The sequence below is a fragment of the Stenella coeruleoalba genome, assembly GCF_951394435.1.
Source record: "Stenella coeruleoalba genome assembly, chromosome: 8".
Lineage (NCBI taxonomy): Eukaryota > Metazoa > Chordata > Mammalia > Artiodactyla > Delphinidae > Stenella > Stenella coeruleoalba.
In genome coordinates this window covers 48,619,766-48,908,123 of record NC_137154.1, presented here as the reverse complement: position 1 = coordinate 48,908,123, position 288,358 = coordinate 48,619,766, and the positions used below count along the sequence as shown (strand labels likewise).

Below are 288,358 nucleotides of genomic sequence, written 5' to 3'. Positions count from 1 at the left end.
AATCTTGTGCACCATATCAGATTCTCCAGAACCCCCTCTTATTCTCTTAGCACCCTACCAGTGCTGGGTTACCACTCCATACACACACTGTCGGATTTGGATGAGACATCACGCTGCAGGGCATGGGATCCAGATTTCTGAGCAGCTGTTATAGGCAAATGCCACAAGCAAAAAGTGCAGGAGGTTAGTTCTCCATGAGGTGAACATTGATAGGAGAGATAGGAGAGAGTGGGACTGATAAATTCCCTTCCATTCTCTCCCCTGGACTATTTCTAGATGAGACTCCTTCTTGCAGTTCTGATGAGCAAATCCACTGGCCAAGGAGCTTGTCAGGTCTTTTTGGAAACTCATTATGAATCATTATCCAGTGTGATAATGCATTGAATTGCATTGTTTTGCATTTTTTCCTTGCCTCACTCCCCTTTCCCCCAAGGCTGATTGTCTTGCTTCTCTTTTTTCTTACCCTCACTGCCTGCTGAATAAAGGCCACTAATTTAATCATACCTCAGGTTCATCTAGAGGATCTGGTCAACCTTCCTCCAATATTTGCAATGCTTAAACCCAGTTAGAAACCAGATCGCAAGGGAGCCTGGGAAACCCAGCATTCAGGAATTAACTTCTTGCAATAAAGAGGGAGAAGGGATATATTTGAGAGCAAACATGCAAATGACTGGCTCGGTGTTTTATACATATCATCTTATTTATAACTCTCTAGATAGTCTTATCATCTCAATTTTATAGAATGGATGCCGATGCATTTAGAGTCTAGGTACCTGGCACAGGGTACCTAGTTTAAAAGTCAGGAGTTTAAGTTCTACTTGATGCCATATACAATGATCTTAACTATAACCCAGGCAAGCCTTTTGTTTTTATGTATTTAAGGCCAACGTATCCTTAAAGTCTCAACTCAAACACCATCCTCTTTTACATAAAGCCTTCCCTATTCCTCCTTGTCTACTAAAGGAGAGAGTAATATACCAGTTTAGTTTTTACACACATTTACTCTTTTTTTGAGGCATAAGCTACTAGAGGATAGGATTGATGCCTATCTAATCTCTGGGTAAAGCACAGTGAATAAAGGGACCCCAAATTTGTGAACCATTTCAAATAATATTGGATAATTTAGATTTTAGAATGAGTAGAATGGGGAGCAGTCTCTCATAAGAAGATAGAATTACACTTAAGTTTCACCTGCCTACTTCCATTTATCATTCTTTATCCCATCCCTGATTTGAGAGCTGACTCTTGCATTAGCCATATTTATTACTTGTAAGGCAAAGAAAGCATCCTAGAATTAGGTACTGGAAAAGCTAAAGAAAATATTTCATCAGAGAGATGTCAGTATTTCAACAAACAGTTAAGAATTCATTAAAAAATGATCTCTTTATCCCTAGAAACTGAAATATAAGAAACTCCAAAATTTCTAAAATTTCAATGAATGAAAAAATAGTGTGTAGTAGGTATAGGAAGGCTTATATTGGGGTGTGGCCCATAGAGGACAGAGAGATTGGTCTCCTGGTTGAAAGAACCACCTGGAAAACCCCAGGAACTGCTAATAGCCTCAAGCAGACAGAACCTGGAAATATCCTGTTCCCTAATCTGCAGGAAACACTGGAACCTGGAGTGGAATAAAGAGGAGTTAGGACTCACAGATATAGAGAGCAAACAGTGGTTACCAATGGGCGTGGAGGGGAAATATAGGGGTGGGGGAGTGGAGCTTACAAACTACTGGGTGTAAGATAGCCTCAAGAATGTATTGTACAACACAGGGACTATAGACAATGTTTTGTAATAACTGTAAATGGAAAGTAACCTTTAAAAATTGTATAAGAAATAAAACTAAATTTAAAAAAAGAGGCGTCAGGACATCCTGCAGTGTAGCCTGACACCTCTACATTGTCTTCTTTTCATGCTAGAGAGAAAGGAAGAGAGGATGGCTTTTCTACAAAATAACTAACCAACTTTCTTAAGACTCTCAAGGTCATGAAAACCAAGGAAAAATTGAGAAACCATCACAGACCAGAAGAGACTAAGGAGACATGATAACTAACTGGGATATAGTACCTACATTGAATCCTGGAACAGACAGAAAACAGACACTAGTGAGAAAACTGGTGAAATCCAAATAAAATCTGAACTTTAGTTGATAGTAATGTACCAATATTAGTCCCTTAGTTTGGACAAATGTACCATGTTTATGTATCATGTTAACATTAAGAAAACTGGGTGAAGGGTATACAGAAATTCTCTACACTATCTTTTTAACTTTTCCACAAATCTAAATTTATCCCAAGATAAAAAGTTTATTTTAAAAGAGCCAAAACTCTGACTCTGAGTGGTGGAGGAAGTATGGCATATGGATGGACAATGCAGAAGAGTCCAGGCAGATGACTGAAGCCTGTTCTCAATTTCCTATTGGAAAGGAAAAGGGAGTATGTATGGAGCTTATATGATGTGTCAAGTTCCTTTCTGAGTGCCTTTCTATTGTAATATAATTCTAACCACGATCCCATGAAATAATTATTATTCCTGGTTTACAAGTGAACCATGAAAGGTTCAGGGAGTTAAAGTCATTTGCTCATTATCACACAGTTGATGAGTGACAGAGCCAGAAATAGATTGCAGCTTTTCTACATCATGCTTGATGTATGATCCCTGAGGGTATTAACAGGTGAGAGATGTTGCTTCATCATTATAACTGTTTTCAACCACCTACATTCCCTAGGTACAGGCATAAAGTTAGATAGAAAACTTTTCTCCTTTCCAGCACACTCTCCACCTTTAAAGCACTTACACATGTCTCTTCGGTTACATGCCTGATTTCTCATTCTCTCTAGAAATGGAAATTCCTTGCAGCCTCTGTTACCGCAGGAGGACAGACTATGTCCCAGTCTCTAACTATTACCGACCAGGGTTCTTGGCCTTCCCCAGTCAATAGAAATTGACTAGAGGCCAGACAAGAAATTCAAGCAAGGCTTTATTGGGGCCTCTGCTGCAGCAGCGGGGAGTGAGAACAAACAACAGGTTCCCTTGCTTGCTGCCTGAAGTGGGGGGCACGTTTGTTCCTTATATGGGGTGAGGGTAGGGGTGTGTCCAGGGGTCATGCCAGAGGGGTGGCTTAGGTGTTTTGCCCACTGCTTAGGTGGTGTGTGCAGGGGGCATGCTCAGTACCCTGCTTTTGCTCCCGACTCCCTGTTTTTGCTCCAGGCTCTTCAAAAGTGGCAGTTGGGTTTTTTTGGTCTCTTTGTAACTTTTGGGTCCAGAATTTGCCCGATCTGGGCATGCACGCAGTTATTTTTAGTTCCGTACAGTTTCTTTGTATTTTGTTGCTTGAGGAGAGGTGTGTCCAGGTGCAAGCACTGCAGCACTGCAGCAAAGGGCCCCAGGTCTCAGCCTGGCTCAGAACCATCCTCTTAGGCCCCACCTGTCTCCATTTATCTCTGGGCTACTTAGGGGCTGGCTCTTTGGGAAGGAGCAGGCGTACTGTAGTCTCCTCTGGCGGCCCCTCTGCGAAATCATCAGGATGTACTGCTTGATGCTCCCTTCCAAGTCCCAGGGCTGCCTGGCCCAGCACTCAGGGGGTTCAGGAAGTTCAACTATGAAAATCTCTTGGCTTTGCACGCAGATCTCAGCAGACCTGTTACTTCCCTACCTCCGTCAGGAGGTTTATAAAGTACTGGTCTTTATTGACACAGCAGAAAATGCTTTTCACAAACACCGGTTCAGATGAGAGGAGATACAAGCTCTGGAGCCATGGTGAGTGCCGGGACCGGGGTGTCAGAGCTGGGGCCTGGGGGGAGGGCACTGAGCCTGGAGGCTTTGCGCCACTGCCCTACACCAGCATCTCTTCCTCTGGGCAGCACTAAATGGTCTCTGCTCAGGGCAGGCAACTACCCTCCAGGTCTTCCCATAACCTGAGAGGTGAGAGTTACCTCAAGGCCTTTGCCATCCTCCTTTTAATAACATAATGGGCTTGGGTGGGCATCGCTAGTGAGTTCTTATCACATCAACGTCCTTTCTGAGCTTGACAGTTCCTTGCTGAGAAACATGGTCACCTCATGATAAAAGGAAATACTGAACTTTCTCAGTCCTCAACCAACTAGCCAAACTGACGCTACAAGCTCTAGATTCCCCAGATTCACCTGCAGGGGCTGCTCCTTGCACAGGCTTAAACTGACAGGTTTCCTGCAGCCTACTGTGGGTCTTCTGATTATCGGGCAAAGATAGTCATAAATGATAGACTCTGCCTTAATTTGGGGTCGAGCTGCGTGAGCAAACCTCCCCTTAGGCAGCATATTCTGACAAGTTTGAGCAGGCATAGAGGGCCACTTTCTAGCTCATCCTTAGCTAACTCAAGGTGAGAAGGCTAGTAGCTCTGTAACAGCTGATCAGAGTTAACGTTCATTAAGGGATTAGGAATTCTTGGTGACCTCATTTAACCTCAGCACAACTCAGTGCGAGAAATTTCTCTTTTACAGCTGAGAACCTTAGGACAGAGAAGTGTTAAGAAATTTGCCCATGGTCATATAGTTAATCAGTAGTAAAGCCAGGATTTAAACTCAGGCGGTCTGGGTCTGGAGCATGTACTTCTACTATGTACTGCCTACCCTGGATAAGATATATGTAAGATGCCAACCTATCCCAGCCTCTGAAATGCTAATGTGACGAGACTCACGATTTTAATAGAACATCCATTATTCATGCTATTTAAGACATTCAAGGAAGTTAAAGAGATATCACATTTACAGACATATCAGACATCCTTAGCAGATCTATCTTTGTTAATCCTGGAGGGAGACTCATAGAAGGCTGTGTTACAACGTCTTCACAGGTACTGGTGATTTACACAAACAAGCCTCTAAACCAGATTGATTCTACCTACCTACCTACTTACCTATCTACCATTTTAACTTAAATATTATTCAGTACTAGAGACATTCTTGATCCATTCCAGACCCTGGCATCTCTTCCTAAATAACCAGGCTTCACCAGTTAAATCTAATCAAGGATTTTGGTTGACAGCTTTTGAAATGAGGCAACACTTATATAGTCAGATTTGAAGGGGGTCTCCTGTTAAAAAACATTTAAAGAGATCAAGTAAAGAAAAGAATTTTTAAAAGACTGATGGGATCAGATTTATTTAATAATCATGATTTTTTTTTTTTGTATATGGATCCCAAATCTGTAAACAAACTAAGACTTTTAGAAGAATTCCAGTTTTATTCCTTTACTCAGATTTCACTGAAATTTCATTGATAGCTTTCAGGATTTAAGTCTTGTCTTTAAGGAACGGCCTCTGAGCATCTCTTAGTTTATATGTAGTGTGGGGTGGACATCTCTCCACACATTCCTTCTTCAGCCCTAGAACATAATAAAGCTTAACACTTCTAGAAAGCAGCAGGAGATGGAGGGGGTCCGAGTTGTTTCTGAGGAGCTGGAGCCCCTGCAGACAGGTAGTGGCTTCCCAGTTACAGGTGCCCGACCTAGACAGGTTTGTGCTAAGCTCATTTCCGAGCAGAGAAGTATTAGAGCTAATCTTGGCTAAAGCACAACAGTATCAAGGGCTTGGGGAAGACTTGGATTCCCGTCTCCTGATAGTTTTTGCTAGGCTAGGACTGCAGTGTCAGGGCCTATTTTTCTGTAACCTCCCTTTTGGCCCTAGGCCTGGGGCTTCTTCAGTCCCAGGACTCAGCTGGCAAATCCAGAGGCTTAAAGCCTTACATCCCCTTGGGCATTAGTTACCATAGGACTCTTCTTGTGGGAAGAGGGTCTCCAACTTTCTCTAAGCTGGGTCATTTCTTTTTGGTGGCTCATAATTTGGCCTTGAACCATCTGGGGACAGACTTCCTTGATTAGATAAATATAATCTTTGCACTATTCCTGGTCTTCTGGAACCTGGATGAGTAAAATGGTGGAGGGGCGGAGAGTGTAGTTTAATTTTTTTTTCACTCATCCTTGAAAGGGTCTGCTATGCATTGATTCTCTCTCTCCATCCCTTTCTTTCTTTCATTGTTTCCTCCCGCAGGTAGTTTTATCGCGTTTTTCTTTTGCTTTCTCAGGAGATTACTTCTTTGAGGAGGACATGCTTCTTCCTAAGCCATAAGCCTGTAACTAAACTCATGCAGTGTGCGATACAGAAATTGTCAGTATGCACGTGGGCCCCTTATAGTCTTAGAACTTCAAGGATTGATGCATAGAAGCAGTCAGGGAGGAGGTAGGAGTGGTAAATGAGATCTTATAAATCTGTAATCCTATTTCATCTTCTTTGGGGATGAGAATTTGCAGCTTTCATAATAATAGCCATCATAGCTAGCAGACAGAGGCAGCATAACACAGTGCTTAAGAATGTAGGCTCTGAAGTTACAGCACAGGGAACTTGACTCAATATTCTGTAATAACCTAAATGGGAAAATAATTTGAAAAGGAATAGTATATGTATAGCTGAATCACTTTGCTGTACACCTGAAACTAATACAGCATTGTAAATCAACTATGCTCCAATATAAAATAAAAATTAAAATAAATAGAAATTAGAGGGAAAAAAAGAATGTGGGATCTGGAATCCGACTGCTTAGATTTAAACCCTGGCTCATCCACTTTCTTACTTCATGATCTTAGACAAGTTAGTCAACCACTTGGTGCCTCAGTTTTCCTATATGCAGAATGGGAATGGAAATGGTTCCTACCTCATAAGGCAGTAAATACTTGATAAATATCAAGCATTATTATTTTTAAGTGCTTATTATGTGCCAGGCACTATGCTAAGTGCTTTGTATGTATTCTCAATCTCTATATTGATTTCAAGAGACAAATATTATTTTCAAAGATTTTAGAGAGGAGAGTGCTGAGAGATGGACAGATGCATGAGCTTTGGAGTCAAATGGGACATTCTTGAAACCAGTCTCTTCTGCTTCCTCTTAGTGGGGTCACTGACAGGTTTCCTCATCTCTGAGGCTCTATTGCCTCATCTACGGAAAGGGGATGACGCCACTCACAGGCTTTGTTTTTTTTCTTTTTAAACATCTTTATTGGGGTAAAATTGCTTTACAATGGTGTGTTAGTTTCTGTTTTATAACAAAGTGAATCAGTCATACATAAACATATGTTCCCATATGTCTTCCCTCTTGCATCTCCCTCCCTCCCACCCTCCCTATCCCACCCCTCCAGGCGGTCACAAAGCACTGAGCTGATCTCCCTATGCTATGCGGCTCTCACAGACTTTGGAAGGAGGTGGACATCATGAGATAAGGGGCGTGAAAATCCTAGGTGTCTCTGCTTATTGTTACATTTTAATAAATGCCTACTGTGTGCTAAACAGTTTACAGTCTTTCCCATGTTCACAACCACTCTGTGAAGTCAATGTTATTGTTCTTTTTTTTTTTTTTTTTTTTTACATGATAAGCACACAACTTTTTGTTGAATTCCTTGTCACCCTGCAGCATTAGAACAGGGGGAGGAGAATGCAGCCTCCCTTGTATCACACACTGCTGAATTCTTGGGTGCAGGTGCGCTGTGCAAGGTAAATTGGCCATTGTATTCAGACGATGAGCCACATCCTGTGTGGAAAGGTTGGAAGAACCGGGAGTGATGGAAGCAGAGAGGCCTGGCTGGACTGGTTTGAAGGCCACTTCTCTTAGCATATGACTTCACTCTGGTCTCAAACCTCTGCATCTGCTTTAAAGGGAGACGGGGTTGGAGGGAGGGGACAGAAAAACTGGCCTTTAAATTATCCTGAGGACAAAGGATCTAATAACCACAAAGCACCAGAATTGCTTTTTCTTCTATGAAGCAGTTAAGCGAGTAGCCTTTGTCTTTAGGCCAGCTTGGATTTAAATCCTGGATCTATCACCTAACATCACGACCTTGGGGAAGTTACTTAGCCTCTCTGAGACCCAATTTCTTCATCAGAAAATGGGAAAATATACCAGAGGGTCAGAGGATTAAGTAAGCATAGGTGTAGAGAGCATTTATAAAAGACAAATGTGTTTTTTTCTGACTCTTACTATTATTTAGTAAAAAAAAATAAACTTAGGACCCTGAAGAAGTGTCAGAAAGCAAGAGACCTGGCAAAAAGGGGAAAAATAGGGTAAGGCAAGGTGTATTTAACCCCAGCACAGTGATGCAGGGATCTCTAGGGACCACAGAGAAAGAGGATGTCCAAGTTGCTTGAGAAGGTCCAAATGCTTGAGAAGGCCGTTCTATTTTTCAGGCGGGATTGTGGGCACTTGGGTGTCATTTTACTCTGCTGTGGACAGAAGTTTTGTGCAAAACTATATGATGCCATATGGAATGACAGTCCATGAAAACATTGCTCGCAGGTGGGCCTCAAGCTGCTACTTTTGTATGGGTTAAGTTGCATCTGGAGAAAAAACCTTTCTATTTGGGCTCCGGCCTATCAGGTAATGTATGTCTTGCCTGATGGTTTGGGAAATGTTTCAGAGCTTTCTGATAGCACATGGCCTTGAGAATCAGGGCTGAGCTGAGATCAGGATCATTCACTCTGGCTTAACAGCAAGTTATTCAGCCTGAGACTCGGCTCTTTACTGTGAAGATGGTAGGGAACATCCTTACTCAGTGTCTGAACATAGTCAAGAGATGATAGCAATTACTCTTACTATCATTGCGAATAATCATCATCAGAAACCAGGTGGTGGAATCGCACATGCTCCTAGTGGAACAAATAAGCACATTCCTTTAGGGGACTCCTGCTTTACGTGAGCTTTCATTGCTATATGCTGTTTCCTGGCACAGTTTTTGACACATAATGGAAAGTCAGTTTAGTAAGACGGTGATTGTAAAACGTAAATCAAACCATCTATTCATTCCTTCAATAAATAGACATAAAGTTGAGTGGAGGGAGGCAGACAGGAAAGAGTATATATATAGATAATGCATGACATATACAGGCAAAATCAGGATAGTGATTATCATTGAGAGGATGGCGTGACTGGAAGGGGTAACAAGGGAATTCTGGGAGGCTGACAATATTCTGTTTCTTGATCTGGGTGCTTGTTACGTGGGTGTGCTCACTCTGAGGAAATTCATCAAGTTTTACATTTAGGAGATGTAGGCTTTTCTATGTGTATTTTATATTTCAACAAAAAAGACATTTTAAGAATTATCAAATATGGTAAGTTTGATGAGTAGAATGATAGCCTATGAGTAGCATTTATAAGGCTTAGGGGAGAGGTGACTGTATAGGCTACAGATGTCGGATGAACAAGGTCCTTCCTCTTCTGGACCCAGTATAAAGATCTTACTTAGACCTGATCCTGAAGCATCAGGGACCAGTGAGGATCATTAAAGTTATGGTAGGAGATATATTCCTGAAGCAAATATGATCACTGTGTTTCCTCCCCAGGCGCATACTCATTTCCATGTCCATGCTTGCCTTTTCTTCAGTATTCTGATCATGATTCGAATGGAAATTTAGAAGGTGAATGAGAATACAGAAAGACTGAAGAAAGTGGGATAGTTAGGAGGCTGTTATAATATTAAGGGAAATGATGGTGATTTGGGCTAGATTATTTTCATTGGGATCTGAAAGGAGGGGATAGTTCAAAGTTGACTTGGGGAACGTATTACAGAGTGTTTTGTTTGTTTTGTTTTCCTGGAGTTTTCATGGATAACAGGAAAGGGAGGAAGGCCCAACAGGTCTTAGAGGGTGAACTCGGGGGAAAGGGGAATTATAATTTGTGGTTCTGCTGGACGTTCAGTTTACAATGCACACCAATGTGAAGATACTTAATAGACAAATGGAGACAAACGTTCCCATTGCAGAGGAAAGAAGTTGGGGAGGCTTTGCAGCCCAAAAGTGTTATGTGAAGTAATGGGAATATATGAGCTTACACACTACACTCTGGGCTCCTTGCTAAATGTTATTAACCCTGGGGTTCTGGAAACTCATGATTCTCTGCCTGGCTCTGTAGGTGATGCCCCTCAAGACCTGTCAGCTTCACCCTCCAGCCCCCAACTCTGGAGAACTTCAAAGCACTTGGTGCTGTCATAACAGCTCTTATGATAAGAGGGATGAAAAAAAAGATATTTAAGAGAAAAGTGCCTTCTAATTAAGCCCATGGCCATAGGACTGTCTCAAAGGCAAGGTCAGAAGAAAATGTACAAGTTTAAGCAGCCAGTGAGGTGGAGGTGGGATTGGGTAAGAAGGAGTTTAACAAAAGTGAATTCATCTCAGTTCCCATCTTGTTTACCAGATTTAGCTTCAAAGAACTGTTGAATACTTCCTCTAGGCCAACCCACCTTCACGGGAGATAAATTTGTCACTATTGAGCACATTGGATAGAACCTTTGCGCTCCAAAGGCTTTTCCAGAAAAGAAACACAGAAAATGTTGATTCTTTAACAGCGCCAGAGGAAAAAACAACCAGCCTCCTCAGAGGGTGGTTTTGAAAATACATCATTTGTTTGAATGTGTCTCTTTTGTTAACAGGTAGGTCACACTATGGAAAACCTGTCTCTAAGAATAAATAGAAATGGAGTCTAAACTACTTGTTCCTAACATCATACTAAATTTAAACAGAAGATTATTCTCCCTTCTTCATTATTTATTTTGAGAATACAGTCTGGAGATAGGCTTTTGGGTATAGCTTAAGTGAGAAAGGAGGTTGTTTATTTAGGTCAAAGAGAGAATAGATACTGAGAGGCTAAGGCAATAAGCAGAGATTAGCTCATAAAATTTATTCAATATCACTTTATTCAAGGAGAAGATTAAATTATACAGAAAATGGAGGGAATGGAGCTCCTCAGAGGAATGAGTTTTCTCTCATGGCATGAGAAAGGGTGACGGGGCAGCTCTTCCTTTCCAGCCCTTAGTACTTGGTAGGGACTTTATAAGTGATGATCAAGTGAATGAATGCTTCTTACATATAGGGTGGACAACTCCCTCCTGGAATCACTATGGTTTCCTGCAACACCAGCACTTCTGGTTATTCTACCTTCCTCCTCACTGGCTTCCCAGGTCTAGGAGCGTCTCATCATTGGGTTTCCATCCCCATCAACCTCAACTGTGTGGTTTCCATCCTGGGTAACAGCATCATCCTCTTCCTGATCTGCACAGATCCAGCCTTACACGAACCCATGTACATCTTCCTGTCCATGCTGGCAGCCTCTGATCTGGGCCTCTGGGCCTCCATCTTCCCCACCATGGTGCAGCTCTTCTGGCTGGGTGTTGGTGAGCTGCCCTTCAATCTTTGTGCGGCACAGATGTTCTTCATCCACACGTTCACCTATGTGGAATTTGGTGTGCTGCTGGCCATGGCCTTTGATCACTTTGTTGCCATCCGGGACCCTCTGCACTGTGCCTCAGTTCTTACCCACTCAGCCATGGCCAAAGTGGGGCCTGCCATCCTGGTGAGGGCCATCCTGCTCAATCTCCCAGGACCCATCCTCCTGCAGTGTCTGCTCTTTCCCCAGATCAGTGTACCCTCTCACTGTTACTGCCTTCACGTGACCTTGTGGGTTTGGCCTGCTCAGAAACTCAGGTCAACAGCCTGGTTGGCCTGGTCTCCATCCTCCTCTCTTTGGGCTTTGACTCTTCCCTCATCATACTCTCCTTTGCCCTGATCCTACGGACTGTGCTGAGCATTGCATCACCTGGGAAACGACTAAAGGCACTCAACATGTGTGTCTCACACCTCTGCATTGTTCTCATATTTCACTCGCCCAAGCTGGGGCTGTCTGTGTTGCACCGAGTAGAGAAGCACAGCTACCCTGCTCTGGCGGTGCTTATGGCCAACCTGCACTTCTTGGTTCCGCCCTCCATGAACCCCATTGTCTACTGCATCAAGCCTAAGCAGATCTGTCAGGGCCTCCTAAAGCGTTTCCAGCAGAAAAGGGTTGATGTATCGTAGAGCAGCAGAAGGACACAGTGGCACACAACCCCTGTGGGTCAACCTGGATCTCGGGGGAGGATTAGTGGTGGAGTTAACTTTTGAGGTTTCTGAATGTTTCAGATCTTACCACTGAGCCTTTTGTGGGGCAGCATCAGCTTCTATATTTACCGTTTTGGGGGACTGAGATCATTGGAAAGCATATAGAAGTATCATCTTGGTAATCCTCTTGTTGCACTGATCAGAGTTGAACTCTTTCATACTCATATATACTGTAACATCTCCTTGCCTAGAGGACTCACTGAGAGGATGTGTGTGCGTATCTATTCGTGCAGGCACTTCTATCCTTTTCCCCACTGAATTTTACCCCGACCCATTTCATTTCAAACCTAAGGAAGAACTATATTTCTATTCTATTATGTATAATAAGAATATTATGTGTAAGTAAGCTATATTCACCTTAATACTAGCCCTCTTCTCCCACATTTAATATTAACCAGCTCATATACCAAGAAATAGAAAAGGGGAGTGGTTGGTGGGAAACACGTAGGATAATACTGTACCTGCTGAGTTCACTTAGCACCTATTTACACCTTAGGGCGTGGCAGTTTTCTTTTGGTTCTCTTCATGTGTGTTTCTGCTTTGAGCTAGAGAGAAAGTTTGGTGTTGCCAAGCCCAGGAAAGCTTCTCACTGTCCACTTAGATTTTCTTATGATTAAGTATTGATATTTGAAATTATGGTTAGGGCCACATTCTGAGCCTGCATTAGAGCCCACATGAGGAAAAAGTCCACATTTGTTGCTAGATTCTATCGTTTTTTTAAGAAAGAATTTCACCTAGGATTTACAAAATGTCTGTCTCTAAAACTGCCAACCCTATCAGGTATGATTAATAAAGATTTAAATATTAATTTTCACATTCTGATGTCACTACTTAGTAACTGCATGATGGGTGAGCCATTCCCACGCATGAGACAATGAAAGGAATTCCTTCAGCATTAACAGCTCCTATCTTTCAGGGCTTTATTATTTTTTTTCTTCCTTCCTGAGGGGAGTTCTTTTTATTGATTCATTTTTTTTTTAAAAAAGCCAGTTTATTGAGGTATGATTGGCATATTAAAAGGTGTGCATATTTAGTATATACAACTTGATGGGTTTGGCGATAAGAGGTCTACCGTACAGCATAGTCCCTGTCGTTAACAATACTATATTGTATCTTAAAAATTTTCTAAGAGGGTAGATCTTGTGTTCCTATCAAATATAAAACTAATAATAAATAAAAAAGGCAAGAGGAAACTTTTGGAGGTGATGGATATGTTTATGGCATAGATTGGGGTGATAGTTTCACAGAGCCCTTAATTTTATTGGTGTCATCTACTTGACATTTTTGAGATGTGAACCCTATCATTCTGACTGAACACTTATATCACAGGAGGCTGGGTAGGTTTGCAGCCATGTACACTTTAGCCATTTGCCTTATTTATTTATGTAATTGAAATGTAGTTGATTTACAATGTGGTTGTTTCTGGTGTACAGCAAAGTGATTCATTTATATACACATACACATATATATTCTATTTCATATTCTTTTCCATTAAAGTTTATCACAAGATATTGAATATAGTTCCATGTTCTATATAGTAGGACTTTTTAAAAAAATCTATTTTATATATAGTAGTTTGTATCTGCTAATCCCAAACTCCTAATTTATCCCTCCTCCCATTCCCCTTTGGTAACCATAAGCTTGTTTGCTATGTCTGTGAGTCTGTTTCTGTTTTGTAAATAAGTTCATTTGTATCATATTTTTAGATTACACATATAAGTGATATCATATGATATTTATCTTTGTCTGAATTACTTCACTTAGTATGATAATTTCTAGGTCCATTCATGTTGCTGCAAATGACATTATTTCATTCCTTTTAATGGCTGAATAGTATTCCATTGTGTGTGTGTGTGTGTGTATCTGTATATTACATCTTTATTCATCTGTCAATGGACATTTAGGTTGATTCCATATCTTGGCTATTGTAAATAGTGCTACTATGAGCATAGGGGTACATATACCTTTTTGAACTATACTTTTGTCTGGGTATATGCCCAGGAGTGGGATTGCTGGATCATATGGCAACTTTTTAGATTTTTAAGGAATGTTTGCACTATTCTCCATAGTGGCTATACCAGTTTATATTCCCACCAACAGTGTAGGAGGGTTCCTTTTTCTCTACATCCTCTCCAGCATTTAACATTTGTAGACTTTTTGGTGATGGCCATTCTGACTGGTGTGAGGTGACACCTCATTGTAGTTTCGATTTCATTTCTCTAATAATTAGCTATGTTGAGCATTTTTTCATGTGCCTCTTATTGGCCATCCATATTCTTTGGAGAGATGTCTGTTTATGTCTTCTGCCCAGTTTTTGGATTCGGTTGTTTGGTTTTTTTCGATATTGAGCTGTATGAGCTATTTGTTTATTTCGGAAATTAAGCCATTTTTCGTCGCATTGTTTGCACATACCTTCTTCCATTCCATAGACTGTCTTTCTGTTTTCTTTATGGTTTCCTTTGCTGTGCAAAAGCTCATAAGTTTGATTAGGTTTCATTTGTTTATTTTTACTTTTATTTCTATTGCCTTGGGAGACTGATTGAAGAAAACATTGCTACAATTTATTTCAGAGAAAGTTTTGCCTATATTCTCTTCTAGGAGTTTTATGGTGTCATGTCTTATATTTAAGTCTTTAAGCCATTTTGAGTTTATTTTTGTGTATGGTGTGAGTTAGTGTTCTGAACTTCATTGATTTGCATGTAGCTGTCCAGCTTTCCCAACACCACTTGCAGAAAAGACTGTCTTTTCTCCACTGTATATTCTTGCTCCTTTGTTGAAGATGTATTTATCATAAGTGTGTTGGCTTTCTGTTCTGTTCCACTGATCCATATGTCTATTTTTGTGCCAGTACCACACTGTTTTGATTACTGTTGCTTTGTGGTATTGTCTGAAGTCTGAGAGGGTTATGCCTCCAGCTTTGTTCTTTTCCCTCAGGACTGCTTTGGTAAGTCTGGGTCTTTTATGGTTTCACATAAATTTTAGGATTATTTGCTCTAGTTTGGTGAAAAATGTCATGGGTAATTTGATGGGGATCACAATAAATCTATAGATTGCTTTGGGTAGTATGGCCATTTTAACAATATTAATTCTTCCAATCCAAGAGCATGGGATATCTTTCCATTTTTAAAATCACCTTCAATTTCTTTTATCAATGTTTTTTCATTCCTAGCATACAAATCTTTAACCTCCTTGGTCAGGTTTATTCCTACATATTTTTTTTTGATGTGATTGTAAAAGGGATTTTTTTAAACTTTCCCTTTCTGATATTTCATTGTTAGTGTAAAGAAATGTGACAGATTTCTGTTTGTTAATCTTGCATCCTGCTACTTTGCTGAATTTGTTTGTCAGTTCTAGTGGTTTTTGTGTGGAGTCTTTAGGGTTTTCTATATATAGTATCATGTCATCTGCATATAATGACAATTTCACCTCTTCCCTTCCAGTTTGGATCCCTTTTACTTCTTTTCCCTGTCTGATTGATGTGGCTAGGTCTTCCAGTACTATGTTGAATAACAGTGGTGAGAGTGGGCATCCTTGTCTTTTTCCAGATTTTAGAAGGAAGGCTTTCAGTATTTCACCATTGAGTATTATGTTGGTGGTGGATTTGTTATAAGTAGCTTTTATCATGCTGCAGTATATTCCTTCTATACCCACTTTGGTGAGAGTTTTTATCATGAATAGATGTTAAATTTTATGAAATGTTTTTTCTGTATCTAATTGAGATGATCATGTGGTTTCTGTCTTTTGTTGGTATGGTATATATCACATTGATTCGCATATGTTGAATCATCCTTGTCACACAGGGATGAATCCAACTTGGTTGTGGTGTATGATCCTTTTTATGTGTTGTTGGACTCAGTTTGCTAATATTTTATTGAGAAATTTTACATCTATATTCATAAAAGATATTGGCCTTTTATTTTTTGGTAGTGCCTTTGTTTGGTTTTGGTCATGGTGGCTTCATAGAATGACTTTGGGAGTGTTCTCTCCTCTTCAATCTTTTGGAAGAGTTTGAGCAGAATCGGTTTAAGTTCTTTGTATATTTGGTAGAATTCCCCAGTTAAACCATCCAGTCTTAATCTTTTGTTTGCAGGGAGTTTTTTTTTTTCCTTCTAAAATTACAGATTCAATTTTACCTCTAGCGATTGGTCTGTTCAAATTATCTATTTCTTCTTGATTCAGTTTTGGTGGGCTACATGTTTCTAGAAACTTGTCCATTTCTTCTAGGTTGTCCGGTTTGTTGGCATATAATTGTTCATGGTGTACTCTTATAATTTTTTGTAGTTCTGTGGTAGTGGTTGTTATTTCTCCTCCTTCATTTCTTATTTTTATTTGGGTCCTCTGTCTTTTCTTCTTGGTGAACCTGGCCAGAGGTTTGTTGATATTTATCCTTTCAAGAAACCAGCTCCTGGTTTGATTAATTTTTTCTATTTTTTTGGTCTAAAATCTTTGTTTTTATTTATATTCATTAAAAAAAATTTATTGAAGTACAGTTGATTTACAATGTTGCATTAATTTCTTCTTTACAGTAAAGTGACTCAGTTATACACACACATATTTATGTATGTATACACATACATATATACATACATATATATATGTGTGTGTGTATATATATATATATATATTCTTTTTCATATTCTTTTCCATTTTGGTTTGTCAGAGAATATTGACTATAGTTCCCTGTGCTATACAGTATGACCTTGTTGTTTATCCATCCTGTATATAACAGTTAGCCTCTGATAATTCCAAGCTCCCATTCCTTTCCTCCCCTCCCCCCCACCTCCCTTGGCAACCACAAGTCTGTTCTCTATATCTGTGAATCTTTTTTTGTTTCATAGATGTGTTGATTTGTATTGTATTTTAGATTCCACATATAAGTGATATCATATGTTATTTGTCTTTCTCTTTCTGACTTACTTCACTTAGTATGATAAGCTCTAGGTCCATCCATGCTGCTGCAAATGGCATTATTTCATTCTTTTTGATGGCTGAGTAGTATTCCATTGTATATATACCATGTCATCTTTATCCATTCATCTGTTGATGGACATTTAGATTGTTTCCATATCTTGGCTATTGTAAATAGTGCTACTGTGAATATAGGGGTAAATGTGCCCTTTCGAATTATACTTTTCTCTGGGTATATGCCCAGGAGTGGGATTGCTGGGTCATTGGCAACACTATTTTTAGTTTTTTGAGGAAGCTCCATACTGTTTTCCATAGTGGCTGCACCAATTTACATTCCTGCCAACAGTGTAAGAGGGTTCCCTTTTCTCCAAACCCTCTCCAGCAATTGTTATTTGTAGACTTTTAAATGATGGTCATTCTGAGTGGTGTGAGGTGGTACCTCATTTTAGTTTTGATTTGCATTTCTCTAATAATTAGCGATGATGAACATCTTTTCATGTGTTTGTTGGCCATCTGTATGTCTTCTTTGGAGAAATGTCTACTTAGGTCTTCTGCCCATTTTGTTGTTTGGGTTGTTTGTTTTGTTGTTGTTGAGTTATAAGAGCTGTTTGTATATTTTGGAAATTAAGCCCTTGTCAGAGGCATTGTTTGAAAATATTCTCTCCCACTCCAGAGGTTGTCTTTTCATTTTGTTTATGGTTTCCTTTGCTCTGCAAATCTTGTAAGTTTGATTAGGTCCCATTTGTTTACTTTTGCTTTTATTTCTCTTGCCTTGGGGGACTGACCTTAGAAAACATTGGTATGATTTATGTCAAAGAATATTTTGCCTATGTTCTCTCCTAGGAGTTTATGGTGGTATACCTTATGTTTAAATCTTTAAGCCAGTTTGAGTTTATTTTTGTGTATGATGTGAGGATGTGTTCTAAATTTACTGATGTACATGCAGCTGTCCAACTTTCCCAGCACCACTTACTAAAGAGATTGTCTTTTTCCCATTTTATATTCTTGCCTCCTGTATCAAAGATTTTTTTTAAACATCTTTACAGGACTATAATTACTTTACAACAGCGTGTTAGTTTCTGCTCTATAACAGAGTGAATCAGCTATACATATACATATATCCTCCCTATACATATCTCCCCATTCTTGTGTCTCCCTCCCACCCTCCCTATCCCACCCCTTTAGGTGGACACAAAGCACTGAGCTGATCTCCCTGTGCTATGTGGCTGCTTCCCACTAGCTATCTATTTTACATTTGGTAGTGTATATATGTCCATGCCACTCTCTCACTTTGTCCAGCTTACCCTTCACCCTCCCCATGTCCTCAAATCCATTGTCTAGTCTGTGTCTTTATTCCTGTCCTGCCCCTAGGTTCTTAAGAACAATTATTATTATTTTTTAGATTCCATATATATGTGGTAGCGTACGGTATTTGTTTTTCTCTTTCTGACTTACTTCACTCTGTATGACAGTCTCTAGGTCCATCCACCTCACTACAAACAACTCAGTTTCTTTTTATGGCTGAGTAATATTACATTGTACATATTAGCTACATCTTCTTTATCCATTCATCTGTTGATGGACACTTATGTTGCTTCCATGTCCTGGTTATTGTAAATAATGCTGCAATGAACATTGTGGTACGTGACCCTTTTTGAATTATGGTTTTCTCAGGGTATATGCCCACTAGTGGGATTGCTTGTTCATATGGTAGTTCCATTTTAAGTTTTTTAAGGAACCTCCATACTATTCTCCATAGTGGCTGTATCAATTTACATTCCCACCAACAGTGCAAGAAGGTTCCCTTTTCTCCACACCCTTTCCAGCATTTACTGTGTGTAGACATTTTGATGATGGCCATTCTGACTGGTGTGAGGTGATACCTCATCATGGTTTTGATTTGCATTTCTCTAATGATTAGTGATGTTGAGCATCCTTTCATGTGTTTGTTGCCAATCAGTATATCTTCTTTGGAGAAATGTCTATTTAGGTCTTCTACCCATTTTTGGATTGGGTTGTTTGCTTTTTTGATATTGAGCTGTGTGAGCTGCTTGTATATTTTGGCTATTAATCCTTTGTCAGTTGCTTCATTTGCAAATATTTTCTCCTATTCTGAGGGTTGTCTTTTTGTTTTACTTATGGTTTCCTTTGCTATGCAAAAGCTTTTACATTTCATTAGGTCCTATTTGTTTATTTTTGTTTTTATCTCCCTTTCTCTAGGAGGTGGGTTAAAAAAGATTGTGCTGTGATTTATGTCATAGAGTGTTCTGCCTATGTTTTTCTCTAAGAGTTCTATAGTGTCTGGACTTACATTTAGGTCTTTACTCCATTTTGAGTTTATTTTTGTGTATGGTGTTATGGAGTGTTCTAATTTCATTCTTTTACATGTAGCTGTCCAGTTTTCCCAGGACCACTTATTGAAGAGGCTGTCTTTTCTCCATTGTATACTCTTGCCTCCTTTATCAAAGATAAGGTGACCATATGTGCAGGGGTTTATATCTGCGCTTTCTGTCCTGTTCCACTGATCTGTATTTCTGTTTTTGTGCCAGTACCATACTGTTCTGATTACTGTAACTTTGTAGTATAGTCTGATGTCTGGGAGCCTGATTCCTCCAGCTCCATATTTCTTTCTCAAGATTGCTTTGGCTATTCGGGGTCTTTTGTGTTTCCATACAAATTGTGAAATTTTTTGTTCTAGTTCTGTGAAAAATGCCAGTGGTAGTTTGATAGGGATTGCATTGAATCTGTAGATTGCTTTGGGTAGTAGAGTCATTTTCGCAATGTTGATTCTTCCAATCCAAGAACATGGTATATCTCTCCATCTATTTGTATCATCTTTAATTTCTTTCATCAGTGTCTTATAGTTTTCTGCATACAGGTCTTTTGTCTCCTTAGGTAGGTTTATTCCTAGGTATTTTATTCTTTTTGTTGCAATGGTAAATGGGAGTGTTTCCTTAATTTCTCTTTCAGATTTTTCATCATTAGTGTATAGGAATGCAAGAGATTTCTGTGCATTAATTTTGAATCCTGCTACTTTACCAAATTCATTGATTAACTCTAGTAGTTTTCTGGTGGCATCTTTAGGATTCTCTATGTATAGTATCATGTCATCTGCAAATACTGACAGCTTTACTTCTTCTTTTTCAATTTGGATTCCTTTTATTTCTTTTTCTTCTATGATTGCTATGGCTAAAACTTCCAAAACTATGTTGAATAATAGTGGTGAGAATGGGCATCCTTGTCTTGTTCCTGATCTTAGTGGAAATGGTTTCAGTTTTTCACCATTGAGAACAATGTTGACTGTGAGTTTGTCATATATGGCCATTATTATGTTGAGGTAAGTTCCCTCTATGCCTACTTTCTGGTGGATTTTTATCATAAATGGGTGTTGAATTTTGTCTACAGCCTTTTCTGCATCTATAGAGATGATCATATGGTTTTTCTCCTTCACTTTGTTAATATAGTGTATCACATTGATTGATTTGCATATATTGAAGAAATCTTGCATTCCTGGGATTATTCCCACTTTATCATGGTTTATGATCCTTTTAATGTGCTGTTGGATTCTGTTTGCTAGTATTTCGTTGAGGATTTTTGCATCTATGTTCATCAGTGATATTGGCCTGTAGTTTTCATTTTTTGTGACATCTTTGTCTGGTTTTGGTATCAGGGTGATGGTGGCCTCATAGAATGAGTTTGGGAGTGTTCCTCCCTCTGCTATATTTTGGAAGAGTTTGAGAAGGATAGGTGTTAGCTCTTCTCTGAATGTTGATAGAATTCGCCTGTGAAGCTCTCTGGTCCTGGGCTTTTGTTTGTTGGAAGACTTTTAATCACAGTTTCAATTTCAGTGCTTGGGATTGGTCTGATTATATTTTTATTTCTTCCTGGTTCAGTCTTGGAAGGTGGTGCTTTTCTAAGAATTTGTCCATTTCTTCCAGGTTGTAAATTTTATTGGCATAGAGTTGCTTCTAATAATCTCTCATGATCCTTTGTATTTCTGCAGTATCAGTTGTTACTTCTCCTTTTTCATTTCCAATTCTATTGATTTGAGTCTTCTCCCTTTTTTTCTTGATGAGTCTGGCTAATGGTTTATCAATTTTGTTTATCTTCTCAAAGAACCAGCTTTCAGTTTTATTGATCTTTGCTATCATTTCCTTCATTTCTTTTTCATTTATTTCTGATCTGATCTTTATGATTTCTTTCCTTCTGCTACCTTTGGGTTTTTTTTGTTCTTCTTTCTCTACTGCTTTAGGTGTAAGTTTAGGTTCTTTATTTGAGATGTTTCTTGTTTCTTGAGGTAGGATTGTACTATAATCTTAATCTTAGTACTATAATCTTAGTACTATAAACTTCCCTCTTAGAACTGCTTTTGCTGCATCCCATAGGTTTTGGGTCATCGTGTTTTCATTGCCATTTGTTTCTAGGTATTTTTTTTATTTCCTCTTCAATTTCTTCAGTGACCTCTTGGTTATTTAGTCGCATATTGCTCAGCCTCCATGTGTTTGTATTTTTTTACAGTTTTTTTCCTGTCATGGATATCTAGTCTCATAGCATTGTGGTCAGAAAATCTACTTGGTATGATTTCAGTTTTCTTAAATTTACCAAGACTTGATTTGTGACCCAAGTTATGATCTATCCTGGAGAATGTTCCAGGAGAACTTGAGAAGAAAGTGTATTCTGTTGTTTTTGGATGGAATGTCATTTAAATATCAATTAAATCTGTCTGGTCTGTTGTGTCATTTAAAGCTTGTGTTTCCTTATCTATTTTCATTTTGGATGAACTGTCCATTGGTGAAAGTGGGGTGCTAAAGTCCCCTACTATGATTGTGTTACTGTTGATTTCCCCTTTTATGGCTGTTATATTTGCCTTATGTATTGAGGTGCTCCTATGTTGGGTGCATAAATATTTACAATTGTTATATCTTCTCCTTGGATTGATCCCTTGATCATTATGTAGTGTCCCACTTTGTCTCCTGTAATAGTCTTTGTTTTAAAGTCTATTTTGTGTGATATGAGAATTGCTACTCCAGCTGTCTTTTGATTTCCATTTGCATGGAATATCTTTTTCCATCCCCTCACTTTCAGTCTGTATGCATCCCTAGGTCTGAAGTAGGTCTCTTGTAGAAAGCATATATTTGGGTTTTGTAATTGTATTCATTCAGCCAGTCTATGTCTTTTTGTTGGAGCATTTAATCCATTTACATTTCAGGTAATTATTGATATGTATGCTCCTATTACCATTTTCTTAATTGTTTTGGGTTTGTTATTGTAGGTGTTTCCCTTTTCTTGTGTTTCTTGCTTAGAGAATTTCCTTTAGCATTTGTTGTAAAGCTGATTTGGTGGTGTTGAATTCTCTTAACTTTTCTTGTCTGTAAATATTTTAATTTCTCTGTCAAATCTGAGTGATATCCTTGTTGATTAGAGTAATCTTCATTGTAGGTTTTTCCCTTTTATCACTTTAAATATGTCCTGCCACTCCCTTCTGGCTTGCAGAGTTTCTGCTGACAGATCAGCTGTTAACCTTATGGGGATTCCCTTGTATGTTATTTGTTGCTTTTCCCTTGCTGCTTTTAATATTTTTTCTTTGTAATTAATTTTTTATAGTTTGATGAATATGTGTCTTGGCATGTTTCTCCTTGGATTTATCCTTTATGGGACTCTCTGTGCTTCCTGGACTTGATTAACTCTTCCCTTTCCCATATTAGGGATGTTTTCAACTCTAATGTCCTCAAATATTTTCTCAGACCCTTTCTTTTTCTCTTCCTCTTTTAGGAACCCTATAATTTGAATATTGGTGTATTTAATGTCCCAGACGTCTCTGAGACTGTCCTCTATTCTTTTCATTCTTTTTTCTTTATTCTGCTCTGTGGTTGTTATTTCCAGTATTTTATCTTCCTGTTCACATATCCATTCTTCTGCTTCAGTTATTCTGCTATTGATTCCTTCTAGTGAATTTTTAATTTCATTTTTTTTTGTGTGTTGTTCATCATTGTTTGTTTGGCCTTTTTTTCTTCTAGGTCCTTGTTAAATGTTTCTTGTATTTTCTCCATTCTATTTACAAGATTTGGATCATCTTTACTATTATTACTCTGAATTCTTTTTCAGGTAACTGCCTATTTTCTCTTTGTTTTGTCTGGTGGGTTTTTACCTTGCTCCTTCATCTGCATATTTCTCTGTCTTTTCATTTTGTTTAACCTACTGTTTTGGGGGTCTCCTTTTTGCAGGCTGCTGGTTCATTGTTCCCATTGTTTTTTGTGTCTGCCCCCAGTGGATGAGGTTGGTTCAGTCTTGTGTAGGCTTCCTGGTGGAGGGAACTGGTGCCTGTGTTCTGGTGGGTGGGGCTGGATCCTGTCTTTCTGGTGGGCAGGGTTGCATCTGATGGTGTTCTTTTGGGGTATCTGTGAACTTATGATTTTAGACAGCTTCTCTGCTAATGGGTGGGGTTGTGTTCTCATCTTGCTAGTTGTTTGGCCTGGGACATTCAGCAATGGAGCTTGCTTGCCGTTGGGTGGAGCTGAGTCTTAGTGTTGAAACGGAGATCTCTGGGAGAGCTCTCACCGATTGATATTACTTGAGGCCTGGATATCTCTGGTGTTCCAGTGTCCTGAACTCGGCTCTCCCACCTCAGAGGCTCAGGTCTGACACCAGGATGGAGCACCAAGACCCTGTCAGCCACACAGCTCAGAAGAATAGGGAGAAAAATGAAAGAAAAAAATTAAAAAAAGAAATAGAAGAAAATAAAACAATTAAAATAAAAAATGAGAAATTATTAAATAAAAAAGTAATAAAAAAAAAAGAGAGCAAGGCGACCAATAAACAAGTCCACGAATGATAACAAGCGCTAATAACTATACTAAGATAAACATGAAAATCAGAACAATTCAGTCGCATACAGCAAACCTGAAGTCTACAGTTGCTCCCAAAGTCCACCACCTAAATTTTGGGCTGATTTTTTGTCTATTCAGGTATTCCACAGATGCAGCATACCTCAAGTTGATTGTGGGGATTTAATCTGCTGCTCCTGAGGCTGCTGGGAGAAATTTCCCTTTCTCTTCTTTGTTCACTCAGCTCCTGGTGTTCAGCTTTGGTTTTGGCCTCACCTCTGCGTGTAGGTTGTCCTCAGGCTTCTGTTCCCGCCTAGACAGGATGGGGTTAAAGCAGCGGCTGGTTAGGAGGCTCTGCCTCACTCATGCCAGGGGGAGGGAGGGGTAGGGTAGTTATAATTGGGATGGAGGGTGAGCCTGCAGTGGCAGAGGCCAGCGTGACATTGCAGCATCCTGAAGCATGCCGTGTGTTCTCCCAGGGAAGTTGTCCCTAGATCACGGGATCTTGGCAGTGGTGTGCTGCATAGGCTCCCGGGGGGTAGTGTGGATAGTGACCTGTTCTTGCACACAGGATTCTTGGTGGCTACAGCAGCAGCGTTAGTGTTTCATGCCCATCTCTGGTGTCTGAGCTGATAGCCATGGCTCACCCCTGTCTCTGGAGCTTGTTTAGGTGGTCCTCTGCCTTCTGTGGGCAGACAGGGAAGGAGTCCCCTCTCCTTGTGCACCCCGAAACAATGGTCTCTTGCATCTTAGGCAGGTCCAGAGTTTTTCTTGGACTCCCTCCTGGCTAGCTGTGGTGCACTAGCCCCCTTCAGGCTGTGTCCACGCAGCCAACCCCAGTCCTCTCCCTGGGATCCGACCTCTGAAGCCCGAGACTCAGCTCCCAGCCCCCACCTTACCAGCGGTTGAGCAGACAAGCCTCTTGGGCTGGTGAGTGCTGGTTGGCACTGATCCTCTGTGCGGAAATCTCTCCACTTTGCCCTCTGCACCCCTGTTGCTGCACTCTCCTCTGTGGCTCCAAAGCTCCGCCCCCGCCCACCCACCGTCTCTGCCAGTGAAGGGACTTCCTAGTGTGTGGAAACTCTTCCTCCTTCACAGCTCCCTTCCAGTGGTGCAGGTCCCGTCCCTATTCTTTTGTCTCTGTTTTTCCTTTTTTCTTTTGCCCTACTCAGGTACGTGGGGGAGTTTCTTGCCTTTTGGGAAGTCTGAAGTCTTCTGCCAATGTTCAGTAGGTGTCCTCTGGAGTTGTTCCACATGTAGATGTATTTTTGATGTATTTGTGGGGAAGAAGGTGATCTCCATTTCTTACTCCTCTGCCATCTTGAAGGTACCCCGTCTTCTTGAGTGTTTAAAGACTTTATTTGAAGTTGTTTTCTCGTCCAAGTTTTCTCTTAGTGTTAGGACTTCTGATAGTTAAAACAAAAAATTTATAAAGATCTAAATGTGAATCTTTCCATTTGGAATGTCTTGATTTAAGGCACTTTTGAAAATTTAGTCAAATCTTCTAGCTTTCTTGGAAGAAACATCTGTCTAAATCCTCACCTACCCTAAGACCTAACATATTCACCCATATTGCTATACCAAGAATTAAAGTTACTTTCATGTTTAAATTCTGAATTCAACTGGAGTTCATTTTTGTATATGGAGTGAGGTTGGGATCTAATGATCTTCCATGTGGATAGTGATTTTTTCCAGCTACACTAATTGAACAGGGCTTCCTTTCAATAAGTTCTTACTGAGTTAAGATAAAGGTGGAATGCCGTGTACGAAGAGATGATTGTCCTGTTTACTGTGATCTTCTGGTCTGTGAGATTGTACCTGTACCCAGGGGTCTGTGGCATAGGTCTTAGACATATATAATTGAAAAGGCAAGATTCCAGTGGGATATCAATGCAGGGATCTCTGAGTAAAGTGCAACTTAACTCATTTTAGCCTCATCCTTTCATTCTTTCTTATCCTCAAACATTCACATCCCTGCAGGGATGAGGAGTCCAAGAGGCTGCATAGTTGTAGGACCTCACAATGGGATTGAAGATGGAGGACTGCTCTATTTCCTGTCCCCTATACTTCTACAAAGCTAAGCCAATTTTATGCCAAATTAAAGCCTATTGTGTCTTATGCACATAATCCAAACACATGATCGCTGCTCCTAGTGAGCCGTCTATTCTAATAATTCTCCTTCTGATGGACTCTAATTCAGTGAGGTCTTTTTTCTTAAACAGTTGTTTTTCAGACATATTTGTTATGTTCTGTGAGTTCACCTCCCCTGGAGGCATTGGCTACTGTAGGACAATGAACATGTGCTGCAAAATCCCCAGCATCAATGAAAGGGTGTGTGAGGTCCTTGGATGAAGAGCCTAAGGCACCAAATACAGATAGTAAATCTTCCCCCTCCCCATGAAACTAAATAAAAAAACCTATGTCCACTAGGGAGAAGCAGATTTGGGAGTAGAAATATCCTTGGGTAATGTGTCAGTCCTGAGAGCTTTAGAAGGTTGGGGACACTATTTACTGAGGTTAGTTGTGAACCAAAATGGGCAAAGACCATTCTATGTGCTATGAATGTTCTAATATCAAAGCTATAGTTGGGGCTGAGAAAGTCCCTTTAGATAATAGCTATTAAATCAGTAAGAGACATTTTCTAAAAGTGGGCTCAGTAGAGATGAGGATAGGGCAACCTCAGGGAACAGGTGGAGAAAGGGACCTCCACATAGGAAGAAAGTCCAAACAACTCAGATTGGTAGTCAACACAACTAAAATTTCAGCCCAGTGGCTGAGATGCTGAGGTACCTCCAGGAGTATTTTAGTCTGCTTCCTTTGAAAACCTAGAGCTATTTAGAAGTTTTGTCCTCACAAGGGCCAAGCAGTTGGTAATATATCCTTTATGCTCTTTTCCCATCTGTTCTGAATACAACAGTTGGGAGGGAGAGGGAGGGACAACTTAGAATGAAAACTTAAGTGGTAAGTCAATAGTCATAATCAAACACTTAAAAATAAGCTGCTACAGGGCAAAACTGACATTGCAGCCCAGTTTCCTCAACCTGCTAGGATACAGCAGTCTCAGGCTATTCTTGTAGCTGTCTCTCCCTTCCAACCAGGCATCATGAATTGTGAGAAAGCCTGTTAACTTCAAGCCAGCTCTGCCTTCAGGCTACACCTTGAACTCAATTGTTTGACACTTCTGACAGGAGGTCCTTCAGATTTATCTACACTAGAACGACCCTCATGTATTCTGTTCCAGGGTTAGGAAAAGAGAGCATCGCTAAGCTATGTGTTGAGGGTTGTGACAGTTACATGGCTTTCATTCTCAAAGGTCTGAGAGCAGTCTTTGAAAAGGGGCTTGTTGAAAGAAATAACCAATAAACAACCTATAATAGGAAATACTTTCTTGAGCCAAACTAAGGACTGTAGCCCAGGAGACAGCCTCTCAGCTTTGAGAAATTGCTCAGTTGATGCATATTTCCGCATAGTCTTATGTTCCTTGTTCTGATAAGATATCAACATGACAGGGGGATATTCCTTCAAAGTTTCAAAAGAGACACACTGAGTATTTATACAGTGAGACAGCAGGACCCTCGTGTCTGGGAAGGGAACCTTATCTTTGAAGGAGTGTTAACATGAACACCATAGGAAGGGAGTTATTTATCCTTATCTTTGAAAGGGACGTTTTTTACCTTAATGGTTAAAAAGCATGTGCTGTGTGTTTAATAGGCCATGAATAAGGCTGTCTTATTTCACACAGTATTCAAGCTGAACCATGTGTAAGCCAAAAAGATTTCCCCATACCTCAATATGTGAACATTTTCTCCATCAGGTTTATAGTCATAGAGGTATTAGCTTTCCCCACAGGACTGACTTGTGCACACGAGTTGAAGATTTTTCAGTGGGAGTTGCTATAGTTGCATTAGAATGGGCCCTGTGAGAAGCAGGTGCCAACATTAAATTAGATGTGTCAGAGGTATACAGAGGGGAAATGCTCATGAAGGAAATGCTCATGAAGTAAGACAAAGAGGGATCCTGAGGCTGGAAGAGCCATGAAATCACAAGAAGATCTGATCCGAGAGGGAGGGAGGAAAGAAGAGAAAGCTCTTAGACTTTAGTATAGCACTAAGACCACTTTGGCAAAGCTGCAGGTAAGTCTTGAGTCAATGGAACTCATGAAGAAATTAGTATTGCACTGCAATAGACCTGTCTTATTAGTGCTGTGCTCACCCATTGGTTGGAAACAGCTCATAACAAGGGCTTAGGCAATGCTATAAACTCCATAGCACAATGACTGAGGCTATCAGTCAAATATGCTCCCTGCAGTCAAATCTGAAAAGAATATTTTTTATGGCCACCACAGTGCATTCTTGCATTGCAGAGGTCTCCTTCGGATTTTAGGAGCAGTTCCTCCATAGTTCCCATGGGTCTGTCTTGCTAACGGCAAAATTGAAAGGAGGGAAGGATGAGCTCTACAGCCCCAGTTTCTGAAATTCCTTGCAGAGCCACAACTGTTACTCATCCTCTCCTTCTATTTGGAATTCCCTTCACCCTCAGCTTTCAACCCCATAAATCTAGGTGGCTTACCAGTGGAGTGACCCAAACCTTCATTTCTGAGGGGGTTGAAACCTGAATAATCATACTCTTCAAGATGGTTGCATTTGTACACCCATGGTTACAATGAAGCAAGGGAATACCATTAATCACCCCAGTGGATCACCTGAGTTCTCCACTATTTACAAATTCTTCCCTGCATTTATTGTATAAGAGCAGCCCTGTCTCCTCAGTTCAGGGTCTACTACTCCTGTCAGTATGGTAACTCCTCTTCTCACCTGTTTGTTCCTGGGCATAGGGGTCTGGAGGAGCCTGATGGTAGCTGTAACTTGTAGCTCAATTGGACCCTTGCTGTGTCCCTTTGAGGACCAGGACTTCCAATCCTGCAAGACCAACATTTATAGGGAAAGGAAGCAGAAATCCCCTAGTGGATCATTGGGAATGAGAGATGGAATATTCCTCCCTCTATCCCTTTGTTTCTGGCCTCCTGTATTCTTCCTGTTGGGGAGCTAGTACCATATAGAGATCTGGTTTAGTTCATAGACTGCATCCTAGAGGACAGCACTCCACTTCTGTGAACTGCTGCCTTCTGAACTGCTTTTTAGCTGTGTTTTAGAAGACGGCTCTGGCATTCTGTGAGGCCAACTGCTTCTGGTTGGTGAGGAAATGTAATACTATCAGTGGGTCCCATGGTCATGAGCCCTATCCTTCTCTGAATAATGTCTTTTCTTTGAGTACTATGTCATGTGGGATGTCCTGTCTATAAATCCGGCATTCAGGAAGCCCTTAAAGAGAAGTGCTGGCCAAGGCTCTGTGAGCAAGAAAGGCAAATCTACACCAAGAACAAGTATGTTATCATTGGCAGTGCAAACCACCACACTTCCTAGGATGCAAGAGACCCAGAGTGGTTGACTTGCCACCAAGTGGCCTCCTTGAAGAATAATCCTATTGTAACTAGGTTTCAACATTGATGTCTCTTGCTGACAGGCATTCAAAGGCAGCAGTCAACCTTGGTCATTGGGGATCTATATGGCTGGGCCCACACATAGTCTCCTTTGCTGCTACTGTTGCTAGTGCATCACAAGCAGTGATGCTTGTACCGTAGTCTGGACCCGAAACAGTCTATTCTTGCTTTGGACCCACTCAAAGCTATACTTCCATATCCTTTTGTATATGGACTAAAGCAAGATTCCTAAATGAGGAATACATTCTCTTCAGAATCCAGTGTGGTATGCATTGTGCTTTCTTTCTGGTAGAAGATGAAAGATGACGATCTTTTACCTTGATAATGTTTCTTTACCATTGGACCCCTAACATTCACTTAAGTTCTAGGTTCCTGAATATTCTTAGGATCTGTCTCCTGCCCTCTGGAACATATGTGTCTTACTAAGGCCTCTATTGTACTAAACACCTCTAGCTCATTTTGCCCAATCAACATGATGCCATTGATGGATCAAGGTGGTGGTCCATGGGATGCCCAGTCATCTCTTAGAACTATATTATGGCACATGAAAAAAAAGAGTTAATATGCCCCTGAGGCAAACCATGTATGAAAACTATTGCCCATCCCCTGTTAATGGAAACAACTTCTGATCTTTTATAACTAGAGTGGAAAACATTTGCCAAATTCTATACCATGCACCTGGGAAGCATTTTTTTACTCTCTTGGTTGAGAGAAGTGTTAGAGGTTATTTTGCCTTCCCCACTCTTTGGTTCTTACCTCACAGGCCAGGAACACAGGTAGTTACTTCAACTACCAAGAATAGCCATTCTAATTATGCATTAAGTGACTGAGCACTGGCTTTCTCCAGGACTCCATTTACTAACTGCTACCTAGAATAGAGCCCCAACTCTAACCCAGGGGACCATAACCATGCTTTTGATTTCTGAGTAACAATGTCAACTCAAACTCTGTTTGTTAACATTCAATGTCTTGGTATTCTCCTCTTCTTTAGTATAAAATTGCCTATGTAGCCAATACCTTTAAGGAAGGTCTCAGGAAATCTTCAGGATATATAATATACATTTTTTTTTTGTAATTCTTCTAGTTAGGGATCAGGTACCTCTTTAGGTAATGAGTCCAGGACCTGAACATTGGCACAGGTCTGGGAAATGAGCAAGAGACTGACTTTACTGGAATGAATATCCTCAGCTTTCTAACCCTCCATTCTTGCCTTGCTCTTTTTTTTTTAATTTTTAATTTTTTTAAATTTTATTTTATTTACTTTTTGTACAGCAGGTTCTTTTTTCTTTTAACATCTTTATTGGAGTATAATTGCTTTACAATGGTGTGTTAGTTTCTGTTTTATAACAAAGTGAATCAGTTATATATATACATATGTTCCCATATCTCTTCACCCTTGCATCTCCCTCCCTCCCACCCTCCCTATCCCACCTCTCTAGGTGGTCACAAAGCACCGAGCTGATCTCCCTATGCTATGCAGCTGCTTCCCACTAGCTATCTATTTTACGTTTCGTAGTGTATATATGTCCATGCCACTCTCTCACTTTGTCCCAGCTTACCCTTCCCCTCCCCACATCCTCAAGTCCATTTTCTAGTAGGTCTGTGTCTTTATCCCCGTCTTATCCCTAGGTTCTTCATGACCATTTTTTTTTCTCTTAGATTCCATATATATGTGTTAGCATACGTTATTTGTTTTTCTCTTTCTGACTTACTTCACTCTGTATGACAGACTCTAGGTCCATCCACTTCACTACAAATAACTCAATTTCGTTTCTTTTTATGGCAGAGTAATATTCCATTGTATATATGTGCGATATCTTCTTTATCCATTCATCTGTTGATGAACACTTAGGTTGCTTCCATGTCCTGGATATTGTAAATAGAGCTGCAATGAACATTTTGGTACATGACTCTTTTTTTTTACATCTTTATTGGAGTATAACTGCTTTACAATGGTGTGTTAGTTTCTGCTTTATAACAAAGTGAATCAGTTATACATACACATATGTTCCCATATCTCTTCCCTCTTGCGTCTCCCTCCCTCCCACCCTCCCTATCCCACCCCTCCAGATGGTCACAAAGCACTGAGCTGATCTCCCATGACTCTTTTTGAATTATGGTTTGCTCAGGGTATACGCCCAGTAGTGGGATTGCTGGGTCGTATGGTAGTTCTATTTTTAGGTTTTTAAGGAAGCTCCATACTGTACTCTATAGTGGCTGTATCACTTTACATTCCCACCAAAAGTACAAGAGGGTTCCCTTTTCTCCACACCCTCTCCAGCATTTATTGTTTCTAGATTTTTTGATGATGGCCATTCTGACCGGTGTGAGATGATATCTCATTGTAGTTCTGATTTGCACTTCTCTAATGATTAATGATGTTGAGCATTCTTTCATGTGTTTGTTGGCAAACTGTATATCTTCTTTGGAGAAATGTCTATTTAGGTCTTCTGCCCATTTTTGGATTGGGTTGTTTGTTTTTTTGATATTGAGCTGCATGAACTGCTTGTAAATTTTGGAGATTAATCCTTTGTCAGTTGCTTCATTTGCAAATATTTTCTCCCATTCTGAGGGTTGCCTTTCGTCTTGTTTATGGTTTCCTTTTCTGTGCAAAAGCTTTTAAGTTTCATTAGGTCCCATTTGTTTATTTTTGTTTTCATTTCCATTTCTCTAGAAGGTGGGTCAAAAGGATCTTGCTGTGATTTATGTCATAGAGTGTTCCACCTATGTTTTCCTCTAAGAGTTTGATAGTGTCTGGCCTTATATTTAGGTCTTTAATCCATTTTGAGTTTATTTTTGTGTATGGTGTTAGGAAGGGTTCTAATTTCATACTTTTACATATACCTGTCCAGTTTTCACAGCACCACTTATTGAAGAGGCTGTCTTTTTTCCATTGCATATTCTTGCCTCCTTTATCAAAGATAAGGTGACCAGGGCTTCCCTGTTGGCGCAGTGGTTGAGAGTCCACCTGCCAATGCAGGGGACATGGGTTCATGCCCCGGTCTGGGAAGATCCCACATGCCGCTGAGTGGCTGGGCCCGTGAGCCATGGCCGCTGAGCCTGCACATCTGGAGCCTGTGCTCCACAATGGGAGAGGCCACAACAGTGAGAGACCTGCATTCCACAGGAAAAAAAAAAAAAGACAAGGTGACCATAGGTGCGTGGGTTTATCTCTGGGATTTCTACCCTGTTCCATTGATTTATATTTCTGTTTTTGTGCCAGTACCATACTGTCTTGATTACTGTAGCTTTGTAGTATAGTCTGAAGTCAGGGGCCCTGATTCCTGCAGCTCCATTTTTCTTTCCCAAGATTGTTTGGCTCTTCAGGGTCTTTTGTGTTTCCATACAAATTGTGAAATTTTTTGTTCTAGTTCTGTGAAAAATGTCAGTGGTAGTTTGATAGGGATTGCATTGAATCTGTAGATTGCTTTGGGTAGTAGAGTCATTTACACAATGTTGATTCTTCCAATCCAAGAACATGGTACATCTCTCTATTTGTATCATCTTTAATTTCTTTCATCAGTGTCATTTCTGCATACAGGTCTTTTGTCTCCTTAGGTAGGTTTATTCCTAGATATTTTGTTCTTTTTGTTGCAATGGTATATGGGAGTGTTTTCTTAATTTCTGTTTCAGATTTTTCATCCTTACTGTATAGGAATGCAAGAGATTTCTGTGCATTAATTTTGTATCCTGCTACATTACCAAATTCATTGATTAGCTCTAGTAGTTTTCTGGTGGCATCTTTAGGATTCTCTATGTATAGTATCATGTCATCTGCAAACAGTGACACCTTTACTGCTTCTTTTCTGATTTTCCTTTTACTTCTTTTTCTTGTCTGATTGCTATGGCTAAAACTTCCAAAGCTATGTTGAATAATAGTGATGAGAGTGGGCAAACTTTTCTTGTTTCTGCTCTTAGTGGAAATGGTTTCAGTTTTTCACCATTGAGGATGATGTTGGCTGTGGGTTTGTCACATATGACCTTCATTATGTTGAGGAAAGTTCCCTCTATTCCTACTTTCTGCAGGTTTTTTTTTTTTATCATATATGGGTGTTGAATTTTGTTGAAAACTTTCTCTGCATCGATTGCAATGATCATATGGTTTTTCTTCTTCAATTTGTTAATATGGTGTATCACATTGATTGATTTGCATATATTGAAGAATCCTTGCATTCCAGGGATAAACCCCACTTGATCATGGTGTATGATCCTTTTAATGTGCTGTTGGATTCTGTTTGCTAGTATTTTGTTGAGGATTTTTGCATCTATGTTCATCAGTGATATTGGCCTGTAGTTTTCTTTCTTTGTGACATCTTTGTCTGGTTTAGGTATCAGGGTGATGGTGGCTTCGTAGAATGAGTTTGGGAGTGTTCCTCCCTCTGCTATATTTTGGAAGACTTTGAGAAGGATAGGTGTTAGCTCTTCTCTAAATGTTTGACAGAATTCACCCGTAAAGCCATCTGGTCCTGGGCTTTTGTTTGTTGGAAGATTTTTAATCACAGTTTCAATTTCAGTGCTTGTGATTGGTCTGTTTATATTTTCTATTTCTTTCTGGTTCATTCTCATAAGGTTGTGCATTTCTAAGAATTTGTCCATTTCTTCCAGGTTGTCCATTTTATTGGCATAGAGTTGGTTGCAGTAATCTCTCATGATCTTTTGTATTTCTGCAGTGTCAGTTGTTACTTCTCCTTTTTCATTTCTAATTGTATTGATTTGAGTCTTCTCCCTTTTTTTCTTGATATGTCTGGCTAATGGTTTATCAATTTTCTTTATCTTCTCAAAGAACTATCTTTTCATTTTATTGATCTTTGCTATTGTTTCCTTCATTTCTTTTTCATTTATTTGTGATCTAATCTTTATGATATCCTTCCTTCTGCTAACTTGGGTTGTTTTTTGTTCTTCTTTCTCTAATTGCTTTAGGTGTAAGGTTAGGTTACTTATTTGAGATGTTTCTTGTTTCTTGAGGTAGGATTGTATTGCTATAAACTTCCCTCTTAGAACTGCTTTTGCTGCATCCGATAGGGTTTGGGTCATCGTGTTTTCATTGTCATTTGTTTCTAGGTATATTTTGATTTCCTCTTTGATATCTTCAGTGATCTCTTAGTTATTTAGTAGTGTATTGTTTAGCCTCCATGTGTTTATACTTTTTACAGTTTTTTTTCCTGTAGTTGATATCTAGTCTCATAGCATTGTTGTTGGAAAAGATACTTGATACGGTTTCAATTTTCTTACATTTATGAAAGCTTTATTTGTGACCCAAGATATGATCTATCCTGGAGAATATGCCATGAGCACTTGAGAAGAAAGTGTATTCTGTTGTTTTTGGATGGAATGTCCTATAAATATCAATTAAGTCCATCTTGTTTAATGTGTTATTTAAAGCCTGTGTTTCCTTATTTATTTTCATTTTGGATGATCTGTCATTGGTGAAAGTTGGGTGTTAAAGTCCTCTACTATTATTGTGTTACTGTCAATTTCCCCTTTTACAGCTGTTAGAATTTCCCTTATGTATTGAGGTGCTCCTATGTTGGGTGCATAAATATTTACAATTGTTATATCTTCTTCTTAGATTGATCCCTTGATCATTATGTAGTGTCCTTCTTTGTCTTTGTAATGGTGTTTATTTTAAAATATTTTGTCTGACATGAGAATTGCTACTGCAGTTTTCTTTTGATTTCCTTTTGCATGGAATATCTTTTCCCATCCCCTCACTTTCAGTCTGTATGTGTCCTAGGTCTGAAGTGGGTCTCTTGTGGACAGCATATATATGGGTCTTGTTTTTGTATCCATTCAGCCAGTCTGTGTCTTTTGGTTGGACATTTAATCCATTTACATTTAAGTTAATTATCAATATGTATGTTCCTATTACTATTTTCTTAATTGTTTTGGGTTTGTTATTGTAGGTCTTGTCCTTCCCCTGTGTTTCCTGCCTAGAGAAGTTCATTTAGCATTTGTTGTAAAGCTGGTTTTGTGGTGCTGAATTCTTTTAGCTTTTGCTTGTCTGTAAAAGTTTTAATTTCTGAATGAGACACTTGCTAGTTAGAGTAATCTTCATTGTAGGTTTTTCCCTTACATCACTTTAAATGTATCTTGCCACACCCTTCTGGCTTGCAGTTTCTGCTGAAAGATCAGCTGTTCACCTTATGGGAATTCCCTTCTTCGTTATTTGTGCATTTTCCATTGCTGCTTTTAATATTGGTTCTTTGTATTTAATTTTTGATAGCTTGATTAATATGTATCTTGGCATGTTTCTCCTTGGATTTATCCTGTATGGGACTCTCTGAGCTTCCTGGATTTGATTGACTATTTCCTTTCCCATATTAGGGAAGTTTTTAACTATAATCTCTTCAAATATTTTCTCAGTCCCTTTCTCTTTCTCTTCTTCTTCTCTGACCCCTATAATTCGAATGTTGGTGAGTTTAATATTGTCCCAGAGGTCTCTGAGACTGTCCTCAGTTGTTTTCATTCTTTTTTCTTTATTCTGCTCTGCAGTAGTTATTTCCACTATTTTATCTTCCAGGTCACTTATCCGTTCTTCTGCCTCTGTTATTCTGCTATTGACTCCTTCTAGAGAATTTTTAATTTCATTTATTGTATTGTTCATCATTGTTTGTTTGCTCTTTAGTTCCTCTAGATCTTTGTTAAATGTTCCTTGTATTTTCTCCATTCTATTTCCAAGATTTTGGATCATCTTAGTATCATTACTCTGAATTCTTTTTCAGGTAGACTGCCTATTTCCTCTTCATTTGTTTGGTCTGGTGGGTTTTTACCTTGCTCCTTCATCTGCTGCATATTTCTCTGTCTTCTCATTTTGCTTAACTTAATCTGTTTGGGGTCTCATTTTTGCAGGCTGCAAGTTCTTAGTTCCCATTGTTTTTGGTGTCTGCCCCCATTGGGTAAGGTTGGTTCCATGGGTTGTGTAGGCTTCCTGGTGGAGGGGACTGGTGCATGTGTTCTGATAGATGAGGCTGGATCTTGTCTTTCTGGCGGGCAGGACTGCGTTCAGTGATGTGTTTGGGTGTGTCTGTGAACTTATAATTTTAGGCAGCCTCTCTGCTAATGGGTGGGGCTGTGTTCCTGTCTTGCTAGTTGTTTGGCATTGGGTGTCCAGCACTGTAGCTTGGTGGTCGTTTAGTGGAGCTGGGACTTTGTGTTGAGATTGAGATCTCTGGGAGAGCTCTCACCGATTGATATTATGAGGGGCTGCAAGGTCTCTGGTGGACCAATGTCCTGAACTTGGCTCTCCCACTTCAGAGGCTCAGATCTGACACCCAACCGGATCACCAAGACCCTGTCAGCCACACGGCCAGGTACTTGGGGAGTTTCTTGCCTTTTGGGAAGTCTGAGGTCTTCTCCCAGTGTTCAGTAGGTGTTCTGTAGTTGTTCCACATGTAGATGTATTTTTTAATGTATTTGTGGGGATGAAGGTGATCCCCATATCTTACTCACTCAGCATCTTGAAGCTTATTTTTTGGTTAACTTTTTGATTGAAGTATAACATATCAATATATACTGTGTAAAATGCACAGAAGGTGTATAGTTGATAAAGTTTTATAAAGTGAGCACATGAACACACCCTCATGGCCACTACCCATATCAAGATACAGGCACAATTGCTTCCTGGTTGTTAAGGTGCACTGTTCTTCAGAAAGCTCTGTCCAAACTCTCCTATGACATTTCCAGCCTAGAGCCTGCCTCTGCCTTCAACACTGCAGAGACATTCACATGAAGACCTGGAGAGCCAATCACTAAACAAAAGCTTAGACAAGTCACTTAACTAAATCATAGGATATGTGAGGGATTTTTTATTCCTATTTTAATGGTGGGAAATACACAATTCAAATTAAGATTGTCTTAAAGGTAAAAGCAGTTATGCATAATTCATTCAAATGAAGGCTTTGTGTTTATGATAACCCTATGCCTCCACTCTACAACTAAAAGCACATACCCCCAATCAGCCCTACTGCCCAGTTTCTATTCTCATAACTCCCCCTTGTCCCTGAAAACTGTCTCTCCATTATCCCAAGGTGAGACATACCCCTTCCTCTCACAGCTTTGAACCAAAGTATCATGTGTTCCCTGTTCCTTTCCTTTCCCCAATTGTCCCATCACTTCCAGAATGTGATCCTAATATCAGCAGTACTCACAAGACCTGACCAGCCCTTTTTAGTGGGGTTAAGGACTTATATCCTCCTTTCTAGGGTGACCCTGCCTTTGAGACTTCATCACGCCCAACACCCAGTCCCCAACTCAGTTACCCATCACTCTGGAGTTTTCTGTATTTGACTTCCTCTGGTAGTCCACATTTCTTTCACTGAAAAGAAGGAGGATTTATACAGGAACCTTCAGGAGGAGCAGGAAAAGTGACACAAGATCAAATATGAACAACGTAGAGTCATGGTGAGGAGTATTGTCATTTTCAAAGACTTCCCATGGGGAGCCCTCTTCCCCTATAGATTCTCTATCACCCTGCTTTTTCCCTGGACCCTCCAGCTTCCCTTGGCCTCTGCCCAGCAACCAAACACTGTAACTCCTCCAGAGACTGATTTTTTGTTTGTACTCTACCCCCTGGAGTGTTCCAAATGGCAGGAACAGGAAGGTGCTTAGTGGATGAAAAGTCTTTGTTTCTTCAAGTCCTCAGGGGATACCTAAGAGTTAGAAGAATATAGCACGCATTCTGAAAAGAAAACAAAAGGCCCAAGATTAGTTAGATTTGTGAAACCCTGTTATATGCTAAGCACCCTGCTAAACACTTTTCAAAGATGATCTCATTCAATTTTCACAATCCTTTGAGGTAAGCTACCATTATCACATCTACATTTTACAGATGAAATTGAGGTGCATAGAAGGTCACAAAGATAGTAAACCAGTCATGGTTCAAATTCTAGCACTCATATTTCATATCACTTTGTTGTCACACTGATAGTATACTTAATCTCCAAAGTCTGCTTCTCTGTTCATTTCCTCCATTCCGCCTGAGAACTCATGTAGAGCTTCTCCTAGCAGTGTGTTATAAAGTCTTATTTGAACAGAGAATGGAAATAGAGTATAAGGGAAGCCAAGGAAGATAAGCTTTTCAAACTGGGGGAAGAGCGTGGACCTCAGCACAAAGATATGAAAAGACAAAATATTCTCCAAACAGAAGATAAACCAGAGATGGTAGAATGCAGGGTACTTGAAAGAGAATGCAAATAAATGAGGCTAGAGAGGTGCATGGGCCATATTTTAGAGGTCCTGACTTCTGCCTGGGTATCACCATGGGGCAGGAATAAAGCTGAGAGAAAGAAGCCAACATGTGCAAGATATAAAGGTTTTTTAGTGGCAAAAGATACAGAGAGGGCTTCCGTGGTGGCGTAGTGGTTGAGAGTCTGCCTGCTGATGCAGGGGACATGGGTTCGTGCCCCGGTCCGGGAAGATCCCACATGCCGTGGAGCGGCTGGGCCTGTGAGCCATGGCCGCTGAGCCTGCACGTCCGGAGCCTGTGCTCCACAACGGGAGAGGCCACAACAGTGAGTGGCCCACGTACCGCAAAAAAAGAAAAAAAAATAGAAAAAAAAAGAGATATAGAGATATATGGAAATATGAAAAATCAGGAGACAATGCTGCATGCTCCCTGTTCCCTGATTCCTCAGCAGAGACATAGTTATTAGTGATGTGAATGGTGAGAGGCATTCTGCTGCCTTTTGAAGGGGCATGGAGCTGCTTCATGCCTTCCTCAGCCAATACATTTCTAATGACTGGGAGGTAGTCTAGGTTCAATGTACTATGCTTAGCCTCCATTAGAAGGTCCATTCTTCAAGCCTGAAAGAGAACTAGTCCCCAAAACTGCTGTACTGTGCTCTGCCCCAAGGCAGACAAGGAGACATTCAGAAATAAACCAAAGATCTATCCTTAGGAACATGCCATCCAAGTTTATTAACTTGTTATTGACATTAGTTGATACAGAACCTCAGTTCCCAAGACCCCTGCCCAAAATATTACTGAGGTTTCTCAGGAGTTACCTGTAGTAGGTATCTGATATTCATACCCATTTGTAATCCCCTCCTCCCCTTGAGTGTGGACTCAACTTAGTGACTTGCTTCTACTGAGTAGAAAGCTGCAAAAGTGATGGGATTTCACTTTGGAGAGTAAGTTACCAACAGACTGTGACTTCCAACTTGCTCACTCTGTTTTTCTGTCTTTCTCACTCTTTCTGAGGTTCTGAGGTAAGCCAGCTGCCATGTTATGAGCTGCCCTGTGGAGAGATCCAAATGGCAAGGAAATTATATCTCTGAGTGAGCCTGGAAGTGCATCTTCTGAGGCTTGCCACCAGCCATGTGAATGAGCTGGGAAGCAAATCCTCCTCCAAGTGAATCTTCAGATGACTAAGTTCTGGTCAACACCTTCATTGCAACCTGTAAGGCAGTCTGAGCCAGAGGCACCTAATTAAGCCACATCCATATTTCTGACCACCCCTCCCCCATCAGAAACTGTGAGATAATAAATGTTGTCTAAGCTGCTGAATTCGGGCTAATTTGTTACACAGGAAATATAACTAATACAGTAGATAACCACATATCTATAGTTTCACATTTACTACAAGAGGAAAGTTAATGCCACCACCACTGGCCATTTTTGCTCTTGAGGGCAGTTAATTGATCATGACATGACCATCCTGGACCTCTGGGTCCCAAAATTGCATGATAATGTGTGGGGAAGATGACTTTTCCTGCTGTTAATGATCTGATAGTTCTGCTCCACTAAAAACTGAGAGGCAGATCTCAAGGCAGTTTGCTTGTGACATGGTATGTCTGAGTTTATTTGCAAACCTCTGTGCCTGGGACCCTGGAGGAACAGACAGGGGCCAGATGCAATTAACCTCTTTCAGGCTCTCTACCTAAATTACCTCTCACATTCAACATACCTGGCTTCTATTCCTCTTAGGAGATATTATCTGTCTAGATGATCTTCAGTGCCACTCTGCAGGCAACAACCAGACTACTTTTGGAATATTTGACCATTTAAATCTTCGACTCAGGAAGAGTCTGCTTCTGAGAAAACACAGTCTAAGGAAGTGGATGCTCTTGCCTTATTCCTGATCTTCATGGTAATGGTTTACTCTTTCTCCCTTAAGTAAGATGCATTTAGGAATGAAGTACACATATCAATTACAATCAGTTCTTATTCGAGTGCTTTATGAACAGTAAGTGGCAAGAGTCTTTTTACCATCTCTGGAAAGAAGCCTGTTGTGCTGTGTTTTCCTTTTATTGATTAATGTGGTGATTTAAATTAAAGGATTTCCCATAATTGAACCACACTTACTTTCATTGAATAATCCCACTTGGTCATGGTGGGTTACTTTCATAATGTGGTTGGATTTGTTTGCTGATATTTTAATTAGTATCTCTGTATCAATACTTTTGAGGAAGTTCATCCCTAGTTTTCTTTTTCTGCACAGTCTGTCTCAGGTTCAGCCATCGATGTAACTCTTCCTATGTAGAGGAAAAATGGATGTCTTCTTAGAAATCTCTCTTTTGTTTTCTGACTCTCCTGTGAAATCATCTGCTATTGTTTTTTCAGTAGTTCTTAGCTTTATTTCTTCAGTGCAAATTTGTACTTTCTACCGCTACTGAGGTCAATTTTGACCAAAGGTATTACATTCTATTTTACTGTATTGTACTGTATTCTACTGTACCTATTTCACCCAGGTTTTCCAACTTATTTGCATAGAATTGTGTAATCTCTAATCATTTTTTATTTTATCAGTTTCAGTGATTACTTCTTGTTCTTTTTATTTTCTCATACTTTAATGAAGTATAGTTGATTTACAGTGTTGTGTTAGTTTCAGGTGTGCAGCAAAGCAGTTCAGTTATATACATATTTACATTCTTTTTCAGATTCTTTTTCATTATAGGTTTTTACAAGATATTGAATATACTTCCTTATATTATACAGTAGGTCCTTGTTATTTATCTATTTTATATATAGTAGTGTGTATCTGTTAACCCCAAACTTCTAATTTATCCCTCCGCAGCCCTGTCCCCTTTGGTAACTGTAAGTTTGTTTTGTATGTCTTTGTAAATTAGTTCATTTGTATCATATTTTATATTCCATATATAAGTAATATCATATGGTATTTGTTTTTATCTTTCTGACTTACTTGATTTACTATGCTAATCTCTATGTCCATCCATGTTGCTACAATGGCAATATTTCATTATTTTTATGCCTGAGTAATATTCCATTGTATATATATACCACATCTTCTTTATCCATTCATCTGTCAATGACATTTAGGTTGCTTCTATGTCTTAGCTATTGTAAATAGTGCTGATATGAACAGCACTGGGGTACTTGTATCCCAGTGTACATTGTACATTGGGGTACTTGTATCTTTTCAAAACAGACTTTTCTCCGGATATATGACCAGGAGTGGGATTGCTGGATCATATGGCAACTCTATTTTTGGTTTTTGAAGGAACCTCTATGCTATTTTCCATAGTGGCTGTATCAATTTACATTCCCACCAACAGTACAGGAGGGTTCCTTTTTCTCCAACCCTCTCCAGCATTTATTATTTGTAGACTTTTTGATAATGGCCATTCTGACCAGTGTGAGGTGATACCTCATTGTAGTTTTGATTTGCATTTCTCTAATAATTAGCAGTGTTGAAAATCTTTTCATGTGCCTGTTGGCCACCTGTATATCTTCTTTGCAAAAATGTCTATTTAGGTCTTCTTCCCATTTTTGATTGGGTTGTTGTTATTTTTTTGATATTGAGCTGTAAGAGCTGTTTGTATATTTTGCAAATTAACCCCTGTCAGTCGCATTGTTTGCAAATATTTCTGCCAGTCTGTAGGTTTTCTTTTCATTTTGTTTGTGGTTTCCTTTGCTATGCAAATCCTTTAAGTTTAATTAGGTTCCATTTTTTATTTTTGCTTTTATATCCATTACTCTAGGAAATGGATCCATAAAAAGTGTGGCTGCGATTTTATGCCAAAGACTGTTCTGCCTATGTTTTCCTCTAGGAGTTTATAGTATCCAGGCTTACATTTAGGTCTTTAATACACTTTTTTTTTCTTTAATACACTTTTAATTTATTTTTGTTTATGCTGTTAGAGAATGTTCTAATTTCATTCTTTTATATGTAGCTGTCCAGTTTTCCCATCACCACTTATTGAAGAGACTGTCTTTTCTCCATTGTATATTCTTGTCTCCTTTGTTGTAGATTAATTGCCCATTTAAGTATGGGTTTATTCTTGGGCTCTCAATTTTGTTCTATGATCTATGTGTCTATTTTTGTGCCAGTACCATAATCTTTTGATTACTGTAGCTTTGTAGTATAGTCTGAAGTGATGGAGCCTGATTCCTCCAATGTTCCTTCTTTCTCAAGATTGTTTTGGCTATCTGGGATCTTTTGTTTCCCTACAAAGTTAAATTTTTTTGTCCTAGTTATGTGAAAAATACCATTGGTAATTTGATAGGGATTGCATTGGATCTGTAATTGCCTTGGGTAGTATGGTCATTTTAATAATAGTTTCTTCCAATCCAAGAACATGATATATCTTTCCATCTGTTTATGTCATCTTCAGTTTCTTTCAGCAGCATTTTATGGTTTTTGGAGTACAGGTCTTTTGCCTTCTCTGATAGGTTTATTCCTAGATATTTTATTCTTTTTGATGTGATGGTAAATGGGATTGCTTTCTTAATTTCTCTTTCTGATATTTGGATGTTAGTGTATAGAAGTGCAACCGATTTCTGTATATTGATTTTGTATCCTGCAACATTACCAAATTCATTGATGAGCTCTAATAGTTTTCTGGTGGTGTCTTTATGATTTTCTATGTATAGCATCATGTCATCTGCAAACAGTGACACTTTTACTTCTTTCCAATTTGGATTCCCTTTATTTGCTTTTCTTCTCTGATTGCTGTGGCTAGGACTTCCAAAACTATGTTGAATAAAAGTGGTGAGAGTGAACACTCTTGTCTTGTTCCAGTTTTTAGAGGGAATGCTTTCAGGTTTTCACCACTGTGTATGGTGTTAGCTGTGGGTGTCATATATGGCCTTTATTATGTTGAGGTACATTCCCTCTATGCCCAGTTTTTGGAGAGTTTTTGTCATAAATGGATGTTGAATTTTATCAAAAGCTTTTTCTGTATCTACTGAGATGATCATTAGTTTTTATCTTTCAATTTGTTAATGTGATGTATCACATTGATTGATTTGTGGATACTAAAAACCCCTTCATCCCTGGGATAAATCCCACTTGATCATAGTGTATAATCCTTTTAAAGTATTGTTGGACTCAGTTTGCTAGTATTTTGTCGAGGATTTTTTCTTCTGTGTTCATCACTGGTATTGGTCTGTAATTTTCTTTGTGTGTGTGTGTGATATCTTTTTTTTGTGTGTGGTATGCGGGCCTCTCACTGTTGTGGCCTCTCCCATTGTGGAGCACAGGCTCCGGACGTGCAGGCTCAGTGGCCATGGCTCATGGGCTCAACCGCTCTGCGGCATGTGCAATCTTCCCGGACTGGGGCACGAACCTGTGTCCCCTGCATCAGCAGGCAGACTCTCAACCACTGTGCCACCAGGAAAGCCCAGTGTGTGTGATATCTTTGTCTGGTTTTGGTGTCAGGGTGATGCTGGCCACATAGAATGAGTTTCAAAGTGTTCCTTCCTCTGCAATTTTTGGGAATAGTGTGAGAAGGATAGGTGTTAACTCTTCTTTGAATGTTTGGTATAATTCACCTGTGAAGCTATCTGTTCCTGGACTTGGGTTTGTTGGAAGGTTTTAAATTCCTGATTCAATTTCAGTACTGGTAATTTGTCTGTTCATGCTTTCTATTTCTTCCTGAGTCAGTCTTGGGAGATTGTACCATTCTAAGAATTTGTCCATTTTTTCTAGGTTTTTATTTTACTGGCATATAGTTGCTTGTAGTAGTTTCTTATGATCCTTTGTATTTCTGTAGTGTTGGCTTAACTTCTCCTTTTTCATTTCTGATTTTATTGATTTGGGACCTCTCCCTTTTTTCCTTGATGCATCTAGCTAAAGCGCTATCAATTTTGTTTATCTTTTCAAAGAACCAACTTTTAGTTTTGTCGATCTTTTTTTTTTTTTTGTCTTCATTTCATTTATTTCTGCTCTGGCTGTTATGATTTCTTTCCTTCTACTAACATTGGGTTTTGTTTGTTCTTTTTCTAGTTGCTTTAGGTGTAAGGTTATGTTGTTTATTTGAGATTTTTCTTGTTTCTAGATGTAAGTTTGTTATCACTATAAACTTCCCTTTTAGAACTGCTTTTGCTGCATCCCATAGGTTTTGGATGGTTGTGTGTTCATCTTCATTTGTCTCTAGGTATTTTTCAATTTCCTCTTTGATTTCTTCAGTGATCCATTGGTTGTTTTGTACCATATTTAGCCTCCATGTGTTTGTGTTTTTTTGTAATTTTTTTCTTGTAGTTGATTTCTAGTCTCATAGTGTTGTGGTCAAAAAGGTGCTTGAAAAAAAAGGTGCTTGATATTATTTCAGTTTTCTTAAATTTACTGAGGCTTTATGGTCTAGCATGTGATCTATCCTGGAGAATGCTCCATGTACGCTTGAAAAAAATATGTGTTCTGCTTTTGGATGGAATGATGTGTATGTATGTGTATATATATATATAATATACATACATAAAATCAATTAAGTGCATTTGGTGTAATGTGTTGTTTAAGGCCTGTGTTTCCATGCTGATTTTCTGTCTGGATGATCTCTCCATTGGTGTAAATGGGGTGTTAAAATCTCCCACTCTTATTGTGTTACTTTCAATTTCTCCTTTTATGTCCATTAATATTTGCTTTATATATTGAGCCGTTCCTATGTTGGGTGCATATGTATTTACAATTGTTATAACTTCTTCTTGGATTGATCACTTGGTCATTATGTAGTGTCCTTCTTTGTCTCTTGTAACAGTCTCTATTTTAAAGTCTATTTTGTCTGATATATGTATTGCTACTTTGGTAGTTTTGGTTTTGATATATGTATTGCCACTTTGCTTTTTTTGGTTTCCATTTGCATGCATTACCTTTTCCCATCCCCTCACTTTAGTGTGTATGTGTCCCTAGATCTGAAGTGAGTCTCTTTAGGCAACATATATACAGGTCTTGTTTTTGTATCCATTCAGCCAGTCTATGTCTTTTGGTTTGAGCATTTAGTATGTTTACATTTAAGGTAATTATCAATATGTATGTTCTTATTGCCATTTTGTTGTTTTGTATTTGTTTGTAATAGGTCTTTTTTTCCCCTTTCTTCTTTTGTTCTCTTGTGATTTGAAGACTATCTTTAGTGTTATGTTTGGATTCCTTTTTATTTTTTGTGTGTAGATCTATTATAGATTTTTGGCTTGTTGTTACCATCAAGTTTTATATTGTAGTACATGCACACACACACACACACACACACATACACACACATAATGTGATTCTCTGAAGTTGCTGATCTCTTAATTTCAAATGCATTTTAAAAACCCTGCATTTGTACTCTCCTACCTTCACAATTATTATTTTTGATATCATATTTTACATCTAATTTTTTTGTATATCCCTTAGTTGCTTGTTGTACATGTAGAAAAGTTTACTATTGGGTGGGCCAAAAGGTTCATTCGTTTTTTCCTGTAAGAAGGCTCTAGTAGGACTTAGTTGTCTTTAACTTCATTTGAAACAATTTTGTTAGATTGTACGTGACAGCTGTCATATCAGTGTGCATTTAAAACAAGACTTATCAGGCTTCCCTAGTGGTGCAGTGGTTAAGCATCTGCCTGCCAGTGCAGGGGACACAGATTCGAGCCCTGGTGCGGGAAGATTCCACATGCCACGGAGCAACTAAACCTGTGCGCCAAAACTACTGAGCCTGCGCTCTAGAGCCCAGAAGCCACAACTCCTGAAGCCCGCACGCCTAGAGCCCATGCTCCACAACAAGAGAAGCCACCGCAATGAGAAGGCTGCGCACCGATACGAAGAGTAGCCCCCACTCGCCGCAAGTAGAGAAAGCCCGCACAGCAACGAAGACCCAATGCAGCCAAAAATAAATAAATAAATTAAATAAATCTATATTAAGAAAAAGACATCAGGGCTTCCCTGGTGGTGCAGTGGTTGAGAGTCCGCCTGCCGATGCAGGGGACGTGGGTTCGTGCCCTGGTCCGGGAAGATCCCACATGCTGCGGAGCGGCTGGACCCGTGGGCCATGGCCACTGAGCCTGTGCGTCCGGAGCCTGTGCTCGACAACGGGAGAGGTCACAACAGTGAGAGGCCCGCGTACCGCCAAAAAAAAAAAAAAGACATCAAAATTGGTGAATTTTTGTGTAGCTATTTTAATATTGATGATGGAAGAGAAAAAGCAACATTTTCCGCATATTATGCTTTATTAGTTCAAGAAAGGTACTAACGCAACTGAAACGCAAGAAAAGATTTGTGCAGTGTATGGAGAAGGTGCTGTGACTGATTGAACATGTCAAAAGTGGTTTGTGAAGTTTCGTGCTGGAGATTTCACACTAGACGATGCTCCGTGTTGGGTAGCCCAGATGAAGTGGATAGAAATCAAATTGAAACAATAATTGAGAACAGTCAACGTTATACTACATGGGAGATAGCCGACATACTCAAAATATCCAAAGCAAGTGCTGAAAATCATTTGTACCAGCTTGGTTATGTTCATTGCTTTGATGTTTGGGTTCCACATAAGTTAAGTGAAAAAACCTTCTTGACCATATTTCCGCATGTGATTCTCTAATGAAACGTAAGGAAAATGTTCCGTTTTTAAAACAAATTGTGACAGTGATGAAAAGTGGATACTGTACAACAATGTGGAATGGAAGAGATCATGAGGCAAGTGAAATGAACCACCACCAACCACACCAAAGTTCGGTCTTCATCCTAAGAAGGTTATGTTGTATAAGTGGTGGGATTGGAAGGGAGTCCTCTATTATGAGCTCCTTCTGGAAAACCAAATGATTAATTCCAACAAGTACTGCTCCCAATTAGACCAAATGAAAGTGGCCCTCGACAAAAAGCATCCAAAATTAGTCAACAGATAAAGCATAATCTTCCATCAGGGTAACACAAGACTGCATGTTTCTTTTCTTTTTTTCTTAACATCTTTATTGGAGTATAATTGCTTTACAATGGTGTGTTAGTTTCTGCTTTATAACAAAGTGAATCAGTCATATATATACATATATCCCCATATCTCTTCCTTCTTGCGTCTCCCACCCTCCCTATCCCACCCTTCTAGCTGGTCACAAAGCACCCAGCTGATCTCCCTGTGCTATGCGACTGCTTCCCACTACCTATCTATTTTACATTTGGTAGTGTATATATGTCCATATATACACTACCACTCTCTCACTTTGTCCCAGCTTTGGCCAGGCAAAAACTGTTACAGCTTGGCTGGGAAGTTCTGATTCACCCGCCGTACTCACCAGACATCGCATCTTTGGATTTACATTTATTTCAGTCTTTACAAAATTCTTTTAGTGGAAAAAATTTCAATTTCCTAGAAGACTGTGAAAGACACCTGGAACAGTTCTTTGCTCAAAAAGATAAAAAGTTTTGGGAAGATGGAATTATGAAGCTGCCTGAAAAATGGCAAAAGGTAGTGGAACAAAAGAGTGAATACATTGTTCAATAAAGTTCTTGGTGAAAATGAAAAATGTGTCTTTTATTTTTGCTTAAAAAACTGAAGGCACTTTTTGGCCCACCCAACACTTTTCTCTTTTAACCTCCCTACTAGCTTTGTGTGTGGATGATTTCCTACCTTTACTGTATGTTTGCCATTACTGGTGAGCTTTTTCATTTTGTAATTTTCTTTTTTCTAGTTGTGGCCTTTCATTTTTTCACCTAGAGAAATTCCTTTAACATTTGTTGTAAAGCTGGCTTGGTGGTGCTAAATTCTTTTAACCTTCGCTTGTCTGAAAAGCTTTTAATATCTCCATAAAATCTGAATAATAGCCTAGATGCCAGTTTGGGAAGGCCTTGCTAGTTGGGGAGCTGTCCTCCAGAGTGAAGTATTCTCTAAACCAACAACCAACATATAGCACTGTGTCCCCAATACCTAGAATCCATGTTCCAGGAAGCAAGGGATAGGAATATGTTTAGCTTCTCTCACCATCACCCCCAGCATTCCAGTTTTGGTATTTAAACTTCCTCTTCTCACAATCGTAGGCTCTTTTGAGTTTGAGATCTTAGTTCAGAGGAAATATTTCTACCAGAGTTCTAGTAAAACTTCTACTGAACTTGAATCCTCAACTACCACTTGGTCTCTTTGGGTTCTTCATGTCAACAGACTAGCAGGTAAAGATGTGTATCTCTACTGATAACCTTAGCTGACCCTGATTACCAAAATGAGCCATCATTGTTGCTACACGATGGAGGTGGAGAGGAATATACCTGGAATGCAGGGGATTAATCAGCATGTCTCTTGGTTTTTCCATGCTCAGTAGTAATAGTCTATGGGCAAATGAAGCAACTGGCCTGACAAAGACAAGACACATAATAGTTCAGACTCCTGGGGAGTAAAGATCTAGTTTACCCACTAGGCAAGCAAAGGACACTAGTCAAAGGGTTAGACAAGAGTGAGAAAAATCTATAATGAGTGGAGGAGGAAGAGGAGATGAACATCAAATGCAACCTTAGGGTCAGAAATTACAGTAGAGATTATAGCTTGGTTTACTCATCCCCTTGCCTTAAATCATTCCAGAGACTGCAGCTAGCTACTACTTTGAAGATAAATACATAAATGATTAACTCGTACCTTACCTTTCTGGGAAGAAGTGAAAGCATGTTGTTTTTACAAAATAGATAGGCCACGTATTGTGGTGTGAGAGCTGGATATAATGGATGGCATGCATAGACATGCATGGTGCAAGGAGTGAAATATATCCACCTTTGTATACACCACGTTGGGTCTTCTCATCTTCATCTGTCCCCTGCACCTTCGTCCACTTGTTTCATTCCATCCACTGCTGTGGCAGCTTCTCTGTGTGGAGCCTGATCAAGTTCATGTAGGCACATCCACACAGTTCTTCACCTCATGCCCAAAATGCTTATGTCTCACTTGCCACCTCTAGGCTTCCTTGTTCACACTGAGTAATAATGTCCTGTGGAACCTACTTGGTACTCATGCATGGGCAATCCAGAGGTAGGACCAGTTAATACGTAATGCAGCCCACCTTTATTAACAGGATATGGAAGCTGGAAGATAAATTCTCCTTCCCCTATCCTTACTCCAGACAGGTTCTTCTAATATGATATCGTTCATTTGCACTTTTACAAGATGCTTGCCTGTTGGTAAGCATTCAGTCACGCTTGTTACAAAATGGTGATCATCTTAGTAAAACACCATCATATTCCCTTGCCTTTCTTCTCTGTATCACTTCAGCTTTTCTCACTCCTGCTTCCCTGAAATTACAACTGTTAATGAAGTACCAGTAAATAAGCTTTTTTTTACATTGATCTACATGCATTTTATTTATTTTTTTAACACCTTTATTGGAGTATAATTGCTTTACAATGGTGTGTTAGTTTCTGCTTTATAACAAAGTGAATCAGCTATACATATACATATATCCCCATATCTCCTCCCTCTTGTGTCTCCCTCCTACCCTCCCTATCCCACCCCTCTAGGTGGTCACAAAGCACCGAGCTGATCTCCCAAACAAAAACAATCAGTTAAGTTTCTTAAGCTTCTACTCTAGAATGTTCTTTTTTTGCAGGCAGGTCCTGTGTCTTTCTGGTTTCTCCCTTTTCCCACAGTGAAATCTCTAGTGTGTAGTAGAAAGTTAAATATTTGTTGTGCATATTTGTTGAACACAGATGTTGACTATGTTCAACAAGTACTAATGTTTCATTAATTCTCTAAATGTAATCAGAAAGAAATAAGAAATGGTCTTTCAAAAATGAAAGAAGCTGAAGGTAGAAATACTATTTGACTATCCATGGGCACTAATCCTATCCCTGAATGCCTTTTTGACATTGAGTTTGCTTCAAGAAGCCAGAGAACTTGATGCTTGTAAACATTCTCTTAAAGGATACACATAAAATTAGCATTCCTTGCTTTTTAGATTTTACTTGAGTAGTGACATAATTTCCCAATCTAAAAGGTCAGGTGAGGGGGCGGTGGGGGAGGGTTTGATTGGGAGTTTGGGACTAGCAGATGCAAACTATTATATATAGAATGGATAAAAAACAAGGTCGTATTGTATAGCACAGGGAACTATATTCAATACCCTGTAATAAACCATAATAAAAAAGAACAAAATTTTTTGGATAAAATTAAATGATGTGGGGAAAAAGCTGGTCAGGTGCAACAAGTTTTGAGCTTCCAGATCCGGGGGATTCTAAGTGTCCCCGGCAGCTGTGACCACCCCCTTCAAGTAGGAACCCTTCTGAAGTATGATGTATCTACGTCTCCTCTGGGTAGACACCTAAGCTCTGATAAGTTTCTGCATCCTAGGGAAAAAATTATGGATTTAAACTACCCTGATAGTAAGCCCATATGAGATCTCTTTTTTTCTAATCTGTGACCTGCCAGGAATGCGTTGAAAAATGAATTGCATTAATAAGTTACCTAATGTTAACCTATCTTTGCAGTATTTGGTTAGAATCGCTTGGTTATTTATGTGTTATTATGATGCACCTTTGGTTTTGATTTGCTGATTTTAATTTTGGGAAGATTTTTTATCCTTTGTCATAAGTGAATAGTGTATAATTTTGTTTGTTTCTTTTCTATACTATTGTTATTCTAATTTGACTTCAGGATGATGTTACCTCCATATTGTGAAGCTTTCTATATTTAACATATTGTACAATAAGCCCCCATTTGGATTTCCATCAAGGTTTTTCCATAGCAATTACCTCCTTCCCCATATGCCTTTGTCTATACTTAGTAGAGTTTTTGCTACATAGGAGATACTTGAGTGCCCACTTGTTATTTATTGATTTACTAATTCATTGAACTGGCAATTCTGCAATGCTGTTGTTGAGTTGCTTGCCTTTTCCTTTTATCTCTAGGAAATTAGATAATCTTAAAAAAATAAACAAAACAGTGCTTCTAGGTAACTTTAGGGTGAGTATAATGTAAAACCTTTATTCTGTAGCTAGGGGAATAGAAGAGACCTATGGGGGAGAAGGGCTTTTCTTGACATATCAAAGAAATGCCTCAACTTTGGTTCCCCAAATCTGTAATTGCGCTTATGTTCTATGAAACCCTCCTTTCAGGATTTTCTATATGCTGTGTGACTCCTAGCTCCTCCATAATTTTCGGAAGTCTGTATTCTAAGTCTATTCTGTCACTCATGTCACACTTCAAGTCAGCTGATTCTGTTCAGTAATGAACTGCTGAGAAGTAGCACGGACAATAGCAGAGTGTAGTAATCTTCAAAAAAGTCATGTTCTTGAATCTGGGCTTGGTCACTTATTAATTTCTTAGTTTTGAGTAGGTTATTTAATATCTAAAAAGCTCAGTTCCTCAAATATAAAAGAGCTCCGAAAATAGCTACCTCACAGTGATTAAATAAAATGGTAAATTGTAAAGCACTTAGCACATGGCCCTACTTGTAATTAGTTCTCTATAAATCAGCTGGGTATATTGTTCTGGAGGTGATGAGGGAGGTCTGGATGCGAGTTAAAGATTTGGTAATCAACTTCAGTTTGCACCAAGATGGTAACTGAATTCATGAATAATGAAGGCAGTGGTTAACAACCTTGGCTGCACAAATCACCCAGAGAACTTTGCAAAAGCTACAGTTGGTGTTTAGAAAAGCAACACAGCCCCACAAGATTCTGACTGATCTGGTATAGAGCAGTGGTTCTCCAACTTCAGCATGCATTGGAATCACCTGGAAGGCTTGGTAAACCACAGATTGTTGACCTCTATCCCAAGAGTTTCTGATTCAGAAGATTAAGAATTTGCATTTCCAATACATCTCAGGTGATGCTGCTGGTGCAGCTGCTGGAGAGACGATTCATAAACATGAATATTCTCCTGGCAGCATAAGCACTCTTCTACTAATGTGTCAGAGTAAAAATAATAACTGCACTCCAGCTGTCCTCATTAGAGATTTCACCAATTTTCCTAAGCTCAAAGCTGAGGATGAGGATGTACTGATGAGAAAAACTAAGACATGAAAAGTGGGTTTTGATATCAGGTACAGCTATCTAGAGGGAGAGTGTGAGATGATGAACTGACTGAATGGCTACTAGTCACAGTCTTGTTTTGCCCCCACCTGTTTCTGGAGGGAGACAGTTGGGCTGTAAGAAGAGACTCTAAAAAGGAGGGAGTTCACAGTGGTTTCTGCTCACACAGAAAGTGATACGACTTGTGTCTTCTTCTATAATAATTAAGGAAATGTTTATTGTTTTTCAGGTGGAGTGGTGTAATATCACTATTTACTAAGTTTATTTCCTTTACTATCAAGTTTAAGATTCTAGCCCATTTCTGACAGTTGCAACTTTTTTTTCTTGTTGAAGAGTGAATTACCATAAGTACTTACAGGTGGACATACTTTAAGGTCTCCCTCCCAATTAAAAACAGTAAGCACCAGTCCTCAGCTGCCACTTTACTTCTGGTTTAACAGATTCAGGAATCTCATTGGTTCCAGCCTGACCAATCATGTCCGGCCCCCAACTCTGACCAATTAGGTTCACTTCACTTCTGCTTAAGTGAGATTTTGCAGGTTGCCAGCTCTTTCTACTGCAGACTGGAGCGAAACGAGGATTGATCATAAGTACTAGAGGTGAGAGCCTGGAGCTTTTCAAATTTAGGTTCTATTTTCTGTTAGTGTCTGTTTTTCTTTGCTTTTCTGTTTCTACCTCCTTTGGGAGACAGTGAATTTCCTGCTGCTGGGTGGGGGTGGGGTGGAAACAAGCAAAATGAACAAGGCACCTAGATTTTAGCCCTCTTTCCTTTCATCTCGCTTACAATCCCAAACTATTTGCAAGAATTCAAGACTTGGGTTTTCTTTTCACTAATGAAAAAAGAGAAGCTTGGGGCTTCCCTGGTGGTGCAGTGGTTGACAGTCTGCCTGCCGATGCAGGGGACACGGTTTCGTGCCCCGTCCGGGAAGATCCCACATGCCGCGGAGCGGCTGTGCCCGTGAGGCATGGCCGCTGAGCCTGTGCGTCCGGAGCCTGTGCTTATTAACGGGAGAGGCCACAGCAGTGAGAGGCCTGCGTACCGCAAAAAAAAAAAAAAAAAGAAACTTGGTACTGAGTTGAAGAAATGCTTTGGGCTGATCAGATACTGGAAACTATCTCTTCAGGTGGAATTCTTTCCTCCACCCCTGCTTCATTTACTTGGCTTGTTGTGGGGCTCTTGGAAAACCTGGAACTGGAAATAAGTCTCAAAGATGATGCTAGCTAAAGGACTGGGCTACCAGCACTAACCCTGCTTTCATTAGGAAGGGCATTCCTAATTTTCCATATGGCATCCCTTACGATGGAGCTGCAAGAAGGACCTTCTTTGGTTGGCTCAACCTTTGGTTCTAACTCTAGCTTAATCTCTTAAAAGTAGCCTCACCATCCCTGACAAGGGTGGATATGGACTACTTTCTCTCCTGACTCATAACATCAGAGGGAAACTATGAATACAGCCTATTGTCTTCCTAGTGGCTTCAGTAGGCTTACTTTATAGCCACCTTCTACTCCAAAGCCATCCAGAACTTTCAGGAAGGATTCAGTGTCTAGTCATTTTGTGTCTAGAACATTTGTCCTGTATGAGATCCATTTTTTAACGAAGTCTTTTCAGGACACAAGGGTTGTTAGTCCAATTTAACTTTCCTGATCTCTCCATTCCTCTTAATCAGACTCTTTCTTAGGTTGAAATCTGGGAGACACTTTTTTTTTTAATAATAATAACTTTTATTAAAGTGTTTAAAATTTTAAATTAAAGCATTATTATAAACATACACATATATACATATGTATATGTATACATATGTGTGTGTGTTATGGAAGTAAACCAAATTTCTGGTGAAAATTGGAAATTACAAGATAATTTCATTCTGACCTAATGCAGTTTTTCTTGATAAATTATAAGGAAATAATTCCTTGAAATTTGCTATCCCTTAGAGAGACTAATTCCTAAGAAGCATCATAAGAAGCATCATTAAAGTTGATAGGACATCTCCTCATGACATTTTTTTGTTGTTATTAATAAACATTATTTTTTAGAGCAGTTTTAGATTCACAACAAAATTGAGCAGGAGGTATAGAGAGTTCCATGTACATACAACTTCTATGCTGTGCACATTCCTCACCAGAATCCTACACTTGTTAACAATCAATGCATCTTTGCTGACACATCATCACCCAAAATCCATAATTTACATTAGGGTTTACTCTTGTTGGTATACATTTTATGAGTTTTGATAAATATAAAATGACATGTATCCACCATTGTAGTATCATAAAGAATTGTTTCACTGTCCAGAAGTCCCTTGTGCTCTGCCTATTCATCTCTCCCTCTGGGAGACACTCGTGTTCATTTAGATTCTGATTCCATTTGTATTTATGGAATTTTGGAGGCAAGACCCAAGGCTAGGGAATGACTTGTACTGAGGGGATAGACTATACTATCCATAATGTCCTCATATTCGTGCTGTTTAGATGTCCCTCTTTTTGTTTCGAGCTCTTGACTTGGCGTTTTTGTCTTCATAGAAACAGGTGGTTCGTCTTGTGTACTTCCTTGGCCCCTAACTGTTAAAGTCTTTGAAATTATTTAATTTTGTTAGAAATAGTCTTTCTTTTATAACCCTAGGATTTTCGATTAATCATAACGGTATTGCTGAAATCAAAGTCTGCAGCTTTCTTATGGGACACCAGACTTGAGAGTTCCCTTCCATAATTCATGTCCAAACTACAGACCTTTAAATTCAAGAATCTGTACTTCAGAACCTATTTTCTGGTAGGGTTTGCTCATGTTCCTCAGCCTGCAGTTGCGACTCATTAACCTCATAATTGAGTTGAGAAACAAGATCCCTGTAAGGTATATGGGTTGGAGGATGGAATTGGGCCAGTAAATGGGATTATGACACTGATTCCAGAAGTTTTCCTTCCTCCCTGATACTGCTTGTGTCCTCAGAGAGTGAAAGAATCCTATTACAGGAGAAGCCATGAAATGCTCTGGGACCCTGTTGATAGGTGAAATCTAAGTGCACTTCCTAAAGGACTCATTTGTCTGTTGCTTAAAGGGAATTCAAAGTTTTCCTTAGTGCATGAGTAGTTATTTCTGACTGAGGGCTGAGATAGCATGTTAAGTCAGAAGCTCACAGATGCCGTTCATCACTTACTAATACGACTAACCCAGCAGGATTAAATACCCTCACTTGTGGCTGGCTTCCTTTAGAGAGCTTATCTTCATCCATGTAGAATAATCTTATTCTTATTGTGAGCCATCACAACATGAAGCAGAATATCTTAGGACCCTGATTCCTATCAACTATTACAGAATTTTTAACTTAAAGATGTCATAAGGCAGACCAACAACCCACTAACAATCCTAGTTATGTGGTGAAAGTGGCAGCTGCCATATTGTGTGGGGGGAGGTGGTCAAATCCTGGATCAAATGATGAGGAAGGAGTTTTCACCGGGGAAGATGAGAGCAGGGACAATTAAGGAGACCTGCGAGTTCAGGAGAAATGCCCCTTGCAGTAGGGTACCCTAGGTGTTTGTAGCCTCGAGGACTCCCTTTCAGGAATGCAACACTGCTATAGTAGCAGGAGTTGCTGTTCAATCTAACATGTTATCTTCAGCAGCTGTTACCTAGACATAATATTAAATACCAGTGGAAAGCTTCCTAGTCTCTGTTTTGCTAACAGTATTGCCTTGGGCTTATTTTAGGACTCTTGTCCCACAGGAACTAGAGGTTGATGGTTCAGTGCTCTTCACAAGATTTGTGAGTCTGCATAACGGTTCTTCTAACTGAAGACTATTCAGGTCATTGGGAGCTTTTTGTTTATGGTTACATGATGGCTCCTGAGCTGGGTTCAACTTGGGATGATGTTTTAAAGCAGTCTTAAACTTTCGCTGTCTGGTCTTGTGGAAGCTGTCCAGGTCAGAGCGGTGATAATTGTCAACCCTAAGAAAAGGACATGACAGGGTAATTGCATCTTCAGTTTCCTCATATTTCTGTGTTCTGTTGCTGAGGATTCCAAGCGGCCATGTGGGGTTTCTCCAGGGTTTGCATGTCCTATATTGGTATCAAGAATTCTTTTGAGTAGATCTAGGTAGAAAGCAATCCTTTTTTGGAACAGTTAAGTCTGGACTCACTGCACGTAAGTTTGGATGCACACAATAGGGTGCAAGCTGTTACCTTGCTTCCTTTTTTCCTATAAACAGACTTCTGATTGGCCGCCTTACTCCATGCTCTTTATAGAGGTTGTGGCATCAACAGCCAGAAGAAGTGGGATGTGTGGTGAGGGGTTAATGCAAACTCAGTACATGCCTTTTCCTTCTGGCTGCTGCTACTTAACACTAGTTTCTTGGACAGCAAACTTTGCAGTATCTCTCTTCTGCAATGACCACCAGCTAATGCATGTTCTTAAAGAATCACTATTGAACTTGACTGTCAAATAACAAGCCATAAACATTCATCCCTCTGATAAAGAACCTCCTATAAGCAGTCACCTTTTCCACCAATGACTGCCTAACACTCAAAAAGGTTCTTTATTCATGCCCTTAAAGACAGTTTTCAGATTTATCCAGGTTCCTCTAAAACCTTGCATTTTGATAGTGTTGGGGTGAGTTAGGGTTAGCAACTGGGAGAATCTGAGTGAGATACCAAGAAACTTAGTTAACATTCTACAGCTAGGATACTGGGGCTTTGTATTGTCTAGCTGACAACTTGACTCAGCAACCTAACTAGTTTTGAGGAAATAAAACTTTAAACACAACATCCTGCCAACAGAACCACTCCACAAAGGTACAAGAGAAGTATTGAATAAGCGTTAGCATGTGGTGCTCATGACAAGCAACTAGCTAAAGAGATTGCAAAGACAGAAATTTTGTCCATTTATATAGCAAAGTAGATATCCCATTACATGCCTGTTATCAAGATAGATGATAAATAAGGACTGAAGAGCACCATTAGTTGCACAGTTATCTTAAATTCACCTGGTAATTTGGATAGTCACCTGTGTTTAGTAGCCTTTATCCAGAGGAAAAATTTCTCACATTTTCATATGTGAGGTAGATTGGCAACTTGGAGCCAAGCATTGGCTGAAATAAGGCTCCTACCCTCCTGCCACAGAAACTTGGAGATAGACTAGTACAATTCAATTTTAGATGGCTTAGAAAGCCAGGGAGAGCAGTAGAGATAAGATGCCTATAGAAAGAGATGTGGTACACCCAAGTTAATACTCCTTACAAGACTTGATCTGTTTTTGCAGCAGCTCAAATTAATTGAGCTCTGCCTTAAATGCAGAGCACAAAATCCATGTTTATGTTTATCTAAATGTACATATTAGAAGTTAGTCATTCTTTACTTAAACAGTGTTCTGTGTAATCTCTTCATATATCTGATTTGAAGACTTCATCTCTATGTTGCTGTTGTTCATTCTGACTTGTCTGACATTTCATTGTGTAAATACATAGTTTATGCATGCTCTTAGTCTTTGGAGTTTTAGGACTTTGCTATTAAGTGCATCTGTGAACACTTTTACATGTCCATTGTTGTACATGTAAGCTTCTTGGTATACTTACAGTGAAACTCAAACTATAAGGGTATACAAATGCTCAGTTGTAGGAGACAGTGCGAAACCGTCATTCAAAGTCATTGCCTTGATTTACACCATAAAAAAAACTTAACCAACACCCTCTCCAACACTAATCAGATCTTATTTTTCAAAATTAAATGGCCTTCAATGATAATATCTCGATATATATTACTGATTGCTATTTATAATTTCTTGTGTGTTTAAAGGTTTTTTTGAAACCATTTTCTTGTCCAATTTCTCTTAATATTAGGACATTTGATAGTTATTTAGATCTTTATAAGTCCTTTGTGTATGTGAATCTTTCCATTTATAATGTCTTATAATTTAAGGCGCTTTTGAAAATTTAGTCCAATTTTCTACATTTCTTGGAGGAGACATATGTCTAAATTCTCATTTCCCCTAAGAACTAACTTATTCACCCATATTTCTATACCAAGAATTAAAGTTACTTTCACATTTAAATTCTTAATACATCTGGAATTCATTTTTGTTTATGGAGTAAGGTTGGGATCTAAAGAATTTCCATGTGGATAGTGATTTTTCCAGGTACACTAATTGAACAGGCCCTCCTGTCGGTAAGTTCTTTTTTTTTTTTTTAACATCTTTATTGGGGTATAATTGCTTTACAGTGGTGTGCCAGTTTCTGCCTTATAACAAAGTGAATCAGTCATACATAAACATATGTTCCCATATGCCTTCCCTCCCGCGTCTCCCTCCCTCCCACCCTCCCTATCCCACCCCTCCAGGCTGTCACAAAGCACCGAGCCAATATCCCCGCGCCATGCGGCTGCTTCCCACTAGCTATCTACCTTACTACGTTTGTTAGTGTGTATATGTCCATGACTCTCTCTTGCCCTGTCACAGCTCACCCTTCCCCCTCCCCATAACCTCAAGTCCATTCTCTAGGAGGTCTGTGTCTTTATTCCTGCCTTACCCCTAGGTTCTTCATGACATTTTTTTTTTCTTAAATTCCATATATATGTGTTAGCATACGGTATTTGTTTTTTTCTTTCTGACTTACTTCACTCTGTATGACAGACTCTAGGTCTATCCACCTCATTACAAATAGCTCAATTTCATTTCTTTTTATGGCTGAGTAATATTCCATTGTATATATGTGCCACATCTTCTTTATCCATTCATCTGATGATGGGCACTTAGGTTGTTTCCATCTCCGGGCTATTGTAAATAGAGCTGCAATGAACATTTTGGTACATGACTCTTTTTGAATTTTGGTTTTCTCAGGGTATATGCCCAGTAGTGGGATTGCTGGGTCATATGGTAGTTCTATTTGTAGTTTTTTAAGGAACCTCCATACTGTCCTCCATAGTGGCTGAACCAATTCACATTCCCACCAGCAGTGCAAGAGTGTTCCCTTTTCTCCACACCCTCTCCAGCATTTATTGTTTCTAGATTTTTTGATGATGGCCATTCTGACTGGTGTGAGATGATACCTCATTGTAGTTTTGATTGCATTTCTCTAATGATTAATGATGTTGAGCATTCTTTCATGTGTTTGTTGACAGTCTGTATATCTTCTTTGGAGAAATGTCTATTTAGGTCTTCTGCCCATTTTTGGATTGGGTTGTTTGTTTTTTTGTTATTGAGCTGCATGAGCTGCTTGTAAATTTTGGAGATTAATCCTTTGTCGGTTGCTTCATTTGCAAATATTTTCTCCCATTCTGAGGGTTGTCTTTTGGTCTTGTTTCTGGTTTCCTTTGCTGTGCAAAAGCTTTGAAGTTTCATTAGGTCCCATTTGTTTATTTTTGTTTTTATTTCCATTACTCTAGGAGGTGGGTCAGAAAGGATCTTGCTGTGATTTATGTCATAGAGTGTTCTGCCTATGTTTTCCTCTAAGATGTCAGTAAGTTCTTACTGAGTTAAGATAAAGGTGGAATGCTGTGCACAAAGAGATGATTGTCCTGTTGACTGATCTCCTGGTCTATGAGAAAAAGATGGACCTGTGGGTCTATGGCATAGGTCCTGGACGTATATACTTGAAAAGGCAAAACTCCAGTGGAATATCAATGCAGGGATCTCTGTGTAAGGTGGAATATAACTCATGTTAGCCTCATCATTTGATCCTTTCTCATCTTCATTCACATCCCTGCAGGGATGAGAGTCCAGGAGGCTGCATAGTTATAGGACCTCCCAATGGGACTTAGGATGAAGGACTGTTCTATTTCCTTATCCATATACTTCTACAAAGCAAAGGCAACTTTGTGCCAAGTTAAAGCCTGTTTGTCTTATGCACATAATACAAACACATGACCACTGCTAGTAGTCATCCATCTGTTCTAATAACTCTCCTTTAACACCTTTATTGGAGTATAGTTGCTTTACAATGTTGTGTTAGTTTCTGCTACATAACAAAGTGAATCAGTGATATGTATACATATATCCCCATATCCCCTCCCTCTTGCATCTCCCTTCCACACTCGCTGTCCCACCCCTCTAGGTGGTCACAAAGCACGGAGTTGATCTCGCTGTGCTATGCTGCTACTTCCCACTAGATATCTATTTTATTTGGTAGTGTGTATAAGTCAGGGCTACTCTCTCTCTACACAGCTTACCCTTCACCCTCCCTGTGTCCTCAAGTCTATACGTCTGTGTCTTTATTCCTGTCCTCCCCGAGGTTCATCAGAACCATTTTTTTTTTAGATTCCATACATATGTGTTAGCATACGGTGTTTGTTTCACTCTTTCTGACTTCACTCTGTATGAGAAACTCTAGGTCCATCCACCTCACTACAAATAACTCAATTTCATTTCTTTTTATGGCTCAGTAATATTCCATTGTATATATGTGCTACATCATTTTTTTAAACATCTTTATTGGAGTATAATTGCTTTACAATGGTGTGTTTCTGCTTTATAACAAAGTGAATCAGTTATACATATGTTCCCATATCTCTTTCCTCTTGCATCTCCCTCCCTCCCACCCTCCCTATCCCACACCTCTAGGTGGTCACAAACCACCGAGCTGATCTCCCTGTGCCATGCAGCTTCTTCCCACTAGCTATCTATTTTACGTTTGGTAGTGTATATATGTCCATGCCACTCTCTAACTTTCTCACAGCTTACACTTCCCCCTCCCCATATGCTCAAGTCCGTTCTCTAGTAGGTCTGTGTCTTTATTCCCGTCTTACCCCTAGGTTCTTCATGACTTTTCTTTTTCTTAGATTCCATATATGTATGTGTTAGCATACGGTATTTGTTTTTTTTCTTTCTGACCTACTTCACTCTGTATGACAGACTCTAGGTCCATCCACCTCACTACAAATAACTCAATTTCGTTTCTTTTTATGGCTTAGTAATATTCCATTGTATATATGTGCCACGTCTTCTTTATCCATTTATCCATCTGATGATGGACACTTAGGTAGCTCCCATCTCCTGACTATTGTAAATAGGGCTGCAGTGAACATTTTGGTACATGACTCTTTTTGAATTATGGTTTTCTCAGGGTATATGCCCACTAGTGGGATTGCTGGGTCATATAGTAGTTTTATTTTTAGTTTTTTAAGGAACCTCCATACTGTTCTCCATTATGGCTGTATCAATATACATTCCCACCAACAGTACAAGAGGGTTCCCTTTTCTCCACACCCTCTCCAGCATTTATTGTTTCTAGATTGTTTGATGGTGGCCATTCTGACCGGTGTGAGGTGATATCTCGCTGTGCTTTTGATTTGCATTTCTCTAATGATTAGTGATGTTGAGCATCCTTTCATGTGTTTGTTGGCAGTCTGTCTATCTTCTTTGGAGAAATGTCTATTTAGGTCTTCTGCCCATTATGGATTGGGTTGTTTGTTTATTTGGTATTGAGCTGCATGAGCTGCTTGTATATTTTGGAGATTAATCCATTGTCAGTTGCTTTGTGTGCAAATATTTTCTCCCATTCTGAGGGTTGTCTTTTGGTCTTGTTTCTGGTTTCCTCTGCTGTGCAAAAGCTTTGAAGTTTCATTAGGTCCCATTTGTTTATTTTTGTTTTTATTTCCATTTCTCTAAGAGGTGGGTCAAAAAGATCTTGCTGTGATTTATCTCATAGAGTGTTCTGCCTATGTTTTCCTCTAAGAGTTTGATAGTGTCTGGCCTTACATTTAGGTCTTTAATCCATTTTGAGTTTATTTTTGTGTATGGTGTTTGGGAGTGTTCTAATTTCATTCTTTTACATGTACCTGTCCAGTTCTCGCAGCACCACTTATTGAAGAGACTGTCCTTTCTCCAATTGTATATCCTTGCCTCCTTTGTGATAGATTAATTGACCATAGGTGCATGGGTTTATCTCTGGGATTTCTATCCTGTTCCATTGATCTATATTTCTGTTTTTGTGCCAGTACCATACTGTCGTGATTACTGTAGCTTTGTAGCATAGTCTGCAGGTTCATAGTTCCCATTATTTTTCGTGTCTACCCCCAGTGTGTGAGGTTGGTTCAGTGTCTTGTGGAGAGGACTGGTGCCTGTGTTCTGGTGGATGGGGCTCGATCTTGTCTTTCTAGTGGGCTGGGCTGCATCCGGTTGTGTGTTTTGGAGTGTCTGAACTTAGTATGACTTTAGGCAGCCTCTGTGCTAATGGGTGGAGTTTGTTCCTGTCTTGCTAGTTTGGCATGGGGCTTCCAGCACTGGAGCTTGCTAGCTGTTGAGTGGGGCTTGGTCTTAGTGTTGAGACAAAGATCCCTGGGAGAGCTCTCGCCGATTGACATTACGTGGGACTGGGAGGTTTCTGGTGGTCCAGTGTCCTGGACTCAGCCCTCCCACCTCAGGGGCTGGGTCTGACACCCAGCCAGAGCACCAAGACCTTGCCAGCCACACAGCTCAGAAGAAAAGGAAGAAAGAAAGAAGAAGAAGAAAAAAAACCAGACAAAATCCTGGGACAAATGGTAAAAGCAAACCTAAAAAGACAATCACACAAATAAGCATACACATACACACTCAGAGAAGAAGGAAAACAATTTTTTTTAATGTTTAAAAATGTATAAAAATAAAAAATGTATATAAAAATTTAGAGAGCACCAAACGAATAAACAAATCCAACAATGATAATAAGCACTGAAACTAAACTAAGATAAATATAAAATCAGAAACAAATTAGACACAGAAAGCAAACCCCAAGTCTACAGTTGCTCCCGTAGTCCACCACCTCAATTTTGGGAACATTTGTTGTCTATTCATGTATTCCACAGATGCAGCGTTTATCAAGTTGATCGTGGGGATTTAATCAATTCCTCCTGAGGCTACTGGGGAGATTTCCCTTTCTCTTCTTTGTTCTCACAGCTCCTGGGGTTCAGCTTTGATTTTGGCCCCCGCCTCTGTGTGTAGGCCACCCTGAGGCGTCTGTTCCCCACCCTTACAGAAAGGGGTAAAGCAGCAGCTGATTAGTGTGCTCTCTTGCTCACTCAAGCCTGGGAGAGGGAGGGGTACGGTAGTCATAATTGGAATGAGGGGTGATCCTGTAGCAGCAGAGGCCAGTGTGACATTGCAACAGCATGCCATGTGTTCTCCTGGGGAAGTTGTCTCTGGATTACGCGACCCTGGCAGTGGCGTGCTGCACAGGCTCCCAGGGGGGTGTGCATAGTGACCTGTGCTTGCAGACAGGCTTCTTGGTGGCAGTGGCAGCAGTGTTAGCAGTTCATGCCCAACTCTGGGGTCCGAGCTGATAGCCGTGGTTTGTGCCCGTCTCTGGAGCTCGCTTACGTGGTGGTGCTCTGCCTTCTGTGGGCACACAGGGAAGGAATCCCCTCTTCTCATACACCCTGAAACAATGGTCTCTTGCCTCTTTGGCAGGTCCAGACTATTTCCCGGACTCCCTCCCAGCTAGCTGTGGTGCACTAGCCCCCTTCCGGCTATCTTCACACAGCCAACCCCAGTCTTCTCCCTGGGGTCTAATCTCCAAAGTCTGAGCCTCAACTCCCAGCCCTCACCTGCCCAGGTGGTTGAGCAGACAAATGTCTCAGGCTGGTGTCCTTTATGTGAGAATCTCTCTGCTTTTTCCTCTGCACCCCTGTTGCTGTGCTCTCCTCTGTGGCTCCAAAGCTTCTCCCCCTCCACCTCCCATCCTGGCCAGTGAAGAGGCTTCCTAGTGTGTGGAAATTTTTCCTCCTTCACAGCTCCCACCCAGAGGTGCAGGTCCTGTCCCTATTCTTTTGTCCTTTTTTTTTGCTTTTGCCCTATCCAGGTATGTGGGGATTTTCTTGCCTTTTGGGAAGTCTGAGGTTTTCTGCCAGTGTTCAGCAGGTGTTCTGTAGGAGTTGTTCCACATGTAGATGTATTTCTGATGTATTTGTGGGGAGGAAGGTGATCTCCACATCTTACTCCTCTGCCATCTTGAAGGTCTTCCCAGTAATTCTCCTTCTAATGGACTCTAATTCAGTGGGGTCTTTTTTCTTAGAGTAGTTTCTCAGGCATCTTTGTTCTGTCTTGTGAGGTCACTGCCCCTGGACGCATTGGCTACTATAGGACGATGAGCATGTGCTGCAAAATCCCCAGCATCCGTGAAAGGTTGTATGAGGTCCTTGGATGAAGAGCCCAAGGCACCAAATGCAGATAGTAAATCTTCCCTCTCCCCACAAAATAAAATAAAAACCCTACATCTAATAGGGAAGAATCAGATTTGGGGGTAGAGATGTCCTTGTGTAACGTGTCAGTCCTCAGTATAAGAAGGCTGGGGACACTATTACCTGTAGCTCTATGTGAACCAAAATGGGCAAAGACCATTATCTATGAGCTATGAATGTTCTAATATCAAAGCTTAGTTTGGAGCTGAGAGAGTCCCATTAGGTAATATCTATTGAATAAGTAAGAGACACTTTCCAAGAGTGAGCTGAGTAGAGATAAGCATAGGGCAACCTCAGGGAACAGATGGAGAAAGGGACCTCCACATAGGAAGAAAGTCCAAACAACTCAGATTGGTAGTCAACACAACTAAAATTTCAGCCCAGTGGCTGAGATGCTGAGGTACCTCCAGGATTTTAGTCAGCTTCCCCCCAAATCCCAGAGCTGTTCAAATTTTTGTCTCACAAGGGCCAAACAGTTGGTAATATATCCCTTATACTATTTTCCCATCTGTTCTGAGTACAACAGTTGGGAGGGGGAGAGAGGAGCAATTTGGAATGAAAACTTAAAAAGTGGTAATTTAATGGTATTGAAACACTTGAAAAAAGTGGCAATTCAATGGTAAAAAAGTGAAAAAAGTAATTCAATGGTAAAAAATTGAAAAAAGTGGTAATTCAATGGTATTGAAACCCTTAAAAACAAGCTGCTACAGAGGAAAACTAACACTGTTGCAGCCCAGGTTCCTCAATCTGCTAGTCTAGAGCAGTATCAGGCTATTCTTATAGCTGTGTCTCCCTTCCCATGAGGCATCATGAATTGTGGGAATGCCTGTTAACTTCAAGCTAGCTGCTCTGCCTTCAGGCTACACCTATAACTCAATTGCTTGAGGACATTACTGACACGAGGTCCTTCAGATTTATCTGCACTTAGAACTTTGCTCATGTATTCTGTTCCAGGGTAAGGAAAAGAGAGCATCGCTAAGCTATGTATTGAGAGTTGTGACAGTTACACAGCTTTCATTCTCAAAGTTCTGAGAGCAGTCTTTGAAGAGAGATCAGGGGCTGGATGACAGAAATAATCAATAAACAGCCTATAATAGGAAAGACTTTCTTGAGCCAAATAGGACTGTAGCCCAGGAGACAGCCTCTCAGCTTCGAGAAACTGCTCAGTTGATGCATATTTCTGCATAGTCTTATATTCCTTGTTCTGATAAGGCATAAACATGATAGGGGGATGTTCCTTTAAAGTTTCAAAAGAGACAAACTGAGTATGTGTACAGTGAGACAGCAGGACCCTGGTGTCTGGGAAGGGAACCTTATTGTTGATGGAGTGTTAACATGGATGCCATAGGCAAGGAGTTATTTATCCTTATCTTGAAAATGGACATTCTTTAGCTTAATGGTTAAAGAGCATGTGCTGTGTGTTTGATAGGCCATGAATGAGTCTGTCTTAGTTCACAAAAAGTCAGGTTGAACCATGTATAAGCCAAAAAGACTTCCCCATACCTCAATATGTGAACATTTTCTCCATCAGGTTTATAATCATAACAGGTATTAGCTATCCCCACAGGACTGACTTGTGCACACGAGTTGAAGATTTTTCAGTGGGAGTTACCATAGTTGCATTAGAATGGGCCCTGTGAGGAGCAGGTGCCAACATTAAATTAGATGTGTCAGAGGTATACAGAGGGGAAATGCTCATGAAGGAAATGCTCATGAAGTAAGACAAAGAGGGATCCTGAGGCTGGAAGAGCCATGAAATCACAAGCAGGTCTGATTCGAGAGGGAGGGAGGAAAGAAGAGGAAGGTCTTAGGCTTTCGTGTATTTCTAAGAACACTTTGGCAAGGCTGCGTGTAAGTCTTGAGGCAAGGGAACTCATGAGAAATCCGGTCTCACACTCCAGTAGATTTGCCTTATTAGCGCTGTGTTCATCTATTGGTTGGAAGCCACTAGGGCTTAGCAATGCCATGAACTTGAGAGCACAATGATTGAGACTATCAGTCCAATATGCTCCTTGCAGTCCAATCTGAAAAGCATAATTTTTATGGTCACCACACCCCTGCTTGCCTTGTACAGATCTCCTTCAGATTTTAGGAGCAGCTCCACCATAGTTACTGTGGGCCTGTCTTGCTAAGGGCAAAATGGAAAGGAAGGAAGGATGAGCTCTACAGCCTCAGTTTCTGAAATTTTGCTCAGATACAGCTGTTACTTCAGTTGATAGATTGCATCCTAAAGGATAGGACTCCAATTCTCTGAAGTGCTGCCTCTTGAACTGTGTTTTAGCTGTTTTTAGAAGACTGCTCTGGCATTCTATGGGTCCAGCTCCTTCTGGTCGGTGAAACTGGTAATGCTACCAGTGGATCCCATGGTTATGAGCTCTGTCCTGCATATCCTTCTCTGAAGAGTGTCTGTTCTTTCAGTACTATGTCATATGGGATGTCCTGCCTATAAGCAGGCATTCAGGAAGCCCTCAAAGAGAAGTGCTGGTCAAGGCTCTGTGGGAAAGAAAGGCAAATACATGCCCAGAATAGTATGTGTCATTGGTAGTGCAAACCACTGTACTTCCTAGGATTCAAGAGGCCCAGAGGAGTTGACTTGCCAGCAAGTGGCCTCCTTGAGGAATAACCCTAATATATCTGGGTTTCAGCATTGATGTCTATTGCTGACAGGCATTCAGAGGCAGCAGTCAGCCTTGATCATGGGGCACCTACATGGCTGGGTCCACACGTAGTCTCCTTTGCTGCTACTGTTGCTCGTTCATAATGTTAAGTGGCAGTGATACTTGTACCGTAGTCTGGACCTAAAACAGCCTTCTTGCTTTGGGCCCACTCAAAGCTATACTTCCATGTCTTTGGGTATATGGACTAAAGCAAGATTCCTAAGTGAGGGATACATTCTCTTCAGAATCCAAGGTGGCAGGCATTATGCGTTCTATCTGGTAAAATATGTAAGATGAAGATCTTTTACTGATAATGATTTTTAACCATTGGCCCCCTAAAATTCACTGAAGTTCTAGGTTTTGAGTGTTAAGATTTGTCTCCTACCCTTTGGAGCATGTGTGTCTTACTAAGGCCTCTATTGTACTAAACACCTTTAGCTCATTTTGCCAGATCAACATGCCATCGATGGATGATGGTGGAGGTCCATAGGATGCCCAGTCATCTTTAAATTATGTTATGACACAGGAAGAGTTAACATGCCCTTGAGGCAAACCACATATGAGAACTATTGTCCACCCCCTGTTAATGGAAATTGTTTTTGGGATTTTATCACTAAGATGGAAAACAATACATTTGTCAGATTCTCCATGTACCTCTGCAGCATTTTTGACTCTTGGTGGAGAGAAGTGTTAGAGGTTATTTGGCCTTCCCAACTCTTTGGCTCTTACCTCACAGGCCAGCAACACCACATGGAAGTTACTCAACCTACCAAGTACAGTCATTCTAATTATTCATCAAGTGACTGAAAACAGACTTTCTCCAAAACTTCAATTACTAACTAGACTCTGCTACCCAGAGTAGAACCCCAACTCTAATAGAGGGACCACGATTATGCTTTTGATTTCTGGGTGTCAGGGTCAACTCAAACTTTAACCTTCAATGCCTTGGTATTCCCCTCTTTTTAGTATAAAATTGCCTGAGTAAATGGCCAAAGTTATCTTTTAGGAAGGTCTCAGGAAATCATCATGGTATATAATAGGCATGCTTTTTTCACAGTTCTTCCACTTAGGTATCCAGGTACCTCTTTAGTTACAGTCCTAGATCTTAACACTGGCACAGGTCTGGGAACTGAGCAAGAGACTGACTCTATTGGAGTGACCATCCTCAGCCTCCTCATCCTCCATTCTTGCCTTGTTCTATGAATGGTAAGCAGAGCCTTGCTGGATGCCCATCTATTTTGGCCCTTGGGACACAATATCCTATTAACTATCTTTAACACTCCCTGTGGGCCAAGCCCCTTTGATTTTCACCAGTTTTTAGAGTAATTTCAACCCTCTGGCTTGTTAAGTGCTTCCATCTGGCCTCTGCTATGGCAAGGGGACCACAGCCTTGTGCTCACAGTAGAAGTGGAGATGACACAGGCTTTGTAAAGGGGCAGCTGCAGGTGGATCATCAGAGGCAGGGGTCCAATGTGGAATACACCCCAGAAGAGGCCAGCTAGCCCCAAACATCCCACCATAGTATGAGTGAGCACTGTGGTATGATGGAGTGGGTCGCAGATGGCTATGTAGTGGTCAAAAGCCATGACAAGGAAGATGCCTTACTCAACCGTGGCAAAGCAGTGGATGAGGAACATTTGAGCCAAGGAGGCCTCCAAGCCAATGTCAACAGCACCAAATCAGAAGATTCCCAGCAGTCTGGGAATAGTGGAAGTGGACAGAACCAGGTCAATGATAGCCTCTAGGCACAGGAAGAAGTACATGGGCTGGTGCAGGTAGTGCTCCACCATTACCACAGCTAGAGTGGTGACATTCCCTTCCATGGCCACCAGGTATATGGAGCCAAAGGGGATGGAGAGCCAGATGTGCAGGGACTCCAATCCTGGAATGCCAGTGAGCTGGAAGGAGCTGGGTGTCGAGCAGACATTATGAAAAGTGAGTGTGGCTAGTTATAAATGCACCTTCTCACCTGTGCCTCAAAATGCAGTAGGACTTTTTTCTGGAAATAAAAGACAAGAATATTCTTAGGTTCTATAATAAGGAATAGGTTGTTGACTAGATAAGATTCTATAAACATTCTTCAAAGTTACAGAATAATGTCACAAGTTATTACTATGTGAAGATATCTACAGATTTTTCAAGCACAAGCCAGAATACATATTTGAATGAAATGTATGAATATCTTTTTTGCAATATGACTCTCAAAGTAATGTTTTTGCATCAATGAAAGTGACCTAAGGTGGACAAGTAACTATTAAGTCATTTAACTCTTGTAGGTTGGCTATTAGGTATTTCTCAGAATCATATAAGCAGGATTCGGTGTGAGGGCTCCTTGATTAGAGATGCATTGATACTGAAAGATACAGTGTGGGACTCTAGATAGACCCCTGGGACTATCTAGACTCTATAGTAAGTCAAAGCTTAATCTTGGGGCCAGCATTAGCTATTGGATGAGCTGAAATATTTAATCTGCAGACCAAGATCACAAGGCAGATGCAAGCTGGTGAAGAAGACTCTCCGGGGGGTGGAACAAAAATGATTTCTGACAGGTGAGAGCTGATGGTTGGAGCTCAGTTTGCGTCTGCCCAAAGGCAGATCCATGCAAGGGCTTACTGCTTTCTTGGAGGCTGAGTGAGGATAAGATTCTAGAAGCAGAGAGGGTTCTCCCCAGGAGGGAAAAAATATAACATACATTGTAGAATAACATGAAGCCTGGATGACCATTTGGCCAAAGAATTGGCCTTACTCAGAGTTCAGAGTAATTGGCTAATGGGGAGATGTATATTGAGAAAGACAACGTGGAAATAGTTTTATTTTTTTTTAGGATCTAAAGGATCATGCCAGAATGTGTTCCTATATACAATAGAAGAATGTCAGGGAAATAAGTATGTAAGAAGCTTTGTCTTCTACATCTTGAGCCTAGTTGGTTTGAATATAGCAAAGTAGCCAGTATCTGGCCTTTAGAATTTTTCAGATCTGATTTCATATCTTGGCAGTAGGAGCTTGAGGCAAATTACTTTATCCCATTAGTTAAATACAACTGACCTCATTCTACAACAAAATTAAGTAGTGTGTCCTAGAGAAGTCATGAGGATTGAATGAGAAGGCAGTGTCTGAGGAACAGTAACCCTAAGCTTTAGCTCTTTAGATAGTTGAGACTAATGTGTAAAACCAAAGATACATTCAGTAAACTTCAAGAAACGTTGGAATGTCTCTCTCCAGGTAGCCGTGGTGCCAGGAGGATGGCAACTCGTGTAAGCTGTTTGTAGTGACTTTATCCCACAGAATCCCTCTGCTTGAGCTGGGTTTTTCCTCCATCTCAAGATTCTCATAGATGACTATGAATGAGAATAGAGAAAGTGTTGGCAGAAGCAGGAAAAAGGGAAGGTGAAAAGGCTGAGTTACTGGGGCTGGGAAAGAACGTGTGCACAGAAGTCAGCCTGTGATTGAGGTGAGGAGGTGGGGTGAGGCAGGGCTGTAGGCTGGGGGGACCCTGTCTTTGTTTATTACCCTTTGTGTTGCTTATTCTCCATCTGTTCTCCATCTATTCCTCCCGATCTCTGTTCTCTGTCCCCAGAAGCTGACATTTATGGAGTACTGCTTTTCTTTTTCCCTCCAGTTTCTAGGTGGGTTCAGCCCATGTGATGCAGGAGATGAGAGGGTGAGACTAGCCATCAAGAACTTATTCCCCAGTCCCTTTCTGCCAGGCACACTTGACAGTGCTGTGATTTTTCTACCAAAGACCACAGCTCCTGAAAAGTGACACCCCACCCCCCGCACTTGTGTTCTGGCAACTGCATCTTGCCTTACCTGGTAGGCCTGAGTTAGGTGATGCTGCTCCCTGGGGTTAGTCCTGGGCCTCTACCATCCCTTGTCAGTTTTCTTAACCCTTCCCAGACCTCTGTAGATGATCTCTTCAGTTGCCCCCTTGACCATGCCACTTCTTCTTTGGATATATCAGACCAGATCCCAATAGTGTACAGTCTTCACCAGTATCATCGCTTGAAAACTTGCCTGCTTCCTCAGAAGGACACATTGGAAAGTGGACAACTTCACAGAACTAGTTCCAAAGGCAAAAGAGTTCTAATCTCATTGTGGTCAAATGCTAAATGATCTTTACCGCGATTTTTAGATTTACAATAAAAGGGGACTTGTCTACTTCACTCCTACCGCCTAATTTACTGGCTCTCATAACTTGATGTTTTACCAAGCAAAGTGTAATCATGTGAAGAAATCTAGTTTCCCTCCAGAAAAGAGAGAGTCCTTAAATGGAAAAATCAGTGAGACTTGCCAAATGAATTTGTCTTCTGTTCTGATGCTTGTCTCCCTTACTGTGGTTACCTTCCTCCTATGTTAGTGGGGAAGCTGTTTGACTATCTTCCCTTCTGAAGTTATTTGAGTCCCATCACTACTGAGCCACACCCTGGGGCAGTGGTTCCCTTCTAGGTTTGAGCAGAGAAGACACATTGTAGGATGATCTCACAGACCAAATTACATAAGAGGCTAAATCTATATCCAGTGAATTATGAGCATAAGAAATGTTTTCTCTCGAAAGTAGGCAGACCTCTACTACATCTCAGACCTTGTTAGATCCAAGCCAAATGTCCTCAGTCCTGTGAACTGGCCTCAAGCCCTGGAGAAGGTGGATTTGATTTTTATCCCTCTTTCCTTCCTCATACCTGACAACACACAGAGCTGTTTTCCTGATGGATGTTCCATCTACATTTCATCTCTTCCTCTTCCTATCCATCTCCAGGAACGTATCATGAAACTGAAAGGGGTACCTATGACTGGAGGGATGTACTTCAGCTCCTGGATGGAGATGGATGAGCCTTGGGGTTAGCTTTACTGACTTTTATCCTTTCCCTAATATCGTAACACTCCTTAGCTTATGCCTCCCTAGTCTGAATGGCAGCCCTTACTGCTTAAACACAGTAGAAGGAGGCTACGGCAGCTCCTGTTCAGTGGGGCTGTGAGTATATGCGATCAGAGCAGGACAGCTCCCAGCTGAGCTATATCCAAATAGATTTGCGAATACAAACCACAATTCTTAGCATTTTCACCCTGCTCACTACCTTTCTACATGGCTGAATTTTTCTTTTTCCCAAATGTGTCATGATCTTTTGCCCCTGATAATTACCGATGTTCTTTCCTGGTGTTGGAATAGCCTACTCATCTTCCTCTTCTGGCTAGTCCTTATACATGGCACATTGCCACAGCTTAGGTATCAACCTAAAGAGGCCTGTCTTTGTACTGCACACACATAGTACTCTGGATTGCTTGTTTACCTGCCTGTTTCCCTGGACAGAATATAAGTTTCCTGACAGTAGGGAGCATGTTTATCTAATTCTCTGTTGTAATACTTATGCTAGCACAGTGCCTGGCAATTGAAGAATAAAATACATCGTGCCTTTTTAAAGCACCTGGAGGTATTTTGGAGGTTCCTGTATTGGCATTAGTGAACTAGAGGGCCTCTTCAGCCTCCTTGTGTATGGCTCTGTGTGGACTCCACCCTCTCTGTCTCCTTCCAAGAGAATTCCTTCCCTCTGGGTCTTAGAAACTTATATAGGAGCACGATCTAAAGTTGGTTGCCCAACTTTAAGTTCTTTCTTATAGGCTGGGAACACATACTGATGACCTTTGCTCCTTTTCTAGATCCTCCTTGTAAGATGTTCTTACCTGGGATGTGTAGTGTCAGCAAGAGCCTGGGGCTCTGCAAATGCCTGTGAGGCCTGGCACGTATAAGCATTCTGCTCAGGGGTAATTCCACTTGTAACCTTCCCACTATTTTAGTGGAGAAGGAAAATAGCAGTCTTTGTCCCAGAAGGATGGACACAGGTTCTAAATTTGAACACAGCTATCCGCAGCATGTTAGGGTTGGTCCAGAGAGGTCTAAGTCTATGGAGGACAGACCTGTTAACTGAGTCATGATCCCTTGGGTCCAAGTCCTGCTCTTGTTTGTTGTCTGGCCTCCCTGGAGTCTGCAACTAGTCTAAGGACGCCAAGTAGAAATCAGAAAGGCCTTTCTAGAAGAGGGATGAAGAATCTTTTTGGGGTTAGAACTCAGCCTGGCTGTCAAACTTTAAGGAAGTTTGATACCCTTACAGCACTTGGAAGTGGTGGTAGAATCCTGAATTAACTTCAAGACAGACAAATAGCAATTACCTAAAAGTAAGATACTGCAGACTGTTCCCCTTGCTCTGGTTTACATTGTGAGGGAAGGACCCCATGGACTTGTGTGGAGCAGTGCATGTCCTTTACATCCTTCTGAACCTAAATTTCCCAACCTGAAATCCTGTTTCTTAGGAAGGGGAAAACCTGCTTTCTCAGTTTGACTTATCCCCTGGTGTGTCCTAATGGGCTTCTCTTGGGTTGTGGGGCATCACACTTTAGGACATGTGACAAGACATGGCCTTTGAAGCTCCAGTGGCTTGAGTTTGCAAGCCAGCTCAGTGACATACCTACTGTGTAACCTTGAACAAGTTGTTTCACTTTCACTTCTTCAAGCATGAAGTGGGAATAGTACCTATCTCTGGGTAGCTCTTATAATTGAGATACTATATACAAAGGGGCTAGTAAGGAAACTAACATACCAGGTGCTTAAATAGCATTGTTGTTACCATCACTGCTTTTTTGTTTCTTGGAGGGGTTAAACCTCGGAGAGACATTTTTAACTGTCTCTTTCAGACCAGGAGCCAATATGGTCAGGGCAGTGGCTATGAAGTAGAATCAATGAAGAAAGAATTTACCTTTTACTCTTACTCCCCTTTTAGAGGATTCTATTTCTATGGCACGTCAGGAAAAGCTAGGAACTTCTAGAAGCTTGCTCTCTGCTCCCCAATCTTAAACTTTACTTGCTATGTAAAACTGCTTGTAGTTGATTTGAAATATAGTGTTATTTCTTCCAAACCTGTGCACAGGTTATACCCTCAGCCCAGTAAAAGGAGGAATTTCATTCCATACAGATTCATATCTAGCTTTTGAAACTTTGGTTCAGTAACCTCCTTGTCCAGTTGACGAACTCTGCCTTTAGAGTTTAATGGATGAGCTATGTTTCTTTTGTACCTGACTCTCTTGCATGATATTTAGAAATAAGTATTCAATAAGTCAGTGCATTTGAATTTAATCATTATAGCTTAAAGTAAGGCTTCTGCCTTTAATAATTAGATTTTAAAGACCAACTCAGTACAACCTTTCTCAACTGATGGAAAGGTACAGAAGAGCATTAGAGATAAACTTTTCCATAGACTATATCTTAAATATATATTAAATAAGATTTGTATTCAGCCTTGGAAGCAGAGATGAATCAGAAGCAAACTTTACCTGTGCTCATTCTAACACTGTCCAGGAGAGGGAATTCTGGCCCAAGGATGAGAAACCAATAGCAGACTGGGCTCTACAAAACAAAGGAAAACATCAACCTTGGTGTCACTAAATATCTTTTTAAAAAAATTTTATTTTATATTGGAGCATAGTTAATTAATAATGTTGTGTTAATTTCAGGTGTACAGCAAAGTGATTCAGTTATACATATATATGTATCTGTTTTTTTTCAAATTCTTTTCCCATTTAGGATATTACAGAATACTGAGCAGCGTTCCCTGTGCTATACAGTAGGACTTTGTTGGTTATCTACTTTAAACATAGCAGTGTGTACATGTCAGTCCCAAACTCCCAATCTATCCCTGCCCCACACCCTTCCTCCCTGGTAACCATAAGTTTGTTCACTAAGTCTATGAGTCTGTTTCTGTTTTGTACATAAGTTCATTTGTGTCATTATTTTTAGATTTCGCATATAAGTGACATCTTTTTTTTCTTAAGTGACATCTTATGATATTTGTCTTGCTCTGTCTGACTTACTTTATTAGTATGATAATCTCCAGGTTCATCCATGTTGCTGCAAATGGCATCATTTCATTCTTTTTTTTGCTGAGTAATATTCCATTGTATATATGTACCACACCTTCTTTATGCATTCTTCTGTCAATGGACATTTAGGTTGCTTCCATGTCTTGGCTATTGTAAACAGTGTTGCAGTGAACATTGGGGTGCATGTATCCTTTTGAACCATGTTCTTCTATGGATATATGCCCAGGAGTGGGATTGCTGGATCATATGGTAACTCTAGTTTCTTAAGGAACCTCCTTGCTGTGCTCCATAGTGGCTATACCAAGTTACGTTCCCACCAACAGTGCAAGAGGGTTCCCTTTTCTCCACACCCCCTCCGGCATTTATCGTTTGTAGATTTTTTGATTATGGCCATTTGGACTGGTGTGAGGTGGTACCTCGTTGTAGTTTTGATTTGCATTTCTCTAATAATTAGTGATGTTGAGCATCTTTTCATGTGCCTGTTGGCCATCTGTATGTCTTCTTTGGAGAAATGTCTATTTAGGTCTTCTGCCCATTTTTTGATTGGGTTGTTTGTTTTCTTGAGCTGTTTGTAAATTTTGGAGACTAATCCCTTGTCAGCTGCATTGTTTGCAAATATTTTCTCCCATTCTGTGGATTGTCTTTTTGAAAACAAGTTCCACCAAATGAGATATTCAGAGATCAAAAACAACTTCTCTCTTCAATTCTTGCTGGATATCTGGGGTTCTCTGAGCCACAAAGGGTCTGATTAACTAACTTGAAATTCCTCAGGTTATCTTTATCCACACCTGTATATTGCAATATGTGTCAAATCTGAGGGATTTTCTGGTGGCCATGGGCACACCCCTTACAGCTTATAGAAACTTCCGCTTCGGCACTTGCTTTCAGAGCCCTACCAGGATGCGCTCTCCATAATGCTCAATTCAAGCCTTATCTTCTAGGTCATTCATGTCCCACCCTGGATCTATGGTGGGAATTGCATTTGCTGCTGGTGCTCAGATAGGATTGCCAGGCAGTAACATGCAGTGTATTTGCCTCTTCATTAGCCTTTTCTAGCACCATCTCTCTCTTCCTCAGTCAACAGGGTAGTTAGTACACTTTGAACATAGCCCTACTTGAGTTGTGGGTGGCAGAGATGGAGAATAAATTTCCTATCCTAGTAGGGTCATTCCAAAAAGTTGGCATATTTTTCCAATTAAACAAGTCAGATGTGGAAAGGGAGAGTGAAAATAAAGGGGGGTAGGAGAGTGTATCCACACAGATCCTGCTGCCTGATCTTGGGTATTTATTCCTCCAATGGGAATCTGCCTCAGTGGGAATTGCCCTACCTGAACAAGAGTGGCTCCCTGGCTGAATTGGGTGCCCTGTCAGGTACAGGAGGGAGAGATCGTCCCTCTTTCCTCCAGGTTGTTTTCTTCTCCTTCAGCTCCCACCAGAGTTGGTAGGAGTGTGTCAGCACTATGGGATCAAGGTCCCTAGCCCCTGCTTCCCCATTCTGCTCTCCATGCAATAGTGGCAGTGCTGTAGGATCATTTGTTTGTTGAATTTGTTCATCTCTCAATTCCTGAGAATTGGGTAAAACTTTTAATATCTCCTTATTGGAAGGAATTTTTTTGTATCATAATTCTGTGCATGTTACATTTTCTCTGAATAGTCCCCCTTTGATGCAACATAATAAAAGCCTGTATATAAGAAACTTCACTCTATTTTCCTCCCATTTCACAAAACAGTTCTAGTTGAAAGATGGTGTTACAATTTAGAGAGCCATTAGGGGCTCCAGATCCTAAGGAGCACTGAGGCCAAGTAGTGTTACAAGAGAACACCATCTTATTTCTTTTCATTGGTGCATAACTAAAATTCCCAATTCTTCAAAATACACCCTAGTGGGCTACAAGGTGGAACAGAGCTCTGAGTACTCATTTTTAGTTGTTCACGGCTGATGCTGTCAAATATCAAGCAAGCAAGCAAATACAATGAGGTCTCTCAGGGTTACAGATTGCTTAGTGCAGTAGGGAATAATCCCAGCAAAATCAGTGTCCCATCACAGACAGAGCCAAGTGACTAAGAGAAAAATACCCTGGTGCCAGTGCCTGTGAGCTCTGCTACTTACCAGAGGCATGTCAACCAGCAAGTGCTTTGTTTCCTTCACCACAAAATCAAAAGCATCATGGGCCAATGATGTCTGGTGGCAGCAAGCACTTGGTGCTGTCCATGAGACAAAGGTGCTCGGGCATCTTCTGGACAGAACTTGAGAACTGCCACTAGCCAGGGGCCAATGTGCCATCGGCAAGATGCCCACTCAGGATGGTACTGCCTTTGTGGTCACCAAAATTGTTACCAAATGGATCTCAGTTTCACTCACCTGACACACAGCAAAGCCAATCTACTGACACTGGCTTGTGATAAAGGAAACTACAGTGTTTATTTGCAGAGCACCAAGCAAGAATAAGCAGCTAACGCTTAAAGGCCCCAATCTCTCCAATGACTTTCAGGCAAGGGTTTTTAAAGAACAAAATTAAGGGTAAGGGTCTTAAGTGCATGATCAACTCATGCGTTCTTCTGATTAGTTGGGGTTAAGCAACAAAGAGATATTTATGGGCCTTGAGCATCACTCTTCTTGCTCCAAATTGATGGGGTCTCCATGGCTGTGGTCAGCATTTTCCATCTGGTGGGGTCCTGGTTTCTGCAAAATGACTGAAGCATATGCATCAGATTGTTAGCTATATCCCTTGAGGAGAAGCTAGGAGTCCTGTGACTGTTTTATGGTGGAAGTCCTGTGACCGCTTTATGGTTGACTGGTTGTTCAAATTATTACTTTTCTTGCTTAACTGTTTTTCGTTTTTCTGCATTTTCTCACTTCTCTAATTACTAACTGCTCAAGGCTGCTCTTTGGAATTCAGAAGGTCTAGGAAGGCTTTTTTTTTTTTTTTTCAAACAAGCAGGGGGCATTGAAGAACTTGTATCTGGAAGTCCCAGTGGGTCCTGCTCAGTTTCAAATCTATAAATCTATGCCTTGATTAATCTGGCAAATCATTGCCCCTTGCATTTCCTGGTCAGAGTTTTCATTATAATCTTTGCCTTCCAGCTCTTTAAATTCTTCCAAACTGAGGTAAATAGAAGAGATGTGCTTGGGGCCCTTTAGGTCTATCCAATCTCTGGTAGTGCTGCATTAACACCTTTGTTTTACTCCATCATTGTCCACTTTATTTATTCTGTTTCTCAGTCACCTAAAGTTTCACTCTGCTAGAGTTCCTTGACACTCCCCTTTGTCTCTCCCCATTTTCTTAATTACTCTAACGTTCTTGGTATTAGTCAGATCCATACAAGGAAGCTGAGAGAGCAAATCATTGTTTAATTTTGTAGGAGTAAAGTTACATGAGATACGTATGCAAGAGGGGCCCCCTTAATTACAGCATTTACCATACCTGGCTAATGGACATATCCAGGAGGTGAATATCCTGGTCATCATAAAGCCAATCCCACGTGGTTTGCATGCAAAGCATATCAGCTGCTTCATCTGGGGTGTTCCATTTTGGCATTTATAGGGGGAGTTGGGAAGTTCCCCTCCTCAGGATAAACACTCTTTATAGTAGTGGCTTTATCCAGTCCGCCAAGCTGGCTGTTCCCTCAGAAATAACCTCCCATGTGTCTGGATCACAAACAGCTGTCTCATTGTTCAATAGTGAATTGCAGGTGCTGTATCAACGCAAACATATGCTTGCATTCTGTAGCATTCAAATCCAAAGACACAGCCCCCTAACTGGTTGTTCTCACCATGCATTTTATTTTATTTATTTATTTATTTTTTGCGGTACGTGGGCCTCTCACTGTTGCAGCCTCTCCCCCTGCGGAGCACAGCCTCCGGACGCGCAGGCTCAGCGGCCATGGCTCATGGGCCCAGCCGCTCCGCGGCATGTGGGATCCTCCCGGACCGGGGCACGAACCCGTGTCCCCTGCATTGGCAGGCGGACCCCCAACCACTGCACCACCAGGGAAGCCCTCACAATGCATTTTAGTAAAGATTCTTTAGTAAGTTGGTTCTGATCCACAAAGTAACAGTTCTTTGACACTATATCTTCTGTTTCAGTAGTTCCTTAGTTTTGTCCTTCTAAATTGACTAGCATCGTGGTGTGGTTATAGCTGGTATTTCTAACTACCTTCTTCCACTATTCGTTCTGTATTACCTTTACCTTCAGCAAGCACCTCAACTTGTCATTGTTCTTTACTTAGTAGAGTGACTCAAATCTTTATTCCTGAATAATATGGTCGATTAGTAGTCCTGCCTGAATTGGGTTGTTGGAGTTTTCCATTGACCTTAATCACAGGGCATGGTAATACCTAAGGAATCTCCTGTATATCCAGATACCTTCTTCCTTACTTCCATTGTGAAGTAGTAGACCAATTTCCCCTCGGTAGTAAAGATCAATCTTACCAGCCCACAGAGTAATTCCCTACTTTACCTTTTGATTCAGACATGAGCTCAAAGTGACTGGGTGGCAATCTTAACTTTCAGTTCAATGGAATCATTGTGTCTCCTGGTAGAAGCTTTGAAACTAAGACTTCTAGGTCAACAAGGCATAAGGTTGTGGAAACAGCAAAAATTTTGCTAGTAGCTCACTAGGGGAAATAATGGTATCACTCCCATTTTATTCCTTCATTCCTAGACCTGTGAATCCTGGCTATGGGAGAAATAGTACCATATATTGGATGCTGATTCAGAGAATACGCAGCCTTCTGGAGAACCTTCTGCAGGCTTGCAAGGTATTGCTAACTAGCAGGTATTGTAACTGAGCCTTCAAAAGGCCATTCCATTGTCCTATAAATCCAGCTGCTTCAGGGTGGTGGGAAACATGGTAACACTAGTGAATTCCATGAGCAGGGACCCATTACTGCACTTCATTTGCTGTGAACTGAGTTCCTGTCAGAAACCATGGAATACCATGATGGTGGATAAGGCATTCTATATGTCCACAGATAAGTTTGGAAGAAGCATTGCATGCAGGGAAGGGAAAACCATATCCAGAATGTCTATTCCAATAAGAACAAAACACTGCCCCTTCCATGATGGAAGCAGTCTAGTGTAATCAACCTGTCGCACGGTAGCTGGCTCGTCACCTTGGGGAATGGTGCCATATTGGAGACTTGGTGTTCATCTCTGCTACTGCCAGATTGGGCAGTCAGCAGTGACCATAGACAGTTTGGCCTTGGTGAGTCCATATTACTGAGGTCATACATAACCTCCATCCCTGGCACCATGGCCACTTTGTTCATGACTCCATTGGGCAATGACAGGGGTGGCTAGGAAAAGAGACTGATTAATATCTATAGGGCAGGTCATCCTATCCACCTGACTTTTAAATCCTCCTCTGCTGAGGTCATCCTTTGATGAGCATTCACATGGGACACATCTTCATTTTTTTGCCCTTCCTGAGAAGTCTCTCATTTTCCCTAAATTTTCTTGTTACCAATTTTCTCATTATGTTCCTTCCAAGTCCCTGACCATCCAGCCAAACCATTGGCCACAGCCCATGAGTCAGTATATAATTGTGCCTCTGGCCATTTCTCCTTCCAAGCAAAAGAAAACAACCGGCTGTGCTGATCAGAGTTCTGCCCACAGAGGGATTTTTCTTCAGCACTTTCCTTTAGGGATGGCCCAGAAAGGGATTATAGGATGCAGCATCCATTTTTGGGTGGTACCTGTATATTGTACAGAACCTGCTATAAACTAGGTCCAAGTCTTAGGTTCCTCTGTAAACTGATCCTAGGGGACTCCTCATGAGGTCATAGCTGTAAGTATGGAGAAAGTGTAGCAGGAGTGCAGACAGTGGGCATTGGGGCCACTTCATGTAACTTGTGCCTTCGGGACCTGCTTGGGTCTGATCACATGTGTACCACTTCTCTTTGATGGAGTCCTGCTGTTCAAGCTCCATTTAATGGCTTGGTGAGTCAGATAAAACCCAGGTTAGGAAGGGAAGCTCCAATCACATGGTCACTTGATGGCCCATGCTCAAGCATTCAGCCTCTACTAAGGCCCAGTAGTAGGCCAAGAGGTATTTCTCAAGTGGAGAGTAGTAATCCACAAAAGATGTCAGGGCTTTACTCCAAAATCCTAAGTCCCTCTACTTCAATTCATCTATAGGTGCCTGCCAAAGGTTCCAATCAGCATGCCTATCTGCCAATGATACTTCAAGCATCATTGGATCCTATGGCCCAGGTGGCAAGGGAGCTTGTTCAGCAGCCTGAGACTGCTGCAGATTCTATTGCCAGGTCCCAGTCAAAACTAGAAGCTTTGAGCATCACTCAGTAAGTGGGCTGGAGTAACACACCCAAATGAGGAATATGTTGCCTCTTAAACCCCCCAAAGAAGGCCACTAGGCATTGTGGTTTTTTTTTTTTTGGTTTTATAAGAGGCCAGATGCACCAACTTATCCTTCACCTTAGAAGGGATATCTCAACATGCTTCACACCACTGGACCCATAGAAGTTTTTTTTAATTCATTTTATTCAAGTGTAGTTGATTTACAATGTTGTGTTAATTTCTGCTGTACAGCAAAGTGATCCAGGTACATATATATGTGTATATATATACATATATATACATGTATGTATATATATTATTTTTCATGTTCTTTTCCATTATGTTTTATTACAGGATATTGAGTATAGTTCCCTGCGCTATACAGTAGGACCGCCCTGTTTATCCATCTATGTATAATATTGTGCATCACCTAATCCCAGACTCCCACTCAATCCCTCCTCAATTTACCCTCCCTCTTGGCAACCTCAAGTCTGTTCTCTATATCTGTGAGTCTGTTTCTGTTTTGTAGATAAGTTCATTTGTGCCATATTTTAGATACCACATATAAGTGATATCATACGGTATTTATCTTTCTCTTTGTGACTTACCTCAGTATGATAATCTCTAGGTTCACCCATGTTGCTGCAAATGACATTATTTCAGTCTTTTTTATGGCTGAGTAGTATTCCATTATATATATATGTGTATATATATATATCAATGAACATTTAGATTGCTTCCATGTCTTGGCTATTGTGAATAGTGCTGCTATGAACATTGTGGTGCACGTGTTTCTTTTTGAATAGAGTACTGTCCAGATAGGTGTCCAGGAGTGGGAGTGCTAGATCATATGGCAGCTCTACTTTTAGTTTTTTGAGGAACCTCCATACAGTTTTCCATAGTGGCTGCACCAATTTATAGTCCCACCAATAGTGTAGGAGGGTTCCCTACTCTCCACACCCTCTCCAGTGTTTGCTATTTGTAGACTTTTTAATGACAGCCATTCTGACTGGTGTGAGGTGGTACCTCACTGCAGTTTTGATTTGCATTTCTCTAGTGATTAGTGATGATGAGCATATTTTCATGTGCTTATTGGCCATGGCTGTGTCTTCTTTGGAGGATGTCTATTTTTTGACTGGGTTGGTATTTTTTTGTTATTGAGTTGTATGATCTGTTTGTATATTTTGGAAATTGAGCCCTCGTTGATTGCATTATTTGCAAATATTTTCTCCCAGTCTGTAGGTTATCTTTTCATTTTGTTTATGGTTTCCTTTGCTTGCAAAAGCTTATAAGTTTGATTAGGTCCCATTTGTTTATTTTTGCTTTTATTTTTATTGCCTTGGGAGACTAACTTAAGAAAATATTGCTATGATTTGTGTCAGAGAATGTTTTCCGTATGTTCTCTTCTAGGAGTTTTATGGTGTCGGGTCTTATATTTAAGTCTTTAAGCCATTTTGAGTTTATATTTGGGTGAGATGATGGAGTGTTCTAACTTGATTGATTTACATGTGGCTGTGCAGCTTTCCCAGCACCACTTATTGAAGAGACTGTTTTTTCCCCATTGTATATTCTTGCCTCCTTTTTTGAAGATTAATTGACCGTTGGGGTGTGGGTTTATTTCTGGGCTTTCTATACTGTTCCATTGATCCATATGTCTGTTTTGGTGCCATTGCCACACTGTTTTGATTACTCTAGCTTGTAATATTGTCTGAAGTCTGGGAGGGTTATGCCTCCTGCTTTGTTCTTTTTCCTCAGGATTGCTTTGGCAATTCTGGGTCTTTTATGGTTCCATATATATATTTTAAGATTACTAGTTGTAGTTCTGTGAAAAATGTCATGGGTAATTTGATAAGGATCAGATTAAATCTGTAGATTGCTTTGTGGACTCATAGAAGTTTTATTGAAGTAGAAGGCCCTTGAATGTAATACATACTTTATATTTTAGAGCAGTTTTAGGTTCATAGCAAAAATGAGCAGAGGGTACAAACTTCCTATATATTCCCCATCCCCACACATGCATAGTTGCCTTCATCACCAATATCTCCCAAGAGAGCAGTACATTTGTTACAAGTGGACCACATAGATGCAAACTACACCCAAAGTCCATGGTTTACATCAGGGTTCTCTTGGTGTTGTATGGGTTTGGACAAATATATAATGACATGCATCCACTGTTGGTATCATACAGGATATTTTCACTGCCCTAACATCACTTTGTGCTACCTACTCATCTTTCCCTATGCTAACCCCTGCAACCACTGATCTTTTAATTGTCTCAGTAGTTTGGAGATTACTGTAAAGGGCGGAGATGGATCTGAACCAGTAACTTTCAGACTGTGTATGTGTTGCACAATCTAAGCTTCAGTATCCTCTTTTTGAAAATGGAAGTAATGATAGTAACTCCTCATGGGTTAGTTATAAGGATATAATGAGATAATGAATCTAAAATTCCTGCATACTCACTGGCACATAAAAAAACAATTTGCCTTTTAATAACCATATTTTATCATTCACTGAAAGGCCTATGGGAGGATCAGGCATAAAGAATAACTGCAGAAAGTTCCTTGGGAAAGCCAAAGAATGTCTGCAGTTGTGCCTCACTCATAAATGTACCAGCCTCAGCTTTGGAAAACACTCTCTGTCCTCTGCTTCTCTGTAGAAAATCATATCAACAGAGCCAGCTTTCCTCTGTTCTCCTTGGCTGCCCAGTACCCACCCCTGTAAATCTGAGGCTTTTTAACTAGTGACACCCACCTAATTATAGTCTTGTGATGGTAAAAGTCTAAATACCTCTAAATATTTCCTTGTATAACAAGTAAAAAAATTATAATCATAGACTCAGTTGTGCAAAATGTCATTTACTTCATTCTTTCTCTTTCTGCATTATTTATGCACAGTGGGGGTTAGAATAATAATAAAATCAAACTGAGTTGTAGAAGATAGCACTTCCAAGCAAATTCAATCAACTTTGGATTTCTTAGTCAATTCCAATTTATAATTTAGTCTGATACCGGATTAACTCCCCCCCGCCCCCGCTCCCCCCCAACCACCACCACAGGAGTTTTTATATCACCGTCTTCCTTGTGCTAGATTTAAAACTGCAGTAGGGGATGGGTGGGTTCTCACATGATTGCCACCTTGGTACTCATATGGGAGAGGACTGTCTCCTGCTTCCTTGGCTGGCCTCAACTCCAGATACATCTTATGCTGTAATTATGGTATTTCTTCACACCGTGGCCTCTGGTACATGACCTCCTTCTACTAGACTCTCTAATACTGTTGATCCACTGAGATTGCAGTCACAGCCCCATAGTACCCTGGCAGAGACTATCTACTCTATCTTTCCGTTACTCATCCCTTTGTCCCAGCTGCTGAACCCTCTGCAAACTGACCTGACGGATCACTCTTACTCTCTCTCAGCCAACTTATTTATTTTACTCATGCCCCAGGAATGCTTAGGATCCACTTCCACACCACTTGGAGCCTTGGGAGCCTAAGTTTAAGGAGTGGGAGGCATGGTCCCAACTAATGTTCTTCCATCTGCCAGGCACAGAGGATCTTTGTGCCTAACCTAATCTGAAACCAGGAAAATAAACCTATTCTGCCATATCAGATGCGCTTATACATCTTTTGTCATCTTTTTTTTATTTGTCTTTCTCTTTCTGACTTACCTCAGTATGATAATCTCTAGTTGCAACCATGTTGCTGCAAATGGCATTATTTTGTTCTCTTTTTATGGCTGAGTAGTATTGCATTGTGTATATATTGACCTGGGTTTGAAACCTCGTTCTACCATTGTGTCTACAAAGACACAATGTTTTCACTGTCATGCTATCACTGTGCTACTACTCCCTCTGTTGGGACATCCTTCATTGAGGTGGACCAATAATGAAGAGAGAGAATTGTTCAACAGACTTGTTTTGTTTAACCAGAGGTCCTGCTGGCTCCTAGAGTTTAGGACAGGTACCTCATAGTAGATCAGGCTCACTTACTCTCATCTGTTTCAAGAAAGTTCAGCTCTGTATAATTCTATTTTGAACCATGAATCAATGAGAAAAATAATACTTCTGTTTCTGTATTATCTCTGGGAAGAACTTCTGCGAAGATTAAATGACCAAAATTTATAAGCGTTAGTTTGTTTTAAGGCTTATAGGCCCAAACCAGGAAATTCCTGGTTCAGATAGCTTTCTTAGCTTGACACACCCTCTGTTGCGTGCCTCCTTATCTTTCAAGGCTCTTTCTGAGCTAACAATATAGTCTTACATAAGAGAGAGATCTTGACTGGCAGGCTTCCCCAGGATGAATCTTCCCAAGCCTCCCTGAATGTCGAGGTTTCTGAATTAAAATTTTTTGTGTAAAAATAAATACTTATCTATAAAAATCAAGCTATGAGATTTTATGACTATATTTAAAAAAAAACAGTAATTCATTTGTACTCAACTATATATGACCTTCAATGAGAGATTTACCTACTAATTTTGGGACTTCCATGGCATCTGTAAAATGAGATTTTAGCAGATCACCCCAAGCTCCTTTTTAAGTTCTAAATTAAAAAGAAATAGTGGGTCTCACCAAGGGAAGAGAGGGGTGGACCCTTTTACATACCTATGAGGACCAGATATAGAAGCAATATTCCATTAAGGATCTTTCAGCAGGCTCAGCTTCTGAGGATTTTTATCCCTCATTGAATGATTATGGAAACTGCTGTTTCTGATCATGATACAGGATCTAGAAGTTTTCCTTCCATTCTTGTCTTTCATTCTTATATCTTTCTTGTGGGTGATACTGCTGGTAATGGCAGAAACTTGGAACTATAGAATAGTATAGACTGTAGCCAGAGTCAGAAGATGGGAAGAAGCAAGATGTCAGTCATTAAATAGATTGCAGTTAGACTCACAGCTAACTCTTAGGCAAAACTTTGAAGCAGCCATCAGAAAACCAAGCACTTACCAAGCTGGAATAGGGCAGAGAATCAGGGCAGAGTAGGCTTTTAGGAATGGGTGCTGAGAGAGACCATGGATGAAAGGTTCTAACTTTAGCATTCAAGTCTCTTTGATGCTGGTCTCTCACACTTGGTCTCCTGTCACATTGCCCTATAGCTCTGATCCTGTAATTCATGAGTACAAGAATACCACCTGTAACATTAAGGGCTCAATAAATGTTTGGATATATGGATGGATGAATGAAAAAATTTCTCTAAGTTCAGATTGATGAGATGATCAAATTGTGTATGACTCAGGGGTTTTACAAAGTAATGTAATTAAGATGTTACTGTCTTGAGGCTTCAGAAAAAACTTAGAGTCATAGGTGGTTATTGGTTCCACCAATAGCCCAAGCCAAGTGCTGACAGTGGACTTGGCGATCATTATTAAGGATCAAATCGGTACTTATGTTATCTATAAGTTGACACTGCACCATGCACATAATATTAGTTTCTTGATTAGTGCTTAACCTCATGAAGGATTAAGATAGGTAAAACCACTCTAAAGTCCTACAGTGGAAGCCAAGTTGTTTGATCTGCATTTCTATATTGAAGATAGGTCCATCCAAATCCTGCCCATTCTGGAAGTTTCAGATCAAACACCAGGGTCTGCATATGTGCTTTAGAGAATAGATTCTCCAACTTTTTGCAAGTGAACTCCTTAAATGCATGAGGACAAATGCAATTTTTCAAAATCAAGTTTACATCTAGAATCTTTATCATCCCATTAAATAATTCCAAATATATAATTCCTGGGTTATACTTAACATGGTCATTTAAAAATAAAACTGCTACATTAAAATTTTAAATATATTCAATGTTATAAAAAATAATTGATACCTACCATTACCTGTTTAAATTAAGAACAAACTCTTAACAGTCAGAAAATTTATATCATCTTTTTCTTCTTAAAATTGTAGAATTTGTCTTGAAAAAGAAGTGACGTTACAGCCTCAGTGTCACAAAAGTTTCAGAAGTAAGGAGGGAAGCAAAGCTAGGACCAACCAACCATTCTCAGAGGGAGGTCTCAGCATTATAGGAACTCACCTACCAAAAATGAAACTAGACATCTCCCAACCTGAGATCACACCTAAGGGAGACCTTCTCTCAGACTCCTAGGCTCTAGTCGTGTGGTTTACTGAGGGTAGCAGCAAGGGTCACTCTTCAGTCCACTCCTAGTTTTACTCACTGAGCTTCTCAAACACAATTGTGCACGAAACTCCTCTTCTAAGAATGACTATAGAAATACTTAGGATTCAACTCTACTTGGTATCACAACCACTTAAAAAATACACCAAATGCCATCCCTGGGTAAAGGCGGGGGGACTTAACCCTTGGACTAGAGCAGAAATCAGAACATGCTTTCCCAAGAAGAGGTAAGAATAGCTGAAGTAGACTTAAAAAATTCAAGTCAGTATACTGTAGATTTGATCATTCACGTGTTTATGTGTATGTATGTATGTATCAAAGACCGTAGCCAGATTCTGGCATTTCTACCTTCACGGAATACAACAAAAATCAAGAATGACATCAATGTAGAAGTAGTCATTGGAAAATGAGGAAATGTGGAGTTGGTAAAGGATTGAAGAAATCATGAAGTGATAGACTATCCATAAACTGTAGAAGCAGAAATCTGAATTTAAACTATTGAAGGTGTGTGTATGTATATATGTGTATATATGTATACATATATATGTATATATACACATTGATTACTGTATTATGTAAACAAACAATATGTACTTTATCCCATGGCATTATATTAGTATTTTATATTATAAAACATACAATAATGTAAATATTAAAAGGCTTAAGAAAATAGGAACAAAAGGAAACTTTAAGATTCTTCCTTTACCTGAGTAGACCATTTTGTGCCCCTGTTTTGCAGACCAACCTTTTTAGACAATTGGGGACTTTGGAATCTATGAGAATATATGCACCACTTTGACATCTTTAGTAGTTTAAATTCAGATTTCTGCTTCTACAGTATATGAACAGTCTATCACTTCATGATTTCTCCAACTCTTTACCCAATTCCACATTTTCTTAGGTTCTGATGACTACTCCTGCTTTGATGTCATTCTTGATTTTTGTTCTATTCATAGAAAGCCAGGATCTGGCCATGGCCTTTGATTCTTTCTATACTATCTGATTAAGTGATCACATACACTTTAAAAAATCTGACTTCCAATTTTATGCATGTGGTACCCCCCAAAATACATCAAACATATACATCCACGGGAGCTAGGGTTCATAGGGCAGAGTACCAGAGAGGAGAGAGCTGCAGAGAGAGAGAGAAGGCATTGGAGATCTTCAGTCTTCATCTGAGTACTGTTCAGTGCTTACATGGGAGGAAAATTACCTGAAACTAGGGAAAGCCCACTCAAAATCAGAGGAAAATATCTCCAATACTCATACAAGGCTGGGAATAGTTTCTGTTCCCACAAGCCAGAGTGGAAAGCCTCATAACTTACAAGTCACCATAGATTTTTCAAAAATGTTTTTATTCGGTAGTGGTAACAAATAAAGCCTGAACTAAAAGCTTCTCTAGTCCTGACTAATAAAACCTAAAAGCAAAACCTGAATGGAATCAAACTGTTTTCAACAACTTAACCATGTCCCAGAACAAAGCTCAAGAATATATATAAGAATACAGGAATAAAGACGCAGACATAGAGAATGGACTTGAGGACACAGGGAGGGGGAAGGGTAAGCTGAGATGAAGTGAGAGAGTGGCATGGACATATATACACTGCCAAATGTAAAATAGATGGATAGCTAGTGGGAAGCAGCCGCATAGCACAAGGAGATCAGCTCAGTGCTTTGTGACCACCTAGAGGGGTGGGATAGGGAGGGTGGGAGGGAGGGGATATGGGAATATATGTATATGTATAGCTGATTCACTTTGTTATACAGCAGCAACTAACACAACAATGTAAAGCAATTATACCTCAATAAAGATGTTTTAAAAAAAGAAAGAATACAGGAGTATCCAGTACCCCAAAATTCAACACATCTGGCATTCAATAAAGAAATTACCAGGAAAATATACATAATAAAAATCAATCAGTCAAAACCAATAAAATAGGTACCTATGATAAAGTTAGCATATAAAGATATTAAACAATTATAAAGATTTTGTATATTCAAGATGCTAGAGAAAATATTGAGCATGTCAGATACAGGCCTCAGAAGATGTAAAAAATAACCAAATCAAATTTTGAGAGATGAAAACCACAATATCTGAGATGAAAGAAAAACACATTTATCTATGAAAATTACAATATCTGAGATGAAAAATACACTAGAGGGAGGTAACAAGCACAGTAGTGATGCAGAAGTATTCCAAGCAAAATACATGAAATGATATTCAAGTACTTTGGTTACTTCTAATGTGTTTGCTAAAATGTAGACTGAAGCTTGACTTCCTTGTTTTGTTAGTCGGTATTCTAAGTCTGTCATTTGGTCATTTCCAAGCTATCAATGGGCTGGGACTGTCATAGCTAACATGGATGTCTGGGTCACTCAATGATTCATGCAGAGGCATTGTCTGGGCAACTTACTGACAGTTACTCAGGGTCCAGGAAATCCAGAGCTAGGGTGCATGAATGATTGGAGGTGTTGTAATTAAGTTAGAATTCGTTCAAATGCATTTTCTGTATCCTCTTGTATCTGTGTAATGGTAAACCTTCAAGTCTAAAAATAGCTTGCGTGTACTGTTCTCATGAGGGCTGTGCTCCATCTAAGCACACAGTGTTGATATAAGATAGGAAATAACTATTTGTGAATAAAGCTAACAGTGCATACTGTTGTTTATTACATGGTAATGGAGTTCATATACTATTAGACTTCTGTGTGGGGCAAAAATCACTCTCTGTGGGAGGGTATGAGTGTCACCTAAAAGGCAAGGTCATTCCTGTACCAAACATAGGGACAAATCAGATCTTATATCCTGGGAATACTTAATCAATTATATTCAATTTACTAAATAATAATGACAGAAACAGTTATTTTCCAGAATGTACTGTGGAACAAATACCCACAAAAATCTCAGTGGCATACAACATAAAATGTATGTTGTACATACATAAAAATGTATCTCTCATACATCTGGAGATTGGCTGAGATGACTGCTGATCTCAACTGGATTTGCTTATGCATCTGAAGGTCAGCGGAGGATCTGATGATCCAAGCTGCACTTGGCTGTGAGGCTCTGCTTCAAGCTGCAAGTTGATCAGGCAGCTCTGCTCCACTTTTCCCTCATCCTCCTTGGACCAGTGTGCTAACCAGGGCACATTCTCATGGTGCAGCAGAGTCAGAAGACAACAAGCCCGACTGTATAAGCAAATTTCAAGCCTCTGCTTGTACCACATCTGCTTATACCCCATTGATCAAAGTGATGCAGATGGCTATCCTCATGGTCAATATGTGGGGAAGTATACTCTGGGAGAGTGAATATTCTTGAACAATTTGTCACATAGAATGCTTCATCTCTACTGAGAAAAACCAAACTAGAGTTTGGGAAGTCTTAGGGGACAGAGTCAGAGGCCTTTGTTTCATACTGCTTCTTTCCTTGCTGTCCAATTACCCCACCTCAACGTCTGGATGACTGAGACACTGGGAACTGGCCAGAGACCCATTGAAACCACCAACCTTCATGTGTGCCTAAGAGGCAAGCCGTGACACAACATGGGCCTGGAGGGTCAGGAGATGCTTTTTCAGAGACTGTCAGGTTTCTGTGTTCTTTTCTTAGAATCGAAGAAACTTCTTTTAATTATTACTGAAGAAAGAAAAGGGTCACAAAATGAAAAACAGAACATGGTTGTATAAGCAGGCCTTCATGAAAAGTGTGTATGAGAGATTCTTTTACAAAGAACTGACTAAAGGAGTGTTCAATTATTAGAGTTTGCATAAGAAGACAAAAGCAGAAAGATAAGTGAAATCCAGTATCATTTTTAAGATATACTAGAAGAAGAAATAGTGCATTTTCTTTTCTTTAAATACTTGGTCTTGAACTGTCATGAGTTGGAGTGCAAGAAAGAGCTCACAACTCCAACGATCAGCTTTCCCTGGCTTATTCGATGAAACAACTTCCAAATCTCAGTGGTTTACTACAAAAAAATAAACCCAACAAAATCATCCTTGCTCATGTTATATGAACACTGTGGGTCATCTGTGGCTATATTCCAGGCTGTGAGTCAGATTCACATCTGCTCCATGTATCTTTTCTATCACTGGTCTAGATTGAAGGAAGAACTCTGGGGACATGATCATTGTCGTAAGCAGAGGAGAAAATTGAGCGCTACTGAGCCAAGCTACACAACACATTTTAACATTTCTGATTATTGCGGCACATTTCAAGACCACTCAAATTCCACTGGTCAAAGAAAGTCAATATTTAACATTCCTTGAGTGAGGAAAACCCCCTCCCATGGTAGAGGGACAAGAGAATAAATATCCTAACAGTAATTCAGCCTATCGCAATTATGTATTGTAACTATTTTCTTCTTTAGCTTCAGCAGTCTCAACTTTAAGCTGGAAAGGTATTAATTACTGTTTCTACATTCCATAGCTCAAGGATCGTGTTCAGCTCTTCTATTCATTCATTCAATAAATATTACTAAGTTTTTTTGGAGACAGAAGGCATATACATGTGAAAAGTTAGTTACATGATGATATAAGTTAATATAAATGGATGTCAGGAGACTCTTCTGCTAAGTGTTCAATAAAAGAATTGGTCATTAGTATGAGTCAGAAGTCAGAAAGGAACTGACTTAATGGAAGGAATAAGTCTCATTAGAAGTGGAGCTGTCCAACTGTAGAGCTAATAACATTGAGTGGTAGTAGGCTAAAAAAGAGTGGCAGAGGCTGGAGGCCACTTACCAGAAGGATTTTGTGGCAATTTCAGTACTAGTTGTGGTGTTGGCATTTTAGTCATAAAATTTGTGGTTCAATTCCTCAGTCTGGATGAAGAGTTCACCAAGACCTCAGTTTCTTGTGCCAATCTCAGGCAGTATTTCGACTGTCTTTCACTTAGATGACAATAATGCTTTGAGAGGTTCTTTATGTTTTCCTTTATCATGTGATGAACCTATAAGAATAGGAAGGTCAAACCTCTGCTATCAGACTATAGCGACACACCCAGTTTGATCTGACTGGTAGATCTGTGAGGAGTGGGACCTTGTCATACTGGAGAATTGCCAAACTCTGAAATTTTCTTACTGAGATTTTCCCTCTCCATCTCAATTCAGTATCCACTGGACTGATAGGTCCTGGACTAGTGGTTAAGGAAGAAAGTATGTATCTGTACATTCTTTCTCTGGAATAGACTGAGCACATGATCACAAATCTGCTTGGTCTTGACACCATAGATGGGCTTGACCATGGGTGAGAAAAGAAGATAAAAGATAGCAAGGAATATGTGGACATGAGGGGCATCCCGGCGAGCCACACGGTGTATCACTGAGCAGATGACCACAGGTGTGTAGGTGGACAAGATAGCACCTATGTGGGACACACATGTCCCAAAGGCCTTGTAGTGGGCCTCCTGAGAGGCAAGCTGTAGAACTGCCCGAAGGATGAAGATATAAGACAGGACAAAAAAGAGCAGGTCCAACACCACTATGAACATGGCCACAGCAATGCCATGGATATTGTTGAAGCGAATGTCCCCACAGGCCAGCCTTACCACACCCACGTACCCATAGTAACAGTGGGCAATCACTGGACCTCAGCAGTAATGGAAGCATCTAAGCAGAAAGGGGAGTGGAGTCATTAGTGTCACAGCCTGAGTCACAGCAGCCAAGCCAGTCTTGGTGATAAGTGGCCCAGTAAGCATGGTGATATAGTGCAGTGGCTTGCAGATGGCCACATAGTGGTCAAAGGCCATGGCCAGCAGCACTGCTGACTCCATGATAGAGAAGGAGTGGAGAAAGAACATCTGGACTAGATTGGCATAGAAGTTGATCTCCTGATCTCTGAACCAAAAAATAGCCAGCATTTTGGGAAGTGTTGTAGAAGAGAAGACCAGATCAGTGGCTGCCAACATGGCCAAAAAGAGGCACATGGGCTCGTGGAGGGCTGTATCACCTCGAATGATGAAGAGGAGGGTGCAGGTTACCAAGCAGGGCCAGAGTATAGGCAAAGCAGAAGGGAATGGAGATCCAGACATGCAGTTGCTCCAAACCTGGAATTCCTACCAACAGGAAGTCAGCTGGATGGATTGAGGTAATATTAGAGGCTAGCAAGGCTCCTAAAGATTCTCCTTGTCAGTTTTTACAGGGTCCCTTCTCCCATGTATAACTTCTTGGGAGGATTAGCCCTTATTCTCATTGCTGGACCTTAAACAAAATTAGTAGTCCTGATAGACTAGAGAAGACATAGCCATAGACATGGAGAAGCATAACCCATATTTTCTACCCTTAAGGAACTTTGAATCTCATTTAGTAGATAGAACATTAAACATCATTAAAATGGATATCACCAGACAATTTTATAAAGGAACGGAGAAAAGGTAGTATTTTCTGTGTTCATAGTGATGTCAGAAATACCCTGATAAAAAGAAGTAAAAATACACTTAAACCAATTTCCTTAGAATATACATTGGTACCTTTCTATATGATAATCAAGCTAAACTCACGATCATAAAAGCCAATGTTCTGTTCAGAAATCTCAGGCTTGGGTGCCTCGATAAGTCAGTTAATAGGGGCATGCAATTTCCAATGCTCATATTAATCACACAATCTGTATATTTTCTCTAACACTACTACATCTGATGTGGTTGCCACTAGCCACACATGGCTATTTAAATTTGTTGAAATTAAATTAAAATTCAATACCTCAGTCACACAAAACACTTTTTAAGTGCTCAGTAACACACGTAACTAGTGGCTACAATATTGGACCATTCAGATACAGAATATTTCCATCACTGCAGAAAGTTCTACTGGAGAGAACTGTTCTAGAATATATCTCCCAAGTCCCTTCCACAACCACAAATCTCTGTAAATACAGCTCTGCCTCCAGCTTGCTGAAAAATGAACCACCTCTTTTGATTCTCCGTCATCTCAATTCAAATTAACTTCCATATTCATGTGGCTCTCCCTCCACCCATCTTCCAGCTCCTTCATTTTCATCACAGGAGACTTCTCATCTTCAGTAAGACTGATATCTGGCTTCCATTTTTAAAAAAGCCCTTTATTCCTAACACTATTTAATCTTTCCCTCTTCTCTTATTTTTCTCTTTTCTTTCGAATCCTTAAACATTGGAGTGGCCCAGTTTTTACACAGCTACTCTTCTCTCTTCTAGGTCCAGGTAATGTGTTTTTTTTAACGAGCATTAACAAGATAATGAATTTAAAACATTTACCATAACACTGAATAAAGTAAGTACTGAAAGAACTTGCTCTCTTGTCAATATTAGAAAATTTTTGGAAACTTAAAATCTCTAAAATATCATAGTAGTGTTAGGCAGCTGGTTCTAGCTTTCTCCAATTCCAGTGTCCTAAATAAAAAGGCTTTATTGCTTCCATTAAAATGCTTTATATGAAATACAAGTTCAGCATATCCAAATTGAAAACAACCTAATTTCTTTCCATGCGGTAGAGAAAAAATTTAGAATCTGAAGGTCTTGTATCAAATCATGACTGCCACTTATACTAGCTGCATGACCTTGCACATATCACTTATCTCCAAGCCTGTTTCTTTGTAAATGGGGAATTGCAATGCTCTACCTCACGTAGTGAAGGCTGTAAGGAGTGTAAGTGGGATTATGTATAAGATCTTTTTGTATAATTCTTTAGTGTTTGCAGAGCTTTATTTGCCAATTTACATCTCTCCTCCTCCATAGAACTACACTTTTCTTTAAAAAATTATATTAATATTCTCCCTCCCTTGTTTTTATGTTCTCCTCCTTCTATTACCTCAAATCTCTGCTGCTTTTCACAGAAAACATCTAGAAATGCTTATATTCAGTCTCAACTGATTCAAATAGCATTTGGTAATAAAACATTTCATTCCCATTACTTCCCTGGAACTGCTCTCATTCACCACCAATGACCTCCATGATGATGGTGCCATTGTAACTTACCTTCTTTCATGCAACTCAGCCTCTCAGCAACTTTTATCTGAATTACAACTGTCTCCTTTTTAAAACCCTCTTTTCTCTTTGGTATGATGATATTACCATTTCCTACCTTCTTAGATTCTCATTTCACTCCTTTTTCTGCCTTACCTCTAAATATTGAATTCCTGAAGGGCTCAGTATTGAGCTGTGGTCAATTTTATATTCACAGAACATTCAGTAAATATATTCAGTAAATTTCTGGAAAAATATTTTTACTGAATAGGTTAGGGATAAATCCAAGAACAAAGCAGACTAATACCTTTAGTAGAACGTTTGTTCTAATAAAAGAACATAATAATTGAATTACATAGTATGATTGAAGGTATTATTATAGTGAAAAAAAACAGGGTGATGAGGATAGTAAATCCTGAAGTTGGAGGAGTGGTAAGGTAGCAATTTTAAATAAAGAGATCAAGAAGGGAACTTACGCAAAGATTGAGGTGAGAAAATAAATTAGCTTGGTTTCTGGCTTCTTTAATAGAACTTGGGGTTCCATGCAGGTGGTTTATGTGGAGAAAATAATAGGAAGCAAGAGTGGGATGACATGGTAAAACGGGAAAGCAGAGAAGCATGTCCAAAAGTGCAGTACTGAGCTGGATAATGCTATCAACTGTGTCCAGTCCCCCACGAAGAACCATGTAGAAGGCACCTCAGAATTATCTACTCAAGACACAAAAGAGGGGTATATTTATCCACTGGTTTCCACCCCACCACCAGGTCAAGGGTTAATTTCTTCACACTTCCAGGTTCACATAGGCTCCAGAACAGCTGAGCAGTCTCCTTCAGGTACACCACACCATGGAGCAGAGAAACACAGGGGCAGGAAACAGCTGAGTAAGGTGCAGTCAGGTTCTAACTGCACTCAAGTGGTTGCCACAGCAATGGCTTGAGCAAAAAGGTGGATGAGAGGATATGAGACAGGCATAAAAGATGGAGAATATAGGGAATTACCCTTGTGTGAAGAACTCTAAGCAAAGGGAACAGTCAGAACAAATGCCCTAAGACAGAATACACTGAGGGCTCAAAGATCAGCTAGAGGTCCATGTAGTTAGATGATGTGAATGAGTGGGAGATTTCTAGAGGTCATATATTTAGATCCAGATCACACAGGGCCCTATAGGTCTTCATAGAACTTTGCAAATGCTGCTTATTTCTCTCACTGACACTTTTTTTTGAGAAGAAAAGTGATAGACTTGAAAAATATATTTTTAAAGTTTTTTTTGCATCTCCTGTAATGAGAATAGCATGAAATGGTAAGGGCAAAAACAGAAGGAAAAAAGACTCTAGAGGCTGGCTGTAATCAGGGAAGGAGAATGTTGGCTAAGAACCAAGGTGGCAGCATATGTGGTAAGAAGCGATTCAGATTTGGGATATATTTGAGAAAAGAGCCATGGGATTTTTTGACAGATTAAATACAGGTCATGAGAGAAAAGGAGGTCAAAGATGACACCAAGATATTTGGCTTGAGCAACTGAAAAAAGAAGTTGCTCTCAGTTGAGATGGGGGAGGCTATGAAGGGGAAGATCAACATTTTAATTTTGGATATGTTTTATTTAGGAAGTCAATCAGAAATCCAAGTGAACATGTTGATATATTTAGATATACAAGTCTGGAGTTCAAGACAGATCTTGGCTGCTGATATAAACTTATGATCACTGGAAACAGATAATATTAATAGCTATGAAGCTGAGATCACCAAGGCACTGAGTGTTCATAAAGAGCAGAGAACCAAGAACTAAATCCCAATATTAAGAACTGGAGTAAAGTAGAAATTGAGGCGAATGGAGGAAGAGTCAGCAAAAGAGACTGAGAATGGGCAACCTATCAGAGACTTTTAAAGATGATGTACTGTCTTGATAGGCTGTTGAATGTAGTGTATTAAGGAGGAGGGGACTATTAACATACTAAGTGCTACTGATGAGTCAAATAATTCCAGTACAGAGAATTGGCCTTGTGTTTAGAAATGAGGTAAACTGGATACCTTGGTAAGAAAAATTTTGAATAGAGGGAGGAAAAACCTGGTTTGACTGAGTTGGATAAGAAAAATAGGAGGAATTGAAATTGGTTCACATGGCTCACTCTTTTGAGGAGGTTTGCTGCAAAGACCATCAGTAAAAGGGACACTGGCTGCAAAGGAAAGTGGAGTAAAGGCAAGGTTATGTGTGTGTGTGTGTGTGTGTGTGTGTGTGTGTGTGTGTGTATGCGTGCATGGATGTGTGTGTGTGTGGAAGTGTGGGGGTGTTCATTTGTTTTTAAGAAGGAAGAGAAAATGGCATGTTTTTAAGCTGAGGAGAATTATCCAGTAGCAAGGGAAAACTTAAAACACAGGAGAGGAAGGAGAATATTGCTTCTGAAAAGTCTTTGAACATTGTTCTCTTTCTAGGTGTTGTACTTGTTTACCATGGATTTTGTTCTCAGACGCTAAAACTTCACAAATAAATTTCCATGTCTTACCTTCCCTCTGAGCCACAGACTAGTATATCCAACTGTCTATTTAATAACCCCATGTAGCAGTCTTGCAGATATCTCAACCTATAATGCTTAAGGCAGAAATATTGATTTCTGCCCTCTGTGTGAATTTCATACATCAACATGCAATATCCTCTTTAATCAGCTGCTCCACCTAAAATCAAGTGAACCTTTGTTCCACCCTTTACTTTCTGCACCACATCAGCAGGTCCAATTGGGTCCACCTCCACAGTAAGTCACAAAGTTGCCTACTCTGATTTAATTACCTCCACTCTATTCAAACCACCATCATCTGTCAATTACTTAAAGTAGATAGCTAGTGGGAAGCAGCCGCATAGCACAGGGAGATCAGCTTAGTGCTTGTGACCACCTAGAGGGGTGGGATAGGGAGAGTGGGAGGGAGACGCAAGAGGGAGGGTATATGGGGATATATGTATATGTATAGCTGATTCACTGTTATACAGCAGAAACTAACACACCATTGTAAAGCAATTATACTCCAATAAAGATGTTAAAATAAAATAGAGAAAAAAAAGACTCCTAAAATTTTTTAAACATTTCTGCTTTTGTTCTCCAATTTCTATCCTTCCACAGTTACCTGCCATATTCTGAAGTGAAGGATAGAGCAAAGGGACTGTACCTTAATTCACTTCTATGACCCCCAACCTCTGGCATACATACTGTGTTGAATATTTCACCAAATGAAGCATGAACAACCAGACTAATGGAAAATGTCTCCTCACTTTGTTAGAAGACCTCCCTATCTGATCCAATCCTAGAATAGTTGCTTCTCATCTAATTTTTCATCCATGATAGAAGTTCTAAGGAACCCCCCACTAGCCTTGGTTGCATGTATCAGCATAACATCCTCTTCTCATTGGAAAGTATTTTTGCATGTCTTACTAATATTCTCTGGAACCAAGGACTTAGCTTTGTAGGAAACAAAATTATGACAGCAGGAACTTCTTTTGTTTTTCACTGGTTTATCTTCAGTGCCCCAAACAGTGCCAGGTACATATCAAGCACTCTATAAATGACTGTTAATGATCCCATATACCTGTTGCAACTTTACCTTCAGTAAATATGCATTTCCACAAAACCAAACATATTTAACTTTACCTCTGAGTCTCTACATTTCCCTGGCTTACTCTGTACATTTTCAGAACATAACTGACTACTCTGTGTAGTAGTCAGTACAGAGAGTGAGAGTACAGTCACACAAAGAAAAATGTAATCCTGGTAAAGAAATTGGATTGCTCAGATACATTTTTCTAATCTCTTCTCTGAGGGTTGACATTAGGGTTCCCCTATCCCAGGGCTCCACCCCTGGGGTTTTCTGCAGCCCATGTCCTGTCCATATTTAGTGGTGCCAATTCATGCCTCCCAAAGGTCATTTCTTGCTCTCCAGAGGCTGTGAGCACTTCAGGTACAGCCCGCTTGTACCTTGGTCTTTCATGTGCCTCTCCTTATTCCTACCCTACATATACAGTGTCATCTAAGAAAGAGAGCCCCATTAGAACATGTAAACTGCAACCAAGTCCTATCTGATAGGACCTGTAAGGGCAGGAGTTCTAGCTGAACCAGGCTAAGGCCAAGATCATCTCTTAGGTATTTGTTTTGCATACATGTTACATATTGGCACTGATTTCCAGCTTATAACTTTGGAATGGCACTTTCTCTGGTTTTACTCTGTTTCTTATATCTAAAATGGAGATAATATTCTCAATTTTTCCTAATTCACAGGATGAAGGGAGGATATAAGTATATATTTGAGAAGCTACTATTATTATAATTATCAATAAATAATTACCAACCATCTATAAATAATAAAGGTTGATCTTTCTACCTACAACTGACTTTAATATCTGCTATTTTGCAAAGTCCAGAGTCAGAAGCCAGTTTTTATCAGGGTCCCCCATGAACTTTACCTGCCCTAATTCCCCATGATACTTTAAGAAAAGTAATTTCAGATCTATGTACCTCAATCACACCCACTCCCTTCCTACAGAGACACCTGGACCTAACTTTATCTTCCCTTATTGTTAGCCTCCAGGGGTAGTTGATTCAGTGAACTCAATCCCCCAGAGCCCACAACCTCCAGCTCCAAAGACAGGCCTGATACCCTGAGATGTTAAGATAAAGTGGAATTCCTGCATAATACCTTTAAAGTTGGAGCCTAAATTAACCAAGCATAGATAGTCCAAAAGTTGGCATCAGGACCAAAGCAAGCAAGATGGAGAAAAAACAGGCTTGCGTTGAGAGGAAGCTAATCATGGAACAGAGGATACACTGTTAAGTTAGAAATAGCACACTCATAGGAAATGGGGATCTAGGCCATGGCCAGGAAGGCTGAGGTGATACAGACTTAATTGAGCGACTATAGCTTATAGTCGGAATGTCCAGACAAGAGCCAGATAAAGCAGGCAGGGCTTGAGGGGACGAAATACCTTATTTTGCCCCCTGACTCCATTCTGGGGGCCTAAAGCCTGATGTCATGGGGAAAGGATGAAAAAGACATGGAGTGGGGAGTGACCATAGGCTAGATAACTGTGTTGGAGATAACAGATAGAATACTGGAACATCTCTGCTCAATTCCATGTGTGTTTTCCTGACTTTTGTGCATCAATATTAATTTACATTTATCCACATATTTAACTTTTCTGGTATTCTTCATTCTCTCTGCAATTCTATGTTTCTATCTGATTCACTTTTCTTCTGCCTGAAGAACTTTTAGTTTTGCTTTTAGTGCAGGCCTAGTAGTGATGCTCTCCATCAATAATTGTTTATAAAACTCTTTCAATCATCTTCAATCTCAAAAGATATTTTCACTGGGAATAGAGTTCTGGATAAGCTATTCTCTTCTTTTACCCATTTAAAGCTATTACTCAATTTTATTCTGCTTTCTCTTTTTTTATTTTTGGTCCCATGAATTTAATTAATTTTTAATGTGTCTTTCACACCCACTCTGGCACTTTTTTTTTTTTTTAGCTTGTTTGTTCCTTTGCTTGTTTGTTTGTCTTTGGCTAGCTGAGTTTTGTGATCACACAGAAACTTAGACCAGGTAAGGACTTAGCAAAGGTTCTTAATTTTTCTCAGGGTAAAAGCCAGAGTTTTGAGCAGAGAATTGGCATGACTTGACATATGTTTTTAAAAGCTTGCTTCTGAATTCTGTGATAAGAACAGAGGAAGGAGGTGAGGGTAGAAGCAGGGAGAGGTCCTAGAGTAATCCAGAGAACATGATGTTTCATAACCAAAGTGGTAACAATGCATGAGGTGAGAAGTCATCAGATTTTGTATTATTTCTAAAATGTGCCAATGGGATTTCTTAAAAGATTAGATACAGGATTTAAGAGAAAAGAGATTTAAAGATAACAGCAAGACTTTTGACTCAAGTAACAGAAGGAAGGAGTTGTGTGATCGCTGAGCAGAACTAAGTCCTACCCTCAGGCACTGTTCCTGCTACTTCATAGGTGATATGCAGCTCTGCACCCTCATTTGGGATGTTGGGAAGTCTAGTTATTAGGTGATTAGAAATATCATCACTAGGCCCAAACTAATGCATCAGGCTTCTTTTTCATAATCTCATATTCCTGCGTGACAGTAAAATTTTATGTACCTATAGGCTGCTCCCATTTCTTGTTCATGCTTTGTTTGTATGCCACACTCAGATGAGCAAATACAGAAGGTAATTTCCTTTTACTGTTTGTGACTAATCACGGTTGCTTTGGTGTTAGAGGTATCACCTGACTATGGGAGCCTTGTGATATTGAACTTGTACTGGAAACAAAGCCATTCCTTCTTCATTGGGAATGGATATGACCTACAGGCTGGTGATATTCCTTGCATAAGTCCTCGAGGGGATAAGCAGACCTCTGTTTTGAAAATTGTTTCTTTTAAGGCATGTTACTCTCTATGTGTTGTTAGAATTTACTGTCATTTTTAAGCTTTCCAACTGTCCCCACTATGCTAAAAAAACAAACAAACAAAAAACAAGAAAGAAGTTTTGACCACATAGGAACTAAAGGTAGAATCTTATTTTCTTGGGGATTTACGTGTATATGTGTGTGTGTGTGTGTGTGTGTGTGTGTGTGTGTGTGTGTGTCAGAGGGAATTATGAGAGTAAAGATAGAAACAGCATAAGTAGGTCTCTGGGTTCTTTCTGTACCCTTCCCTCTTTGACAACTTCCAACCTTTCATATCCCATTTGACACAGGCTTGGAGATTCTCTGTCAAAGATAAAAAATAAAGATAGGAATATGTAGAGATAGATGTACATAATTCATAAACAGTAGTCTCTGAAGAAACAAAGGGATCATTGGATAAAAGTGCAAAAATACATCTGTGAAAAATGTTGTATGATGGTGTACAAGTTTGCTGAGCTCTCGTAATAAAGCACCATATACTGGGTGGCTTAAATAAGAGAAATTTACTTTTTCACAATCTTGGAGGCTAGAAGTCCAAGTTAAGGTGCTGGCAGGGTTGGTTTCTTCTGAGGCTTTTCTCCTTAGCTTGTACCTGGCATTTGTCTCCCGGTACCTTCACAGGGTCTTCCCTCTGTGTGTGTCCATGTCCAAATTTCCTCTTCTTATAAGGACATATATTAGAACTCCTTTATGGTTTTTTTAAATTGTGGCAAAAGACACATCACCAAAAATTTAGCATCTTAACCATTTTGAAGTGTATAGTTAAGTAGTATTACATACATTCATACTGTTGTGCAATCATCACCATCCATCTCCAGAACTCTTTTCATCTTGAAAAATTGAAACTCTGTACACACTAAACAGTAAAAGCTTATTCCTCCTTCCCCTCTGTCCTGGGATACCACCATTCTATTTTCTATCTCTATGAATTTGACGATTTAGGAACCTCATATAAGTGGAGTCACGTAGTATATGTCTTTTGTGACCAGCTTATTTCTTTTAGTATAATGTCCTCGAGGTCCATCCATGTGGCAGCATGTGTCAGAATATCCATTCATTTTAAGGTTAAATAATATTCTATTATTTGTATACATCACATTTTGTTTATCCTTTTATCCATACTTAGACACTTGGGTTGCTTCCACCTTATACATATTATGAATAACATTACTAAAGGAATGGGTGTACAAACATCCCTTTGAAATCCTGCTTTCAGTTCTTTTGGGTATATATACAGATTTGGAATTGCTGGATCATATGGTTTTTGAGAAACTGCCATACTGTTATACCTTTTTATATTCCCATCAACAGTGTATAAGGGGTTCCAATTTCCCCACATCCTCATCAGCAATTTTCTGGGTTTTTTTTGAAGTATAGTTGATTTACAACATTATATTAGTTTCAGGTGTACAACATAGTGAATGAATATTTTTATAGATTATTTCACATCCCAAATATGAATGAAAACATATAGTATTTATGTCTATCTGATTTCCTTCACTGAGTATAATATCCTCCAAGTCCATCTGTGTTGTTGCAAATGGCAAAATTTCATTCTTATTTATGGCATTCTTATTCGGGCTGATTTATATATATAATATGTATATTATATATATAATATGTATACTATTAAATACCATCACATCTTCTTTATCTATTAACCTGTAGTTGGATACCTAGCTTGTTTCCATATCTTGGCTGTTGTAAATAATGCTGCTATGAACATTAGAGTACATGTTTTTTTGAATTAGTGTTCACATTTTCTTCAGATATATACCCAGAATTGGAATTGCTGGATCATATTGTATTTCTACTTTTAATTTTTTGAGTAATCTCCATACTGTTTTCCATAATGGCTTTCCCAATTTACATTCCCACCAATAGTGACTAGGGTTCCCTTTTCTCCACATCCTCACCAACACTTATTTGTTGTCTTTTTGATGACAGTCATTCTAACAGTTGTGAGGTGATATCTCATTGTGGTTTTGATTTGCATTTCCCTGATAATTAGTGATGTTGATCATATTTTCATGTGCTTCTTGGCCATCTGTATGCCTTCTTTGAAAAAAAAGTCTATTCAGGTCTTCTGCCCATTTTTAAATTGGATTGTTGCTTTTTTTGATACTGAGTTGTATGAGCTCTTTATATATTTTGGACATCTACGCCTTATTTGTCATATCACTTGCAAATATCTTCTCCCATTCAGTAGGTTGTCGTTTCGTTGATGGTTTCCTTCACTGTGCAAAAGCCTTTACATTTAATTAGATCCTATTTGTTTATTTTTACTTTGGTTTTACTTACCTAAGGATACAGATTGAAAAGAATATATTTCTAAGTCTTATGTCAAAAAGTGTACTGCCTATGTTTTCTTCTAGGAGTTTTGGGATTTACAGTCTTACATTTAAGTCTTTAATTCCTTTTGAGTTTATTTTTGTATATGGTGTGAAGAATGTTCTAATTTCATTCATCTACATGTAGCTCTCTAGTTTTCTCATAATTGTTTATTAAAGAGACTGTCTCTATTGTATATTTTTGCCACCCTTGTCATAAATTAATTGACCATATGTGCGTGGGTTTATTTGTGGCTCTCTATTCTGTTGCATTGATCTATGTGTCATTTTTGTACCAGTGCCGTAGTGTTCTGATTATTGTAGCTTTGTAGTATAGTCTGAAGACAGGGAGGGTAATACTTGCACTTTGTTCATTTTTCTCAAGTTTGCTTTGGCAATTTGGGGTCTCTTGTTTCATAAAAATTTTAGGATTATTTAAGTTCTATGAAAAATATGGGTATTTTGAGAGGGATTACTAATTCTGTAGATTGCTTTGAGTAGTATGGACATTTTAACAATATTCTTCCAATCCATGAAAATAAGACATCTTTCCCTTTACATGTATCATCTTCAGTTTCCTTCATCAATGTCATAATTTTTAGAGTATAGGTCTTTCACCTCCTTGAAGTTTATTCCTAGATATTTTGTATTTCTTGATGCAATTGTAAATGAGATTGTTTTCTTGATTTCTATTTCTGATAGTTTATTACTAGTGTATAGAAAAGCAACAGATTTCTGTATGTTAACTCGTATCCTGCAACTTTACTGAATTCATTTATTCTAATAGTTTTTTGGTAGAGACTTAAGCGTTTTTTATATATACTGTCATGTTATCTGCAAATAGTGACAGTTTTACTTCTCTTCCAATTTGGATGCCTTTTACTTCTTGTCTGATTGCTGAAGCTAGGACTTCCAATACTATGTTAAATAGAAATGGTGAGAGTGGCCATCCTTGTCTTCCTGATTTTAGATGAACACTTATTAGTTTTTCACCATTGAGTATGATGTTAGCTGTGCGTTTGCATAAATGGTCTTTATCATGTTGAAATATGGTCTCTCTATACCCACTTTGTTGAGAGTTTTTATCATGAATCGGTGTTGAATTTTGACAGATGCTTTTCCTGCATCTATTGAGATGATCATGTGATTTATGTGTTTTGTAAATGTGTATTACATTGATTTTTTGTGGATATTGAACCATCCTCGCATCCCTGGAATAAATTCCACTTGATCATGGTGTATGATCCTTTTTATATATTGTTGAATTTGGCTTGCTAATATTTTCTTAAGGATATTTGCATCTATATTCATCAGAGATAGTACCCTATAATTTTCTTTCTCCCCTCCTCTCCCTCCTCCCCCTCCTTCTCCTCCTTCCCCTCCTCCCCCTCCCCTCCTTCTCCTCTCCCTCCTCCCCCTCCCCTTTATCCTCCTCCTCCTCCTTCTTCTTTTTTGGTAGTGTCTTTGTGTGGTTTGGTATCAGGGTAATGGTGGCCTGATATAATGGATTTGGGAGTGATCCCTCCTCTTCAATTTTTTTGAATAGTTTGAGAATCATAGGTATTAAAAACTCTTCTTTATATGTTTGGCAGAATTCCCCTGTAAAGATGTCTGGTCCTGGACTTTTGGTTTTTTGGGAGGTTTTTGACTACTGATCCAATTTCAATACTAGTAATTGGTCTGTTCACGTTACATATTTTTTTCCTAATTCAGTCTTAAAAGGTTGTATGTTTGTAGCAATGCATCCATTTCTTCTAAGTTGTCCATTTTGGGGGAATATAACTGTTCATAGTATTCTTATGATTGTATTTCTGTGATATTGGTTGTAATTTCTCCTCTTTCATTTCTTATTTTGTTTATTTGGGTACTCTATCTTTTTTCTTAATGAGGCAGGCTAAAGGCTTATCAATTTTATCTTTTCAAAAAAACAGTTCTTGGTTTCATTGATATTTTCTATTGATTTTTGGTTTCTATTTTACTTATTTCCTCTCTGATCTTATTTCCTTCCTTCTGGCATTCATCTTTGTTCTTCTTTCTATAAATCTTTTAGATAGTAGGTTAGGTTGTTTAAGATGTTTCTTTGGTAGGCCTGTATTAGAAAATTCCATCTTAGAACTGCTTTTGCTGCATCCCATAGGAAAAGGGTGTTTTTATTTTCATTGGTCTCAAGCTATTTACTGATTTCCTCCTTGATTTCTTCATTGATGTATTGGTTTTTTAGTAGCATGTTATTAGGCTCCACAAAATGGTCCTCGACAGGTCTTTGCACATAAATCTACTTCTATCCCTGGTTTCTGCTGAAATGGCTATTTGGATCAACAAGTCACAAACCTAATCTCTTTTAGAAAATGGTTTCCCAAGCATGCCCTAGATGTTTTCTCCTCAATACATTCTAATTTTTTGCATATAAATAGGCTGAGAGTTTTCCAGATATTCAAGTTTTGGTTCCTTTTTGCTTAACAAATCTTTCTTCAGTTTCTCTCTTTCCACTCTCATTTTACTGTAAGAAGCAAGGTAAAATCAGGACATATCTTCAAGACTTTGTTTAGAAATATCAGCTAAATATCCAAGTTCATCACTTACAAGTTCTGTATTGCACAAAATTTAAAAACAAAGTGGCAAAAAACATGGCCAAACTGTAATTAGGATCACCTTTCCTCCAGTTTCCAATAACACATCTCACCTTTCTGTCTGAGACAGTATGAGAAACACTTTATTGTTCATATTCTACCAAAGTTCTGTTCATGATGATGTATAATATCTGTTCTATCTTCTAAGAAGATAGAAATTTTCTCTACAGTTCTTTTTCTGAGCCCTAACCAGAATTGCCTTTATTTGTTTTAAGTGTCATAATTTATTTTTAAGTTGTTATAACAATAACACACAAATTGCAGAAGATAAATTTTTTAAAGAGACTATATGTCAATCCTAATCTCCCAATTCGTCCCACCCTCCATGCATTAAATAGATAGCTGGCAGGAACATGCTATAAAGCACAGAAAGCTCAGCTCGGTGCTCTGTGATGACCTAGATGGGTGGGATGTGGGAGATAGGAGGGAGGTCCAAGAAGGAGGGGATATAGGTATACATATAGCTGATTAATTTCATTGTAGAGCAGAAACTAACACAACATTGTAAAGCAATTATATGCCAATAAAAATTAAAAAACGAGACTATAGACCTAACAAGGTTATAACTAGAGACCTTAGCAATGATAATAAAAACGCTCCCATTGTATATATGTACCACATCTTCTTTATCCATTCCTCTGTTAATGGACATTTAGGTTGCTTCCATGTCCTGGCTATTGTAAATAGTGCTGCAATGAATATTGAGGTGCATGTATCTTTTGGAATTATGGTTTTCTCTGGGTATACGCCCAGGAGTGGGATTGCTGGGTCATATGGTAGTTCTATTTTTAGTTTTGTAAGTAACGTCCATACTGTTCTCCATAGTGGCTGTATCAATTTACATTTCCACCAACAGTGTAAGAGGGTTCCATTTTCTCCACACTCTCTCCAGCATTTATTGTTTGTAGATTTTTTTGATGATGGCCATTCTGACCAGTGTGAGGTGATACCTCATTGTAGTTTTGATTTGCATTTCTCTAATAATTAGTGACGTTGAGCTTTTTTTCATGTGCCTCTTGGCCATCTGTATGTCTTCTTTGGAGAAATGTCTATTTAGGTCTTCTGCCCATTTTTTGACTGGGCTGTTTGTTTTTTTGATATTGAGCTGCATGAGATGTTTATATATTTTGGAGATTAATCCCTTGTCAGTCGCTTCATCATATTTTCTCCCATTCTATGTGTTGTGGTTTTGCTTTGTTTATGGTTTCCTTTACTGTGCAAAAGCTTTTAAGTTTAATTAGGTCTATTTGTTTATGTTTGGTTTTATTTTCATTACTCTGGGAGGTGGATCAAAAAAGATATTGCTGAAATTTATGTCAGACAATGTTCTGCTTATTTTTTTTTAACATCTTCAATGGGGTATAATTGCTTTACAATGGTGTGTTAGTTTCTGCTTTATAACAAAGTGAATCAGTTATACATATGTTCCCATATCTCTTCCCTCTTGCGTCTCCCTCCCTCCCACCCTCCATATCCCACCCCTCCAGGCGGTCACAAAGCACCGAGCCGATATCCCTGTGCCATGCGGCTGCTTCCCACTAGCTATCTACCTTACGTTTGTTAGTGTGTGTATGTCCATGACTCTCTCTCGCCCTGTCACAGCTCACCCTTCCCCCTCCCCATATCCTCAAGTCCGTTCCCCGGTAGGTCTGTGTCTTTATTCCTGTCTTACCCCTAGGTTCTTCATGACATTTTATTTCTTCTTAAATTCCATATATATGTGTTAGCATACGGTATTTGCCTTATTCTTTCTGACTTACTTCACTCTGTATGACAGACTCTAGGTCTATCCACCTCATTACAAATAGCTCAATTTCGTTTCTTTTTATGGCTGAGTAATATTCCATTGTATATATGTGCCATATCTTCTTTATCCATTCATCCGACGATGGGCACTTAGGTTGTTTCCATCTCCGGGCTATTGTAAATAGAGCTGCAATGAACATTTTGGTACATGACTCTTTTTGAATTTTGGTTTTCTCAGGGTATATGCCCAGTGGTGGGATTGCAGGGTCATATGGTAGTTCTATCTGTAGTTTTTTAAGGAACCTCCATACTGTTCTCCATAGGGGCTGAAACAATTCACATTCCCACCAGCAGTGCAAGAGTGTTCCCTTTTCTCCACACCCTCTCCAGCATTTATTGTTTCTAGATTTTTTAATGATGGCCATTCTGACTGGTGTGAGATGATATCTCATTGTAGTTTTGATTTGCATTTCTCTAATGATTAATGATGTTGAGCATTCTTTCATGTGTTTGTTGGCAATCTGTATATCTTCTTTGGAGAAATGTCTATTTAGGTCTTCTGCCCATTTTTGGATTGGGTTGTTTGTTTTTTTGTTATTGAGCTGCATGGACTCGTAAATTTTGGAGATTAATCCTTTGTCGGTTGCTTCATTTGCAAATATTTTCTCCCATTCTGAGAGTTGTCTTTTGGTCTTGTTTCTGGTTTCCTTTGCTGTGCAAAAGCTTTGAAGTTTCATTAGGTCCCATTTGTTTATTTTTGTTTTTATTTCCATTTCTCTAGGAGGTGGGTCAAAAAGGATCTTTCTGTGATTTATGTCATAGAGTGTTCTGCCTATGTTTTCCTCTAAGAGTTTGATAGTTTCTGGCCTTACATTTAGGTCTTTAATCCATTTTGAGCTTATTTTTGTGTATGGTGTTAGGAAGTGATCTAATCTCATACTTTTAAATGTATCTGTCCAGTTTTCCCAGCACCACTTATTGAAGAGGCTGTCCTTTCTCCACTGTACATTCCTGCCACCTTTATCAAATATAAGGTGTCCATATGTGCATGGGTTTATCTCTGGGCTTTCTATCCTGTTCCATTGATCTGTCTTTCTGTTTTTGTGCCAGTACCACACTGTCTTGATTACTGTAGCTTTCTAGTATAGTCTGAAGTCAGGGAGCCTGACTCCTCCAGCTCCTTTTTTCGTTCTCAAGATTGCTTTGGCTATTCGGGGTCTTTTGTGTTTCCATACAAATTGCGAAATTTTTTGTTCTAGTTCTGTGAAAAATGCCAGTGGTAGTTTGATAGGGATTGCATTGAATCTGTAGATTGCTTTGGGTAGTAGAGTCATTTTCACAATGTTGATTCTTCCAATCCAAGAACATGGTATATCTCTCCATCTATTTGTATCATCTTTAATTTCTTTCATCAGTGTCTTATACTTTTCTGCATACAGGTCTTTTGTCTCCTTAGGTAGGTTTATTCCTAGATATTTTATTCTTTTTGTTTCAGTGGTAAATGGGAGTGTTTTCTTGATTTCACTTTCAGATTTTTCATCATTAGTATATAGGAATGCCAGAGATTTCTGTGCATTAATTTTGTATCCTGATACTTTACCAAATTCATTGATTAGCTCTAGTAGTTTTCTGGTGGCATCTTTAGGATTCTCTATGTATAGTATCATGTCATCTGCAAACAGTGACAGCTGTACTTTTTCTTTTCCGATTTGGATTCCTTTTATTTCCTTTTCTTCTGTAATTGCTGTGGCTAAAACTTCCAAAACTATGTTGAATAAGAGTGGTGAGAGTGGGCAACCTTGTCTTGTTCCTGATCTTAGTGGAAATGCTTTCAGTTTTTCACCATTGAGGATGATGTTGGCTGTGGGCTTGTCATATATGGCCTTTATTATGTTTAGGAAAGTTCCCTCTATGCCTACTTTCTGCAGGGTTTTTATCATAAATGGTGTTGAATTTTGTCAAAAGCTTTCTCTGCCTCTATAGAGATGATCGTATGGTTTTTCTCCTTCAATTTGTTAATATGGTTTATCACATTGATAGATTTGTGTATACTGAAGAATCCTTGCATTCCTGGAATAAACCCCACTTGATCATGGTGTATGATCCTTTTAATGTACTGTTGGATTCTGATTGCTAGTATTTTGTTGAGGATTTTTGCATCTATGTTCATCTCTGATATTGGCCTGTAGTTTTCTTTCTTTGTGACATCCTTGTCTGGTTTTGGTATCAAGGTGATGGTGGCCTCGTAGAAGGAATTTGGGAATGTTCCTCCCTCTGCTATATTTTGGAAGAGTTTGAGAAGGATAGTTGTTAGCTCTTCTCTAAATGTTTGATAGAATTCACCTGTGAAGCCATCTGGTCCTGGACTTTTGTTTTTTGGAAGATTTTTAATCACAGTTTCAATTTCAGTGCTTGTGATTGGTCTGTTCATATTTTCTATTTCTTCCTGATTCAGTCTTGGCAGTTGTGCATTTCTAAGAATTTGTCCATTTCTTCCAGGTTGTCCATTTTATTGGCATAGAGTTGCTTGTAGTAATCTCTCATGATCTTTTTTATTTCTGCAGTGTCAGTTGTTACTTCTCCTTTTTCATTTCTAATTCTATTGACTTGAGTCTTCTCCCTTTTTTTCTTGATGAGTCTGGCTAGTGGTTTATCTATTTTGTTTATCTTCTCAAAGAACCAGCTTTTAGTTTTATTGATCTTTGCTATTGTTTCCTTCATTTCTTTTTCATTTATTTCTGATCTGATTTTTATGATTTTTTTCCTTCTGCTAGCTTTGGGGTTTTTTTCTTCTTCTTTCTCTAATTGCTTTAGGTGCAAGGTTAGGTTGTTTATTCGAGGTGTTTCCTGCTTCTTAAGGTGGGCTTGTATTGCTATAAACTTCCCCCTTAGAACTGCTTTTGCTGTATCCCATAGGTTTTGGGTCATTGTGTCTCCATTGTCATTTGTTTTTAGGTTTTTTTTAATTTCCTCTTTGATTTCTTCAGTGATCACTTCATTATTAAGTAGTGTATTGTTTAGCCTCCATGTGTTTGTTTTTTTTTTTTACAGATTTTTTCCTGTAATTGATATCTAGTCTCATGGCGTTGTGGACGGAAACGATACTTGATACAATTTCAATTTTCTTAAATTTACCAAGGCTTGATTTGTGACCCAGGATATGATCTATCCTGGAGAATGTTCCATGAGCACTTGAGAAAAATGTGTATTCTATTGTTTTTGGATGGAGTGTCCTATAGATACCAGTTAAGTCCATCTTGTTTAATGTATCATTTAAAGCTTGTGTTTCCTTATTTATTTTCATTTTGGATGATCTGTCCATGGGTGAAAGTGGGGTGTTAAAGTCCCCTACTATGAATGTGTTACTGTTGATTTCCCCTTTTATGGCTGTTAGTATTTGCCTTATGTATTGAGGTGGTCCTATGTTGGGTGCATAAATATTTACAATTGTTATATCTTCTTCTTGGATCGATCCCTTGATAATTATGTAGTGTCCTTCTTTGTCTCTTCTAATAGTCCTTATTTTAAAGCCTATTTTGTCTGATATGAGAATTGCTACTCCAGCTTTCTTTTGGTTTCCATTTGCATGGAATATCTTTTTCCATCCCCTTACTTTCAGTCTGTATGTGTCTCTAGGTCTGAAGTGGGTCTCTTGTAGACAGCATATATAAGGGTCTTGTTTTTGTATCCATTCAGCCAATCTGTGTCTTTTGGTGGGAGCATTTAGTCCATTTACATTTAAGGTAATTATTGATATGTATGTTCCTATTCCCATTGTCTAAATTGTTTTGGGTTCATTATTATAGGTCTTTTACTTCTCTTGTGTTTCTTGTCTAGAGAAGTTCCTTTAGCATTCGTTGTAAAGCTGGTTTGGTGGTGCTGAACTCTCTCAGCTTTTGCTTGTCTGTAAAGGTTTTAATTTCTCCATCAAATCTGAATGAGATCCTTGCTGGGTAGAGTAGTCTTGGTTGCAGGTTTTTCTCCTTCATCACTTTCAGTATGGCCTGCCACTCACTTCTGGCTTGTAGGGTTTCTGCTTAGAGATCAGTTGTTAAACTTATGGGGATTCCCTTGTGTGTTATTTGTTGTTTTTCCCTTGCTGCTTTTAATATGTTTTCTTTGTATTTAATTTTTGACAGTTTGATTAATATGTGTCTTGGCGTATTTCTCCTTGGATTTATCCTGTATGGGACTCTCTGTGCTTCCTGGACTTGATTAACTATTTCCTTTCCCGTATTAGGGAAGTTTTCAACTATAATCTCTTCAAATATTTTCTCAGTCCCTTTCTTTTTCTCTTCTTCTTCTGGAACCCCTATAATTCAAATGTTGGTGCATTTAATGTTGTCCCAGAGGTCTCTGAGACTGTCCTCAGTTGTTTTCATTCCTTTTTCTTTATTCTGCTCTGCAGTAGTTATTTCCACTATTTTATCTTCCAGGTCACTTATCCGTTCTTCTGCCTCAGTTAGTCTGCTATTGATCCCATCTAGAGTACTTTTAATTTCATTTATTGTGTTGTTCATCTTTGCTTGTTTTATCTTTATTTCTTCTAGGTCCTTGTTAACTGTTTCTTGCATTTTGTCCATTCTATTTCCAAGATTTTGGATCAACCTTACTATCATTATTCTGAATTCTTTTTCAGGTAGACTGCCTATTTCCTCTTCATTTGTTAGGTCTGGTGCATTTTTATCTTGCTCCTTTATCTGCTGTGTGTTTTTCTATCTTCTCATTTTGCTTATCTTACTGTGTTTGGGGTCTCCTTTTTGCAGGCTGCAGGTTTGTAGTTCCTGCTGTTTTTGATGTCTGTCTCCAGTGGCTAAGGTTGGTTCAGTGGGTTGTGTAAGCTTCCTGGTGGAGGGGACTAGTGCCTGTGTTCTGCTGGATGAGGCTGGATCTTGTCTCTCTAGTGGGCAGGTTCACATATGGTGGTGTGTTTTGGGGTGTCTGTGGCCTTATTATGATTTTAGGCAGCCTCTCTGCTAATGGGTGGGATTGTGTTCCTGTTTTGCTAGTTGTTTGGCATAGGTTGTCCAGCACTGTAGCATGCTGGTCGTTGAGTGAAGCTGGGTGCTGGTGTTAAGATGGAGGTCCCTGGGAGATTTTTGCCGTTTGATATTATGTGGAGCTGGGAGGTCTCTTGTGGACCAGTGTCCTGAAGTTGGCTCTCCCACCTCAGAGGCAGAGCCCTGACTCCTGGCTGGAGCACCAAGAGCCTTTCATCCACACGGCTCAGAATAGGGAGAAAAAGTAGAGAGAATTAGTAGAAGTATGAAGAAAGAAAGAAAGGAGGGAAGGAAGGAAGGAAGGAAGAAAGAAAGAAGCAAAGAAGGAAAGAAGGCAAGAAGGAAAGAAAGGAGGGAGGGAGGGAGGAAGGAAGGAAGGAGGGAAGGAAGGAAATAAGGCAGAAAGAAAGAAGATACAGTAAAATAAAATAAAGTATAATAAAGTTATTGAATTAAAAAATATTTAGAAAAAAAGGGATGGATAGAACCTTAGGACAAATGTTGGAAGCAAAGCTATACAGACAAAATCTTACACAGAAACATACACATACACCCTCACAAAAAGAGGTAAAGGGGAAAAAATCATAAATCTTGCTCTCAGAGACCACCTCCTCAATTTGGGATGATTCGTTGTCTAAAGGAGGGAGGGAAGGAAGGAAGGAAGGAAGGAAAGAAAGAAAGAAAGAAAGAAAGAAAGAAAAGTATAATAAAGTTATTAAAATTAAAATTAATTAAGAAAAAAATTTAAAAAACAACCATGGACGGATAGAACCCTAGGACAAATGGTGGAAGCAAAACTATACAGACAAGATCTCACACAGAAGCATACACATACACATTCACAAAAAGAGGAAAAGGGGGAAAAATCATAGATCTTGCTCTCGAAGCACACCTCCTCAATTTGGGATGGCTCGTTGTCTATTCATGTATTCCACAGATGCAGGGTACATCAAGTTGATTGTGGAGCTTTAATCCGCTGTTTCTGAGGCTGCTGGGAGAGATTTCCCTTTCTCTTCTTTTTTCTCACAGCTCACAGGGGCTCAGCTTTGGATTTGGCCCTGCCTCTGCGTGTAGGTCGCTGGAGGGCGTCTGTTTTTTGCTCAGACAGGACGGGGATAAAGGAGCCGCTGATTTGGGGGCTCTGGCGCACTCACGCCGGGGGGGGGAGGGGCACGAAGTGCGGGGGGGGCCTGCGGCGGCAGAGGCCGGCGTGATGTTGCACCAGCCTGAGGCCTGCCGTGCGTTCTCCCGGGGAAGTTGTCCCTGGATTCCGGGAACCTGGCAGTGGCGGGCTGCACAGGCTCCGTGGAAGAGGGGTGTGGATAGTGACCTGTGCTCGCACACAGGCCCCTTGGTGGCGGCAGCAGCAGCCTTAGTGTCTCCCGCCCTTCCCTGGGGTCTGTGCTTTTAGCCGCGGCTCGCGTCCGTCTCTGGGGTCCGCGCTTTTAGCCGCAGCTCGCGCCCGTCTCTGGAGATCCTTTAAGCAGCACTCTTAAACCCCTCTCCTTGCGCACCAGGAAACAAAGAGGGAAGAAAAGTCTCTTGCCTCTTCGGCAGGTGCAGACTTTTACCCGGACTCCCTCCCGGCTAGCCGTGGTCCACTAACCCCTTCAGGCTATGTTCAAGCCGCCAACCCCAGTCCTCTCCCTGCGCTCCGACCGAAACCTGCTTATGTTTTTGTCTAAGAGTTTTACAGTATCTGGTCTTACATTTAGATCTTTAATCCATTTTGAGTTTATTTTTGTGTATGGTATTTGAGAATGTTCTAATTTCATTCCTTTACATGTAGCTGTCCAGTTTCCCCAGCAACGCTTATTGAAGAGACTGTCTTTTCTCCACTGGATAGTCTTGCGTCCTTTGTCATAGATTAATTGACCACAAGTGCATGGGTTTATTTCTGGGCTTTGTATCCTGTTCCATTGATCTATATTTCTGTTTTTGTGCCAGTACCATACTGTCTTGATTACTGAAGCTTTGTAGTATAGTCTGAAGTCAGGGAGCCTGATTCCTCCAGCTCTGTTTTTCATTCTCAAGAGTGCTTTGGCTATTTGGGGTCTTTTGTGTTTCCATACAAATTGTAAAATTTTTTGTTCTAATTCTGTGAAAAATGTCATTGGTAATTTGATAGGGATTGCATTGAACCTGTAGATTGCTTTGGGTAGTACAGTCATTTTCACAATATTGATCCTTCCAATCCAAGGACATGGTATCTCTCTCCATCTGTTTGTGTCATTTTTGATTCCTTTCATCAGTATCTTATAGTTTTCTTTTGCCTCCTTAGGTAAGTTTTTTCCTAGGTATTTTATTCTTTTTGTTGCAATGGTAAATGTGATTATTGCCTTAATTTCTCTTTCTGATTTTGTGTTGTTAGTTTACAGGAATGCAAGAGATTTCTGTGAATTAATTTTGTATTCTGCAACTTTACCAAATTCATTGATTAGCTCTAGTAGCTTTCTGGTTGCATCTTTAGGATTTTCTATGTATAGTATCATACCATCTGCAAACAGTGACAGTTTTGCTTCTTTTCAAATTTGGATTCCTTTTATTTCTTTTTCTTCTCTGATTGCCATGACTAGGACTTCCAAAATTATGTTGAATAATAGTGGCGAGAGTGGACACCCTTGTCTTCTTCCTGGTCTTTCCTTTTTTCACCATTGAGAATGAAGTTTGCTGTGGGTTTGTTGTATATGGCCTTTATTATGTTGAGGTAGTTTCCTTCTATTCCCATTTTCTGGAGAGTTTTTATCATAAACGGGTATTGAATTTTGTTAAAAGTTTTTCTGTGTCTATTGAGATTATCATATGGTTTTTATTCAGTTTGTTAATATGGTGTATCACATTGATTGATTTGTGTATATTGAAGAATCCTTGCATCCCTTGAATAAATCCCACTTGATCACAGACTGTGATCTTTTTAATCTGTTTTTGGATTCTGTTTGCTAGTATTTTGTTGACGATTTTTGCCTCTATGTTCATTAGTGATATTGGTCTGTAATTTTCTTTTTTAGTGATATCTTTGGTTTTGGTATCAGGGTGATGGTGGCCTCATAGAATGATTTTGGGTGTACTCCTCCCTTTGCAATTTTTTGGAAGAGTTTGACAAGAATTGGTGTTAGCTCTTCTCTAAATGTTTGATAGAATTCTCCTGTGAAGCCATCTGGTTCTGGACTTTTGTTTGGAAGTTTTTTAATCAAAGTTTCAATTTAATTACTTGTGATTGGTCTGTTCGTATTTTTTATTTTTTCCTGGTTCAGTCTTGGAAGGTTGTACCTTTCTAAGAATTTGTCCATTTCTTCCAGGTTGTCCATTTTATTGGCATATAGTTGCTTGTAGTAGAGCACAGAATTTGAGAGAGTATCCTAGATTATCTGGTGGGCCAATCTAAATCCTGAAAAGCAGAGAACCTTTCCTGGTTGGGTCAGAGAAATGAGACATTGCTGAAGTTGAACATGGAAGAAGATGACTACAAGCCAAGGAAAGCAGGTGGCCTCTAGAAACTGCAAAAAGCAAGGAAATGAATTCTCCACCAGAGCCTCCAGAAGGAAAGCAGCCCTACCCATGCCTTGATTTTTACCTCAGTGAAACTCATGTTGGGTTTCTAACCTAACTGAAGAACTGTAAGGAAATTAATTAGTGCTGCTTTAAGCCACTCCCTAAGTTTGTGCTAACTTGTTATAGCAGTAATAGAAAAATAATGCAGCGTGTTACAGGAAAAGACTTCTGAGTTCACAGCATTGTTAGCAGTAATCATAGGGAGAAAAATCTTCATATTTTTTGTTTATCTTTAAAGAAGGTAAAATTTTACCAGGTGAGAATGTGTGTTAGGTGCATCCATTTATACCTCTGCATTTACTGCTCCTTAATTCAGTTGTGGAGAAGAATCAATTTCATACTGTAGATTTTTTGCTTACCTTGCATGGAAGAAAATTGTCCAGCTATTATTACCTTTTAAATTTGTCAAGGTTTGGACATATAAAAACCAGAATTGCCTTTAATGTCCATATTACTACCAGCAATATCTTTGAGGCAATACAGGCTTTTTCTAACATGTACCTCAAATTTTCTAACCTCTACTCATTTCCCAGTTCCAAATCCACTTATATATTTTAGGTATTTGTTACATCAGCACCTCACTTAGCACTAAGAACCTTTATCCCTGGAAGGTCACAAGCTCTCCAAAATTCTAAGCATTTAGTCAGAGGCTGGACACCACCTGTCAGAGTGACTAAGGAAGGATTCTCATATCAGATGCAATGTTAAGACCTGAGAGAGGACTGAGTAGATAATTAACCAAATTCTTATGGACTCAAGGTAGAAACTAAGATTCTCAGTCTTCTCTTAAGTAATCGAACTTGGAAACATCTTTGTTTTCAGGTGATGTCACCAAGAGGAGAGTTGGTTAAGCCTTTATGAAGCCCGTATCATTAATGAGGACTCTGTGAAGAAAGAGCAGAGTCAGCAGTTTGAGTCCAAGGACTCAGACCCTTGAGCATTTTGGGACATTATTTAGTTTTTTCATTTTACCAGGAAGGGTCTAAACAAGGAGACTCTGGAAGCCCTTTACTTCTTATTATATCACCATCCCCACTCCAGCATTCAACATGTCCCACTCTTTCTCCACCTGTCCCTCACTTTCCATTTACACATCTTTTCTCAGGAATAATCCTAAGACTTGTTCACAAATCTGCTTGGTCTTGACCCCATAGATGATTGGATTGACCATGGGTGTGAAGAGCAGATAGAAATTGGCAAGGAATATGTGCACAGGTGGGGCAGCCCGACAAGCCACATGGTGCATCACTGAGGAGATGACCACAGGTGTGTAAAAGGCTAAACTGGCACCTATATGGGACATGTATGTCCCAAAAACATTGTAACGGGCCTCCTGAGTGGTGAGCTATAGAACTGCCCAAAGGATGAAGATATAAGACAGGATAATAAAGAGCAGGTCCAACACCACTATGAACATGGCCATAGCAATGCCATAGATATTGTTGAAGTGAGTGTCCCCACAGGCCAACCTTACCACAGCCATGTGCTCACAGTAGCAGTGGGCAATCACTGGACTTCAGCAGTGGTGGAAGCGTCTGAGCAGAAAGGGGAGTAGAGTCATTATTGTCACAGCCCGAGTCACAGCAGCCATGCCAACCTTGGTGCTAAGTGGTCTAGTAAGGTGTAGTGCAGTGGCTTGCAGATGGCCACGTAGTGATCAAAGGCCCTTGCCAGCAGCACTGCCGACTCTATGACAGTGAAGGAGTGGAGAAAGAACATCTGGACCAGGCAGGCATAGAAGTTGATCTCTCAGTCCCTGAACCAGAATATGGCAAGCATTTTAGGCAGTGCTGAAGAAGAAAGGACCAGATCAATGGTTGCCAACATGGCCAGGAAGAGGTACATGACTTCATGAAGGGTTACATTAACCAGGATAATAAAAAAAAGTGTGTAGTTTGCCAGCAGGACCAGAGTATAGGCAAAGCAGAAGGTAATGGAGATCCAGATATGCGAGTGCTCCAAACCTGGAATTCCTACCAACAGGAAGGAGCTTGGATGGGTTGAGGTAATACTGGCTCCTGGAAATTCTTCTTGTTGATTTTCTTAGGCTCCTTCACCTTGGGAGAGTATTCAGGGCATATAGGATTAGAGAGATCAAGCTATGACATCCCGCCTTGGAGGATTAATTCTTGATCCTGGTCCTAGTCTTTAAATAAAATCAGCTAGTCTTGAAAGATGTGAAGAAACATAATTCAGGTTTCCTGCCCACACAGAACTTTGTGTTTTATTGAGTAGGTAGTATTTTAAATATCAATAGAACTGATACCACACAACAGCTGTCATAAAAGAATGCAGAGAAGGTAGTGTTTTGTGTTCTTAATGATGACAGGATTGTACTGATAAAAGAAGTGAAATGTATTTAAATTAACTGCTTTAGAAGGCATATTTTTACCATACTACCTGCCAAACAAAATTCCCAACCACATAAGTAAATATTCTGTCTTAATCTCTGGTTTGGGTGCCTATATAAATCAAATAAACTGCAATTTCTAGTGCCCCAATTAATCACACAATGTTTATTTTCTCTAGAACTGTGCAATTGGATATGGTTGCCACTGGTCACATGTGTCTATTTCTGTTAATTAAAATTAAATTAAAAATTCAATACCCCAGTCACACAAAATGCTTTAAGCGTTCAATAGCCACATGTGACTACTGGCTACCAAATTGTACTTTTCAGATACAGAAAATTTCCATCCTTGCAGAAAGTTCATTGGAGGGAACTGTTCTGGTATGTATGTTCCAGGTGTTCTCAACACCCAGAAACCTCTAAATACAGCCCTGCCTGCCCCTTACTGAGAAAATCAGGAGCCTCATCTTTTGTCTCTCCTTCATCTAAATTCATGGTAACCTCTCTATTCATGGAGCTCTACCTCCACCCATCTTCCAGCACCTTCATTTTCATCAAGAAGAACTCTCATTTAGCAAGACTGACCTCTTAATTCCATGCAAAATATGCTTATTCTCAACAATCTTTAATCTCCACCCCCCCGCCCTCATTTTTCTCCTTTCTTCTGTTAAATTATTAAACACTGAAGTTGCCCCGTTTTTATCCAGGTACTCTTCTCTACTTTTACAGGATCAACTTAATGAAGCTCTTCTGAGTATTAAATGAAATAATGTATTCAAACACCAAGGTCCATGAACAAAATAAGCACTAAAAAATTTATTAGTCTCTTTTTTCAACAGGAAAAAATTGAGTTTGGAAAATTAAGTAATATCTCTAAAATACCATAGCTAGTAGTATCAGGCAGCCAATTTTGTGTTTTAGGACTTTCCAAATCCAGTGTCCTAAAAATTGTGCCTTACTGTTTTCACCAAAACACCCAGAGGCAACATACATCAGCATATCCAGATTGGAAATAGACTAACTTATTTCCATGTGGTATGGGAAAATTTTAGAATCTGATTTCTTGGTTCAAGTCATGACCACCACTTATTCTAGATGCATGACCTTGTATAATACAAATCCATCTCTGTAAATAGGGAATTTCACTGCCCTACCTTTATCTGAGAGTTGTAGGGAGAGTAAGTTCAATTATGTATAAAATTTTTGTATAATTATTTACTGTTTACACAGCCTTAATTTTCATTTATGTTACTATATCTTAATAGAATTCTGATGTTTTTTAAAAAAGTCATTGTTGATTAATACCTACATAATCCTTCCTTCCATGATCTTATATCCTCCTCCAAATTTCTGCTCCTCTTCACATCAAAATATCAAGAAGTACTTCTGTATTCAGTCAACGCTCTCAAATCTCATTTGGAAATGATACGTTGCAAATTGTACTGAAATTGCTCTTACCAGGGCCAGAAATGACCTTCATATGGTGGTACCATGGGCACTTACCTGCATTCATTTATCTCTACTTTATAGCAGATTTTATTTGAATTGACCACGGTCCTCTTAAAATACTTTCTTAGCTCCCATAATATATCCACTCCTCACCTCCCTGACTTCTCTTTTTAGTTTCCTACTTCTGACCTTCCTCTAAATGTGCAATTTGTTCAGGTATTAAGCTTGAACTCTGTTCAATTTTTTTAAAAACATCTTTATTGGAGTATAATTGCTTTACAATTGTGTGTTAGTTTCTGCTATATAACAAAGTGAATCAGCTATACATATACATTTAACCCCATTTCTCATCCCTCTTGTATCTCCCTCACACCCTCCCTATCCCACCCCTCTGGGTGGACACAAAGCACCAAGCTGATGTACCTGTGCCATGTGGCTGCTTCCCACTAGCTATCTATTTTACGTTTGGTAGTGTATATATGTTCATGCCACTCTCTCACTTCGTCCCAGCTTACACTTCCCGCTCCCCATGTCTTTAAGTCCATTCTCTACATCTGTGTCTTTATTCCTGTCCTACCCCTAAGTTCATCAGAACTTTTTTTTTTTAAGATTTCATATATATATATATATGTAAGCATACAGTATTTATTTTTCTCTTTCTGATTTACTTCACTCTGTGTGACAGACTCTAGGTCCATCCACCTCACTACAAATAACTCAATTTTGTTTTTTATGGCTGAGTAATATTCCATTGTATATATTGCCACATCTTCTTTATCCATTCATCTGTCAGTGGACACTTACGTTGCTTCCATGTCCTGGCTATTGTAAATAGTGCTGCGATGAACATTGTAGTACATGACTCTTTTTAAATTATGGTTTTCTCTGGGTATATGCCCAGTAGTGGGATTGCTATGTCATAAGGTAGTTCCATTTTTAGTTTTTTAAGGAACCTCCATACTGTTCTCCATAGTGACTGTATCAATTTACATTCCCACCAACAGTGCAAGAGGGTCCCCTTTTCTCTACACGTTGTCCAACATTTATTGTTTGTAGATTTTCTGATGCTGCCCATTCTGACCGGTGTGAGGTGATAGCTCATTGTAGTTTTGATGTGCATTTCTCTAATTATTAGTGATGTTGAGTGTCATTACATGTGTTTGTTGGCAATCTGTATATCTTCTTTGGAGAAATGTCTATTTAGCTCTTCTGCCCATTTTTGGATTGGGTTGCTTGTTTTTTAATATTGAGCTGCATGAGCTGCTTGTATATTTTGGAGATAAATCCTTTGTCAGTTGTTTCATATGCAAATATTTTCTCCCATTCTGAGGGTTGTCTTTTTGTCTTGTTTACAGTTTCCTTTGCTGTGTAAAAGCTTTTAAATTTTCATTAGGTCCCATTTGTATACTTTTGTTTTTATTTCCATTTCTCTATGAGGTGGTCAAAAAGGATCTTGCTGTGATTTATGTCGTGGAGTGTTCTGCCTATGTTTTCCTCTAAGAGTTTGATAGTGTCTGGCCTTACATTTAGGTGTTTAATGCATTTTGAGTTTATTTTTGTGTATGGTGTTAGGAAGCGTTCTAATTTCATCCTTTTACATGTAGCTGTCCAGTTTTCCCAGCACCGCTTATTGAAGAGGCTGTCTTTTCTCCATTGTATATTCTTGCCTCATTTATCAAACATAAGGTGACCATATGTGCACAGGTTTATCTCTGGGCTTTCTATCCTGTTCCATTGATCTGTTTTTCTGTTTTTGTGCCAGTACCATACTATCCTGATTACTGTTGCTTTGTAGTATAGTCTGAAGTCAGGGAGCCTGATTTCTCCAGCTCCATTTTTCTTTTTTTAACATCTTTATTGGAGTATAATTGCTTTACAATGGTGTGTTAGTTTCTGCATTATAACAAAGTGAATCAGTTATACATATACATATGTTCCCATATCTCTTCCCTCTTGCATATCACTCCCACCCACCCTCCCTATCCCACCCCTCTAGGTGGTCACAGAGCACCAAACTGATCTCGCTGTGCTATGCGGCTGCTTCCCACTAGCTATCTATTTTACGTTTGGTAGTGTATATATGTCTATGCCACTCTCTCACTTTGGCACAGCTTACCCTTCCCCCTCTCCACATCCTCAAGTCCATTCTCTAGTAAGTCTGTGTCTTTATTCCCGTCTTACCCCTAGGTTCTTCATGATATATTTTTTTCTTAGATTCCATATATATGTGTTAGCGTACGGAATTTGTCTTTCTCTTTCTGACTTACTTCACTCTGTATGACAGACTCTAGGTCCATCCACCTCACTACAAATAACTCAATTTCGTTCCTTTTTATGTCTGAGTAATATTCAATTGTATATATGTGCCACATCTTCTTTATTCATCCAATGATGGACACTTAGGTAGCTTCCATCTCCTGGCTATTGTAAATAGAGCTGCAATGAACATTTTGGTACATGACTCTTTTTGAATTACGGTTTTCTCAGGGTATATGCCCAGTAGTGGGATTGCTGGGTCATATGGTAGTTCTATTTGTAGTTTTTTAAGGAACCTCCATACTGTTCTCCATAGTGGCTGTACCAATTCACATTCCCACCAGCAGTGCAAGAGTGTTCCCTTTTCTCCACACCCTCTCCAGCATTTATTGTTTCTAGATTTTTTGATGATGGCCATTCTGACTGGTATGAGATGATATCTCATTGTAGTTTTGATTCGCATTTCTCTAATGATTAATGATGTTGAGCATTCTTTCATGTTTTTGTTGGCAATCTGCATATCTTCTTTGGAGAAATGTCTATTTAGGTCTTCTGCCCATTTTTGGATTAGGTTTTTTGTTTTTTGTTATTGAGCTGCATGAGCTGCTTGTATATTTTGGAGATTAATCCTTTGTCAGTTGTTTCATTTGCAACTATTTTCTCCCATTCTGAGGGTTGTCTTTTGGCCTTGTTTATGGTTTCCTTTGCTGTGCAAAAGCTTTGAAGTTTCATTAGGTCCCATTTGTTTATTTTTGTTTTTATTTCCATTTCTCTAGGAGGTGGGTCAAAAAGGATCTTGCTGTGATTTATCTCAGAGTGTTCTGCCTATGTTTTCTTCTAAGTGTTTGATAGTTTCTGGCCTTACATTTAGGTCTTTAATCCATTTTGAGCTTATTTTGTGTATGGTGTTAGGAAGTGTTCTAATCGCATACTTTTACATGTACCTGTCCAGTTTTCCCAGCACCACTTATTGAAGAGGCTGTCCTTTCTCCACTGTACATTCCTGCTTCCTTTATCAAAGATAAGGTGACCATATGAGCATGGGTTTATCTCTGGGCTTTCTATCCTGTTCCATTGATCTATATTTCTGTTTTTGTTCCAATACTGTCTTGATTACTGTAGCTTTGTAGTATAGTCTGAAGTCAGGGTGCCTGATTCCTCCAGCTCCATATTTCTTTCTCAAGATTGCTTTGGCTATTCGGGGTCTTTTGTGTTTCCATACGAATTATGAATTTTTTTGTTCTAGTTCTGTGAAAAATGCCATTGGTAGTTTGGTAGGGATTGCATTGAATCTGTAGATTGCTTTGGGTAGTAGAAGCATTTTCACAATGTTGATTCTTCCAATCCAAGGACATGGTATAGCTCTCCATCTGTTTGTATCATTTTTAATTTCTTTCATCAGTGTCTTCTAGTTTTCTGCATAGAGGTATTTTGTCTACTTAGGTAAGTTTATTTCTAGGTATTTTATTCTTTTTGTTGCAATGGTAAATGGGAATGTTTCCCTAATTTTTTTTTCAGATTTTTCATCATTAGCGTATAGGAATGCAAGAGATTTCTGTGCATTAATTTTGTATCCCGTTCCTTTCCCAAATTCATTGATTAGCTCTAGTGTTTTCTGGTAGCGTCTTTAGGATTCTCTCTATATAGTATCATGTCATCTGCAAACAGTGACAGCTTTACTTCTTCTTTTCTGATTTGGATTCCTTTTATTTCCTTTTCTTCTGTGATTGCTGTGGCTAAAACTTCCAAAACTATGTTGAATAGTAATGGTGAGAGTGGGCAACCTTGTCTTGTTCCTGATCTAAGTGGAAATGGTTTCAGTTCTTCACCATTGAGAACGATGCTGGCTGTGGTTTTGTCATATATATCCTTTATTATGCTGAGATAAGTTCCCTCTATGCCTACTTTCTGGAGAGTTTTTATCATAAATTGGTGTTGAATTTTGTAGAAAACTTTTTCTGCATCTATTGAGATGATCATATGGTTTTTATCCTTCAGTTTGTTAATATGGTGTATCACATTGATTTATTTGTGTATACTGAAGAATCCTTGCATTCACGGGATAAACCCCACTTGATCATGGTGTATGATCCTTTTAATGTGCTGTTGGATTCTGTTTGCTAGTATTTTGTTGAGGACTTTTGCACTTATGTTCATCAGTGATTTTGGCCTGTAGTTTTCTTTCTTTCTGACATCTTTTTCTGGTTTTGACATCAGTGTGATGGTGACCTCATAGAATGAGTTTGGGAGTGTTTCCCCCTCTGCTATATTTTGGAAGAGTTTGAGAAGGATAGGTGTTAGCCCTTCTCTAAATGTTTGATAGAATTCGCCTCTGAAGCCCTCTGGTCCAAGTCTTTTGATTGTTGGAAGAATCACAATTTCAATTTCAGTGCTTGTGATTGGTCTGTTTATATTTTCTATTTCTTCCTGGTTCACTCTCATAATGTGCTTTTCTAAGAATTTATCCATTTCTTCCAGGATGTCAATTTTATTGGCATATAGTTGCTTGTAGTAATCTCTCATGATCCTTTGTATTTCTGCCCTGTCAGTTGTTACTTCTCCTTTGTTATTTTTAATTCTATTGATTTGAGTCTTCTCTCTTTTTTTCTTGATGAGTCTGGCTAATGGCTTATCAATTTTGTTTATCCTCTCAAAGAGCCAGCTTTTAGTTTTATTGATCTTTGCTATCATTTACTTTATTTCTTTTTCAGTTATTTCTGATCTGATCGTTTTGATTTCTTTCCTTCTGCTAACTTTGGGTTTTTTTAAATTCTTCTTTCTCTAGTTGCTTTAGGTGTAAGGTGGGTTGTTTATTTGAGATGTTTCTTGTTTCTTGCGGTAGGATTATATTGCTATAAAATTCCCTCTTAGAACTGCTATTGCTGCATCCCATAGGTTTTGGATCATTGTGTTTTCATTGTCTTTTGTCTCTAGGTGTTTTTTTTTTGTGTGTGTGGGGTACTCAGGCCCCTCAGTGCCGCGGCCCCCGCCCCCCCCACCACGGAGCATAGGCTCCGGACACGCAGGCCCAGTGGTCACGGCCCACGGGCCCAGCTGCTCTGCGGCATGTGGGATCCTCCCAGACCGGGGCATGAACCCGCATCCCCCAAACCAGCAGGCAGACCCCCAACCACTGCGCCATCAGGAAAGCCCTCTCGGTATTTTTTGATTTCCCCCTTTGATTTCTTCCGTGATCTCTTGGTTATTTAGTAGTGTATTGTTTAGCCTCCAGGCATTTGTATTTTTTACAGATTATTTCCTGTAATTGATACCTAGTCTCATAACGTTGTGATTGGAAAAGTTACTTGATACAATTTCAATTTTTGAAAATTTGCCAAGGCTTGATTTGTGACCCAAGATACGATCTGTCCTGGAGAATCTTCCCTGAGCACTTGAGAAGAAAGTGTATCCTGTTGTTTTTATATGGATTGTCCTATAAATATCAATTAAATCCATCTTGTTTAATGTATCATTTAAAGCTCGTGTTTCCATATTTATTTTAATTTTGGATGATTTGTCCATTGGTGAAAGTGGGCTTTTAAAGTCCCTTACTATGACTGTGTTACTGTTGATTTCCCCTTTTATGGCTGTTAGCATTTGCCTTATGTATTGAGGTGCTCCTATGTTGGGTGCATAAATATTTACAAATGTTATATCTTCTTCTTGGATTGACCCCTTCATAATTATGTAGTGTCCTTCTTTGTCTCTTGTAATAGTGTTTATTTTAAAGTCTGTTTTGTCTGATAGGAGAATTGCTATGCCAGCTTTCTTTTGATTTCCATTTGCATGGAATATCTTTTTCCATCCCCTCACTTTCAGTCTGTATGTGTCCCTAGGTCTGAAATGGGTCTCTTGTAGACAGCATATGTATGGTTCTTGTATTTGTATCCATTCAGGCAGTCTATGTGTTTTAGTTGGAGCAGTTAATCCATTTACTTTTAAGGAAGTTATTGATATGTATGTTCCTATTACCATTTTCTTAATTGTTTTGCGTTTGTGATTGTAGGCCTTTTCGTTCTCTTGTGTTTCCTGCTTAGAGAAGTTCCTTTAGCATTCGTTGTAAACCTGTTTTGGTGGTGCTGAAGTCTCTTAGCTTTTGCTTGTCTGTAAAGGTTTTAAATTCTCTGTCAAATCTGAATGAGATCCTTGCTGGGTAGGGTAATCTTGGTTGTAGGTTTTTCCCTTTCATCACTTTAAATATGTGTTGCCACACCCTTCTGGCTTGCAGAGTTTCTGCTGACAGATTACCTGTTGACATTATGGGGATTACCTTGTATGTTATTTGTTGCTTTTCCCTTGCTGCCTTTAATATTTTTCCTTTGTATTTAATTTTTGATAGTTTGATTAATATGTGTCTTGGCGTGTTTCTCCTTGGATTTATCATGTATGAGACTCTCTGTGTTTCCTGGACTTGTTTGACTATTTCCTTTCCCATATTAGGGAAGCTTTCAACTATAATCTCTTCAAATATTTTCTCAGTCCCTTTCTCTTTCTCCTTGTGGGACCCCTATAATTCGAATGTTGGTGTGTTTATTTCTGTTCCAGAGGTCTCTGAGACTGTCCTCAATTCTTTTCATTCTTTTTTCTTTATTCTGCTCTGTGGTAGTTATTTCCACTATTTTATTTTCCAGGTCACTTATCCGTTTTTCTGCCTCAATTATTCTGCTATTGATTATTTCTGGAGAATTTTAAATTTCATTTACTGTGTTGTTTATCATTGTTTGTTTGCTTTTTAGTTCTTCTAGGTCCTTGTTAAATGTTTCTTGTATTTTCTCCACTCTGTTTCCAAGATTTTGGATCATCTTTACTATCATTATTCTGAATTCTTTTTTAGGTAGACTGCCTATTTCCTCTTCATTTGTTAGGTCTGGTGCATTTTTATCTTGCTCCTTCATCTGCTGCATATTTCTCTGTCTACTAATTTTGCTTAACTTACTGTGTTTGGGGTCTGCTTTTCACTGGCTGCAGGTTCGTAGTTCCTGTTGTTTTGGGCGTTTGTCCCCAGTGGTTAAGGTTGGTTCAGTGGGTTGTGTAGGCTTCCTGGTGGAGGGGACTGGTGCCTGTGTTCTGGTTGATGAGGCTGGATCTTGTCTTTCTGGTGGGCAGGACCACATCCAGTGGTGTGTTTTGTGGTGTCTGTGACCTTATTATGATTTTGGGCTGCCTCTCTGCTAATGGGTGGGGTTGTGTTCCTGTGTTGCTTGTTGTTTGGCATAGGGTGTCCAGCACTGTAGCTTGCTGGTCATTGAGTGAAGCTGGGTGCTGGTGTTGAGATGGAGATCTCTGGGAGATTTTCGCCATTTGATATTATGTGGAGCTGGGAGGTCTCTTGTGGACCAGTGTCCTGAAGTTGGCTCTCCCACCTCAGAGGCACAGCACTGACTCCTGGCAGCAGTACCAAGAGCCTTTCATCCACACGGCTCAGAATAAAAGGGAGAAAAAGTAAAAACAAAAAATTAGTAGAAGTAGAAAGAAGAAAGGAGGGAGGGAGGGAGGGAGGAAGGAAGGAAAAAAGAAAAGAAAAGGTAAAGTAAAATAAAGTAAGATAAAATATAAAGTTATTAAAAATATTAAGAAAAATTTTTTAAAAAAAGGATGGATAGAACCCTAGGACAAATGATGGAAGCAAAGCTATACAGACAGGATCTCACACAGAAGCATACACATACACACTCACAAAAAAGAGGAAAAGAGGAGAAAATCATAAGTCTTGCTCTCAAAGTCCACTTCCTCAATATGGGATGATTCGTTGTCTATTCATATATTCCACAGGTGCAGGGTACATCAAGTTGATGGTGGAGATTTAATCTGCTGCTCCTGAGGCTGCTGTGAGAGATTTCCCTTTCTCTTCTTTGTTCTCACAGCTCTCAGGGTCTCAGCTTTGGATTTGGCCCCGCCTCTGCGTGTAGTTCGCTGGAGGGCGTCTGTTCTTCGCTCAGAGAGGACGGGGTTAAAGGAGCAGCTGATTCGGGGGCTCTGGCTCACTCAGGCCGGGGGGGAGGGAGGGGCACGATGCGGGGCGAGCCTGCGGAGGCGGAGGCCAGTGTGAGGTTACACCAGCATGAGGAGCGCCGTGCGTTCTCCCAGGGGAGTTGTCCCTGGATCCCGGGACCCTGGCAGTGGCGGGCTGCACAGGCTCCCCGGAAGGGAGGTGTGGAGAGTGACCTGTGCTCGCACACAGGCTTCTTGGTGGCGGCAGCAGCAGCCTTAGCGTCTCATGCCCGTCTCTGGGGTCCACGCTTTTAGCCGCGGCTCGCGCCCGTTTCTGGAGCTCCTTTAAGCAGCACTCTTAATCCCCTCTCCTTCCGCACCAAACAAAGAAACAAAGAGGGAAGAAAAAGTCTCTTGCCTCTTCGGCAGCTCCAGACTTTTCCCCGGACTCCCTCCCGGCTAGCCGTGGTGCACTAACTCCCTGCAGGCTGTGTTTACGCCGCCAACCCCAGTCCTCTCCCTGCTCCAACCGAAGCCCGAGCCTCAGCTCCCAGCCCCGCCCGCCCCGGCAGGGAAGCAGACAAGCCTCTCTGGCTGGTGAGTGCCCGTCGGCACCGATCCTCTGTGCGGGAATCTCTCCGCTTTGCCCTCCGCACCCCTGTTACTGTGGTCTCCTCCGCGGCTCCGAAGGTTTCCCCCTCTGCCACCTGCAGTCTCTGCCCGCAAAGGGACTTCCTAGTGTGTGGAAACCTTTCCTCCTTCACAGCTCCCTCCCACTGGTGCAGGCCCCGTCCCTATTCTTTTGTCTCTGTTTATTCTTTTCTTCTTTTGCCCTACCCAGGTACGTGGGGAGTTTCTTGCCTTTTGGGAGGTCTGAGGTCTTCTGCCAGTGTTCAGTAGGTGTTCTGTGGGAGCTGTTCCACGTGTAGATGTATTTCTGGTGTATCTGTGGGGAGGAAGGTGATCTCCGCATCTTACTCTTCTGCCATCTTCCCCTCGTCCCCCCCGTTTTATTCTTTTTAATGCAATTGTCAATGGGATTGTTTTCTTAATTTCTCTCTTTTTAAAATTAAAGTATAGTTATTACATATTTCTTCAGATTCTTTCCCCATTATCGTTTATTACAAGCTATTGAATATAGTTCCCTGTTCTATGCAGTAGGTCATTGTTTATTTTATATATAGTAGTTTGTATCTGCTACTCCTAAACTCCTAATTTATCCCTTCCCTACCTCTTGCTCCTTTGGTACCCATAAGTTTGTTTTCTATGTCTGTGAGTCTGTTTCTGTTTTGTAAATAAGTTCATTTGTATCATTTTTTTAAGATTCCACGTATGAGTGATATCATATGATATTTGTCTTTGTCTGACTGACTTCACTTAGCATAATCTCTAGGTTTATCCATGTTGCTGCAAATGGCATTATTTCATTCTCTTTTGTGGCTGAGTAATACTGTATTGTTTATATACATACCACATCTTCTTTATTCATCTGCAAGTGGACACCTATGTTGCTTCCATGTCTTGGCTATTGTAAATAGTGCTGCAGTGAACAGGGGGGTGCATGTATCTTTTCGAATTATGGTTTTCTCCAGATATACGCCCAGAAGTGGGATTGCTGGATTGTATGGTAATTGTATATTTAGTTTTTAAAGGAATCTTTATTCTATTCTCCATAGTGGCTGCACCAATTTACATTCCAGCCAACAGTATAGGAGGGTTCCCTTTTCTCCACACCCTCTCCAGCATTTATTATTTGTAAACTCTTTGATGATAGCCATTCTGACTGGTGTGAGTTGATACCGCATTGTAGTTTTGATTTGCATTTCTCTAATAATTAGTGTAGTTGAGCTCTGGCCATGTGTATGTCTTTGGAGAAATGTCTATTTACGTCTTCTGTCCATTTTTTGATTGGATTGTTTTTATGTTGTTGAGTTGTGTGAGCTGTTTGTATAATGTGGAAATTAATCCCTTATCAGTTGCATCATTTGCAAACATTTTCTCCCAGGCAGTACATTGCTTTTTGTTTTGTTTACAATTTCCTTTGCTGTGGAAAAGCTTATAAATTTGATTTGGCCCCATTAGTTTATTTTTGCTTGTATTTCTATTGCCTTGGGAGACTGACCTAAGAAAACTCTGGTACAGTAAGTCCCCTACATATGAACAAGTTCATCCTGAGAGCACATTCATAAGTCCCATTTGTTTGTAAGTCCAACTAAGTTAGCCTAGGTACCCAACTAACACAACTGGCTATATAGTACTGTACTGTAATAGGTTTATAATACTTTCCACATAAATAATACATAAAGTACAGTAGTACCAGCTGCATTACCACTGCTTTTACGCTTGCTTCCAGACATCCTGGGCTTTAAATAAAGATTCTGTACTACTGTACTCTATACAGTACTGTAAAGTACATAAAAACACAACCACTTGTACAGGATGCATGCACATGACAATGTACGCCAGACAAGTGAACTTATGTGATTGGACATTTGAATGCATGTTCACTTCTTTGAAAGTTTGGCACTTGAAGGTTTGTATGTAGGGGACTTACCATACAATTTATATCAGAGAATGTTTTGCCTATGTTCTCTTCTAGGAGTTTTATGATGTCATGTCTTATATCTAAGTCTTTAAGCCATTTTGAATTTTTTGTGTGTATGGTGTGAATTAATATGCTAAGTTCATTGATCTGTATGTGGCTGTCCAGGTTTCCCAGCACTATTTGCTGAAGAGACTGTCTGTTCTCCACTGTATATTCTTGCTTCCTTCGTTGAAGATTAATTGACTCTAGGTGTGTGGGTTTATTTCTGGGCTCTCTATTCTGTTTTATTGATCCATATGCCTGTTTTTGTGCTAATACCACACTGGTTTGATTACTGTTGCTTTGTAGTATTGTCTGAAGCCTGGGAGTGGTATGCCTCAGCTTTGTTGTTTTTCCTCAGGATTGCTTTGGCAATTCTGGGTCTTTTGTGGTTCCATATAGATCTTTTCACAAAACTTGAATAAATAATGATAAGTGTCATGGGTAATTTGATAGGGATCACATTGAATCTGTGGATTGCTTTGGGTAGTATGACCATTTTAACAATGTTAATTCTTCTAATCCAAGAGCATGGGATATCTTTCCATTTCTTTTTAATTCTTCAGTGTTTTATGGTTCTCAGCATATAAGTCTTTCACCTCCTTGGTCAGGTTTATTTCTGTGTATTTTATTTTTATTTTTTTGATGCAATTTTAAAATGTTTTTCACTTTCTTTTTCTGATATTTCATTGTTAGTGTAAAGAAATGCAACAGATTTCTGTATGTTAATCTTGTATCTTGCTACCTTGCTGACCATATATGGTACCATGTCATCTGCATATAATGACAATGTTACCTCTTCCCTTCCAATTTGGATACCTTTTACTTTACTGATTTCTGTGGCTTGGACCAATACTATGTTGAAAAGAAGTGGTGAGAGTGAGCATGCATATCTTATTTCAGATTTTAGTGGGAAGGCTTTCAGCATTTCACTGAGTATTATATTGGCTGTGGGTTTGTCATAAATAGCTTTTATTATACTGAGATATGTTCCCTCTATGCCCACTTTGGTAAGTGTTCTTATCATGAATGGATGTTGAGTTTTATCAGATGCTTTTTATGCATCTATTGAGATGATCAGGTGGTTTTTATCTTGTTGATGTGATGTACCACACTGATTCATTGGCATATGTTTTTATTTTTTTTAATTTAATTTTTATTTTATATTGCAGTATAGTTAATTTAAAACATTGTGTTAGTTTCAGGTGTACAGAAAAGTGATTCGGTTGTACTTATACATATATCATTCTTTTAAAAATTATTTTCCCATATAGATTATTACAGAATATTGAGTATAGTTCCCTGTGCTATACAGTGGGTCCTCATTGATTATGTATTTTATATATAGTAGTGTGTATATGTTAATCCTAAACTCCTAATTTATCCCTCCCTCCCAACTTTTCCTTTTGGTAACCATAAGTTTGTTTTCTAAGTCTGTGAGTCTGTTTTTGTTTTGCAAATAAGTTCATTTGTATAATTTTTTTCGATTCCACATATAAGTGATATCATATGATGTTTGCTTCCTTTGTCATAGATTGACCATAGGTGCATGGGTTTATTTCTGGGCTTTCTATCCTTTTCTACTGATCTATATTTCTGTTTTTGTGCAGGTACCATAGTGTTTTGATGACTGTAGTTTTGTAGTATAGTCTGGTCAGGGAGCCTGATTCCTGCAGCTCCATTCTTCTTTCTCAAGATAGTTTTGGCTATTCAGGGTCTTCTGTGTTTCCATACAAATTTTAAAATTATTTGTTCTAGTTCTGTGAAAAAAAATGCCATTGGTAATTTGTTAGGAATTGCATTTAATCTGTAGATTACCTTGGGTAGTATGGTCATTTTGACAATATTGATTCTTCCAGTACAAGAACTTGGCATAACTTTCCCTGTTTGTGTCATCTTCTATTTCTTTAATCAGCATCTTATAGTTTTCAGAGTACATACAAGTTTTTTCCTCCTTAGGTAGGTTTAATCCTAGATATTTTATTCTTTTTGATGCAATGCTAAATCAGATTGTTTCCTTAATTTATCTTTCTGGTGTTTCATTGTTAGTGTATAGAAATGCAAGTGATTTCTATGTATTAATTTTTTATACTGCAACTTTACCGAATTCATTGATGAGCTCTAGTAGTTTTCTGGTAGCATCTTTAGGATTTTTCTATGTACAGTATCATGCCATCTGCAAATAGTGACAATTTCACTTCTTATTTTACAATTTGTATTCTTTTAATTTCTTTTTCTTCTTTGATTGCCATGGCTGGGACTTCCAAAACTATGTTGAATAAAAGTGGGTGAGAGTGGACATCCTTGTCTTGTTCCTGATCTTAGAGGAAATTCTTTCAGTTTTTCACCATTGAGTATGATGTTAGCTGTAGGTTTGTCGTATATGGCCTTTATTATGTTGAGGTAGGTTCCATCTATGCCCAATTTCTGGAGAGTTATTATTACTATAAATGGGTGTTCAATTTTGTCAAATGCTTTTTCTGCATCTCATGAGATGATCGTATGGTTTTTATTCAGTTTGTTAATGTGGTATATCACACTGATTGATTTGTGGATTTGAAGAACGCTTACATCCCTGGGATAAATCCCACTTGATCATGGTGTATGATCCCTTTAATGTATTATTGGATTCTGTTTGCTCGTATTTTGTTGAGGATTTTAGCATGTATGTTCATTAGTGATACTGGCCTGTAATTTTCTTTTTTTGTGGTATCTTTGTCTGGTTTTGGTATCAGGGTGATGATAGCTTTGTAGAATGAGTTTGGGAGTGTTCCTTCCTCTGCAATTATTTGAAATACCTTTAGAAGGATACCTTTAGCTCTTCTCTAAATGTTTGATAGAATTCACCTGTGAAGCCATCTGGTCTTGGACTTTCGTTTGTTGGGAGTTTTTAAATCAGTTTCAGTTTCAATACTTGTGCCCGGTCTGTTCATATTTTATATTTAATTCCTGGTTCAGTCTTGGAAGGTTGTACATTTCTAAGAATTTGTCCATTTCTTCCAGGTTGTCCATTTTATTGGCATACAGTTGCATATAGTAGTCTCTTATGATCCTTTGGATTTCTGTGCTGTCTGTTGTAACTTCTTTTTTGTTTTTAATCTTATTGATTTTAACCCTCTCCCTTTTTTTCTTCATGAGTCTGGCTAAAGGTTTATCAATGCTGTTTATCTTTTCAAAGAACCTGGTTTTAGTGTCATTGATCTTTTCTCTTGTTTTCTTCATCTCTATTTCTGCTCTGATCTTTATGATTTCTTTCCTTCTACTCACTTTGGGTTTTCTTTGTTCTTGTTTCTCTAGTTGCTTTAGGTGTAAGGTTAGATTGTTTGAGATTTTTCTTGTTTCCTGACGTAAAATTGTATTGCTATGAAATTCTGTCTTAGAACTGCTTTTGCTGCATCCCATAGGCTTTGGATTGTTGTGTTTTTGTTTTCCTTTCTCTGTATTTTCTGATTTCCTCTTTGATTTCTTCAGTGATCCATTGGTTGTTTAGCAACACTGTTTAACCTCCAAGTATTTGTGTTTTCTTGCAGCTTTTTCTTGTAGTTGATTTCTAATCTCATAGTGTTTTCAGAAAAGTTGCTTGATATGATTTTAATTTTCTTAAATTTACTGAGGCTCGCTTTGTGGCTCAACATGTGATGTATCCTGGAGAATGTTCCATGTACACTTGAGAAGATTGTGTATTCTGCTGCTTTCAGATGGAATGCCCTATAAATATCAATTAAGGCCATCTTTTCTAATGTGTCATTTAAGGCCTGTGTTTCCTTATTGATTTTTCTGTCTTGATGATCTGTCCATTGATGAAAGTGGTGTGTTAAAGTCCCCACTATTATTGTGTTACTGTCAATTTCTCCTTTATGGCTGTTAGTATTTGCCTTATGTATTGAGGTGCTCCTATGTTAGGTGCATATATATTTATAGTAGTTATATCTTCTTCTTGGATTTATCCCATGATCATTATGCAGTGTCCTTGTCTCTTGTAACATTATTTTAAAGTTTATTTTGTCTGATATGAGTATTGCTACTCCACCTTTCTTTTGATTTCCATTTGCATGGAATATCTTTTCCATTCCCTCACTTTGTCTGTATGTGTCTCTAGATCTGAAGTGGGTCTCCTGTAGACAGTATATATATGGGTCTTGTTTTGTATCCTTTCAGCCAGCCTATGTCTTTTGGTTGGAGAATTTAATGTTTACATTTAAGGTAATTATCAATATGTATGTTGCCATGTTAGTTGTTTTGGGTAGGTCTTTGGGTTTTGTTTTTATAGGTCTTTTTTTTCTCTTTTTTTTTCTCTTCTCTTGTGATTTGATACCTAACTTTAGTGCTGTGTTTGGTTTGCTTTCTCTTTTGTGTTTCTATTGTAGATTTTAAGTTTGTGGTTACCATGAGGCGCTGATATAGCAGTCTATTATATAAACAAGATTGTTTTAACTTTCTGGTCTTTTAATTCCAAATGCATTTCCAATATCATGCATTTGTACTCTCCTCACAATTGCTGGTTTTGATATCATATTTGTGTGTGGATTGTTTCCTACCTTTCCTGTATGTTTGCCTTTACTGGTGAACTTTACCACTCTTAATTTCCTTGTTTCTAGTTGTGGCCTTTTCTTTTCTGCCTGGAGAAGTTCCTTCAGTATTTTTGTAAAGCTGGTATGGTGGTGCTGAATCCTCTTTATGATTTCTCCACTGAGTTTGAACAAGAGCTATGCTGGGTAGAGTATTCTTGGTTGTAGGTTTTTCCCTTTCATCATTTTAAATATATCTTGCCACTCCCTTCTGGCCTGCAGGGTTTCTGCTGAAAAATCAGATGATAACCTTATGGGGATTCCTTTGCATGTTATTTGTTGCTTTTCCCTTTTTGCTTTCAATATTTTGTCTTTAATTTTTGTCAGTTTGATTAATATGTGTGTTGGCGTGTTCCTCCTTGGGTTTATCCTGTATGGGACTCTGTGTGCTTCCTGGACTTGAGTTAATGTTTCCCATGTTAGGGAAGTTTTCAGCTATTATCTCTTCAAATATTTTCTCAGGCCCTCTTTCACTTTTCTCCTTCTGGGATCCCTATAATGTGAATGTTGGTGCATTTAATGTTGTCTCAGAGGTCTCTGAGACTGCCCTCATTCCTTTTTTTTTGTGGTATGCGGGCCTCTCACTGTTGCATTGTGGAGCACAGGCTCAATGGCCATGGCTCATGGGCCCAGCCACTCCGTGGCATGTGGGATCCTCCTGGACTGGGGCACGAACCCAGCAGGCAGACTCTCAACCACTGAACCACCAGGGAAGCCCATTCTCATTCCTTTTTATTCTTTTTTCCTTATTCTGTTCTGTGGCAGTGATTTCCACCACTCTGTCTTCCACCTCACTTATTCATTCTTCTGTCTCAGTTATTGACTTGCCCCCATTTCTTTTTAAAAGTTTATTAGTGTGTAGAAATGCAACAGATTTTTAAAAATTAGTTGATTTATAATGTTAGGTATACAGCATAATGATTCAGTATTTTTGCAGATAATACTCCATTATAGGTTATTACAAGACAATGGCTATAATTCTCTGTGCTATACAGTATATCCTTGTTGCTTATCTATTTTATACATAGTAGTTTGTATCTATTAATCTCACACCCAGATTTGTCCCTCCACTTTCCCTTTCCCCTTTGGTTACCACAAATTTGTGTTCTATATCTATGGGTCTGTTTTGCATATATATTCATTGTATTAATTTTAGGTTCCATATATAAGTGATATTATACAGTATTTGTCATTCTGAGCCTGACTTATTTCACTGAGCATAATATTCTCTAGGTCCATCCACATTGCTGCAAATGGCAGTATTTTATTTATGGCTGAGTAATACTCATATATATACATACACAACATATATGTATATGTATATGTGTGTATATATATATATATATATATATATATATACACATATATATATAAGTCTCACATCTATATAATGCAGTCGCCGGTTTGATGGGCACTTGGGTTGTGTCTATGTCTTGGTTGTTGTAAATAGTGCTGCTATGAACATTGGGGTGCGTATATCTTTTTGAATTAGAGGGTTTTTTTTTCAGATATATGCCAAGCAGTTCAATTGCTGGATCATATGGTAGTTCTATTTTTAGTTTTTTGAGCAAACTCCATATTTTCCATAGTGGCTGCATCAACTTACATTCCCACTAACACTGTACAAGGGTTCCTTTTTCTCCACATCCTTGCCAACATTTGTTATTTGTAGACTTTTTATGATAGAAATAGCCATTTCATTTCTGCCTTCCAGTATCACAGAAATATGTCTTCTGGCCAGCCCCAACCAGAAACCACACCAGGAAAGGAATTCTAGGAAACATAGTTCCAGCTTGGCCAAGATGATACAGTACAATACCCTTACAACACTGGATGCATCTGAGAAATCTTGGCTAAACCAAATTAAGAATAACATTAGTTCCTGAGTGATCATCTACTGGTTTGTCTACTTATCTATATCATATATCTGTCCAACTAATCTGCCTATAGAACATAGTGAGATGCTTGTATCCTTTAACTATGTCTCACCTCAATTACTCATACCCACCCAACTTTAACAGATAAGGATTGAACCAAAAAATATTCCTTGAAAGGGAGGAGTCCTGGCCAAGATTCTCATCCAGCTCTCAATTCTGAATACCATAATCAATTTTATATTTTGTTGGTGTTTGTTCCATTTGAATCAAGTGAGTCAGTTTTCCTTGTTGAAGACAGAAGTAAACAGTCAACCATACTATTCCCTAAAAAGATTTGCACTGGTCAGGCAATATTTCTAGAACTATAGATCCTTCAGATCTTAGGCTTTTCTTTTTAGATCTTCTGCAGAGTCATTTCTCAAACTCAATTCTAGAATTCTCATTTCTAGAATCCAGTCATAGAAGGATACCAGTGCCTCCAGGACCTCGCATGTTGCCCCTTTAGCAGGACATAGAATTCTTGGCTTTTAAATTTAAAAGCTTTGAACCAAAATGTATAAGGGTATCTGACCTGGCAGAACAGATTTCTGTTCCTGGTTTCAGATTAGGTTAGGCACAAAGACTGTCTGTGCCTGGTGGGAGGAAGAACACTAGTTGGGACCATACTTTCTCCTTCTTAAGCTGAGGCTCCCAAGACTCCAAGTGGTGTGAAATCGGATCTGGGGGCACAGATGAAATAAGTTGGCTCAGAATAAGAGTGGTCACTTTGGCCAGCTTGCAGAGGGTGCCGCAGCTGGGACAAAGGGATGAGTATGAGAAAGATAGAGTGGACAGTCTCTGCCAGGGTCCTGTGGGGGTGTGACTGCAATCTCAGTGGATCAACTGTATCAGAGACTCTAGTAGGAGGAGGTCACGTACCACAGGCCACAGTGTGAAAAAATACCATAATTATAGCACAAGATGTATATGGGGTCGAGGCCAGCCAAGAAAAGGAAGCAGGAACTAGTTGTCTCCCATATAACTGCCATGGTGGCAGTCTTGTAAGAACCCACCCCCCCCCCCACTGCAGTTTTAAATCTAACACAAAGAAGAGGGTGATGTAAAAACTCCTGGGGGAGTTTTAAAAACTGTATTAGCCTAAATTAAGGATTTCTTAATCAATTGCAATTTATAAAGTTGATTGGATTTGGTTGGAAATCCTATCTTGTATAACTTAATTTTATTTTTACTCTAAGCCCCATTGTGGATGGATGATGCCAGTGAAAAAAAGAAGGAAATGACATTTTGCACAACTGAGTTTGTGAGTATTAATTTTTTACTTGTTATACCAGGAAATATTTAGAGGTATTTAGCCTTTTACTGTCACAAGACTAATTAGGTGGGTGTCAATAGTTAAAAAGCCTCAGATGTACATGAGTGGGTACCAGGCAGCCAAAGAGAACAGAGGAAAGCTGAATCTGTTTATATAACTAATTTTCTGTAGAGAAGCAAAGACAGAGAGTGTTTTCTAGAGCAGAGACTAGTACACTTACGAGTGAGGCACAATTGCAGACATTCTTTGGCTTTTCCAGGAACTTGTTCCAGTTACTCTTCCTGACTTATTACCCTTCCCATGGGCCTGTCAGTGCATGATAAAATACTATTTTTAAAAGACAAGTTGTGTTTCGTGTGCCAGGGATTATGCAGGCATTTTAGATTCATTATCTCATTATATCCTTATAATTAACCCATGAGGAGCTACTATTGTTGCTTTCATTTTTAATAGGAGGAGACTGGAGGAAACTTACTTACAAAAGCCTCTTAGATAGCCTCATCCACCAGAGGGCAGACAGCAGAAGCAAGAAGAATTACAATCCTGCATCCTGTGGAACAAAAACCACATTCACAGGAAGATAGACAAGATGAAAAGGCAGAGGGCTATGTACCAGATCAAGGAACAAGATAAAACCCCAGAAAAACAACTAAATGGAGTGGAGATAGGCAACCTTCCAGAAAAAGAATTCAGAATAATGATAGTGAAGATGATCCAGGACCTCGGAAAAACAATGGAGGCAAAGATCGAGAAGATGCAAGAAATGTTTAACAAAGACCTAGAAGAATTAACAAACAGACATGAACAATATAAATAATACAATAACTGAAATGAAAACTGCACTAGAAGGAATCAATAGCAGAATAACTGAGGCAGAAGAATGGATAAGTGACCTGGAAGACAGAATGGTGGAATTCACTGCTGCAGAACAGAATAAAGAATGAAAAGAAATGAAGACAGCCTAACAGACCTCTGAGACAACACTAAACACAACAACGTTCGCATTAAAGGGGTCCCAGAAGGAGAAGAGAGAGAGAAAGAACCTGAGAAAATATTTGAAGAGATTATAGTCGAAAACTTCCCTACCATGGGAAAGGAAATAGCCACCCAAGTCCAGGAAGTGCAGAGAATCCCATACAGGATAAACCCAAGGAGAAACATGCCGAGACAAATAGTAATCAAATTGGCAAAAATTAAAGACAAAGAAAAATTATTGAAAGCAGCAAGGGAAAAACGACAAATAACATACAAGGGAACTCCCATAAGGTTAACAGCTGATTTCGCAGCAGAAACTCTACAGTCCAGAAGGTAGTGGCATGATATACTTAAAGTGATGAAAGGGAAGAACCTACAACCAAGATTACTCTACCCGTCAAGGATTTCATTCAGATTCCATGGAGAAAAAAGCTTTACAGACAAGCAGAAGCTAAGAGAATTCAGCACCACCAAACCAGCCCTACAACAAATGCTAAAGGAACTTCTCTAGGCAGGAGACACAAGAGAAGGAAAAGACCTACAAAAACACACCTAAAACAATTAAGAAAATGGTCATAGGAACATACATATCAATAATTACCTTAAACGTGAATGGATTAAGTGCTCCAACCAAAAGACACAGGCTTGCTGAATGGATACACAAACAAGACCCATATATATGCTGTCTACAAGAGACCCACTTCAGACCTAGGGACACATACAGAGTGAAAGTGAGGGGATGGAAAAAGATATTCCATGCAAATGGAAATCAAAAGAAAGCTGGAGTAGCAATACTCATATCAGATAAAATAGGCTTTAAAAGAAAGAATGTTACAAGAGTCAAGGAAGGACACTACATAATGAAGGGATCAATCCAAGAAGAAGATATAACAATTATAAATATATATGCACCCAATATAGGAGCACCTCAGTACATAAGGCAACTGCTAACAGCTATAAAAGAGGAAATTGACAGTAACAATAATAGTGGGGGACTTTAACACCTCACTTACACCAATGGACAGATCATCCAAAATGAAAATAAATAAGGAAACAGAAGCTTTAAATGACACAATAGACCAGATAGATTTAATTGATATTTATAGGACATTCCATCCAAAAACAGAAGATTACACTTTCTTCTCAAGTGTGCACAGAACATTCTCCAGGATAGATCACATCTCGGGACACAAATCAAGCCTCAGTAAATTTAAGAAAATTGAAATCATATCAAGTATCTTTTCTGACCACAACGTTATGAGATTAGAAATGAATTACAGGGAAAGAAACGTAAAGAACACAAACACATGGAGGCTAAACAATACGTTACTAAATAACCAAGAGATCACTGAAGAAATCAAAGCGGAAATCAAAAAATACCTAGAGCCAAATGACAATGAAAACACGATGATCCAAAACCTATGGGATGCAGCAAAAGCAATTCTAAGAGGTAAGTTTACAGCTATACAAGCCTACCTCAAGAAACATCTCAAATCAACAATCTCACTTTACACTTAAAGGAACTAGAGAAAGAAGAACAAACAAAACCCAAAGTAAGCAGAAGGAAAGAAATCATAAAGATCAGAGCAGAAATAAATGAAATAGAAAGAAAACAATAGCAAAGATCAATAAAACTAAAAGCTGGTTCTTTGAGAAGATAAACAATATTGAAAAACCTTTAGCCAAACTCACCAAGAAGAAGAGGGAGAGGACTCAAATCAATAAAATTAGAAATGAAAGAGGAGAAGTTACAACAGACACCACAGAAATACAAAGCATCCTAAGAGACTACTACAAGCAACTCTATGCCAATAAAATGGACAACCTGGAAGAAATGGACAAATTCTTAGAAAGGTATAACCTTCCAAGACTGAACCAGGAAGAAACAGAAAATATGAACAGACCAATCACAAGTAATGAAATTGAAACTGATTAAAAATCTTCCAACAAACAAATGTCCAGGACCAGATGGCTTCACAGGTGAATTCTATCAAACATTTAGAGAAGAGCTAACACCCATCCTTCTCAAACTCTTGCAAAAAACTGCAGAGGAAGGAACACTCCCAAACTCATTCTATGAGGCCACCATCACCCTGATACCCAAACCAGACAAAGATAGTACAAAAAAAGAAAATTACAGACCAATATCACTGATGAATATAGATGCAAAAATCCTCAACAAAATACTAGCAAACAGAATCCAACAACACATTAAAAGGATCATACACCATGATCAAGTGGGATTTATCTCAGGGATGCAAGGATTCTTCAATATACGCAAATCAATGTGACACACCATATTAACAAATTGAAGAATAAAAACCATAAAAGAAAAATAAGAGGAGACTGAAGCTTAGATTGTGCAACACGTCCAAAGTCTGAAAATTACTGGTTCAGATCCATCTCTGCCCTTTATTCTAAGTCCAAAGCCCAAGTTAACTACCTGTGCCACAAGACCCTTTAATAGCTATAATGATTCCTCCTCCCTTAACTGTTCCCTAGTCTTCATTTTTTTCCATGAAGACTTGCAGAGTCACAAGACGATGATGAGGACTTCCCTGATGGTTCAGAATCTGCCTACCAGTGCAGGGGACACGGGTTCTAGCCCGGGCCCAGGAAGATCCCACATGCCTCAGAGCAACTAAGCCCACACACCACAACTATTGAGCCTGTGCGCCACAACTATTGAGACCACACACCTAGAGCTAGAGAAATGGTCTGCAGCAAGAGAAGCCACTGCAATGAGAAGGCCGTGCACCACAATGAAGAGTAGCCTTCACTCGTCGCAACTAGAGAAAGCCCGTGCACAGCGACGAAGACCCAATGCAGCCAAAAATAAATACATTTATTAAAAACAAAACAAAAAAAAGGCGATGATGAAAGTGTCTTTTACTTCCAGCCTGAGTATCAGTAACAGAAAGTAACAGAAGAGAAAAAGGTATTTGTGTGAAGGAGAAACATGGTGTTGGCTTTGAATAAGATGGATATTCAGTTGTTGGACCTATTTGTCACATCCTCATATTGCATTCACCAGGGTATCTTACCTCTTATCCTGTTCACCATGAAAGGGCTCAGCCATGACTATAGTTGACAATGGGATTAAATGCTCTACTATATGGTCTATAATTTACCTCATATCCTGAGTCTGATAGGCCTGGGTGTTGTCATGGTTGGTTGTCCCTGGATGGAGCAGGAGCACACATACAGGTAGTATTTTTCTTCTTTTTCCTCATACAGTATTGATTGACTGACTGGAGATAAAGAAAGTGGAGATTATTGGTATTTGTTCTTGATCTAAAGAAGAACTAACAGGTCATCTATAGAGGAACCCCTCACTGTGGCATTTCGGAGGATATTCGGCTAGAAAGTACTTAGTACTAATCCTCTTGAATTCAATTAAGTCCACATTAAGAGCCATGGATCTCCATACACACACTCTGCTTTACATAGTATAAATGGATTTTTCAGCTAATGCCAAAGAGCTATCCCATGACAAAGGTTCCTTGTCATTTCTCTCACAGCACTGGTGCCACTGACAGACATGAACATCATCTTCATTTTCTCCAAAGCACAAGTTATGGTCAGGAGATAACTCTGTAAAATAAGCTTCTAACTCTGGTAAGTTTATGGTATCTTTTCATCAACTCCTAATAAAATCTAGCAGACACATTACATTTGGCATTTAAATTATGTTCATAGAACACAATGTTTCCCCAATAAATGACTTAGGTTTGGTACTGAACTCCAGGACCCTAGGTAAGGAGATGGGGAAATAAGTACCCTTCACCCCAAAACAATGGGAAAAAATTAATAAATGTTATCCATTCAACCTTAGGCTTAGGCATAGGATTCTGAGGAAATAGAAATTTAGACCTGGCTTAGGGACATTAAGCCAAACTTTAGAAAAAATTTCTGATATTCTAAGTCCTTCATTTTTTTGTTGATGACATATGAGGTTTAAATTTTAGCTCTGGTTTAATCATTGGCTTCTTTAGATTATACGTTCAAATGTGAAGATGATTCCTTTTAAGCCTAAGGTAAGTCACCTTAGCTTTTAAATTTTTGTAATGGTTTGTAAATTGAGGAGGCTAAATGAGCATTTTCAATTTAAAGTCTGAAACATTTTACAACTAAAATGGACATACTATAATTGAGTGTGATTGCTTCATTCCGTTTTTTTCATGCATTATCACAAAATTTCTATAGGTTTCTAGCCTGAAGTAGTCATCTCATTATGGAACTTCTATCATAAATAATAAAAGTTCATACATTTATTTTGATAATTTGTCCCTAAGAATTCTCCAAAGAAATCTAAAGTTATATAAAGGTTTGCATCTACCACTGGGAATATATTTATTCTCATCACCTTTACTCAGTCCTCAACCCAACCTCTTTCATGTCAATAATCCCACTCTTACCTTCTTGCTTCTGTTGTTTTACTTCAGTTTGGCTGCTGTCCTTCATGTAGGCTATTTCAGGGTCTCCAAAATGGAATCTCCTACTGTCCTTCTGTCTCCTCCTCCCGACTCGTAGTTAATTTTATTATGAGGAGATGTGGGATACTCATCTCCTGAGAAATGTGGAGGTAAATGGAAATGCCCACATTTCCAGTTATCTATTTAAATGGGAGAATGACCTGGCTTGAGGACTTTAACTCCTGTGAGCAGTAGAGTCCCATTCCAAGGCGCATTATATTAAGGTTTCTCACATTCATATCGCCTCCATTATCAACAAAAGACCTTTTATGGGGCAAGTGAAAAGGATTGGAAAATCTTGCCAACACAATTTTTCCAGACCTTTACGAACAGAATTTGTAAACTGTTTTCAAGAAGGTGTTAAATTATAATTTTACCTTCTAGAAATTGTGCAAAACGCTCTCTCCAAAGAGAAACCAGAAATCCTTCACCAAAAAAGTCAAAGAAATAAATGACTACAGACTACTTCTGTGGTCTGTATGCTTGTGTCTATTGATAAATTTTGTGAAGTCAAATAGTAAAAGGAATATTGTACAAAAACTCAAGCCCTTATTTCCTCTTTCAAATATTTCAGATATTCCCCTTTCAGGAAATCCATGGTCAAGCAGAATATATTCTAGCATTCCTCTTAGACCCTTTTCTCCATAACTCAGGTAAGACTTGGTTGCATGGGTCTTATTTCATTGGTTTCCCTGGTCAGAGCCTTTTCCTGCCATCACTAAATATCTGTCTCATAGATTCAGAACAGTCACTTGGGTTGAGCCCCCGACTTAATGTGGAGAAGTCTCTCTCAAATTTGTTTAGTGTGAACAGCATAGACAACTGGGTTGAGAACGGGTGGAATGAGGAAGTAAAAGTTGGCCAAAAGGATATGGATATGGGGAGGGACATGATGGCCAAAGCGGTGAGTGAGAGAGGAAACAGCAATGGGGATATAGAAGACAAGGATAGCACAAATATGAGAACTGCATATTTGAAGCCTAGCCTCAGGGGTGGTCAACCCTAAAAATCACCACATAGGAGGCAGTGATGGCTAATGAATCCAGGATCAATACCAGGAAGCCAATTCCCATTCCATATAAGTTGCTGTGTCACTAGATGCCAAGGTGACCACGGCCATGTACTCACAGTAGGAGTGGGCAGTGATTTGGGCCCGGTAAAGGGGCAGCCTCAGGCAAATCAGCAGCGGCAGAGGTCCAATGTAGAGTACTCCATGAAGGAGGGCAGCCGGGCCCAAACGTCCTACCACTGCATGTGAGCATTGAGGTGTGGCATAGTGGGTCACAGATGGCCACATAGTGATCAAAAGCCATGGCAAGGAAGATGCCTGACTCTACTGTGACTAAAGAACAGTTGGGTCAAGCAAGTATCTAGGTCAATGTGACAGGCACAAAAACAGAAGATGGTTAGCAGTTTGGGCATGGTAGATGTTGACAGGACCAAGTCAATGACAGCCTGGGCATGGTAGATGTTGACAGGACCAAGTCAATGACAGCCAACATGCACAGGAAGAAGTACATGGGCTGGTGCAGGCTGTGCTCCAACTTTACCACGGCCAGGATGGTCACATTCCTCACCACAGCCACCAGGTACATGGAGCTAAAGGGGATGGAGAGCCATATGCAGGGACTCCAGCCCTGGGATGCCAGTAAGCCAGAAAGAAGTAGGCACCAAGCAGGAATTATTAGCAAGCAGACATGAACATGTTTGAGGGCTTAGAGTAGCTAGGGGACAGGAGCTCTTAGTTTTAGATTTTTACTGCTATAACAGATATTGCCTCTGGAATCTTATTTCCATCCTGGCAGAACCTATAATAAAGAAGAATTCTGAATGCCTACTTGAAAATTGACATGTATTTTATAAAAGAGCCTGCATGAAAACACCCACTGGTAAATGTAGAAACAAGTATGCTTAACATTTCTACTGCTAAATTGCTCTTTTCCATTTCCTTTAGGAAATATTTCCCAAAGCAAAATTACTGGATCAAAGGGGCTGAACAAGTTAGGGGACTTCTACACTGGAAAACACAAAGTTCTACCTGCAACGATTAAATGTAAGTCCACGTAATGTGTTTAGCCTAGTGCCTGCATATGCTTCTCTTTGTTGTATAAAGAGTAACATCAATAACAATGATTAGCTATTTGCAATTCACGATTTTATAGTGAAAATTTAGAATCAATGCGTTCAAAAGTAAAGCATTATTCAATGAATTAGATTTATTATAATATTTTTAAAGCTATGTATTACCTGGTAAAACGTTTACGTCATATTACAGTAAGTGAGGGAATGGCAGAAAGCAGATTAAAGTATTGATATGATATGATTTCATTAAAATATGTGTTTCTTATAGGAATATACCTTGGATGTAAAAACACATTCTTTTAATTTTCTTTCATGTATGGGTATATTCAGGTTTTGAAGAATAGTGAAAAGCTTTAAAAGTCTTACTTTTTAAAAGTCAAAAACATAACGGGACAACTTACTAAGGGGACAATTTACTAAGGAAAATATATTAGTGAGGTACAATTCCCTTTTCTTTAATGGCTTAATAATGGTTTGGTCAGACTGACGAATCTAATTGATTTCTTTAAAAGATACCTGGCATAGGACCTAATTTTTCAAAGGAAAATATCTCATTTAAGGTTGCCCAGATTTCATGGTTAGAAAGATAGAGTCAACAGCTAGAGTCAACTGTCCTAAGGAACATTAAGGACAGAGTCTATTAAACTTTCTGAGAATCTGGGCATCATCTATAATTTGAGATAGGTAAAAGATGAGGTGCATCTTTTTATGAGCAAATCTCACTGGACATTTGCCCATTATCTGATCACAGTGATTAAAAAAAAATGTACTGACAGAAAACAGTCAACAGGACCCTTCTTACTGGCCACATACTTCTTGGTCTCTATTCTTTGAAGAGATAGGGAGATCAGCGCTAAACCACTGTCCATTACTTGTAAAAGCCTGGTCCACTTCTTGTTCTTTTGCCCTTCAGGTGCCTCTAAGAATCTAGCAATGGCTCCTACTGCTACACATCCTCAGGGTTCAGAAGCTGAGGGCACAGGGTATAATTTGGGTCTTGTCCTGTCTTGGGCTTTCCCTCCTCATGTTTCCCATTAGAGTCTCAGATTCAACAAGTCAGGCTCCCCATACTCATGTCATGGTAACATGGTGACTTTCTTCACATGGCTACATTTTTGCTGAGAGATCTCACCACCTTCTTGGTTTTTTTACCCAGGCATCAAGTCCCATTCCAGACCATCTCTCCTCTACAAAGCCTTCTTTGATATCTCTATACCAGAGTGGATGGGTACATAGTCACTGAATTCCCCCCAACTAAATTCCATGCACATTTCAAATTACTCATGTCTAAAATATAAATAGAAGTTACATTTTCATAGCAAATAAGCATAAGAAATGCCCCTACGTAACCTCATGGATTTGTGATTCAGGCTCCAACACACAATGTTAGGATTTTTGAGTTTACTTACTTCTGGGTCAGGTATTGACTAGGTATTGAAAAAAAAGATTAAAGTTCTGTGAACTTTAAAATCGTTCACAGATGTTCTTTTATATTAACTCTGACTTTAGCAATTCTGTGAGTTGAGTATTTGAATATGCCAATAAGTGATACCATGTGTGAAACTACTTCCTCAGGGATCAAATGTAAAGATTCTGTGAATCTTTTGGATAAGAAAAGGAAAGGATGGGAGATAGCACCACAGTAGCAGCTTAGGGTATCAGCTTTACCATCTAACAAAACCAGATTTCCCATCCAGACCATCTTACCCTATGTTTGGGTAAATTGCTTAAACTCTTGAAGTCTCAGTCTTTTTCTTATTAAAAATGGGGAGACTATCAACTGCAAAGGGTAAGGATAAAGAACAAATGAAATAAGTGTGACGCTCTTGGCATAGGGCATCAGCTTCCTTTCCCCAAATTCTTACTGTTCACTATGGGGTGGCGAGTAGAGCAGAAATTTACATCCTGCAAATTGGAATAGTTTCCTTTGTTTCATTGTCATGTGGGACATCTTTGAAGATTCCTCAAAAGTCCAGGAATTGTAGAGATAAGACAGGGATTTATTGGGAACACTGGTCAATACACAATTTTATCTCATAAAAGGGAGAATATCTGAATTGTTCTCTGAAGATACTGTGATAGGTCCCTTTATGGTTTAGGATGGTGGCCTAATTACTCAAAATCAGGGAAGGTCAAAGTATCTCATCATAAAAGAATCAATGTTCATGCGATGGACTTAAAACCAGATTTCTAACTTTGATTTGTGCCAGACCCAGTTTAGTCAATGAAATTGTAACTGAGTTTTAGGCTGGGACAAAGAATATGAGCATATGAATAAAAATCCACCAAGTTGATAATTGGCATCTTAAGTGGTGGTTTGAACTAGGTGTGACACCTAAACTGTGTCACCTGACCTAGAACATTCTAGAGAAACATTTTCTGTATCAGTCCACATAAGGGCATCCTTACCTGAACACGGGAGACATGCCTGCAAGTCCTGGAAGAGACATCCTGATGGTGGGTCTGAAGCTCCTGAGACAGATGTTTTGCTGTGGTGAAATAAACATGGATTAGAAGCAAGACAAACTTAGTGCAAATACGAACTTTACTGTTTCTGGCTCTGTGACTTAGAAAACAAAGGCAGAGAGATTACATTGCCTGTTTGCCAGTCTGTGAAAGGAAGGGAGTAACAGCTGCCTTAGAGTTGCATCATGTATTAAAATGAACTGTTCATAAATGTGTGTGTTCGCACACACAGAAGGTGAAATATTAGAATGCCTGGCCTCTGGAACAGGCACTGTATTCCCTCCTTACCTACTCCTCTCCTCTGTTCTTTTCCCCCTTCCAGAGAACACAGACACAGTGCTATTTTCATATGACCTTGGTAACTCCATATCCTTCTTTCCCAACTGTATGAATAGCCTTTTAAACATGGATAAAAATAATTAAAAATACCTGTTGATGGTGTAAAGATGCAGTTGGGAGAGAAGTTTGACTGACTGTGGAGCAGAAGACAAGAGGTCCAATCAGGATGGAATAGTTCAATCTTTTCTCTCATGTTCTGATGGGGAGTACTAGGCAACAAAGCTTTCTACATTGGGGTTTCGCCTCTTCCTTGATACATAACCCAGCCCAATTTGTACTCAACTTATTTCCTCTACTTTTTAATTTTTTAATTTTAAAATTTTTTAAAAAAATTTCCTCTAGTTTTGACTAGAACTATAAAGAAGATAAGCCCTGGATGGACCAAAGACAAATGGAGTCTGATTCCAATAACTTTGTCTCCATCTCTGGAATGTACTTACCCATTTGGGCAAATGTCCACAGAGCTCCTTACAGTAGTCATCTCTTGTCTGGATGCTTTGATGAATTTAGTTCATAGTCAAAGGGAGGCCATGGCTCTGACCTCTTCAATATTTTCTCCTGTGTCCCCTCTTTATCCAGGTACTGAAAACAGCCAGTTGCTTCCCAAGGGTTGCAACAGAGACACCTGCATTCTTCCCTTTGTATCCTGAGTTACCTACCATGGGAGTAATCTTCATACCTTACTCCACTCTACCTCCCAGGACTAGATTATAAGACTTATTCTTACTCTCCTCCTGGGGCCTGTTCACTAGCCCCAGGTCTCTGACTATTCTCCCCCAAGGCCTGAAGTATTCAAGGACTCTAAGAGTGACATTGGGAGAGAGTTCACAGAAGGGTGGGGGAAAAAATAAACATCAGATACTGGTATAACCAATATGGACACTTTTTTTTGGTTAATCTTTGCTTATATTATTTAAAAAACTTAATATAGGGTCTAGGCTATACAAAAGTGATGCTTAAATATAAATTTATTAACATTTTAATTTTCCAGTCTGCTACATTTTTTCAATTTGTGTTTGCTTAAATATTTATAATAAGTTACAGTAGTTGTGTCCTTGTCTGTGGTTATTTTAACCTATTTTTTTTCTGGAATAGAAGGCTAGCTTCAGTTTTTTCCACTAAGTGGCACAGACATATTTGTCAATGTCCTTTTTTCTGCTTATCCTTAGGATAAAATACCAGAAGGAAAATTATTGACCATTGTGCAGACCTCATAAATCCTGTTGTCAAATTGTTTTCCAAAAGTGGTTGTAAAGTGGTTGTCAAATTTGTGTTTAACCCAGCATCAAGTGAGTTCATTCGCTAAATTGCCCTAGTCATTTAAAAAATATAGTAAGTCCCGTACATATAAACAAGTTCCATTCCGAGAGCACGTTTGTTAAGTCCAGTTTGTTCGTAAGTCCTACAAAGTTAGCTTAGGTACTGAACTAACACAATCAGCTATATAGTACTGTACTGTAATAGGTTTATAATACTTTTTACACAAATAATACATAAAAAACAAAAAATGAAAACATTTTAAAACAGTACAGTACCTTGAAAAGTACAGTAGTACAGCACAACAGCTGGCATACAGGGGCTGGCATCAAGTGAAGAGGCAAGAAGAGTTACTGACTGGAGGAGGGAGAAGAGGTGGGAGATGGTAGAGCTGAAGGATCGTCAGCAATAGAAGATGGAGGGCAAGCTGCAATTTCACTCATGTCCAATGTTGATGACACAGGTTCTGGTTCCTTGCTGGATTCAATTCTGTTTACCCTATTGAAGAAAAGATCCAGTGATGCCTGGGTAGTGGCTCTTATTTCCTCGTCATAGATGACATGGTAGCACTGGATTGCATTCTGAATGGCTGCTGCAACCTTCATGTACCATTCTATGTTTGGGTCCTGTGCCTCAAAAACTAACAGTTCCTCCTCAAATAAAGAAAATTCCGTTGCCGTTTCCTGTGTTGTGAATCTCTTTGGTTCTTCAGCAGTACCAGCTACATCACCACTGCTTTTACGCTTTCTTCCAGACATCCTGGGCTTGAAATAAAGATACTGTACTACTCTACTTTATACAGTACTATACAGTGAAGCACACAAAAGCACAATCACTTGTAGGTGATGCATGCACGTGACAATGTACACCAGACATGTGAACTAACTTACGTGATTGGACATGTGAACACACGTTCGCATCTTTGAAAGTTTGCAACTTGAAGGTTCGTATGTAGGGGACTTACTGTATTTTTATATAGATGAGAACACAAATGCAATAGTTTCATTTCTTTGATTTCTGGGTGAACACGTTAATGTTTGAAAAATTTGTGGCCAGCGTATTTTTTTAAATAATTTCTCCCCTATTTTTTCTACCATATACTTAATATGCTTAAAGTGGGGAGAGTGGTTTAATAAAATCTGTGAAAATGTTTCCTATAGGAAGTTCTGACATACATACAAAAGAGCTACTTTTACAATCACCATTAGCGATTCATGATATTCCATCTTGAATAGAGAACCCTGCTTGAGATTTCCCAATTATTCCTACAGTGGTCTCTCTCTTCTGTATCCTTATAGCTAGGCCCTGAACTCTTATTTCAACCTCCTCACTGGCATGGTTGGCTCCTGTCTTACTTTTCTGTCTTCCTCCTCTCTACCACTCAGGTGCCATTTTGAAAGTGCAAAATTGATTATTTGTTCTAAATGTTTAAAAAAATGATTGTGATTGCTTTTTTCATAAAGCTCTAGACTATCTTCCAAACATCTCTGGGAAATATCTGCTTTACCACACGTTAAGATCCTCTGTTCTAGAAGATTATTGCTCTCTACCTGATACAGACGCAAGTTAAAGGAATTGTTAAAATCTTAGGCAAAATTGGAAGGATATAGAGATGTAGGATACAGGAGTTAGGTTTAATTTTAAAGTTCCTTTTCTCCCCCCATCAGATTTCTTGAGCTATAATTGGCACAACATTAAGTTTAAGGTCTACAATGTGATGATATGATACACATGTATCAATATTATTAAATGATTAACACAGTAAGGTTAACACATCCATTACTTCATACAATTATAATACGTTTTTGTGGTGAGAACACTTAAGTCTACTCTCTTAACAACTATCAAGTACACTTGACTTTTGGGAGAATGGCAGCCTGGAAAGGGTAGGGAAGCTCCAAGCCCTTTTCCTATACCTTCCTCTCTGCATGTCTTCCATCTGACTGTTCCTGAATTTTATCTGTCATAATGAGCCAATGATCTAAGTTATTTGAGGCTTTGGGTGGAGACAAGATGGCAGAGGAGCAGGACATGGGCTCACTCTTCTTATGAAAATGTCAAAATCACAACTAACTGCTGAACAACCATCGACAAAAAAAAAAAATGCTGGAAACTACCAAAAAAGATATCCTACAATCAAAGATAAAGAAGAAGCCACAATGAGATGGTAGGAGGGTGCAGTTGCAATAAAATCAAATCCCATACCCACCAGGTAGGTTACCCCAAAACTGGAAAAATATTATATCACAGAGGTTCTCCCACAGGAGTTAAAGTTCTGCACCCCATGTCAGGCATCCCAGCCTGGGGGTCTTGCAATGTGAGGAACAGTCACCAGAGCATCTGGCTTTGAAAGCCAGTGGGGTTTGATTGAAGGAATTCTACAGGACTGGGGGAAACAAACTCCACTCTTGGAGGGTGAACACAAGGTCTCATGTGCATCAGGACCCAGGGGAAAAAGCAGTGACCTCATAAAAGACTGGGTCAGACCTACCTGCTAGTATTGGATGGTATCCTGTGGAGGTAGAGGGGTTGGTTGTAGCTCATTGTGGGGATAAAGACTGGTGGCGGTAATTCTGGGGATTACTCATTGGCATGAGCCCTACTGGAGGCTGCCATTTTCTCACCAAGACCTGGTCCCACCCAAAAGCCTGTAGCCTCCAGTGCTGGAATGCCTCAGGCTGAACACCAGCAGGACAGGAACACAGTCACACCCATCAGCAGACAGTCTTTCGGAGCCCATAGCTTCCCGATAAACACACCCCTCGACATGGCCCTGTGCACCAGAGGGACAAGACCCAGCTCCACCCACCAGTGGGCAGGAACCAGTCCCTCCCACCAGGAAGCCTGCACAAGCCTCTTAGACTAGCCTCATCCACCAGGGGGCAGACAGCAGAAGCAAGAAAAACTACAATCCTGCAGACCACAAGCACAGACAGACAACCTGAGATGGCAGAAGAATATGTTCCAGACGAAGGAACAAGATAAAACCCCAGAAAAACAACTAAGTGAAGTAGAGATAGGAAATCTACCCAAAAAAGGATTCAGAGTAATGATAGTAAAGATGATCCAAGATCTTGGAAAAAGCATGGAGGCAGAGATTGAGAATATATAAGAAATGTTTAACAAAGACCTTGAATGGATCACTGAAGAAATCAAAGAGGAAATCAAAAAACACCTAGAGAGAAACAAAAATGAAAGCACAACAATCCAAAACCTATGGGATGCAGCAAAAGCAGTTCTAAGTGGGAAGTTTATAGCAATACAAACTTACCTCAGGAAACAAGAAAAATCTCAAACAAACTAACCTTACACCTAAAGCAAGTAGAGAAAGAACAAAGAAAACCCAAAGTGAGTAGAAGGAAAGAAATAAAGATCAGAGCAGAAATAAATGAAACAGAGATGAAGAGAAAAGATTAAATTAAAAGCTGGTTCTTTGAAAAGATAAACAAAATTGATAAACCTTTAGCCAGATTCACCAAGAAAAAGGGAGAGGACTCAAATCAATAAAATTAGAAAATGAAAAAGGAGAAGTTACAAAGGGCACAGCAGAAATACACAGGATCATAAGAGACTACTACAAGCAACTATATGGCAATAAATTGGACAACCTGCAAGAAAAGAACAAATTCTTTGAAAGGGACGATCTCCCAAGACTGAACCAGGAAGAAATAGAAAATATGAACAGACCAATCATAAGTACTGAAATTGAAACTGTGATTTACAAACTCCCAACAAACAAAAGTCCAAGACCAGATAGCTTTACAGCTGAATTTTATCAAACATTTAGAGGAAAGTTATCACCTACCCTTCTGAAACTCTTCCAAAAATTGCAGAGGAACGAACACTCCTAAACTGATTCTATGAGGCCACCATCATCATGATACCAAAACCAGACCCCCCCAAAAAAAAATTACAAGCCAATTATCACTGATTGAATATAAACACTACAATCCTCAACAAAATATCAATACTAGCAAATCAAATCCAACAATACATTAAAAGGATCATACACCACAATCAAGTGAGATTTGTCTCAGGGATATAAGTATTCTTCAACATATGTAAAATCATTGTGACACACGACATTAACAAACTGAAGAATAAAAACCACATGATCTCAATAGATGCAGAAAAAGCTTTTGATAAAATTCGACACCCATTTATGAAAAAAATTCTCCAGAAAGTGGGCATAGAGGGAACATACCTCACCATAATAAAGGTTGTCTATGACAAACCTACAGCTAACATCATACTCAATTGTGAAAATCTGAAAGCATTTCCTCTAAGATCAGGAACAAGACAAGGATGTCCACTGTCACCACTTTTATTCAACATAGTTTTGGAAGTACTAGCCATGGCAATCAGAAGAAAAAGAAATAAAAGTAATACAAATTGGAAAAGAAAAAGTAAAACAGTCACTGTTTGCAGATGACGTGATACTATACATAGAAAATCCTAAAGATGCTACCAGAAAACTACTAGAGCTCATCAATGAATTCAGTAAAATTGCATTGTACAAAATGAATACAAACTATTGCATTTCTATACCATGAAAGATCAGAGAGAAATTAAAGAAACAATCCTGTTTACCGTCGCATCAAAAAAATAAAATACCTAGGAATAAACCTACCTAAGGAGGCAAAAGACCTATACTCTGAAAACTATATGATGTTGATGAAAGAAATCAAAGATGACACAAAGATGTCATATCTTTCCAAAGATGGAAATATATACTGTGTTCTTGGAATGGGAGAATATTGTCGAAATGACTATACTACCCAAGGCAATCTACAGATTCAGTGCAATCCCTATCAAATTATCAATGGCATTTTTCACAGGACTAGAACAAAAAATTTTACGTTTTGTATGGAAACACAAAAGACCCCAAATAGCCAAAGCAATCTTGAGAAACACAGAGCTGGAGGAATCAGACTACCTGAATTCAGACTATACTAAAAAAACTACAGTCATCAAAACAGTATGGTACTGGCACAAAACCAGAAATATAGATCAGTGGAACAGGATAGAAAGCCCAGAAACAAATGCACACACCTATAGTCACCTAATCTATGACAAAGCAGGCAAGAATATACAATGGAGAAAAGACAGTCTCTTCAATAAGCAGTGCAGGGAAAACTGTACAGCCACATGTAAAAGAATGAAATTAGAACACTCCCTAACACCATACACAAAAATAAACTCCAAATGGATTAAAGACCTAAATGTAAGACCAGACACTATAAAACTCTTAGAGGAAAACATAGGAAGAACACTCTTTGACCTAAATTGCAGCAAGCAAGATATTTTCTGACCCATCTCCTAGAGTAATGAAAATAAAAACAGAAATAAACAAATGAGACCTAATTAAACTCAAAAGCTTTTGTACAGCAAAGGAAACCATAAAGAAAATGAAAAGACAACACACAGAATGGGAGAAAATACTTGCAAATGATGCAACCAACAAGGATTAATCACCCAAATTTACAAATAGCTTATGAAGCTCAAAACCAAAAAAAAAAAAAAAAAAAAAATCAGAAAAGTGGGCAGAAGACCTAATCAGATATTTCTCTAAAGAAGACAGGCAGATGACCAAGAAACACATGAAAAGATGCTCAACATCACTTTATTATTAGAGAAATCCAAATCAAAACTACAATGAGGTATCACTTCACACCAGTCAGAATGGCCATCATCAAGAAGTCTACAAGTGGGCTTCCCTGGTGGTGCAGTGGTTGAGAGTCTGCCTGCCAATGCAGGGGACACGGGTTCGTGCCCCGGTCGGGGAAGATCCCACATACCGTGGAGCAGCTAGGCCCATGAGCCATGGCCGCTGAGCCTGTGCATCCGGAGCCTGTGCTCTGTGATGGGAGAGGCCACAATGGTGAGAGGCCTGTGTACCACAAAAAAAAAAAAAAAAGAAGTCTACAAGTAATAAATGCCAGAGATGGTGTGGGAAAAAGGGAACCCTCCTACCCTGTTGGTGGGAATATAAATTGGTGCAGCCACGATGGAGAGCAGTATGAATTTCTGTAAAAAAAACTAAATGTAGAGTTACTATAAGATCCAGGAATCCCACTCCTGGGCATATATCTGGAGAAAACTCTACAATGTTCACTGCAGCACTGTTTACAATAGCCAAGACTTGGAAGTCACCTAAATGTCCATTGACAGATGAATGGATAAAAAGATGTGGTATATACACACAACGGAATATTACTCAGCTATAAAAAAGAATGAAATAATGCCATTTTGCAACATGGATAGATGTAGAGATTATAATGCTAAGTGGAGTCAGAGAAAGACAAATATTATATGATATTGCTTATATGTGGAATCTGAAAAATGATACAAATGAACTTATTTATAAAACAGAAACAGACTCACAGACTTGGAAAACAAACTTATGATTACCAAAGGGGAAAGGTGGGGAGGAGAGATAAATTGGTAGTTTGGGATGGACATATACATACTACTATATTTAAAATAAATAACCAAGAAGGACCTACTGTATAGTACAGGGAACTCTGCTCAATATTCTGTAATAACCTAAATGGGAAAAGAATTTGAAAAAGAATAGATACATGTATATTTATAACTGAATCACTTTGCTGTACACCTGAAACTAACACAACACTGTTAAATCATACTTTAATATAAAAAAAATTTCCAAAAAGTGAGTTCCTTGAAAATTTGACAGTGTTATAATATAAAATAGATAAACAACAAGACCTGCTGTATAGCACAGGGAACTATATTCAGTATCTTGTAATGACCTATAATGGAAAAGAATCTGAAAGTGTGTGTGTATGTGTATGTATGTGTGTGTGTATATATATATATAATGTAACTGAATCACTTTGCTGTACACCAAAAACTATCACAACACTATAAATCAACTATACTTCAACTTAAAAAAATGTTGGGAAAAATAGGACATTTGACTTTTGAACAATGAGGGGGTTAGGGGAACAGTGGAAAATTTACCAGTAACTTTACAGTTAGCCATGGGATCCATGGTTCCACACCTGCAGATTCAATCAACCACGATTCACGTAGTAATGTAGTATGCTTTTAGTAGGGAAAAAAAAATCAGAGCTTAAAGATGGCGGAAGACTAAGACACGGAGATCACCTTCCTCCCCACAAATACATCAGAAATACATCTACACGTGGAACAACTCCTACAGAACACCTACTGAACGCTGGCAGAAGACCACAGACCTCCCAAAAGGCAAGAAACTCCTCATGTACCTGGGTAGGGCAAAAGAAAAAAAAGTAAAAACAGAGACAAAGAATAGGGACGGGACCTGCACCAGTGGGAGGGAGCTGTGAAGGAGGAAACGTTTCCACACACTAGGAAGCCCCTTCGTGGGCAGAGACTGCGGGTGGCGGAGGGGGGAAGCTTGGGAGCAACGGAGGAGAGCGCAGCAACAGGGGTGCGGAGGGCAAAGCAGGGAGATTCCCGCACAGAGGATCGGTGCCAACCAGCACTCACCAGCCCGGAAGGCTTGTCTGCTCACCCGCCGGGGCGGGCGGGGCTGGGAGCTGAGGCTCCGGCTTTGGTTGGATCCCAGGGAGAGGACTGGTGGTGGCTGCGTGAACACAGCCTGAAGGGGGCTAGTGCACCACGGCTAGCAGGGAGGGAGTGTGGTAAAAAGTCTGGAGCTGCCGAAGAGAGAAGAGACTTTTTCTTGCCTCACTGTTACCTGGTGTGCAAGGAGGGGATTAAGAGTGCTACTTAAAGGAGCTCCAGAGACTGGCGTGAGCCATGTCTATCAGCGCGGACCCCAGAGACGGGCATGAGACACTACGGCTGCTGCTGCAGCCACCAAGAAGCCTGTGTGCAAGCACAAGTCACTATCCACACCTCCCCTCCTGGGAGCCTGTGCAGCTTGCCATTGCCACGGTCCCCAGGATCCAGGGACAACTCCCCCAGGAGAATGCAAGGCATGCCTCAGGCTGGTGCAACGTCATGCTGGCCTCTGCCACCACAGGCTCGCCCCGCACTCCGTGCCCCTCCCTCCCCCTGGCCTGAGTGAGCCAGAGCCCCTGAATCAGCTGCTCCTTTAACCCCGTCCTGTCTGAGTGAAAAACAGATGCCCTCAGAGGACGTACATGCAGAGGCGGGTCCAAATGCAAAGCTGAACCCCAGGAGATGTGCGAACAAAGAGAAAGGGAAATTTTCCCTAGCAGCCTCAGGAGCAGCAGATTAAATTTCCACCATCAATTTGATGTACCCTGCATCTGTGGAATACCTGAATAGACAACAAATCATCCCAAATTGAGGAGGTGGACTTTGGGAGCAACGATAAATATATTTTTTCTGCTTGATCTCTTTTTGTGAATATGTATGTGTATGCTTCTGTGTGTGATTTTGTCTGTATAACTTTGCTTTTACCATTTGTCCTAGGGTTCTGTCTGTCTGGTTTTTTTTTTTATTACTTAAAAATTTTTTTTCTTAAAAATTATTTTTTATTTTAATAACTTTATATCATCTTACTTTATCTTATTCTTTCTTTCTTTTTTCCTCCCTTTTATTCTGAGCCATGTAGAGGACAGGTTCTTCGTGCTCCAGCCAGGTGTCAGGGATATGCCACTGAGGTGGGAGAGCCAAATGCAGGACACTGGTACACAAGAGACCTCCCAGGACCCACGTAATATCAAACAGTGAAAATCTCCCAGAGATCTCTATCTCAAAGCCAAGACCCAGGTCCACTCAAGGACCAGCAAGCTACAGTGCTGCACACCCTATGCCAAACAACTAGCAAGACAGGAACACAACCCCATCCATTAGCACAGAGGCTGCCGAAAATCATAATTAGGTCACAGACATCCCAAAACACAGCACCAGACGTGGACCTGCCCACCAGAAAGACAAGATCCAGCCTCATCCACCAGAACACAGGCACTAGTCCCCTCCACCAGGAAGCCTATACAACCCACTGAACCAACCTTAGCCACTGGGGACAGACACCAAAAACAATGGAAATGACAAATCTGCAGCCTGTGAAAAGGAGACCCCAAACACAGTAAGTTAAGCAAAATGAGAAGACAGAGAAACACACAGCAGATGAAGGAGCAAGGCAAAAACCCACCAGACCTAACAAATGAAAGAGGAAATAGGCAGTCTACCTGAAAAAGAATTCCGAATAATGATAGTAAATAACGAATAACGACAGTAAAGATGATCCAAAATCTTGGAAATAGAATGGAGAAAATGCAAGAAACGTTTAACAAAGACGTAGAAGAACTGAAGAGAAAACAAACAATGCTGAACAACACAAAAAATGAAATTAAAAATTCTCTAGAAGGGATCAAGAACAGAATAACAGAGGCAGAAGAACGGATAAGTGACCTGGAAGATAAAATAGTGGAAATAACTACTGCAGAGCACAATAAAGAAAAAAGAATAAAAAGAATAGAGGACAGTCTCAAAGACCTCTGGGACAACATTAAATGTGCCAACATTCGAATTACAGGGGTCCCAGAAGAGGAAGAGAAAAAGAGACTGAGAAAATATTTGAAGAGATTATAGTTGAAAACTTCCCTAATATGGGAAAGGAAACAGTTAAGTCCAGGAAGCACAGAGAGTCCCAACAGGATAAATCCAAGCAGAAACACGTCAAGACACATATTAATCAAACTATCAAAAATTAAATACAAAGAAAACATATTAAAAGCAGCAAGGGAAAAACGACAAATAACACACAAGGGAATCCCCATAAGGTTAACAGCTGATCTTTCAGCAGCAACTCTGCAAGCGAGAAGAGAGGGGCTGGACATATTTAAAGTGATGAAAGAGAAAAATGTATAACTAAGATTACTCTACCCAGCAAGGATCTCATTCAGATTTGATGGGGAAATTAAAAGCTTTACAGACAAGCAAAAGCTAAGAGAATTCAGCACCACCAAACCAGCTTTACAACAAATGCTAAAGGAAGTTCTCTAGGCAGGAGACACAATAGAAGGAAAAGATCTACAATAATAAACCCAAAACAACTAAGAAAATGGTAATAGGAACATACATATTGATAATTACCTTAAATGTAAATGGATTAAATGCTCCAACCAAAAGACATAGACTGGCTGAATGGATACAAAAACAAGACCGGATATATGCTGTCTACAAGAGACCCACTTCAGACCTAGGATACGTACAGACTGAAAGTGAGAGGATGGAAAAAGATATTCCATGCAAATGGAAACCAAAAGAAAGCTGGAGTAGCAATTGTCATCTCAGACAAAATAGACTTTAAAACAAAGACTATTACAAGAGACAAAGAAAGACACTAAATAATGATCAAGGGATCAATCCAAAGGAGAAGACATAACAACTGTAAATATTTATGCACCCAACATAGGAGCACCTCAATACATAAGGCAAATATTAACAGCCATAAAAGAGGAAATCAACAGTAACACAATCATAGTAGGGGACTTTAACACCCCACTTTCACCAATGGACAGTTCATCCAAAACGAAAATAAATAAGGAAACACAAGCTTTAAATGATACATTAAACAAGATGGACTTAATGGATATTTATAGGACATTCCATCCAAAAACAACAACACACATTCTTCTCAAGTGCTCATGGAACATTCTCCAGGATAGATCATATCTTGGGTCACAAATCAAGCCTTGGTAAATTTAAGGAAATTGATATCATTTCAAGTATCTTTTTCGACCACTACGCTATAAGACTAGATATAAATTACACGAAAAAATCTGTAAGAGATACAAACACATGGAGGCTAAACAACACACTACTTAATAACCAAGAAATCACCAAAGAAATCAAAGAGGAAATCAAAAAATACCTAGAAACAAATGACAATGAAAACACAACCCAAAACGTATGGGATGCAGCAAAAGTAGTTCTAAGAGGAAAGTTTATAGCTATACAAGCCTACCTTAAGAAACAAGAAACATCTCAAATAAACAACCTAACCATACACTTAAAGCAATTAGAGAAAGAAGAACATAAAACCCTAAAGTTAGCAAAAGGAAAGAAATCATAAAAATCCAATCAGAAATAAATGAAAAAGAAATGAAGGAAACAATAACAGAAATCAATAAAACTAAAAGCTGGTTCTTTGAGAAGATAAACAAAATTGATAAAGCATTAGCCAGACTTATCAAAAAAAGGGAGGAGACGCAAATGAATAGAATTAGAAATGAAAAAGGAGAAGTAAAAACTACCACTGCAGAGATACAAAGGATCATGAGAGATTACTACAAGCAACTCTATGCCAATAAAATGGACAACCTGGAAGAAATGGACAAATTCTTAGAAATGCACAACCTTCTGAGACTGAACCAGGAAGAAATAGAAAATATGAACAGGCCAATCACAAGCACTGAAATTAAAACTGTGATTAAAAATCTTCCAACAAACAAAAGCCCAGGACCAGATGGCTTCACAGGCAAATTCTATCAAACATTTAAAGAAGAGCTACACCTATCCTTCTCAAACTCTCCCAAAATATAGCAGAGGAAGGAACACTCCCAAACTCTTTCTAGGAGGCTACCATCACTCTGATACCAAAACCAGACAAAGATATCACAAAGAAAGAAAACTACAGGCCAATATCACTGATGAACATAGGTGCAAAAATCCTCAACAAGATACTAGCAAACAGAATCCAACAGCACATTAAAAGGATCATACATTATGATCAAGTGGGGTTTATCCCAGGAATGCAAGGATTCTTCAGTATACACAAATCAGTCAATGTGATACACCATATTAACAAACTGAAGGAGAAAAACCATATGATCATCTCAATAGATGCAGCAAAAGCTTTCAATAAAATTCAACACCTATTTATGATAAAAACTCTCCAGAAAGTGGGCATAGAGGAAACTTACCTCAACATAATAAAGGCCATATATGACAAACCCACAGCAAACATCATTCTCGATGGTGAAAAACTGAAAGCATTTCCTCTAAGATCAGGAACAAGACAAGGATGTCCACTCTCACCACTATTATTCAACATAGTTTTGGAAGTCCTTGCCACAGCAAACAGAGAAGAAAAAGAAATAAAAGGAATACAAATTGGAAAAGAAGTAAAACTGTCATGTTTGCAGATGAAATGATACTATATATAGATAATCCTTAAAATGCCACCAGAAAACTACTAGAGCTAATCAATGAATTTGGTAAAGTTGCAGGATACAAAATTAATGCACAGAAATCTCTTGCATTCCTATACACTAATGATGAAAAATCTGAAAGAGAAATTATGGAAACACTCCCATTTACCACTGCAACAAAAAGAGTAAAATACCTAGGAATAAACCTACCTAGGGAGACAAAATATCTGTATGCAGAAAAGTGTAAGACACTGATGAAAGAAATTAAAGATGATACCAACAGATGGAGAGATATATCATGTTCTTGGATTGGAAGAATCAGTATTGTGAAAATGACTATACTACCCAACGCAATCTACAGATTCAATGCAATCCCTATCAAATTACCAATGGTATTTTTTACGGAACTAGAACAAATCATCTTAAAATTTGTATGGAGACACAAAAGACCCCGAATAGCCAAAGCAGTCTTGAGGGGAAAAAACGGAGCTGGAGGAATCAGACTCCCTGACTTCAGACTATACTACAAAGCTACAGTAATCAAGACAATATGGTACTGGCACAAAAACAGAAACATGGATCAATGGAACAACATAGAAAGCCCAGAGATAAACCAACGCACCTGTGATCAACTAATCTATGACAAAGGAGGCAAAGATATACAATGGAGAAAGGACAGTCTCTTCAATAAGTGGTGCTGGAAAAACTGGACAGCTACATGTAAAAGAATGAACTCAGAACACTCCCTAACACCATACACAAAAATAAACTCAAAATGGATTCAAGACCTAAATGTAAGACTGGACACTATAAAACTCTTAGAGGAAAACATAGGAAGAACACTCTTTGACATAAATCACAGCAAGATCTTTTTTGATCCACCTCCTAGAGTAATGGAAATAAAAACAAAAATAAACAAATGGGACCTAATGAAACTTCAAAGCTTTTGCACAGCAAAGGAAACCATAAACAAGACCAAAAGACAAAGCTCAGAATGGGAGAAAATATTTGCAAATGAATCAACGGACAAAGGATTAAGCTCCAAAATATATAAACAGCTCATGCAGCTCAATATTAAAGAAACAACCCAGTCCGAAAATGGGCAAAAGAGCTAAATAGACATTTCTCCAAAGAAGACATACAGATGGCCAGGAAGCACATGAAAAGCTGCTCAACATCACTAATTATTAGAGAAATGCAAATCAAAACTACAGTGAGGTATCACCTCACACCAGTTAGAATGGGCATCATCAGAAAATCTACAAACAACAAATGCTGGAAAGGGTGCGGAGAAAAGGGAACCTTCTTGCACTGTTGGGAATGTAAATTGATATAGCACTATGGAGAACGGTATGGAGGTTCCTTAAAAAACTAAAAATAGAATTACCATATTATCCAGCAATCCCACTAGTGAGCATATACCCAGAGAAAACCATAATTCAAAAAGACACATGCACCCCAAAGTTCATTGCAGCACTATTTACAATAGCCAGGTCATGGAAGCAACCTAAATGCCCATTGACGGATGGTTAAAGAAGTTGTGGTATATATATACAATGGAATATTACTTAGCCATAAAAAGGAATGAAATAGAGTCATTTGTTGAGACGTGGATGGATCTAGAGACTGTCATACAGAGTGAAGTAAGTCAGAAAGAGTAAAACAAATATCTCATATTAACACATATATGTGGAACCTAGAAAAATGGTACAGATGAACTGGTTTGCAGGGCAGAATTTGAGACAGAGATGTAAAGAACAAACGTATTACCACCAAGGGGGGAAAACCGCGGTGGGGTGGGTATGGTGGTTGTGCTGAATTGGGTGATTGGGACTGACATGTATACTCTGATGTGTATAAAATTGATGACTAATAAGAACATGCAGTACAAAACAAACAAAAAACCCCACTAATATTAAACTTTCTCTGGTTTATTTGTAAGCAAATATGTTAATATAAATGTTTCAGACATTACATGAAATTTCTAAAAATCTTATATGTTCTGGTATAATGTTATGTCATAATTCTAGTTATTACTTTAAAATGTATATCTCAGAAATAACTAAATTTCCTTGTCAATTACATTATTATGAACTTTCATCAGATCTTTGTGGTCATTTTTAAGTCTTTTGTCATTTACAGACAATTCTGGGTGTACTCTGATGCTTTTGCAAATATGTTCCTATAAAAGGGTTTTATCTTCAAGGAATTCATGGAAAAGACTCTGACAAGTACAGGTTTCTGGTAACTGACTACACTGCTGAACTGAATGAATAGGCATTTTCAGAACTCTAATGGAAAACTGATGAATTCATAAAAGTGCTAACAAAAGATCGAGATGAAAAAAAATTAATTACATGGGACTGAGTGAACTGATGAGGATGTTTATAATTTTTGTGACTTTCTGTTTGAATTAAAAAAAATCCCACAAGGACTCAGAGGCAAAAAATATACAAATCAATTTTCACTGCAAAGTAAAGGAGCTGTTACAGTGGAGGATTACTGGACTGAGTATCAATATTATGACATAGTATGAGTGTGTTTCATGTTTGGTAATTGCAATCATTGTTGCTTTTGTTGTGGTCATCCATTTACAATGCTTGGTGTCAGTTTATTTGTCTCTTGTAAAAATAAAATACAGTATGTTTGTGTGAAAAAAAAGAAAAAAATGCATATTAAGTGAAAAGTCAATCTGAAAAGGCAACATACCATATGGCTCAACCTGTATGATGTTCCGGAAAAGGCAAACGATGGAGACAATTAAAAGATCAGGGGTTGCAGGAGTTAGGCATAGGGAAAGATGAGTAAGTAGCACACAGGGATATTAGGGTAGTGAAAATACCCTGTATAATACTATAATAGTGGATACATGTCATTACATATTTGTCCAAATCCATACAACACCAAGAGAACCCTAATGTAAACCATGGACTTTGAGTGATTATGATGTGTCTATGTAGTTCAACTGTAACAAGTGTGCTGCTCTGATTGGAGACTTCGGTGGTGAAGGCAACTATGCATGTGTGGGGGCAGGGGGTATATAGGAAGTTTGTACCCTCTGCTTATTTCTGTTGTGAACCTAAAACTGCTCTAAAATATGAGGTATCTATTATATTCAGGGTCCTTTTACTTCAATAAAACTTATGAGCCCAGTGGTGTGAAGCATGTTGAAATATACCTTTTAAAGTGAAGGATAAGTTGGTGCATCTGGCCCCTCCTAAAAAAAGGGGGGACAACACCTACTGGGCTTCTTTGGGTTTAAGAGGCAACATAACTCTTCATTTGGGTGTGTTACTCTGACCCACTTACTGAGTGACCCTCAAAGCTTCTAGTTTTGACTGGGGCCCAGAAATAGAATCTGCAGCAGTCTCAGGCTGCTGAACAAGCTGCCTTGCCACCTGGGTCATAGGATCCAGCAAATCCAATGATGCTTGAAGTATCAGAGGCAGATAGGCATGCTAATGGGAGCATTTGGCAGGCACCTATAGGTGAACTGCAGTAGAGGGATTTAGGATTTAGGAGTAAAGCCCCGACGTCTTTTGTGGATTACTACTCTCCACTTGAGAAATACCTCTTGGCCTACTACTGGGCCTTAGTAGAGGCTGAATGCTTGAGCATGGGCCATCAAGTGACCATGTGATTGGAGCGTGCCTTCCTAACCTGGGTTTTATCTGACCCACCAAGCCATTAAGTGGAGTTTGAACAGCAGGACTCCATCAAAGAGAAGTGGTACACATGTGATCAGACCCAAGCACGTCCTGAAGGCACAAGTTACATCAAGTGGCCTCAATGCCCACTGTCTGCACTCCCGCTACACTTTCTCCATGCCTGCAGCTATGACCTCATGAGAAGTTCCCTAGGATCAGTTCACAGAGGAACCTAAGAATTGGGTCTGGTTTACAGGAGGTTGTGTATAGTATACAGGTGCCACCTGAAAATGGACAGCTGCATACTATAATCCCTTTCTGGGCCATCCCTAAAGGAAAGTGCTGAAGCAAAATCCCCCTCTGGGCAGAATTTTGATCAGCACAGCTGGTTGTTTACTTTTCTTGGGAGGAGAGATGGCCAGAGGCACAATTATATACTGACTCATGGACAGTGGCCAATGGTTCAGCTGGATGTTCAGGTACTTGGAATGAATATGATTAGAAAATTGGTAACAAGAAAATTTAGGGAAAATAAGAGACTTCCTGGGAAGGGCAAAAAATGAAGATTTCTGTCCCATGTGAATGTTCAAAGGATGACCTCAGCAGAGAAGGATTTAATAATCAAATGGTTAGGATGACCTCAGCAGAGAAGGATTTAATAATCAAATGGTTAGGATGACCTCTTCTAGAGATATTAATCAGTCTTTTTTCTTAGACACCCCTGTCATTGCCCAATGGAATCACGAACAAAGTGGCCATGGTGCCAGGGATGGAGGTTATGTACGACCCCAGCAATAGGGAATCACCAAGGCCAACTTGGCTATGGTCATTGCTGACTGCCCAATCCGCCAGCAGCAGAGACTAACACCAAGTCCACAATATGGCACCATTCCCCAAGGTGATAAGCCAGCTATCCTGTGGCACATTGATTACACTAGACTGCTTCCATCATGGAAGTGGGGGTAGTGTTTTGTTCTTATTGGAATAGACACTCTGGGTATGGTTTTGCCTTCCCTGCATGCAATGCTTCTTCCAAACTTATCTGTGGACTTACACAATGCCTTATCCACCATCTGGTATTCCATGGCTTCTGATAGGAAATCAGTTCACAGCAAATGAAGTACATTTCTCCTTCACTAGTGTTACCATGTTTCTCAACACCCTGAAGCAGGTGGATTTACTGGACAATGGAGTGGTCTTTTGAAGAATCACTTATAGTACCAGCTAGGTAACAATATCTTGCAGGGCTGCAGAAGGTTCCCCAGAAGGCTGCATATGCTCAGAATCAGCATACGACATTAGAACTATTTTCCCCATAGCCAGGATTCACAGGTCTAGGAATGAAGGGGTAAAATGGGAGTGACACCACTATTTCCCCTACTGAGCTACTAGCAAAATTTTTGCTGTTTCCACAACCTTAGGCCTCGTTGACCTAGAGGTCTTAGTTTCAAAGCGGATAATTCTTCCACCAGGAGACACAGTGATTCCACTGAACTGAAAGTTGACTGCCACCTGGTCACTTTGAGCTTATGTCTGAATCAAAAGGTAAAGTAGGGATTTACTGTATGGGCTGGTAAGTTTGATTTTTACTACCAAGGAGAAGTTGGTCTACTACTTCACAATGGAAGTAAGGAAGAATTTATCTGGATATACAGGAGATTCCTTAGGCTGTCTCTTGGTATTACCATGCCATGTGATTAAGGTCCATGGAAAACAACCACCCAATTCAGGCAGGACTACTCATCGACCATATTCTTCAGCAATAAAGATTTGGGTCACTCTACCAAGTAAGGAACCATGACAAGCAGAGATGCTTGCTAAAGCCAAAGGTAATACAGAATGAATAGTGGAAGTACGTAGGTAGAAATACTAGCTATAACCACATCACCATGCTAATCAATTTATGGGGAGGACAAAACTAAGGAACTACTGAAATGGAAGGTATAGTGTCAAAGAAATATCACTTTGTGGATCAGTACCAGCTTACTGAAGTATCTTTACAAAAACGCACTGTGAGAATAACCAGTTTGGGGGCTGTGTCTTTGGATTTGAATGTTACAGAGTAGAAGCGCATGTTTGTGTTGATACAGCACCTGCAATTCAGTATTGAACAATAGACAGCTCTTTGTATTCCAGACACAGGAAGTTATTTCTGAGGGAACAGCCAGCTGTTTATCCTGAGGAGGGGGAATTCCCATCTCCCCCTATAATTGCCAAAATGGAACACCCCAGATGAAGCAGCTGATATGCTTTGTATGCAAACCATGTGGGATTGGCTTTATGGTGACCAGGATATTCAGTCGCTGAATATGTCCATTACCCAGGTATGGTAAGTGCTGTAATTAAGGGGGCCCCTCTTGCATAGGCATCTCATGTAACTTCACTGCTACAAAATTAAACAAAAGTGTGAGAAACCTTATCAGATTTGCTCTCTCTGCTTCCCTGTATGTATCTGACTGATTCCAAGAACATTAGAGTAATTAAGAAAATTGGGAGAGACAAAGGGGAGTCTCAAGGAACTCTAGCAGAGTGAAAGTTTAGGTGGTTGAGAAACAAGATGAATAAAGTGGACGATGATAGAGTAAAACAAAGATATTGATGCAGTACTACCAGAGATTGGATAGACCAATGGAACCCCCTGATGGTCCCCCAACAATAAAGGGCCCCCAAAATGTCTCTCCTATTTACCCCAGTTTGGAAGAATTTAAAAAGCTGGAAGGCAAAGATTATAATAAAAAATTTGACCAGGAAATGCAAGGGGCAATGATTAGGCAGATTAATTAAGGCATAGAGTTGAAACTGAGCAGAATCCTATGGGGACTCCCCAGGTACAAGCTGCTCCCTGCTTGTTTGTAAAAAAAAAAAAAAAAAAAAAAAAAAAAGCTTTAGTCTCCTAGGCCTTCTGAGTTCCAAAGAGCAGACTCGAGCAGTTAATAATTAGAGAAGTGAGAAAATACAGAAAAAGTTCAACCATAAAACAATCCCAGGACTCCTAGTTTCTCCCCAAGGGATATAGCTAACAATCTGGTGCATATGTCAATACTTGAGTCATTTTATGGAAACCAGGATCCCACCAGATGGAAAACACTGACTACAGCCACGGAGATCCAGTCAATTTGGAGCAAGAAGAGTGATGACCAAAATGCCACAAATATCTACTTTTTGCTTAAGACCCAACTAACCAGATGAACCCATGAGCTGATCATGCACTTGAGACCCTTACCCTTAATTTTAGTCTTTAAAAGCCCTTGCCTGAAAGCTACTGGAGAGATTGGGGCCTTTGAGCATTAGCTGCTTATTCTCCTTGCTTGGTGCTCTGCAGATAAACACTATAGTTTCCTTCATCACCACCCAGCATCAGTAGGTTGGCTTGGCTGTGTGTCAGGTGAGTGAAACCAAATTTGCTTTGGTAACAACTTCAGTGACCACAAAAGGACTACAGTCCTGAGTACGGATCTTGCTTATGGCAATTGGCCCCTGGCTAGTGGTGGTTCTCAGGTTCTGTCCAGAAGATGCACGAGCACCTTTGTCTCATGGACAGCACCAAGTGCTTGCTGCCACCAGACATCATTGGCCCATGATGCTTTTGATTTTGTGGTGAAGGAAACAAAGCACTTGCTGGTTGACATGCCTCTGGTAAGTAGCAGAGCTCCCAGGCACTGGCACCAGGGTATTTTTCTCTTAGTCACTTGGCTCTGTCTGTGATGGGGCACTGCTTTTGCTGGGATTATTCCCTACTGCACTAAGCAATCTGTAACCCTGAGAGACCTCATTGTATTTGCTTGCTTGCTTGATATTTGACAGCATCAGCTGTGAACAACTAAAAATGGGTACTCAGAGCTCTGTTCCACCTTGTAGCCCACTAGGGTGTATTTTGAAGAATTGGGAATTTTAGTTATGCACCTATGAAAAGAAATAGAATGGTGTTCTCTTCAAACATTGCTTGGCCTCAGTATTCCTTAGGATCTGGAGAACAGTGCCTCCCTAATGGCTCTCTAAATTGTAATACCATCGTCCAAGTAGAACTGTTTTGTGAGAGGGAAGGAAAATGGGGTGAAGTTCCTTTTGTACAGGCTTTTATGATGTTGTATCAAAGTGAGACTATTCAGAGAAAATGTAACATGCATACAATTATGATACAAAAAGTTCCCTCCAATAAGGAGATATTAAAAGTTTTACCCAATACTCAGGAATTGAGAGATGAATAAATTCAACAAATAAATGCTCCTACAGCACTCCCACTGTTGCATGGAGGGCAGAATAGTGAAGCAGGGGCTAGGGACCTTGATCCCATAGCAGCTGACACACTCCTACCAACTCTGGTGGGAGCCGAAGGAGGAGGAAACAACCTGCAGGAAACAGGGATGATCTCTCCCTCCTGTACCTGACGACAGGGCACCGAATTTGGCCAGGGAGCCACTCTTGTTCAGGCAGGGCAATTCCCACTGGAAGAATAAATGCCCAAGATCAGGCAGCAGGATTTGTGTGGATGTACTCTTCTAACCTGCCCCTTTATTTTTCACTCTCCCTTTTCACCTCAGACTTACTCAGTTGGAAAAATATGCCAATTTATTGGGATGACCAGTGGTCAAGGATGGAAAATTTATTCTCCATCTCTACTACCCACAACTCAAGTTGGGTCGATGTTCAAAGTGTACTAACTACCCTGTTCATTGAGGAAGAGAGGAGGATGGTGCCAGAAAAAGCTAGAGAAGAGGCAGATACACTGCATGTTGCTGTCCTGGCAATCCTACCCAAGCACCAGCAGCAAATGCAATCCCCATCACAGATCCAGGGTGGAACATGAATGACCTAGAAGATAAAGCTTGAATTGAGCATTATGGAGAGTGCATCCTGGTAGGGCTCTGAAAGGGAGTGCTGAAGCAGAAGTTTTAATAAGGTGTAAGGAGTGTGCCCATGGCCACCAGAAAAATCCCTCAGATTTGAGAGAATACAAGGCATATTGCAATATACAAATGTGAATCAACATAATCTGAAGAATTTCAAGTAATCAGACCTTTTGTGTCTCAGAGAGCCCCAGATACCCAGGAAGAGTTGAAGAGAGAAGTTGTTTTGGATCTCCGAATATCTCATTTGGTAGAACTTGTTTTCAAAGTTTTTGAAAAAAACACAAGACCAAAAAGACCTGAAAAATGAAGCAGCAGGTGTCCCTTGTGGTGGTGGCATTCTGGAGAAAAAGGGAACAAGAAATCTGAGGAGAGGGTAAGATTCCCAGGGCCCAAGGGAGTGAAGGACGGCCCACAGAAGGGAGACCCCAAAAAGGGACATGTTAAGATGAGTCCCCAATAATGCCTATTGTAAGCAAGAAAGCTAGGGCAATTTTTCTCCCATTGGCCTAGAAAAGAAACTGGAAGAGGATGAGAAAGCATTGTTCATGCCAGAGATAACCGAAGGTGATGAAGAATTGAGGGAGCCTGGGGAGTCTTTCAGGGGAAACAGGCTCCATCTCCCTTTCCCACCAGGAGCCCCAGGTAAACCTTTTGGTGGGAAACAGACTTTCTGATTGATCCTGGAGCCACTCATTTTTTGAACACTCGATTAAGTTAACCCCAAAAGGCAAAATGGTGTAGAGAGTCTCCAAAAAGCTTCTCCAAAACCTATTGCAGTCCCTAGCCTGTCAGATTGGGGCCACCAACTTAAAAGACAGTTTGTTTGCATGGCAGAGTGCCCAGTCCCACGGCTGGGGTGAGATTTATTAACTAAATTGGATGCTACAGTGGCTTTCACACCTGGATGACTGGAAATCATGGTATCCTGTGCCTTGCAGGTGGCCCTCTGTCAAGGAATGGAGGAGCCCACCAACAGCATTCCTGAAGACATCTTTCTTTGGGATCATGGGCTGATGGAGGCTCAGGAAGAGCCAGGACTACTGGACCAGTAAAGATGACGCCGAAGCTGGATACTCAAAACTCCGAGCTTAAGGCGATATGCCTGAAAGGTGCAAGCAAAACAGGTATCCAGCCTTTGATAACTGCTTTTTCCAATACCAGCTTATTCTCCCTTGTCAGTCACCATATAATACTCCCATCCTGCCTGTTAAAAAGCTCTACACTGAGGAGTACTGGTTTGTTCAGGACCTAAGAGCCATACATTAGATAGTGGAAGATGTTTAACCTGCAGACTACCTTATCTAGAGACTTCCATCAGTTCACGGTGCTAGACTTAGAAACATTTTTCTGTATCCATTTGAATCCTGAGTCTCAAGAATTATGTTTTTGAATCCAGTTTGACAGTATTGCATCCTCAAGGATTTAAAAACTCCCCCACAATATTTGAGGACCTGCTGGCTAAGGATTTAAGAGCTCCAGCTATAGGAGCAAGTGCTGCTTCCTTAATCGCTAGGACGATGAAGGAGAACTCAAAAACACTGTGACTACTTTGAACTTTCTGGCCGAATGAGATTATAAAGTCTCAAAAAAAGGCCCAGATGTCCCAAACTGTGCTGAAATACCTTGGATTTGAACTGAAAAGGGGCCAAAGGAATTTGCTTCCAGATCACAGTGAGGCAGTAGCCAGAGTGGCACTGCCCACCACCAAAAGACAGTTTTGTGGGTTTCTGGGAATGGCAGGATTCTTCCACATTTGGATTGCAAACTTTGGGCTAAGAGCTAACTGTATGAGGCCCTAAAAGAGGCTGACTGTGATCCCTTAGAAGAGAGAGAATGTCAAAAGGCCTTCCAGACAATTAAGGAAAAAAGTACGACTGCTCCTTTTATGGGGTTGACAGATTTGAAAGAGCCATTTGATCTCTTTGTCCTTGAGAGGCAAGGAGTGGGACTGGGGGCACTGACCCAGAATCTGGGGAATACAAAACACCCAGGAGACTATTTCTCAAAGACTTTGGGCATTGTAACTCAGGATGGCCAACATGTTTGAGAGCCATAGCTGCTACTTGTGATTTGTTGCAAAGGCAGAGAAATTTATTCTAGGAAAGTCAACCATGGTGCATACATCCCACTGTGTATTGCCACTTTGGGAACAAAAGTGTGGATACTGGCTTACTTCAGGCTGCTTAGGAAGATATATGGCAATTTTGCTTGATAGTCCAAATGTGACTCTGAAGACTGTGCCCTCTTTCAACCCAGCCATGTTTTTCCCCACTCCTTTGGAGGGGCCATGCATGATTGTTTGCAGATCACTGAGCAGGTATACTCTAGCCACCTGGACCTGGATCTCCCTTTGGAGATCTGGACTTGGAGATAGACTATGATGGAAGTATTCAAGGACCATGGAAACAAGATGGCTAGATATGTGGTGGTAAGCTCACAAGAGATCCTAGAAGCAGAAGCTTTGCTAGCAGGTACCTTGGCTCAGAAGGCTGATATGATCACCCTCACTCTATTTTTTACATCTCGGCGAAAGTAAGAAGGTTAACAACTATACGGACTCAAAATACTCCTTTTTGGTTGTGCATGCACATAGGGCAATTTGGAAAGAGAGGGCTGCTCACCTCTGAAAAGAAATCCAACATGTGCCAGATGTTTTGAAACTGCTAGATGAAGTGCTCAAGCCAAAGGAGGTGGCAATTATGCATTGCCTGAGACATCAGAGATCTGACTAGTTTCAAAAAGAAAAAAAGCTGACCAAGCTGCTAAAGCAACTTCCAGGACAAAAACTCCTCCAGTTATGGCTCTGATCCCAAGTATACATCTGACCCAATTTAGCCTGAAATGCTAAATGCACCTGAGGACCTTAAAATTTCACAAGAATGGGGGTTTGATGCTACTCATCTAGAATCTGGGGCTTGGCTGGTGAATGACTAAGGAATGGTTTTAATTCCTGAACATCTAATGGAGGAAATAATTGGATCAATACACCAGGGCACCCAGTATGGGCGTGATGCCACCCTCCGGTGGATACAGGACCACCTCAAAGGACTAAACATGCAGAGGACAATTCAAAGAATCACATGAAAATGTATGATTTGTGTTAAAAATAATTCCAAGACTGGGCCTCCCCTAGCCCACATTGAAGTCCAAGCCAGAGGGGAAAGCCTGGGAGAAGACTGGCAAATAGACTTTACAGTCCTGCCCAAAGCAAAAGGAAAGTTTTGCTACCTGCTGGTGATGGTAGACACCTTTACAGGTTGGGTAGAAACATGCCCTTGCCAGACTGAAAAAGTTTCAGCTGTAGTAAAGGTTTGCTTAAGGAGATAATTCCTAGATTTGGGCTACCCAGCTAAATTCAGAGTGCCAGCAGAGGCACCTTTATTGCTAATGTTACTCAGGAGGTATCTAAACAACTTGGAATAAAATGGGATTTGCATGAATCTTGGAGGCTTCAATCAACTGGAAAGATGGAAAAGATGAATGATACTTTAAAAAGAACTACAGCTAAAATCTGTTGCGAACCTAACTTAAAATGGGATAGAGTATTCCTGTTTGCACTGCTTAGAATTAGAGTGGCCCCTAGAAGCAGGTTCCAATTGAGTACTTATGAAGTACTGTGTAGGAGGCCTATCCTCTATTCTGAGTGGGTAGGTAGACAGATACCTGATCAAAAGGTAAAATAACTAGACACTATGTTATGTACAAACATTCTTATTATTTTTAAGTGTTATTAATAAATTTGCTACTAATCTATTTTTCGACAAACGTTACCCTCCACCATATTAGACCTGGAGACTGGGTATTCCTAAAAACTTGGAAGGATGCACACCTGGAGAATCAACTCCAGACCTGGTGGGTGGGGCCTTACCAGGTTCTGCAAATAACCGGTTCACTTCTATTAAATTAACAGGAGTCAAGCTGTGGATCCATCACATGAGTGAAGCTGCCTCCTGACTCGACTATAAATCTACAGTCATCCCCATTTACAAAAAAAAAATAAGACATCTACAGCCCTAGCAGAAAGTCAGTTCTTCTACATGTCTGAACTGGGGGTTCTGGTTAAAATCAAAGAACGTATCTTAGATAAGTAATGAATGACTCATACCAATTCATAATAATATTTGTAATTGGTTGGAGTATTTTTCTGATTATTTGCTTATGTCCCTTTGCTTGCTTCCTGATTTAAACATTTATCTGAGTGTATGGTAGGCAAACTTGTTATTTGTCATGATATTAATAGGAGATACTTAACCCTGTTCTAACTTAATCCCTGTAATAATGGGTTTAGTACCAAAGGTTAGGGTCACCAGTGTTTTCCCATAAGCTGTTGGCCCTGAGTATACTGATGGCTCTTGTAATTATCATCTCACTGGTGTCTGCTGCCTCCTAGAAAGAAAATAATTATGTTGTCTCAGAGTATAGCCAGAGGTGAAAATTTAAGTGGTTGTTGGATATACCATATCATCTCTCAAACTATTCATGAACAAAATCTCCCTTCAATGGTCCTGATAATTGATTTTGATATTGTACTGGACCCCATGACCGCCTATAATCTTTTGCCTTCAACCATCACATTCCAAATCCAGAGATTTAGGGGACCTCAAAATATTCCAATCCCTTGCTTCATTCTGTTTTAGGTGGCTTCCATTTCAGGGAAAGTTACTATTGGTCCATTGCAGTCCCTTGCATTTCTCATGAGAAAATGTGATGCCCCCAAATCACCTGAAATGTACAAGTGACAAATGTGTAAGGGCTAAAAATAACATCCATTCTGGAGAGCCAAACAAGTTAGATATCATGTAAACAAACTATGGAAGTCTTGCAATGGCTCTCGCCTCTGGCTTGATAATGTAATTTCTGAACTCCCCAAAAGTCAAAGCATCAATGACTACCTGGGAGGTAAAGCTGGTGCTACTCCAGGATATATTTGTTGTATAGCGAGTGACTCACCAACATGAGGATGGGCACATTGCTTAGCTAGCTAGCAAATTGAGGGGTCATGCCTGCTGGGACACTTTATAACCCCTCTTTCCATGCACAGCCCAGAGAACATCACTTCCCTCCCTAAATCAAACCCTAACCTTTAGAGAGATGTTGGCAGGGTATGAGGACAATATAAGATAAAGTATTCTTGGCATCTTCATACCAAGGTTAGAGTGTGTCAATATAGATATGATTCATAACGTTGCCACAATTGGACAAACTGCCGAGGACATGGCTAAAAGTACTGTGGTCCAATAAACATCTTTGGATTCAATGACTTGAGTGGTCCTCAATTATAGAGTAGCCCTTGATTTCTTAGTGGCAAAATGAGAGTATGTGTAGGGGCTCATACCATGTGCCGAATGATATAAATACCTCTAGAGAAACTGAAACATATGTCAAAAGGCTACTTGGTTGCAGGATGCAGGTAAAGAGGACCTGTTCCAGGACTTATTTTCCTGGTTGCCATCTGGGAAAAAAAGGACTCTTTCGGGGATTGCTACAAGATTGCATTTTGATCATCATTCTTATTGTAATCTGTTAATTCTCAAATGTTTGTCTACGTGCTGTGACAAAGCAAAGAGGGATGTAGTGTGTTCATAATACAAAATACTGATATTAGGTCTGGGACTCAGGAATTCTTTGAAATGATAGTCTTTCTCTCCTCTAATCCTGAAAGACTAACATCATCAACCACACTCAGCAGGAATTAGCCAGAGCCGTCATCACCCCTGTTCCCCTCATGATTGAGGAATATGGAAGAAAGGAGGGGAATGAAACCAAGCAGATCCCTATGGGGCCTTCCTGGGTATAAGGCCCTCTGCATCCCGTTTCTCATTTGTAGAAAAATCTTTGGTCTCTTAGGCCTTCCAAGCTTCAAAAAGCAGACTTGAGCAGTTAAAAATTGGACAAGTGAGAAAATGCAGAAACAAAGAAAAAGAAGTCAAGCAAGAGAAGTAATAATAGCTTGAACAACAGTTCAGCCATAAAACAGTCACAGGACTCATAGTTTCTCCCCAGCGGATATAGATAACAATGTGGTTCATATCCTTGAGTTGTTTTTACAGAAATCAGGACCCCATGGGATGGAAAGTGCTGACCACAGTCAGGGAGACCCAGACAGTTGAAACCAGAAGAGTGATGACCAAGATGCCACAAATCTCTCTTTGTTGCTTAAGACCCAACCAATCAGAAGAACCCCTGAGCTGATCATGCATTTAAGATATTTACCCTAAATTTTAATCGTTGAAAATCCTTACCTGGCTGGGAAAACTGGACAGCTACATGTAAAAGAATGAAATTAGAACAGTCCCTAACACCATACACACAAATAAACTCAAAATGGATTAAAGACCTAAATGTAAGGCCAGAAGCTATCAAACTTTTAGAGGAAAACATAGGCAGAACACTGAGATAAATCACAGCAAGATCCTTTTTGACCCACCTCCTAGAGAAATGGAAATAAAAACAAAAATAAACAAATGGCACCTAATGAAACTTAAAAGCTTTTCCACAGCAAAGGAAACCATAAACAAGACCAACACACAACCCACAGAATGGGAGAAAATATTTGCAAACGAAGCAACTGACAAAGGATTAATCTCCAAAACATACAAGCAATTCATGCAGCTCAAAATCAAAAAAACAAACAACCCAATCCAAAAATGGGCAGAAGACCTAGACATTTCTCCAAAGAAGATATACAGATTGCAAACAAACAAATGAAAGAATGCTCAACATCATTAATCATTAGAGAAATGCACATCAAAACTACAATGAGATATCATCTCACACCAGTCAGAATGGCCAACAAAAAATCTACAAACAATAAATGCTGGAGAGGGTGTGGAGAAAAGGGAACCCTCTTGCACTGTTGGTGGGAATGTAAATGGATACAGCCACTATGGAGGTTCCTTAAAAAATTAAAAATAGAACTACCATATGAGCCGGCAATCCCACTAGTGGGCATATACCCTGAGAAAACCATAATTCAAAAAGAGTCATGTACCACAATGTTTATTGCAGCTCTATTTACAATAGCCAGGACGTGGAAGCAACCTAAGTGTTCATCAACAGATGAATGGATAAAGAACACGTGGCACATATATACAATGGAATATTACTCAGCCATAAAAAGAAACAAAACTGAGTTATTTGTAGTGAGTTGGATGGACCTAGAGTCTGTCATACAGAGTGAAGTAAGTCAGAAAGAGAAAAACAAATACTGTATGCTAACACATATATATGCAATCTAAGAAAAAAAAATTGTCATGAAGAACCTAGGGGCAAGACGGGAATAAAGACACAGCCTACTAGAGAATGGACTTGAGGATATGGGGAGGGGGAAGGGTAAGCTGGGACAAAGTGAGAGAGTGGCATGGACATATATACACTACCAAACGTAAAATAGATAGCTAGTGGGAAGCAGCCGCATAGCACAGGGAGATCAGCTCGATGCTTTGTGACCACCTAGAGGGGTCGGATATGGAGGATGGGAGGGAGGGAGACGCAAGAGGGAAGAGATATGGGAACATATGTATATGTATAACTGATTCACTTTGTTATAAAGCAGAAACACAGCATTGTAAAGCAATTATACTCCAATAAAAATGTTAAAAAAAAAGTCACATACCAAAACGTTCATTGCAGCTGTATTTACAATAGCCAGGACATGGAAGCAACCTAAGTGTCCATCAACAGATGAATGCATAAAGAAGATGTGGCACATATATATAATGGAATATTACTCAGCCATAAAAAGGAAAGAAACTGAGTTATTTTTAGTGAGGTGGATGGACCTAGAGACTGTCATACAGAGTGAAGTCAGAAAGAGAAAAACAAATACTGTATGCTAAGACATATATATGGAATTTAAAAAAAAAGAAAATGGTGAGAAGAACCTAGGGGCAAGATGGGAATAAAGATGCAGACCTACTAGAGAATGGACGTGAGGATATGGGGAGGGGGAAGGGTAAGCTGGGACAAAGTGAGAGAGTAGCAAGGACATATATACACTACCAAACGTAAAACAGGTAGCTAGTGGGAAGCAGCCGCACAGCACAGGGAGATCAGCTCAGTGATTTGTGACCAACTAGAGGGGTGGGATATGGAGGGTGGGAGGGAGAGAGATGCAAGAGGGAAGAGATATGGGGACATATGTATATGTATAACTGATTCACTTTGTTATAAAGCAGAAACTGACACATCATTTTAAAGCAAGTATACTCTAATAAAGATGTTTAAAAAAAAAAAAACACTTACCTAAAAGCCACGGGGGAGTTGGGGTCCTTTGAGCATTAGCTACCTATGGTATTGTTATACATTTCCTTTCAGTGAAAAGAAAAAAGCTTCAGGAGATGATAGCAGAGGAACCAAAGTATAGCAGCACAAGGCAACAAAGGGATGAGAACATAAGACAAGAGGAGTACTTGGTGATGCTGGGATAGGGATTTCATTCAATGGCTAAGAACAGAAGGTATCTTTAAATTAGGATAATACAACCTAACACTTGCCAGGTCATTCTGACACACAAATTAACTGACATTTCCAAGTGGTATCTAGCCAAATACGAATATCTATGAGGATGTATATCACAAGGGGATTCCCATCTAATTGTATATCCATGGTTGTTTTAGGTTCTAACAAAATCCTCCCATGTGTGGAAAACACAGAACAGAGTAGACTATCAATACCCTACATAAGTGTGGATGTGGGGAGGCTAGGGATTGGATGGGTTCAGGCTCAGAGAAAATTTATGGGTAGGATGAAGGAGGTACAGGGAATTCATTATAAGTACAGGGAGCCAGATACAGGGCTAAAGAATGTGGGAAAGCTCACAAAAGAGGTGAAACTCAGGGGTGGGTATCAAGAAGAGATGGGGATAAAGAATTCAGGTATAGGAATAACTTGGTCCAGGACACATGTCTAGTGTCAGTACTAGCAGTTAGAAGCAGACAGATGTGGGCTCATGTCTATGCTCTTAACCACTGTGGTGTACCACTTCCCTCAAACAAAGGATGAGTTCAGGTTTGATTCAATACCCCAGCTCTAACACTTGTAAGCCATGAATTTGAAAAAATGCTTTACCTATACTGAGCATCAGTATTCCTATTTTGAATGAGAATTAATCTTCTAGCTTCAGAGAAGATGAATTTTCATTTCACTCAAGTATTTTTTCCCTTATAATCATTTCATTCCCTGGCCTAACAAGCTCAGGGTTCTGTTCATACACCAGAGTTGTGCATGAACACTGGCTTATTTCAGAGCAAGAGTAACAACTCATTGGTAAGGTTATAAAACAGAAATGCAGTATTCAATTTATAAACAGAAATGGAGCTACATATTTGGGGTTGCTGGTATCATTATGTTGGCCTGAAGCAGCACATTCTCTTCAGCTTTGACTGACCTACATCGGAAGCTAGGTTGCAAGATAGGTTTGTCTTATCTAATTAACCCTGAATTGGCACAGTCAAAGGAAGGATTAAGATATTTATTGACACCAAGCTTGATGCTTTCCTTTGTTCTGTAGAGCCCAGTCAGCCATTGGTATCTCATGCTTGTGCCAGGATGCCCTCTCCTGGACAGTGTTAGAATGAGCACAGATAATGTTTGCTTCTGATTCACCTCTGCTTCCAAGGCTGAATACACATCTGATTTAATATATATTTAAGGTGAAGAAAATTAATTTCTAATGCTCTTCTGCACATCTCATACCTCTGCATCAATTGCGAGGTTGTTTTGATTTGTTCCATAAAATCAAGTTAAGGAGAGAAGCCTTATTTTAGCCTTCAATTTAAATGCACTGATTTATTGAATACTTATTTCTAAATAACATGCAAGAGGGGAAGAGGGGGAAGATGGCGGAAGAGTAAGACGCAGAGATCACCTTCCTCCCCACAAATACATCAGAAATACATCTACACGTGGAACAACTCCTACAGAACACCTACTGAATGCTGACAGAAGACCTCAGACCTCCCAAAAGGCAAGAAACTCCCCACGTACCTAGGTAGGGCAAAAGAAAAAAGAATAAACAGAGACAAAAGGATAGGGACAGGACCTGCACTAGTGGGAGGGAGCTGTGAAGGAGGAAAGGTTTCCACACACTAGGAAGCCCCTTTGCGGGTGGAGACTGTGGGTGGCCAAGGGGCAAAGCTTCGGCGTCGTGGAGGAGAGCGCAGCAACAGGGGTGCGGAGGGCAAAGCAGAGAGATTCCTGCACAGAGGATCGGTGCCGACTGGCACTCACCAGCCAGAGAGGCTTGTCTGCTCACCCGCCGGGGGGGTGCGGGTCTGGGAGCTGAGGCTCGGGCTTCGGTTGGAGCACAGGGAGAGGACTGGGGTTGGCGGCGTGAACACAGCCAGCAGGGTGTTACTGCACCACGGCTAGTCCGGGAGGGAGTCCAGGGAAAAGTCTGGAGCTGCCGAAGAGGCAAGAGACATTTTCTTCCCTCTTTGTTTCCTGGTGCGCGAGGAGAGGGGATTAAGAGCGCTGCTTAAAGGAGCTCCAGGGACGGGCATGAGATGCTAAGGCTGCTGCTGGCACCACCAAGAAGCCTGGGTTCGAGAACAGGTCACCCTCCACACCTCCCCTCCCGGGAGCCTGTGTAGCCCGCCATTGCCAGGGTCCCGGGATTCAGGGACAACTTCCCCAGGAGAACGCACGGCACGCCTCAGCTGATGCAACCTATCGCCGGCCTCTGCCGCCGCAGGCTCTTCCTGCATCCGTACCCTTCCCTTCCCACGGCCTGAGCGAGCCAGAGCCCCTGAAGCAGCTGCTCCTTTAACCCCGTCTTGTCTGAGCGAAGAACAGACGTCCTCCGGCGACCTACACGCAGAGGCGGGGCCAAATCCAAAACTGAGCCCCGGGAGCTGCGCGAACAAAGAAGAGAAAGGGAAATCTCTCCCAGCAGCCTCAGGAGCAGCGCATTAAATCTCCACCGTCAACTTGATGTACCCTGCATCTGTGGAATACCTGAATAGACAACGAATCATCCCAAATTGAGGACGTGGACTTTGACAGCAAGATTTATTAGTTTTTCCCCTTTTCCTCTTTTTGTCAGTGTGTGTGTATGCTTCTGGGTGAGATTTTGTCTGTATAGCTTTGCTTTCACCATTTGTCCTAGGGTTCTATCCGTCCTTTTTTTTCTTTATCTTTAAAAATATATTTTTGTTAATTATTATTTTTTATTTTAATAACTTTATTTTCTTTTCTTTCTTACTTTCTACTTTTTCTCCCTTTTATTCTGAGCCGTGTGGATGAAAGGCTCTTGGTGCTGCAGCCAGGAGTCAGTGCTGTGCCTCTGAGGTGGGAGAGCCAACTTCAGGACACTGGTCCACAAGAGACCTCCCAGCTCCACGTAATATCAAATGGCGAAAATCTCCCAGAGATCTCCATCTCAACACCAACACCCAGCTTCACTCAACGACCAGCAAGCTACAGTGCTGGACACCCTATGCCAAACAACTAGCAAGACAGGAACACAACCCCACCCATTAGCAGAGAGGCTGCCGAAAATCATAATAAGTCCAGAGACACCCCAAAACACACCACCAGACGTGGACCTGCCCACCAGAAAGACAAGATCCAGCCTCATCCAGCAGAACACAGGCACTAGTCCCCTCCACCAGGAAGCCAACACAAGCCACTGAACCAACTTTAGCCACTGGGGACAGACACCAAAAACAACGGGAACTACAAACCTGCAGCCTGCAAAAAGGAGACCCCAAACACAGTAAGATAAGCAAAATGAGAAGACAGAAAATCAAACAGCAGATGAAGGAGCAAGATAAAAACCCACCAGACCTAACAAATGAAGAGGAAATAGGCAGTCTACCTGAAAAAGAATTCAGAATAATGATAGTAAAGATGATCCAAAATCTTGGAAATAGAATAGAGAAAATGCAAGAAACATATAACAAGGATGTATAAGAACTGAAGATGAAACAAGCAACGATGAACAACACAATAAATGAAATTAAAAATACTCTAGAAGGGATCAATAGCAGAATAACTGAGGCAGAAGAATGGATAAGTGACCTGGAAGATAAAATAGTGGAAATAACTACTGCAGAGCAGAATAAAGAAAAAAGAATGAAAAAAAACTGAGGACAGTTTCAGAGACCTCTGGGACAACATTAAACGCACCAACATTCGAATTATAGGGGTTCCAGAAGAAGAAGAGAAAAAGAAACGGACTGAGAAAATATTTGAAGAGATTATAGTTGAAAACTTCCCTAATATGGGAAAGGAAATAGTTAATCAAGTCCAGGAAGCACAGAGAGTCTCATACAGGATAAATCCAAGGAGAAACACGCCAAGACACATATTAATCAAACTGTCAAAAATTAAATACAAAGAAAACATATTAAAAGCAGCAAGGGAAAAACAACAAATAACACGCAAGGGAATCCCCATAAGGTTAACAGCTGACCTTTCAGTAGAAACTCTGAAAGCAAGAAGAGAGTGGCAGGACATACATTTAAAGTGATGAAGGAGAGAAACCTACAAGCAAGATTACTCTACCCAGCAAGGATCTCATTCAGATTTGATGGAGAAATTAAAACCTTCACAGACAAGCAAAAGCTTAGAGAGTTCAGCACCCCCAAACCAGCTTTACAACAAATGCTAAAGGATCTTCTCTAGGCAAGAAACACAAGAGAAGGTGAAGAACTACAATAACAAACCCAAAACAATTAAGAAAATGGGAATAGGAACATACATATCAATAATTACCTTAAATGTAAATGGATTAAATGCTCCCACCAAAAGACACAGACTGGCTCAATGGATACTAAAACAAACCCATATATATGCTGTCTAGAAGAGACCCACTTCAGACCTAGAGACACATACAGACTGAATGTGAGGGGATGGAAAAAGATATTCCATGTAATGGAAACCAAAAGAAAGCTGGAGTAGCAATTCTCATATTAGACAAAGTAGACTTTATAATAAAGACTATTAGAAGAGACAAAGAAGGACACTAAATAATGATCAAGGGATCGATCCAAGAAGATATAACAACTGTAAATATTTATGCACCAAACATAGCACCTCAATACATAAGGCAAATACTAACAGCCATAAAAGGGGAAATCTACAGTAACACATTCATAGTAGGGGACATTAATGCCCCACTTTCACCAATGGACAGATCATCCAAAATGAAAATAAATAAGGAAACACAAGTTTTAAATGATACATTAAACAAGATGGACTTAATTGATATTTATAGGACATTCCATCCAAAAACAAAAGAATACACATTTTTCTCAAGTGCTCATGGAACATTCTCCAGGATAGATCATATCTTGGGTCACATATCAAGCCTTGGTAAATTTAAGAAAATTGAAATTGTATCAAGTATCTTTTCCGACCACAATGCTATGAGGCTAGATATCAATCACAGGAAAAGATTTGTAAAAAATACAAATACATGAAGGCTAAACAATACACTACTTTATAACGAAGTGATCACTGAAGAAATCAAAAACTACTTAGAAACAAATGACAATGGAGACACGACGACCCAAAAGCTACGGGATGCAGCAAAAGCAGTTCTAAGAGGGAAGGTTATAGCAATACAATCCTACCTTAAGAAACAGGAAAAATCTCAAATAAACAACCTAACCTTGCACCTAAAGCAATTAGAGAAGAAGAACCAAGAAACCCCAAAGTTAGCAGAAGGAAAGAAATCATAAAGATCAGATCAGAAATAAATGAAAAAGAAATGAAGGAAATGATAGCAAAGATCAATAAAACTAAAAGCTGGTTCTTTGAGAAGATAAACAATATTGAAAAACCATTAGCCAGACTCATCAAGAAAAAAAGGGAGAAGACTCAAATCAATAGAATTAGAAATGAAAAAGGAGAAGTAACAACCAACATCGCAGAAATACAAAGGATCATGAGTTACTACAAGCAACTCTATGCCAATAAAATGGACAACTTGGAAGAAATGGACAAATTCTTAGAAATGCACAACCTGCCAAGACTGAATCAGGAAGAAATAGAAAATATGAACAGACCAAGCACAAGCACTGAAATTGAAACTGTGATTAAAAATCTTCCAACAAACAAAAGCCCAGGACAAGATGTCTTCACAGGCGAATTCTATCAAACATTTAGAGAAGAGCTAAAACCTACCCTTCTCAAAGTCTTCCAAAATATAGCAGAGGGAGGAACACTCCCAAACTCATTCTATGAGGCCACCATCACCCTGATACCTAAACCAGACAAGGGTGTCACAAAGAAAGAAAACTACAAGCCAATATCACTGATGAATATAGATGCAAAAAACCTCAACAAAATACTAGCAAAGAGAATCCAACAGCACATTGAAAGGATCATACACTACGATCAAGGGTGGTTTATTCCAGGAATGCAAGGATTCTTCAGTATACACAAATCAATCAATGTGATACACCATATTAACAAACGGAAGGAGAAAAACCATATGGTCATCTCAATAGAGGCAGAGAAAGCTTTCGACAAAATTCAACACCCATTTATGATAAAAACCCTCCAGAAAGTAGGCACAGAGGGAACTTACCTCAACATAATAAAGGCCATATATGACAAACCCACAGCCAACATCATCCTCAATGGTGAAAAGCTGAAAGCATTTCCACTAAGATCAGGAACAAGACAAGGTTGCTCACCTCTCACCCCTCTTATTCAACATAGTTTTGGAAGTTTTAGCCACTGCAATCAGAAAAGAAAAGGAAACCAAATCGGAAAAGGAGAAGTAAAGCTGTCACTGTTTGCAGATGACATGATACTATACATAGAGAATCCTAAAGATGCCACCAGAAAACTACTGGAGCTAATCAATGAAGTTGGCAAAGTAGCAGGATACAAAATTAATGCACAGAAATCTCTGGCATTCCTATACACTAATGATGAAAAATCTGAGAGTGAAATCAAGAAAACACTAGCATTTACCCTTGCAACAAAAGAATAAAATATCTAGGAATAAACCTACCTATGGAGACAAAAGACCTGTATGCAGAAAATTATAAGACACTGATGAAAGAAATTAAAGACGATACAAATAGATGGAGAGATATACCATGTTCTTGGATTGGAAGAATCAACATTGTGAAAATGACTCTACTACCCAAAGCAATCTACAGATTCAATGCAATCCCTATCAAACTACCAATGGCATTTTTCACAGAACTAGAACAAAAACTTTCACAATTTGTATGGAAACACAAAAGACCCCGAATAGCAAAAGCAATCTTGAGAACGAAAAACGGAGCTGGAGCAATCAGGCTCCCTGACTTCAGACTATACTACGAAGGTACAGTAATCAAGACACTATGGTACTGGCACAAAAACAGAAATATAGATCAATGGAACAGGATAGAAAGCCCAGAGATAAACCTGTGCACACATGGTCACCTTATCTTTGATAAACGAGGCAGGAATGTACAGTGGAGAAAGGACAGCCTCTTCAATAAGTGGTGCTGGGAAAACTGGACAGGTACATGTAAAAGAATGAAATTAGAACACTCCCAAACACCATACACAAAAATAAACTCAAAATGGATTAAAGACCTAAATGTAAGGCCAGAAACTATCAAACTCTCAAAGGAAAACATAGGCAGAACACTCTATGAGATAAGTCACAGCAAGATCCTTTTTGACCCACCTCCTAGAGAAATGGAAATAAAAACAAAAATAAACAAATGGGACCCAATGAAACGTCAAAGCTTTTGCACAGCAAAAGAAACCATAAACAAGACCAAAAGACAACCCTCAGAATGGGAGAAAATAGTTGCAAGTGAAGCAACTGACAAAGGATTAATCTGCAAAATTTACAAGCAGCCCATACAGCTCAATAGCAAAAAAAACAAACAACCCAATCCAAAAATGGGCAGAAGACCTAAGTAGACATCTCTCCAAAGAAGATATACAGACTGCCAACAAACACATGAAAGAATGCTCAACATCATTAATCATTAGAGAAATGCAAATCAAAACTACAATGAGATATCATCTCACACCAGTCAGAATGGCCATCATCAAAAAATCTAGAAACAATAAATGCTGGAGAGGGTGTGGAGAAAAGGGAACACACTTGCACTGCTGGTGGGAATGTGAATTGGTACAGCTACTATGGAGAACAGTATGGAGGTTCCTTAAAAAACTACAAATAGAACTACCATATGACCCAGCAATCCCATCACTGGGCATATACCCTGAGAAAACCAAAATTCAAAAAGAGTCATGTACCAAAATATTCATTGCAGCTCTATTTACAATAGCCCGGAGATGGAAACAACCTAAGTGCCCATCATCGGATGAATGGATAAAGAAGATGTGGCACATATATACAATGGAATATTACTCAGCCATAAAAAGAAACGAAATTGAGCTATTTGTAATGAGGTGGGTAGACCTAGAGTCTGTCATACAGAGTGAAGTATGTCAGAAAGAGAAAGACAAATACCGTATGCTAACACACATATATGGAATTTAAGAAAAAATGTCATGGAGAACCTAGGATTAAGACAGGAATAAAGACACAGACCTACTAGAGAACCGACTTGAGGATATGTGGAGGGGGAAGGGTAAGCTGTGACAAAGCGAGAGAGAGGCATGGACATATATACACTACCAAACTTAAGGTAGACAGCTAGTGGGAAGCAGCCGCATAGCACAGGGAGATCAGCTGGGTGCTTTTTGACCTCTGGGAGGGGTGGGATAGGGAGGGTGGGAGGGAGGGAGATGCAAGAGGGAAGAGATGGGAACATATGTATAGGTATAACTGATTCACTTTGTTATAAAGCAGAAACTAACACAGCATTGTAAAGCAATTATTCTCCAATAAAGATGTAAAAATAAATAGTAAATATCAAATAAATAAATAACATGGAAGTGATCCAGTACAGAGAAACATAGCTCATATATTAAAATCTAAAAGGCAGAGCTCATTTTTTGGACAAGGTGATTACTGACCCAAATTTCGAAAGCTAGATATGAATCTGTATGGAATGAAATTCCTCCTTTTACTGGGCTGAGGGTATAACATGTTCACAGGCATTGGAGCAAGAAATTACCCTGTATATTTCAACAACCACAAGCATTTTTACATAGAATATATCATTTAAGATTGGGGAGCAGGTAGCAAGCTTTTAGAAGTTCCTAGCTCCTCCTGAGGTGCGAGAGAAGTAGAATCCTCTGGAAAGGGCGTAGAAGTAAAAATTAGATTATTTCTGTATTGATTCTAGTTCATTAACCCCTGCCCTGACATTGGCTCCTGGTCTGAGGGAAACGATTAAGGATGTCTGTCTCAGTCTTAACCCCTCCCAGAAGCAAAAACAGCAGTGATGGTAATAACAATGCTGTTTCAGCACCTGGTATGTTTCCTTACTGGTCCGTTTTTATACAGTATCTCAATTATGAGAGCTACCCAGAGGTAGGTATTATTCCTATTTTATGCTTGAATAATTGAGTATGAAACAATTTGTTCAAGTTTACACAGTGAGTATGTAACCAAGCTGGCTTGCAAACTCAAGCCTTTTCAGCTTCAAAGCCCATGTCTTGTCACATGTCCTAAAGCGTGATGCCCCACAACCCATGACAAGCCCATTAGGACACACCAGGGGATAAGCCAAACAGAAAAGTTTTCCTCCTTTCTAAGAAATGGGATTTTAGGTTGGGAAGTTTAGGTTCAGAAAGATTTAAAGGAGATGCACTGCTCTACTCAAGTCTCTGGGGTCCTTCTCTTACAATGTAAAGCAGAATGAGGGAAAAACCTGCACTATCTCATTTGTAGGTAATAGCCACTTGTCTTTTTTTTTTTTTTTTTTTTTGCGTGACGTGGGCCTCTCACTGTTGTGGCCTCTCCCATTGCGGAGCACAGGCTCTGAACGCGCTGGCCCAGCATCCATGGCTCACGGGCCCAGCTGCTCTGAGGCATGTGGGATCTTCCCGGACCGGGGCACGAACCCGTGTCCCCTGCATCGGCAGGCAGATTCTCAACCACTGCACCACCAGGGAAGCCCCCACTTGTCTGTCTTGAAGTTAATTCAGGACTCTACCACCATCTCCAAGTGCTGTAAGGATATCAAACTTCCTTAGAGATTGACAGCCAGGCTGAGCTCTAATCCCAAGAAGATTCTTCATCCCTCCTCTAGAAAAGCCTTTCTGATTTCTACTTGGTGTCCTTAGACTAGCTGTAGACTACAGGGAGGTTGGAGAACAAGCAAGAGCAGGACTTGGACCCAAGGGATCATGATTCAAATAAGAAGTCTCCCCTACATAGATCCAGACCCCTATGGACCAACCCTGACATGCTGCAGATAACTGTTCAGTTTTAGAATCTGTGTCCATTCTGTGGGACAAAGCCTGCTATTTTCCTTCTCCACTGAGATGGTGGGAAGGTTAGAAATGAAATTCCCTTTACCCCTGAACAGAATGCTTATAAGTGACAGGCCTCAGAGGCATTTGCAGAGCCCCAGGTTCTTGTTGACACTACCCATCCCAGGTAAGAGCATCTTACAAGGAGAATCTAGAAAAGGAGTAAAAGTCATCAGTAAGCATTCCCAACTCATAAGGAAGAACAGACTTGGGACTCCTGGGCATCCAACTTTAGATCATGATCCTGTATAAGTCTCCAAGACCCAAAAGGAAGGAATTCTCTTGGAAGGTGACTTAGAAAGGGTGGAGTCCACATAGAGTCACACACAAGGAGGCTGAAGAGGACTCTAGTTCACTAGCCAATACAGGATCCTCCAAAATACCTCCAGGTGCTTTAAAAAGGCATGATATTTTATTTTTATTTAACATAGCCAGGCACCGTGCTAGCATAAGTGTTACAACAGAGAATGAGATAAACATGCTCCCTACTCTCATGAAACTTATATTCTGTTCAGGGAAACACGCAGGTAAGCAGGCAATCCATATTACTATTTGTGTGCAGTACAAAGACAGGCCTGTTTAGGGTGATACCTAAGCTGTGGCAATGTGCCATGTATAAGGACTAGCCAGGAGAGGAAGATTTGTCCAAACCCATACAACACCAAGAGAACCCTGATGTAAACCATGGACTTTGGGTGTAGTTTGCATCTATGTGGTCCACTTGTAACAAATGTACTGCTCTCTTGGGAGATATTGGTGATGAAGGCAACTATGCATGTGTGGGGATGGGGAATATATAGGAAGTTTGTACCCTCTGCTCATTTTTGCTATGAACCTAAAACTGCTCTAAAATATAAAGTATGTATTACATTCAAGGGCCTTCTACTTCAATAAAACTTCTATGAGTCCACAAAGCAATCTACAGATTTAATCTGATCCTTATCAAATTACCCATGACATTTTTCACAGAACTACAACTAGTAATCTTAAAATATATATATGGAACCATAAAAGACCCAGAATTGCCAAAGCAATCCTGAGGAAAAAGAACAAAGCAGGAGGCATAACCCTCCCAGACTTCAGACAATATTACAAGCTAGAGTAATCAAAACAGTGTGGCAATGGCACCAAAACAGACATATGGATCAATGGAACAGTATAGAGAGCCCAGAAATAAACCCACACCCCAAAGGTCAACTAATCTTCAAAAAAGGAGGCAAGAATATACAATGGGGAAAAGACAGTCTCTTCAATAAGTGGTGCTGGGAAAGCTGCACAGCCACATGTAAATCAATCAAGTTAGAACACTCCATCATCTCACCCAAATATAAACTCAAAATGGCTTAAAGACTTAAATATAAGACCCGACACCATAAAACTCCTAGAAGAGAACATACGGAAAACATTCTCTGACACAAATCATAGCAATATTTTCTTAAGTTAGTCTCCCAAGGCAATAAAAATAAAAGCAAAAATAAACAAATGGGACCTAATCAAACTTATAAGCTTTTGCAAGCAAAGGAAACCATAAACAAAATGAAAAGATAACCTACAGACTGGGAGAAAATATTTGCAAATAATGCAATCAACGAGGGCTCAATTTCCAAAATATACAAACAGATCATACAACTCAATAACAAAAAAATACCAACCCAGTCAAAAAATAGACATCCTCCAAAGAAGACACAGCCATGGCCAATAAGCACATGAAAATATGCTCATCATCACTAATCACTAGAGAAATGCAAATCAAAACTGCAGTGAGGTACCACCTCACACCAGTCAGAATGGCTGTCATTAAAAAGTCTACAAATAGCAAACACTGGAGAGGGTGTGGAGAGTAGGGAACCCTCCTACACTATTGGTGGGACTATAAATTGGTGCAGCCACTATGGAAAATTGTATGGAGGTTCCTCAAAAAACTAAAAGTAGAGTTGCCATATGATCTAGCACTCCCACTCCTGGACACCTATCTGGACAGTACTCTATTCAAAAAGAAACACGTGCACCACAATGTTCATAGCAGCACTATTCACAATAGCCAAGACATGGAAGCAATCTAAACGTTCATTGATATGTATATATACACATATATATATATAATGGAATACTACTCAGCCATAAAAAAGACTGAAATAATGTCATTTGCAGCAACATGGATGAACCTAGAGATTATCATACTGAGGTAAATCACAAAGAGAAAGATAAATACCATATGATATCACTTATATGTGGTATCTAAAATATGGCACAAATGAACTTATCTACAAAACAGAAACAGACTCACAGATATAGAGAACAGACTTGAGGTTGCCAAGAGGGCGGGTAAATTGAGGAGGGATTGAGTGGGAGTCTGGGATTAGGTGATGCACAATATTATATGCACAATATTATACATAGATGGATAAACATATGGATAAATATTATACATAGATGGATGCACAATATTATACATAGATGGATAAATAGTTCCCTGCGCTACTGTATAGCGCAGGGAACTATACTCAATATCCTGTAATAAAACATAATGGAAAGAACATGAAAAATAATATATATATATATACACATATATATGTACCTGGATCACTTTGCTGTACAGCAGAAATTAACACAACATTGTAAATCAACTACACTTGAATAAAATGAATTAAAAAAAAACTTTTATGGGTCCAGTGGTGTGAAGAATGAGATATCCCTTCTAAGGTGAAGGATAAGTTGGTGCATCTGGCCTCTTATAAAACCAAAAAAAAAACCCACAATGCCTAGTGGCCTTCTTTGGGGGGTTTAAGAGGCAACATATTCCTCATTTGGGTGTGTTACTCCAGCCCACTTACTGAGTGACGCTCAAAGCTTCTAGTTTTGACTGGGGCCTGGCAATAGAATCTGCAGCAGTCTCAGGCTGCTGAACAAGCTCCCTTGCCACCTGGGCCATAGGATCCAATGATGCTTGAAGTATCAGTGGCAGATAGGCATGCTGATTGGAGCCTTTGGCAGGCATCTATAGATGAATTGCAGTAGAGGGACTTAGGATTTTAGAGTAAAGCCCCGACGTCTTTTGTGGATTACTACTCTCCACTTAAGAAATACCTCTTGGCCTACTACTGGGCCTTAGTAGAGGCTGAATGCTTGAGCATGGGCCATCAAGTGTCCATGTGATTGGAGCTTCCCTTCTTAACCTGGGTTTTATCTGACTCACCAAGCCATTAAATGGAGCTTGAACAGCAGGACTCCATCAAAGAGAAGTGGTACACATGTGATCAGACCCAAGCAGGTCCCGAAGGCACAAGTTACATGAAGTGGCCCCAATGCCCACTGTCTGCACTCCTGCTACACTTTCTCCATACTTACAGCTATGACCTCATGAGGAGTCCCCTAGGATCAGTTTACAGAGGAACCTAAGACTTGGACCTAGTTTATAGCAGGTTCTGTACAATATACAGGTACCACCCAAAAATGGATGCTGCATCCTATAATCCCTTTCTGGGCCATCCCTAAAGGAAAGTGCTGAAGAAAAATCCCTCTGTGGGCAGAACTCTGATCAGCACAGCCGGTTGTTTTCTTTTGCTTGGAAGGAGAAATGGCCAGAGGCACAATTATATACTGACTCATGGGCTGTGGCCAATGGTTTGGCTGGATGGTCAGGGACTTGGAAGGAACATAATGAGAAAATTGGTAACAAGAAAATTTAGGGAAAATGAGAGACTTCTTAGGAAGGGCAAAAAAATGAAGATGTGTCCCATGTGAATGCTCATCAAAGGATGACAGCAGAGGAGGATTTAAAAGTCAGGTGGATAGGATGACCTGCCCTATAGATATTAATCAGTCTCTTTTCCTAGCCACCCCTGTCATTGCCCAATGGAGTCATGAACAAAGTGGCCATGGTGCCAGGGATGGAGGTTATGTATGACCTCAGTAATATGGACTCACCAAGGCCAAACTGTCTATGGTCACTGCTGACTGCCCAATCTGGCAGTAGCAGAGATGAACACCAAGTCTCCAATATGGCACCATTCCCCAAGGTGACGAGCCAGCTACCGTGCGACAGGTTGATTACACTAGACTGCTTCCATCATGGAAGGGGCAGTGTTTTGTTCTTATTGGAATAGACATTCTGGGTATGGTTTTCCCTTCCCTGCATGCAATGCTTCTTCCAAACTTATCTGTGGACATATAGAATGCCTTATCCACCATCATGGTATTCCATGGTTTCTGACAGGAACTCAGTTCACAGCAAATGAAGTGCAGTAATGGGTCCCTGCTCATGGAATTCACTAGTGTTACCATGTTTCCCACCACCCTGAAGCAGCTGGATTTATAGGACAATGGAATGGCCTTTTGAAGGCTCAGTTACAATACCTGCTAGTTAGCAATACCTTGCAAGCCTGCAGAAGGTTCTCCAGAAGGCTGCGTATTCTCTGAATCAGCATCCAATATATGGTACTATTTCTCCCATAGCCAGGATTCACAGGTCTAGGAATGAAGGAATAAAATGGGAGTGATACCATTATTTCCCCTAGTGAGCTACTAGCAAAATTTTTGCTGTTTCCACAACCTTATGCCTTGTTGACCTAGAAGTCTTAGTTTCAAAGCTTCTACCAGGAGACACAATGATTCCATTGAACTGAAAGTTAAGATTGCCACCCAGTCACTTTGAGCTCATGTCTGAATCAAAAGGTAAAGTAGGGAATTACTCTGTGGGCTGGTAAGATTGATCTTTACTACCGAGGGGAAATTGGTCTACTACTTCACAATGGAAGTAAGGAAGAAGGTATCTGGATATACAGGAGATTCCTTAGGTATTACCATGCCCTGTGATTAAGGTCAATGGAAAACTCCAACAACCCAATTCAGGCAGGACTACTAATCGACCATATTATTCAGGAATAAAGATTTGAGTCACTCTACTAAGTAAAGAACAATGACAAGTTGAGGTGCTTGCTGAAGGTAAAGGTAATACAGAACGAATAGTGGAAGAAGGTAGTTAGAAATACCAGCTATAACCACACCACGATGCTAGTCAATTTAGAAGGACAAAACCAAGGAACTACTGAAACAGAAGATATAGTGTCAAAGAACTGTTACTTTGTGGATCAGAACCAACTTACTAAAGAATCTTTACTAAAATGCATTGTGAGGGCTTCCCTGTGGTGCAGTGGTTGGGGGTCCGCCTGCCAATGCAGGGGACACGGGTTCATGCCCCGGTCCGGGAGGATCCCACATGCCGCAGAGCGGCTGGGCCCGTGAGCCATGGCCACTGAGCCTGCGCGTCCGGAGCCTGTGCTCCGTAGAGGGAGAGGCTGCAACAGTGAGAGGCCCACGTACCGCAAAAAATAAATAAATAAATAAAATAAAATGCATTGTGAGAACAACCAGTTAGGGGGCTGTGTCTTTGGATTTGAATGCTACAGAATGCAAGCATATGTTTGCGTTGATACAGCACCTGCAATTCACTATTGAACAATGAGACAGCTGTTTGTGATCCAGACACATGGGAGGTTACTTCTGAGGGAACAGCCAGCTTGGCGGACTGGATAAAGCCACTACTATAAAGAGTGTTTATCCTGAGGAGGGGAACTTCCCAACTCCCCCTATAAATGCCAAAATGGAACACCCCAGATGAAGCAGCTGATATGCTTTGCATGCAAACCATGTGGGATTGGCTTTATGATGACCAGGATATTCACCTCCTGGATATGTCCATTAGCCAGGTATGGTAAATGCTGTAATTAAGGGGGCCCCTCTTGCATACGTATCTCATGTAACTTTACTCCTACAAAATTAAACAATGATTTGCTCTCTCAGCTTCCTTGTATGGATCTGACTAATACCAAGAACGTTAGAGTAATTAAGAAAATGGGGAGAGACAAAGGGGAGTGTCAAGGAACTCTAGCAGAGTGAAACTTTAGGTGACTGAGAAACAGAATAAATAAAGTGGACAATGATGGAGTAAAACAAAGGTGTTAATGCAGCACTACCAGAGATTGGATAGACCTAAAGGGCCCCAAGCACATCTCTTCTATTTACCCCAGTTTGGAAGAATTTAAAGAGCTGGAAGGCAAAGATTATAATGAAAACTCTGACCAGGAAATGCAAGGGGCAATGATTTGCCAGATTAATCAAGGCATAGATTTATAGATTTGAAACTGAGCAGGACCCACTGGGACTTCCAGATACAAGTTCTTCAATGCCCCCTGCTTGTTTGGAAAAAAAAAAAAAAAAAGCCTTCCTAGACCTTCTGAATTCCAAAGAGCAGCCTTGAGCAGTTAGTAATTAGAGAAGTGAGAAAATGCAGAAAAATGAAAAACAGTTAAGCAAGAAAAGTAATAATTTGAACAACCAGTCAACCATAAAGCGGTCACAGGACTTCCACCATAAAACAGTCACAGGACTCCTAGCTTCTCCCCAAGGGATATAGCTAACAATCTGATACATATGCTTCAGTCATTTTGCAGAAACCAGGACCCCACCAGATGGAAAATGCTGACCACAGCCATGGAGACCCCATCAATTTGGAGCAAGAAGAGTATGCTCAAGACCCATAAATATCTCTTTGTTGCTTAAGACCCAACTAATCAGAAGAACCCATGAGTTGATCATGCACTTAAGACCCTTACCCTTAATTTTGTTCTTTAAAAACCCTTGCCTGAAAGTCATTGGAGAGATTGGGGCCTTTAAGCGTTAGCTGCTTATTCTTGCTTGGTGCTCTGCAAATAAACACTGTAGTTTCCTTTATCACAAGCCAGTGTCAGTAGGTTGGCTTTGCTGTGTGTCAGGTGAGTGAAACTGAGATCCATTTGGTAACAATTTTGGTGACCACAAAGGCACTACCATCCTGAGTGGGCATCTTGCCCATGGCACATTGGCCCCTGGCTAGTGGCAGTTCTCAAGTTCTGTCCAGAAGATGCCCGAGCACCTTTGTCTCATGGACAGCACCAAGTGCTTGCTGCCACCAGACATCATTGGCCCATGATGCTTTTGATTTTGTGGTGAAGGAAACAAAGCACTTGCTGGTTGACATGCCTCTGGTAAGTAGTAGAGCTCACAGGCACTGGCACCAGGGTATTTTTCTCTTAGTCACTTGGCTCTGTCTGTGATGGGGCATTGATTTTGCTGGGATTATTCCCTACTGCACTAAGCAATCTGTAACCCTGAGAGACCTCATTGTATTTGCTTGCTTGATTGATATTTGACAGCATCAGCCGTGAACAACTAAAAATGAGAACTCAGACCTCTGTTCCACCTTGTAGCCCACTAGGGTGTATTTTGAAGAATTGGGAATTTTAGTTATGCACCAATGAAAAGAAATAAGATGGTGTTCTCTTGTAACACTACTTGGCCTCAGTGCTCCTTAGGATCTGGAGCCCCTAATGGCTCTCTAAATTGTAACACCATCTTTCAACCAGAACTATTTTGTGAAATGGGAGGAAAATGGAGTGAAGTTTCTTATATATAGGCTTTTATTACGTTGCATCAAAGGGGGACTATTCAGAGAAAATGTAACATGCACAGAACTATGATACAAAAAAAATTCCTTCCAATAAGGAGATATTAAAAGTTTTACCCAATTCTCAGGAATTGAGAGATGAACAAATTCAACAAACAAATGATCCTACAGCACTGCCACTGTTGCATGGAGAGCAGAATGGGGAAGCAGGGGCTAGGGACCTTGATCCCATAGTGCTGACACATTCCTACCAACTCTGGTGGGAGCTGAAGGAAGAGAAAACAACCTGGAGGAGAGAGGGACGATCTCTCCCTCCTGTACCTGACAGGGCACCCAATTCAGCCAGGGAGCCACTCTTGTTCAGGTAGGGTAATTCCCACTGAGGCAGATTCCCATTGGAGGAATAAATACCCAAGATCAGGCAGCAGGATCTGTGTGGATACACTCTCCTACCCCCCTTTATTTTCACTCTCCCTTTTCACATCAGACTTGTTTAATTGGAAAAATATGCCAACTTTTTGGAATGACCCTACTAGGATAGGAAATTTATTCTCCATCTCTGCCACCCACAACTCAAGTAGGGCTATGTTCAAAGTGTACTAACTACCCTGTTGACTGAGGAAGAGAGAGATGGTGCTAGAAAAGGCTAATGAAGAGGCAGATACACTGCATGTTACTGCCTGGCAATCCTATCTGAGCACCAGCAGCAAATGCAATTCCCACCATAGATCCAGGGTGGGACATGAATGACCTAGAAGATAAGGCTTGAATTGAGCACTATGGAGAGCGCATCCTGGTAGGGCTCTGAAAGCAAGTGCCGAAGCGGAAGTTTCAATAAGCTGTAAGGGGTGTGCCCATGGCCACCAGAAAATCCCTCAGATTTGATGCATATTGCAATATACAGTTGTGGATAAAGATAACCTGAGGAATTTCAAGTTAGTTAATCAGACCCTTTGTGGCTCAGAGAACCCCAGATATCCAGCAAGAGTTGAAGAGAGAAGTTGTTTTTGATCTCTGAATATCTCATTTGGTGGAACTTGTTTTCAAAAAGACAATCCACAGAATGGGAGAAAATATTTGCAAACAATGCAACTGACAAGGGATTAGTCTCCAAAATTTACAAACAGCTCAAGAAAACAAACAACCCAATCAAAAAATGGGCGGAAGACCTAAATAGACATTTCTCCAAAGAAGACATACAGATGGCCAACAGGCACATGAAAAGATGCTCAACATCACGAATTATTAGAGAAATGCAAATCAAAACTACAATGAGATATCACCTCACACCAGTCCGAATGGCCATAATCAAAAAATCTACAAACGATAAATGCCGGAGGGGGTGTGGAGAAAAGGGAACCCTCTTGCACTGTTGGTGGGAACGTAACTTGGTATAGCCACTATGGAGAACAGCAAGGAGGTTCCTTAAGAAACTAGAGTTACCATATGATCCAGCAATCCCACTCCTGGGCATATATCCATAGAAGAACATGGTTCAAAAGGATACATGCACCCCAATGTTCATTGCAACACTGTTTACAATAGCCAAGACATGGAAGCAATCTAAATGTCCATTGACAGAAGAATGCATAAAGAAGGTGTGGTACATATATACAATGGAATATTACTCAGCAAAAAAAAGAATGAAATGATGCCATTTGCAGCAACATGGATGAACCTGGAGATTATCATACTAATAAAGTCAGACAGAGCAAGACAAATATAAGATGTCACTTAAGAAAAAAAAGATGTCACTTATATGCGAAATCTAAAAATAATGACACAAATGAACTTATGTACAAAACAGAAACAGACTCAGACTTAGTGAACAAACTTATGGTTACCAGGGAGGAAGGGTGTGGGGCAGGGATAGATTGGGAGTTTGGGACTGACATGTACACACTGCTATGTTTAAAGTAGATAACCAACAAAGTCCTACTGTATAGCACAGGGAACGCTGCTCAGTATTCTGTAATATCCTAAATGGGAAAAGAATTTGAAAAAAAACAGATACATAAATATGTATAACTGAATCACTTTGCTGTACACCTGAAATTAACACAACATTATTAATTAACTATGCTCCAATATAAAATAAAAATTTTTTAAAAAGATATTTAGTGACACCAAGGTTGATGTTTTCCTTTGTTTTGTAGAGCCCAGTCTGCTATTGGTTTCTCATCCTTGGGCCAGAATTCCCTCTCCTGGACAGTGTTAGAATGAGCACAGGTAAAGTTTGCTTCTGATTCATCTCTGCTTCCAAGGCTGAATACAAATCTTATTTAATATATATTTAAGATATAGTCTATGGAAAAGTTTATCTCTAATGCTCTTCTGTACCTTTCCATCAGTTGAGAAAGGCTGTACTGAGTTGGTCTTTAAAATCTAATTATTAAAGGCAGAAGCCTTACTTTAAGCTATGATTAAATTCAAATGCACTGACTTATTGAATACTTATTTCTAAATATCATGCAAGAGAGTCAGGTACAAAAGAAACATAGCTCATCCATTAAACTCTAAAGGCAGAGTTCATCAACTGGACAAGGAGATTACTGAACCAAAGTTTCAAAAGCTAGATATGAATCTGTATGGAATGAAATTCCTCCTTCTACTGGGCTGAGGGTATAACCTGTGCACAGGTTTGGAAGAAATAACACTATATTTCAAATCAACTACAAGCAGTTTTACATAGAAAGTAAAGTTTAAGATTGGGGAGCAGAGAGCAAGCTTCTAGAAGTTCCTAGCTTTTCCTGACGTGCCACAGAAATAGAATCCTCTAAAAGGGGAGTAAGAGTAAAAAGTAAATTCTTTCTTCATTGATTCTACTTCATAGCCACTGCCCTGACCATATTGGCTCCTGGTCTGAAAGAGACAGTTAAAAATGTCTCTCCGAGGTTTAACCCCTCCAAGAAACAAAAAAGCAGTGATGGTAACAACAATGCTATTTAAGCACCTGGTATGTTAGTTTCCTTACTAGCCCCTTTGTATATAGTATCTCAATTATAAGAGCTACCCAGAGATAGGTATTATTCCCACTTTATGCTTGAAGAAGTGAAAGTGAAACAACTTGTTCAAGGTTACACAGTAGGTAGGTCACTGAGCTGGCTTGCAAACTCAAGCCACTGGAGCTTCAAAGGCCATGTCTTGTCACATGTCCTAAAGTGTGATGCCCCACAACCCAAGAGAAGCCCATTAGGACACACCAGGGGATAAGTCAAACTGAGAAAGCAGGTTTTCCCCTTCCTAAGAAACAGGATTTCAGGTTGGGAAATTTAGGTTCAGAAGGATGTAAAGGACATGCATTGCTCCACACAAGTCCATGGGGTCCTGCCCTCACAATGTAAACCAGAGCAAGGGGAAAAGTCTGCAGTATCTTACTTTTAGGTAATTGCTATTTGTCTGTCTTGAAGTTAATTCAGGATTCTACCACCACTTCCAAGTGCTGTAAGGGTATCAAACTTACTTAAAGTTTGACAGCCAGGCTGAGTTCTAATCCCAAGAAGATTCTTCATCCCTCTTCTAGAAAGGCCTTTCTGATTTCTACTTGGCGTCCTTAGACTAGTTGCAGACTCCAGGGAGGCCAGACAACAAACAAGAGCAGGACTTGGACCCAAGGGATCATGACTCAATTAACAGGTCTGTCCTCCATAGACTTAGACCTCTCTGGACCAACCCTAACATGCTGCGGATAGCTGTGTTCAAATTTAGAATCTGTGTCCATCCTTCTGGGACAAAGACTGCTATTTTCCTTCTCCACTAAGATAGTGGGAAGGTTACAAGTGGAATTACCCCTGAGCAGAACGCTTATACGTGCCAGGCCTCAGAGGCATTTGCAAAGCCCCAGGCTCTTGCTGACACTACACATCCCAGGTAAGAACGTCTTACAAGGAGGATCTAGAAAAGGAGCAAAGGTCATCAGTATGTGTTCCCAGCCTATAAGAAAGAACTTAAAGTTGGGCAACCAACTTTAGATCGTGCTCCTATATAAGTTTCTAAGACCCAGAGGGAAGGAATTCTCTTGGAAGGAGACAGAGAGGGTGGAGTCCACACAGAGCCATACACAAGGAGGCTGAAGAGGCCCTCTAGTTCACTAATGCCAAAACAGGAACCTCCAAAATACCTCCAGGTGCTTTAAAAAGGCACGATGTATTTTATTCTTCAATTGCCAGGCACTGTGCTAGCATAAGTATTACAACAGAGAATGAGATAAACATGCTCCCTACTCTCATGAAACATATTCTGTCCAGGGAAACAGGCAGGTAAACAAGCAATCCAGAGTACTATGTGTGTGCAGTACAAAGACAGGCCTCTTTAGGTTGATACCTAAGCTGTGGCAATGTGCCATGTAGAAGGACTAGCCAGAAGAGGAAGATGAGTAGGCTATTCCAACACCAGGAAAGAACATCGGTAATTATCAGGGGCAAAAGATCATGACACATTTGGGAAAAAGAAAAATTCAGCCATGTAGAAAGGTAGTGAGCAGGGTGAAAATGCTAAGAATTGTGGTTTGTATTTGCAAATCTATTTGGATATAGCTCAGCTGGGAGCTGTCCTGCTCTGATCGCATATACTCACAGCCCCACTGAACAGGAGCTGCCGTAGCCTCCTTCTACTGTGTTTAAGCAGTAAGGGCTGCCATTCAGACTAGGGAGGCATAAGCTAAGGAGTGTTATGATATTAGGGAAAGGATAAAAGTCAGTAAAGCTAACCCCAAGGCTCATCCATCTCCATCCAGGAGCTGAAGTGCATCCCTCCAGTCATAGGTACCCCTTTCAGTTTCATGATACGTTCCTGGAGATGGATAGGAAGAGGAAGAGATGAAATGTAGATGGAACATCCATCAGGAAAACAGCTCTGTGTGTTGTCAGGTATGAGGAAGGAAAGAGGGATAAAAATCAAATCCACCTTCTCCAGGGCTTGAGGCCAGTTCACAGGACTGAGGACATTTGGCTTGGATCTAACAAGGTCTGAGATGTAGTAGAGGTCTGCCTACTTTCGAGAGAAAACATTTCTTATGCTCATAATTCACTGGATATAGATTTAGCCTCTTATGTAATTTGGTCTGTGAGATCATCCTACAATGTGTCTTCTCTGCTCAAACCTAGAAGGGAACCACTGCCCCAGGGTGTGGCTCAGTAGTGATGGGACTCAAATAACTTCAGAAGGGAAGATAGACAGTCAAACAGCTTCCCCACTAACATAGGAGGAAGGTAACCACAGTAAGGGAGACAAGCATCAGAACAGAAGACAAATTCATTTGGCAAGTCTCACTGATTTTTCCATTTAAGGACTCTCTCTTTTCTGGAGGGAAACTAGATTTCTTCACATGATTACACTTTGCTTGGTAAAACATCAAGTTATGAGAGCCAGTAAATTAGGAGGTAGGAGTGAAGTAGACAAGTCCCCTTTTATTGTAAATCTAAAACTCGTGGTAAAGATCATTTAGCATTTGACCACAATGAGATTAGAACTCTTTTGCCTTTGGAACTAGTTCTGTGAAGTTGTCCACTTTCCAATGTGTCCTAGTGAGGAAGCAGGCAGGTTTTCAAGCGATGATACTGGTGAAGACTGTACACTATTGGGATCTGGTCTGATATATCCAAAGAAGAAGTGGCATGGTCAAGGGGGCAACTGAAGAGACCATCTACAGAGGCCTGGGAAGGGTTAAGGAAACTGACAAGGGATGGTGGAGGCCCAGGACTAACCCCAGGGAGCAGCATCAGCTAACTCAGGCCTACCAGGTAAGGCAAGATGCAGTTGCCAGAACACAAGTGCGGGGGGTGGGGTGTCACTTTTCAGGAGCTGTGGTCTTTGGTAGAAAAATCACAGCACTGCCAAGTGTGCCTGGCAGAAAGGGACTGGGGAATAAGTTCTTGATGGCTAGTCTCACCCTCTCATCTCCTGCATCACATGGGCTGAACCCACCTAGAAACTGGAGGGAAAAAGAAAAGCAGTACTCCATAAATGTCAGCTTCTGGGGACAGAGAACAGAGATCGGGAGGAATAGATGGAGAACAGATGGAGAATAAGCAACACAAAGGGTAATAAACAAAGACAGGGTCCCCCCAGCCTACAGCCCTGCCTCACCCCACCTCCTCACCTCAATCACAGGCTGACTTCTGTGCACACGTTCTTTCCCAGCCCCAGTAACTCAGCCTTTTCACCTTCCCTTTTTCCTGCTTCTGCCAACACTTTCTCTATTCTCATTCATAGTCATCTATGAGAACCTTGAGATGGAGGAAAAACCCAGCTCAAGCGGAGGGATTCTGTGGGATAAAGTCACTACAAACAGCTTACACGAGTTGCCATCCTCCTGGCACCATGGCTACCTGGAGAGAGACATTCCAACGTTTCTTGAAGTTTACTGAATGTATCTTTGGTTTTACACATTAGTCTCAACTGTCTAAAGAGCTAAAGCTTAGGGTTACTGTTCCTCAGACACTGCCTTCTCATTCAATCCTCATGACTTCTCTAGGACACACTACTTAATTTTGTTGTAGAATGAGGTCAGTTGTATTTAACTAATGGGATAAAGTAATTTGCCTCAAGCTCCTACTGCCAAGATATGAAATCAGATCTGAAAAATTCTAAAGGCCAGATACTGGCTACTTTGCTATATTCAAACCAACTAGGCTCAAGATGTAGAAGACAAAGCTTCTTACATACTTATTTCCCTGACATTCTTCTATTGTATATAGGAACACATTCTGGCATGATCCTTTAGATCCTAAAAAAATATAAAACTATTTCCAAGTTGTCTTTCTCAATATACATCTCCCCATTAGCCAATTGCTCTGAACTCTGAGCAAATCCGATTCTTTGGCCAATTAGTCATCTAGGCTTCATGCTATTCTACAATGAATATTATATTTTTTCCCTCCTGGGGAGAACCCTCTCTGCTTCTAGAATCTTATCCTCACTCAGCCTCCAAGAAAGCAGTAAGCCCTTGCATGGATCTGCCTTTGGGCAGACACAAACTGAGCTCCCATCATCAGCTCTCACCTGTCAGAAATCATTTTTGTTCCACCCCCCAGAGAGTCTTCTTCACCAGCTTGCATCTGCCTTGTGATCTTGGTCTGCAGATTAAATATTTCAGCTCATCCAATAGCTAATGCTGGCCCCAAGATTAAGCTTTGACTTACCGTAGAGTCTAGATAGTCCCAGGGGTCTATCTAGAGTCTCAGACTGTATCTTTCAGTATCAATGCATCTCTAATCAAGGAGCCCTCACACCAAATCCTGCTTATATGATTCTGAGAAATACCTAATAGCCAACCTACAAGAGTTAAATGACTTAATAGTTACTTGTCCACCTTAGGTCACTTTCATTGATGCAAAAACATTACTTTGAGAGTCATATTGCAAAAAAGATATTCATACATTTCATTCAAATATGTATTCTGGCTTGTGCTTGAAAAATCTGTAGATATCTAGTAATAACTTGTGACATTATTCTGTAATGTCACATAGTAATAACTTGTGACATTATTCTGTAACTTTGAGGAATGTTTATAGAATCTTATCTAGTCAACAACCTATTCCTTATTATAGGACCTACGAATATTCTTGTCTTTTATTTCCAGAAAAAAGTCCTACTGCATTTTGAGGCACAAGTGAGAAGGTGCATTTATAACTAGCCACACTCACTTTTCATAATGTCTGCTGGACACCCAGCTCCTTCCAGCTCACTGGCATTCCAGGATTGGAGTCCCTGCACATCTTGGCTCCATATACCTGGTGGCCATGGAAGGGAATGTCACCACTCTGGCTGGTAATGGTGGAGCACTACCTGCACCAGCCCATGTACTTCTTCCTGTGCCTAGAGGCTATCATTGACCTGGTTCTGTCCACTTCCACTATTCCCAGACTGCTGGGAATCTTGATTTGGTGCTGTTGACATTGGCTTGGATGCCTCCTTGGCTCAAATGTTCCTCATCCACTGCTTTGCCACGGTTGAGTAAGGCATCTTCCTTGCCATGGCTTTTGACCACTACATAGCCATCTGCGACCCACTCCATCATACCACAGTGCTCACTCATACTATGGTGGGATGTTTGGGGCTAGCTGGCCTCTTCTGGGGTGTATTCCACATTGGGCCCCTGCCTCTGATGATCCACCTGCAGCTGCCCCTTTACAAAGCCTGTGTCATCTCCCACTCCTACTGTGAGCACACGGCTGTGGTCCCCTTGCCATAGCAGAGGCCAGATGGAAGCACTTAACAAGCCAGAGGGTTGAAATTACTCTAAAAACTGGTGAAAATCAAAGGGGCTTGGCCCACAGGGAGTGTTAAAGATAGTTCATAGGATATTGTGTCCCAAGGGCCAAAATAGATGGGCATCCAGCAAGGCTCTGCTTACCATTCATAGAACAAGGCAAGAATGGAGGATGAGGAGGCTGAGGATGGTCACTCCAATAGAGTCAGTCTCTTGCTCAGTTCCCAGACCTGTGCCAGTGTTAAGATCTAGGGCTGTAACTAAAGAGGTACCTGGATACCTAAGTGGAAGAACTGTGAAAAAAAACATGATTATATACCATGATGATTTCCTGAGACCTTCCTAAAAGATAACTTTGGCCATTTACTCAGGCAATTTTATACTAAAAAGAGGGGAATACCAAGGCATTGAAGGTTAAAGTTTGAGTTGACCCTGACACCCAGAAATCAAAAGCATAATCTTGGTCCCTCTATTAGAGTTGGGGTTCTACTCTGGGTAGCAGAGTCTAGTTAGTAATTGAAGTTTTGGAGAAAGTCTGTTTTCAGTCACTTGATGAATAGTTAGAATGACTGTACTTGGTAGGTTGAGTAACTTCCATGTGGTGTTGCTGGCCTGTGAGGTAAGAGCCAAAGAGTTGGGAAGGCCAAATAACCTCTAACACTTCTCTCCACCAAGAGTCAAAAATGCTGCAGAGGTACATGGAGAATTTGACAAATGTATTGTTTTCCATCTTAGTGATAAAATCCCAAAAACAATTTCCATTAACAGGGGGTGGACAATAGTTCTCATATGTGGTTTGCTCAAGGGCATGTTAACTCTTCCTGTGTCATAACATAATTTAAAGATGACTGGGCATCCTATGGACCTCCACCATCATCCATCGATGGCATGTTGATCTGGCAAAATGAGCTAAAGGTGTTTAGTACAATAGAGGCCTTAGTAAGACACACATGCTCCAAAGGGTAGGAGACAAATCTTAACACTCAAAACCTAGAACTTCAGTGAATTTTAGGGGGCCAATGGTTAAAAATCATTATCAGTAAAAGATCTTCATCTTACATATTTTACCAGATAGAACGCATAATGCCTGCCACCTTGGATTCTGAAGAGAATGTATCCCTCACTTAGGAATCTTGCTTTAGTCCATATACCCAAAGACATGTAAGTATAGCTTTGAGTGGGCCCAAAGCAAGAAGGCTGTTTTAGGTCCAGACTACGGTACAAGTATCACTGCCACTTAACATTATGAACGAGCAACAGTAGCAGCAAAGGAGACTACGTGTGGACCCAGCCATGTAGGTGCCCCATGATCAAGGCTGACTGCTGCCTCTGAATGCCTGTCAGCAATAGACATCAATGCTGAAACCCAGATATATTAGGGTTATTCCTCAAGGAGGCCACTTGCTGGCAAGTCAACTCCTCTGGGCCTCTTGAATCCTAGGAAGTACAGTGGTTTGCACTACCAATGACACATACTATTCTGGGCATGTATTTGCCTTTCTTTCCCACAGAGCCTTGACCAGCACTTCTCTTTGAGGGCCTCCTGAATGACTGATTATAGGCAGGACATCCCATATGACATAGTACTGAAAGAACAGACACTCTTCAGAGAAGGATATGCAGGACAGGGCTCATAACCATGGGATCCACTGGTAGCATTACCAGTTTCACCAACCAGAAGGAGCTGGACCCATAGAATGCCAGAGCAGTCTTCTAAAAACAGCTAAAACACAGTTCAAAAGGCAGCACTTCACAGAATTGGAGTCCTATCCTTTAGGATGCAATCTATCAACTGAAGTAACAGCTGTATCTGAGCAAAATTTCAGAAACTGGGGCTGTAGAGCTCATCCTTCCTTCCTTTCCATTTTGCCCTTAGCAAGACAGGCCCACAGTAACTATGGTGGAGCTGCTCCTAAAATCTGAAGGAGATCTGTGCAAGGCAAGCAGGGATGCGGTGACCATAAAAAATATGCTTTTCAGACTGGACTGCAAGGAGCATATTTGACTGATAGTCTCAAGCATTGTGCTCTCAAGTTCATGGCATTGCTAAGCCCTAGTGGCTTCCAACCAATAGATGAGCACAGCGCTAATAAGGCAAATCTACTGGAGTGTGAGACCGGATTTCTCATGAGTTCCCTTGCCTCAAGACTTACACGCAGCCTTGCCAAAGTGTTCTTAGAAATACACGAAAGCCTAAGACCTTCCTCTTCTTTCCTCCCTCCCTCTCGGATCAGATCTGCCTGTGATTTCATGGCTCTTCCAGCCTCAGGATCCCTCTTTGTCTTACTTCATGAGCATTTCCTTCATGAGCATTTCCCCTCTGTATACCTCTGACACATCTAATTTAATGTTGGCACCTGCTCCTCACAGGGCCCATTCTAATGCAACTATGGTAACTCCCACTGAAAAATCTTCAACTCGTGTGCACAAGTCAGTCCTGTGGGGATAGCTAATACCTGTTATGATTATAAACCTGATGGAGAAAATGTTCACATATTGAGGTATGGGGAAGTCTTTTTGGCTTATACATGGTTCAACCTGACTTTTTGTGAACTAAGACAGACTCATTCATGGCCTGTCAAACACACAGCACATGCTCTTATCCATTAAGCTAAAGAATGTCCATTTTCAAGATAAGGATAAATAACTCCTTGCCTATGGCATCCATGTTAACACTCCATCAACAATAAGGTTCCCTTCCCAGACACCAGGGTCCTGCTGTCTCACTGTACACATACTCAGTTTGTCTCTTTTGAAACTTTAAAGGAACATCCCCCTATCACATTTATGCCTTATCAGAACAAGGAATATAAGACTATGCAGAAATATGCATCAACTGAGCAGTTTCTCGAAGCTGAGAGGCTGTCTCCTGGGCTACAGTCCTATTTGGCTCAAGAAAGTCTTTCCTATTATAGGCTGTTTATTGATTATTTCTGTCATCCAGCCCCTGATCTCTCTTCAAAGACTGCTCTCAGAACTTTGAGAATGAAAGCTGTGTAACTGTCACAACTCTCAATACATAGCTTAGCGATGCTCTCTTTTCCTTACCCTGGAACAGAATACATGAGCAAAGTTCTAAGTGCAGATAAATCTGAAGGACCTCGTGTCAGTAATGTCCTCAAGCAATTGAGTTTAAGGTGTAGCCTGAAGGCAGAGCAGCTAGCTTGAAGTTAACAGGCATTCCCACAATTCATGATGCCTCATGGGAAGGGAGACACAGCTATAAGAATAGCCTGATACTGCTCTAGACTAGCAGATTGAGGAACCTGGGCTGCAACAGTGTTAGTTTTTAAGTGTTTGGTTACTACCATTGAATTACCACTTTTTTTTTTAAGTTTTCGTTCCAAATTGCTCCTCTCTCCCCCTCCCAACTGTTGTACTCAGAACAGATGGGAAAATAGTATAAGGGGTATATTACCAACTGTTTGGCCCTTGTGAGACAAATTTGAACAGCTCTGGGATTTTGGGGGAAGCTGACTAAAATCCTGGAGGTACCTCAGCATCTCAGCCACTGGGCTGAAATTTTAGTTGTGTTGACTACCAATCTGAGTTGTTTGGACTTTCTTCCTATGTGGAGGTCCCTTTCTCCATCTGTTCCCTGAGGTTGCCCTATGCTTATCTCTACTCAGCTCACTCTTGGAAAGTGTCTCTTACTTATTCAATAGATAATACCTAATGGGACTCTCTCAGCTCCAAACTAAGCTTTGATATTAGAACATTCATAGCTCATAGATAATGGTCTTTGCCCATTTTGGTTCACATAGAGCTACAGGTAATAGTGTCCCCAGCCTTCTTATACTGAGGACTGACACGTTACACAAGGACATCTCTACCCCCAAATCTGATTCTTCCCTATTAGATGTAGGTTTTTTATTTTATTTTGTGGGGAGAGGGAAGATTTACTATCTGCATTTGGTGCCTTGGGCTCTTCATCCAAGGACCTCATACAACCTTTCACGGATGCTGGGGATTTTGCAGCACATGCTCATCGTCCTATAGTAGCCAATGCGTCCAGGGGCAGTGACCTCACAAGACAGAACAAAGATGTCTGAGAAACTACTCTAAGAAAAAAGACCCCACTGAATTAGAGTCCATTAGAAGGAGAATTACTGGGAAGACCTTCAAGATGGCAGAGGAGTAAGATGTGGAGATCACCTTCCTCCCCACAAATACATCAGAAATACATCTACATGTGGAACTACTCCTACAGAACACCTACTGAACACTGGCAGAAGACCTCAGACTTCCCAAAAGGCAAGAAAATCCCCACATACCTGGATAGGGCAAAAGCAAAAAAAAAAAAAAAAAAAAAAGGACAAAAGAATAGGGACAGGACCTGCACCTCTGGGAGGGAGCTGTGAAGGAGGAAAAGTTTCCACACACTAGGAAGCCTCTTCACTGGCCAGGATGGGAGGTGGAGAGGGGGAAGCTTTGGAGCCACAGAGGAGAGCACAGCAACAGGGGTGCAGAGGAAAAAGCAGAGAGATTCTCACATACAGGACACCAGCCTGAGACATTTGTCTGCTCAACCACCTGGGCGGGTGAGGGCTGGGAGTTGACGCTCAGGCTTTGGAGATTAGAACCCAGGGAGAAGACTGGGGTTGGCTGTGTGAAGATAGCCAGAAGGAGGCTAGTGCACCACAGCTAGCTGGGAGGGAGTCTGGGAAATAGTCTGGACCTGCCAAAGAGACAAGAGACGATTGTTTCAGGGTGTATGAGAAGAGGGGATTCCTTCCCTGTGTGCCCACAGAAGGCAGAGCACCACCACCTAAGTGAGCTCCAGAGACGGGCACAAACTACGGCTATCAGCTCGGACCCCAGAGTTGGGCATGAACTGCTAACACTGCTGCCACTGCCACCAAGAAGCCTGTGTGCAAGCACAGGTCACTACGCACACCCCCCTGGGAGCCTGTGCAGCACGCCACTGCCAGGGTCGCGTAATCCAGAGACAACTTCCCCAGGAGAACACACGGCATGCCTCAGGCTGTTGCAATGTCACACTGGCCTCTGCTGCTACAGGATCACCCCTCATTCCAATTATGACTACCGTACCCCTCCCTCTCCCAGGCTTGAGTGAGCAAGAGAGCACTAATCAGCTGCTGCTTTACCCCTTTCTGTCTGGGTGGGGAACAGACTCCTCAAGGTGGCCTACACACAGAGGCAGGGGCCAAAATCAAAGCTGAACCCCAGGAGCTGTGAGAACAAAGAAGAGAAAGGGAAATCTCCCCAGCAGCCTCAGGAGCAACTGATTAAATCCCCACGATCAACTTGATAAACGCTGCATCTGTGGAATACCTGAATAGACAACAAATGTTCCTGAAATTGAGGTGGTGGACTTCGGGAGCAACTGTAGACTTGGGGTTTGCTTTCTGTCTCTAATTTGTTTCTGATTTTATATTTATCTTAGTTTAGTTTCAGTGCTTATTATCATTGTTGGATTTGTTTATTTGGTGCTCTCTAAATTTTTATATATATTTTTTTATTTTTATACATTTTTAAACATTAAAAAAATTGTTTTCCTTCTTCTCTGAGTGTGTATGTGTATGCTTATTTGTGTGATTGTCTTTTTAGGTTTGCTTTTACCATTTGTCCAAGGATTTTGACTGGTTTTTTTGCTTCTTTCTTTCTTCCTTTTCTTCTGAGCTGTGTGGCTGGCAAGGTCTTGGTGCTCTGGCTGGGTGTCAGACCTGAGCCCCTGAGGTGGGAGGGCTGAGTCCAGGACACTGGACCACCAGAAACCTCCCAGTCCCATGTAATGTCAATCGGCGAGAGCTCTCCCAGGGATCTTTGTCTCAACACTAAGACCAAGCCCCACTCAACAGCTAGCAAGCTCCAGTGCTGGAAGCCCCATGCCAAACTAGCAAGACAGGAACAAACTCCACCCATTAGCACAGAGGCTGCCTAAAGTCATACTAAGTTCAGACACTCCAAAACACACAACCAGATGCAGCCCAGCCCACCAGAAAAACAAGATCGAGCCCCATCCACCAGAACACAGGCACCAGTCCCCTCCACAAGACACTGAACCAACCTCACACACTGGGGGTAGACACCAAAAATAATGGGAACTATGAACCTGCAGCCTGCAGACTATGCTACAAAGCTACAGTAATCACGACAGTATGGTACTGGCACAAAAACAGAAATATAGATCAATGGAACAGGATAGAAAGCCCAGAGATAAACCCATGCACCTATGGTCAATTAATCTATGACAAAGGAGGCAAGGATATACAATGGAGAAAGGACAGTCTCTTCAATAAGTGGTGCTGGGAAAACTGGACAGGTACATGTAAAAGAATGAAATTAGAACACTCCCTAACACCATACACAAAAATAAACTCAAAATGGATTAGAGACCTAAATGTAAGGCCAGACACTATCAAACTCTTAGAGGAAAACATAGGCAGAACACTCTATGAGATAAATCACAGCAAGATCCTTTTTGACCCACCTCTTAGAGAAATGGAAATAAAAACAAAAATAAACAAATGGGACCTAATGAAACTTCAAAGCTTTTGCACAGCAAAGGAAACCATAAACAAGACCAAAAGACAACCCTCAGAATGGGAGAAAATATTTGCACACAAAGCAACTGACAATGGATTAATCTCCATTGCAGCTCAATATCAAAAAAAACAAACAATCCAATCCATAATGGGCAGAAGACCTAAACAGACATTTCTCCAAAGAAGATATACAGATTGCCAACAGACACATGAAAGGATGCTCAACATCACTAATCATTAGAGAAATGCAAATCAAAACCACAGCGAGATATCACCTCACACCGGTCAGAATGGCCACCATCAAACAATCTACAAACAATAAATGCTGGAGAGGGTGTGGAGAAAAGGGAACCCTCTAGCACTGTTGGTGGGAATGTATATTGATACAGCCACTATGGAGAACAGTATGGAGGTTCCTTAAAAAACTAAAAATAAAACTACCATATGACCCAGCAATCCCACTAGTGGGCATATACACTGAGAAAACCATAATTCAAAAAGAGTCATGTACCAAAATGTTCACTGCAGCCCTGTTTACAATAGCCAGGAGATGGAAGCTACCTAAGTGTCCATCATCAGATGAATGGATAAAGAAGACATGGCACATATATACAATGGAATATTACTCAGCCATAAAAAGAAACGAAATTGAGTTATTTGTAGTGAGGTGGATGGACCTAGAGTCTGTCATACAGAGTGAAGTAGGTCAGAAAGAAAAAAACAAATACCATATGCTAACACATATATATATGGAATCTAAGAAAAAGAAAAGTCATGAAGAACCTAGGGGTAAGGCAGGAATAAAGACGCAGATCTCCTAGAGAACGGACTTGAGGTTATGGGGAGGGGGAAGTGTGAGCTGTGACAGGGCGAGAGAGAGTCATGGACATATACACACTAACAAACGTAGTAAGGTAGATAGCTAGTGGGAAGCAGCCGCATGGCACAGGGATATTGGCTTGGTGCTTTGTGACAGCCTGGAGGGGTGGGATAGGGAGGGTGGGAGGGAGGGAGACGCAAGAGGGAAGACATATGGGAACATATGTTTATGTATGACTGATTCACTTTGTTATAAAGCAGAAACTAACACACCATTGTAAAGCAATTATACCCCAATAAAGATGTTAAAAAAAAAAAAGAACCTAGGGGTAAGACGGGAATAAAGACACAGACCTACTAGAGAACGGACTTGAGGATGTGGGGAGGGGGAAGTGTAAGCTGTGAGAAAGTGAGAGAGTGGCATGGACATATATACACTACCAAACGTAAAATAGATAGCTAGTGGGAAGAAGCTGCATGGCACAGGGAGATCAGCTTGGTGGTTTGTGACCACCTAGAGGGGTGGGATAGGGAGGGTGGGAGGGTGGGAGGGAGGGAGATGCAAGAGGGAAGAGATATGGGAACATATGTATAACTGATTCACTTTGCTATAAAGCAGAAACACACCATTGTAAAGCAATTATACTCCAATAAAGATGTTAAAAAATGATGTAGCACATATATACAATGGAATATTACTGAGCCATAAAAAGAAATGAAATTGAGTTATTTGTAGTGAGGTGGATGGACCTAGAGTCTCTCATACAGAGTGAAGTCAGAAAGAGTGAAACAAATACCGTATGCTAAAACATATGTATGGAATCTAAAAAAAAAATGGTTCTGATGAACCTCGGGGAGGACAGGAATAAAGACACAGACGTATAGACTTGAGGACACAGGGAGGGGGAAGGGTAAGCTGTGTAGAGAGAGAGTACCCCTGACTTATACACACTACCAAATAAAATAGATATCTAGTGGGAAGTAGCAGCATAGCACAGCGAGATCAACTCCGTGCTTTGTGACCACCTAGAGGGGTGGGACAGCGAGTGTGGAAGGGAGATGCAAGAGGGAGGGGATATGGGGATATATGTATACATATCACTGATTCACTTTGTTATGTAGCAGAAACTAACACAACATTGTAAAGCAGCTATACTCCAATAAAGGTGTTAAAGGAGAATTATTAGAACAGATGGATGACTACTAGCAGTGGTCATGTGTTTGTATTATGTGCATAAGACAAACAGGATTTAACTTGGCACAAAGTTGCCTTTGCTTTGTAGAAGTATATGGGTAAGGAAATAGAACAGTCCTTCATCCTCAGTCCCATTGGGAGGTCCTATAACTATGCAGCCTCCTGGACTCTCATCCCTGCAGGGATGTGAATGAAGATGAGAAAGGATCAAAGGATGAGGCTAACATGAGTTACGTTCCACCTTACACAGAGATCCCTGCATTGATATTCCACTGGAGTTTTGCCTTTTCAAGTATATACGTCCAGGACCTATGCCATAGACCCACAGGTCCATCTTTTTCTCACAGACCAGGAGATCAGTCAACAGGACAATCATCTCTTTGTGCACAGCATTCCACCTTTATCTTAACTCAGTAAGAACTTACTGACAGGAGGGCCTGTTCAATTAGTGTACCTGGAAAAATCACTATCCACATGGAAATTCTTTAGATCCCAACCTTACTCCATAAACAAAAATGAATTCCAGATGTATGAAGAATTTAAATGTGAAAGTAACCTTAATTCTTGGTATAGAAATATAGGTGAATAAGTTAGTTCTTGGGAGAAATGAGAATTTAGACATATGTCTCCTCCAAGAAATGTAGAAAATTGGACTAAATTTTCAAAAGCGCCTTAAATTATAAGACATTATAAATGGAAAGATTCACATACACAAAGGACTTATAAAGATCTAAATAACTATCAAATGTCCTAATGTTAAGAGAAATTGGACAAGAAAATGGTTTCAAACAAAACCTTTAAACACACAAGAAATTATAAATAGCAATCAGTAATATATATCGAGATATTATCATTGAAGGCCATTTAATTTTGAAAAATAAGATCTGAGTGTTGGAGAGGGTGTTGGTTAAGTTTTTTTTATGATGTAAATCAAGGCAATGACTTTGAATGACAGTTTCGCACTGTCTCCTACAATTGAGCATTTGTATACCCTTATAGTTTGAGTTTCACTCTAAGTATACCAAGAAGCTTACATGTACAACAATGGACATGTAAAAGTGTTCACAGATGCACTTAATAGCAAAGTCCTAAAACTCCAAAGACTCAGTAAGAGCATGCATAAACTATGTATTTACACAATGAAATGTCAGACAAGTCAGAATGAACGACGGCAACGTAGATATGAAGTCTTCAAATCGGTTTTATGAAGGGATTATGCAGAACACTGTTTAAGTAAAAAATGACTAACTTCTAATATGTACATTTAGATAAACAGAAACATGGATTTTGTGCTCTGCATTTAAGGCAGAGCTCAATTAATTTGAGCTGCTGCAAAAACAGATCAAGTCTTGTAAAGAGTGTTAACTTGGGTGTACCACATCTCTTTCTACAGGCATCTTATCTCTACTGCTCTCCCTGGCTTTCTAAGCCATCTAAAATTGAACTGTACTAGTCTATCTCCAAGTTTCTGTGGCAGGAGGGTAGGAGCCTTATTTCAGCCAATGCTTGGCTCCAAGTTGCCAATCTACCTCACATATGAAAATGTGAGAAATTTTTCCTCTGGATAAAGGCTATTAAACACAGGTGACTATCCAAATTACCAGGTGAATTTAAGATAACTGTGCAACCAATGGTACTCTTCAGTCCTTATTTATCATCTATCTTGATAACAGGCATGTAATGGGATACCTACTTTGCTATATAAATGGACAAAATTTCTGTCTTTGCAGTCTCTTTAGCTAGTTGCTTGTCATGAGCACCACATGCTAATGCTTATTCAATACTTCTCTTGTACCTTTGTGGAGTGGTTCTGTTAGCAGGATGCTGTGTTTAAAGTTTTATTTCCTCAAAACTAGTTAGGATGCTGAGTCAAGTTGTCAGCTAGACAATACAAAGCCCCAGTATCCTAGTTGTAGAATGTTAACTAAGTTTCTTGGTATCTCACTCAGATTCTCTCAGTTGCTAACCCTAACTCACCCCAACACTATCAAAATGCAAGGTTTTAGAGGAACCTGGATAAATCTGAAAACTGTCTTTAAGGGCATGAATAAAGAACCTTTTTGAGTGTTAGTCATTGGTGGAAAAGGTGACTGCTTATAAGAGGTTCTTTATCAGAGGGATGAATGTTTATGGCTTGTTATTTGACAGTCAAGTTCAATAGTGATTCTTTAAGAACATGCATTAGCTGGTGGTCATTGCAGAAGAGAGATACTGCAAACTTTGCTGTCCAAGAAACTACTGTTAAGTAGCAGCAGCCAAAAGGAAAAGGCATGTACTGAGTTTGCATTAACCCCTCACCACACATCCCACTTCTTCTGGCTGTTGATGCCACAACCTCTATAAAGAGCATGGAGTAAGGCGGCCAATCAGAAGTCTGTTTATAGGAAAAAAGGAAGCAAGGTAATAGCTTGCACCCTATTGTGTGCATCCAAACTTATGTGCAGTGAGTCCAGACTTAACTGTTCCAAAAAAGGATTGCTTTCTACCTAGATCTACTCAAAAGAATTCTTGATACCAATATCGGACATGCAAACCCTGGAGAAACCCTACATGGGGGCATGGAATTCTCAGCAACAGAACACAGAAATATGAGGAAACTGAAGATGCAATTACCCTGTCATGTCCTTTTCTTAGGGTTGACAATTATCACTGCTCTGACCTGGACAGCTTCCACAAGACCAGACAGCGAAAGTTTAAGACTGCTTTAAAACATCATCCCAAGTTGAACCCAGCTCAGGAGCCATCATGTAACCATAAACAAAAAGCTCCCAATGACCTGAAGAGTCTTCAGTTAGAAGAACAGTTATGCAGACTCACAAATCTTGTGACGAGCACTGAACCATCAACCTCTAGTTCCTGTGGGACAAGAGTCCTAAAATAAGCCCAAGGCAATACTGTTAGCAAAACAGAGACTAGGAAGCTTTCCACTGGTATTTAATATTATGTCTAGGTAACAGCTGCTGAAGATAACATGTTAGATTGAACAGCAACTCCTGCTACTATAGCAGTGCTGCATTCCTGAAAGGGAGTCCTCGAGGCTACAAACACTAGGGTACCCTACTGCAAGGGGCATTTCTCCTGAACTCGCAGGTCTCCTTAATTGTCCCTGCTCTCATCTTCCCTGGTGAAAACTCCTTCCTCATCATTTGATCCAGGATTGGACCACCTCCCCCCACACAATATGGCAGCTGCCACTTTCACCACATAACTAGGATTGTTAGTGGTTTGTTGGTCTGCCTTATGACACCATTAAGTTAAAAATTCTGTAATAGTTGATAGGAAACAGGGTCCTAAGATATTCTGCTTCATGTTGTGATGGCTCACAATAAGAATAAGATTATTCTACATGGATGAAGATAAGCTCTCTAAAGGAAGCCAGCCACAAGTGAGGGTATTTAATCCTGCTGGGTTAGTCGTATTAGTAAGTGATGAACGGCATCTGTGAGCTTCTGACTTAACATGCTATCTCAGCCCTCAGTCAGAAATAACTACTCATGCACTAAGGAAAACTTTGAATTCCCTTTAAGCAACAGACAAATGAGTCCTTTAGGAAGTGCACTTAGATTTCACCTATCAACAGGGTCCCAGTGCATTTCATGGCTTCTCCTGTAACAGGATTCTTTCACTCTCTGAGGACACAAGCAGTATCAGGGAGGAAGGAAAACTTCTGGAATCAGTGTCACAATCCCATTTACTGGCCCAATTCCATCCTCCAACCCATATACTTTACAGGGATCTTGTTTCTCAACTCAATTATGAGGTTAATGAGTCTCAACTGCAGGCTGAGGAACATGAGCAAACCCTACCAGAACATAGGTTCTGAAGTATAGATTCTTGAATTTAAAGGTCTGTAGTTTGGACATGAATTATGGAAGGGAACTCTCAAGTCTGGTGTCCCATAAGAAAGCTGCAGATTGTGATTTCAGCAGTACCGTTATGATTAATTGAAAATCCTAGGGTTATAAAAGAAAGACTACTTCTGAAAAAATTAAATAATTTCAAAGACTTTAACAGTTAGGGGCCAAGGAAGTACACAAGAGGAACCACCTGTTTCTATGAAGACAAAAACGCCAAGTCAAGAGCTCGAAAGAAAAAGAGGGACATCTAAACAGCACGAATATGAGGACATTATGGATAGTATAGTCTATCCCCTCAGTACAAGTCATTCCCTAGCCTTGGGTCTTGCCTCCAAAATTCCATGAATACAAATGGAATCAGAATCTAAATGAACACGAGTGTCTCCCAGAGGGAGAGATGAATAAGCAGAGCACAAGGGAATTTTGGACAGTGAAACAATTCTTTATGATACTACAATGGTGGATACATGTCATTTTATATTTATCAAAACTCATAAAATGTATAACAACAAGAGTAAACCCTAATATAAATTATGGATTTTGGGTGATGATGTGTCAGCAAAGATTCATTGATTGTTAACAAGTGTAGGATTCTGGTGAGGAATATGCACAGCATAGAAGTTGTATGTATATGGAACTCTCTATATCTCCTGCTCAATTTTGTTGTGAATCTAAAACTGCTCTAAAAAATAAAGTTTATTAAGAACAACAACAAAAAGTTTATGAGGAGATGTCCTATCAACTTTAATGATGCTTCTTATGATGCTTCTTAGGAATTAGTCCAAGGGATAGCAAATTTCAAGGAACTAATTACTTCCTTATAATTTACCAAGAAAAAATGCATTAGATCAGAATGAAATTATCTTGTAGATTTCCAATTTTCACCAGAAATTTGGTTTACTTCCATAACACACACACATATGTATACATATACATATGTATATGTGTATGTTTATAATGCTTTAATTTAAAATTTTAAACACTTGAATAAAAGTTATTATTATTATTTAAAAAAAAGTGTCTCCCACATTTCAACCTAAGAAAGAGTCTGATTAAGAGGAATGGAGAGATCAGGAAAGTTAAATTGGACTAACAACCCTTGTGTCCTGAAAAGACTTCGTTAAAAAATGGATCTCATACAGGACAAATGTTCTAGACACAAAATGACTAGACACTGAATCCTTCCTGAAAGTTCTGGATGGCTTTGGAGTAGAAGGTAACTATAAAGTAAGCCTACTGAAGCCACTAGGAAGACAATAGGCTGTATTCATAGTTTCCCTCTGCTGTTATGAGTCAGGAGAGAAAGTAGCCCATATCCGCCCTTGTCAGGGATGGTGAGGCTACTTTTAAGAGATTAAGCTAGAGTTAGAACCAAAGGTTGAGCCAACCAAAGAAGGTCCTTCTTGCAGCTCCATCGTAAGGGATGCCATATGGAAAATTAGGAATGCCCTTCCTAATGAAAGCAGGGTTAGTGCTGGTAGCCCGGCCCTTTAGCTAGCATCATCTTTGAGACTTATTTCCAGTTCCAGGTTTTCCAAGAGCCCCACAACAAGCCAAGTAAATGAAGCAGGGGTGGAGGAAAGAATTCCACCTGAAGAGATAGTTTCCAGTATCTGATCAGCCCTAAGCATTTCTTTAACTCAGTATCAAGTTTCTCTCTTTTTTTTTTTTTTTTTTTTTTTCAGTATGCGGACTTCTCACTGCTGTGGCCTCTCCCGTTGATGAGCGCAGGCTCAGCCGCCATGGCTCACGGGCCCAGCCGCTCCGCGGCATGTGGGATCTTCCCGGACCGGGGCACGAACCTGTGTCCCCTGCATCGGCAGGCAGACTCTCAACCACTGTGCCACCAGGGAAGCCCCAAGTTTCTCTTTTTTCATTAGTGAAAAGAAAGCCCAAGTCTTGACTTCTTGCAAATAGTTTGGGATTGTAAGCGAGATGAAATGAAAGAGGGCTAAAATCTAGGTGCCTTGTTCATTTTGCTTGTTTCCACCCCACCCCCACCCAGCAGCAGGAAATTCACTGTCTCCCAAAGTAGGCAGAAACAGTAAAGCAAAGAAAAACAGACACTAACAGAAAATAGAACCTAAATTTGAAAATCTCCAGGCTCTCACCTCTAGTACTTATGATGAACGCTCGTTTCGCTCCAGTCTGCAGTAGAAAGAGCTGGCAAGCTGCAGAATCTCACTTAAGCAGAAGTGAAGTGAACCTAATTGGTCAGAGTTGGAGGCCGGACATGATTGGTCAGGCTGGAACCAATCAGCTTCCTGAATCTGTTAAACCAGAAGTAAAGTGGCAGCTGAGGACTGGTGCTTACTTTTTTTTTAATTGGGAGGGAGACCTTAAAGTATGTCCACCTGTAAGTACTTATGGTAATTCACTCTTCAACAAGAAAAAAAGTTGCAACTGTCAGAAATGGGCTAGAATCTTAAACTTGATAGTAAAGAAAATAAACTTAGTAAATAGTGATATTACACCACTCCACCTGAAAAACAATAAACATTTCCTTAATTATTATAGAAGAAGACACAAGTCGTATCACTTTCTGTGTGAGCAGAAACCACTGTGAACTCCCTCCTTTTTAGGGTCTCTTCTTACAGCCCAACCGTCTCCCTCCAGAAACAGGTTTGGGCAAAACAAGACTGTGACTAGTAGCCATTCAGTCACTTCAGCGTCTCACACTCTCCCTCTAGATAGCTGTACCTGATATCAAAACCCACTTTTCATGTCTTAGTTTTTCTCATCAATACATCCTCATCCTCAGCTTTGAGCTTAGGAAAATTGGTGAAATCTCTAATGAGGACAGCTGGAGTGCAGTTATTATTTTTACTCTGACACATTAGTAGAAGAGTGCTTATGCTGCCAGGAGAATATTCATGTTTATGAACCGTCTCTGCAGCAGCTGCACCAGCAGCATCACCTGAGACGTATTGGAAATGCAAATTCTTAATCTTCTGAATCAGAAACTCTTGGGATAGAGGTCAACAATCTGTGGTTTACCAAACCTTCCAGGTGATTCCAATGCATGCTGAAGTTGGAGAACCACTGCTCTATACCAGTTCAGTCAGAATCTTGTGGGGCTGTGTTGCTTTTCTAAACACCAACTGTAGCTTTTGCAAAGTTCTCTGGGTGATTTGTGCAGCCAAGGTTGTTAACCACTGCCTTCATTATTCATGAATTCAGTTACCATCTTGGTGCAAACTGAAGTTGATTACCAAATCTTTAACTCGCATCCAGACCTCCCTCATCACCTCCAGAACAATATACCCAGCTGATTTATAGAGAACTAATTACAAGTAGGGCCATGTGCTAAGTGCTTTACAATTTACCATTTTATTTAATCACTGTGAGGTAGCTATTTTCAGAGCTCTTTTATATTTGAGGAACTGAGCATTTTATACATTAAATAACCTACTCAAAACTAAGCAATTAATAAGTGACCAAGCCCAGATTCAAGAACATGACTTTTTTGAAGATTACTACACTCTGTTATTGTCCGTGCTACTTCTCAGCAGTTCATTACTGAACAGAATCAGCTGACTTGAAGTGTGACATGAGTGACAGAATAGACTTAGAATACAGACTTCCGAAAATTATGGAGGAGCTAGGAGTCACACAGCATATAGAAAATCCTGAAAGGAGGGTTTCATAGAACATAAGCACAATTACAGATTTGGGGGACCAAAGTTGAGGCATTTCTTTGATATGTCAAGAAAAGCCCTTCTCCCCCATAGGTCTCTTCTATTTCCCTAGCTACAGAATAAAGGTTTTATATTATACTCATCCTAAAGTTACCTAGAAGCACTGTTTTTTTTTTTTTTAAGATTATCTAATTTCCTAGAGATAAAAGGAAAAGGCAAGCAACTCAACAACAGCATTGCAGAATTGCCAGTTCAATGAATTAGTAAATCAATAAATAACAAGTGGGCACTCAAGTATCTCCTATGTAGCAAAAACTCTACTAAGTATAGACAAAGGCATATGGGGAAGGAGGTAATTGCTATGGAAAAACCTTGATGGAAATCCAAATGGGGGCTTATTGTACAATATGTTAAATATAGAAAGCTTCACAATATGGAGGTAACATCATCCTGAAGTCAAATTAGAATAACAATAGTATAGAAAAGAAACAAACAAAATTATACACTATTCACTTATGACAAAGGATAAAAAATCTTCCCAAAATTAAAATCAGCAAATCAAAACCAAAGGTGCATCATAATAACACATAAATAACCAAGCGATTCTAACCAAATACTGCAAAGATAGGTTAACATTAGGTAACTTATTAATGCAATTCATTTTTCAACGCATTCCTGGCAGGTCACAGATTAGAAAAAAAGAGATCTCATATGGGCTTACTATCAGGGTAGTTTAAATCCATAATTTTTTCCCTAGGATGCAGAAACTTATCAGAGCATAGGTGTCTACCCAGAGGAGACGTAGATACATCATACTTCAGAAGGGTTCCTACTTGAAGGGGGTGGTCACAGCTGCCGGGGACACTTAGAATCCCCTGGATCTGGAAGCTCAAAAGTTGTTGCACCTGACCAGTTTTTTCCATATCATTTAATTTTATCTAAAAAATTTTGTTCTCTTTTTTATTATGGTTTATTACAGGGTATTGAATATAGTTCCCTGTGCTATACAATACGACCTTGTTTTTTTAATCCATTCTATATATAATAGTTTGCATCTGCTAGTCCCAAACTCCCAATCAAACCCTCCTCCACCGCCCCCTCACCTGACCTTTTAGATTGGGAAATTATGTCACTACTCAAGTAAAATCTAAAAAGCAAGAAATGCTAATTTTATGTGTATCCTTTAAGAGAATGTTCACAAGCATCAAGTTCTCTGGCTTCTTGAAGCAAACTCAATGTCAAAAAGGCATTCAGGGATAGAATTAGTGCCCATGGATAGTCAAATAGTATTTCTACCTTCAGCTTCTTTCATTTTTGAAAGACCATTTCTTATTTCTTTCTGATTACATTTAGAGAATTAATGAAACATTAGAACTTGTTGAACATAGTCAACAGCAGTGTTCAACAAATACGCACAACAAATATTTAACTTTCTACTACACACTAGAAATTTCACTGTGGGAAAAAGGGAGAAACCAGAAAGACACAAGACCTGCCTGCAAAAAAAGAACATTCTAGAGTAGAAGCTTAAGAAACTTAACTGATTGTTTTTGTTTGGGAGATCAGCTCGGTGCTTTGTGACCACCTAGAGGGGTGGGATAGGGAGGGTGGGAGGGAGACACAAGAGGGAGGAGATATGGGGATTATATGTGTATGTATAGCTGATTCACTTTGTTATAAAGCAGAAACTAACACACCATTGTAAAGCAATTATACTCCAATAAAGGTGTTAAAATAAATAAATAAAATGCATGTAGATCAATGTAAAAAAAAAGCTTATTTGCTGGTACTTCATTAACAGTTGTAATTTCAGGGAAGCAGGAGTGAGAAAAGCTGAAGTGATACAGAGAAGAAAGGCAAGGGAATATGATGGTGTTTTACTAAGATGATCACCATTTTGTAACAAGCGTGACTGAATGCTTACCAACAGGCAAGCATCTTGTAAAAGTGCAAATGAACGATATCATATGAGAAAAACCTGTCCGGAGTAAGGATAAGGGAAGGAGAATTTATCTTCCAGTTTCCATATCCTGTTAATAAACATTGGCTGCATTACGTATTAACTGGTCCTACTTCTGGATTGCCCATGCATGAGTACCAAGTAGGTTCCACAGGACATTATTACTCAGTGTGAACAAGGAAGCCTAGAGGTGGCAAGTGAGACATAAGCATTTTGGGCATGAAGTGAAGAACTGTGTGGATGTGCCTACATGAACTTGATCAGGCTCCACACAGAGAAGCTGCCACAGCAGTGGATGGAATGAAACAAGTGGATAAAGGTGCAGGGGACAGATGAAGATGAGAAGACCCAACGTGGTATATACAAAGGTGGATATATTTCACTCCTTGCACCATGCATGTCTATGCATGCCATCCATTATATCCAGCTATCACACCACAATACGTGGCCTATCTATTTTGTAAAAACAACATGCTTTCACTTCTTCCCAGAAAGGTAAGGTACGAGTTAATCATTTGTGTATTTATCTTCAAAGTAGTAGCTAGCTGCAGTCTCTGGCATGAGTTAAGGCAAGGGGATGAGTAAAACAAGCTATAATCTCTACGGTAATTTCTGACCCTAAGGTTATATTTGATGTTCATCTCCTCTTCCTCCTCCACTCATTATAGATTTTTCTCATTCTTGTCTAACCCTTTGACTAGTGTCGGTTGCCTGCCTAGTGGGTAAACTAGATCTTTACTCCCCAGGAGTCTGAACTATTATGTGTCTTGTCCTTGTCAGGCCAGTTGCTTCATTTGCCCATATACTATTACTACTGAGCATGGAAAAACCAAGAGACATGCTGATTAATCCCCTGCATTCCAGGTATATTCCTCTCCACCTCCATCGTGTAGCAACAATGATGGCTCATTTTGGTAATCAGGGTCAGCTAAGGTTATCAGTAGAGATACACGTCTTTACCTGCTAGTCTGTTGACATGAAGAACCCAAAGAGACCAAGAGGTAGTTGAGGATTCAAGTTCAGTAGAAGTTTTACTAGAACTCTGGTAGAAATATTTCCTCTGAACTAAGATCTCAAACTCAAAAGAGCCTACGATTGTGAGAAGAGGAAGTTTAAATACCAAAACTGGAATGCTGGGGGTGATGGTGAGAGAAGCTAAACATATTCCTATCCCTTGCTTCCTGGAACATGGATTCTAGTTATTGGGGACACAGTGCTATATGTTGGTTGTTGGTTTAGAGAATACTTCACTCTGGAGGACAGCTCCCCAACTAGCAAGGCCTTCCCAAACTGGCATCTAGGCTATTATTCAGATTTTATGGAGATATTAAAAGCTTTTCAGACAAGCGAAGGTTAAAAGAATTTAGCACCACCAAGCCAGCTTTACAACAAATGTTAAAGGAATTTCTCTAGGTGAAAAACGAAAGGCCACAACTAGAAAAAAGAAAATTACAAAATGAAAAAGCTCACCAGTAATGGCAAACATACAGTGAAGGTAGGAAATCATCCACACACAAAGCTAGTAGGGAGGTTAAAAGAGAAAAGTATTGGGTGGGCCAAAAAGTGCCTTCAGTTTTTTAAGCAAAAATAAAAGACACATTTTTCATTTTCACCAAGAACTTTATTGAACAACGTATTCACTCTTTTGTTCCACTACCTTTTGCCATTTTTCAGGCAGCTTCATAATTCCATCTTCCCAAAACTTTTTATCTTTTTGAGCAAAGAACTGTTCCAGTTGTCTTTCACAGTCTTCCAGGAAATTGAAATTGTTTCCACTAAGAGAATTTTGTAAAGACTGAAATCAATGTAAATCCAAAGATGCGATGTCTGGTGAGTACGGCAGGTGAATCAGAACTTCCCAGCCAAGCTGTAACAGTTTTTGCCTGGCCAAAGCTGGGACAAAGTGAGAGAGCGGTAGTGTATATATGGACATATATACACTACCAAATGTAAAATAGATAGCTAGTGGGAAGCAGTTGCATAGCACAGAGAGATCAGCTCGCTGCTTTGTGACCAGCTAGAAGGGTGGGATAGGGAGGGTGGGAGGGAGGGAGACGCAAGAAGGAAGAGATATGGGGATATATGTATATATATGACTGATTCACTTTGTTATAAAGCAGAAACTAACACACCATTGTAAAGCAATTATACTCCAATAAAAATGTTAAAAAAAAAAAAAGAAACATGCAGTCTTATGTTATCCCGATGGAAGATTATGCTTTATCTGTTGACTAATTTTGGACGCTTTTTGTCGAGGGTCACTTTCATTTGGTATAATTGGGAGCAGTACTTGTTGGAATTAATCATTTGGTTTTCCAGAAGGAGCTCATTATAGAGGACTCCCTTCCAATCCCACCACTTATACAACATAACCTTCTTAGGATGAAGACCGAACTTTGGTGTGGTTGGTGGTGGTTCATTTCACTTGCCTCATGATCTCTTCCATTCCACATTGTTGTACAGTATCCACTTTTCATCACTGTCACAATTTGTTTTAAAAACGGAACATTTTCCTTATGTTTCATTAGAGAATCACATGCGGAAATATGGTCAAGACGGTTTTTTCACTTAACTTATGTGGAACCCAAACATCAAAGCAATGAACATAACCAAGCTGGTGCAAATGATTTTCAGCACTTGCTTTGGATATTTTGAGTATGTCGGCTATCTCCCATGTGGTATAACGTTGACTGTTCTCAATTATTGTTTCAATTTGATTGCTATCCACTTCAACTGGGCTACCCAACATGGAGCATCGTCTAGTGAGAAATCTCCAGAACAAAACTTCGCAAACCACTTTTGACATGTTCAATCAGTCACAGCACCTTCTCCATACACTGCACAAATCTTTTTTTGCGTTTCAGTTGCATTAGTACCTTTCTTGAACTAATAAAGCATAATATGCTGAAAATGTTGCTTTTTTCCTTCCATCATCAATATTAAAATAGCTACACAAAAATTCACCAATTTTGATGTCTTTTTTTTTTTTTTTTTTTTTTTTTTGCGGTATGCGGGCCTCTCATTGTTGTGGCCTCTCCCGTTGCGAAGCATAGGCTCCGGACACACAGGCTCAGAGGCCATGGCCCACGGGTCCAGCCGCTCCGTGGCATGTGGGATCTTCCCGGTCCGGGGCATGAACCCGCGTTCCCTGCATCGGCAGGCGGACTCTCAACCACTGCACCACCAGGGAAGCCCTGATGTCTTTTTCTTAATACAGATTTATTTAATTAATTTATTTATTTTTGGCTGCATTGGGTCTTCGTTGCTGTGCGGGCTTTCTCTACTTGCGGCGAGTGGGGGCTACTCTTCGTATCGGTGCGCAGCCTTCTCATTGCGGTGGCTTCTCTTATTGTGGAGCATGGGCTGTAGGCACGCGGGCTTCAGCAGTTGTGGCTTCTGGGCTCTAGAGCACAGGCTCAGTAGTTGTGGCGCACGGGTTTAGTTGCTCCGTGGCATGTGGAATCTTCCCGGACCAAGGCTCGAACCCGTGTCCTCTGCACTGGCAGGCGGATACTTAACCACGGCACCACTAGGGAAGCCTGACAAGTTTGTTTCAAATGCACACTGATATGACAGCTGTCACGTACAATCTAACAAAATTGTTTCAAATGAAGTTAAAGACAACTAAGTCCTACTAGAGCCATCTTACAGAAAAAAACGAATGAATCTTTTGGCCCACCCAATAGTAAACTTTTCTACATGTACAACAAGCAACTAAGGGATACACAAAAGAATTAGATGTAAAATATGATATCAAAAATAATAATTGTGAAGGTAGGAGAATACAAATGCAGGGTTTTTAAAATGCATTTGAAATTAAGAGATCAGCAACTTCAGACGATCACATTATGTGTGTGTGTGTGTGTGTGTGTGTGTGTGTGTGCGTATACTACAATATAATAACTTGATGGTAACAACAAACCAAAAATCTATAATAGATCTACACACAAAAAATAAAAAGGAATCCAAACATAACACTAAAGATAGTCTTCAAATCACAAGAGAACAAAAGAAGAAAGGGGAAAAAAAGACCTATTACAAACAAATACAAAACAACAAAATGGCAATAAGAACATACATATTGATAATTACCTTAAATGTAAACATACTAAATGCTCAAACCAAAAGACATAGACTGGCTGAATGGATACAAAAACAAGACCTGTATATATGTTGCCTAAAGAGACTCACTTCAGATCTAGGGACACATACACACTAAAGTGAGGGGATGGGAAAAGGTAATGCATGCAAATGGAAACCAAAAAAAGCAAAGTGGCAATACATATATCAAAACCAAAACTACCAAAGTAGCAATACATATATCAGACAAAATAGACTTTAAAATAGAGACTGTTTCAAGAGACAAAGAAGGACACTACATAATGATCAAGTGATCAATCCAAGAAGAAGTTATAACAATTGTAAATATATATGCACCCAACATAGGAGCAGCTCAATATATAAAGCAAATATTAATGGACATAAAAGGAGAAATTGAAAGTAACACAATAATAGTGGGGGATTTTAACACCCCATTTACACCAATGGAGAGATCATCCAGACAGAAAATCAGCATGGAAACACAGGCCTTAAACAACACATTACACCAAATGCACTTAATTGATTTTATGTATGTATATTATATATATATATATATACATACATACACATCATTCCATCCAAAAGCAGAATACATATTCTTTTCAAGTGTACATGGAGCATTCTCCAGGATAGATCACATGCTAGACCATAAAGCCTCAGTAAATTTAAGAAAACTGAAATAATATCAAGCACGTTTTTTTTTTCAAGCACCTTTTTGACCACAACACTATGAGACTAGAAATCAACTACAAGAAAAAAATTACAAAAAACACAAACACATGGAGGCTAAACAATATGGTACAAAACAACCAATGGATCACTGAAGAAATCAAAGACGAAATTTAAAAATACCTAGAGACAAATGAAGATGAACAAACAACCATCCAAAACCTATGGGATGCAGCAAAAGCAGTTCTAAAAGGGAAGTTTATGGTGATAACAAACTTACATCTAGAAACAAGAAAAATCTCAAATAAACAACCTAACCTTACACCTAAAGCAACTAGAAAAAGAACAAACAAAACCCAATGTTAGTAGAAGGAAAGAAATCATAACAACCAGAGCAGAAATAAATGAAATGAAGACAAAAAAAAAAAAAAAGATCGACAAAACTAAAAGTTGGTTCTTTGAAAAGATAAACAAAATTGATAGCCCTTTAGCTAGATGCATCAAGGAAAAAAGGGAGAGGTCCCAAACCAATAAAATCAGAAATGAAAAAGAAGTTAAGCCAACACTACAGAAATACAAAGGATCATAAGAAACTACTACAAGTAACTATATGCCAGTAAAATGACAACCTAGAAGAAATGGACAAATTCTTAGAATGGTACAATCTCCCAAGACTGACTCAGGAAGAAATAGAAAGCATGAACAGATAAATTACCAGTACTGAAATTGAATCAGGAATTTAAAACCTTCCAACAAACCCAAGTCCAGGAACAGATAGCTTCACAGGTGAATTATACCAAACATTCAAAGAAGAGTTAACACCTATCCTTCTCACACTATTCCCAAAAATTGCAGAGGAAGGAACACTTTGAAACTCATTCTATGTGGCCAGCATCACTCTGACACCAAAACCAGACAAAGATATCACACACACTGGGCTTCCCTGGTGGCACAGTGGTTGAGAGTCTGCCTGCTGATGCAGGGGACACAGGTTCGTGCCCCAGTCCGGGAAGATCCCACATGCTGTGGAGCAGCTGGGCCCATGAGCCATGGCCACTGAGCCTGCACATCTGGAGCCTGTGCTCCACAATGGGAGAGGCCACAACAGTGAGAGGCCTGCGTACCACAAAAAAAAAAAAAGATATCACACACACAAAAAAAGAAAATTACAGACCAATACCAGTGATGAACACAGAAGAAAAAATCCTTGACAAAATACTAGCAAACTGAGTCCAACAATACTTTAAAAGGATTATACACTATGATCAAGTGGGATTTATCCCAGGGATGAAGGGGTTTTTCAGTATCCACAAATCAATCAATGTGATACACCACATTAACAAATTGAAAGATAAAAACCAATGATCATCTCAATAGATACAGAAAAAGCTTTTGATAAAATTCAACATCCATTTATGATAAAAACTCTCCAGAAAGTGGGCATAGAGGTAATGTACCTCAACATAATAAAGGCCATATATGACACCCACAGCTAACACCATACACAGTGGTGAAAAGCTGAAAGCATTCCTTCTAAAAACTGGAACAAGACAAGAGTGTTCACTCTCACCACTTTTATTCAACATAGTTTTGGAAGTCCTAGCCACAGCAATCAGAGAAGAAAAGAAAATAAAGGGAATCCAAATTGGAAAGAAGTAAAACTGTCACTGTTTGCAGATGACATGATGCTATACATAGAAAATCATAAAGACACCACCAAAAAACTATTAGAGCTCATCAATGAATTTGGTAATGTTATAGGATACAAAATCAATATACAGAAATCAGTTGCACTTCTATACACTAACATCCAAATATCAGAAAGAGAAATTAAGAAAACAATCCCATTTACCATCACATCAAAAAGAATAAAATATCTAGGAATAAACCTATCAGAGAAGGCAAAAGACCTGTACTCCAAAAACCATAAAATGCTGCTGAAAGAAACTGAAGATGACATAAACAGATGGAAAGATATATCATGTTCTTGGATTGGAAGAAACAATATTATTAAAATGACCATACTACCCAAGGCAATTACAGATCCAATGCAATCCCTATCAAATTACCAATGGTATTTTTCACATAACTAGAACAAAATAATTTAACTTTGTAGGGAAACAAAAGATCCCAGATAGCCAAAACAATCTTGAGAAAGAAAAACTAAGCTGGAGGAATCAGGCTCCATGACTTCAGACTATACTACAAAGCTACAGTAATCAAAAGATTATGGTACTGGCACAAAACATAGATCATAGAACAAAATTGAGAGCCCAAGAATAAACCCATACTTAAATGGGCAATTAATCTACAACAAAGGAGACAAGAATATACAATGGAGAAAAGACAGTCTCTTCAATAAGTGGTGATGGGAAAACTGGACAGCTACATATAAAAGAATGAAATTAGAACATTCTCTAACAGCATAAACAAAAATAAACTCAAAGTGGATTAAAGACCTAAATGTAAGCCTAGATACTATAAAACTCCTAGAGGAAAACATAGGCAGAACAGTCTTTGACATAAAATCACAGCCACACTTTTTATGGATCCATTTCCTAGAGTAATGGATATAAAAGCAAAAATAAAAAATGGAACCTAATTAAACTTAAAGGATTTGCATAGCAAAGGAAACCACAAACAAAATGAAAAGAAAACCTACAGACTGGCAGAAAATATTTGCAAACAATGAGACTGACAAGGGGTTAATTTGCAAAATATACAAACAGCTCTTACAGCTCAATATCAAAAAAACAACAACAACCCAATCAAAAATGGGAAGAAGACCTAAATAGACATTTTTGCAAAGAAGATATACAGATGGCCAACAGGCACATGAAAAGATTTTCAACACTGCTAATTATTAGAGAAATGCAAATCAAAACTACAATGAGGTATCACCTCACACTGGTCAGAATTGCCATTATCAAAAAGTCTACAAATAATAAATGCTGGAGAGGGTTGGAGAAAAAGGAACCCTCCTGCACTGTTGGTGGGAATGTAAATTGATATAGCCACTATGGAAAATAGCATAGAGGTTCCTTCAAAAACCAAAAATAGAGTTGCCATATGATCCAGCAATCCCACTCCTGGTCATATATCCGGAGAAAAGTCTGTTTTGAAAAGATACAAGTACCCCAATGTTCATATCAGCACTATTTACAATAGCTAAAACATAGAAGCAACCTAAGTGTCATTGACAGATGAATGGATAAAGAAGATGTGATATATATATATACAATGGAATATTACTCAGCCATAAAAATAATGAAATATTGCCATTGTAGCAACATGGGTGGACATAGAGATTATCACAGTAAATCAAGTAAGTCAGAAAGATAAAAACAAATACCATATGATATCACTTATATATGGAATATAAAATATGATACAAATGAACTAATTTACAAAGACATACAAACTTACAGTTACCAAAGGGGACAGGGGTGCGGAGGGATAAATTAGGAGTTTGGGGTTAACAGATACACACTACTATATATAAAATAGATAAATAACAAGGACCTACTGTATAATATAAGGAAGTATATTCAATATCTTGTAAAAACCTATAATGAAAAAGAATCTGAAAAAGAATGTAAATATGTATATAACTGAACTGCTTTGCTGCACACCTGAAACTAACACAACACTGTAAATCAACTATACTTCATTAAAGTATGAGAAAATAAAAAGAACAAGAAGAAGTAATCACTGAAACTGATAAAATAAAAAATGATTAGAGATTACACAATTCTATGCAAATAAGTTGGAAAACCTGTGTGAAATTGGTACAGTATAATACAGTACAATACAGTAAAATAGAATGCAATACCTTTGGTCAAAATTGACCTCAGTAGAGGTAGAAAGTACAAATTTGCACTGAAGAAATAAACGTAAGAACTACTCTGAAAACACAATAGGTTCAGATGATTTCACAGGAGAGTCAGAAAACAAAACAGAGATTTGCAAGAAAAGAACAAAGACATCCATTTTTCCTCTACATAGGAAGAGTTACATCGATGGCTGAACCTGAGACAGACTGTGCAGAAAAGGAAAACTAGGGATGAACTTCCTCATAAGTATTGATACAAAAATACTAATTAAAATATCAGCAAACAAATCCAACCACATTATGAAAGTAATCCACCATGACCAAGTGGGATTATTCAATGAAAATAAGTGTGGTTCCATTATGGGAAATCCTTTAATTTAAATCACCACATTAATCGATAAAAGGAAAACACAGCACAACAGGCTTCTTTCCAGAGACGGTAAAAAGACTCTTGCCACTTACTGTTCATAAAGCACTCGAATAAGAACCGATTGTAATTGATATGTGTACTTCATTCCTAAATGCATCTTACTTAAGGGAGAAAGAGTAAACCATTACCATGAAGATCAGGAATAAGGCAAGAGCATCCACTTCCTTAGACTGTGTTTTCTCAGAAGCAGATCCTGAGTCGAAGATTTAAATGATCAAATATTCCAAAAGTAGTCTGGTTGTTGCCTGCAGAGTGGCACTGAAGATCATCTAGACAGATAATATCTCCTAAGAGGAACAGAAGCCAGGTATGTTGAATGTGAGAGGTAATTTAGGTAGAGAGCCTGAAGGAGGTTAATTGCATCTGGCCCCTGTCTGTTCCTCCAGGGTCCCAGGCACAGAGGTTTGCAAATAAACTCAGACATACCATCTCACAAGCAAACTGCCTTGAGATCTGCCTCTCAGTTTTTAGTGGAACAGAACTATCAGATCATTAACAGCAGGAAAAGTCATCTTCCCCACACATTATCATGCAATTTTGGGACCCAGAAGTCCAGGATAGTCATGATCAATTAACTGCCCTCAAGAGCAAAAATGGCCAGTGGTGGTGGCATTAACTTTCCTCTTGTAGTAAATGTGAAACTATAGCTATGTGGTTATCTACTGTATTAGTTATATTTCCTGTGTAACAAATTAGCCCGAATTCAGCAGCTTAGACAGCAACATTTATTATCTCACAGTTTCTGATGGGGGAGGGGTGGTCAGAAATATGGATGTGGCTTAATTAGGTGCCTCTGGCTCAGACTGCCTTACAGGTTGCAATGAAGGTGTTGACCAGAACTTAGTCATCTGAAGATTCACTTGGAGGAGGATTTGCTTCCCAGGTCATTCACATGGCTGGTGGCAAGCCTCAGAAGATGCACTTCCAGGCTCACTCAGAGATATAATTTCCTTGCCATTTGGATATCTCCACAGGGCAGCTCATAACATGGCAGCTGGCTTACCTCAGAAAGAGTGAGAAACACAGCAAAACAGAGTGAGCAAGTTGGAAGTCACAGTCTGTTGGTAACTTACTCTCCAAAGTGAAATCCCGTCACTTTTGCAGCTTTCTACTCATTAGAAGCAAGTCACTAAGTTGAGTCCACGCTCAAGGGGAGGAGGGGATTACAAATGGGTATGAATATCAGATACCTACTACAGGTAACTCCTGAGAAATCTCAGTAATATTTTGGGCAGGGGTCTTGGGAACTGAGGTTCTGCATCAACTAATGTAAATAAGTTAATAAACTTGGATGGCATGCTCCTAAGGATAGATCTTTGGTTTATTTCTGAATGTCTCCTTATCTACCTTGAGGCAGAGCACAGTACAGCAGTTTTGGGGACTAGTTCTCTTTCAGGCTTGAAGAATGGACCTTCTAATGGAGGCTAAGCATAGTACATTGAACCTAGACTACCTCCCAGTCATTAGAAATATATTGGCTGAGGAAGGCATGAAGCAGCTCGTTGCCCCTTCAAAAGGCAGCAGAATGCCTCTCACCATTCACATCACTAATAACTATGTCTCTGCTGAGGAATCAGGGAACTGGGAGCATGCAGCATTGTCTCCTGATTTTTCATATTTCCATATATCTCTATATCTTTTTTTTTTGCGGTACGCGGGCCCCTCACTGTTGTGGCCACTCCCGTTGCGGAGCAGAGGCTCCGGACGTGCAGGCTCAGTGGCCATGGCTCACGGGCCCAGCCACTCCGTGGCATGTGGGATCTTCCCGCACCGGGGCACGAACCCCTGTCCCCTGCATCGGCAGGCGGACTCTCAACCACTGTGCCACCACGGAAGCCCTCTCTATATCTTTTGCCACTAAAAAACCTTTATATCTTGCACATGTTGGCTTCTTTCTCTCAGCTTTATTCCTGCCCCATGGTGATACCCAGGCAGAAGTCAGGACCTCTAAAATATGGCCCATGCACCTCTCTAGCCTCATTTATTTGCATTCTCTTTCAAGTACCCTGCATTCTACCTTCTCTGGTTTATCTTCTGTTTGGAGAATATTTTGCCTTTTCATATCTTTGTGCTGAGGTCCATGCTCTACCCCCAGTTTGAAAAGCTTATCTTCCTTGGCCTCCCTTACACTCTATTTCCATTCTCTGTTCAAATAAGACTTTATAACACACTGCTAGGAGAAGCCCTATATGAGTTTCCAGGTGGAATGGAGGAAATGAACAGAGAAGCAGACTTTGGAGATTAAGTATACTATCAGTGTGACAACAAAGTGAAATGAAATATGAGTGCTAGAATCTGAACCATGACTGGTTTACTATCTTTGTGACCTTCTATGCACCTCAATTTCATCTGTAAAATGTAGACGTGATAATGGTAGCTTACCTCAAAGGACTGTGAAAATTGAATGAGATCATCTTTGAAAAGTGTTTAGCAGGGTGCTTGGCATATAACAGGGTTTCACAAATCTAACTAATCTTGGGCCTCTTGTTTTCTTTTCAGAATGCGTGCTATATTCTTCTAACTCTTAGGTATCCCCTGAGGACTTGAAGAAACAAAGACTTTTCATCCACTAAGCACCTTCCTGTTCCTGCCATTTGGAACACTCCAGGGGGTAGAGTACAAACAAAAAATCAGTCTCTGGAGGAGTTACAGTGTTTGGTCACTGGGCAGAGGCCAAGGGAAGCTGGAGGGTCCAGGGAAAAAGCAGGGTGATAGAGAATCTATAGGGGAAGAGGGCTCCCCATGGGAAGTCTTTGAAAATGACGATACTCCTCACCATGACTCTACGTTGTTCACATTTGATCTTGTGTCACTCTTCCTGCTCCTCCTGAAGGTTCCTGTATAAATCCCCCTTCTTTTGAGTGAAAGAAATGTGGACTACCAGAGGAAGTCAAATACAGAAAACTCCAGAGTGGTGGGTAACTGAGTTGGGGACTGGGTGTTGGGAGTGATGAAGTCTCAAAGGCAAGGTCACCCTAGAAAGGAGGATCTAAGTCCTTAACCCCACTAAAAAGGGCTGGTCAGGTCTTGTGAGTACTGCTGATATTAGGATCACATTCTGGAAGTGATGGGACAATTGGGGAAAGGAAAGGAACAGGGAACACATGATACTTTGGTTCAAAGCTGTGAGAGGAAGGGGTATGTATCATCTTCGGATAACAGAGAGACAGTTTTCAGGGACCAGGGGGAGTTATGAGAATAGAAACTGGGCAGTAGGGCTGATTGGGGGTATGTGCTTTTGGTTGTAGAGTGGAGGCATAGGGTTATCATAAACACAAAGGCTTCATTTGAATGAATTATGCATTACTGCTTTTACCTTTAAGACAATCTTAATTTGAATTGTGTATTTCCCACCCTTTAAATAGGAATAAAAAATTCCTCACATATCCTATGATTTAGTTAAGTGACTTGTCTAAGCTTTTGTTTAGTGATTGGCTCTCCAGGTCTTCATGTGAATGTCTCTGCAGAGTTGAAGGCAGAGGCAGGCTCTAGGCTGGAAATGTCTAAGGAGAGTTTGGACAGAGCTTTCTGAAGAACAGTACACCTTAACAACCAGGGAGCAATTGTGCTTGTATCTTGATCTGGATAGTGGCCATGAGGGTGTGTTCATGTGCTCACTTTATAAAACTTTATCAACTATACACCTTCTGTGCATTTTACACAGTATATACTGATATGTTATACTTCAATCAAAAAGTTAACCAAAAAATAAGCTTCAAGATGCTGAATGAGTAAGATATGGGGATCACCTTCATCCCCACAAATACATGAAAAATACATCTACATGTGGAACAACTACAGAACACCTACTGAACACTGGGAGAAGACCTCAGACTTCCCAAAAGGCAAGAAACTCCCCAAGTACCTGGCTGTGTGGCTGACAGGGTCTTGGTGATCCAGTTGGGTGTCAGATCTGAGCCTCTGAAGTGGGAGAGCCAAGTTCAGGACATTGGTCCACCAGAGACCTTGCAGCCCCTCATAATATCAATCGGTGAGAGCTCTCCCAGAGATCTCAATCTCAACACAAAGTCCCAGCTCCACTAAATGACCACCAAGCTACAGTGCTGGACACCCCATGCCAAACAACTACCAAGACAGGAACACAGCCCCACCCATTAGCAGAGAGGCTGCCTAAAATCATAATAAGGTCACAGACACTCCCAAACACACCACTGGAAGCAGTCCTGCCCACCAGAAAGACAAGATCCAGCCTCATCCATCAGAACACATGCACCAGTCCCCTCCACCAGGAAGCCTACACAACCCATGGAACTAACCTTACCCAATGGGGGCAGACACCAAAAACAACGGGAACTAAGAACTTGCAGCCTGCAAAAATGAGACCCCAAACAGAGTAAGTTAAGCAAAATGAGAAGACAGAGAAATATGCAGCAGATGAAGGAGCAAGGTAAAAGCCCAAGAGACCAAACAAATGAACAGGAAATAGGCAGTCTACCTGAAAAAGAATTCAGAGTAATGATACTAAGATGATCCAAAATCTTGGAAATAGAATGGAGAAAATACAAGGAACATTTAACAAAGATCTAGAAGAACTAAAGAGCAAACAAACAATGATGAACAATACAATAAATGAAATTAAAAATTCTCTAGAAGGAGTCAATAGCAGAATAACAAAGGCAGAAGAACGGATAAGTGACCTGGAAGATAAAATAGTGGAAATAACTACTGCAAAGCAGAATAAAGAAAAAAGAATGAAAACAACTGAGGACAGTCTCAGAGACCTCTGGGACAATATTAAACTCACCAACATTCGAATTATAGGGGTCAGAGAGGAAGAGAAAGAGAAAGGGACTGAGAAAATATTTGAAGAGATTATAGTCAAAAACTTCCCTAATATGGGAAAGGAAATAGTCAATCAAATCCAGGAAGCTCAGAGAGTCCCATACAGGATAAATCCAAGGAGAAACATGCCAAGATACATATTAATCAAACTATCAGAAATTAAATACAAAGAACCAATATTAAAAGCAGCAAGGGAAAATGCACAAATAACAAACAAGGGAATTCCCATAAGGTGAACAGCTGATCTTTCAGCAGAAATTGCAAGCCAGAAGGGTGTGGCAGGATACATTTAAAGTGATGTAAGGGAAAAACCTACAATGAAGATTACTCTAACTAGCAAGGATCTCATTCAGAAATTAAAACCTTTACAGACAAGCAAAAGCTAAAAGAATTCAGCACCACAAAACCAGCTTTACAACAAATGCTAAATGAACTTCTCTAGGCAGGAAACACAGGGGAAGAACAAGACCTACAATAACAAACCCAAAACAATTAAGAAAATGGTAATAGGAACATACATATTGATAATTACCTTAAATGTAAATGGATTAAATGTCCAACCAAAAGACACAGACTGGCTGAATGGATACAAAAACAAGACCCGTATATATGCTGTCCACAAGAGACCCACTTCAGACCTAGGGACACATACAGACTGAAAGTGAGGGGATGGGAAAAGATATTCCATGCAAAAGGAAATCAAAAGAAAACTGGAGTAGCAATTCTCATGTCAGACAAAATACTTTAAAATAAACACCATTACAAGAGACAAAGAAGGACACTACATAATGATCAAGGTATCAATCTAAGAAGAAGATATAACAATTGTAAATATTTATGCACCCAACATAGGAGCACCTCAATACATAAGGGAAATTCTAACAGCTGTAAAAGGGGAAATTGACAGTAATACAATAATAGTAGGGGACTTTAACACCCCACTTTCACCAATGACAGATCATCCAAAATGAAAATAAATAAGGAAACACAAGCTTTAAATAACACATTAAACAAGATGGACTTAGTTAATATTTATAGGACATTCCATCCAAAAACAACAGAATACACTTTCTTTTCAAGTGCTCATGGACCATTCTCCAGGATAGATCATATCTTGGGCCACAAATAAAGCTTTCGTAAATGTAAGAAAATTGAAATTGTATCAAGTATCTTTTCCAACCACAACACTATGAGACTAGATATCAACTACAGGAAAAAAAACTGTAAAAAATAAAAACACATGGAGGCTAAACAATACACTACTAAATAACTAAGAGATCACTGAAGATATCAAGGAGGAAATCAAAATATACCTAGAAACAAATGACAATGAAAACATGATGACCCAAAACCTATGGGATGCAGCAAAAGCAGTTCTAAGAGAGAAGTTTATAGCAATACAATCCTACCTCAAGAAACAACTCAAATAAACAAACTAACCTTATACCTAAAACAATTAGAGAAAAAAGAACAAAAAACCCCCAAAGTTAGCAGAAGGAAAGAAATCATAAAGATCAGATCAGAAATAAATGAAAAAGAATTGAAGGAAATGATAACAAAGATCAATAAAACTAAAAGCTGGTTCTTTCAGAAGATAAACAAAACAGATAAGCCATAAACAAAATGGATAAGCCATTAGGCAGACTTATCAAGAAAAAAGGGAAGAAAACTCAAATCAGTTGAATTAGAAATGAAAAAGGAGAAGTAACAACTGACACTAAAGAAATACAAAGGATCATGAGAGATTACTACAAGCAACTATATGCCAATAAAATGGACAACCTGGAAGAAATGAACATTTTCTTAGAAAAGCACAACCTACAGAGACTGAACCAGGAAGAAATAGAAAATATAAACAGACCAATCACAAGCACTGAAGTTGAAACTGTGATTAAAAATCTTCCAACAAACAAAAGCCCATGATCAGATGGATTCACAGGCAAATTCTATCAAACATTTAGAGAAGATCTAACACCTATCTTTCTCAAACTCTTCCAAAATATAGTAGAGGGAGGAACACACCCAAACTCATTCTACAAGGCCACCGTCAGCCTGACACCAAAACCACACAAAGATGTCACAAAGGAAGAAAACTACAGGCCAATATCACTGTTGAACATAGATGCAAAAATCCTCAACAAAGGGACTTCCCTGGTGGCACAGTGGTTGAGAATCCACCTGCCAAGGCAGGGAACATGGGTTCAAGCCCTTGTCCAGGAAGATCCCACATGCTGTGGAGCAACTAAGCCCATGCGCCACAACTACTGAGCCTGTGCTCTAGAGCCCGCAAGCCACAACTACTGAGCTCACGTGCCACAGCTACTGAAGCCCGTGCACCTAGAGCCCATGCTCCACAATAAGAGAAGCGACTGCAATCAGAAGCCCAACACCGCAACGAAGAGTAGCCCCTGCTCACCGCAACAAGAGAAAGCCATGTGCAGCAACGAAGACCCAATGCAGCCATAAGTAAATAAATAAATAAATAAAATTTACAAAAATAAATCTTCATCAAAATACTAGCAAACAGAATCCAACAGCACAATAAAAGGATCATACACCATGATCAAGTGGGGTTTTTCCCAGGAATGCAAGGATTCTTCAATATACGCAAATCAATCAATGTGATAAACCATAGTAACAAATCAAAGGAGAAAAAGTATATGATCATCTCAATAGATGCAGAAAAAGCTTTCGACAAAATTCGTCACTGATTTATGACAAAAACCCTCCAGAAAGTAGGCATAGAGGGAACTTACCTCAACATAATAAAGGCCATGTATGACAAACCCACAGCCAACATCATCCTCAATGGTGAAAAACTGAAACCATTTCCACTGAGATCAGGAAAAAGACAAGGCTGCCCACTCTCACCACTATTATTCAACATAGTTTTGGAAGTTTTAGCCACAGCAATCAGAGAAGAAAAAGAAACAAAAGGAATCCAACTTGGAAAGGAAGAAGTAAACTGTCACTGTTTGCAGATGACATGATACTATTCATAGAGAATCTTAAAGATGCTACCAGAAAACTAGTAGAGCTAATCAATGAATTTGGTAAAGTAGCAGGATACAAAATTAATACACAGAAATCTCTGGCATTCCTATACACTAATGATAAAAAATCTGAAAGAGAAATTAAGGAAACACTCCCATTTACCACTGCAACAAAAAGAATAAAATATCTAGAAATAAACCTACCTAAGGAGACAAAAGACCTGTATGCAGAAAACTATAAGACAGTGATGAAAGAAATTAAAGATGATACCAACAGATGGAGAGATATACCATGTTCTTGGATTGGAAGAATCAACATTGTGAAAATGACTATACTACACAAAGCAATCTACAGTTTCAGTGCAATCCCTATCAAACTACCAATGAAGGGCATTTTTCACAGAACTAGAACAAGAAATTTCACAATTTGTATGGAAACAGAAAAGACACTGAATAACCAAAGCAATCTTGAGAAAGAAAAACAGAGCTGGTGGAATCAGGCTGCCTGGACCTCAGACTATGCTACAAAGCTACAGTAGTCAAGACAGTATGGTACTGGCACAAAAACAGAAATATAGGTCAATGGAACAGGATAGAAAGCCAAGAGATAAACCCACGCACATATGGTCAATTAATCTATGACACAGGACGCAAGGATATACAATGGAGAAAGGACAGTCTCTTCAATAAGTGGTGCTGGGAAAACTGGACAGGTACATGTAAAAGAATGAAATTAGAACACTCCCTAACACCATACACAAAAATAAACTCAAAATGGATTAGAGACCTAAATGTAAGACCGGACACTATCAAACTCTTAGAGGAAAACATAGGAAGAACACTCTTTGACATAAATCACAGCAAGATCTTTTTTGATCCACCTCCTAGAGTAATGGAAATAAAAACAAAAATAAACAAGTGGGACCTAATGACACTTATAAGCTTTTGCACAGCAAAGGAAACCGTAAACAAGACCAAAAGACAACCCTCAGAATGGGAGAAAATATTTGCAAATGAATCAATGGACAAAGGATTAAGCTCCAAAATATATAAACAGCTCATGCAGCTCAATATTAAAATAACAAACAACCTAATCCAAAAATGGGCAGAAGACCTAAATAGGCATTTCTCCAAAGAAGATATACAGACTGCCAACAAACACATGAAAGGATGCTCAACATCACTAATCATTAGAGAAATGCAAATCAAAACCACAATGAGGTATCACCACACACCGGTCACAATGGCCATCATCAAAAAATCTAGAAACAATAAATGCTGGAGAGAGTGTGGAGAAAAGGGAACCCTCTTGCACTGTTGGTGGGAATGTAAATTGATACAGCCACTATGGAGAACAGTATGGAGGTTCCTTAGAAAACTAAAACTAGAACTACCATACGACTCAGCAATCCCACTACTGGGCATATACATGGAGAAAATCATAATTCAAAAAAGAGTAATGTATCACAATGTTCATTGCAGCTCTATTTACAATAGCCAGGACATGTAAGCAACTTAAGTGTCCATCATCGGATGAATGGATAAAGAAGATGTGGCACATATATACAATGGAATATTACTCAGCCATAAAAAGAAAGGAAATTGAATTATTTGTAGTGAGATGGATGGACCTAGAGTCTGTCATACAGAGTGAAGTAAGTCAGAGAGAGAAAAACAAATACTGTATGCTAACACATATATATGGAATCTAAGAAAAAAAAATGGTCATGGAGAATCTAGGGGCAAGATGGGAATAAAGACACAGACCTACTAGAGAATGGACTTGAGGATATGGGGAGGGGGAAGGGTAAGCTGTGACAAAGTGAGAGAGTGGCATGGACATATATACATTACCAAACGTAAAATAGATAGCTAGTGGGAAGCAGCCGCATAGCACAGGGAGATCAGCTCGGTGGTTTGTGACCGCCTAGAGGGGTGGGATAGGGAGGGTTTGAGGGAGGGAGACGCAAGAGGGAAGAGATATGGGAACAGATGTATATGTATAAGTGATTCACTTTATCATAAAACAGAAAGTAACACACCATTGTAAAGCAATTATACACCAATAAAGTTGTTAAAAGAAAAAAAAGATGTGGCACATATATACAATGGAATATTACTGAGCCATAAAAAGAAACGAAATTGAGTTATTTGTAGTGAGATGGATGGACCTAGAGTCTGTCATACAGAGTGAAGTGAGACAGAGAAAAACAAATACTGTATGCTAACACATATATATGGAATATATTAAAAAAGAAAAAGGTTCTGAAGAACCTAGGGGCAGGACAGGAATAAAGACGCAGACGTAGAGAGTTGACTTGAGGACACGGGAAGGGGGAAGGGTAAGCTGCAAGGAAGTGAGAGAGTGGCATGGACGTATATACACTACCATATATAAAATGCATAGCTAGTGGGAAGCAGCCGTATAGTACAGGGAGATCAGCTCTGTGCTTCGTGACCACATAGATGGGTGGGATAGGGAGGGTGGGAGGGAGACACAAGAAGAAGGGGATATGGGGTTATATGTATACGTATAGCTGCTTCACTTTGTGATATGGCAGAAACTAATACACCATTGTAAAGCAATTATACTCCAATAAAGATGTTTAAAAAAATTTAACCAAAAAAAATGAGAGACCAAGTAGTAATGTTAAATGTTTGGGATAGGTCAAGTAAAATAAAGAATGAAAAGAAAGCGCTGGATTGGCAACATGTTATTGATGGAGATCATTGTTGGTCTTAGCAAGAAAATTTTTAGTAGCAATAGACTGAAGAGTGAAAAAGGAAAAAAAAAAGACCAACCAAACTGTCCAGTCATTTGAAAGCACTAATAAGATATGTAAACCTTTAGCAGTGCTAATTGAGAAGAAAAAGGAATGAGGGGGAAAAAATCTCTCAAGAGAATGAAAGGTATGACTAGTTACAACTTGCGAGGGCTAGAGAGAGGAGGGATGGGCAGGCACCGGCTGAGACTGCCCTCAGAAGAAAGGTGATTTTATACAGGGCAGAGATGCAGAGAGGAAGATCTTGGATCAGAGGTGAGTGGGGGGGAGCTCGTTAGTTTATTCAGTCTGTTCCGTTATAAGGCATTTCTTCTGTTTAGGGTTTTTTTTTGTTTGTTTCAATAAAGACCACAGATTGTAATCATATCCCAGAAATTTGCCTTTTTAGAAAACTTCTGAGGACTCTCATCAAGGCTGCTTTGGTACCTGGGTGTGGCGTCAATTAGTGGTAGGCTCTCCAGGGGGTAAATGGAAGGGGCAAATGTATGTCACTTGATTAGCATTGAGAACCAGGTAAATTTTTGTCTCATCCTTGGTTAAAAGAGAAAATGCTACTGTAGCTGATGGGATTCTGTGGCCAGTACTCCATCAATCTGATCTACTCAATTTTTTAGGGAGGAGCCAGGCCTGATGAGAAATCCAAGAAGGGTCAAGTGAAGGCAGTGTCCAAGGATATGGAAAGTTCTTAGCCTTAAAAAACTCCTGACTGAGGGGAGGGACGGGGTGATAATTAATAGCATGCTAGTCTCCAGGCTTGGCAAATAAGCACTCTTCATTTAAGATTGCCTGGACACCTGGGAAACAGTTCTTGGGCTATATATGACTATCGTAAAGTCAACATAGTCACACAATTGGTGTGGTGACCCACTAGCCGGAGGCCTTGAGAGATGCAATATTAGGGAAGTGAGAGACTGAGGAAGGAGAAGATGCACAATGTGACATGTTCAATCTCACAAAGTTTCATTCAACAATTATTAAATATTAGGAACTGAACATACAAAAATAACAGAAAAACTCTTTCCTTTGTTTTCTCATTCATTCATTCAACTGTTTGCTATAATGAGTACATATATCTTCTTTTAATGGACTTGTGCACCACAGCTATGGGTGCACACAGTTGGTATAAGGTATAAGGCCATGAACAAGACACATATGATTGAATACAATAAAGTCACAGGTAGAGTATTGGAATTGTCAATTTAGGTCCCTCAGAGGTCAGCATGGATGAGAGTCCATAAAAGCTCTGAAGGTACCTAATTTAGTTTCCGCATGGGATGGGGCAGGAGGCAGAGAAGGCTTCCTGAAGGACGTAACTCATGATATTTGAACGATGAACAGAAGTTAGTAAGGCACAGTACTGAGGAGGATGGAAGGTGGAGCAGGAAAACTTTGTCAGATGTCACTTCCTTAATCCTGTGGTCCACTGAGTTAAGAATACCATCAGGCTCTCCTAACACCATAGCTGGGAACAAGTCTTACAGGATTGCATCCTTTTACATCATTTTATATATTAACAGGAAAGCAGTCTCATCTGTGATGCTGGGGCCACCCTACAACCATACAATGGAACCCCCTGCCACCTCGTCCTGGTGGGTATTCCAGGTTTGCAATCTTCACATCTTTGGCTGGTTACCTCACTGAACATCGTGTATACCATAGCCCTGTTAGAAAACACCCTCATAGTGACTGTAATTTGGATGGATTCCACCCTACAAGAGCCCATGTACTGCTCCCTGGATATTCTGGCTGCTGTGGACATTGTTATGGCCTCCTTGGTAGCGCCCAAGATGGTGAGCATTTTCTCCTTAGGAGACAGCTTCATCAGCTTTAATGCTTGTTTCACTCAGATGTATTTTGTCCATGCAGCCACAGCTGTGGAGACAGGGCTGCTACTGGCCATGGCTTTTTGCTGTGTGGCCATCTGTAAGCCCCTACAAGAGAATTCTCACACGTCAAGTGATACTGGGAATGAGTGTGATCATCACCATCAGAGCTATCATATTCATGACTCCATTGAGTTGGATGGTGAGTCATCTGCTTTCTGTGGCTCCAATGTGGTTCTCCATTCCTACTGTGAGCACATAGCTGTGGCCAAGTTGGCATATGCCCACCCCATGCCCAGTTGTCTCTACAGCTTGATTGGTTCCATTACTGTGAAAACCCACAGAACCTCCATTACTGTGGGTTCTGATGTGGCCTTTATCGCTGCCTCCTATAACTTGATTCTTCAGGCAGTATTTGGTCTCTCCGCAAAGAATGCTCAGTTGAAAGCATTAAGCACATGCGGCTCCCATGTCGGGGTTATGGCTCTGTACTACCTACCTGGGATGGCATCCATCTATGTGGCCTGGCTAGGGAAGGACACAGTGCCTTTGCACATCCAGGTGCTGGTAGCTGACTTGTACCTGATCATCCCACCAACCTCAAACCCCATCATCTATGCCCTGAGAACCAAACAAATAAGGGAGCGAACATGGAGCTTGCTGACGCACTGCCTCTTTAACCACTCCAACCTGGGTTCATGAACACAAAGTCTGTTCAGACCTTGAGCATTCCAGCCAAGTTCAAAGATGCCTGAGAGGTCTGTGGAGCTGCTTTGGTTCACCTGGTACCACAGAAGTTCTAAGATGAAGCTGTAAAGGGTAACTTTGCCTAACTTTTCAATTTTTAGCAAGGATATAAAAGAAATAATTTTCTGACAATGGTTTTATGGTTTCAATTAACTAGTATCTGAATCAGAGGTAAGTTTGGGAAGAGAATACAGATTTGGGGTTTTCCCTTCCTGACCTACACTTCCAACTTAGTATCCTACCAGTCCCTCTGCAGAAGAAACCAACTGTTAGGTACCCCTATACCTGACTGATTTTCTCACAACTGTTCATCTCTTTATGTTATTATACGGAAGCAACTGTTAATATATGTGACCCTGACCTCTGGCCCATTGATGAATCCACTCAACTTGGGTCATGTGCTCACACCTGGACCAGAGTCTGTCTCCAGTCAAAATGGATCCCAGTTTATCTGAGGAGATACAAACTTGGGGTCACTGATGGTGGCCATTTTCCAACACACGAACTTGGAAAGAGAAATCTGTTCCACAGCAAGAGAAACAGATTAGCAAAATGGGATGAAGAAACTGAGTCTCTGGTTCCAATTCATTTTGAACACCTAGGTACACCCCTGTTATTAAGTTCTGTAAGATATACCTCTATAGCCTTTTAATATCCCCACTATTGTTAAGCTAGTTGTAATCAGTATACTAATCACCAGCTTTTTGTTTCTAAGCAACAGAAGCTAAAGCAACGTGAGTTTGGTTTTGACATCTATCTCTTTGCTTCTTAGTCCTGCCTGTGTAACTAAACTGTAAGATACAAAATAGAGGGATCAAATATAACACAGGTCTTTCTTCTTTTGGACATCTCTAAGGAGGTATGCTCTGGGATAAAAAGTTAATAGAGAACAATAATAATAATGAAGTTGAAATATCACCACTCTTTCCAGGTCATCAGATAATTCATTGGCTTTTGTTTTTATTTTTCCCCTTTCAGAAAGTCTTAAACTGAATAATCAGTGTATGTTAAAAGAAAGAGATTTTATATGTAAGAGGTACATATATTTGACCCTGGTATATTTGAAAATCTTAAGATAATTTCCCAGTAAGTGTTGACAGCAAGTTATTGTATTTGAGTCTTAATATCTCCTTTCTACTGATGAGGAAACGACACTAATTCATAGAGGATATTGAAGATAAAATAATGAATGGAAAGCACATAAAACAATACCTGAATCACTGTATATACTTTAAAAATATACCCAGTAAATTTCTAATTCCATAATTTTAAAGGGTAGCCCTAGGCACTATTGAAACTGTATTCCTGCGTAGATCAGCATTCATGTAGTAACTGTTCCAGAGGGATCTCATGCTTAACAACTTAGCATCCATACTCTTTGCTAATATTGATATTTACCTACCTAGAATGTATTCTATTTCTGAATATCAGAGAAGTAGGAATCAACCTCTCAAAATCAGATAACAATGCATTGAGTTCCCAAAGAGTAGAAAAAAGAGACTCTCCTTCCCTTGCAACCCCATAACATAAAACCAAATCAAGATCGTGAGATGGTTAAGCGTATTTGATAAGATTTCCATTTAGTCACACTATTCTTTCTCTACAAGCAACCCAATGATTTGGCTATGCCCATTTAATCAACGAGTTATTAGATGCATTATAGCATCTGATGGAAAGTGACAAAGGGATAGTCCAGCCTGCATTCAAAACAGCAATTTCTTTTCGGCATTTCAATCAGAAGCCTGCCCTGCCAGCTTTGTGTTTCATTCACGCCAGTACTCACTGAAACTAGCTGAGACTCACCGTTGGTACTCAAATATTGAACTTCATACTTCCCAAAATGGACTGGTTCTCTGCCATGGCTGCCCCAAACAGAAAAACCTGCGCGTCTCCCAATATATTCAGATACGACCCCTGCCCAGCACGTGAAGCAACGTGTGCTCATTTAACTAGAGCCTGGGAGCAACAGTAGACTCTGTGTTAGGATTCTTGAGATTACAGCCAATCCTGCTTGGAAAAAAGAAAGATTGGATTTCCTGTGGGGAGTTGCTACCCCAAGGTTTGCCCGCTGTATCCACCTTTCGCAGGACCCAAGCATTTTACCCTTTGAATAGCCTTTCCCCTCAAGACTCAGGCATTGCACCCCTTGGTTTCTTTGCCAGCAAAACAAGGATGGGCAAAGTTCACCCCTGCCTTGTAGTGAATTATCACACCAAGTTGGAGGTACAACCCTAGGCATTCCAGGGAGCGGTGCAGGCACTCTGCCCTCCACATGGCTACCTGCCTTGTCCCCTTCAGGACCACTTTTGTAATTAGCCATCCAATCAGTTTCTGAACAGGACTGTAATTAAATAACATCCAGTCTTTCATGCCCCTATGAGGCAAGAAGATCTTATTTTCGTTTTGATTCTAGGTATATGAATGAAAGTTCCCTCACTTAAATATTTAGACCTGCACACACACACACACACACACACAATGCTAGACTTGGGCTACAATGGTGACGCAGACAAATAAGGTTCTTGTTCTTAGAAAGGAAGTGTAAGCAACTGCCCTAGAGAAAAGGATTTTCATACACTTAAGACCTTTTACCTTTTTGCCTGGTCTTAAAAATCAGACATTATGATAACACATAATATATTTAACCTTCTAATTCTTTTAACAAGTAATCACAGCACCCAAATCAGCTTATAAATGTAAAAACAAAAACAAAAACCCAAAGAGCACATTACAAATAATGCCATTCCACTCCTTAATTCATTCTGGGTTTGAATGAATTTATCACCTAATAATTCTCTCTTTTAGGAACCTTCCAAGATTTGGCCTTATAAAACCACAGAAAAGAACACTGATGCAGTTCCTAGACTCTCTGTTAAGTTTCCATGGACATAGCTGGAAGCACTTCCTAAAGATCTATTTCTCAAGTCTATACACACTTCCCCAGGGAGTCCCCGTGCCCTGCCCTGCTCCCCTACACACACAAAGATATATGGTGCCTCTAATGTAGGTCTGTTCAACCCTTGGCCAATACCAGGTCTGTGACTTACCAGTTCATTTCCCTCCAGGCGGATGATAGCAAGTTCTCCCCTTCTACTGCTAATGCTCAAGGAGCAACTTGGAAGCATGGTGGGAGGAATGAGTTTATTTCTCCACTTTGGCCTGTTTCACCTCCTTCATATGTGAACAACAACACAATTAAGGTAGAAAGACAATTTTGGCTATTCTTTATTACAGGAATGATTTTGCTTCTGCCTGTACCTAACCTAGTATCTACTTTGCTGCCCAATCCTAACTCAACAGTCACTACTTTCAAGCTTAGACTACATCAGAGGTTGTGTTACACAGCATCACAGTGACAATACATAATGTATATATTGTAGCCCCTCACAACAGGCAAAACCCATAGTTCTCATATGCTTGCTTTACAGTTTGTTTCCAGCACAATCATTCCCACATCACACTTTTAAGACTGGTAATGAATTATTTTCGTCACACACAACAATCACTCTGAAGGGCCAATAGCCCAGATCTACAGTCTTAATTCCCTTTCATTATCATATATGGCTTTTTCTGCCTAGTCCTATTCTTCCTCCCCACACCTCCCTCCTGCTTTATTCCTTCTGTCACAGATTTAGGGAAGAGAAAGGCAGAATATTTACCAGAACCATGAAGATTCCCTTGGTGACAAACCAAGATCCAAACTTTAGCCCAATGAGCTTGTGGGTGAGCCTTCCTTTCAGTGCATTTGTTTTACATTTGTCTTTGTATTATTTCCATTCTCTACCCTAACGTCACAGTCCCTGTTCTAACCCAAAGACAAACACATATAATAGACGCTCAATATATTACCGTGGCCCGGAGTTGGCCAGGGCATGGGTATCTTTTGGTCTAAAAGACAGGACTGTCAGGAGAGGCCCTAAGAAGCTAAGGCAGTGCTGCAAAGATGCTGTAAAAAGGTGAGATGGGAAGGTTGCCACCACAGGCAAAATCCATGGCTTGCCTTCCCTGTCCCTGAGAAAGGAACAAAAGTACGGGATGGAACTGAGATCTTCACAACAATCCTGCGAGGTAGGAGAGTATGCAGTTACTATACCCATTTTCCCATTGAGGACACTTAAAATCTTTCAAACATTGGGGTGTTTCAGACCTGAATGTAATGAATGATATGCAGACATGTGACCTGAGAAGTGAGTTTGTCAGTCTGGTTTCATTTGAATGTGAGAAATACTTTATAATCGATACACTCTTCTTTCCATCAGCTTTGTTAGAAATAACTGACTGCACTAAGGCCATTTCAGTCTCTTCATCCATGAAGTGAAAATACAAACAAGGCGCACAGGTCTTCCGATTCTGACATTTAGAGAAAAGGGCAGGACCAGGACACAGCTCTCATTACAGTCTGAGATTAGTGACTTGCCCAGCTTGTGCTCAGAGAGGAGATGGCCACTGGGGCGGTCTGGGCAATTGGTGATGCATTTCTCTAGCTGGGAGGTCAGAGAGTTGGGGTGAAATATGGGTGCTCAGAGGCACCTCAGTACACCTCAGGTGAAGCATCCTCCTGCTGCTATCAGCACAGCAACCAGCTCTGGACACGGACAGTATTCTTCTGGCTTGTCCGTAAACCTGACCCAATGGGTTTCCTGAAGATCGGATCTAATCCATCACGCTCACTGAATTATGGCACTGACAGGGACAGGGAAGAGGGGCGTGACCTGCAGAAAGCACTATCCTGGTCCTTAGAGCCGCTGTGATCCTCACCAAAAGCCTTGTCATACTTCCCGCGGGGGTGCAATGCTCCTTTTGCCGAGCCTCAGCTTTTTAACATGAGTGGTTTAGTGGGAGACTGGCCCGGTAGCGACACACCACTGGGTCAGGCAGAGGAATCCCTGGGTTCCAGGCTCAGCTCAGTTCCAGGGGACACTCATCAGGGGCAGGGTCCTCCAAGACCCCTGCGGGCCAGGTGACATTCCAAGGCCTCTGGGTAAAATGGTGGCTCTCTTAGTCGTCCCCGTCCAGGGAGCAGATGGCCAGGGGAGCGGTGTTGTTGGCTCCGATGCTGTAGCAAGGACTGAAATAGGGCAGGAGGCGCCCAGGGAAGGGATAGTGGGGGAAAGTGAAAATGTGGGAGCCGCTGTCAGTCACGTTGTAGAAGGAGATATCATGAGCCTCGTAATCCAGGAAGACTCCCACCCGGCGGGGAGGGACGGGCAAGGACAGGAGTGGGTATTCGTCGGTGCCTGCCCGGTACTCATCGCCCTTCCTCAGCCTGATCACCCAGAATCCGTAGTGGGGGGATAAATAGACCACCTCCTTCCGGTCTACATTTTCCTTACACACTCCCAGGCCCCATTCAGACCTGTCTCCCACCTCCACCTCCCAGTAGTGCCGACCCGAGGAGATGCACTGACTGCCCAGGACGATATTGTAGCGGTAAAATCTCTCAGGATTGTCGGGCAGCTTCTGCTTGGTGTCTCCATAGCGCACGCATTTTCTGTCCTCAGACACGATGAGGCGAGAATAAGCAGTGTCTGGATCCAGCCGCACATCCGCTAGGGAAAAAGATCCTGGTTGGTACCCTGACACAGAGCGAGGGGGCCTGGGCGAGGTCTCTGCGATAGATACAGCCAGCGATTTCCTCAGTGGCGGGTGGGCAATGGGCATCCAGAGGGCACTGAGCCATTTCATTTCTCCGGGAGGGGTCCCGCCCCCCGCTCATCACAATCCCGCCGAGCGTTCATTACCTGCATACGTCTTCAGGATCTCTCTGAGCCCCAGCACACGGCAGTCCGTCTTCAGCTCCAGCGAGACTGGTTCTGGTCTCTGCAGGCTCCAAGACTTGCTCCTGATAGAGAGGGGTAGGCCTTGGGGCCAGAAGTCCTGGCTCTGCCACATGGGCCTTCCCTTAGTACAGGGAAGGGGGCTTGGCCAGGGACGGGGTCAGCGAGGTGCCCCTCCCCAGCAATACCAGGCAGAGCAGAGATGTGATGATTATTTGACTGAGCTGAACGGCTTGTGGCACAGAGAGAATATTCACATACCTAGGCCATGGGAAGGGTTAGGTGTGAATCTGACATTGGGAGAGGAAGAGGTGTACTGCAGAGGAGAAGGGCCCATATGCAGACTCAGAGCACCGATGCTGCTGGAGACAGCTGCAGTCTTCTCCCCTCCTTGAGCCATCTACTTGAAACCATACATTTTATAGCTCTACCTGAAACTCTTATTGGTAATGCTTGAAATGAATTTGGCCAAGCACAAAGAAGAAAAAAGAAAGATGCTGAAAGCTTCCTTAGCCAATACAATGGAAGGGGCAGAAGATTACGGACCAGCACCCACTTTTCTGTAGGTACTTGGTCTACGTTCCTTCCCCAATTCTGGCTCTGGCCAGGACCCACTTTCTCTTACAGGGCTGTCGAGGGGCTCCAGAGATGGAAACATACCTGTTTAAGACTTCCTGAATACCCTAGAAGGAGAAAAAGATATGCAGCACATGAGTATGCCCCATTCCTTGGAGGGACCAGACAGACACAGAGCTGTAGGAGGGAGTTTCTCCGAGGGAAGGGGAAGGCAGAGAGCAAAGCTGGAGAGAAGGCGTGTAGAGGGAGCGGGGGAGAAGCCTACAGGAGGCAGGCAGGGCAGGCTGAGCCCTGGCTTCACTGGCCAACTTCGGGCTCCATCTCAACTCTCTGGCCAGAGGGACGGACGGGTATGATGTGAGGGCCGCCTAGACAATGTCCCTCTAGGAGGCCACGAGGTCATCCACCCAACCAGGGGTAGGGGAACAGCCGGCATTAGCAGCGGGTATACGGAATCCACATCTGGTAGGCTGAGTGCTGACAGGTCCCACTGAAGACGAGGTCCCCCCTCTCCTACAGTCCCAGGCCACCCTCAGCTCTTGCTCAGACTTCCCAGGAAAGCCTGCCCCTCACCTGCAGCATCCAGCGGACAGGCCTCTGAGACCTTTCTTCCAGCTCTGCGATCATCCTCCACAGGACCCGGCTCTGCTGGATGAGTGCGTTGTGACTCACCCCCAGTTTCTGCGTGGTCTCCCCTTCCTCCTGCTCCAGGCTGGCCAGAGCGGCGGCGGCCTCTACTTCCAGCCGCCGACCTGGTGGCTGTTTTTTCTTTAGTAATCGCCGGTACTTCTCAAACTCCCATATGATGCTCTGCTTGCGGGTTTCCACCTGTATCTGTAAAGCCAAGATCAGAAATCAGCACGGATACTGGTCGTGTAAGGGCCACCCAGGATTGAGGACGCTGGTATGTGCACACACACACGCACTCTGGAATGTCCTGGTACCAACTGTGTGCCAGGCACTGTAGAGGCACAGACAAAGGATATGATTTTTCCTAACTTCCTGTTCCCTCAGCTCCAGTACATGCTCCTCAGTCCCTATTACTAACTCTTGTTGACCCCAGGAGGGCCCAGGATATTACCTTTGCACTATATATTCCAGACTATTTTCCATTTTCAGAATAATATATTCTATTTTCAGAATAATGACCAGGCAGTGTAACAACTACACTGTCAGATGATTTTGCTTCTTACTGGTATTGTTATCAATTCTATATGCTGTTTTAGACTGATTCAGTGTTACCTTCCGTCGATCACAAGTTCTGATAGTTTGATAGTTGTGGGCCTTGGGTTTATTTCTGAAGTGATTTTCCACTATTTTAATGACTTAACTTTTAGTAAATATGCTTTAGCTGAGGAAAGAGAAACAGAAACTATGCTTTACTAAGCATTATACAAGTCATACCTCTGTGAGCTAAAGCATATGTGAGGTGTGTACTTTTCCTTTCTCACATATGAGGAGAGCCCAGAAGTTATCTCTACATCACATTCAAGAAACTGGAAGTGAGTGGTCCCAAGGCCAGCTGAAGGCCGCACACCTAGTAGAGAAAGCGGGCATGAGGACCCCAGGCTCTCTGACCTCAAACCCCACATTCTGCCTCACAGAGATGAGGAAGGTACCATGGGCCAGCTTCAGGACAACACAGGGACCACACAGACTCCTTTCCCCAGGGGGCAACTTGCCTTCCAGTTTGCAGTTCGTTTCCTCTCACCAACTTCCAGCTTCCAGGCCTCTTCTTGCTCTTTCCTCAGATGTTCCAAAGCCTCATGGAGTTTCCACTGAAAGAGACAAAAACCTCATGAGGACACCTCGGGCAGCCTGGGTGGATAGCCAGGCTTCCTAGCATTGGTAGGTGATGGGAAAACAAGCATCCCTCAGGGGGTGGGCCAGAATGCATGCTGGGAGAAAAGGGAACACCACAGAGGGAGCAGATTCCTGCCCAGGTTACATCCAAGGTCTCTCAATCTGAGAATCATTTCAACTCCCACAGTCTCTAAGTTTCTGTAAAGCAGAAGAAAAGGTCCATTTCCAACCTGGCCAGAAAACTATCTTGGACTTTTCCTATCCATGCCTCTTTTTATCCTTATCTGCTTTGTTATCCTACAGCCTCCTAAACCTTGTTATTCAAAGTGTGGTCCACGTGTGTCAGCAGCATCAACATCACCTGGGAGCTTGTTAGCAATGCAGGATCTTGGGCTTCACCCCAGACCTCCTGAATTTTAGCAAGACCCTTGTGTGGTTCATATGCACCCTAAAGATAAGAAGTACCATCCTAGACTCTAATGCAAGAGATGACTACTGGGAAGCATAAAGTAAACTCATAATAATATGGACCATTTTATTAAAGATGTACCAACAAAACTGAGGCTTAGAGAGTGACCTACGCAAAGTCACTCATCTAGTAAATGGTTGGGCTGGGATTTAACCCAGCTCTTTAACTCTTATGCCTATGGTATACTGCCTCCCTATTCTAATACTTGCAAAACAAAATAAATAAATACTTTTAATTTTTCAGAAATTCTTTTTGCATAGGAAAACAGCTAATTCAGGGGATTCATCTTACAATTTTACCTTCTAATCTCAACTTCAAAAAAGAGAATTAAGACCAGTACAGGATCAATGGATCACAGAATCATTGGGATAGTGATTCCAATAAAGATATGTCAGCATGGACATCTAAGGAAAATATAAGAAGTTAGAAGTTGATAGGATAGCTATAAAAAAGGAGCAGTGGGTGTCAGAGATGGCTCCCCCTATTGCCCCCAATAAATAGAAGGTAAGGAGAAGAGAAAGAACAGTGGCTGAAGAGTAAGAAGGCCTTTGATCTTCCTTTAACTAACTTAAGTCAGAAGGGTCCCTACAACATCAGACAATCTCACTCAATCCTAAATGACTCAGCCACGGTCCCTTCTAGCTCTAAAACCAATGATCATGATCTCAAATTTCTAAGCCTTTGTTTTGTCTATAAAATGAGGAGTTTAAAGTGACTCACCTGATGTTCAATGATTATCTGTGGCATTGCTAGGAGGAGTTTGCACGCCCTGATAGGTACAGACTTGACCACTTCATCCAAGGCGCCCAGAACCCCAACTAGACCAAAATGGTCTCCCTCAAATTCTTAGTAAGGAAAGCAAGTTTGGGTTAGGCATTAAACCTGTTGGGACTGGGGTGAGGTGTGGAAGTGGGAAAGAAGGAAGTCAAAGGAGGTCACAAACGTAAGGAGAGGAACGGCTCACAGGTCCCTGGGATCTGGGGGTGCGAGAAGCCAAAGGAATCAGCTCTCATTTTGTCTCTGGGGTCCCTGGTCAAGTTCTTGATCTAGAGATAGCCAAGTGAAGGGCAGGGGAGAGACTGGGGGGAGCTGGCCTTAATCTCCCACCTTATAATCCCAGGCGACATCCTCCATGGGCACGACACTGTGGGCCTCGTGCTCGGGGGACCGGCCACAGGCCTCGCACACGATCAGGCCATCCTCTTTGCAGAACATCTTAAGCTGCTCCTCGTGGGTCTCGCACACGTCGCCCTTTAGCCCCATTCCTGGATGCAGCCCTAGCCGTCGGACTTTTTCTACAACGTTGGCCAGCTGCCAATTAGGCCGCAGGTTCCTTGGCTGGACGGGAGCCCGGCAGAGGGGACACGAGTAACCCCAGTTCTGGGATTCTCCTGGGACCTCCCAGAGTCCAGAGAGACAGTTGTGGCAGAAGCTGTGGCCACAGTCGATGCTCACGGGCTCTTTCAGGAAGGTCATGCAGATGGGACAGGCCACTTCTTCTACAACGGCTTCCACCAATGCTGCGGGATCCATGGCTCCTGTCACACCCTCCTCAGAATATGAATAAAACCAGGCGGAGCCACTGAAGGCTGAGAAGAACGAAAGAAACCCAAATAAGGGATAAAAGAGCAGAAGAGCAGAGGGATAGGTAAAAGGGATAAGTAGTGACTGAAAAAAATAACTTTCTCTTTTGGATCCTTTATGAACCCTGTTTAATAAGCTCTGGCCTTCCCAACTGAATCCACTGGGTCACGTTTCTCACACCATGGAAGGGACATCTGGGGATGCCTGAATGTTGGGATGCTGGGAATTCTCAGTTCCCATTCACCTGGTCATCTCTGACCCTCCTGTGGGTTCGCTCGCCAGCCCATTCTCACTCCACCTCCATTGTGCTCTTGAAATCAGCACTGTTTCTCTTGAACTTCGTGTGGTTTCACTCTCCAAAATAAGGCCAGAAATACCCACCTTCCTCACTCTCTAGGATGTTTCCATGTATATTTATGTACGTCAAGGTGCAGAAAAGGTAATATGCCAGAAGCCCATGGCCTATATGCTCAATTTCTTTTCTTGTGTTGCACACTGAAGTGTAAGGTATAAGGGAACCAGCAACTCTCCCCACCTCCTGTAAACCTCTGCCCACTTCTCCAGCACTAACAACTGCTAAGATGCCAAGACACCCTCCTCAGTGATACATTAGAAGCAGATATGGACAAACAGCCCTTGGAAGATAAAAACAAAGGTCATCTGATGATAATTAAACCCATATTGATGAATCCACTACTCCAGCAAGAAACCTGAGATTTCTGCTAGGGCCATATGTGGGCACAGAACTTGAATGACCAATGGCAGGCTCTTGGTACAGCTGACAATGTTTATTTGTTCACCATGCAAGTCTGTGTTACAGTTAGTCTATAAAGGGAAAAGCCCTGATGGTCTTAGTCATCATTGTATCCTTAGGACCTAAAAAGTGCCTGTCATGCAGTTATTGCTGAATAAACATTTGCTGAAGGAATAAATGAGCTAGACACAGAAAACAGTTCTAAAACCCAAAATGCTTTTATAATTAAGTTAGGGAGTTGAGAGCATATTATACATTAATAATAAAAGCGAGCACTCCTTGAGTACACTACACGCCAGGCACTCTTCTGAGCATTTTACATGGATTGGCTCAATGTATTTCAAAACCCTAAGTAGAAACCATTATTCTACCCTCCCCTCATTTAACAGATGCTTGGTCCTGGGCTCTGCCATTCTATCTTGGGCAAAGTACTTAACCTCTCCAGCTGCAAAGTATAATAAAAATTCAAGAGGAGAGAGAAATCACTGTGGTTTAATGGTAGTCCTGTGAGGTTTCCTGAAGGAAGTGGGGCAGTAAGTAGATTTTGCAGAACTGTCTGTTACAGGCCATCAGCAGGTCCTGCCTTCTCACTGGCCTCCCTGTCTCTTACTTTTCCTCCTCCCACTGTCACTACCAAACTGTAGGACCAATATCCTAAAACCTTGTTTTACTAAATCACTAACCTACTGAAGAGCCTATCCTGGTTCCCCAGCCCTCAGTCCAACAAGAAGCTCTCTCTTCACCCTGAAACAGCCCAGTCAAGCAAAAGGAGGAACTTCCACATTTTCTCGCAGACCCCATGTCCATTCATTCCACCCACTTGGATTCCTGCTGTCCTCCCAGCTTGAAATGACTTCTCCAAATTCCTGCTCTTAATGTCATTTGACACATATGTGTTTATTGTCTTACTTCCCACAGTAGAAGTTTCATGAGGATACTGACATACTCTATTTTGTTCACGACCATATCCCTAAGGCCAGAAACAGTGCTCAAATATTTTTGAATACACGAGTATTAAACGTAAATGTTAAGGTCTAGCTGATAGTAGGCTGGATATGGAAGAAATGTCAATATCCTCATCTACCACCACGGAGGGGCCCCAAGAACTACTACCTAAGGCTGACACAACAGAGGCTGATATCTATGATTTAAAGCTACAGAGATTAACAAAGAATTGAAAATAGCTACTGAAAAACTGAGAAGATGGTGGAGAAGGGAAGTGAGGTAAAGAAATATCAAAATGATAAATCAAGAAATGCGATGGAAGCACATTATTTAGATTTAGTAGGGCATGAAAAGCTCTAAACATGAACAAGTTAAATGTAGTGGCCTCTGCAAAAAAGGATTTAGGGGCGGGCATCTATTGCCTTACTGTTTTGTTTTCATGATACACAGATTACTTTGACAAAACTTTAATTATTAAACATTTAATTGCTTCAACCGTTCATTTGGCACAGTGGGAAGCCTTCTAGGAAAGACATTTGCGGGGGGTTGGGGCGGGGGGCGAAGCCGGGAAGAGACTCGGGAGGAGGGGCCAAAGTGGGAAGTGAGGAGGCGGTGACCTCCGGGGTTCGGGAGGAGAGAGGGGGAGGGTAACCTCCGGGCCACAGGACGCCGGGCAGGGCCCGAAGGTCCCGGGCGGGTGGGGGCAGAGTGAGGCTAACGGCCTGCAGGACCTCTGAAGAGGCACAACTGTCTACCCACCTCCCTTCTCAGCCGGGAGTAGCGCCCCGAGGCTGAAACCAAACGTGGAGACGCCCGCTTGGTTCCCACGGCCGAGTGTCCGCAGCTTCCGAACCGGCTGGCCCAGCCAGCCCGGCACTTACCGCCGGCTCGGAGACCAAGGCCTCAGCAGCACCCAGCTCCTTGGTTTCTCCTGCAGGATTCCGAGGCCCCGCCCACAGGGCCGGAGCCAATGAGCTCGCCGGCGGCATCTTTGTGGGAGCAGCCAATCACAGACAGGGAACAGGACAACCCTAGCCAATCGGAGGAGGGGACAGGGCCCCGCACACCTCTTGGCCGGACGGCGTATTTTCTCTTCGGTTTTTCTGGCCTCTTCCCCCACTCAGAGCCCTCTAAACTGTAAGAGGGCCCAGGAGTCAGTCGAGGACGGGTCGAAGGGGTGAGGCCCTTGGATGAAGCCCCTCGGGCCATGCAGTAACAGAGGCCTAGCTGGCCCTCGGCTCAAAGAACCCCTTGCGCCTCACGCTTACGCTCTGGATGACTAGTGGCTCTTCAGAGCGAACCTTGTTCCTTCCGGGTCGTAGCCCCGGACCTAATGCTGTTCCTTTGCCAGTTTTCCACGTTAAACTCAGCAGCCTATGAGATCAGCCATGTCTGATTCTGAGACCCAATTTAGTGCGGGGCTGGGCACTGATAATGCAGTGGACTCTGCACTTTTCCTGCAAGATGAGCGACCTCTCCTGGCTCCAGGCTGCAGATGGTGGTTTCTCATAAAAAACCCTGGGTTTTCTTGGCAAGCTCTTATCCTTCAGTACTTCAGCAGGCAGTCTCTCATCACTATTGCCACATCCCCCCCTTCAGAGTTAGAAGCAGATGGTGGGAACTGGCGGAGGAGAAGTGGAATTCCTCGTCTGAAACTGCTATACAAATTGGAAAAAAATTTTAAACGAGCGGTGTTCGTCCCTCGCCTAAACACACAGACATGTGCACACGCAAAGTCATACTTAAGGCAGTGATTTCGGTTTTTCTTTGTAGTCTCTGCACCTTGTCCTTTTCCTGATACTTCAGTGTTTACTGAATAAGCAAATAAAGGCACATCCTGCCTGTGTGGAAAATAACCAGGAAATCCTCCAACTGAAGCCCAGTTCCAAATGATTTTCTTGTTGGGACTGCTACTCTTTGGTTCTTCATGCCAATGTCAGGGCTCAGGCCATGGCTGAAATTCTGAAGGGTGAGGCCCAGAAAATTCCTGAAACAAATGGGACCATGAGCAAAAAAAGAAGAAAAGAGGTAGCTGAGGTCTGAGCTGTACCCTGTGTCTCACCTGGATCTATAGGCACGGCTGCCTAACAGAGTAGTAAATGGATTAATCGGAACAAGCCACTTTAAACATTTATTGAGCATTCACTTTTTGCACTTTGTGCTGGATGCTGGAATTACAACCATAGGCCACAGACTGTTTAAGGAACTCAAAATCAAGTTAGTTGTACAGTGAGCCCTTAAATATTGCAGGGGCCACCTGTACAGTCAGAAATATGCATATAACTTTTGACTCCCCCAAACCTTAACTGCTAGTAGCCTACAGTTGGCCTGAAGTCTTACCAATAACATAAAACAGTCGCTTAATACATATTTTGTTTGTATTATATGCTTATAATAAAGTAAACTAGAGAAAAAACGTTAGCAAGAAAATTATAAGGAAGAGAAAATGCATTTACTATACTGTACTATATCAACATCATAACTTTACATCTTCTGTTTAAAAGATGAATCACCAGTCTATCAGTACATACATCAATATTGTCTTATACAAAACACTGTAGATGTTATAGATATTATTAACACTAGACATAAAAAATGAAAAGATAATGTGAAAAAGAAATTAATATTTGTAGTTATAATAATTCATGCATTGATAACAAAGAAGCAGCAATATGATTGCTTTGTGGTAGCCTATATAATTGATATGATTGCTTCACCGTAGCCTAGCCTATACACTAATGAAGGAATCATTATAAAATTTTTATGGCATTCAGTATTATAGTCATATTAATAATATAGTATTGGAAACACTTTCATTTTTTAAAAAACAACTTAAATGTGATGATAGGCTGATATACAATTTCTCCATTTATGAGACAGACAGGTATATTGTATGATAATGTAATTCTTTGAAAGCAAAGTTGTAAATCAGTAAGAAAATTAACACATTAATTTTATATTAAATATCACTCACCTTATGCCTATGTAAGGATAGACTAGTATCTACATATAATTTATGCATTCATGACACACCTAACTTTTTCTTACTTTTTCAGTATTTCCAGGCTACATGGTTCATCTGTGAGATTTTTCAAATTGTTGCAAATCTCCAAAACATTTTCTGATATATTTATTGAAAAACATCTGCATATAAGTGGACCCACACAATTCAAACCTGTGTTGTTCAAGGGTCGATTGCACTTCTCTGGAGCTTCTGTGAAGTTAAAGCAGTTAAAGGGGAGATCTTTTTCATTTGTAACTTGGCAATTTGTCCATAACTATGATTGAGTCTCAAGGGCCCTGGCAAAAGGGCACCTTAGTATTCCTGGGGGCGGGGGTTTGTGTTCCCGAGGAGAAAGCTGGACAGAGCACTTTTGAAGATACATCAGTGCAGTGCACAAGCACAGCAGCTCTTCTTCCTGGCCTCCATCAGGGTGCTTTGTTTGCTGTGAGAGGCAGACAGCTGTGTCCAGGTGAGGCTCTGTCTTGGATATAGCCCATGACTGTAACTACAGATTCCAACCCTCTGCCTGAATCCAAGATGGACCAGGACAACAAGTTGAGTGGCTAACTGTGGGATGAGCTGTTTCTGTGCTAAGGGAGAGGAGTGGCAGAGAATGGAGTCCCAGCTTCCCATGGTGATAACCTGCTTGATAATACACACTTTATTGACTTCCTTTCCTTCCATTTCTCACTTCTCAACACTCCTGATATTTCATCCTGGGATCACCTCCCAGATAAGCTACTTGAAATCAGATCCATGTTTCCAGTTTGTTTCTGGGACATCCACACTAAGACAAGTCAGATTATTTGCTAAGACAATTCTTAAATAATTTCTCCATGTTATCATAGTAATTATGAAAGTGTGATATTGGTGCAGGGTACCACTGGGCCAATGAATAGAAAAAAAAGCCCAGAAGCACACCCATTCATATATGGCCAGTTGTTCTATGACAAAGGTAGTACTATAGAGCAATGAGGAAAGAAGGATATTTTTAATAAATGGTACTGGCGACACCAAATATCCATATGGAAAAGAATGAAACACGAACCCTAACCTCATATCACTCACATATGGATTGTAGCTATAACTATAAAAGTCAAAGCAATTAAACTTCCCAAAGTAATTTAAAAGAATATTTTCATGACCTCAGGTAGAGATTGATTCCTTAATGCCAGCAAATTCATCCATGAATATTTATTGAGTGCCTGCTATGTAACAGGCACTCTTTCAAGTGATCGAAATATATCAGTGAACAAAACAGAAAAATGCTTTTGTGGAGCTTACATGCTAGCTGGTATATTTTGGCATTACTTTGTAGGCATATCTGTCTAGATGCATACAGGATAGTTTATTTTTTATTGGAATTCAGAAATTTCATCTGAAATTAAGTGTACATCTTTTATTTTATGAATGAGTGAGCATGTTGTATCTTAAGACAGGTTTTGGGCTTTTGGAAATTTTCTCCTAGTTATTTCCTTGATTGTTGATTTTACTCCATCTGCTCCATCCCCTCCTTCCTTTCCTTCTGGAATGCCTGTATTTTCCCCTCCATGTCTCTTACTTTTTCTTGCCCAAGTCTGTATATTTGCTGAAAAAGCAAAGAACTGTGCGTGGCCAACTCGAGAGATTCTCCTAGAATGTTGTGCAGAAAGACAAAGGATACTCTGTTTCTATTCAGTGATTTGGTTTTGTTGTTGTTATTGTTGTTGTGTTTTACACCTTAGGGATTAAGGGATTCAAGAAAATACTCCTATCTCTTCCCACTCTTGGTTAAGAACCAACCAAGATTTCCCCATAAGATTTGCACACTCTGTTTTATTGTTATTATTTCAAATAATTCTTATTTTCTTGCACATTGCTTTTATTCAGTAGCAATCTGTTCATGTTTTAACACAACAGGATTTTCTCAGCTCTCACTGATGCTATGGATTTTTTTTTTTCTAAATTCTCCCAGTTCTGCCCTGTTTCCTGCTGGGCATTTGATCTGTTTTCTCATATTTGTTCCCTTTCTTCAAGCTCTGATATTTTCCACATTACTTGCTTCCTTTGTTTGCTCATGGTTATGAGAGATGATTTGATAAGTCACTGTTCTTAGCTGATGCAGGTTCTCATGGAGTTCTGCCTCCTTCTCAGTGAACATTAGATTGGGCGTCATCTTAGGAAGGTTATAAGGAACGGCACAGGTCAGCTGGCCAGCCCATACTCTTAAGTAAGGTAAGACCCATGGAGACATGAGGCAGAGCTCTTTCCACAGGGGCCAAATACTGGAGGCTCCGAAGTGAGGGTCTCTCAGCATGGTTTCATGAAAGCTTTCCTTCAAGGTAGGTTAGTTGCCTTCCACCTTACTCTGTACAGACTCATAGGAATCCCAAATTTTAGAAACAACTTTTGCTTTCTTTTGTGTGACAGGATTGTAGATTCTTACTGAATTTTATTTTATTTGAATTTTTTGACACACAAAATTAGAATCGAAGATGTGTTGCCATGTTCCCAGAACCCTCCTGGGTGCAATGTTGAATCTTTTCTTCTTCTTCTTTCTTTCTTTCTTTGGCTGCGTCGGGTCTTCGTTGCTGTGCGCGGGCTTTCTCTAGTTGCGGTGAGTGAGGCTACTCTTCGTTTCGGTGCATGGGCTTGTCATTTCTCATTGCGGTGTCTTCTCTTGTTACGGAGTACAGGATCTAGGCACACGGGCTTTAGTAGTTGTGTCACGCAGGCTCAGTTGTTGTGGCTTGTGAGCTCTAGAGCGCAAGCTCAGTAGTCGTGGCGCACGGGCTTAGTTGCTCCACAGCATGTGGGATCTTCCCAGACCAGGGCTCAAACCTGTGTCCGCTGCATCAGCTGGCGGATTCTAAACCACTGCGCCACCAGGGAAGTCCTCTTGTTATTATTTTATAATGGGCTTCCTTTATGCTACATAGCCTTGTATGGTCCCAAGATAGATAGATAGAAATATCAGGTGCAATCCTAGCACTGAGGATACAGTGATGATCAAGATATTCCTTGCTATCACTTGAGTTTGAGTTGAACAGGCATAATAACAAAAGAAACAATCAGTAAAATAAAAAGACAACTTATGGAACAGGAAAAAATATTTGCAAATCATGTATCTGATGAGAGTAATATCCAAAACATATAAGGAACTCATACTACTCAATAGCAAAAAACAAAAACAATCCCATTAAAAAGAACTTGGGCAAAGGACTTAAAACACATTTTTTCCCAAGAAAATATACAAATGGACAACAAGTAATGAAAAGGTGCTCAACATCACTAGTCATAAGGAGATGCAATGAGATTATACCTTACATCTATTGGGTTGGCTATTATCAAAAAGACAAGAGATCAGTGTTGACAGGATGTGAAGAAAAGAAACCCTTGTGTACTGTTAGTGGGAATATACATTAGTACAGCCACGATGGAAAACAGCATTGAGGTTTCTCAAAGATTAAAAAAGAAATAGAATTACCATATGATCCAGAAGTACCACTTCTGGGTATATATCTGAAGAAAATAAAATACTATCTGAAAAAGATATCTGCACCGCCACATTCATAGCAGCATTATTTACAATAGCTAAGAAATGAAAACCACCTAAATGTCCACTGATGAATGAATAAAGCAAATGGACTTTCATTTCTATTCATTGGCCCAATTTTCTACCTTACACCAATATCACGCTTTCATAATTACTATAGCTTTATAATAAGTCTTGATATTTGATATAGCAAGTCTTCCCACATTGGTCCAATTCTTTAAGAGTGTTGTGGTTATTTTCAGCAATTTACATTTCACTATAAATTTTTAATTAAACTTATCAAGTTCTACAAAATGACCTGTTAGGATATTAATGAGATTGCATTGAATCTGTAGAAAAATTAGGGGAGATAATTAAATTCTTCAATTAAATTCTTAATATTATTGAGTTTTCCAATAAAAGAACATAGTTTATTCTTCCATTATTTAGATCTTCTTCAGTTTCTCTTAGGGATTCCTTCTGGTTTCCGTGTAGAAGTTTCTCTATATCCTTTACTGGATTTATTCTTAGATATATGACTTTTCTCTCCTATTGTAAATGCTGTTTTAATAAAACCATGTCTATTTTATAAAGAAATACAGTGGAATTTTGTATATTGACTTTGTAATTTGCAATCTCTTTGTACTTATTAATTCTAATTATTTATCAATGGATTCTTTTGGATTTTTATACATATTCAGTCACTAATCCACAAATAATGATTATATTCGGTTGGCCAAAAAGTTCGTTTGGGTTTTCCATAACAGTTTATGGAAAAACCCAAACGAAGTTTTTGGCCAACTCAATATAATTTTTTTCTAACTCTCATGCTATATATTTCTTTTTCTTGCCTTAATACAAGTTATTAATGTAAAGAATCATTTCTAAAGCCATATTCTCTTTCATGAAGGCTGTCTGTGGCTTTGTATGGCCATGTCCATCAGTGTTTCCTAGCAAAAAACAAGGGAATTATTCATCTGCAAAAGGAATTTGGATACGCTTGGAAACAAGAGAACATTTTCTTACAGGAAAGATTTCCTTGTAGAAACAGTACCTACAGTGGAATCTAAGAATAGTTAATATGTAGAGGAGGGAAACAAAGAGGTTGACTATTCCAGCCAAAGCAAGTGCTTGGAAGTGGGTGTAAGAAAAGAGAACTTTCATTTGAGGAACTGAAAGAATGCCAGTGTAGGACCATATTGAGGGACAGCTGGTGGGTCATGATATGGAGCTGGGGAATTATTATCAGCAAGTTCATATAACTGAGCATCTCCTATGACAAGAATTTGAGTATATCCCCGGCCAGAAGTCTCCATTATTGGCTGGACCTTTTAACACTCTGTTTATGCTGAATGATTTTTTCCTTATTTCTTGTGAAAAATATTGAAACAAAAATATAGGGATATACTATTATTTTAAAAGTTCACCTTATGCAGTAAGATACTATTCTTGTGACTGTAACAAGTGAAAAAATGCTTGAAAAATTCCCATGAAAAATCTTCATTCAAAAATTGTGCCAACTTGGTGCTTGATGTTCCTAATAAAAATTTAAGGGGACCGGCCCATTAGACATGACTCAATTGAAGTAACTGAATTGTGAGTTATGAGTGAACATCAATAAGAGGACCAATAATTTCTGTATTAAGAGTGAATGAAAGAAGTCTATGTAAACCTCCCCTATTAAACGTACACATCAGTGTCCATCCCCCACTATAAAAATAGGAGGATATGCTCTGTTTGGAACTATGAAGAATAATTAATCTCATAACATTAAAGTCTTTAAGTGAAACAAAGGGAAAAAAAGTAAAGTGATTACATCAAGATTAGGACCCAGAATAGATCTTCCTAAGGAAGGTTGTTTAAACAGATATCTGAAAGCTAAGAATTAAGAAAAACAGGAAGTAAGATGAGTATTTTTACCATGGGGAAAAACATATGCGAAAGCTGAAGGGTGAGAGAAAGCATGGTACATTGAAGCAGGGGGATAATTTCAGTGTGCCTGCTACTTGGCATGCAAAAAGGGAGGTAGAATGGTTGAAGATAGGGTGGAAATGTGCACTGAGATTGCACAAGAAGGTTTAAGAATTGGGTTATAGAGTGTGAACTTCAACTTTTCATTCTAAAGTCAATGAGGAAATGCTATGAACTGATTTGTGTTTGGAAGATCACACTGGCCACAGTGTGGACAGTGAATTGGTAGGAAAGATCTTCAATGAGGCTGACCAGTGAACAAGTTATTCTGATGGTCTAGGCAAGAGATTATCTTGGTTAGGAGGCAAAGGGGATGGAGAAAAATAATCTGATTCATGAGATATCCAGGATGTAAATTAAAGAGAACTTGGTGACTGATTGGATGGGATCAGAGAGAGGTAAGAGAGAGGGAGAAGGCAGAGATGAAGCCTTCTAGGTTCCTGGCTGGGGCAACAGAGTCATTTCTGTGACAGGGAACAAAAAATACAGATTGGGGGCAGAGACTGCAGATCAGAGATAATGAACTTAGTTGGAGGCACTGAGTTTGAGGTACCTGAAGGATGCTTAAATAGTGATGTCCAATAGACATTACCATGTCTGGAGTTCAGGATATTGGTTTTGCCTGTTTGGGTGATGCTATGGGAGCAATTACAATTTCTCATGGTCACTATATAGAGGGGGAAGGACAGAGGGTTTACCTGGGTCACAGCGTTAATGAACTCCACTAGGAATATGAGAAATAAAGGACAGGGAGCCTCTCTACTAACTTCATCCTGTTGACATTTACTTGTGTTTAAGCTCCAAAATACAAATTTTAAAACTCTCCTTAGAGCTATCAATTCTTCATGTATTGCCCATTTCACTCCTTCTCTTCACATACAAACTTCTCAAAATAGTGGTCTACATCCACTTTCTCCATTTCTTCCCAACTCACTCACTCCTCACTCTGCTGCATTCAGGACTCCACTCATACCAACGCACCTCAACAGTTCTTCCCAAGGTAACCAGTGGCTTTTTATTTTCAGTCCTCATACTACTTGATCTCTAAGCAGCCTTCTGCACTGCTGTCCACTCTTCCCCCTCAATGTATTTTCTTCCTTTGGCTGTTGTAGCACTATCTCAACTGGATTTCCTTCTATTTCATTGGCCCTTCCAGTTGTTTTGAGCAATAATAATGAACACAGTAATTTACTGGAGAATTGCTAATATCTCATTTTATTTTTCACATCAAACTGAGGCTAAGGATGGTATGTGATTGAGCCCATATTTGGACATAAGTCTGTTTCCTGATAGAGCCCCACATTTAAACAACCATTCTACACTGTCTCATTTGGGGGCGGGGGGCAGGAGAGCTATTATTAGCAGCCCGAGGGATAAAGAGTTGGCTTATTAGGGAGAGGGGTGTGAGCTAAGGAGCAGCCGTAGTGCAGTGGCAGGAGCTCACATTCAAGGTAAGTTAGGTCCTTGGTTCATCAACCTCAGTCAGTGCCCAAGTAGCCACAAGGCTGCAATTTGCCTACATTACCATAAGGGGGCAGCATCAAGAAGCGAGAGGCAGTGCCTGAGCACAGGGCTGGATCCCCTAGGATAGTGCCTCTGAGAGTGAGCAGGTGTATTCACGTCTGTGTGCTTTTAGGTGTGCGCCCACGCCTCCATTCCAGTAGCTCCTTTCTTCCAGTGCAGGTTATCCCTCACCTCCACTGCATTACCCTTACCTCTAGTCTCCTAAGGTGGCCTTAGACTAGTAACAGAATGCAGCCCCCCGGGGTAGGAGTCTGGGTTCAGATTTACTTGAGCACCTGAGCGGAGCGGTGCTCCCAGGGAGCCTGGCGTAGTGCACTGTTCATCATCCCTCACGCTCCCTAGGGCCCCCAGGGAAGCTATATAAGGGCAGCTGCCTGGGGCAGAAGCATTGTTGGTGAGTGTGCCAGGCTTAGCCCAGGGTGGGGAGGAAAGGGGAGGGGAGGGGAGACCACAGAGTGGTCTGTGTAGAGAAAGGAAATTGACCTTGGGGTGTTCTGTGTTCCCCAGGGAGGGTAGTGGAGGAAGGAGGATGTGCTTGTGGATACCACAGAGCACTGGTGACAACACAGACTGATTTTCTTTTCATGTCTCAACTGTATCTGGTTTCCATGTCACAGCCCAGCCAAGCACAATCTGGGACTGACTCTCATGTGGGCCTTGAGAGATCCCAATGAAAGACTATATTCTGTTCTTTGCTGGGGACTGGAAATGATAGTCTTTCTTCACTCCTGTCTCCCTACCTCCCAGAAGACCAGAAAGCTTTTCCCAAATTTTTCTGATTAAAAAAAAAAAAAAAATCACCTGGAGAGAAAGGATTTATTGTTTTTTAAACCAGATTTCTGGGCCCTTTCCCAGGAAAACCTTATTCTCTGGGCCTGGAGTAGGACCTGGAGAGATAGTGTTTTCAATAACCACTTCAGATGATTCTATCAAGGAATTTTGAGAAACGGTACTCAGGCTGAAACACAAACCTATCTCTTGAAATCTAGGCTCAGACTGACTCCCTGCTTCCCATCCTAAAATCAGATTAGAGTGAGTCTTAAAGGCAACCACAGACTGAACCTCAAACCCTGAACTCAGACAGACCCTAACCCTAACATGCACTAGAAAAGCTGGGATCTGGAAGGATCTGTGCAAGCCTGGCAGTTCTGTTGTGGAAGTAGCCAACAGCAGTGTCTGTGGTCAGAAACATCAGCTCTGGAAATGAAGAGCTGTTGCACATGTGTTCTGAGTGGGCTTCATACACTGAGATTAATGGGACCCCCAGGGAGGTATTAGAGCAGAAGGAGGCTGGAGTTCAGAATTACCAGAAGTACTTAGTCTTTGTTTGCTGCCCTCACTGTTTCAGTGTCCTTTCCTAATAAGTCCTTTCTCTCCTCTGAGCCATGATTGAGTGATTTCTCCTTTTCCCTTTCATAGACCCTGGACTTGGGATGCAGAAACCTTGATTCTTGATTCCTGCCATGGCCACACCAAATGGAACTCTGGTCTACCCAGCATGCTTCCTGCTGGTGGGCATCCCTGGCCTGGGGCCTGGGACCTAATGTCCACTTTTGGCTGGTTTTCCCACTGTGTTGGCCACCCTGGGCAACCTGGCCATTGTCCTCATCATCCGTGTGGAAAGGTGCCTTCATGAGCCCATGTACCTCTTCCTGGCTGTGCTTTCTAGCTTTGACCTAGTCCTCTCCTCCATTACTATGCCCAAGATGGCCAGCCTCTTCCTGACGGGCCGAGTTCAACGTCTGTCTGGCCCAGCTGTTCCTTATCCATGCTCTGTCAGCCATGAGTCAGCTGTCCTGCTGGCCATGGCGTTTGACCACGTTGTGGCCATCTGCCACCCACTGCGGCATGCTTCTGTGCTCCCAGGGCCTACGGTCACCATGGTCACCAAGATCTGACTAGCTGCCCTGACCAGAGGATTTGTATTCTTCTTCCCCCTGCCCTTCATCCTGAAGCAGTTGTCATACTGCCAAACACACACTGTCACACACTCCTTCTGTCTGCCCCAAGATATTATGAAGCTGTCCTGTACTGACACCACGGTCAGTGTGGTGTACAGGCTCTTCATCATCCTCGTGGTCATGGACGTTGACTCTCTCTTCCCGGGCGTCTCCTGTATCCTCATTCTGAGGGCAGTGTTGGAGCTGTCCTCTCGGGGGGCAGCACTCAAGGCTTTCAACACCTGCATCTCCCATCTCTGTGCTGTGCTGGTCTTCTATGTGCCCCTCATCAGGCTCTCGGTGGTACACAGGCTGGGTGGCCCCACTTCCCTTCTCCGTGTGATTACGGCTAATGTCTATCTATCTACTACTACCACCCATGGTTAACCCTATAGTCTATGGAGCCAAAACCAAGGAGATTCATTCACAGGGCCTCCATACGTTCTTACAGGATGGCAGGTGAGCAGGATAATCTCTTCAGTGTCCTCAGTCTGTACCAAAGATGGCAGGATTTGGGTCCTGTTGAACATCTTGGTGACTGGCACATCCAACCCACTGGGATGTCTGCTCCCAGCTACTTAAATAGACCTTGAATTTCTGTCTCCAGGAATGTGTCAATACAGAAGGACTTACGACAGTTTGGACAGGTTATCCTGGTGAATGATCACCCTAGTCTCTCTGCTATGGTGGCCTTGCTGTATTCCTCTCTCCCAACTAGAAAATACACCCAGTACTGACATGAGAAGGCTGTAAATGACATACCTCAGGATTCATTCCAGTCTTGATATATGATTTTAATTATTTTGCTTCCATGTATCCATGTCAGTGAATCTGTGTTAGCTATAAAGCTTCTTTCTTGGACCCCAAAGTGGTTACACAGCCATTTTTAGGGGTTAATGAAGGTATTTGGGTGATAGTAATTGGAGGGAGGGAGACGGTAGCAAACGAAGAAACAGCTCACATGAAATGTTACTTTTCTGTATGCATGTGAGTGTATTTATGTGGAATCTGCCAATGTCAATGTCATCTATGTGGTTCTATTGGAGACTGTTTTTCCTAAAGGGCGATGTTTATCCTGGTTGTGGCTGTGAGCATGTGTGTTTATGTGACTATATGTATTTTTAGTGTGTGCGTGTCAGTACATAGAACATGTGCCAGTTGTGCTTTGGTCTGTGTGATAGTCGTGTCCTGGTGTGTATACACTTCATAAATAATGTCTCTGTACGTTTATTATGTTTATGTGGCCTCTGTTAGTTGGTATGTGATGTGCATCTATGTGAGAATGATGGACAATATCTTTATGTGTATCTGATGAGAATGCTGCCTCTTTTTTCCTTCATATCTGTAATATGTAAATGTACAATGTTACATATTCATAACAATGTGGAATATATAATATGCATGAGTGTGTGGGATGTGTCGTGTTGGGATGCTGTGCCTTTTGGCATGTGTGGTGTTTACCTTTGGGCGTATATCTGTTGTGCATCTTATTTGTGATAGGAAATCCATTTGTGTAATATATATGTCTTTAGTCATATGTCGGTGGAATATAATGTCCGAAGGATATGTGAAAAAAAAGATATGTGTACAAGGGGGTGTGTGTGTGTATGATTTGTTTGTGATTATTGTGTTTTAGGGAGTATTTCCTTTGTGCACTGGGTATGGATTATATGACACAAGATGGGTATAACTTCTGTGTTCCTGGGCACTGACTGAAGAATGTGTGTATCTATCAGGATGGAGGTAGGAAATTGAAGTAATTTCCATATTTGGGAGCCATGACTCAAAGAGGCCCAGTTTCTTGGCTTGGGCTCAGCCTGGGGTTATGTTTCAGTCTCTGGGACTGATAGAAAAGCACAGTGGTTATCTTCTCAATAGGCAGACCATACCTTCTTCATCCTGACCACAAGGATTTCAGGTGCTTCTGTGACTTCTTCCCTTCTTTCCTCCCACCCTTCTGGAGGCACTGATCTCCCTAAATTGCTGGCCTTCAGTAGCAAATCACATATCTTCCCCTTTCCCTTGGCTTTCTTGCTAATCTACTAAACATGTTTAGGTGTCCTTGATAGTAGGGAGTTTCTTTTAATCCCTTTGGGGAATCAGTGAACGAGCATGGGGGTTGGGTGTGAAGGAGAGTAATAGGAGACATTGTGAAGACTCTGTCACCACCCCCCCAGGGGTCTCACCCCCCCCCCCCCACGTAGACTCACTTAACTTCCGGCTCTTGAAATTTGTTAGGTCAAAAACGTTCACATTGAAGAATTATAGGTAGAGAACAATGTACGCTCATTTGAGGCAGAAGGAAGAACACTGAAGTATGACTTATAAGGTTAAAGTCCTGGAAATATCATAAAGTGACATACTGCATTACCTCTCTGGATTTTGTTTCCTCTTCCGTATAATGAGAAACTACAATAGCAGTGATGTTGCAAAGCTTAAACCCTATGAATGTTCTTTGTAGACTTCAAAGTGTTGTAAATATGCAAGAAATGATCATATTCATGGTTGTCTCACTGTACAGCTTTAGGAAACATTGTCCGCACCATGGTCCACGTGAATGGTGCTCCCGTATTGTGCAGTGCATCACCAGTTTTGCCACATGTGGCTGTCCTGACTTATTGTTATTAAGACAACTCTTTGTCTCTTAATAAAGTGTTTTCACAAAGCTTCAGACAAGTTGACATTTATTTTCCTGTGCTGGTGTCTGATTTACAAATGATGTTCAAATTTACAAATGAAATTCAAAGACAGCACAACCTTGCCAAGAAATTCCTTTAGACATGGTAGATAACTGTATTAGGAAAAGAGACATTGTGGGGTTGGAATTAGATGCAGTAGACATTAGGATCACTAGCTTTAATATTTGGGCAAGTTACTTAGCCTACTGCACCTCAGTAATTTTTGGAAACTCTAAGTGCTGTAAAAAGGAGATATAATGTAGCTCTGGTTGGGTGGTTGTGGGGATTAAATAGGATAATAGGTGTGAAAACACATGGAAAATAGAAAGTAATCAATACACATTGGTGGCAACGGTTTTAATAATAAAACTGATAAAATGAGATATGTTTATTGCATTACAGGGAATTTTCAAAGCACAGCAGACTTCACCTTTCATAACAACCTGTTGTGTCAAGGCCAGGAGCTAGTCCCTTATCCAGGTTGCAGTATCACTGGCTTTAGATTAACTCATGGCCTTCTTTCTCAGGAGATCTTGGGAAATCTCTGTTCCTCCAGAATCTCTTTACTTGGATAACTGGGGGTGACTGGGGTAATTGTTGCTTGTTGGAAAAGTCGGCTAATTGCCAGACTAAATTAAGGGCTTCCCCTAGGCTCCCGCAGAGTCTGTTTCCCTCTGTCATAAAACTTAAAGCTTTGCATTCCAACTGGATGTTTATCCCTCTGTCATAGAGCTTAAATAGTTTTATGATAGCTGTCTGTTTATCTTCCATCACAGAACTGAAATATCCATATACATAGCTGTCTGTCTCCCTTGAGGACAACACTAGTTTTCTTTGTCTCTGGGGCCTGACATATAATGTGCTCAATGGCTCTTTGGCTGGGACCCCTTGGAGAGAAGGAGAGGGTGAGTGAGTTCTGGTTTACCTAAGATAAATAAATTGACTTATCCCTCCCCAGCCCTCCCATTCCCCACCCCATCCACGCTCATCTCTTTTTCCTGTCTCTATAAACTATAGTCCTTAGTTTGACCTGTGCTACTTTATAAAGTCAACAAAGTACTTTCCCCACCCATTAATGATCAATTATGATCTAAACCCAACATTATACTATAGATAATATTTGGTTAATTATTCCCCACTATGGAGGCAGTATCCTTCTGTAATCTCTACTCAACGCCCTGTGAATCTTGAAGTTTTCCAGTCTGGCTGGTGGAAACAGTCACTCTCCTTGGCCCTGTGTGAACACTGGGTGGTGGTGCTACCTCTCATCTTTCCAGGTGGCTCTGTCCCAGCTTTAGGTAGCTTGTTCACGTGCATGTGGGCTCAGTACTCAGCTGGAATCTTGCAGAGGGTCCTCTACATGTCTCTGGAGTTCTTTCTCTGTGTAGATCTCTCACCTCCAATACCTGGTCTTCAAACTCTAGCTAGCTGGAGCTTCCTGGACTCTCAGCTCCACGGCCCTAACTTAAGGTGTCCTCTGGATTCTGCCTGGGTTCTCCTACCCTGGCCTGCAGCAGGGAACCTCTCTCAAGGCAGTAAGTTGGGGAAACCCCAGGTTCACCTCATTTGTTTCCCAGGCTGCAGAGCTCATTGTCCTTCATTGCCTGATATCCAGTATCTTGCAAAGTATTGTTTTATGTATATTGTCCATTTTAGGTTCCTTCAGGTAGATGTTACTTCCTGTTATTCTGTCTTGGCCAGAAGTAGAAGTCCCTGGGGTATCACTTTTTAAGTCTTCACATGGTCTAAGTCTATGGGAGATTGAAGGAGGCAGCAGAGATGGCTCCAGGGTGATGGCAGTGAGTGTCAGGCTACAGGTTTACAGGTACTTGGAGATCAGGTAGTCACTAGTTTTGATGCGGTCTGAGTCGGAATGGCCTGATTTGACATTGTCTAATTTTACATAGTTTAAATCAGCATGCACTGTGTTGTGAATTTAAACTTGTAGTTGTGAAACTGATGAGTAAAACATAAGGAGAAACCAACTAAAATTTACTTTGCTTTATTAATAGACTTTTTAAAAACATTTAAATATGCGAGGTATTTCGTTTCACATTCAAACTGTTCTCTAACTCTCTAAAATGTCCTCTCACTATTTTTGCCCTTAAGAGAAAAACAGATGTCTTATATGGCTGGGGTTGGAGGTAAGGGAGGGTTAAGGAAACCACATCCTCCTTCCTCAACAAGAAGTTCAGGAACTCAAGGCCAGGGAGTGGAAGGCAGAGGCATGGTCCCCAGGGATCCCTGTTATGCATTAGCTAGAGACAGTCCCCAGAGCCTGGGGGACAAAGAAGGTGCAGCCCTAGAGCTCTGGGGAAAAGCAGGTGGGTCCATTGGGATCCAGGCCCAGCAAGGACCCAAGCGGCACCACCAATGGAAAGAAGGTCAGGGAAAGCTTCAGGAAGGCGATGAGTTGGCACTTAATCTTGGGGTTCCCCTGAAAGTACACCCTGCTTTTCCTCTGGCTGAGTTTGATAAGCCTGGTAAGAAACTTGGAGAAAACTCCTTGCAAAGGCCATGGCCACACACATGAGTTTCTTCTAGCTTTTCCTCACTCATTCACTCTGTCTAACTTCACATGGGAACTGGCAGAAATATCCCAGCTGGCACAGGGCCCATCTGGGGAGGATTCTAGAGACCCCTCTACCCACTGCCCCTCCTTCCCCGTACTCCAAGCACACCTTCCCAGAACACAGAAGCCAAGAAGGACACCAGTCCCACAGTTGGCTACAAGTGGTACCTGCTGATAGACCCTCTGGCAGCACCCTGCCCCCCAGCAGGGAGAAGCCAAAGGAGGGAGGAGGTATGACAGAATAAAAAAGCCTGATGTGGGAGGCTCAAAGGAGGGGGCGGAGACAGAGAGGGCTGCTCTTCAGTGCAGCCTGCCAGACTGCTTCTGGAAGAGTCCTGGAGAAAAGGGCACACGTTCCTTCAACGCAGTTGAGGTGAATGCAGGAGACTGGGGGTGAGTCCGGGTGTGTGGGTTTCTTGCAGCTAGGGGTCCCTCATTAGCCCTGCTGAGTGAATGAGAAACCAGGCCTGGAAGAACCAGAAGTCCAGGGGTAGGACCAGGGATGTAAAGGAGGTCCCTGACTCAAAGGACAGACAGACTTAGCAATTTCTACGTTCGTGTGGTGAAGGGAAGCACGGGTGGTGTTGGATGCTTCCTCGGCAGTTTTCAAGAAATTTTCTAGTGATCGGTTTACTGGGGTGCCCATGTAGAGCCTGGCGGGAATTGGCCTAAATGAAAGTGATGGCGGCAGAGAACAGATGGGGCTGGGACTGAGCTAGAGTTTGATTGGGGTTCAGTGTGAGAACACAGCCAGTCCCACTCAGGTCGTTAGTGTGGTCAAAGCTCACTTTGTGATCAGGGGTCAGACCGTAGCTCTGTTTGGGTTGTGGGCTCTGAATGGGGTCCAGGCTCACGTTGTACTTTGCATCAGGAGTCAGGCTGTGGCTGAGACGGAGACTTAGCAATCTTCCCGGGGCTCTGATCCTGACCCTGTCTGTGTCTAGGATCAGGGTTCAGTCTTCAGCCCATTTAAACAGTGGATTTTGTGTCCCTACTGCGACTGCCCCTGCCTTGCACTCGTTTAACCTCCCACCCCCCTCTTCCCACTGAACCACTTGCAGCTTTTCAAACAGCGTGTGTTCTCTTTCTCTCTGGGTCTTTGCATTCGCCGGAACGCACTTTTGAAAACAAATTAGGTCAGGTCTATTGCTTAAATTCTCCCAAGTCACTCAGAATTAAATCAAAGCTCCTTGCCATGTCCTGCAAGCCCCTACACGATCTGGCCCCTGCCCTCCTCTCTGACCTCATCTCTTACAACTCTCCTGTGCTCTTGATACATGGGCCACCTTGACCTTCTTCCTTCTGGGAATCCCCAAAGCAGAAGACCTTTTTCTCTTGCCTCCTCTGCCTGAAACACTCTTTGCCTCGATCTTAGAATGGCTGGTGTTTTCTCATCACCCAGCTCTCAGCTCATATATCACTGCCTCAGAGAGGCCTTCACTGACCTGCTTCTCACATAAGGGTGCCTCGCCTCTGTCCTTTTCTATCCATCACTCTGTCTTATCTTCAGTGCACTTATCTTTACCTGAAATGTTCTTGCTTATTTCTTTACCTTCTGTTATGGCTCTCCTAGGCTTGAGCTCCATGAGAGCAATGATCTTTGCTGTTTTAGCCACTGTTTTATCTCCAGTTTGGGGCACATAGTAGGCGCTCAATGTGTTTTGTCATCTCACTGAATGCTGCTGTCCCCACGCCCCCAACCCTGCCAGCTTAACTGTGACTAGCCCTGCAAGTCTTGGCTCAGATGTCACCTCCTCAGGGAAGCCCTCTGAGCCTGATGACTTGGTGAGCTATTGTCTGCTTTGTTCCCGAGGCTCTTGTACTTACCCCTGTCCTAGCATTTATCACACACAACATGTTATGATAGCTGCATATTTGTCTTAATGTCTCCCCACCACTGGAGGGCTGAACCATGACTTGTTTACTCTGTATTTCAGTATCTCCAGTGCTTAGCATGGAGTCTGGCCTAGTCATTCAGTCAATAATTTTGGGGAAAAAAAAAAGAAATCAGTGTACCAATCAAAGTCCCAGATCAGGCTTTTCCACCGCATGTAGGCAACACTCAGAGAAGCCTAGAAGGGCCCTGATAACTAGGTCAAACTTTGAAGGTGTGTGGGAATCTTATTGGCTCTGGTTCTACTGGGAAATGGATCAGCAGGGCCCTGGACCCCTGGAGCTTGCCTGGGGGTGATTTTGGAGGGCCAGGCTGACTTGAGTGAGGAGAGTGGGAGTGGGAACCTCACACTGCTTTTTGTGAGTCAGAAATTGCAATCTCTCATCTTTCCAATCTCCTCGCGGCCATTCTAAAAAGAATGGCCAAGGCCCTATAAGGGTTCATCTGCATTATCAAATCCAAGCAAGGTATGAGGGACAGAAGATGCAGATGATTTGGGGTGGATATGATTCTGGGGCCAGCACCCTCATGGAGTGTTAAGAGAAGGGCTCCCTCTCCATGAACTGAGTGATGAGCTCTGATCATCCTTGCCAGCCACAGCATCACCCCTGAGGTCTGCCTTCCCTCTCTGGGCCTGGGAGTAAGAGCCAGAGGTTCCCAGGTATTCCTGGGCTTCCCTCCAAGGACATTTTCTTCCAGGTGTTCCCATAGAGGCTGGCAGGGGCACAAGAGGCCCCTACCCCACTGCTCTCGGCATGGAACATTCTGTGTGTTTAGCCACTGAACCTAAGTGGGGAGACCTGGTCAGGTGTCCTGAGTCTTAGAGAGGCCTTCTGGACCAAATTTTGGATTCTTTGGAGATTAACATTGAAATAATCCTTAAAAACCATTGGTTTGTTCAAAAGGAAACTGGGAAAGGGGCAGGGCAGTAGCTTGGCCTATTGGAAAGCACATGGATTTGAAGCTGAGAGCTCTAACTAACCCTCAACATCCTTATCTGTCAAATGGGGTTAATGTTACCTGCCTGACAGGTTGGTGAGAGGCCTCTATTGTTTGAGAAGAAAGTACTCAGTAGAGGATAAACCTTTTTACTTTCCACTGTGGGCCCTTCCCAAGTCACAGCCAGAGGAGTTGAGGCTGAAGAGGGGAGAGCACCCAAGTCCCAGTCCAGGAGGGTCCTCTTTACTGCCCTCTTGGTTTCCCTTCCAAGAGTCTAGCTGGGCCAGGTGTCCTACTTACCAAGCCCTTCTTCTACCCTGCCTCTTGGGCAGATTTTGTTTGTTTTCAGAAGTTGCAACACAAAGCCGGTTAAAGGGAAAATGTACAGGTGTTGGAATTGAACAGTCTAGGTCAAATATCTCTTTTACCGGTCAGCTACTAAACCCCTGGGAATATTATTTAACTTCTTGGGGACTCAGTTTTTACACCTATAATGTAGAAATGATACATAGAAGTCCTATTATGTAGAATTGCTCCTGGGTTAGATAATATTTATATAGTGTCTGGCATTCTGTAGGTATTCAGTGATTTCTGTTATAATCCTAAAAACAATAGAATCAATGCTGGCAGTGACCTCATTGTTCTATGGGTCTGTATCCCTGACTGCTTTTCCACACGTGTCTGAGATGGAAGGCATTCAGAGAGCTCTGGGAAAGAATGTGAGGATGGGCTGGTATGGGGGCTGTGAGGGCACTGGGGGACAGAGTCCTAGAGGCTGGGTGAAGGAATGGGGAGGATTGAAGGCCTCAATGTAGATTTCTATTCTGTATCACTGGAGGCTCCTGATGCCCCGTCCTCAAGAAAGGTCTAAGATGTTCTTCACAGTTCTCCAATAAACTTCCTGAGACTTGCTAAAATAGTGTGACTTTTCAGAGAAAATCTCAAGCACAGGGCTACTCCCTGGGGGTTAAGGCAGTGCAGGCTTTCTAATAAAGAAAAAGACCCCTCTCTTTGTTTATTTTTCCTTGATTATGTTTTGTTTTCAAAATAGAGTGATTTAGCTCCAGTTTCCTTCAGAGCTTCCAAATGTTATCTGAGTGTGTGCTATGGTTCTAATTGCTAAAAGCTGCTCAGGCTGGTAGTCAGCTGGCAGGACTGTGGGAGATTAGGGTGCTTCAGGGCTGGACAGTCTGAAGGGTGATGCTTGGGTCCTCCGGTTGGCTCCCCTCTCTATTCTTTCATTTCTCTCCCGCTGCCGCCTTCTGAGGTCCATCCTGATTTGACCTCCAGTGAGAACTGCCCACTTCGTGCTGTGGAGGTGCCTCCCTTTCAGGCCAGCTGAATCTCAGGGCTTCAACTTTGTGTTTCAGTATCTTCATCTCAGTGCTTAGTCTTTGCCATTGTGAGAGACTGGCTGCTAGTTAGTGTGTGTGTGTGTATAAGTGTGTGCTTGAGGCGAAGTGGCAGTTAAGGTGACAGATGGAAGGGGGATAAAAAGTTTTTGGAAACTTCAGACATTTTCAGAGACTTATTCCCCATTTTTATGGAAATATGAAAAAAAGTGCTTTGTACCCTGTGATGCTGTTTTATGACATCTTTTGACATTCCTGACCTCATTAATTTTGCAGCAACACAATGAGGTTATTAATGTCCTCTGCGTTTACTTAGACCCGAGACTCTCATTTCTAGTCCCAGGGTTCTGCTCAACACATCACTTTACCTAGGTAATAGGGTTGAATGTGCCAACCATGATTCTTCCACAGTATGTTTCCTAAGGCAGCTCATTTTTATCCTGGGAATTGCCCAGCTTTACCTTGTCTGTTCATGTAAAATTTCTGGATGGTATTGATATCTGACCCTCTGGAGCACTAGAGCCTTTTTGCTAATGTCTCCAGTCAGCGATCCTAGGTCACCCCCTCTCTTGGGCACAGACTATGCTGCATGCCCACTTTGCATTTATTTAGAGCCAAGGCTGTGCACTTGCCCTGTTCTCCACATGCCCATTCTCATGCCCTCTGGCTCCCTGGGTAAGAAAGGTCTTTTCTGTTTGACCCTAAAGTTTCTTGTTCTGAACTTATGACCACCATGCCCTAACCTTCCAAACAGTCTTCATTTCTTCTCAAAGATCTCTATAGTTCAGACAAATGGCAGTCTTTCTTACCCCTTGGCTGTGCTACCCTTGTTAGACACTTATTGAGGAATTCTTCTTTTGATAAAACTCCTTTTATAATATAATGTTTATTTTCAACCAACAGTAACTAAACACTAATTAATCAATATGATAGGGTCCCTGACATTAAGGAATTAATAATTTAGTGGGAAATAAACATAGCAATAATTCCAGTTCAGGATGGTAAATGCATAAAAAGAGACCTAAACAAATTTCTTTGGGAGTAAAGAGCAGGAAACATTTAATCATACCCAAGGGAAATAGGCTTAAGAAAGTGCATAGGAAAGAGACAGTAAACCAGGATGTGGAAGATAAGATTTTGCCCAGTGGGAACTTAAGGAGGGAGATCTGGGAGGGCCATGACAAAGGGAAGAGAAGTAAAAAAGACAAGTAGACACAGAGGCATGGGATCAATGCTACATTTATGAAATGGCATGTATTCCAGTGTGCCTGGAGCATAGGGACCATGGTGAGGAGTGGTGAGAGAGAAACTAGGGCCGAATGCTGAAAGACAGAGCTTTGTCCCACCCTAGTAGTTTAGTCTTTATTCCAGAATTAATTTGGAGCTTACAAAGGTATTTTTTAAACAATAAATGGTGACCTGATTTCATGTGGGTAGAAGATTATTGGGATTGTGCCGATGACAAAGTTAACACTAGGGTCATGGCCATGAGAATCAGGGTACTTAGCTCATGTGTCTGTTTAGGCCACCTTAATAGAAAAAAGAAACACTACAGGAAAACAGTTAACAACAACAGATATAATTTTTTGCATATTTACTTTGTTCCAGGCATTGTGTTAAAAGCATTACACTCATCTCATTTAATCCTCACGTTAACTTCTATTAGGCAGTGACTGTTATCCTCATTTTAACAATAAAGAAACTGAGGCTTAGAAAGGTTAAATGATTTGCCCCAGATCACACAGCTAACATAGCTGTTGACTGGGATTTGAATCCAGGATCGATTTCAGAGCTCATACTCTTACCATTAAGCTATACAATACTGCCTCTGGAAGACTTTGATCTTCAGACATGGAGAGTTTGATGTGCTTGAGAGACAACTCAGTGGACTCTTTCAGTGACTAGAATTATGGATCTGATCACAAAAGATAATTCAGGCCTTCCCAAGTAGATTTGGGAATCAATAGTTTATACGTAAATAATGGGTTTACTGAAGGAGATGAGATGGCCCGGGGAGAGTGTATATAGAGAGAAGAGATCTGAGGATAAAATTCTGAGAGCATTATCATCTAAGAGTATGCTTAAGGGTCAAGTGGAGGAGGCTGAAGACCCAGAAAGAACCAAGAACTAGTGATCAGAGAGAGCTGAGGAGAAGCAGAAGGAACAAGGAGAAATTTTAAGAAGGAAGGAACTGATCACAGTGTCATATGCTACGGAGAGGTCAGTACAGAAGATTTAAGTGACACGGAAGACTTTGGCCTCTTAGCCTGAAGTTCTTGGTTAAGCATGGCTCCTTATATCTTCTCCCTCCAGTTGTTTAAACTCTGTCACTCTCTGTTCTAAAACTCATGCTCCCAGTGTCTTCTCCTTTGTGTCTGAGAGACCCTCTGGGTGACAGCTCAACAGTGGAACAAAGACCATCAACACATCCTGAGCCCAGTGAATGGTGTAAGCCCCTCCTGATGCTGCCCATGAGCTCTTCTGTGCATTCAACTGCTGTCTGGTAGCCCATGCAGAAGTCCCTACCCCAGTTGTCAAGGGCCAGATCTTAAGAACCTAACCCTTCTTTTTTTCTTACCAAGATAAAATCATCTTAAATATACCCTAGCGATAAGTGTCACTATTTTCCTAATGGGAAGAGGAGACAGCTATATATATATATATTTATATATATATATATATATATATATATATATATATAGAGAGAGAGAGAGAGAGAGAGAGAGAGAGAGAGAGAGAAAGGGAATACATACACATATATAGTGTGTGTAACTACAATTATATAATCTAATAAATAGTAGGAGCATGTGAATATTTGTGAATGGAGGAAAGGAAAAAAGGGAGGAAGTTAGTTAACTCTGTAGTTGTTTCAACAGAGAGATATGATCTGAGAAAACTCAAATCTGACATTTCCCACCTCAGCAATCTGTACTTATATCCATCACTTTAATAGCCAGATTCAAGGATATTGGAACCCTGGTATAGGATTGATTGTTCCTCCAGTGTTTTTAATGCCATCATCTTTCAGGTTTAGTCCTCTGTGTCAGTCCCACTCTCTTAAGCCTGGTGGGTCCCCTAGAAACAGAGCTTGAGGTAGAAATTCTTCTTTAAAGGGTATATTGTCATGAGAAGATGAGTGAGGGAAATAGGATAGAGCAGGGAAAGAAAATTATGTGAGGCTGTGATCTCAGTTGGAGACCAGCTTCAGCTTTGGTTCCTCAAGAAGCTCTGAAGCACACATTACATCACAGCTTTGGTCCCACCTGAAGACAAGAAGGCTGGCCTTTTGTATCTTTGTGTTAGGCACTCATTGACTTCTAGATGTGCTCTGGTGGGGATAACATAACTTCCTGGGTGAAGTGCCTCTCATTTGATCAAGGAAATTTTCTGTAGAAAGGGAGAACTCTGAGCCTTTAGTACTCAACACCCACTGCAAATGGGATATAGATGCATTGACTTGGTGAAGGGAATCCGAGTGGGACACCATTGGCATTCATTGCAGTCATTGTTCCTTTTATGACATAATCTGGGCAGTCTGAACAAGTGTAAGACTTTGGGTGGACATTTGGGCAAGAGTGAAATGTAGAGTTAGAGTTCAGGATGAAGTTAGTGTCTTTTCTTTAAAATTAAATTAAGGGTTATCATAATAAAATAGGTGTATGAAGTTTTACATTAAGTTTTAAATAACAACTAGAGTTAAGTCTTCGGTTATTGTTAAAGATAGAATTAAGGCTAGAATTGGTGAGATCATTAGGATTAGTGATAAGGTTAGATTTCAGCATTAATCTATGTTACTAGAGTATTGCTACATTGGACTGGGATTAGTCTTAATGATAGTCTAATGATATAATTAGAATTACAGTGGGTATTCAGCATAGGGGAGCATAAATTAGGATAAGATAGAAGCGATGGGAATTTTTATCATCTAAGTCTGATGTGTACTTAGTCAATAACCTATCCTTGGTGAACTAAAAGATTTAAAATGCTTAGAATTTTTACTTTAGTATTTCATTTGTTTTCAGAATTAACTTCAGAGGTGGGGTTAGTAAGAAAGACTGGATGAATGCTCATTTGGGCCTTGAGTTATGAAGGATAGTTAGGCTGAGTTTAGAATAGAATCAGAGTTTGGATAGGCAATGAAGTTGGAGTTCTGGTCAGAGAATAGGACATCAGGGTGGAGGAAAAGAAAAATGGCAGTAGAATTCTGGAGGATCTGACAATGGCTTATCTTTGTATTCCAGCCTCTACTCGCCTGGCATTGGTCTCAGCTCAGCATCTTCACTATGGTGGATCCCAGTGGCAACGAATCCAGTGCCACATATTTCATTCTAATAGGCCTGCCAGGATTGGAAGAAGCTCAGTTCTGGTTGGCCTTCCCATTGTGCTCCCTCTACTTTATCGCTGTGCTAGGTAACTTGACAATCATCTACATTGTGTGGACGGAGCATAGCCTACACGAACCCATGTATATCTTTCTTTGCATGCTTTCTGGCCTTGATGTCCTCATCTCCACCTCATCCATGCCCAAAATGATGGCCATCTTCTGGTTCAATTCCACTACCATACAGTTTGATGCTTGTCTGCTACAGATGTTTGCCATCCACTCCTTATCTGGCATGGAGTCCACGGTGCTGCTGGCCATGGCCTTTGACCGCTATGTGGCAATCTGCCACCCACTACGCCATGCCACTGTGCTAACATTGCCTCGTGTTACCAAGATCGGCATGGCTGCTGTGGTACGGGGTGTTGCACTTATGGCACCCCTGCCTTTCTTCATCAAACATCTGCCCTTCTGCCGCTCCAATATCCTTTCCCATTCCTACTGCCTACACCAAGATGTCATGAAGCTGGCCTGTGCTGACATCCGCGTCAATATCATCTATGGCCTCATTGTCATCATCTCTGCCATTGGCCTGGACTCACTTCTCATCTCCTTGTCGTATCTGCTTATCCTCAAGACTGTGTTGGGCTTGACACATGAAGCCCAGGCAAAGGCATTTGGTACTTGTGTCTCTCATGTGTGTGCTGTTTTCATATTCTATGTACCTTTCATTGGGTTGTCTATGGTGCACCGGTTTGACAAGCGGCATGACTCCCTCCTGCCTGTCATCATGGCCAACACCTATCTGCTTGTTCCTCCCGTGCTCAACCCTATTGTGTATGGAGTGAAGACAAAGGAGATCCGGCAGCGTATCCTTCGTCTTTTGCATGTGACCACCCACACTTCGGATCCCTAGGTGTCAGGAATCAAACTTCTTTTTCACAGGAGGTCCTTCAATTCAGATTTTAATATCAACATTTTGGAAGACAGTATTGGGAAAAAAATTCTTAATGAAAGCACAACTGATCCTTCAAAGATGAAACTGATTGGAGAATCTCCATCTGAGTAGGGGTAGCAGAACTGTATACTCCCAATCCTTATTTTTCAATATTATTTTACCCTTTAGTTCTTTGAGGTAGTCATGGTTGGAAGATTATTACTTCCTACTTAACCATTCAGTCCAATTCTCAAGTCCAAAAAATTCATATGGTTGCTTGCACTGTTAGTTTATAGCATTCTGAGATAAGGGTGATATTTCTAAAAGACATTTACCAAAGGCTTAAGCAAGGCAAAAATAAAATAAATATAAGAATATAATACAATTAGATAATCTGGCTTAAAACCATGATTTCGTCTTCAGAATCCCCTACAATTTTGGATCTTAGGAAAGGAGACATACCTGGATTTCCCTCTTCAAAATGACCACAGAGAAAAAATAATTTCTTTCTTCTGAGTAGCAATCCTTAAGAAAAGATTGAAAGTAAATTCACAAACGATTATATTTATCTACATTAATGAAAGATGATACACTGTATTCTGAGCATTTTCATAGGCTGTGAAAATTTTTCCTTAATTTCCAATTTCTTATCAATCTTTTGATTTAGGCAGGAATATGATTAGTTACCCCTATTGTACCAGTGGGGGAACTGATGTTCAATGAGATCACGCAGGCTCAAAAAAAATTGTCTTTTGATGCCCAATCCCATATTGTGAGGAGGGAATATTAGACTAGTGGGATAGTGAGTTAGACATTCCAGAGTCTTGCATTTTCTAGTGGAGGTATTTAAGTTCCTTTCTCACTCATCCAGTATTGTATTTAGGAATTTCCTGTTAATGTTACTGATGGCTTTAATCTCAATAGTTCCTGGCCTATTTGCCATTGTACTTGTGTAGTAGCAACAGGAGTATGTTTGGGTAATTCCCAAACAGTGGCTAGTTTGGGAAATAGTATAATTAACAGTAGGGACATTCACTGGATATCTGGAGAGACTCTACATGGAGAGATGCAGCTGAGAAAACCTAGAAGCTCATGGCAGAAAAAGCAGGGTTGGTTATAGACCAGGGAGTCAAGAGCAGGAAGTATTGTGAGACTGAGTAGGGCCAGTGGCCTGGGTGGCTAGCCAGGAAGCAAGGCTTAATCAAACATAGGTCCACAGAAAGTGAATAGAGTATATAAGTGAACACCATGTATTCCCAGGGCTCTGAGCTACCCTTCAGGGAATGCCCACAGCATCAAAGCTCCGAGATCAAGACCATAGGAGAGCTCAGTAAAGACTGCATCCCTGTTAGCTGTACTTAGCATGAGTATGGTTCCAGAGGCCCACCCAGGAGCCCTACAAGCCAAGCACAGCACTCCCAGAAGAAGCAGAATGGGAAGGAGGGGTGTGGGCACTATAGGAGTACAGTAGGAATGAATGGCAGAGGAATGAGATCTCCATCCAAAAGAGAGGTAGGTAAGTGTGAGAAGCAGGTAGTATAGTAGACAGCATGGCACATGGCCGGCCAGACTTTTCCAGCTATAGCTAGTAGCACAGGACTACTTGGTACAGAGGATATGGAAAGAACATATCTAATTTCTTGGACTGGAATCCAGAAGATGAGAATTGTGAGCAGTATGGAATCTGCTATGCCCAGGTGAGTGATGGCCAGCAGAGCATGGGGCATAAACTAGAGTCAGTGCTGGCTTTGGTCACTTTGAACTGTTTGGAGGGTCATCCCAGTTCCTGATAGTGCCTTGACATTGAAATTGAAAGAAAGAAACAGAATGAAAGAGAGAGAAGAGGGAGAAAGAGACACATTTTTTTCATATTAGGAAACCAGTATATGATCACTGTAAACAAAAATCTTAGACACTCTGAAAATATAAAAGAAATAAAAATATAATAAAAACTCCAATAAACTTGTCACCTTAAAAAAATTATTGTTGGCGTTTTGGTGTTTATTCTTCCAGATTTTTAATAAGTGTTTGTGTACATGCTTCTGTATGCACATATGATGAATGTGTGTATCTGTATTATATTGTCTGAAATCCCATTGGAGACATAGATAGGTGGATAATAAAGAGATAAATCGGACAGACACATATAGTTTTCTTTTCCTGGGGATGCTGCCACTATCTTAGATTTCAAAAAGGATTCCAAGTTTATGATAGTTTGTATGCTCAGGATAAAGTTTCACGGTTTTGATCCGAAATGGATTAACCATTTGGTGAATGTAAATACAAACACACATCCACACACACATCCACAACCACATCACCACCACCACCACCTTCTTGTGTTTCTCAATAAGTACTAAATGCCAGATACAGAGACAAAACTATATCCGGTCATTTACTTCATAAATACTTACTGGATCATCCAGAAGAGCCTGGAGTTAAGAACTAGGATAAGAGGAAAAGGCTGCCTCTTGTAGGAGATTTGGCTAGAAGTTAGGGTATGTTTAAAGACCTTCATCATATACGTTTTACATGGGCATCATTTTACCGTCCCCATTTCCTTTATTTGGATATTCTCGTCTCTGGCCCCACTATCTCAGCTATTGGACCTTTGTTGGGCCTAGAGAAGTCTGCATAATATGGAATTTCAGTCTGCAAGTCCCTTATTCATTTTTTTTTAGGTTTTACCTAGAAATGATTTGTAAACATGCCTTGTGTCCTCAATTCTGACTAGCTATTCTCTAGTCAAGATACTCCCCTGTTGCTTGGACACTTGTCAAAACCTCCACACTGGTCTCCTTGCCTTAAACATCTTTTGCATCAGTCCTAAATCCCACATAGCTTATAGGAGTTTTTCCAAGCACAACTCTGATTAACCTCCCTGCTTAAAAATCATCAGAGATCTTTTATTACTTCCCATAAAAATTTGCACTTCTCAGAATGACAGTAGCCTCCTTTCCCCTTTTATACCTGTTCCCATCTTACTTTTCCAGTATAATATCTCTAATTTTTCCACATACCATATTATTCAGCTACTTTACTTGGTGTCTCTCATTGATTTTATGTACTTTTAAAGCCTCTGTTTCACTCTATTTCTGTTGTCTGATTTGATTTTTGCCATTTTTCTTTTTAGTAACACATTATTAAATGAAGCTGTTTATGATTTGTCAGGCCAAAAGAAGTATTCCCTCTTCAATGTTCCCAGACTTCTTGAAAGACCTTTAGAACTGGACCATTTCCAGTTCAGAAAGGTTTGAGTGAGACCTCTGAGTTGTATCTATTTAAGATAATAAGGTATCTTATATCACTCCTTTAATTACATTGAGATAAGACTCTCTTGGATGCAATAGACATACGTGTGAAGAGTCATTGCCTTCCACTATGTCTGGCCTTCTTCTTTTTTTTTTTGGCCTTCTTGACATAGGCAGATCTGAACTTGGGAAAGGATTATATCATAACATTGGTTTAGGCTTTCAGAGTTGATACTCATTGTTCATCTCTTAAACAAAGTACTTTCAAACTTCTTGTCCACTCCCCTGGCAACTCAGCTTTTCATCTTAGATTTGATCCAAAGGGAATGAAGCTGATGCAGAACTTGCCATTCCCTTCCTAAGGGAGCCAACAAGGATGTAGGGCTTTTAACTCTAACAAAGTTGAAGAATGAGGGTGTGGATAATCTGGAGCAGATCTGAAATGGGGTTATAGAAGAGGATGCAATTGTCAGTGTCAGACTTCATTATGGAATCTGTCAAGCAAGGGGGTCTCTTGGAGAAAAGGACATTCCCGAGAGGGGTTACAAGAAGAGTTAGCGCTGAGGTGGGTGGTACCATATCACATGATCAACACATTTATTTATTCACTTGTTCAATAAAACTTTATGAAAAAATTAAAAATGCCTTTTTCATATGTTTTTTCCCTAGATTTTCCTCTTTGTTAATTCATAATTTGCCTAGAAAAACCCTATATATTTTTTCAAGATGAAATAAAAACATTCTCCCCTTTGTAGAGGTTTGTCCGATCTTCCCAGGACAGTTCTGGCAAGAACGGATTTGCAGTCCCTAGTAATCTCTTGCACTGAA

General features: G+C 40.4%; 5 protein-coding genes and 3 pseudogenes across 21 annotated transcripts; 5 read left to right on the top strand and 3 right to left on the bottom strand.

Annotated features, from left to right (window-relative positions):
* Positions 1 to 10,913: 10,913 nt before the first annotated feature.
* LOC307191105 (olfactory receptor 51H1-like) lies at positions 10,914 to 11,866 on the top strand (the record flags this gene model as incomplete). The annotated part of the gene is given in 2 exon segments (XM_079930828.1): positions 10,914 to 11,460; positions 11,463 to 11,866. Coding segments are annotated over 2 exon segments (951 nt in total).
* A 56,620-nt stretch (positions 11,867 to 68,486) lies between these two features.
* On the bottom strand, positions 68,487 to 71,054 carry LOC307190400 (olfactory receptor 52M1-like; annotated as a pseudogene). The gene is made up of 2 exons: positions 71,018 to 71,054; positions 68,487 to 69,063 (listed from the first exon to the last, which is right to left on the bottom strand). The product of its transcript is annotated as an olfactory receptor 52M1-like (transcript).
* Positions 71,055 to 90,578: 19,524 nt separating this feature from the next.
* Positions 90,579 to 258,565, bottom strand: TRIM68 (tripartite motif containing 68). 14 transcript variants are annotated; one of them, XM_079930819.1, is made up of 16 exons: positions 258,515 to 258,565; positions 255,458 to 255,939; positions 253,761 to 253,856; positions 252,652 to 252,912; positions 252,163 to 252,185; positions 251,467 to 251,567; positions 249,575 to 251,274; positions 248,773 to 248,896; positions 220,058 to 220,216; positions 194,284 to 194,380; positions 151,240 to 151,459; positions 149,309 to 149,388; positions 144,761 to 144,912; positions 143,474 to 143,593; positions 139,843 to 139,917; positions 139,295 to 139,673 (listed from the first exon to the last, which is right to left on the bottom strand). In XM_079930819.1, the coding sequence occupies exons 2-7, from the start codon at positions 255,881 to 255,883 to the stop codon at positions 250,724 to 250,726; spliced, it is 1,458 nt and encodes a 485-aa protein (XP_079786945.1). In that variant the 5' UTR covers positions 255,884 to 255,939; positions 258,515 to 258,565; the 3' UTR covers positions 139,295 to 139,673; positions 139,843 to 139,917; positions 143,474 to 143,593; positions 144,761 to 144,912; positions 149,309 to 149,388; positions 151,240 to 151,459; positions 194,284 to 194,380; positions 220,058 to 220,216; positions 248,773 to 248,896; positions 249,575 to 250,723. The 14 variants fall into 14 exon arrangements, with proteins under 14 accessions (XP_079786939.1, XP_079786944.1, XP_079786945.1 ...); XM_079930820.1 differs by having other exon boundaries at positions 194,267 to 194,380; positions 248,773 to 251,274; XM_079930814.1 differs by having other exon boundaries at positions 144,761 to 144,957; positions 248,773 to 251,274.
* Positions 92,544 to 146,572, bottom strand: LOC307190399 (annotated as a pseudogene). The gene is made up of 4 exons: positions 145,570 to 146,572; positions 138,722 to 138,848; positions 93,906 to 93,951; positions 92,544 to 93,530 (listed from the first exon to the last, which is right to left on the bottom strand). The product of its transcript is annotated as an uncharacterized misc_RNA (transcript).
* LOC307190398 (olfactory receptor 52M1-like) lies at positions 172,611 to 205,831 on the top strand (annotated as a pseudogene). Its single transcript has 2 exons — positions 172,611 to 172,680; positions 204,991 to 205,831. The product of its transcript is annotated as an olfactory receptor 52M1-like (transcript).
* On the top strand, positions 244,287 to 248,057 carry LOC307191102 (olfactory receptor 52I2-like). Its single transcript, XM_079930825.1, is given in 4 exon segments — positions 244,287 to 244,734; positions 244,737 to 245,085; positions 245,087 to 245,190; positions 245,193 to 248,057. Coding segments are annotated over 4 exon segments (984 nt in total). The 5' UTR covers positions 244,287 to 244,691; the 3' UTR covers positions 245,681 to 248,057.
* A 10,484-nt stretch (positions 258,566 to 269,049) lies between the features above and the next one.
* Positions 269,050 to 270,049, top strand: OR51D1 (olfactory receptor family 51 subfamily D member 1; the record flags this gene model as incomplete). The annotated part of the gene is given in 8 exon segments (XM_079930835.1): positions 269,050 to 269,091; positions 269,095 to 269,175; positions 269,177 to 269,219; positions 269,222 to 269,375; positions 269,377 to 269,426; positions 269,429 to 269,541; positions 269,545 to 269,943; positions 269,945 to 270,049. Coding segments are annotated over 8 exon segments (957 nt in total). The 5' UTR covers positions 269,050 to 269,079.
* Positions 270,050 to 283,304: 13,255 nt separating this feature from the next.
* On the top strand, positions 283,305 to 284,258 carry LOC307191104 (olfactory receptor 51E1; the record flags this gene model as incomplete). Its single annotated transcript, XM_079930827.1, has 1 exon — positions 283,305 to 284,258. One exon carries the CDS (start codon positions 283,305 to 283,307, stop codon positions 284,256 to 284,258), a length of 954 nt encoding a protein of 317 aa, XP_079786953.1.
* Between the last annotated feature and the right edge of the window lie 4,100 nt (positions 284,259 to 288,358).

Excerpts from the sequence above, each read along its gene's own strand:
- TRIM68 (XM_079930813.1), bottom strand. The coding sequence starts at position 255,883 with ATGGATCCCGCAGCATTGGTGGAAGCCGTTGTAGAAGAAGTGGCCTGT. Across the intron at positions 253,857-255,457 it reads ATGTCGCCTGGGATTATAAG|TGGAAACTCCATGAGGCTTT; the intron begins GTGGGAGATTAA and ends TGTCTCTTTCAG. Across the intron at positions 251,275-251,466 it reads GATCCTGAAGACGTATGCAG|CGGATGTGCGGCTGGATCCA; the intron begins GTAATGAACGCT and ends CTTTTTCCCTAG.